The sequence below is a fragment of the Vidua chalybeata genome, chromosome 7 (genome assembly GCF_026979565.1).
Source record: "Vidua chalybeata isolate OUT-0048 chromosome 7, bVidCha1 merged haplotype, whole genome shotgun sequence".
NCBI lineage: Eukaryota > Metazoa > Chordata > Aves > Passeriformes > Viduidae > Vidua > Vidua chalybeata.
Window position 1 is genome coordinate 14,795,496 of NC_071536.1, and position 288,358 is coordinate 15,083,853.

Below are 288,358 nucleotides of genomic sequence, written 5' to 3' on the forward strand. Positions count from 1 at the left end.
AAGAAACCTTGAATCCCATATATTCAACAACATTTTTACAAAGTATGTAGTTTATCACTGGTCTGTGTTAAATATATTGTACTCTTCAATGCAGCTATATAAGAGATGGTGTTTCTCTTATTGTCATTTTTCAAAGATATAAAGGGCTAGACATAACCAGAATTGAAAAGATGCATGATTAAATGTAAATATTCTGAACTTGCTTGACAGCAAATCTTAGAATGTTTTCCCTCAGGATGCTTCTCTCCTATTTTTCCCTTTTATACTCTCTCCAACCTTAAGATACCATCAGCTTTTCCAGTCTTGAGATTAATGTGAGCTTTGGATGTTTTTAAGGAGCTGGGGAAGGAAGACAGATATTTAGAATGTTAAATTCTGAATTTTGTCATTAGAATTGCAGAATTTCTGTAATAGGAACAAAAACCAATGAAATGAGAGTACAACAAAAGAGAATATGAGACATCTTGATGATTAACTCCAGGTACTTGAGAGACAATCACTGCCAATGCTGAATCAGTTTATGGGTCCTTTATATCTTAATTAATTGGATCAAAGAATCCATCAAGATCATTTTCATGGCATCCGTTCAGAGTCACAAACCGCTCTCTGGAACGTGGATTTCAACGTGCTGCTAAAAATGAGTCCTTCCTGCTTGTTCATACCTTCTGAAGAGGTTAATTTAGACACATTTATGAAGAACTATTTAGTGATTTCTTTCTAATTTTAGTTTTAATTCTTCTATGTCTTAGAGACTGTGTGGGTGATGATATTAAAAAATTTAAATACATGGAATCTTTTGATGGATGGTAATTTAAGGTCAAACGAAGTGCACTAATAGATTATTCTACTTTCTTTGGTGATTTGTTTGATCGTTATTTATGTGATTAGTAAATGTTAGAACTATTAATAGAATTAGACTCTGAGATATTTGAGAAAGTAATTGAATAGGCAGAGGATTAACAAAAGCACTTGGTGTAGGATGTATACAATTTTTCACACTGCACTGTTTCCATCAGCTGCATGCTCCCAGGAGTTATATTTGCATATTTCATTGCAAGCACATAAGCACAGGCTTTTCAGTGGAGATTTTGCATGATAATACCTAAGCTGTTGCTAATGGTTTCTATGAAGTACATGTACTGAAGACCAATTAAAATAAATAAAATTAATTGGGTTATCCAGTCATTGCTATTTTCTAATTTTTAACATTAAAACTGTAAATTTTTCAGGTAAACCTGATTACAAGAACTAGGATCTGGAAACATGACAACCACCAGTGTGTTGTGACTTCTGGATTTGTTTGTTTGTTTAAACTGTTTTGACTTTTCTTTTCCTGCCTAGAGATTTTGCAAACTTTCAAATGCTACCTGATTTTTTTTTTCATACTGGAGCTAATGTAAGCTTTGGGAAATTCAGGAAGTTTTTTCCCCAAATGCTTTGACATTTTAGTGTTTCTGCTTACACAATATTTTCTAAATGTGAAACTGTTGTAATTAGTCTCTGGTAGAATATGGGTATATGTTATGATTCCCAGATGTTATGCAATGATTTTGTTTTACATCTCCAGAATAATCTGGCCAAAAGCAGAAGCACTCTGGCCTTGGGCAGAACATCCCTGTCCCATTCTTGCTTTTTGCCTTGTGTTCCTCTGGCACTGAACAGGGTTTGGCCAAACACATGATTCAGAAAAGTTTACTTTACTAAAGACATTATTCTGATTAATACTGTTGTGGTGGAAGAGCATCAGGTTAAGAGTCCCTGTGGGCCAGACTGCATATCTGTTTGGAAGTAGATATCTTAAGGTCTGAGCCTTAAAGTCTAAGCCATATAAATTAATTTATTGCTGCAATAAAGTTTCTTAGTATGACAGAGGATGAAGTTTTCTAAAGCACAGTATTTCAAATATGTCCCATGGAGTCCAGCATTGTGCACAAATTAATTGGGATTCATTTTTCCATGTTTATTTGCTATTCCAATGATCCAGGAAGTTTCATAGTAGTCCAGAAGTGTGTGAATCCTGAGTTGTCTGTTGACCTTCGTGCTATCATTTTCCATGTTTTTTTTTTCCAGTTCAGCTGTAGACTGTAAATCAGCTATACTCTGATAGTTTGCCAGTTTCTCTGCAGATATATATACCTCAGAGGAGTCATTTACAAATTTAATTTGGAAAAAATTAACCTGGATAAAGCTCTGAGCAACCTAACCTCATAGCTGACCCTGATTAGAGCAGGAACTGGGACTAGAGACTTCCTGAAGCCACCCCTCTTTTTTTTTTTTTTTTTTTTTTTTTTTTTTTTTTTTTTTTTTTTTTTCCCACCCTTTTCTTCCCTGGCTTTATTTTTGATCTGTTTTCTCCAAGAATGGGACTTCAGGAATTCAGGTTTAGGAAATTCTTTCTTTCCTTTTGGGTCATTCCACAGTCAAGAATATTGCAGAATAGCAGAAACTGGAGTGGTGTCATGTACATGGAGTGGGCTTGAGAAGTGATTTCTACTGTCTTTGACAATGGAAGTATTTGTTTTACTGAGTAGTGCAGTTGTCTTTTCCATTGGTCCTTCCTTGTGGCTTTTGTGAATAATCTTAGTGAATGATCTTAGTTTAGAATTTCTTGTGAATAATCTTAGTTTAGAATAGTAGTCGGAGTTATATGCTGGCCTTTTCTACACTATCCTGTTTGCAGTTTGAATCTGTGTAATTTTTTTAGATAAAAGCAATGCATGTATTTTATGCTCATAAAATAGTCCTTAGGCTCCATAAGTAGATAGTGACAACTCATCATTTATCTCCCATCCTCATCTCTTCTAGGTGTAAATATTTCAGTCAGAGGCTGTACATACACATTGCAGATGCTTAGTTTATGTCTCCAAAGGCCAGCATGTCAGAACTGACCTTCACTACTTTACAGTGAAAAAGAATCAAAATTTCCCCTTCAACACTGCATGGGCAAAGATCTGGCAGCACAAACATATATAGTTTATCTTACTTGGATCAATTCTTAATAAGGATGGGCACTCCTATCAGGAGGTTTGTGGTCACACACTGGCACAAGTTACCCAGAGAGGTTATAGAAATAATCCCCACAGATAGTCAAATCCTGACTGGATGCAATCTTGCTCAATCTGCTGTAGGTGACCTTGCTTGAGCTGGATGATATTGATGAGTCCCATCCAGCCACCCTTGATCATTCTGTGATTCTGTGAAAATTTCCTTCTAACAAGAGAACCATAGTTCCTGTATTGGATTGTGTTTATACTGTCAGTAATCCTGTCATGGATGATCTCAATGGTTTTTTTCTCTGTATACATCATCCCTAAGGCATTTAATAATGGCATAATATCCTGTTATTGATGAACATTCAGAATTCCTCCTGATTCCAAGGGGAGTGGTGACAGAATATTGCCCTGGAGAGATCAATCAATATCATACTCAGGAGACTCAGAAGTCTCCTAACCCCTAATTTCCTAAATGACTGATGCTCTGCACTTGTAAACTGTACTACCTGGTGATGTTTTTAAAGGGCTATTTTGATTTTACAAACCATCCCTGAGCAGTCAGGGACTACTTTGAAACTAATTGCATTGTGCAACTGGGAACTCTTGTTGTATCTATAATGAAATATGAAGTGTTTAGATACAATAAATTAGTCAAAAATTATAACTGAAAAAAACAAGACATCTATTAAAATTGATTCCACTTGTATGGAGAAAGGGCAGCACTCTTACCTAGAAATGTCTTTTAATTTTTGTAATACACTGTTGAGTCAGTTCACAACTGAAATTTGATATCAATAACTGTGGGTATTATTTTAACTCCCTATAGTGTAATAATGTTCTTCTCCCACTGTATAAAATATTTATAGGCGATAACTACCAGATAGAAACATGTTATGAAAAAAACAAGGTGTAAATCATGTTACAAAATGTATAAAAACAGTCTGAAGTGGTCCATAGGGTGAGGAGGAAGGAATAATCAATGTAATATCACCTTATTTGGAAAAGGAAGGACTCTCCACTTCCTCTTCCCCATCAACATTCTCTCAGCAGTGAAGATTTGGGACACAGAGGACTCACTATAAAGTTCCTGACCTTAGGACCCAAAGGGGCAATATAAAGCTGAATGTAACATCAGAGAGAAATGGGTTGCTAGTAGAAAGCTTGTATATCTCAGTTTTGACTCAGTAAAATTTGAACTATAATGTTGATAATTCATTTTAACTGGACAAATAATTCTTTGATTAGACAGTTAAGGCTTTAATGAAATGAATGTAAATTATAGCTTTGTACTTAAGCAGCATTCCCTCCCTGTTTTTCCTGGAAGATGTTGAGTACAATTTGAGTCAGCAGCAGGTACACAGACACTCTGCTCTTTCCCCACCCAGTTCCACAGGGGTGTCAGTATGCTCACATGCTGCATTTTGGGGCAGAATGGAGGGAAGAGTGGATCTGTCCATGAGATACACAGCACAGAACTGAGTGGACTGTAATAGCTCATACCATATTTTTCCTTCTTTATTTTTTCTTTGGTGATCTGTGTATGAACAAAATCTTCAGAGACAAAAGATCCTGCTTATGACTATGCATCTGCTGTCTCAAAGGGCTCAAGAGAGAACATTTGACTGTGATTGTGGTGTTTTTCTCTGGTAATTTCTCTAACATGCTAGCTGGCCTCCTACATCAACTCCTGAATGGCGACTGACAGCACTTTTTCTTCATGAAAAGACATTTTTAATGGGCTGCTCCATAAATAGCTGGAACTTGCAGTCCTATGTGAAAAATACAGGATATGAGTCATTAACAACAGCAGGAGACCTTAGATCCTGGGTAGCTTTACGTATCTTCTGTGGCCATATCAAGGGCTGCATTTAATCTGAGCAGCACATGTTCATTCCAGATAGCTTTAGGAGGCAACCTGGCTCCCACTGGCTGCTTTTGTAGTATCTGCTCTCTAGTAAAACATACTCCAGGCTTAAAGAAACTCCAGTTTATTTTAGAGTCACTCAGTTTCTGGTACCTTAAAGGAAAACTGAGTAATTACTGGATTGTCCTTGGGACAGGAGAGGAAGAGGCTAACTCAGGAAGCCAGACCTCAGTTCTTTCCAGAGTTTCTGATGTCCCCTGTTCTGCCAGAGAGGTCACTTTTCTGAGGATTTCAATGAATCTTTAAAGATTTTAACTAGGTGAACACTTTGACTAGTCAAAGAGAAATTGGTATTCTGACAGTTTCTGTAAATCTTTATTTCTAATATTTTTAAAGCATTCAGTTCATAAAACGGTGTTAACTATTTGTTCTTATATTCCATTTCCAGTAGTTACATATGGACTTGAAATTCTTGAATACAGTTTTGAATTGCTTTACACTTCCATCTTTCACAGATAAAAAAGCCAAAGTACAAACATTACATCTTATTTTAAGGTAGGGCTCAGTGGGAGAGGGAAAAAGCAGTATCTTCCAGGTCTTTTGACTTCCAGGACTGTGTTTTAATAAAACACCATCTTCTGGATAATTTAGCAGTAGTCTGCTAAGCAAACTCCAATTCAGGAGAACTTCTCGCTTGAGGCCAAGGTTGAATAAATTGTTTTAATTCTTCACATATGGCAGATGAATTCCCAAATCTTTTAAGGCAAAAATTAAATGTTTGGATTAAGTCAGAATATATGCAATGCTATTTAGTGTCACAGACCAGCAAAAACTCTGAGGGTTTTTTTTTTTTTTTTTAAGTTACTGAGAAAACTCCTTCTGTAGCTGAACTTTCTTAATGATGATGTTTTTATCAGGAATTACATATGGTGTTCCAGCTAAAATAGTGAACTTTATGGTATATTAGGTCATACTGGAATAATTGTCAAACTATTTTCTATGACTATGACAAGTAATAATGTGGGGATTTTGACTGGACTTATTGAAACTTGTAACGTGCTTATAGTAGGGTGTCTGAACTGTGTCTGGAAGGACATACCCATCTATAGAGTGACCACAGCTGATGTTTAAATTCAGGTCTAGAGTGGCACCTAGCAAACCCTGATTTCCAAATGCTTTTCATTGCCAAAGAAGCTACATCATTAACTGTCAGTGCAAGGCTGTGTCAAGTGATTACTGTTTCATTAAAGCTACAGAATAACTCTCTGCCAAGGAGGCTGCTGCAGTCACTCAGGTGGAAATCTGGAATGTTTGGACCATGAGAGTGAAGACAAAAACCTTACAGCTCTGTCTGACTTATGCTATTAGTAAATAAGTAAAACAGGGCTGATGGGCTCTTGACTAACCTTGAATTGTCAGACCCTGAAAAATGATGAGCTTTTTATTTTTAGATGTCAGCTTGAAGCTGATTTGCTTTGCAGTGAAAGCAAACTGCTTAGGGCTTCAGGGACTGGACTGGGTGTTTTGGACTTTCCAGAATGTACACAGGCAGCACAGAGAGGCTTTCAGTAGGGAGAATAGGAGGTCAAATTAAGGGATTTGAAATTCCCTATAAATCCACATTCTCATGTTGCTATTTCTGCTTTCTGAGATTTCTGGTTCTGAAACATGAAGTGCATAATCCCGAAATTTGGCAAGCAACAGAGAAGATGAGTAGCTGTTTCCTTCTCTCTGCCTTGATTTTCCAGTTTTATTGGAACAGTTACAGATTTCTGTAAGGTTACAGATGTCTGTCTTTGCTCACCAGTCTTTAATGAGTTTTTTTGTTTTGGTAGCACATCACCTATTTATATTTAATGGCTAAGAAGTTACCTGCAACATGGCAGACATGACAAAATCTTTTTCATTTCCTGAATTTTTACTCTCTACCTCTTACAGGTGTGTCAAAGTTAAGATGTGAGCCTTATTTGGATAAGGCCAGTCAACATTCCTGCTTGCTTGGTAGCTAAATGGAGATAGAATATAAATAGAAATATAAATAGAATTTGTAGATAGAATATAAATAGAATTTGTATTCTAAACATCTTTCATTTGTGATACACTTTATAGCAGAAGGCGAAGGTATATTGCTTCTGCTTCCATCACTCTATATGCTCCCTGTTTTGTGGCAGGAAGTGAGGCAGACTGGGAATTAGTAGCTCATGATGTTCACTAAGTGGCAGTCCCAAATTTCATATATGCTTGCCTCCCATCTGCTAAGTGGATGAGTCATTTATGACTCAACTTTCTCCACTCGTCTTAAGAATAATTCCTAATGACTCACATAGAATGCTTGCAGGGGCTCTTGCTGTTGGAGAGCACTTTACTTCTTCAGCTCTTGTCTTCTCATTTCTCCTGTAGTGCGGACTGTGGTTTAACTTCCAGAGCCAAATCCTCTCACCTGGAACTCAGGATTGGTGCAGTTGCTGCTTTAGAGAGTCATTTCTGATTTAAGTATGACTTTTAGCTTTGTCTGTAGTACTGTCACTTAGTGAGGTGGCTAGTATGAATTAGTGCAGGTAAAGCCCAGGTCTGGAGCCCCTGGAGGTGTTTGTGGTGCACACAATGCACCTGCAGGACAGGGTGGTACAGGGGCAGGACCTGCCCTCGTGGTGGCTGTGCCCATCAATGCCCATGGATGAGCAGACTCTAACCTAGAGCCTCAGCACTGTGGGTGCAGGCTTGCCTTCAGCTGGAGGACATGCAGTCGGGAAAACCAGAGTCACAGGTTTGTTATTCCTTCTCTTGTGCACAATAGAGCCGACCCAGAGTTTGTACTACATCTGTTTTAATTCTAGGCTGATCTTTGTCTGTTGCCTCTGTGTTTGAAGTGCAAGTGGAATATGAATCCTTGTCATCAATGGCTACTCTAATTCATGTAGCAGCAGCAATCTACATGTGTGCAGAGAGCTTCAGTAACTCAGAGTTGCTAGTGATGTCCATAGGTGATCAGAAGAAGCTAAGGGGTGGCAGAGAATTTTTTCTTGGACTTACCTTCTTATGTATATTTGCACATTGTTGACATATCACAGCTAAAAATGTAAGTAAATTTACACTTCCCATCGAGAAAAATGCAAATATTACATCCATGAGATGTAAATAGCAACTCATGTCTTACAGTTTTCCCAACCATATGGCCAGTCCTATTGATGTGCCCCTTATGTAAGAGAGACCCTGTTCTGCACTTCAGTACTGTGTGACAGTTCACTGGAAAGGGAGGCTGAGAATCATTTATTGAAAGAAATGTCTAGTGTTTTCCATATTTGAATTTTTAATTTCCAAATCATTCCATTAATAAGTAAAGTTTGTACACTTAGAAATTAATCTTCATACTATAACTCCTTTTACTTATCTTTCTATTTAATTAGAACTAAATAGCTGTTTCTCTTCAGCTCATTCTTTTGTCCCTAAAGCAATTTCTTACATGTCCTCACTAATTACTAAAATCACATCTCAATGGCATCCATTCCTTATGGCTCTGTGATGGTTACAGGGTTCATGAGAAAGAAGCACTTGCTTCACAATCTTTACCTGAAATGAAATACCTCATAAAAATGTAATTTTATGTTCGACTTTATTCTCTGTTAGCAGATATTTTCTAATTGGAGTTTAAAGATAATGTGAATATTGCCCCCAAATGTAAATGAATACTTGGCTTCAGTTTTTAGGAAGTATGTAGACACAAAAAAAGGGTGGTTAGCAGAAACAGCTACATGAAATGAGGATTTCTACATCTGAAATCCTCATTTCTGAAAGGAAAACCAAAACATTTTAATAGGATCACCCAAAAGGAATAAAATTATTTCCTCTCCAGATACCTGATAGCCATGGAAGGTGAATGGTTTTTTAATGTAATTTGATGTTTAATATAACTGAACTTGAAGGAAGGGAGTGAAGCAGACTGCAGATGCCAATGTTATCAAAATAATAGCACAAAATCCTCTTAAACACATTTTTAAAGAACAGAATAATTACGCAATATCACTTGGGGACAAACAGCTTTGGAAAACAGAGACACAAATGGGCCAAGGCAAAGTAAAATATGTAAGGGTATAGTAAGATTATTAGATACTACTCCCAAACATCAGCCTACAGCCTGGACTTTGCTCTTATTAACAGCCATAGGGCAAAAGTAGGAATGTACTGATTTCAGTTTATTCATGGTACAAAGTCAGGAGATAAAAAATAGCGAGGCTGTTCATAAACATATTGCATAGAAGTGATTTTGTGACCTTGTTAAACTAATAGCAATAGGAAATTTAATATTGGGAAAGGTAAGATTGTGCTTTTATGGGTCAGCATTCTATTAGAAACTGGAGGCTCATCATTTGGGTGGTGAAGATCAAGACTGTTGACTACATGGCACAAGAAGTAAAATCCTGAAAAAAGCAAATGTGTTGCCAGGAGCCTATGGTCTGAGGTCACTGCAGCAAAGGTGGGGACCCAGAAATGGGTTCTGTGCTGTCAAACAAAGAAGTCCTTGATCTTTAATATCCAGCACACTGAAGCCTTGCCTGCCAGAGGAAAAAAAGTATGCAAAGGATGAGTTTTCAATTTCACATGCTAAACTTTGTATATGGATTACAGGCTTTCATGGCTGTCACTCAGTACCTCTGTGCACTCAGTGAGTGCACAGGTGGTTTTTAGCATCCCTCATTGCAGATTTTATAGCTTGAAGACTAAAACATTCTCTAAAACTTGTTTTTAAATAAGTACTTTGATTTTCCTACCACTAAGCAGATCTATGTTTCATTACTGACTTCAATGGAATTGGGAAGGGACCCAAAAATATCCATATTGGTGTCTAGCATTTTGCAGATGCCTTTGGAAAATCTGGTCTGCAGAACTGGTCAAGAATAGCTACTTCCCTTGTGATGTGATCAGAGAAAAAGATCTCTGAACTATGGTTGTAGTGATTTTCCTTAAATTAGAAGAAAAGGTAAGAGAAAACATTTAATATCACACACTACATATTATTCTATATTCTTAGCTTATATTTTCAATTGCACAAGCTGCCAAACAAAAATACATTTGCAAAATAAATGTTTGGAGAGTGTCCAGCAACAGACTATGCCAATAGATTCATTTTTTAACTCTAAACAAAATTAATAGATGTTTAGACTCAGTGTTGGTTTCGTTTGAAAACATTTATTATATGGATGTTTTTTGTTTTGCTGAAAGAAATGATGTAATAAAAAAATAGGGCCAAAACTCATCGTTTATACATTTCAGCAGATTATTTTGTTATCAATGAAACACATATAGATTCATGACTCACGTTGTAGCTAGTAAAATTAATGAAATATTAAATAAAAAGTAATTACTGAAATATTAACATATTGGACACCTTTGCAGTCTGTTAGTCCCCCTTGCTTTAAAACAAATCTTCTCTCTTATCATTGATTTAATAACTATGTTGCAGTTATACTGACCTTCAGCTTTTTTGGTGGATTAAGGAAATTTCCACATGGTTCCTCATGTTTTTTTGAAGTCTGACTTCACTAATCAATTGATATTTATACTTTAGATAATTTTCTAGCTCAAAAGAATTTTTGAGACATTTTAAAAGTGGGGTTTTGTTTTGTGTTGATTGAAGGGAAGGGCAGCTGAAATTGTTCTCCTTCCATATGAACTCAATGCCAGGAGATATTTCTCCAATGGATAGCCATTGTGAAATGAAGAGGTAATGTCAGGCTGAGCTAGAGTTTGATGAATGCTATCCAGGATCTGTAACCTGAAATAATTTTTACCGTAGATAACACTTACTGCATTCATGATTACTTTTTCTGTGTTGGCTGCTGAGTTTCAAATGTTACAACAGAAAATCTGCAATAAGTTGTCACCTTCCTAAAGGAAATCTCTTAATCAGGTGAGATGCTCCAACTCTTCAGGTAGGGACGTCTGAGCTTTCCATGGATATTTTGGGTAAAGTTCAGGCAAGTAATGTTGCAGGAGTACTATAAGTAATTAAGAGCATTGGAGAGCTCGTCAAGGTGCTCGGGATAGAAGGCCTCTAATATGTGAGAGTTCCATGTAGTCTTGGAGATAATTATGAAAACTGTTGTAACTGATCTTATTTTTACTTTACTTGAAGAGTTAAGCAGGTGCATCTACAGTTGTTTTCATTTTTCTGTGCTCACCCCTGCAGGGAGGGTAGTGCTGGATCCTTCAGGAAGTAAACCACTCAGTATTTTTAGCTGCATTAGGTCCACAGAAACCTGTCCACATTTAATGAAGTGTCAAAACTTGTTTCACTGTGACACTTTTATGTAATGTGCCTTACAGCATGCTAAAATCATTTGTGTGCCTGTAAGCTGTAAATGTAACCCCTCTCTTCATTTTGTCTCATTCAGTCTTTTACACTTGCATATTTAATTCTTTTTCCCAGTCGTCTTTGTGGTATTACTTGTTATCCATTTCCTTTGACAATTAGCAGTAAACTGGATGTTTTTGTTAGGATTTCCTTTTGGATGTAGAGGAACACTTCTCCAAGGTATTAGCACTGCCTCTGTCCTCCTTCCAGACCTATAAGCATATACTCAGATCACTATACAGAAGACAGCTGGAACAGAATATTTGGATAATAATTTGTAGTTCATTGTTTATTCCTTGCTTTAAAAGTTGTGTTTGAATGTATTGCTCCATTGCACCAAAAAGAAAAGGTTTTTTCCCTTCACTTAGCCAAGCCCATGGCAGCAGCAGCATCGTGAGCTTGTCCACATTCCTCTGGAAGGGTATTTCACTCTTCTGCAGGAGCCATCCCCTGTGTGAGAAAAGCACTTCTCTGTAGCCTTCTTAACTTTTGGAATAGCCAAAATGAAGGGCAGTTCTGATGATTTTCCCTCCTCAAACTATGTGAAGAATTTTCTTCATCAGGAAAGTTACTAAGATTTGTTTTATATAGACCACTGCAAGCCAAATTAAAATTATTGCAGGGATAGGAACTGAGTGTTCTAAAGTAAAAATACGTCTCAAAATTTTCATTTTATGAAATTAAAAAAAAATCTGTATTGCATTTTCCAACTAATTATAGAAGTGTTAGTAAGAATTACATGCCCTGCATTTAAAAAACTACTAAATCAATTCACCGTTTTATACTGGATTTTGCAAAAGAGAAAAGTGAGCCACTTTTCTGTTTAATTTTTTGTTTTCCCCACTCTATTGTAATTTATTAATTTTCTATCACAGACAGCTTGTTTCCACATCACTTTGCTGAAAGCTCTATTTTTGGTGTACCTGATTAGATGACTGTGGACAAAATGAACTGCACTAAACTTGAGCAACATCAGCAGCTGATGGCACTGTGTTGCCTAACACCTTCAGAAGTTTCTGCACTTGTGCTGAGTTGCCATAGCAATATCTGCCCACTGGTGGTGGACTTGCTTCAGAAGTTGCAATAAAAACTTCTGTCAGACTAACATAATGACAGATCCATTAGCCACAGCTACACCAAGAAACTGGAAATTATTTCTGTCACAAATGTAAATGAAGCTTCATTGTGCTTCAGATCACAGGTATGTGTCTCTTTTGGGAAGTCCAACATTCTGCTGCTTTATTCACTAAATGTAACCACGTAAGTACATGAGAGGGGCCAGAATAGTTCACTATTTGACACAACATGAGGATCCATTACTTGGCTCATGAGCACTCCTCAGGGAGGACCAGTTTTAATACTGTGTTTCTGCAACACCTTTCCTTTTGCCTCTTTTTGTTACAAAACCATGCTTTATTTCATTTCTTCCACTTGCTGCAAATATTCTTGATATCAACTCATTCTCATTCTTAAGCAGTTCAGATATTTGGAGATGATAAAGGAAAGAGAATGCTTGTGGATATGATTAAAAATTATCTTTTTTAGTTTTAAAATGTCTCTGAGTTCTGAATACTTGTGAGTCCTTTACCTCTTCAGAGTCTTTCAGGTACTTTACATGCTGAGTTGCAAGGCGGAGATTTTTCAGACCAGGAAAGGTAATGTAGCAATTTTAACCCAGCAATAATTATTAGCCCATCTCTTTTGCTTCACTGGCCTATTGAGACAGGCAGAAAAAAACCCAAATCACTGTTTCTGCAAAAGGTGCTGGAGCCTTACTTTGGATGCATGTTTCCAGATTTGACTGGTTTAACTCCATAGATTGAGAATTCTGTTTCCCCTCTGGTATTTGGTTTATCTGTTTAGCTTTCCTGGATTAAAATTCAATTTAGTCAAATACTTGGATGAAATGATGCTTTAATTTGGTCTCCCTGACAGGGATTTTTCTTCCCTGAAGCAGCAAGTGATTGTTTTTCTCAGTATGCTCTGTAACTGTTAGCATTAAGTGCGAACTGACCCACGTTTCTGTCTTGAATCACAGTATTAAAATCTCCATTTAGAAAATATCACTTTGTCCATTTCCACTCTGCCTTAATTGTCGAAAATTAAATGCGATCAGAATGGGACCCTGTTTCAACAGACACAGCTTGGAATGTTAACTGCTTTCTGATGATGTGTTTGCTTAGCAGTTTGCAGGCTATCATTCTGATTAATAAAAAAAAATCCACTGTATCTATGGAAACAAAGTGTGGAAAATAGCTTTTACATCTGAGGAATGTTCAAGGAAAATGATTAGGTGGCCTTAAAAATGATAGCATCTATCTTCAGAGCAAAACTCAGGGCATTGCTGGTGTAGAAAGGAATGTAGCAATATGTGACACATAGGATCCTAAGATTTTAACTGCATTCCAATCAAATATTGTTTTAGCAAATTATATTTATGCAAATCATTGCATTTGTTTTGTTATTTCTTGATGCTTTTGTGAATTGCCATGTCTTGATTGAGATGTCCCAAGAGATGATTTAAATAATGTTAATTATTAATTGATTGCCTCTAGATTAACACTGAAAGAAATTAAAATTTCAACATGAAGATAATAAACAGTATTTGCACCAAATTTGCCAATGCTTTTGCTCTTTTGGAGAGCCTTTACATGGAATTGTCTTCTTGCCTGGCTTCTTATTGTAGAGTTAAGGAACCATGAACATATTCTCTCTTTCTTTCCCATTTAATTTTTCCATCAAAAGGTGTTAGCCAACAAACGACAATTTTAGGAGTTCTCCTGGCATTAAAAATTCTAGTTTTGAAGAACATCTTTTTCTCTCAGCTTCTTAACTCCTAGAAGTTATTTGATGTGTTCAAAGTATTGGTAGGTCTTGTGCCTTTGTCGCAGCAAACACAGGAAACTTCTGCGCTCTTTTAATGGCAAATAAAAATGGGTGACTGAGTTTACTCACCTCTGATCCTGCAGATGGACACAGAAGTCATTATCTTCCTTGGCTATCAGGCTTCCATTCGTATTACGAATATGTCTTGGAGAACATGAACTTGATCCCATTTGGGTCAAGGTAAAATAAGATTTGCCCCAGGAACACACACTGCTTTCCAGCCACTAAATAGTGGTTGATCCAAGGGATGAGGTCAGTGCTTCTCTGGAGTAAATCCCTCTGACACACATGGAGAGGAGACATACTGCATTCAGCTCTGTAGACTTACTCCTACTGCAATCCATTGAGTAATTAACTGAGCTGGGAGTTGACTGGAGTAAAAATCCATGTTTCCTAGGAGAATAACTCTGAACAGGGCACTTTTCCTGGAAAAAAGGGAGCTGAGGCAGCAAGTAGATATTGAGAACATTCTTTAACAAGTTACTGTGAATTATGAAAATGTCAGAATATTCAAATCCATCACAGTTTCCAAAGGTTTTGGATAAAGGCAATAGAATGGAGCTTTTTAGAATGTGCACTTCATGGCCCAGCCATATCTGGCGGTCGTGGGTGACATGAAATATTAAAAGGGGGAAAGGTTTTTTTCCAGTAAAATACTGTTCTTCAGGGGCCAGTAAAAGCATTTGAGTATGATGCAAGCTGTAACGAGGTGCAAGAGCAGTGCAATACAGAAGCCCTCGTGCTCCTGGTGAAATCTGCCTTTGCTGATGGCAGGAGAGGCTACAGGAGCTTTGCTGCAACTGTGTCCCTTTTAGACTCAAACAACTTGGTTTTCATTTAAAACTCAAACTTGCTCTTCTTCAGGGCAAAAGAAACGTCTTGAAGTAAAATACCTCTTGTGAGAGTTAACCTTGGGTGCTTTTGCTTGGATCCATCTTGTAAACAGAATCTGAATGTTTACATAGAGTTTTGTGGTCCTTAATTTGACCTGGCCTAGACTCACTTGTAACAGCAGTGGATCAGTTAGTGGGGAACAAAAAGTGGATGAAAAGCAGGAAGAAAAAGAAAATGTGATGTAACACAGAAAACTAAAACAGGCATACAAAAATAAACATTTAAGGCATGTCTCAAGATATATTTGAGATGCATAATATATAAAGATATAAGGCAATATAATTGCAACATTATCAAAGTATAAATGCCTGAACCTTTGAGTGTTTTGATATTTTTAGAGGCCCATGTAAGGCATAAAACTTTGGATATTTTAAAACTGTTATTGTAGTGATGGACTATGAATGTTTATTTACTTGAAAAGAAACTGAGCTTAGTTAGGATTCCAAGTGTATCGCAGTAGTTCTAGCTGGATGTACACCTTTTCACTCATGTCAAAATAACTGTTTACACAGATTAAAATATTTGGTCAGTTAAGTATTATTTTAGAACTTATGGGCAGCTGAGTTTGGAAAACATTATTGCAGAGGCAGTATAAAGTGATAGAACATCATCTGCAAAAGTCTTTGTAAAGGACTACACAGTGCTTTAACTAGCCATAAGGAGCAAAGTGCTCCTTAGCAGATGGTACCTTAGAGTTTTTCTTGATAAAGATTTGTTTTGGTTTGTTTCCATTCACATCCAGCTATGATGAGACTTTGCAGGAGTGTTTCCAGAGCCTCCATGTGAGCTATACCGTGCGTGCAGCTTGGAAAGGCCAATGTCTGCAAATGTGTCTGGGTGTTCCAGACAATGTTGGATTGGGTTTGCTGTGGGATTCTCTTGGATGGGCCCAGATTGAATTACAATGAGTGAGACAGGAACTTGGAAAAACTTGGGACAATCTGAACACAGAGTCTTTACATTTCTAGCACTGTAGATTAAAAAAAAACCAGAAAAACTAAGAAACATACAATCCCCTCTGCATCCCCCCAAAAATTCCTCCCCACCCAAGAAACTGAAAAACAGCAACAAAACCCACTCCAGATGTTATGTATACCAGATAACTGCAAAAATGCCTTTTCTGGTTGTTTTGGCATTGTGATTTCCCTCTCCCTCTTTAAGAAACTTGCCAAGGAAGGGATAAAAATGTTAAATATTACACCAGCAAACCTATGCTGGGACACATGCTTCATCTTTGTTTACTGAAAGTATGGGGAGACTGAGTTAGGCAAGGCCATACACGCAGTGTATGACAAAAAAAAAATCCTTCTCCTGATTCTCAGGTTGGTGTGCTAATGGTGACAATTCCACTGTGCCCATTACTGAATACATTTCTCTAACAAAACAGTATCACTGGTAACATATAAAAATTAAAAGATTAAGTATTTCGGAAGACTCTTAAAAAAACTCATGGTAAATTAATTGTATTTCTGCAACAATTTGTGTTCAGAGACCAGAGTATTACTTAGGTTCTAGGAAAAGTTACATCCTCAGTATATAAATAAAACCAACTGCAAATAAAATGGTACTTTTTTCTTTTAAATCTAGCTGATATGACCAACTTATTGAGCATAATATAATATAACATTGTAATATCAATATAATCCTTTCAGAAAAATTAATCACAGCAATTCCAAGTTCAGGTCTCTATATCAGGGAGTATAAAGGAAATTTTATAAAAAGGTAGTCAGAACATAGTCTTAGGATATCACATATATTCAACAAATTATTTCAAAAACTCTTTATTTCCTTTGTCAGATTGCCTTTCTTGGTCAGTATTAAAATGCTGCCAAATTACGTTTTCTGGTCAACAAAGTATCTAATGGTTTGTTAGGACAAGAAGTTCATCTTAGCTTTGCTTTGCAGTTATATTTTTATGGCAGGGACAGGGTGTTAGTTCAAGTCACATTTCCATGTACTATGTACCAAGAAAATAGCACATGGGTGATTTCTTGTCCCTGACTGTCATTTCTTACAGAACACATCACTGAGTGGTCACTTAGCATCATTAGTTTGTTCCCTTTTAAATTGTCAAATGAGTATTAAATGTCTCCTTTCATTAAACCTTAATAGTGTTGTGTTAACTAGTCAGAAGGACATTACAACTTCAATGTGCTAGTACTGGTGAGTTCCTGTACATCCTTGCCTGAAACTGCTGTAAAGTTTTCTATGATTTTGGTCTGCACATTCATTGAACTTCCATGTTGTCTTTGAAAGAAAAAGAAGCCTCTTGGAATTTAATCCACTGGAACTTAGTTCTTTTAAAGTAAGAAGACACTTTTATTTTAAGATAAAATGAACAGTGTGCCAACACATTGATTATTAAATAGTCTGCTCTGCAATAAAGAGTGAGCAAATGTTATTCCCATCTGTGGTCTTCACTGAAGACCAAATAAGGGACAACTTACATCTAAGAACAATTTGGATTTGATGCCTTTGCTGTTGAAAAGGCTGAGTTTATGGAACTTCTGTATTGCACCATTAGTATTTGGAAAACATAGAGAATGCATTGAATCATGTAAATGAGACTGCAGCTAAGGAAAGGCTGACAACTCTGGAGTAAAATAAACTTGAATATCAGCGTCCCATTGCTATGCCAGAGTGCATTTCATATAATAGCTTTAAATCCCAAAGATTGTCTTTAGGATAAAGATACATTGAATATATTCCATGCTTTACTGTAATTTTGTTCCAAGGATTCTACTCCTCTATGTTCCTTCCCACTTTTAAATTCTATGTGACAAAAAGATGATCTATTTATTTATATATAGAAAAACAAAAAAGCAGAAGTATAGGGTCTAATTTTAATGGCTCTCAGAAGCATAAAGCGTCTTCAGTGATACCTAAAATTGGTGAGATTTTATTAGTAATTCCCACAATCAAAGGTTTAGCTCAGGTGCCAGATTGCTGTGATTTGTACTAACATAAAATGTTTGGTTTTTATATAGGAATTTTAAGAAGCAGAATGTATATGCTGCGTTTTCCATATAACAGAATTTTAAGAAACGTTTTTTTTTTCGATGCCAACTGAAGAAATATCCAAGTTAGCTTCAGGTTCACTCTGCCTTACCTTGAACTGGCTATGCTTTTCATTATTTGGTAATTCATGCGTGTTTCCAACACATTTATCAGCTGATGAAAAATCTGAAATATATTTTCTCAAATTTATTCTCCTGTTTACACTTTTTGTTCAGAAAATGGATTCTTGGCTAGGGACCAAATAACTGGTTTTTATATAATTAAATCCTAAATGCACTTATGTAAGAAGGACAAAAATCAAATGAGTAGGAGGATAAAATGCAAAAATCTAATTTCTTTGATATTTCAGTTTGTAAGTTCATTATTATTCTTGATGATGTTGCTTTTAGAAAATGTCCAGTTTGATTACATACTCATTATTTAGAGAGTTGAAGTTCATCATTGGAAAGTTATTTTTAGACTTAAACTCCATGTTTTTTTTTTTTTATTTTGAAAACAGTTTTTTTTTTTTTCCTTTTCGAAGACAGTTTTTTGGATAAAATAATATCTGTGTTAGTGTGATCAGAATGATGAATGTTATGGTTTTGTCTCCTGTTGTTTGTTTTCTTTGTCATTGTCAGTTTATTTTTGCTTTGTTCTTTTCAATTGGAGCTTCCCAGCTTCTCTGTAAATTTTTTTGCAGCATCCTTTGGGATGCCATTGGCTTACAGTGATTTTTGGATTATGTCTACTTTTACTTATGCTGAATCTGCAGCAAGAATTTTGAACATAAACCTTACAGGGCTTTTTTTTCCCTTTCAGTTTTAGTGCATTACAAAAAATCTTTTTAAGCTGTTGTCTTCATCCAAGTGGCAGAAATCTTTACACAAAATGAAACAAAAAGCTGCTTTGGAAAATACATAGAGATTACGAGAAACTTGAGATACTACATACTTGAACCTTTTTTGCTAAAAAATGTTCAGTTTAATCCACCAGTTACTTGCTATTAAAAGCATGTAGAGAATAGGGAGAATCAGAAATTCTGGACTAAATGGATTCCACAGAACAAAATACTTGTTTTTTATAAAACGCTATGTTTGTTTGAAACTTAGAGCCGTGCCAAGCATAATTTTGTTGGTATAGCCCTTGGTGCCTTGGCTTGGTGCTAGGTTATTTTATAGGACACAGAGTGAAAGTTGGTCTTAATTTCTGCATAATTTTGTGCCAGAAACACAGCTCTTTTACCACATGCTGTAATCTATTACTTTTTCCTGAGCTTGATATAGACTATGTGATACCAAGTATTTCATATCCATAAAGATTCAGGTTGAATAAAAAACTTTCAACTACAATGGGCGATACAAACATGTGTTAGAAAAGGTTTTAAAAGGATGTACTTATGCTAATTCCCTGTCCTGATCTGTGTCTCACCAGATGCACAAAGAAGCAGTGAATTAAAACCATGCTGAGGTTATCCCTAATGGCCTTTCTTGACTTCTCTCTTTATGGGCTAGCACTGGTCCCCTGTGTGTTGCCCCTGCCTTTCCTCCTGTCAGCAAACACTGCCCCACGAGCCTCCAGCTGCCAAGAAAACCCCACTGGAAAACCCTTAAAGGGTGGGTGCTGTCATCATTCCAAATCCTTACAACTCCAAACCCACAACTTTTAAAGGAGATTGATTGCTTCATGTCTGACATGGCTGGGCTTTGATGTCAGAAAAAGTAATCTGGGAGATGGCTTTCTGGTGTTCATTTGCATTCAGTGAAGACTACAACCCGCTTTATAAAACAGTTCTGACCAAGCAGATCAGGCTTGTTTTTTAAACTTAGTCTCAGTTATCATCTTCCTAAATTTCACAATTTCCTCAGGAAATCTAAAACTGTGTGTGTTTTGTTTTCTTTTTTATTCTCCTTCTTTTAAGAAATGTCCTCCTCCCCTCCCCCCAAAAATCCAAACAATCAAAGACAACACCTCAACCAAAATGCAACCAACAAACTCACAGAAAACTAGGAAAACAAACTGCAACTCACATTGTTTCAGCTTTTGGTGAGGTAATATGTAATAAAAAATGTATCAAGATTGAAGATCCAGATTTAGGAATTTGTTGTAATGTGGGAAGAATTGCTTTTATCTGGTAGTAATTGTATAGGGCAATGTTGGGAGATGACGTTGATTCTGTTAGGACAAGAAAAAGGTGTTTGCTTTCTCTGTACTCAGTTTAACTGTGTTCAATGACTTCGGTAACACAGGGCCTATTCATAGTCCACAAAGGGATTGAATAGATCTGTTTTTGTATCTTTCAGATGTTTCCTTCTAAAATACCATATTGTAGCATACAGTCAGCTGTGGTGTTCTTACACACAGAAATTTAATTTGAAGGTATTTATTGATTAATGATGTAAAACTAAGGAAACACATGTAAGGAGGTTTTTCACTGATGTGCTCTTCCTTTTTTTCACTGATCAGCTTGAAGGCCGTGGGTGTGTTGAAGAACCTGATGCTCTGAGTGAATTAGCAAAGTTTGGGGTTTTTTTTGCATGATTTCCAAGCTTCTTGTCTCTAAGGAGTAGGAAAGAATTTCCAAAAGTTCCTGGAAATGGATTTTATTTTTAAAGTTTTATTTTGGGGTGTACTTATTTGTTTAGCAATTATTCCTATGAAGGAAGAAGTTGAGGACCTGAGAAGGAAATGGAGAAGGAGAAGGATTTTATTATTATGTGCTTGGCACTTTTATGGCATGTTTCTAAATGCTGTAATTAAAAAAAAAAAAGAAAATAATAGAGCATGTGTATGTTTCATTACAAGTGAAAAGTCTTTACCCTTCCAGATACTTACAAGTAGATATCATAGGAACTGTACAAATGCATACTAATGAGGATTAATGAGCTGTTATCTAAGTTAGTATTTAATTGATTTGGCTAAATATCAGTTTGTAGGAAGAAATGCAGGTTTTTTTTCATGCAAGTAATGGTTTTTGCATATGCAAATATAAATGATTGGAACTGTGACAATCTCCAGCAAATTCCACTGTGGTCTTTTGTGAGATTATAGAAGCCTCTGCCAAGTGTACTTTCAGATAATTTTTCTGAGTGAATTTGGAACCTAAGATTTCCCAAGAAAACTTCAACTCATGCAATTTGGTGCCAATTTTGTGAAGTCAGTAACAGGGATAAATGAAGTCCACTTTGATATCTATCATAAAAAGTAGTAGAATACTTTTTATATAATAATATTTTGGAGGCAGATTTTTTGGGTAAAAAGTTACTGTATTGATGTGATCAAATTTCTTACAGTTGTCACAAATTTAAAATGTTGCTAAATGTCATGGCAGTAGGCCTTGGCAGAGAATTTCCTCAGCTTGGATTTTCTTTCTCTACTTACCTGCCTTGCTTATCATGTCATACGTCTCCCTTCAGTAGTAAGTACACTTTCACCTCAGCAATATATCAGAAGTCATCAAATTTTCACACAAAGCAGGTATCTATCTAAAAAAAAAAAAAAAACAAAACAAAAAAAAAGACCTTCAAAAGAACTTTGTACTCTCTGCTGATACTACTCGGAAGGGCACAAACCATGCTCATAGTAAGCAACATCCAATAGAATGTTGTCCCAAGCCAATTTAAGTTATATTTTGTCCTACTTTAAAGCTGTTTACAGAAACCATATTTGGTTAAGTTTTTATTGTCGTCAGTAGATAAGTTCAGTCAGATGGGTCAGAATCTGCAGAAGGCATTACTTTTACTAAAGCTTCATTGAAATTAAATTTGGAGTTTGAATCAATGCCCAGGAATGATGTCAGCTATAGCAGATTAAATTTGCTAACGTCTCTTCATTTTAATTGTGTTTTTAAAACAAAGCAGATAATTCTTCCAGGCTTTTGCCTTTTAATGTTTTCAGCGTTTGTTTGGGCTGAATATTTTGGGTTATTGAATATTAAGTTTTAAATCTGTTTTGCAGTGCCTCTGCATACACAATCATCGATTTAGTAGACACGTTTCAAGAATAATTTGTAAGTAGTAAAATATTCAATATTTTATCAGTCTTTTCCATACTGTCATAGTTATTGTTTTATGTTATGGAGGAATGAGTAAAGGGAAAGGCAAAGAAATAATTACTGATGTGCAGTATTGTCTGTTACTTATCCTGAAAAATAAAATGCACAAAATAGTTCTTGAAATCTTTTAATATTAAAAACCATGATATAACCTATAGGAAAATAGCTAAATAATTCAATTTCCTGTCTCTGATATTATTGTGTATTATTTTGTATTATTGTAACAAGATAATTTTGCTTTTGTTCTATCTGGTGATATGCTTATGGTCTGACTACAGCCTGAGACTTGCTAGCCTTTTTATTTGTATACTATTTCACATTAATAATGATTGTAATTATTTTTATACTTAATCTGCTAAAAATCTTAATAACATAATTAAATCAATTGCATTCTGCAGCAATGAATTCTGCAGGTAAATTGTATTGTCTATATCCTGCTGCTGGAAACAATGTGAAGTGTTCAAATTTCAAGTAATTGGAAATGAAAAGTCCTAATTTACTGGAGTAAGCTTTCTCCACAGTGGCAATACTTTGCTGTATGTTCGAATCCTAGAGCCCCAGCCTTAACTGCAAGGGAGCTCTGGAGGTCTTGCAGTCAGACATGATAAAGGTTCTTGGGGATGTGTCCAGCTGAGCCTTGAACACTCCTAGAATGGCAATTCCACAGCCCCAGTACTAAATTGCTCATAATGAAAATTCTTTTCAAAATATTGGATTTTCCAGTGATGAATTTTTCCCCCAGTGCTGGAATTTCTCATGTTTCTACTTGCCTATTTCCTCTTATAAATGTGCACCTTTGAGGATTATGTGCCTCCATCTCCTCTCTAGCCTCTGACTGGTGCCTGTAGCTGGGGAACAATAAGGGCTCCCCTGAGCCTCCTCTACTATGGGCTCTCCAGTTCCCTCAGTATTTCATAGATGATAGAGAGCAGCCTCACAAGGACATTGTCTGGCTCCTTCAGCACCTTTGGATGCCTCCAATCTCATGGATTTGCTTATGTCCAAATTAGTTAAGGGATTCCTTTCCTTCATCTCTCTACAGCAAGTACTGCTTCATTGCCACAGTTTGTGCTAGGAGGCTTAGGGGCTTGGAAACCCTCAGGAGGAGCCATTACATGGGAAATTAAAGTGCTCTTTTCTATTATTTTAAAATGCCTTCCACAGAAGATACTTGGGAATCTTTACCATCCCTTCTTTTCCACTTTTTCAGATCATATCTTCACCTGTGTGTGCACTTTTGTTTCACCAACCCTAGTAACCATCCCAATACTGTGAGAATTTCTTGACTGAGACCAGTCAGCAAGGCAAAGGGAATAGGTTGCCATTCTTGCAGAAACCCTGGTTGGCTAGGTTGCACCTATATACTTCCAGTCTTTTTTTTTTTTTTTTTTCTGTGGGATATTGACAGGTGAGGACTCGCTGGTGTATAATGCTGAAATAAAGAAGTACAAAGGCAGCCTTTATCCTACTGTTGCATCCTTCTCTCTCCAGACTTGCCATTATGAAAAGGTCTTTATGTGATCTGAGCTCTTATTTTGTAAAAATATTAGACTTAATGGTGTTTTCTGGTGTGAAAAATATCAAGCAGTATGTTGCTGATGCCAGAAAAATGTTTGTTAGGTTTCTTACTGTAATTAATCTTTGATCTCAGAAGTGGTATGTGAATACTGTTTCACTCTCTTAGAAAAGCAGAAACAATGTTGGTCTGACATCTGAAGACAAGTAGAAGATGAAATCTTTGTTCTGTTCTTATTCTTGTGCTGCTACTTTTTTGTCTTGTGTACTTGTCATAGCACTTGGATAACCTATATTTCTTCTTGTTTATCTATTTTTCTTGTTTGCCTCATGGTTTAATATAACTTCCCACACTAACACAAGGTAGTTATGAAATTCAGAACATCAGGTACAAAGTTCTCAGGTAACTTCTAGCTGCTTTTATATACTCACCTTATACAAGGTGAGTACATATTAAAACTGTTTTAGAAATCATCTCCTACTGCTCAATTTCTCTGGTCTTCTTTATCAAGACTTCCAAGAGACAGGGAAAGTCATATTAAAAAAAAATGTTCCTGTGTACATAAAAATTGTAAACCTCTGCTAATTTTAGCAATTCTCTTGAGCAATCAGCCTCTCTAGCCCCAAAAGCTCTTTTTTCTTCAGAACTCATTAGTCATCCAACTTGGTCAAGTTTTAACTGGTTTGGAAAGATGCCATGGCACAGCAAAGTTCATGGTGAGGAAATTTTACTCTGACCACATCATTTGCACAGCACTTGAGCAAGATTTTAGCACTGGACATCTGTAGAGGGGATGTTTCTTTCCCTGCTTTATTTTGTTCTCTGCTGCAGCTTACATTTTGACCCCAGAAGTGGTCTCACTTTCCCTGAGAGTGATTTGGCACTGTAACCTTTTTACTTCTGACTGCGTGCTCTTCTGTGAGTGGAAAGCAGGGTTTGTGGAGAACTCCTGTACTGGTCAGCTGAATGGGAGAAGGAATAACACTTTACCAAACTGGGAGGTGCTGGAAAGCATTGCTGCTCAGGGTCCTGTGTCACCCAACAGAGCCATGTCAGATACCTGCCTTTTGAAATGTCATGAGAACTGCTTGCAGCTGTTCAAGTGACAGTCTCCTGAACTGTGTAATTTTAAAATACCCATACTGTTGACAGAAAAGGATCACTTTGTAATTTGAGAGGTTTAGGCTTCCTCCTAAAAATTCCCATAGCCAGTAGGTTTTTTTCATGAAACTGCATTGTTTACCTTCAGTTACATTCACTAGTATACTTCTATCTTCACATAATGCAATTCAAACTTTTTGAATATATCTAATGTTTTTGCAAAATTATTTTCTATATGAAATGCAGTCTTTCACTGAAAACTTTGTTGTATAACTATAGGAAAGCATAATTTCTAAAATTCTGTGAATAATGCAGCAATGATTCAGACAGATTTACACTCTATAATGGCTGATCAGTGTTTAAGAATAGACCTATCTTCTAATATGGCAATGATAAGCAGATTTCAGTTTAAGAGGCCATAGGAACCAGTCAATGTTTTCCAAATTTGAGGACCAGTATGCAATATGTAATTTGGGTAGTGGGAAGGTTTTTGGTATGAAAAATGAAAAAAAAAATTTTTGCCATTCTTCTCTGAAAGCTCAGATCTGCAATTAAGGTTTTGAAGCAATCCTGTGTGGGGTAGGATGATTTGATTCCACCTCATTGGGATGGCTACTAGTGGAAAGTTTATGTCCAATAAAAATAGCTATAGTCAAGGTAGATTCCCAAGTTTTTGTCTTTAGTTTGAGATTAAGAGGCTTTTTTTCTCTGCTGACATCTACATTTACAATATTTTATAAATATTAAGAAACATTTTCTTGTTGCTGTGGTCCTTGCGTCAGTAGTGTTTAGCAAGAGGAAATTATTTTCTTGTTTTCTTTGTGGAGTAGCTCAAAATGATTGCTAGAAAATCCTCTTTTAGAAAATGATTAGCTGAAATGACTCCATGTTGTTCTATATCTACACATCTTTCCAGCATGGATTAATTATTTTCTTTATAGCTGGTGTAGTTCAGTGGGATAAACTGGCAAATGCTTTGTCATATCTAGATTTACCATTTCCTATTGTTTGGTATTCCATATTCTTTCTTTCTCTAGTTACATGCAAATACCAATAACTTGGAAGTTAGAGTTTTTCACAGTTATCCACAGCTTTTGTGTTCAAATGACTTTTTTACCTTTCCACTACCTCTTCTGTACATGATCAAAAGTATAGCACCTCCTAAAAGATAAATTGAATACATCTGAATTGTGATGAAATAGGCAATGGGCTCTGATAAAAGGAGCCCAACTAGTCTGAAACATCTGTATTTATTCTACAACTGTTCTTCACTGTGGGGGCAGTCTTGCCCTTTTGACATTGTTAGGTATCAATCTCTTGTTATTATGAAGTACATCATCATTCTTGTGATTGTGGCAATTTCAGTCCCTCTTATTTCAATGCTGATGGCAGTTCTAGACCAGTCTCCTGTCTTTGCAAAAATTAGCCTATTAGTTTTGTAGCTAAGTTGTTTCTTAAGGAGTTCTTAAAAGCTATTGTTTGTTTCATGAATTTTACTCCTCAATTTCAATTGATGCTTTTCAATACCAGCCAATTCATTCCAAATAAAGAAGTTAAAAGTTACTAAGCATTAAAAAAATCTGTAATCTCTATTTTCTTTAGTTGTGCTGATTACCCTCTGATACTGTTTGATCTATGTGCAATTGCTGTTTCCAGAAAATGTAGTCCAATTGTCATGGGTCTCTATAGTAATCTTTTCTTTCCTGAAGTACTGCAATTAAATACTAAAAAGTTATAAAAGAGTCACTTTCAAAGGGAAGTAAGACTGAAGAAAATCCCAAAACTGTTTTGTACCTACCATTCTTTGCTTGTTCTACATCTGTTTTTTCCCCCTGTGTGTGAAAGAATTATCTTTTAGCTCAAATTACCAGTGAATGTCTGCTGACCAGTTTAAACATTCCTGGGGAAAGATGTAGATCCCATCTGAGCATCTGTCTTACAAAGCAGGTCAAGATGTCTAATCACCCTGCCTTGAACCACTTTTGTGTCATTTCATTCACTGACATGCAATACAGTTTCTGTTGAACATTTAGTTTCTTCTTGATTGACTGCTGTCTGCTTTTAAACTTTGATTCTAAAGCCTCTTTCCAGGTCCAGCTGCTCAAGACACACTCTGTTTATCTCATTCTGTTTTTTCTACTTATGATGCAGTGGCAAGTTTTCATCTGCAGTTCTTTTTTTTTTTTTCAGATTATCCATAACACATCTCTCATGTATTACATATCTTGGCAATTATTCATTTTTTTGCTATCTCCATCTTCTAGAATTTATCAGATTGTTTGGCTCACTGAATTAAGTGAATGATTTTCTGATTCTAAATTGAGTGTAAGATCATATTCAAAGTAAACTTAAAGATAGATGTGCTTAACAGGGTGCCTGGACATCCAAATTCTGTGGGCTGCAGTGAGGTCAGGCATGGATGCAGATTTCAGACATCTCCCTTAATAAACCTGGCTTTACCTGGCACTGAACTGGTCTGTGAACACTCACACAGTTATGACAGGCTCTGGTCCTGGTTGCTTCTAGTATGGGGCAGTATTGAACAATCAAATGTGATAAGGTCTTAATGTGTCATAGGTAGGCTTGCAGATATATATCTATTTATGCCCTGAGCTTTTAGCTAATTTGCTTCCAAGCCTTCGTGGGTTTTTGTTTTCATTTTTAATTGCCTAAAAGCTTTGATAAATCTGACACCATTTTCATTACTAATATGACAGGATGTGCACATAGCAAACAAAAGGTTCTTTTTCTCCTTGCTAAACTTAAAGTTGGTGCTTGAAGGACACATAAATGAATATGCACATTTCAGTAATTATATAAACAAGCCTGAAATACAGTAAATCAGATGTAGCAAAAAATACTAAAGTAAAAAGAAAGGGGAAAATGTTCCCTGTTTGGTCTCCTTATATAGGTCATCTAAGTAAGCACTCTTAATGTATCAAACCCAGCTCTTTTGCCTACTTAATTGAGTCAATGCCAATACACTGTAGACCATATGCACAATATAGAGTTGCTGTTCCTCAATTATGTAACTGTACTAATTTTATTAATATAGTCTGTGGAGAATCTGAAAATCCAAGATTACTGTAACATCAATATTTTGCCATTGACAGATTGCTGGAGACCTTTGTATTTAAATAAAGTCCATGAACTTTAATAAGACCAAATATTTCTTCTTCCTCTGCTGTGCTTCCTATTGATTAATAATTCAGATATTTGGACATTGCAAGCAAGTTGGAAACTCTGCCTGTGCAAAAGGGGATTGCATATCACAAATGAAAATATAATAGACAATGGAGAGGACAAAAGGAGGCACAGAGAACACTGACTAGCAAACAATTCATTTTCTGCAAGAGTGGAATTTGAGTGATGTGATCTCTCTGCTATCTTAGGTTCTGTTCACCATGTAGCACTTGAGTCCACTGGCAGGCAGTTCTTCAGTGGTTTAACTGTTATTTACAATGCTGTTGAACCCTGTCTTACCCAGCAAATAAATGCAATGCTTTACCTGCTTAAAATTAAATGTGTATTAGTACTTGGCAGAGCAGGGCTAGGACATACAGCATGCGAATCTAATACCTGCTGCCACTAATTACAAGAAATCTATCTTATCGTTTTGTTTTGTTTTGTTTTCCCTTATGTTTTCAGGTTTCTTAATTGGTTCATGGCTCTCCTGTGATTCCACCGCAGGGAAGTTTGTGTTGTCACGTTTGGAAGCAGGGGTATTAGTTTGACAAGTCACCCTGCAGGTCTCTTGATACTTTGTTATTTTCCATGTGTCATGACTTAGTTGTTTTGAAGATTAATTTCAAACAAAACAGCGTATTTAATTTCCCTTCAGGAGCAGAGAATGTCTTTAAAATAAAGCTCTTATTCTCCTCATCAAAACCTGTGTGATCCCTTTCCTTTCTTATAGCTAATTAACTGGTGGAGCTGCAGGATTTTCCCAGTTTCAAGGTAAGTTGTTTTCATTGCAATTGTGTGATTTTAGCATAAATGTAAAGGTCTGTCAGTAGTCAATATTGAAAAGACAATCTGATTTCTTTACTGGTGCATATATTTTAAAATTATTTCTTTGCATTGATATTACTACTGGAGTGAATTACATCAAGATGAAAGAAAATGATCTTAGTTTAAATTTTCATTAAGTGTAGCATCTTATCGGAGGATTATGTGTCACTAGGAGAGTTTTCTTATCACCATAATTAAGGGTAAAGAAGTTAATTATTCCTGTTTTAATGTATCTCCATATTGGCTAATAGAAGTGTGTGTTGACTTTAGTATGGAAATTTTAAGCTGAAATCTAAAAATAACAGAAAAAACTGTGGACAAAGTGCAAAAAAGATTTTTCTTTTTAGGAAGAAGATTGACTGTAACAATAACTTGCTGGGACTGTAGCACAATTGATGAATTAGTTAGGGCAAGAATAGAAAACTGGTTCAAGAACAGGAGGTGGAAAGAAGAAAACTGTGAAGAATAATTTTTCATTTCAGATACTAGCCCTCTTGATTGGCCTTGCTTTCTAAAGCAACTGCTCACAGTTTAGTAATCTGTATTTTCTTTTGACCTGCTTGTACTGCAGGGACAGAGGTCAGTGTGTCTGAGCGGGTCGGGCTGGCTGTAACTCCTCTGCTGGCCCCATTGCCCCGTTCAGCTGCATGCTGTGCCTGCCCTGTGCCAGCAGCACGCTCCTGTCCCTGGGGCCCTGCATCACCTCGTGCAGCAAGAGCTGCAGAGGCACTGCCTTGGCCCTCTCATTCTCAGCCCCGTGCCTGCCCTGCTCTGAGCCAGAGAAAGGATGTAGGCTCAGCTACTTCATTCTCTGAGCCTTATTCACAACAGCTAAAGGGAGGAAAGGTCTCTCCTTTCCCAGTGCTTCCAAGAGGGCTTTTTGCTCATGTTTTCCAGATAACTTAAAAGTTGTTCTTTTGTTTTAGATGGTTTATTTCTGTTTCCCTAGGGAACTACAGGATATGGTCTGGAAAATTTCTTTGTTTTCAAATGCCTTATCTATCTCTTTTTTTGTTTCCTGCACTGTCTTTAATTTTCAGAGATACAATTTCATTCTTTGCTGTCTTCTCTATCAATTCTCAGGATAAACCTTTGGAGCTAAGGCTGCTGCGTTTGTCTTTTCCTTAAGCCATGCTGGGTGCTTTTGCTGTTGGAATTTCTATTGTTGTAGTGGCAGAGTCCTTCAGGGAGCAGAGGTTTTACAATTTTCCTTTGTGGAGTTCTGGTGACATTAGCAAGTGCATCCCCATTTACAGGGATACTAGTTGGGCAGTTTGCACCTTCCTTCCTGAAGGATATTGCCTTCTCATTATAGTTTTCTCCAGTAAATCAAAGCAATATATCTTCAAGTACTGACTTCTTTCTGAGGGAGAAAGAATAGCTTGCAAACACTACTTTTTTTTCATTGTAGAATTGGACAACAAGAGCTGGAAATATTTTTTGAGGCCCTTAAAATTCCACACCATCCCTGGAGGTTTATGTGGTTTCTATAAATACTTAATTTCTTTGCTTTGCTTCAGATATTTGGCAGTTAAAAGGCAGGGAAGAGCCCAGATTAGTGTGAGATGTTCTTATTAATTATTCCATGGAAGGATATTTATGCTCTTTCTTACAAACTTTGGTTGGGCTCCATGCAAAACAGGAGTGGAAACTTTGGAAGGTTTTAAGTTGTTCAAAGGTACTACTGCTGCATTTGACCAAATAAATGCCTTACAGTTTTTGAAAATACATGTTTGCATTTCTTCATTTTTGTCTTAATATTTGAAAATTGTAAGTGATTTCACTCATTCAGTGACTATTTTTCAGAAATTATTAGTGAATTTTATGGTACTGATTCTCAAATGTCTGAATCTGGAAGAATTTGGCAAAAGTCTGGAAACTAATAGCAGTTTAATATCGTGTGTGTCTTAAATCCATGGAAGCAAATGAAATGTACTGTTTAATTATCCACCTGAAATCAGCATGTAAAAGATGCAACTCAAACTGGTTTATAACTCTCATAGGGTGTAATTTATCTCTATAATGTGCATGAAAGTTGTCATAGAGAAACAAAATTGATTAGGAAATTCCTAAATGTTAAGATTATTTCAAAGCTGTGAGCCCTTTTTTTATTTTCCTGTGAGAACCTGAGTGTTTAGTAGTAATATCCGTTTCTGCCAATTGCATCACACAGGAACACTCATTATCTCACTTCACTGCAAAATTTAACACAGATAAAGCTGTTTAGTTAAAACCATGCTGAAATATTCCTCCCTCACCCTTAGGCTCCTTCCAGCCACCATCTGAGGATGATCATCCTCACTTTTCCAATGTGGACCCAAAGCTCCTTTTCCCAACTGGCAGTGACACCAGTAGCTGACAAAGCTGACACATTTACTCCCTCTTGGCACACTCCTCTTGCCTGGCTTCGTGCACGGCTCTTAGTCTGATTGAAACAAACATGATCACTGAGACTGGGGTAGATTTGATTATTTGGCTGCTGCTTCAGAAATGAAGGTTTTTACTCACCAAACAAGACAGGTGCTGTTTTCAGAGTGGAGAAGCGCTCTGCAAACCCAAGTCTGTGACTGAGCAAGCAGCAAGGAAATCCCCTCCTCTGCCCTCTCCAAGCCCTGACTTTGACTGTACAGACAGGTTCTCAGGTTTGCACTTGAAGGGCAGAGCAGGCAATCTGCTGCATGGCTCATGTACTGATTAGTGCTCAACCCTTTTGCTGTTTGTATGCACTTAATTGTTTTTTTGCTGGCAGACACACAGAGTTCAGCATCAGATTTTGACACACACATGCTGCTGTCCCAGAGGATTCACAGAGCGGGCTGTCTTGCAGCTGCTGCGTTTTCCACCAGTAAAATTGACAGTTACCTACTGTGTGGAGTTGCTAGGAGAAGGTGAACAGTCATCATTACAGCATATTCCTTCAATAACAACCTGTAGCGCTTGCTGATTTCTCTTCTGCAGGGATTTAGAAGTGGCTTTGCTACTGACATAGCATTTGTGCAGTCATATTTTTATTGACAGGCTGGTAGATATTTATTCAATAGGAAACAACTCAGGATCAGCTAAAGAGAGGAAAGCTCTGGCATTTGAACATACACTCTTTTTGTAGGGTGATGTGGCTGATACTGGCATCTACCATCTGCTTTCCTATTGCAGCCTGTTTCTCCAACCTGCAAAGCAGAAACCAGCCTTTCTTTCCTTCTGGATTGTTAAAGCCATTCACATTTATTCTGCATGGCAATGAATTATAGTCCATTTTAAGGACTCTTTTGTGCTTCTGTGTGTATTCCTACAGCAGAAAAAGTGCATGAGAAAGGAGCTTGAGCAGTCAGTAGTATAAGTAGCTGGCTCTCCCATATGGATTAGACTTGTGAGGTCAGAGGAGCTGTGTGTACTTGCTCTGTGCTTGGGGGGGAAGAGTGGATTTGTCTGTCAAAGTGAATAGCGATTCAGGCAGGATCGTCCCTCAGCTGTTGTAATTCTGATGTGTTTTGCTATGACAGCAGCTACTGTCTAACATGCGTGGATCTTCTGAAATTTGTAGTGGACTAAGGACTGCTTTTACTTGCTGCTGAGCCTGACTGTAACTGTATCGCTGTAGGACGATAACGATGGGGGCTCGAGCGACAGAAACAACTCGGGAACTGGAAAGCGCCTCTGTACAGTACCAAATAGGAGGACATGCAGAGAAAATGTGGCAACGACTCAAAGGAATGTGAGTAGCTTGTCTCCTTGGCTTTTGTTCTGTTCCTTGGGAAAGAGAATTTTCTTCTGTTTGTTAAAATGTGTAATTAGCAAACGGGAGACTTATCTTTAAGCTGTGAACAGTATTTGCTCCCACAATACAGTACATCGTTCTGGTTTACGACGGTACTTAGATTAATGTCAGACTCTCTCTCAGGTTCAGTCATCTCATTTAAAAGGTGTATAATAAGTGAGAGTTATTATCCAAATTGAAATGCAGGTAAGTCCTTCCAAGTTAGCACTTCAATATCTCTGATATGATTTTGTAAATGTTATCTTCAGAATCAACATTTCTGGAGCTGTTTCATCATTGTTGTCAGTATGTATGGGTAAGTATATTATTACAATTCTATAGGAAGAAGTAATACTTTGCCTTTAAGACTGAAGGTAAAGAATTCAATTTTAAAAGGTGCTTAGCTATTAGGAAGCTGCTGTGTCTGGTTTTTGTCAATTATTTTGGTGTTCAATAATGCTAGAAACTATTTGAAGGAGTATTTGAAGGGACCACTGTGTATCTGCTGTGTCTAATTCACTGCTCTCAAATGCAATTTTCATTTCAGTGCAAATGATCAGTAAATAACCATCTGCAACCTGTCAGAGGGAAAGTCTATCAAACTAGTGCATCCTAAACCCCTCAAATGTCAACATCTCCTTTTCAGTATTTGCCAGGTTTTTGATCTGAAAGCTGATGTCAGGATTTACAAATAAATACATGTTACACTTATTGAAGCAAAGAAATGGCACTATTATTTTTGCTGGGAAGATTTGTAATCCTGTGTTTCTAAAGGTATTCCATGGATGCTAAACAGTGCCTCAGCTGTTGAAGGTAAACAGGTTATTTAAGTGTGGAGGATTAGATGTGTCAGCTATGGCACTGCCTGTTTCCCCTGTGCATTGGGTAGAGACTCAAACTGGCTGTGGGGAAGTGGATTTCCACCATCTGCTTTCTTTAAAGAGGAATTGGTTTGCTTGATTGGCAAGTCACTTTTCAGGTGTGGCCAGGGATTTATCACAACTTCTCTGTGATACGCTTTTGAATATTTGCTCTGAATCCTATCATCACTCTGTTTAAGACACTTTGGGAAAAATGTCCCTATAAAACCTCCAAAGTGTACACAGCAGAGCAAATATTTTGATTATTTGATAATGTCACACATTTTGCCTCTGAGTTTCTGCTATCAAAGTCCTCCATCAATCTGTGCAGATTTATATTTGTGTGGGGTCTTAGCTGCTGTTTCTGTTCTATAAGTTCTCTGTCACCACTAGACTCTTGGGTTGAAACGTTTTCTTTCAGCTACCTCTGGAATGGTATCATTAAACAAACTAATGCAAATAACTAAACATTGGTGACACTCAGTACAAGAGCTCCAGGAAATAGGGTTTATGCTTCTTTAGGAGTAGTTAAAATGATATTTCGAATTTGTGGTGTATCGATATAAAATTGAGCTTACCTGTTTGGAAATTATGCACCTTTCACAGGTTGGTGCCAACCTCATTATTGTTGTGACAAGATGATGCTAAAATACTTGTATTAAAAAAAAAAAACCAACAGGTTATATTATTAGATATGTGCTCAGCTGACTGTTTTTCAGACTTACCAATGGTTTCATTTTAATTATTCACTAGTCAATTGGAAATCACTGATTAGTCAATATTATGAACATTGTGCGGGGAAATTTCAAAGAATTGAAATTTTCAGAGCAGATATCTGGGCTCACTGTATAGTATAAGCATCAATCATTAAGGAAAAGGATTCATTTTGTTGGTGAGCAGATATCAAAGGATATCTGAAGATATATACAGGTTCTTTGTAGATATATTCATATCTCTATATGTAGATATATACATATATCTATGTCTATATCTACATATAGAAGCATGTTTATATATGGTAGGGGAGAGGGACGGATAAGTGGAACTGCCAGATAATCTGATTTGGGAATAATTCTTTTATAAACAGTCAGGAGAATAGTTTCATCTTAGAGATGGGAACTGTTAATGTAACTACATATGATGCCAAATTATTGAGCTTTTAAAGTAGAGTGCAGTAGTATATTTACACTGAAGTCAGGACTTCATGGTTTGAATTATGAAGCTGAATCTGTTCTTGCTGATAGAGTCCACAGACCTACATAATTTTCATGTGATGTCAACACCGTTTTACGGTATTTTGCCAATCAAGAGTGCTGATTATCTTCTTGCAAGCAGGTCACTATTTCTGAAAGAACACTGGATTTAACTTAGGTAACTATCTGAATAGTGTTCAAAAGTTGTATAATAGACCCTTACTTAAAATCAGCTTTAATTTTTTTAGTGCTACATATTTTTTCACAAAAGACTTCTAATTAAAAATTTGGCAGCAGAAGTCCATTTAACCTCGTATGTCTTGGAGTATTTTTGTTCTTGGCTTGTTGGTTTTTTTCAATTATTTTTATGAAATAGAGACTATTCTAGAAGATAGGTGAGCTGAATGCACTTAAAGCTAAGTGAAAATCCTTATTTGAATGCCCAATAAGACAAGCTGTCTACTGTGGAAGCTTGAATGAAAGGGCCTTTTTATAGGTTTTCTATTCTATAGGCTTTCATAGATCTTGCTAACCTAAGTGTTGCAATAAAGGCTGGGATGTGTGGAATAAAATTAAAATTATATATAACTTCTTTGGTTTATGGTGCTTTACAGCCAAGCTCTTACTTTTGTATGGCAAGTAAAAATTCCACTCTGTTTTCCTTACACTGGAATTGCAGCAGTGCTGCAACCAATGACATTATCTGTCAGAGAAGATATTAATTTGAATTTCATAACTTGATCCTTAGCATTGGTGCTGATTTTATTGATGCCTGAATGTATAAAACACAAGCTCAGTGGAACAAGATGTGTGAAAGAGTCATGTAAATTTCTGTCTTGACTGTAGCTTCTGGTTTTTTAATTAAGATATTTTTAGTATGCAGACCGCAAGTTTCTAATGCTTTGTAGTTCATGGAGAAAGCAAAAACAAATAACAAGGAAAATAGCTAAATAACTCATATAATAGTGTGGCTTTTATAATTCTCTGTTATGCAGAAGAATAAAAACAAAAGCCATTCAAGGCACTGCAGGAGCTACAGCTGCCTGACTGAAGGGGAATGTTGTATACCTTCCACTTCAAAAAACACCTTGTCACAGCCCAGCCAAGGGGCTCCTTCTCAGCCTGTTTAAGTGACACCAATTGCACCTTTTCTCCCACAAACTTTCATTCTCTATTGGATGGAATCTTTAGACAGTAAATAAGTCTCCAGCTTAAATGTATTGTGGTGTCAATAGATCCAGATTATTTGCTGCCTAGGAGAGTTTGTCTTCCACTGCTGATAGACCATACTAGGGAGCTCAGAAAGAAAAACTGCTTTTTAAAATCATTTTGATTTGGAATGCAGAGAACCAGGTTTAAAGCAGAGGTCTTTATGCTTACTGGCCTTGCAGTGTTTGGTATTCTCCTTAATCTGCACATAGACTTGACTTTGTATTGTTCCTCAGTGTGTGAAATTGTGTGCTGTCTGTTTAAGGTCTGGCTTTTTGCCACTTCACTCAATGGCAATGCAGAACAGCCAGACATTTCCCCCACCACCTTTTTTTTATTTTGCAAGTAGACAGTAGACATCTTAGATACCTTTGCAAATTGCTTCTACTATCTTCATCACTGCTGGACATAGTATTAGAGGTAGGCTCCCTTTCTGAGCTTTGAGTTCATTAGTGAGTAAATAACTTGATTTTTATAAATATCTGTATTTGCTATAGCTGTCTCTATTTGGCCAGAAAAATGTCTGAATGGGAAAAGTTAAAGTCCAAGGTTCCAGGAATGTGGGGACTTGAAATTCACATGTGGTTACTATGGACTACTTTATGAAATTTTTACTGCTTTAAAATAAGAATGTGTTGTTGCCATCACTGGTTAAAACTAATTTGTGCTAACTTGTATGGCAAAAGGGATTTGCAAAACAGACATAAGCTTCTTTCCTTACCTCTTTCCCTTTCTTTTCCTCAACATTCAACATAAGAGACCCTGATTTCTGCAGGAAGGAGAGTCTAAAATGTTTTAGGTACTAAAAGGGACTGACATGCGCAGCCAGTTTGCTGATCCTACAATGCTGCAGAGACGAATTGCATGCACACACAGTTTGTAAAGACAAAAAGAGGCCTTAGCCACTGATTTGGGGAAATTTGGCTAGATGTCAAAGAAAGTAGAAGAATAGCTTCCTGTGCACCTGCTAAATTATCAGAAGATAGGATTCTTTTAAAGGCATTGAATAGAATCCAGATTAGCAGCCTAGTTAGGTCTAAAACAGACTAGAATGGGCAATTTTATTTTGAGAACAGTCATTCCTTCACTAGGTCCATGGATACTGGTGGAAGAGCAGTAGAACAGTTTCCAGATATGACAGAGGTCTTTCTTTTTCCAGGTTGCTTATTTAGATTTTATTTTGTACTGTGTGTCATGTTTGCTTATTGCCCTTGTTTCTATGTTCTATTTGCCTCAACTATGGTAGTTCAGTAAAGCTTAACTGAAGAGATTATCAAAATAGAACATATTATGATATAAAGATTTATAAATGTGTGAGTACTGAACAAACAAAAAGAGAAGAGATAGAGTTACAGGTGCATACCTATGGTAAAAAGTAGCAAGATAGATTTTCACTTACTGCTAACTACATCAGGAACAAATGGGTATATAGTTCAAGGAGTTTTTACTTGTAATGTTACCTATTTTTACTTTCTTGTAATGTGAAAACTTTCCTATAAAGTCATAAGCTCTTAAAAGTAAGCAAAATGACAGGTATTTTTAAGGGGACTTTAAGTAAAATTGAACTTGATTTCAGAAATGCTCTGAACAAAAAATGGAAGGTATATGGTGATGTACCTGTTGGTTGATATGTATCTCATGAGTGCTATAATTACAGTAAGAATAGTTTCATTATAAATTGTAAACAGCTTCTTTTGCATTTGAAAGCAAAGTCTGTTTCTGCATCTGAGTAGTCAGGTAAACAATTTATAATGATAACTTTGTAGCTTATAAATATGTATCTAATTGAATGTAATATGACAAATTTCAAATTTTCAATAAGTCTAGATTTTTAGCTACTTAACATTAGGAATTTAAAGAGCTTTTATATACCGTCATATTATTTTACTGTTAGAAAGGTATTTCCATTATTATCATATAGATAATAAGCATAGAATTAATTTTCAGGTTCATACTATTTTTTTCTTTCAATTTCTGGCATGTACCAATGCTGTGGATGGTTTAGAATAAATGCTGATCTTCCAGTTTACTGTGAGTAGGTGAATTGCTGTGCTTATAGGAAGCTGTACTAGAAATGATTGCAAACTGAAGGAGTGGTGCACAAAGCACAATTTGCCTATGATACCAGTAAGAACAGCAGCAGTGTTTTTACAGGTGTCTCAAAATAATACAATAAAATACTGAGGTTCCCCATTAGAGCTTTAAATGAACATGTTCATACATCCCTCACATATGTGTCCAATTAAAATTAAGTATTATATCTAAGGACAATGGAAAGGAGATTAAGGATAACATTTTATGAAGCTGACTACTAAACTGCAATTAAATCTCTATATTCTGTAATTTTTTTAGCTTAGACATCTGACTCTACTTATGCTACACCTGAGACTTCTAAAATTTCCTAAAAGATACTTTCTGTGGCTATTCACCTTATAAGTGTTCTATTCAGATCTCTGCTTAGAAAGAGATTGTATATCACTGACTGCACAAATAATGACTTTCCTCTTATTTTGAACTCCTGCCAACTCCTTGTGCAGGGGTCCTTGATTGCTGACCAATTTTTATAAACATTTCTTTAAAAACTTCATTCTCTAATTTAGCTGTTGCACACTGAAGCCTGCCACAGTTTCTCAGAGCTATGGGTCAAAACCTCAGAGTTCCTATGGCCCTCCTACATGTAACTCCCAGGTTCTGCTCCACCTCCACAACAGAGGGAAGTCAAAATATCTGGATAGGAGGAAAAAAGGCCTTTTGTCTTGCTAATTATATAGAGTTAGAAAAATGCAAATGCCTAAATACTGAAATTACATAGTTACCAGTGGAAGTTATAATAAAAATAGGCATTCACTTCATACATCTGAAAGAGAAACATAACCTCAGGTTTATGAAAATTGTGCCTGACAGAATTTTTCCTGGAATATGTCAAAATAATTGTTTAGGGGTGAACCCATATAGTACTGTTCCATTTTGTTTGTGTTTTCTTTCTGATCTGGCTTACTCCTGGTATAATCTCTGGAGGAGGGCTAGAACAAAACAGTTGCAATTATTTCTGCTGCCATTTACTGGAGATTATTTGACAAATAAGATTGCAAAAAAGGTGTAAGATCTACTATGGTAGCGAGTTCTCTCATGCTACTGTATTGTATCTAACATGAAAGGTTTATTTTTATCAAAACCCCCCTCCAGACATTCAAAGCCTTCCAAAAGGAAGGAAAATAACCAACTAACCAACCAGCTGAGGACCAAATGGGCTAAGCTTGATCCACAGACTGCACAGTGAGAGAGTTCTTTGCACCTTCTCAGGCAACAGCAGGTATTTGAATTTTTGCTTTTCCTTTACTGCCTTCCCGTACCATTTCATGACATGAGGTCACCAATGCAATTTGTGGAACTTTTAAAACAAGGCTTCATAAAGAGGATCTATAAAGCCAGTCAGAACTTAATACAAAGTAAATCCTTTCATTTTACTAGGGAGATGGGGAAAACTGAGCAGTTGTGACTAAAAGGAGAGAAAATTGCACTCTGCTGTGGTTAAGGGAAGCTAAACAGAAAATGAGTACATCACTTATAAAGTTACAGCTGACAATGAAATGACTCAGTTTTCACAGTCCATAAAGCTTTGCAATTAGTCAGGCAGCGCTGCAGACTGAAGAAGCCAGCCTTCTCCCTGACCTCTCTTTTCTTCTACAAAAATGTTTAGACTTGTAAAGAACTACTACATTCAGTTTCTGTTAGAGGCTGCAGCTGGTCACATTTCCTGAATACATATATGCAAGGAACAGTGATTTTAAAGGAGTATCTGACTTGCTCCTAAAAGCTTATGATTCTGACTGTTGGCCAGCATATGTAATTTCATTTGTGAAGTGAAATGCTGTTAACATGATGTTGCATTTATTCCTGTGGATTCTGCTAGAAACATGATTTCCAAAGTGGTTGGTTTTCTGTGAGTGGAGTGAATTTGTCAGATATATCATCCCTAAAAGGTGACCATTTTCTGCAGGTACCGTGGATGAAGGGGTCTCCCACAATCCATTCTTGATTCCCAACTCTCATTGCTTACTCCATGCTCTCTTTTAGCTGTTCTAGTGTGACTGGTTTTGATACCACCCAGGGATTTCTTCTGTGGTAAAAACAGCTATAACTTTTTATTTTTTTTCCTTACTATAAACTTAATTTTTATCAGTTCCTAGGCTGAATTCGCTCTGTGTTTTCACACCTAGTTACATCCTTACAATAGAGAGAGTTGTCTGAGGCTAGGACTACCTGAAGTTAAAGGAGATGGTCTCACTTAAGCAGTTCTCTTAGAAAACAATCATGGTCTTGCATCTAAGTCCTTGGTTCTATGGTATTGTAAATCCCTTGCTAGGGTACCTAGTCTTGTATCAAAACATGACAGAAAATGTTGATCCAATATGAACTTCTTCTGAGGGTTCAATTTTGTTTTTGAAAGGCTAACTTTGAACTAGCAGGTTTTATGAAGATCAAGTAGGGCCCACGTCACTCCAGAGTTATGATGCACAGATAACATCTGTGCTTTTGTAGCCTACAAATAGCTGGCCTGAAAGAAGGCCAGTATAAACATCCATGTTGTGTGCTTGGGCTAATTCAGGACAATTGTAATCATTTATTTGCACCTCAGCTGAATCAGTGAAATACTGCTAGGTAATCTATAACCAGCAGTTACAGAACTGTATTCTAAACCCCCCTGAGCCTATTGTTTGCCTTGGATCTATAAAGGCCTTTGCCACTGCTGGCAATATCTTGTGGATCTGCAAATCAAAAGAAAAGCTGAAAAATGGTTTATTAGAATTTTTATTCTTGAAGTGAATGATCTGAGAATGAGTACTCATTAGCTGCAATTGTGCTGTTTATGATCTGTACACGAAGCTGGACTGTAATGAGATTTAGTATGGTTTATTTTGAATGAGTAAGAGAAGTATGTTCATCTGAGTCAGTGATGTGAAATGACAAAAAGCATTCCTAAGTTGCTTGTCTCTTTGACAATTTATGCAAATATGTCTGATTTTAGACGTTCCAGAAAAGCCAGTATACCTTGAGGTATCATGTGCTGGAAAACATTAAAATAACATGGATGTTAAAGCTTTGCTTGTTTCAGGATTAGCAGTTCTATAAATATTGCTCCAATGTTAAAAAATAAAAAGGGCTTTTTCTTGTCTTCTTCACTGATCTCATGTTTGTAGTCATTATCATTTAGCATTTTTGCATGATTTTGTTGCTATGTATTTAGTAAGACTTTCAGAATAAGAGACGGTTGACTTCCAGCCGTTCAACCCTCCAAGCACAATGCAGATATTATTTGAAGCAGTGTTATTTAACTGGGAGCGACCTCAAGGAAGATGTTTGTCTGTGCAAGTGCAAGTGCTTGTGCTCCTTTATCTATTGTTTGACATTGGCTGCAGTTTGTTTGACCCAACTATTCTCCAGACTTTTGGCGCCCCAGGAAAACAAGTAGCCTCCATAAATATTATGGAGACATTTAATTGTTGTGAATTTCTCTGATAAATAATGTTTGAAGGCAGCTACATTTGAATGGTTCACTGTTAGTGTAATTTATGCTAGAGTAAAGAACAAACTGCTGGGTAGAATTTACTTCTTTTTTCAGTTGTTCTACAATACAGAACTGTTCTGCCTGGGAAATTTGAAATTAAAGAAGTTTTTTTTTTCTTCTGTGTTGTCTGCAGAATTTATTGAAGAATTAACATCTAACATCATGGTTACCTGCTGTTATATATTTTGTATTTTTACTTACTGTGTTTTGAATAGTTTATTTATTTTTGGCTTTGAATAGTTCATTTTTTTGTTTTGTTTTTATTTTGCGAACACCTCTTAGTGTAATTCTCTAGCTTTCTTTTGCCATTTTACTAAAGACTTGATGAAGGTTTGAGTATTTTTCTTCTAAATTGAAGATATTTTATTTATATTACTTTCTTTCCTAATCTCAAATACATTCACTTAAGATAACTCAGATACCTGTTTGGCAGAAATGCCAAATATACCAGGCTCAGCTGGAGCTGCAAATTATTGTCCCTTTTGACAGCTCCTTTATATCTTCAGTGTGTGATTTTCTGATGCACAGGCAACTGCACTGCAAAAAGCCTTACAGCATTGGCATTAATTTCCATTAGGATGGGCTGGAATGCAGAATTCCTGCTCTGAAGAATACATAAAAAATCCTTGGAAAAGGCCACCAAGATTAAAAGCTCAGAAGAATGACTATTCTGAAATGTCTAAAAAACTTCCAATGAGTATCTTTCTGACTTTTCAACTTCCAAACCCTTAAACTGGAGTGGCAGCAACCTGATTACTTGAAAGCCGCTTGTCCTAGTCCCTGTGCTGCAAAGATGACCTGAGCTCTGAGCAATCCAGAGGAATAGTTACTTACAGTCAGGAAATCTCTGAAATAGATATAATTTTATAAGTTGTGCATGAAATCTGAAATTTTCCTTTGGAGAAGTTAAATTATAGAATTACTGACCAACTCTGATTTACTTATTTTCAGCTTAACTAGAAAGACCTTGGATTTTATAGGCAATTGAAAATTGGATGTTTCTCTTTCACAGAAAACTACTGAAGTCTCAGAGAAGGTTCTATGTTTCAGTAGCTACCAAGACATGCTCACCAGCCATAATTCAGTAAAAATTTACAGACCATGTTTATCTGTAACAGTAAGACAGAGATCACCTTTTCCCTGGCATATTCTGCTGTGAAAAGAAATCCCTATTTTAGTATAGTATCTTCCTTGAACAGACATTATGGGTCTTCATTCTAAATAATTGGAACAAAGATGAGACTTCAAATTAATTTACCTGTGAGTATTTGAAATTTGTCTCCATCTCTTAATGCAATGGATGTCTTTTGTGCCTTTAACACGTATTATATATATCTGGCACGTTATTATACCATGCTGGAAAGTGTTGAGTCCTTGTTTCTGTCCTGAAGACTCCTCAGAACTGCCAAACTATCTTGATTTATTGAGTGAAACAATACACTTGCCTCTGGAAGGAAAACTGCATGATAGACAGTATTAGAATGGTGTGTGTAAAAGGAGTGAAAAAAAATATCTTTAAAATAAGTCTATTTCTACTGCATCTGATTGTTGTAAATTTTGTTCTTCACTTAAAATGTGATAAATAGAAAATTTGGCTTATTTTGACCTTTGGATTTTGAAGTTCCTTTCTAAGCAGATTGATTTAATACTGCTTGTTTCTCTAAAATATTTAAAAATATTTGTCAAAGACATGTCAAAATGAAGAATGGTAATAACATACACATGTAAATAGTTTAGTGATAATTGTGAGAAAGATTTGCCTTCAAGAGAGAAATATTTAATTATATTTTTAGTTATTTTCTTGGGCAGTTCACTTAGCCATTTTCTACTTTGTGTGAGCTACACAACAAAATGGGATTCCCTCTCCACTTGATAGAAAATCCCTACTGTTCCAGAAACATTTAAATATGTAATGTTTAGAAGTAACTAGACATGAAAGTGTTAAAACGTTTTGTTTCCATGCACTTATAAACCTGTATGGGTAATTGTATTCCTGGCTTTGTAGTTAAAAAAAAGCTTGATGCATACCTAGTGACTTCTTGGTAAGAAATAAAAAATTGGCAATATGTTTCCGTGAAAGAGAAACTACATTTCCAAGAATGCCAAATGGACAACTCATGAGCACTTGGGGCCTAGACCTTATGATCCTTAATTCTAGTTTAATATACTCAACCTTTCCCTTTTCCTTCAGCACTGATGAAGGTGATGAATGGGGTTCATATGCTGTATGAAATGAACATTGTCTAGAAGAAAAATGGTTTGTCTTTATAGCAGGTAGAGACAAACGTTTTGAATAAGATTGTACAAAAACTGCAAATCTGTTTCTAGAGTTGGATACAAGGTAAACACAGGATTATGAGCATCCCAAATGATTATGGGATTTGTGAGAGTTTATAGCTCAATCCAAACTTTGAGTTGCTTCTATCACTGTAAGAGCCCAAACCAAAGCTTGTGTTAACACAGTGAAGCCTTTTAGAAGACTAAATTGTAATAGATGTAATAAACTTGGTCATTATGTCTACTGATATCAAAAGAAAAAATAAGAATGGTACTAGAATTCTTAAAGAAAAGCTTGCTTTGATTTAGTGCTTTAACAAGAACAAATGTGCCCTGGAGATTTTAATATTATCAATTCCTGAAAAAAATAGTTGGCTCTGGTGGACTTAAGCCATATGGAGCCAGCTCTGTAATCTATTTTTCTGTCTTGACTTACAATCAGCTTTGACCAGATAAATTCTGGATACAGGAGACAGTTAACTTTCTCTTAGAATGAGGGCATATTTAGCCTTCCAGTACTGTGCTCATCTCCTCTGTAAGACAAAGAGCTGCATCCAAAATGCTGTGTTTGTAATATAAAAATATCCTTATGCTCCTGCAGAAGTTCAAAGCAAAATGTAGAGTGGAAAATGAGAATGAAAATATAATTTCCTATGAGTTTTAGCTAAGACTTTTTAGTTTAAAAGTTCAGAATATTCTCATCATCAGTTCAATACTAAAATCATCCTGGTTTAAGAGAGGAGGACTCAGAAGTTGCAGAATTCTTGAATTGTGTTACTATTTGGGGAAACACAGTTATTAGCAAAATTTGATTTTTAAATGCTTTTCAATATTTATATATCAAATGCAATCTCAAAAGCATTTTTAGGTTGAATGATCAAAGGAATAGCATGAAACTTTATGCTTCAATTTCTACATCAGCTTTGATAGAGGAAGGGGAAGAATCTCAGGAAAAGGTAAAATTCATATTGGTTTTAGAGATTAATTGTATTCTTTTCATTCCCAGTAATGAAAAACACTATTGCAGCTTTACATATGGTGGCTGAATTGAAATAGACTAAAAAAATCCTGTGTAAAGCTCTATAATGGCAATGTAAAGTGACAACAGATGTGATTTCTCACACTAAAATGCATTCTTATCATTTGACAATGATTCTCATTATGATGATACTCCTGGCATGGAACTGAAATTTTTCTACATTGTACAAGCTATATTAAATGTCTTTAGCTGGCAACTATGCTTTACTGAAGGTGGCAGAGTACCACATGTATGGGATAAATTCTAGCTTTCTATATGGGTGTGATTACAAAAATCTACGTATGATGCTTCACTTCTGAAAATTAGTTGATGATTTTCACAAAAGGGCTGCTGCATAATGTAATTCTGAATCTCAGCAAGAAGTACTTCATGGCCCAGCTATGGCTCTATTTGTTCAGTCATCTGCTTTTATTCAGTCTATTATGATCTATAATATTTAAATGCACTCCAGTTCCTGACTGTATTGGGGTTTTGTGGTTCAGTCTGAAAATTCTTTAGATTTACCTGACTGCAGTTCAGAGATGTAAGAAAATTTCAAGATCCAATAATCAATTTTTCCTTCAGGTACAATGTATGTTTTACTACAGAATTTTCTGAAACAAACAGTATGAAAAAGGTTTGGGGTTTTTGAATGAGTAATAGAAAAGATGTGTAGTAGTTTTTGAGGAATTAAGATAACAATCTTGAAGTTGTGTCTGTAGACCGTAGAACTTCAGCCTGTGATTTCTCAATCCAGTCAATAATCAAATAAAATTATCCTGCTTCTGGTCTCACTTAAACCAGCATAATTGGACCTATTGAATTACAACACAATAAATGAGACCTCAAAACAGATTTACTTTATTGTGACAAAAGAGCACAGTATTTCATGGATGCAGTGGAATTTGGCTAAGGTTATTGGTAATTCCTTTTTATGAACACTGGGCTATGTCAAGCATGTTATAGTTTTCAGAGTTAATTCTTATTGGATATGATTCTTATTTTCTTAATTTGTAAGTGAACAAATCACATGATAGAAGGATTCCCTGAGCTACCTTTTTATTCCCTTTTTTTTTCCCTTCTCCCAGGGGAAAGAAATATGTTTACCTCCCTTTGTCTATCACTTGGCTGCTGCTATAGTAGTAACACAGAAACAGATTGCACTGAATTTGCTATTTATTGCTCTGATTTTGGATTTTTGCCACACTCACTAATGAGCTATGTTTTTGCAGATTGACAAATTAAGGATGGGCTCCTCAGCTCACATGCATTCAATTGTATCCCAGTTTGTCATTAAATTTATTTTTAACAATAAAATCAGCAGATTGTAATTTGTATTACGATTATCATAAATAGATCTCACCACGTTTAATGCAACTGTGAAGCTTTGACAGTGCAGACGAGGAGAGTTAGACCTTGAAAGAAAAAACAGTTGCACAGCATCTAAAATTTTATCTTGGCACTTTTTCTGTAGTGATTTGGGGAATGGGAACAGCGGAAAAGGGAGGGGACAATTTTATCTAATAACATCCCCACTCAAACCAAATAATTACATTGCATTCCTTTCTATGAGCATGACAGGCACAAGACTGGACAGTATTTGGCATAGTAGTAGAAGTATCTACCACATTAAGTGATGAAGTCTTAAATGTTGTGCTTGCATTTTTACGGGTAGCTGAAGGATTCTCAGTATACACTCATCACTTCTAAAAGTGTTTAATGAAAGTTAGAAATTTTGTTTTTTCTTTGTTGAGTTGCCTCAGAGGAAAATGTCAGAAGCACAAAAGCCTTTGTTGCTTCACTTCATGATTAAATACAGCCTTCCCTATTGAAAGAACTCTTTCATTTTGCATTATTATCCTGTTACAAAATGTCTATTCCCATCACAAATATTTCAGTTTCCCCATTCTTCCCTTCATAATTAACACTGAAAGCCTAACATTGTGAGGCTAGAAGCTGCCATTTCTTCATGTGCAAAGATTTAAACTCAGCAGTTACATATGTAAAAGAGATGTTTTACTCAGTAAACTATCACATTACCAAAAGTAGACTACTAATAAGCAAATGTAGGCTTCTATTTTTAATTTAAATTTCATTATCCACAAGGCATCAAGACCTACATAGGTAATTGCAACTACCCAGATTGTTTTATCTTTGTAAATGGGTTATGAAACTGAAAATGAGGAAAAGTGTTATCTGGGAAACAATATATTTTCAATTATAGTGAAGTGATTATACAATTGTAACACTTCTATTCAGGCCTTTGTTCTTCATTGGAAAGTAGCTTTTATTCTGTTCACATTAACACTTTTCTAAAAGATTAAGTAATCTTAAAAAGGTCACATTTATACTGGGAAAAATTAACACCAGAAATTATCTTACTTAACTGTGGCAGCTTCAGTTCACAGCTTTGAATTCAGTGACATCTGCTTGCTTCAATAGTCAAGCTATTTTCTTCTCACTTATTTCCACAATCTTTTTTGGAAAGAAGAGTTACCTTTAATCCAGATTGTTTGTAGGAATCCACATAATTTCAAGGATCTGCCTTACTGGCACAGTTAGATGGATAATGGATGTGGCATGGAATAGGAATAAGCTCTCAGAGCTGGGGTGTAAGTATTAATTCACAGTCATAACTGATGTACTGAGAAATGAAATCCCTAAATTGTATAAAAAAGATTTTCCCTCAGTGAAGCTGAAAACCACAAGGAAATGTTATGCCAGTACTGTTCACGGCAAATCCAGTGCTGAAGCACTGTTTAAAAAACCATGAGATTGCTTCCCTCCCCCAGCACAAGTGGAACAATAGAAAACACAGAATCAAAGATGCAGTGCTTTATATTTGCTTGGCACCATGCTAACTTAATCAAGAATGAACTTGCTCAAGGATTTTTTCCATAGAAATAGGACAACAAGCCATTCTGGTACCACTCCCAGGGTATGACTCACAAAGAGAAAGCAGCAGAGAAAGACAGTGGGTTTTTTTTCCTTTTATGAAACCACTCACTTCCCTGCAAGGTTATGCACTTGTTTTTGTTTTTAAATGTGTTACTTTGATTATTTTCCTATTGATGTTTGAAAAATTAGTTTTAAAGATGATGTCAATGTTGATGGACATTTTTGCTGAAAGATGGATGCTACATTCTGTGTTTGGTCACTTCAATGCAATGTGAAATCCTGACATGAATGCAAGTTCTTGCAGCTCCTTGCCAAAATTAGTTTGTTCTAGCAAAACAGACCAAATTATACCAATAAATTTTCTCTCATCATTCATTCATTAGCAGGAAGAAGGATTGTGATGCTCAAGGCTTCTCTTGATAGTTAAGGTGCTTCTCACTCAAGCCAGACCCAAAAGCTAGATTTTCACTTCATGTTTTTAGTCAGCTTCTTAAAAATATACTTAGAAACTCCGAGAAGGATTTTTTGTCCTGCTTGTTACAGGTTGCAAATTCATGAAGTTACATTAAGTTGCAGTTACTTGGTAAAATTAGGACATTACTTCACATTCTTGTTACTGACATGTCTCCTGTCTGCTGAAATTCATTATCACAGAATCATGGAATAGGTGAGATTGGAAGGGACCAGACATCTGGTCCAACCTCTAGGGCCCTTCTCAAGCAGGGAACATGGCACCAGATTGTATCCAGATGATTCTTGACTATCTCCAGTGAGAGAGACTCCACAACCCATGGATGATCTGTTCCAGTGCTTGGTCAACTACACAGTAAAGAAATTCTTCCTCATGTTCAGTGCATTAATTTCTGCCCATTGCCTCTTATCCTATTGCTCAGCATCACTGAGAAGAGCCAGGCTCCATCCTCTGGGCATTCTCCCTTCAGATATGGGCAGACACTGATGAGGTCTCCTTTTAGTCACCTCTTCTCAAGGCTGAACAGGCCCAGCTCTCAGCCTTTCCTCATAATAGAGATACTCCAGCTCCTTAATCAACTTTGTTGTCATCCTCTGGACTCTCTCCAGGAGCTCTGTGTCTCTCTTGTGAGCTCTGTGTCTCTCTTTTGAGCCCCTCTCTCTGAGGAGCCCAGAACTGGACACAGCACTCCAGATGTGCCTCACCAGGGCTGAGCAGTGGGGCAGGATTTCCTCCCTCCACCTGCTGGCAATGCTCTTCCTAATGCACCCCAGGATCCCATTGGCCTTCTTGGCCACAGGGGCTCTCTGATGGCTCAGGAACAGCTTATTGTTCACCAGGACCCCCAGGTCCTTTCCCACAGAGCTGCTCCAGCAGCCCAGTCCCAGCTTGTGCTGGTGTGTGGGGCTGTTCCTCCCCAGATGTGGCACCCTGTGCTCACTTTGGGGAATTTCAGAAGGCTCCTCCCTGCCCATCTCTCCACCCTGTCAGGGTCCCTTGAAGGGCTGCACAGAACTCGGGGGGATCAGCCGCTCCTTGCAGCGAACCTGCTCAGGAGGCATCTGCCCCTTCACGCAAGGCACTGATGAATAATGGGCCCAGTATTGAACCTTGGGGGACTCCAAGGCATCCAACGAGACCCTGTGCCACTGTTCAGCCAGTTCTCAATACACCTCACTGTCCTCTCACCCAGTCCACACTTTCTGAGTTGGCCTGTGAGGATGTGGTGAGAGACAGTGCTGACAGCCTTGCTGAAGTCGAGGTCCACTGCTCTCCCCTCCTCCACCCAGGTGATTTTGACAGTACTGCTTATACTGCCTACATATACTGCAATCAAACAACTTCTCAAACATTTCACATTAGTTTTTTGAGCTCTACTATCACAAATAATTTAATGTATTGGGGACTATTAAGAAAACACTTATTATTTTGAAAGGAAGAGTGAACTAGTACCTGGCCTAGAATAAAGGCTTAGTTCTTAGTTTCAATTAATTCCATTTTGGTCATATCACTGACCACAACTTGTTTTGCTAACAAGGGTTTCTTTTAACACTTCATCTTAGAGAAAGAGGCTGAAGTAACATAAATGACTTTTGGTACTGATGGGCTTCTTAAACACCAGAATCTGATAAACTTCATACATTTCAGATAAGCATATGTTAATGGGGCTTTGTGAAATGTGCACTTTTGGGGTGGATGGCTCATAGCTATTTCTTTGCAAGAGTACAAGTATTAAAAAAGTATTTCAAAGGAATAGTTAAAAAAATAGAGTAAGGGAAATGCATTTTGGAAACATGAATTTTCTTCATCTCTAGTCCTGCTCATGTCTGCACTTTTTGATTATTCAGTGTTTCCCCTGATATGTGCCTGCATGACAGTTCATTTATATGGACTAACTTCTGAGGTCTCTGAAATCCAGAGTCACCTGTAGAACTGATTAAATGCTAAAATCTCCATCCCATAAAAAATGTTAAATTCTGTATACCTCTTACTGGATTGTAAATGGTTTCAAGGTTGGAAAGTCCATTAATCTTTTACTTATGTGTTATGCAATCAGTTCATCTGGGAAGTCAGTAAGGCAAGTGATTATTGATTAGTTCAGGTGATTTATTCTAATGGGACCTGCCCAAGTCCACCCTGAGTGGGAGTGCTGTCTTGTTAAAGATGACAATATGCAGGGGGAGCAAGTTCTGAAACCTCCCCTCGCGCTCTTTGCTCCAGCCTCCAAACAAAAGATTCTGGATAGTGGCCAGACTTGGAAAGTAAGTCTATAGGGTTCACAAAAATAGTATTTTAGTCTGATATTTCCTGATCTGCTTACAAAGACAGTCTTTGCAGTAGGGAGTTTTTGTAGTGGTTATATGTGGGTGCACCACAACCTTCCACCCTCTGCATACTCCCGTAGACTTCCATCTCATTAATGTCTAGCTATTAATTGCATGTGTCTGTGAACAATGATGGCTTCAAGCACTAAGCTGTCAATATGACTTTCCCAGATGAACATCTGAGTAGGCGTAAATGTCATGATAAGCATGCTGCCTTCATGGATCACAGAAAGTTATTACCTCCTTTTTGCTGATTCTTATGTAACTATACTTCTGGCTGATAAAGTAGAATAAATAGTTTTTATTTTTCATAGTCAGCTATGTTAAATATATATATACAAGATCTGTCAAAATTCCTCTTACTGATTAGTGGTATTTTTTCCTTCCAAATCTGACTGATACTTTTTCCCATATTCTTACTTAGATGAACTTGAATGCTTTCAAGAATTTTGGTACACAAGGGTTATATACACCAATATCAATTCAAGTCATCAACACCAATTTGCCCTCAGAAACCATGGAGAAAGAAATTAATTGAGTAATTCCATTTACTTTAAAAAAAGTAAGAATAATCTTTAGAGGTAGCATGACTACATGCCCCTGATAAAAATGTATCTGAGGGTCTGGACTCATCCACGCTTTTGGAAAGCTATAATAAATTTAAAACCTAGTATTTATATTTGTTTTGGTATTTTCTTTTTCTGTGAGTGTTCCAAATTGGAATAGTGTCGGAACTATAATAAATAGCGGGAAAATTATATAAAATTATGGCATGAAATTGATACTTTAGACAAAACTGGCGATGCCCTTCAAAAGTAGAGGAATGCAATCTTCACAGTTAAGACCAGTATTGTTAATATAGAGTAGCACAGAAAGATATTTTGTAGCAAAAAAAAACCCAAAACCCAAACGAAAACCAGCATGATCAGTAAGCTCCTGTAAAAGCACACGTTATTATTAATTACAGTACAGCATGTGAAAAGATTTAGAGTTTCTTGGGCTCTGTCCTCTGGGCTGTTTAGGTTCCAGGCTGCTGCTGTAGCTGATAGGCTGCTCTGTTAGTGGTGCTTCTCCCTGTGAGTTCAAGTCTGACGTATGTGATGAAATGCAGAATACTGATAATCAGAAAAGAAAACCAAAACCCAGAGCTTAAATGCAAGATGTTTGAGGAATTTATATGTGAATATACAGGCTGCCAGTACTCATTTTATATAGCATTTGCTGCTACTCCAAGCAGACACTTTAAAATAAGTTCTTTATTGTAATTTTGTGTGGGGTTTTTGTGTCAGGGTCAGGAGCTTGAAATTTCTAATCTCTTGTTAGACCAATGCATGAAAAAAATCAAGCAATGCTGCCTGCTACTTTTAATCCTTTCAGAGAGCTTCTTTTCAGTGGCAGTTGCAGAACATGAATGTGAAAATGTTTAAACCAAATGTTCCCTAGGCATCTCTCAGTGTCCATGTGATCCCCAGTGCTTAAAGGCTTTCAGAAAATCATGGAAACAAAAGTATTTCTTATATCTTAATACTTTGTAAAAGGTAGCACTGATTTTGTCTATTAATGCAATTGAATTAAATAGAAAATGCTCCTTTGCTTCCATTTAACTGTTCTAAATCAAAGTTTCTAAACATTCTTTTGTTCTACCTCAGTGAAGAGCATAGTTGTGTGCAGGGCATAAGAAACTATGCTTGGGAGTGACTGATGGTTGTTGATGAAATCTCAGACAAAATAGAGAAACAAAGGTTGAACTTCTAGGAAGTAATCAAGATGTTTAAGTGCCTAGACCTGAGCTTTTGATGGACTTTAATGAGGCTTTTAATAAGGCTTTTGATACTCTTGCCTCAATATGTGGTGCTAATAAATTCCACCATTACATGATTCTGCTTGGATAATGGACACAACACTAATTATTTTACTGAAGTATCCATTTGTCACAAGAAACAAATGCAATCTGCTGTTGTCTTCTTACCCATTCTCTCCTCTTCTTAGGTCCATTTACATGTGTCTGTGTTTCTGCAGATCTTTCATCATAACTCATAGCTTAAAACTCCTCAGTGTTTTTGTTCAGCAGTTTTTTCCTAGTGTTTTATTTCAAGTTTTCTCCCCATACCAGTGTGGAAAGTTTAACAGTCTGGCAGTTTAAGCAGAGTCTCATTTTTCTGTGTGTCTGTTTTAACCCTTGGTCTGGAAAAAAAAAAAGCTGCAGCTTTTTGGGCATGTGCCAAAATAAAAAAGGAAGAGTGCCAAGTTCTTAGTTTTAAAATAAGACCAGCAAAAGTGTATGAAATGATTCATCACTTCCTGGCAAGTGTAATTATCACTGCAGTCACCAATCTCTATCTACTTGCATCCTTGAAAGAGGTGCTAAATGTTACTGTAAGTTCCAAAAGTAATTGTTTCAACTGAATCAACTAAAAAAAAAAAAAAAAAAAAAAAAAAAAAAAAAAAGAGCATCACAGGTATGTGCTGTAAACAGGAAATGATGCTGATCTCTGGGATTCTCAGAGCTGCCTTCCTTTAGATTGGCCTGCAAGAAATGTGTCACATTTCACAGCAGTGTAAAGATGGAATATGTTGAGTTTACAGTAGTGGCTATACCAAGGAAAGTATTTCAACTGGTTTAGCTATTGTTTGTCATTGTTGGAACCTGACTGCTCAAATTTGAAACCAGTTCCACATCTTATCTGGGCATTTATTCATTGCCTAGACTGGGACATTAGAGATACAATAATTATGTTTAGTATTCAGCTCATGTACTTTTTTTTTTTTTTACACAGTTTAAGCAAATCACGTGTAGCTTCACTCCTGTAGATGCTCCCTGGCCATTACCTATAACCAAAGAATCTTATTTTGACAAGGTATAGTTGTAATTTCTCTGTATTTTGAACCTCATAAAAATGACTCAAAGCATAATTGATTCTGCCTATAAGTAAATTGGGATGTGGGATGCATTCTCACCAGTCACTACCTAAAATCTAAAACAAAAATCAGACTTGGTAACATATCAGTGTACTCATTTCTCACATAACATATGTTGTGAGATCTCTGGGGTAGCAATGAGCTTTTTTGTTCTGTTTGTATAGCAACTACACAGATGGTCTTTATCTACCACTGGCAAATTTGGGTAGTATCACAGCAAACAAATGTTTAAAATACATTGTTTAAAAGTTTTGCAGTACATGAAAATTTTTTCCAAGTTGTTATGAATTATTTCTGTGTCAGTGAAAAGTTTTTGCCTTACAAATTAATGCTGTTATTTAGTTCTTCAGCATTTATTTTTTGCATGTCACTTAACCTCTGCACATAACCAGGGGATTGGTGCAGAGCTGCCTTTATTCTCCAGATCCTGTGGCATTCAGCTCTAGCTGAGGGTCTCTCCTGTGACCTTGTGTTGTCGTATGTTAGAATCAAAGCCTTCCCATCCTGAAATGCTACTAAAAATGGAGGAATCCAGTGGTGTGTAACAAAAGAAATATTGAGAGCAGCAGAAAGGGAGGAGGAAATTACTTCAGTGGAAGTAGTAAGGGAGGGAAAAGACCTAAAAATCTCCAGAAGTGATAGCTGTGGAATGGCCACAACTCACACTATCTAAATTCCTCCCATCACTTTGCCCAGCTGTTGGTTAGTTATGTTAGGACAAAACAGAATTTCAAATTCAGTTTCAGCTTTAGAATAACTGAATTTATTGGCTGTCCAGGAGGACTGTGTCAAAAAGTATGTACTTTTCAACACTTTTACACCAGGAGTATAAATGGATATTTTGTGTATTGCAATGTTCTATTTAGAATCTTGGATTTACCTTTTCATGGTATCAGAAAGTGCTGGAGATGGAAGTAGATTTCATTTCTCGATTTACATTAATTAGGTAGCTGGGAAGGGTGCCAAACACCTTCTATGCATCAACATATTCTTTAGAGTCCAGATTAGTTATCTTTGACTGTTTCAGGAAACCTGTATGAAGCTGACCTGGGAAATTCCAGTACTCTTTCTCCTTACTCTTCCCTCAGTCAAAGATGCCCGTGAAGAGTCCTTTAAGAAGCTGAATCAGGATACCCTGCTTTAGTTATGTGTTTGCAACTTAAGGGCAGTTATTCACAGAAACATTCTTGCATTGTAATGTTGCTTAACTTGAAAGATTGCATTGTGCTGATGAGAAAGGGTAAGTAGGTTTGCTGAACTCCAGATTGGACTGAAGATGCTTCTTCGTTAAAATGAAGATAATGTGTATGCAACAAATTACATGTATCCCTATGGTTTAGTCAGTCAGACTGGTCAAGTATAGTGGCCTTTTCCAAGGTTCTTTAGTGTTTCTCACTGTGTTTTGAAGGTTTATTTGCATTCCTGACTGACTGAGCAAGTGTCTGATATCGTCAATAGGGTTTGTCAGCAAGTTGGCAGAATGTTAGTTTTCCTTTCTTGGCACAGATAACATTAAGAAGTTTATCAGGGAATATTATGCAGACTCAAAATCTGTCAAAAGTATGAATGACAGTGTGACAGAAACCACCTGCACAGCTCATGATATTCTCGGATCAAAGTAGCAGCAGGAAATCACTGCAGTATTCCAAATAGTAAGTATGGTTTTGTAACAAGGCAAAAGTCTTGAGAGCAAGTAGATATTTACTTTTTGTCACTTTAAAGTAGCTCCTTCAAGCTTGTATGAAAGGACATGCTTGACTGTGTGGCAAGTGCTAGTAAAAAATAGTGAGTTACATAGCCACAAATTAACAAGATCTGTCTGAAACTAGAGCACCTGCTATATAACAGGGACAAAAAAAGATACTACTAGATTTGACTGCATAGGAAAGGGATTTTAGAAGAAGCTGTTGCTACTGAGAAAGAATACCTAGTGTTTGCAAGCACTTTAAGTCCATAAAGTAAAACAGCTTTTGAAGGGAAGAAATTTCACCAGCTTTCAGTACTAGAACTTAGACTGTCTGAGTTGAAAGTGACCTGTCCAAGATCATGTCCATGGACTCATGAAAAGCTCAGGGCTCTTAGATTCCAGCCCAGACTCTTATCTGTCAGTCCATGCTGTTTACATTTGTATAAAAAGGAAAAATAACCAGGTTATTTTTGCCATTAATCTACTTTAAATGCCACTTATATCACTTAACAAAGGACGTTCTGTGAAGTTGATCACTTCACCATTGCTTCCACCATCAATAGGGCATAAGTGTGCGAGGCTTTATATAGTATTAGCAATAACAAGCTAAATTTCTCTAAGTTAGAATTGAAACTGCCTAGTATGCATTCAGATGTCTGTCCAATGTCACACTTTAGATTAATGTGAGAAAAATTGTGAAGATAATTTATTTACCACTCATGATGCATGTAAGTTACCAAGGTGGCTTTGTAGTTGGGAAATACCCAGTTTATATTTAAATTTTAGTTGTCAACATCACTTTAGATAGAGTCTAAGGAAGGATCATTCCTTAAAATAGTTGCCAATAGAAGGATATTTTCCTGCAAATTTCAAGATGTGATTTTGATACTAGTTGGTTGAAATTAGAGTGCAAAGATGATCTGTTTGCTGTGTGGTGGCTTTGCCTTTCAGACATAGTTTTTCCACAGCTGTGGTCACTGTGAATGAATACAGTGACTTCATCACCTTTTGTTCTCTGATTCCTTGAGAAACATATCCATATAATTGGTTTTAGGGCTCAGAGCAACTTTCTAAGAATCATACACTGGCTGTAAAGTACATTTGGCAAAGAATTATCGAAGGTTTTTTTGTCAGAATAGAAAGGTGTTTCCATGGCTCTGAAGACCTCTGACATGGGTGCATTTTTGTTCTTTAATTTGCAATAATATTAACTTATAGCAAGACCTGTAAATACAGTGAGAGACAAATTAGAATTCAAATTATCCTGAAATGCAATGAAATTACCATCCCTTTGCCATGTTTATGTGGCAGTAATCAGCTGTACAAATATATGATGGGGTTAAACTAGCTGCACTGCAATACCATGGAAAAGGATCTGGGAGGCAATCACAAACTTGAACAATAGTAAAGTGTCCTGCTGTTATGAAAACAAGTAAAATATCATGCTGGGAGATATAATCTCTGCTAGCGCTTGTGAAAACTGACACAGTCATCTCACTTCTGCTGTTCATGCATCTCTTTCCAAACAGTGATCATTGTCTTGGCTTGTATTATTTCTCTTGGTTGCAAAACACTATTTATGTATCCCATTTTGAGCTCCACATGTCCAGCAAAGTGCTGTTCTTGAGAGGCTTTGTACTCTTTTTCGTCTTTACAATATCAACCTGAAATGCAAAGTGTTCTTTACTTGCAAAGCAAACTTCTGAAGAGCAAATGCAGTATTTCAGCCATATCATTCTGAGATATTTGTCCCAGATCATCACAGTATTTTGTTTAGTTTTTGTTTTTGTGTGGTTTTTTTTTGTTTTGTTTTGTTTTGTTTTGTTTTGTTTTGTTTTCAGGGAACCAGACTGCATGTTTGTGTTAATGAGTGATTGGGTCTTCCCCTTTTTTATTATTTTCAAGAATAGGTGTTTGCATTTTTAAAATTTCCAGTTTTAGATGGAGTGCAATTTTCTTCAGCATCTGCAAATACAGTTTCATAGTGTCATTATTTGATCTAACAGGAACATGCTGAGATGTGAAGTGTATCAGAGCCAGTTATTCTAAGAACTAAACTTACTTTCTGACTTATTTCCTCACGGCTGGCAGCCATTGCTGGAAGAGACTAATGAAGCATTTTTTAAATCTGCAATTATTCCTGGTGTCTCCAAAAAGCTTCAGGTCTCTGTGAGTTTTCAGTGGCTCCCTTCTTGCAGTCACGTTTCTTGCATTTGATACCCTGAGTCACTTGGAAGCCCAATTCATCATTATCCTGATCACTATTCCTCCATGGCTATGTAACATGAGCTTCTGCATGGCACAGTCACTGAATGTCCTGTGAACCTCTCCCTGAAGATATGGTTCCCCAAACCAGAAAAATCCAAATCACAAAAACTATGATTTCCACAGGGGATACAACAGACAGATATCATCAGAAATAGAAAGCAACATGGTTTTATATAGAGATGCTACTGGCATTTCCTTGGTCATCCCTGTGTTTTCTTTTCTAAACATGGTCACACCAAACAGCCTTAGCAGAATTGACCTGAGTAGCCCATGACATTTTCCTTAGGCTACATGATTTTGTGAAATATTTTTCTTAACCTTGGTTTATGAGCTGGTCTGTATAATAACACTAAAAGAATTATTTCCTAAAGGTTGAAGAGTGTAATGGAAGAATTCATATAACTAATCTGGATAAAGAGATAATTAAATTGCATTGATCCAAGTGAAAAAAAAATGTAGATGTACTTGAAATTTTACTGACAAATATCCTGTGCACACAGATGCTCAGCTGTGTAGAATCAGAATAAAAGCCAAACTCATAAGTGCCTCATGCTTTAAGAAAGGCTGCTAAATGGACAATTATATTTTAGCACCTGTCATACAGTCATTATTTATAACAAGCTCATTTCATTTTACATGCTATTTAAGTGCTCACCATTGTTAAATACTTTCTTGTTTATATGTATCTTTAGGGTAAAGTTGCCTCACTGAACCAAACCAGAATCATTCTATATAATTTAATTTAAAGTCTTTAACGTACTATAGTAGCCTTGCAATAAATATTGTGGGTTACTTCAAATAAAACTGAGGAACGAGAGCATTTGTATCAATCCGAACACAGGAATTAATGGCACACAAGACGTTCAAGCAATGAGCACCAAGAAATTGAAAAGCAGTATCAGGGAAAAGTCAAAACAGTCTGCACTGTTTGCAGTGAGGCACAGGGTGCTGGCAGGGGAGCATTGGCCACTACAGGGTTGCTTTGACCTGTGCCTGGTTATCTCAGTCTAAGGCTTGCAGAAGATCCTGTGCTAAGGGCCCTGCTCAGGGCTCTTCTCTAACATTTGGGTTTCTGAGCTGTGCTAGTGCTGCCATCAGGCTCTATGGAGAGATGTTTGGTGTATCATGGCTGATATTGCTGTTACTTAAAAGGGTGTAATTCCCCACTTGGAAAATTGAAGTACACTTTGATAATATATCTGGAAAAATATCTGACAGGTAATACCCAAATTCAGGGCTCTTGGGCATGCAAAGTTTTAAAATTCAGTGGAAAGTGTGTTTTCCCATAACTTCAAGAGCCCCAAAACCTGTTTCTTTAAAGAAATAGAAATAGTTTCTTCCTAAGTCTATCTCAAAGTGAACATTTTATTTTCTACTGCAGTTGTCCTGATTCGTTAAGACCTATCAAAACTTGATAGGTCTGTTTGTTGGGAGTGTGATTTACCCATAAAACAAATTTAATAAATATTGCTCCATCTGCTCCTTGAGGATCACACTGACAGTGAGTTAGTCATAGTGAATGCTACTGACATCAGTGGGACCAGTGTTAACAACAGCTTCTCTCCATAGTGAATGAAAGATGATCTGTTTTTCAAAATGTTCAAGATGAGACTTTTGCAATTCATGGTGGGAAATACTGAAGTAATTAAATTTGTTTAACTGTGTTGATTATCCTTAATGAATTACAATTATAACTCCAGGCCGTGCTACAGGCTGGGAGTAGAGTGGCTGGAAATCTGCCCAGCAGAAAAGGACCTGGGGATGCTGGTTGACAGCAGATGAACATGAGCCAGTGTGTGCCCAGTGGCTGCCCAGGTGAGTGCCATCCTGGCATGCATCAGGAATACTGTGGGCAGTAGGACCAGGGCAGTGATTGTCCCCCTGTAACCAGCACTGGTGATGCCACATCTTGAGTCCTGAGTTCAGTTTTGGGCCCCTTGCTACAAGGAAGACATTGAGGTGTGGGAGCCAGTCCAGAGAAGGGCAACAGAGCTGGTGAAGGGTCTGGAAACCGTCTGGTGAAGAACAGCTGAGGGAGGTGGGGCTGTTTAGCCAGGGCAAAAGGAGGGTCAGGTGAGACTCTATCACTCTCTACAATTGCTTGAAACGTGGTGGGGTGGTGAGGTGGGTTTTGGTCTCTTCTCCCAAGTAACAAGCCTAGTACTTGATGAAATGGCCTCAAGCTGTGTCAGAGGTGGTTTAGATTGAATATTGGGAAAAGTTTCTTCACTGAAAGGGTTATCAAGCTTTGGAATAGGCTGCCCAGGTAAGTGGTGGAATCACCATCCCTGGAGGAATTTAAAAGACATGAAGATGCAGTGTTTACTGGCATTGTTTAATGCTGGACTTGGCAGTGTTAAGTTTACAGGTGGAGTCAATGACCTTAAAGGTCTTTTCCCACCTAAACTGTTCTATGATGATTCCATGAATTGATGGTGTTACTTGTGCTCAGCTGCAGCCATTGTGACTGGCTGGGGCTATTTACATCACCAGTATGTCTTATATTGCTTTTTCTATATGCGTAAGTTTGCTTCTTTTACCAAGTGGTCTGTTCTGAATATTCAAGAGCACAGAGCGGTGGAAAAAATAAGAGTCTGATAATAGCAGAGCTGCTAAAGCTTGACATTCCCTAAGGCACCCTACTGGGCTTCAGAGAAAACATCAATTTGTGATACACATGGTAGCATCTGTTGCACACTGTTTGACTGGAGAGAATGTTGTTATCTTGGACAAAATGATCCCAGTTCTACTGTGTCTTGTCAGGATAGAGGCAGAAAACTTTAATCAATGTATGGATCTCCCTGCTTATTCAAAAATTCTGCAACACGATAATTAAAAATCTGCTGCTTGGCAATTTATATAATTAATTTAAAATTAGTCTCATTGTACTTTACTGCTTGACAATAATCTGCATAACAAAGGAGACTTACTATGCTTATGGCAGTGGTATTCAAAAGCTGTTGAGAATATGTATTTTATATTAACAGGAAAATATTAAATATTAGGGGAGAGCTGATTTTATTACTTACAAAAGTTAATTACTATGGTCAAAAATTTGATAGGTAGAAGAAAGTAAACAAATACTGATGTGAAATATACTTGCAAAAGAAGAAATTAATGTCAAAATGACCACTGTATTACACAGTGCAATGGCAACTTTTTATTTTGTCATGAGATTTGGTAAAAGTAAATAATGGAAGTGCACAATATTTCAGTGTGCTTACAGGGGAACCTTGAAGCTCCTGGGACACAACAAAAGAATCTTGCACCTTAGCATTAATGATATTAATCTGAATTGTGGTTCAGTGTTTTAGTTGAAATTCCTGCTTGATGGTATATGATTGTAGTCAGAAGGTACCCACATAACATAGCCCAGAATCAGAACAAATAAAACAAATTAGCATGTTTTTTGATAGGTTTCAGAGAAAAAAATTGAGATGGAGTGTGAAGCAAAACAGTTTATTTTTCCATTAGGGAATGAGAGGAACTGAATGATAAAATTCTAGAAAGAGTTACGAAATTGACACCTTTTGGAAGGACAAAAAATACAACCTGTTATCTGTCTTCAGATAACATAAAACGTTATATAGCAGTCATTTTTAATCTACATCTTATTAAAAGTTATTTTTCAGCTGTTACCAAGATGTGATTAGACACTGGAAACCTTTTTCTTACTGAATATTGTGGTTCAGCTTGCCATTCAGGAGTAACTCACAAGAAGTTTAATTGTTCTACAAAAGACATCATTGCACAGATTATATTTAAAAATCTGTTCTTTGTTGCTTTTAGTTCAATTTTAAGATTTAGTATGAAAAATTGTAACTCATTATTTGGTCTAGGTAGACACTGACGATACATAAGGAGTTTAACAATGCCCTGGTGAGTACCTTGTCTTTTTAGTAGATAATCACAACAGCTCATTCTCTGGGGCTGGGAGCATAGCCCATTGCATGTACACCAAATTAATATGGAAAATAATTGCATTGGTAATGAAGTCAGCTACATTGTACCCACATTCAAACATCTCGGAGAATTTAAGTAGCAAAATTAGTCTGCCTCAGCCTTGAGTTCAGACAGAGTAGGGTATAAAATGAATGCATATTCAAGTTTTGATTAGGCTTGTAGCTCTAGTACAGTTTTGAGATTAATTTTTCTGAAATGGGATTTTAAATGTATGAATAAAATATGTATTTCTATGAAGAGGGGAAAGTGAAAAAAATCTAGGTAGACTGTAGGAAATTATGACTCATTTCTTGTTTATAAACTGTAATGTTTGGTGTGTTTCACATTCTCTCAGGTTCTTTTTGTTTTATATTTTTGACTAACTTTTGACCCTTGATGAAAACTGTGAGCATTGAACTACTTTTAAGCACCATTTTTATTTTTAAAATTTGTTGACTAAATAAGTGATATACTGACAAATTCACTGTAGATTATCTGACTGTCAAAATTTCTCCTAAGGAGTCCTGAACATAAACACACTAGGGAACCCTTCTTGCAGATCATTACCAGTTCATATGAAATAGTTTCAGAGTTTTCTCATGCCTACACTACAATTAGCAGCAGAGCCTTGTTTTACATAATTTGGTCATCCTAAGAATTAAATTTATGGGGTAGGGAGAGAGAAAACTATTTGATATATACAATTCTACATTTCTCCTTTGCTTGTTGCTTTTGTTCTCTGGAAATGCTGTTGCCAAATAACAGACTGAGTTTTCTTCTTAGTCTCCAAAAAGTTTTGCTAGAAAAGATAAACATCCTGCTAATCTTCTCTCATGAGTACACATCTACTTGGCATGTTTGGAAGAATATCATCACAGTGAATAGACTTGGGAAGAAGTGTGTGGGGTGCTGGGGGGATGGTGAGCTGGGGAGGAAAATAATATAGGTGATAAAGTAAAAGGAGAATAAAAAATTGTGCGTGTCTTTCTCTCTTAGGAAGACAGTACTGTGTATTGCAAAGGCCATAATAGAATCTAGATAGAAAGAAAAAAATAGATCATTACTGTATGCATTGAATTTTGTGACTATCTTTGTAATAGAAAGATAAGAATGATCAAGATGTTATTGTCTTAGAATAATAGATTTCTGAGTCATGTATGAGATGTTTTTTGTCTATGGCCATGTTAGATATCTGAGGATAGAGCTGAACTCAGAATTTCATTTATCACTATTTGTAAGACTTAAAAATTATGAATGTCAGATTTCAAGACATCTATGGGGAAACTGTTATTTAAAAGCAATTTTTCACAATCCAAATGCAAAGAGAAATAGTTTTATAAAATGATTTGTAATCACCTGTAGTGTTTTTGCTGTGTTATCTTTTTTGTACCTACCCAATGGTGATGGGAGCAAAGAACAATTAGCTGATAGAAGAGATACTGCAACAAATCCCAGATACTGCTAATCCCCTAGGAAAGTGCAAGGGTTTATACTTGCAGATAGTTTCTGTGTCAGTCAAACTGGATGCCAGTAATCTGATAATGAAAACCAAAAAATCTCAATAAATGTACATAGACCAGGGTGTTTTAACCAATTTAGCTGAAGTAAGTTTCAGAAAACTTTGAAATATGTAATCTTTGAGACCATGATGAAAGATAGAGCAAAATATTTTCAAAACCTAAAATTAAAAAAAAAAATTAGGTTTTCAAACTCTGCCACCTACACAGATTTGAATGTGACTTACAAAGAAAAAACTGTATAGTGAGTGAAGAGGTAGCTAATGATAGATTCTTGCCTCTTTGTTCCAGACATTCAGATGAGAACTGTTGTATATAGAGAAAATTGATGCAGTCTATTATATATCTTCTAATTCCTTTTAGAATAGCCTCTTCCTATTAAGTGCCCATATATTTTCCATGAGGAACCACAATTTAGCAGAAATTCTTTTGGTCATGATTTTGACATTATCCAATAGCCATGCTTAACATATGATACAGTTAGTCATGTTTTCCTTTCTGGACAATCTTGGATTTCTAAACTTTTTTTTTCAATCTTTAAGTATTGTAGCAAACAGTTATCCTGACATATATTTTAATAATTACCTTTAAAGTGTTTAGCAATTATCTTTTTGCTTGATTTTGTGCAGCCCATCTGTACTAAGTTATGAGGATTTAATTACCCTTTTTCACCCTAAAGAGCAACAGTATGCTTAGTCAGAGGTTGCTCAGTTGTTGGTGTATAGTTGCTATTATATGTATACATTTAGAAAACATATAGCACATCAATTACAATGTTTTCTGATATAGACTGAAATTCCATCAACTGTGGCCAATAATAATATTGCACTGGCTCAAAACCAAAGAATGCCATGTTTTGACTTGTGTATCTCAGTGCTAGTTTAGCATCATATATCCCAAAGGAATTTCTTCTCATTTCCCTTCCCTTGCTGTCCTTCTCATCCCCCGCTTTCCTTTAACTGGAGATGCAGAGTATAAAGTCCTAATAGGTAGAATCCAGTTAAAAACTGCTGTGATACTGGTCAGATTCTTCAGAAGAGTTTTATTAATCAGAAAAATAAATGTTCCCATAAGGCTTTTTTTTTTTTTGTTATATCTACTTATTTGCTTGAGTTTTACTAGGACTTTTACGACGCAGTAAAATATAAAAGCACAAGTAAAGCACTGGGAAGCTTCTTAAGCCAAGTTCCTGTGTTCCAGTCTGAGCAGGAAAGTCTTAGCAGGGAAATGAATCTCCTGCATGACGGCATTGACGTAAGTCTCTGCTCAGTTTGTGTGTGCATATAAACAGGGAAAGTAAGAGAGACTAAGACTATTTTATTTTAGAATTTCATTTACAATTCATTTTACTTAGGAAAGGTAAAAAGGGAAAGCAGAACTTAAAGGCCTACACAACTCTTTTTCACAGAGCTTTAGCGCGCATACTACAATAGATCCAGTGACATTTGCAAATTCTTCTATCTGCATTCTGAATGAGTCACAATTCTCTTTAGTTCTGTCTGGTTTCTCAAGCTTGGAGAAGTCATTAGGTGAAGTTTTAGAGTGGGTTTTGCTGACGTCGACGTGAGGAAACCAATTGAGACTGTCCTACACTGCTCAGAGTGCAGTGAGATTAATGCAAACCTAGTAGAACAGTTGGGTGAAAAACCACTCAGTCTGATCTCTAACAGGATGAATTGTGCCAAGGAATATGAAGAATGGGGGTAACTATAATTAAGCTCCTAAACCATTACACAAACACAGTTCTAGTAGGTAGTATTATTTATCAAGCATGATATGCTTGTGATAAAACTACCTTTTGCATGGCAGGCGATCACAGCATCTCCTTAAGCAATTAACCTGTTTCTGGGGACATCAGATACCTGGACAATTTTATTAGCTCGCTATGCACAGATTTGGAGACCGTCCATGGAGATTGGAAGCTGGTAAAAGGCATGCTGAGAGGCTTATCCCACTTTTTAGAAGGGAAGGGAAGGTTCTGGAAGCTATTCTGTCTTGTAAAGAGCCTTGGAATACCTTCTTGCTGAACTGACACTGATGGTAGAGATAGATTTCACATAATCCCCTCTGGTTTCTTATGCACCAAGTTTGAATCTTTAGTCTGTACACAGACTTTATTGAGTGAATTTATTCCAACAAACTTAGAAATATGTGAATAAAAATCCTGTTAGAGATTGGTTGAACAAGATATGTTGCCTTTTTACTATAAAAAGTTTTCTCTTCAGGCTTTACTTAGTCATTTAATTACATTACAAGTTTCCTAACCAGTAATCTGGTGCAAGGTACTGTATGAAAAGTAAGATAGCATTCTTTTCATAAGTTCTGCTCTAGATTTTTATGTTTCAAACCTGTAAGAAGAGAAACATGTAGAAATATGCTGTCTTTTTTTTTGAACCACTTCATTAGTGCAGAAAATGGATGTATAAAACTTAGCTCTCCACTTGTTCTCTTGTTGCTTGTGAACAATATGGGAAACATCTGACCCCATACTTAAGGAAGCAAAACAGAAATGGTGTTTAATGGATTAAGGCTTTAAGTGTCACTCTTTGTTGCCAGAATTAAGGACCAAAGTTCAAAATTTGGATTAAGTGGCAAACAGGTGAAAGATTGAAAAGTCCAAGTGCTACAGCTAACTGATAAATGGTTTAATGCACACTAAAATCCCAAAATAATTAGCAGGTTCAGTTAGAAGCTGATAATAGCAGTTGGTTACCAAAGAATTTTAGAACTATGAGGTTGGATGATGTATTTAGAGATTATTTGATCTATATTGTCATCCAAGTCAAGGCTAATAATTTCTGACACATGCTTATATAGCCTTGTAAAAATCCATGCTTAGAAAGCTACTCATGTTTCCAAGAACAGATTCCCTTAGCAATTAATGTCCTTATTACTTCCTTTAAAAAGTATTTTTTTCACCGCTGAATCTTTATTACTACAACTTACAACCCCATGACATATTTTGTTATTTCTTGACCACAGGGGTAGGGAAAATAGTCTGTTTTCATAAATTACACAGCTATATTTATGTTCTGAAATATTTTTAATTAGGTTTTCTTTTCCTTTCCTTAGGCTATGTTGTGTGACCTTCTGTCTTTACTCATGAGATGTTTTCTAAATTTCTCGTTTGTCAAGGTTTAGTCCTGTATGTGTCTGCTGAACTGTGTTGCCTCAAAGCAAGAAATAATGCTTCAGGTGAGCCTTGGGAGCACAGAGAGTGGCAGGTTGCTCTTCTGGACAGTACTCCCAGAATCATGCTTGTTTTTGCCTAAGACTGTGATTGTTTAGTGTATCATTCTCTGCTGCTTCCAAGGCATTTTCTGAAGAAATGCTGCTGAGCCAATGGCCCCTTGTCCTGCAGATTATTAATGTGTGTATGTAGAGATTGGTATTTTTTATATCCTCTTTTTTTTTTTTTTTTTTTTTTTTTTTTTTTTTTTTTTTTTTTTCTCTGAACATTTCTGCAGTTTGCCAAGGACATTCAGAAAATATTACTGGCTTAATATAATTTTGGAATATCTCCTTTCTCCATCCAAACCATTGAAGAAAATATTGAATAGTGCTGGCCTTGAGACAGCAAGCTGCTTAGATAGATTATCTTTCTATTTTGACTTTACAGAACAGTTTGCCAGTTATTTTTCTCCCTGATATTCCAGCAATTTTATGAAGGTAATTTCTTTTTCATCTATGTGGTTGATCATGCCTTCATAATTTCTTTGTCTCCCCTTTCTGTTGATTCTCCCACCTATGTGTCTTTCTACAAAAGAAGAGGCCTTAGCCCCAACCAGCAATGTTTACACATATCTTCATAGCTAGAAGGCATTTTCGCTAGAAAATAGAAAGCATCAAGTGCCTGACACATACAGATTGCTGATTCTTAATTTTACCATTTTAATTGCTCACAGCTTTGAAATCAAAGCAGGAGAAATAATTGCATTTCTAGACTTCTGGCAAACAGCTACAGATCAATAAGAAATATGTGGCATTATAACAGGCCCTGAGACATAGTATTAAATATCAAATTACTTAACTATCACTGTAGATATTGAAGTTCGGAAAGCTCAGGGTCTGTGAGTGATAAAGTATTACAAGATTTTGGTCCAGAAAGTCTTTGTTCACATTGACATAAGCATGGGACATGAAATACAATAACTTGTATCACGTAGAGCAGTGGTCACTGGTTGTGATGGGCAAACAATAACAACAATAATTGGAAAATAAATTGAGAAAAAATAATTTAGATGTTTTCTACTTGATGTTTAATTTTGATGTTTTCCAGTGTTGGAAAATTAAATAAGATACCTCTACAGCATAATTTAAATAGATTTTTACCATTCTAATTAATCCTAAAAAGATTAGCTTGAAGTAAGAAATAAGATGGAGCTTCTCTAAAGAGGACATTTTAAAATTAGAATAATGCTTTCAAGGAACAGCTCATTATAATTACACTTCCTCATTATGGTTAAAGTGCACCTCTTCAGTGCATTCCATATAGCAGGTCCAGCATAGCCTACAATTTGGAGTACATATAGCCTACAGATTGGAGTAATATTACTCCAATATGCTCCAATTCTGCTATCTGCAAAGAGTGGTGAAATTTATACATGTTATTTTTCCAGGGGGAATCAGGCTTCAGGCCTGAGTCTAGTTACTCTACCACATGTTTCTGAAATGCCCTCTGTCAAAGCGCTTGTGTGAATACTTATTTAACATGTAGAAATGATTTCTGAATATTATAAACAAGTCAGTGGGTAGTTGCTGTGTTGAATGAAAAAAATGGTCAAAAATGGCTCTTTGCAAGATGAAAACCAGTGCAATTAAAGTGAAGTTACATTACCATTTCCTATTAATAGTACTTTTTTTTCAAACCATTCTTGAATGAAAGTCCCATGAACAATAATGTACATAGAAGTTGGCCCAGAAAAATTTACTTTTAAGATGTTTGCTACTTTCAGGACCAATAAAACTGCTAGATAAAAGGTTTGGGAGTTCAGTGGAAACATATTTGGTACAACTTTCATTGAGAATTTGGAGAATTTTTTTTCTTTTCTTGTAACTTTTTGGATTTTTATTCTGAGCTACAGAAAATCCCTCTAAATAACAGAAGTATAGCAATATATGCACATAATGTGAAACAGAAAGAAAAGTGAGATTTCTTTGTGATCTTTAGCTTTGTGAATGAGCACACTTCAAAAAGTAGCAAATTATTTTGAAATGCTGAAACCCAGAGCAGGAAAACTGTATGAAGGAAATAGTAAATCTTGGCAGACAAGAATGAATGAGATGATGATTAGATGAAGGTCTTTAAAAATATGACAACACTCTGAATGCTGCATATCGTTGAATAAAGATCTTCAGATCCTTCAAGGTCTTGCAGTCTGACACAGGTGATTGTTTTCCTGGTGAAGATGTATTTCTCTCTACTTTTCAGAAAAATAGAAATAGTGGGGGAGGTGAAATGAACTACACAAAACTGCTGATGACAGTCTGATAATTTTTTGTTTAGATAGTTGCTCCATGGCTGTGTCAAGAAAATATGGTTTTATACAGTGTGGGCATCACTTACTGTGTCCTTTCAGGCTAACAAAACTTGACACCATGACTCTGTTTTAAAAGCAATATATTTTACCTCTAGGAAGCAACTATACTTTTTTCAATAAAACCCACCTAACTCTTGGGTTTTCCTTTGTGAAAATACATATTAATAGAATATGTGTTATCTCTCTGCTATATAGAGTTATTTCATGAAAATATTGTTAATTGAATAATAATTTCAGCATAAAATAATGGGACCTTTCATGGTCATATACAGCCTAAGGCACATCTTAGTTCCTTATCTAGCCTCAAACTTTGATATTGTCAGTGTTATGCACTTAACTGGGTAAATCTGCCCCTCTTCTCCTCTCTCCCCAACCACAAATGCAATTGCAGAAGAATCCCAACCATCCTGATCCTACTTGGCCCGTGTCAGGAGCTCCACCTCGCACACACCGAGGGCTTTGCAGGAATGGAGCCGCAAGGGAGCTCCAGTGCTGGATGCAGGGCAGAACCTGTGGCAGGACCTTCCCTCCCTCGGCAGGAAGGGGGCACACGGTTCCAGGGTGTGCAGCTGCACACGTGGTGCTGCCTGGCTGCTGGTTTGCTGCTCCTCTGGCTGGGTTCCATGTTTCCCAGCAAGACCTGTGCCAGCACAGGTTTGTTATGAGCCCTCTGACGTGCGTGGGTAATTGTGTCTCACCTGAAGCCCTCATGACTTCAGTTCACTGAGAACCACGGTCAGCCGCTTCTGCTTTATGGCTTTGTTTACAGCCTGTGCTTGCTGCGGTTGAATTCTTCCTGATTTATGTCAGCGTGATGTCAGAGCAAGATTTTCAGTTTGGATCTATGTTGAAATCTTATCTTGCAAACAGTAACGCTTTGCTACTGACTCTATCTGAACTTGGTCATTTTGTTTCCCCCACTGATGTAGCTTTGGTTTGTTTCATGTAGTTGTGGTCCTCCCAGCTGCAAACACCATATTCTGCTTCAGCCAATTCTAGGTCATTAGGTTATGTATGCAAAAAATTATGAGCAGTGCTTTAATTTGCATAGTTATATCCACACATCATCCAGAGTGAATAAAAGCCAGATTGTAAAATAATTACAATCTCTTGAAGTAGAGCCAGCCTTACAGACTAGATCCATCCGTCTTCATTAATTTGTATACAGTTTTTTTTTACCAGAGCAAATTTTCTGAAGGTACTCGCATGGGAATGCTGAAACAGCTGCACAACTTTTATTTTGAAGAAAAAAAGTTGAGCCTCGGAACAGTGTGTTTTAGAGAGAGAGAGAGAGAGAGTGACTCTGCATTTAAGACTTTGACCAGTATGTGTAAGAAGTGCTCTCATGGCTGGGATAATCTAACAAATTTTTACCTGGGTAGCACTTGGCAGAGCTCCCCTCTTTTCTTGCACAGTTGAAAGGAATCCAGTGCAGTTCTTCGCTTCGACCAACTTGACTCCAGTTGTGCTCAGCCCGCCCGGTTTGGTAGCGCACGGCTGTGCCTGGCTTATGTGGCCTCTATGGCCCTTTTCTGCTCCACTGTCAGAAAGAGGGAGGGAGGCTTCCCCCAGCACCAAAATACCATTCTGTGTGCTCTCTGCAGCACAGTAGCTAAGAACAAATTTCCCGATTACTCCCTGGAATTTTTTGGAGTTATTTGCTGGAAGAAGTCTTTTTCCCCACTTTAAATGGATGATTGTGTTACAATAAAGAAAAAGCATCTCCAAAGACCAATCTTTAGGTAAGTGATGCTATTATTACTTAACTAAAAATGTTATCAACTTTACTCTCTAGTCCCATTTGTTAACTTAAAGTTTGTATGCAAGCGCACAAAAGGTTGTTGAAGATAAAAGGTTTAATATTGCATAGACTAGTAACATATTAGGTGATTTTGGTTCTCAGAATTTAATTTTTTTCCACTTATACTGAGACTTTAAAAAAGTTATTTTTCTTCTCCTCTCTGTCCTCTGCATTCTCTAAAGTTTTGTGTGGGATTGTCTTTATTATGAAAGAGAGGCAGAGTAGCTTTTGAAAACTTTTTTGTGTGTTCTGTTTTCCTACAGTTCCAAAGCCCCTCAGTGTATTCTGGAATTATAAAACTTTAAAAGTGGAACATGGTTCTTGGCTGCTTTAGCTGGTTTTGTCTGAATGGCAGAGTTTTAATACTTGAAATGATACACCTTTCAAAGTAGCCTGCTTGCTGGGATGTGCAGACAAGTGCTTAAAGTCTAAATGATCTGTAAGACACTTCTGATAGTAAGGGTTCAAGTTTAAAGAGTAAGAAATTGGAATTTTAGTGAGGTGATTCTTCAAAGCATCCTCTATATATTAGTTTGATCTTTGAAAAATCTTTCTGATTATTTTATATTTTAAAGTAAATTGTAGAGTTCCTTTACAGATCCGGATTAGATCTAGTTTACTTGTGCTTTCTACCACAGGGGATTCCTTTCTTTCTTTTCTCAGCTCCTAGCTTCAGGCCAAATGACTTTGAGTGGGAAATAACATTTCTCAAACTGCTAGGAATAAGGATGCAGTGGCTGGCAGATTAAATAAATCTTCAATAGTTCACACTTCTGTTTAAGGCTGGTGACAACTTCAACAAAACCCAACTCTTACTGGGTGACATCAGTAGGATATTGTAACCACAATGTTGATATGACAAATACATATAAGATTCTACATGGTCCCAGAGTAAATACAAGATTTTTATTTATTGGATCACCACTACTGATGTCATATATGATGGGAGTGCAGTAACAGTTGGCATTGCAGCTCCAGAGTAAGTTCAGACAGGTAGTCATGCTAGGATTATGTCCCATTAACCTTAGATGTGGAAAAATGTTTCAGTACTATTACAGTTGCAGGGCAGAAGGAGAATCTGGACACTAAAAAGTTACTATGGAAGTGAAATGACAAAACTGTTAATGTTAAATTTGAATCTCCTGTGTGTATCTGCTATGCAATTTATATCATAAATTAAATTAAGCATTTCACACTTCAATAAAGAGGAGCAAAAAAGCTCTTTCACAGAAAGCTTTTGATTGACAATTAAGAGACATTTGATATTTTTCTCAATTGATATATTTTTATTTAAGTTAATAGTTGAATGGAATATAATTGTTTGAATATCAGTAACTATTTCCGAGGATTTGTGATAATTATCCTATAAGCTGTAATTAAAAAAAAAATTCAACATGCACATTCTTCACAGTCTTTTGGGGCCATTAGAATTGTGGGTGAATAAATGTATATTTCCTGATGTTTGGTAATATGCTATAGAAATCTGCTGTAGCTGGTGTAGTACTGGGTAGTTTGCAACAGCTTTCTTAACGGATGTTTCCCTAAATTATCTTGTGGGAGTGAACCTAAGTCAATGAAATACAAGAAGTTTCAACATTTCTTACCAAAATCCATTCCATCAAATCAGTTCTAAATACAGAACGGCAACTAAATACTGTTGGCATGCTTAATCCAGAGTGAGAAAACCCCTAATATGGAAAGCCCCCAAAGAGTCCGTGGCTCTGCAGTGACTTTTCTGGCAAAAGATCTCTGTAATACTACAGTAAATGCTTAAGAAATGTTTCCAAGGTCGAGACCAGCATAATATTTTAGGTGGCTCGAACAGAAAAACAATCTCCGTATGTCATAAAGATTGTATCATGTACAGTAAATACAGATGCTATCCTATACTAAAGAGCTGGTTTTTTAATGCGTGTTCTTTTTCCTTATAACTTTGGAAAATATTTCCCTAGTGAAAAAAGTGTTCTCATGCAAGAATTGTGAAGATTTAATCTTAGTCCTTTGAATCCTGTGATTTTTTTTGTCCATATAAGCAAAATGGTTTTACTGGGTACAAATCTTACATTAAGATAACTGAATCAGCAGTCTATCCATTTTTTTTTTCCTTGAAAATAAGAGAAAAAAATACAAAGTTTGGTATATATTTATATTTAGCAATGTTTTGATGACAGCCAACACTAATTATAGTTACTCTTTAAAAATACATCTTTCTTGGGAATTGAGATAGAACTCAGTAAGTACCTATAAGTATCTTCCTACTTAGCAAAGTTGCATTTACAGTGGATCTGTACTTTCACTTGTTGCTTTTCCAGTAATGTAAAAATTAAAGTATTTATACAAAACAATCCAATGTTAGCAATACTCTACAGAAGAGTGGAATGGGTGTTATGTGTCAAGATGGGAAACTCAATGACAAAAAGACAAAAATTTCTGACTCTTTTACAAATCTTTTGCAAGTTCTGAATTCATGAAGAAGTAAAAATATAAAAATAGTGGAACTAAGTGTAATGTTTGGTACTTGCTACCCAGCAGTGCTTGGAAATAACTAAATTAATTCAGAAATAGAACTGTGTAAAAAAAAAAGCCAAACTTATGAATCCCATTGAACTGATTACTAAAGTACTAAAGCACATCAATTAGGATAAAAATTTTTAATTGCATCAGAAAAGACTGCCAAATACTTACAGATTCCTGCATTCATTAATATCAAAGGAAGAATCTGCTACATGCAAAGATATATTTCAACAGATCGTGTAGCTTGGATATTCACTGGCTATTTTAATGCTAACAGAAATTACTGAGGACATTCCATATTTTTATTAAGAACAGCATCTTGAGCATATTTGCTGTGACTGGATATGGTGAAATTAATTCAAACAGTAAACAAATCAGCTTTCTCAAAGAAAGCAATGGGAGCCTCATGGCTCCTACATTTAAAATTGGACTGAATAAAGCCATATGAAATACACTTTAGGGAACAAATCCTTCTCTGTCAACTGCATAGATTAGATGACATAATAGATGTTCCAGTGCTCAAATTTCTATGAATTCTGTTAAAATATGAATCTACATGGTCATTAAGCAAAACTTATACTGAAGTGAACATTTTTCTGCGCTCTGTTTCAGTCTTTAGGGAATGGGTTGAGTTGTATGACTTTGGCCTTCCTGGTCTTGCCTGTAAATGGAAGCAAAAGGATCAGAATGTCACATATAAGTTGTTCTTTGGGTGTCTTTGCCTTGGTAGGGTCCACAAAAACCTGGAAATGGTTCAAGAAACCCATGGGCTTTGAGATTTCAAAATCAGTGGCAGCTGGATAATAACAAAGTATTTGTCCTTGCTGTGTAATGTCTTTGATTTAAGGCTCTTAGTGTTTTTAAAAAGTATTAATGCGTTGGCTTCAAAATTTTGTTCCACACATTTTCTCTTTTGTTCTGCACATTTTCTGTGGTTTCATGCAATATTGGATCAAGGGTTTTCCCTTTGAGCAAGAGGAACAGGCAAATAAGGGCTGATGGTGCTGAAAGGCAGAGAGAGAATAAGGTGAAACCCATCGGTTTTCCTGCTCCTCAGGGAGCTCTGGTGTCACCTTCTCTCTGGTGTCACCTTCTCTCTGGCATCTGCATGTGAGAAGAGCTCCTCGTACTGCTGCTGCTGTTCCAGTACCTTCACTCATTTGCGTTTACAAATGTTGTATTAACTGCAATTAACTAGGCTGGATCTCTCTGGAACTTTGAATTCTCCTTCACTAAGAAATGCCCCAGTCCAGTCCTTTGGTCTCTAGTCATGCAAAATACATATAGCTGATTCATTATTTTATTTTACACTAAGATTGGTTCTAAATGCTAATGCTGTTGTCTACTGTAATCAACTGGCAGAAGCTATTCCAGCACCATTTCTACACCACTATAGAGCAAATAGGTAATTATATACTGTACAGAATATAGTTTACAGACACCTGATTTCCAGAAAATGTTTATGCTGCTGTAATTTGTGGAGTAAGAACAATCCATATCAATTACTTTTGAGTTTTAATTATAAATAGAGTAAATAATAAGGTATTCTGCAACATCTGGGCATTTAAAGTTTTTGCCTGAGAGTCTCTTCTTCTTGAAAAAATATACTAACATGTCATTTCTAGCAAAAAACAACCATCAGAGTAATACCCTTAGGCTTCTCCTTCTTTCCTTTTTAAAAATTCTTTTCCTCTCCTGAGTACTTGAAATATTCAAGAGTTTTACCAAGTACAAGACATATATCTTTATACTGTGGTAACAGATTTTTTTTTTCTATTTGTGAGTTTTATCTTACTCTCTCTATGCTCTGGTGTCAATATAGTATGTACTGAACAGGCATATTTATGTTTTCCATGGGTATAGCTGCTGTTGGCACCTTTTCAATTTGTGTCTGTCGAAAAGTTCCAAATCAAAATAACAGATGAAGAAGAAGCAACTTAGTAAAAAAGTACCTGTGGGCAGCATAGAAAGTTGTACACTTTAGCTGCTTAGAAGTTTATTTAAAAAGGTATATTTTCTCCCTTTATTTTTAGCAGCCTTCAAGTGCTCCAAATTATTATCTTTATACTGTGTGTAGGGAATAAACATGTATAGGGAACTTTGAGAGGTTTATATCGAATTGTGCACTGCAATTATGGTGCATATACCTTATACATAATTATTCCAGGTGATAGCTTAATTGTAAATTAATGTAGCATATTAGTTTAATGAATGACAGTTTATTCCTGTCGTGTAGGAGGAAGGTGGGCAGGGAAGAGAAGATGCAGCTGTCCTTTACTTCATGCTCTAAGGAAAGGCTGGAATATAAAAACACAAGAAGACCCTGGAATCATAGTCTATTTCTTGATTGTCCCTTGCCCTAATGACAAACTTTGCTGCAGCTTTGCAAACATGCACATAGTTCAAAGCGACGGCCACCCTGCTAGTGATGGTGTATTTTCTGCTCATGTGCTCCTTTCTGTTTCTTCCTGTGTAGCTTTAATGGCTACACTGATGGGTAAATGCCCCAAAATATTACATAGTTGTGTTGATTTAAACTGTCAATATTTTTCTTAATGGCAGTACCTTAGAAAAGCTGACTTACAAATTCCAGGGAGAAAGAAGTTGGTGTAAAAAAGTAATTGAGATCTGAGGCTAAATAAAATTTATTCCTTGGTGAGGAAATTTTTTTGTAATTTTCTTTCAGAAATCTGTTTAGTCAGACCTAAAAGCTATAAAATAAGTCTGTTATGCTGTGTTCTTCACTTCCTTGGGACAAGGCCCATGAGTGAAGAAGATACACTGTAAATGGTCATGATGAAAAGTGCTGGCCCACTGCAGTTGTAGTGATTAGTAGTTTCAAGCTGATAGGAAAAGGAGCTGTAGCAAAAGGTTAGAGACACTCCTATTTCACAGACCTTGTAGCCTTCAGTTTGGTGGGAGAGATTTATTTTCACTCCTTGCTTGCATTATTCTTTTCTGGAAAGTCATAGGTTTAAATCACCTGGTAAGAGTACCCAGTTCTGCTTTCCCAAAGCATCAGTTTCTGCAGTAGGTGGTGGCACGTAGCTGGTGCTGAAGGTGAAGATCATTTCACAGTTACAAATGAAAGAGCAGTCAAGCCATGCTGGCTTTAAAGAGACATGATCACTGCATACTGGAAGTGGGAAAGGGAGAGACGTGGGTCTTGGGAAAGGCTGAAGAAACAGCTGGTGACTGTAAGTGGGAAAGGACATGGGAATGGACATAGGAAAGGGGACAAGTCAGAAGATGGGGCATGGCATCAGCAAGTCAAGTCTGAAGAATCTCATTTCCTTACCTCCACAAATCTTGCAATGGAGACATGGTTTTGTCAGTGCTGGCATGCCCACTGCTGCCTTGGGAGCCACTGGGGTGCCCCACAAGCTTGCACCAATGCAGGGTGTGTGGTGACTGCAGGGTAATTTCTGCAGGTGTCAAACCAGGTTCTGAGTGCTGCTGTTTCCACTCCAAGGTCTCTTCCTGCTGCTTCAAATTTCTTTACTTCATCTATATAGTTTTTCCAAGTCAGAAAACTCTTTATAATTCATAATGTTTAGTGTGGCTGACATTGTATTTTTCTCTTCAATGTAGGGAGTTTGTGAAAACCCCCTTTCACAGAGATTAGTGTATCCCATCCTCACATGCTGTGAGGAACACTCAAGCATGGGAAACACTCATGCTTCTGTTTTAACAACTGCTGTTATCTGGCCCTTTCACTTTAGATGGACCTTGCAGACACTCCCAGACCTGCAGATGAAAGTCAGAATTTTAAATATAGGATGTCAGCATCAGAATTGAACTTGATGATGACTGTGGTGATTGTGTAAATATGAATCAGTGGCTTTAGTGGCAGAGTAACACTGAGAAGTTGGGTAGGAGTTTTTGGAATTGAGAAAGAGAGAATGATGAGAAACTTTATAGAAATAATGTGAAGCCAAAAAAAAAAAAAAGAGGTGAGAAAAAAGGAAAAGAGAAAAATAAAATTAAAGGAAAATTAAAATAAGAAGAGAATGAGTAACAGAATATAATGAGTAATGTGGAAATGTAAAGAAAAGCAGGTGGTGAGCTGACAAAGAAATGAATGAGAATGTGGTCATTTTCAGTTTTACATTCTTACTCATCCCATAATACACTAAAACATAAATTGTGATAATTCTTCCATGTTATCTGTAGGTAGACTACAGAGAGTGACACTGGTGAAATATATTGCATATTTAATGTTGGTCTGTTTGGGGCACTGCTGGTGTGCTGTTTTGTAATATTCCTAAGCAAACTTTTCTAGAGTTAATGATGAATTCAAGAGGCATTACAAGATCAGTTGCTGAGTAATTTTCAATTGGCATGAGTGAGCTTTGTAATATTTCTTGTTGTCAAAAATGTCTGATTTTCAAGGTGCTTTAAGGTATCTAAAAAATCCATTCACTGAGTGGATTCTGGTGGGGTTGTGGGTTTTTTTTCAGCTTGCAAAAATTAGGTAAAGCAATTTCCTGATCACCAGAAATGGTGATAGATGGCTTTCATCCAGATCTTCATCTAGTGTTTGAAACATTTCCCAACACAGAAATTAAGCCTGAATCTGAAAATGTGGCACTTGGGACATGGTGTAGTGGGACTTGGCAGTGTTATGTTTACAACTAGACTCAATCATCTCAAAAGTCTTTTCTAACCTAAGTGATTATTTTATTCTATGATTCTGTTCTTGAGTCCTGCCATTCTGCTTGCTGGAGCTCAAAAGCTTTCAGCCAATGTTCACACCTTAAAGAATGTTCCTCTTGATATGTCATGGTGATTGTTATGGGATTTATGTGTAAATGTACTTTTGGAGAAAATTAATTTAATTTCCTGGTGGCATCAGTTGAGAAACATTTTGTGCTGAGCTCATCTTTATTAAATTATGAATCCCCTAACTTTAGAAAATGTACCTTTCACCACTAGAACAGGTCCTGTTACATCTCATTTGTAAACTAGAAGTGTTTTCTTGTGGCTTTGCATAGACACAGACTGGAACTTTTGTTTTATGCAAAACAGGTAAAATGAATTGGTGTAAAACTAAGATATTGCAGTAACCTTCTCTATTGATAATGGACAATTACAAGGAATTTTTAAAATGTTGTTGTGAACCAAATTAATGGCTTTCCTTGGAGAAAGGATTTCAGTGCTATAACATGCTTCATTAAAGTTAAAATTAAATTAATATTATACCTCAATAACTGAATTATTGTTTCCAAATAATTAACAGTATTTCAGTGTTGTTTTGAGCAGAAACAAATTACTGAGTTCTCATAAAAATGTATATAGATTTTAAACTATATTCAACAAGACTGATCCAGCCAGAATGATTGTCCCTTCAGGGCCTAAATTAAAATATACTGTTTTGTTGCTGGGTCTCCTCCCTTTTTACATTCCATCCTCCTGGAATGTGAAACACAGCTTTAATGATTCTATTACCTGATGTAAAACCAGACTACATAAAGGTTTCCTTAGGAATCCTGAAGTATATGTCTTGGCACAGGCTGAACTCTATTCTGCTACTGACTGCTTCTACCTCCTGCCTCAGCTTCTCTGCATATTCTCTCGCTATCTGTGCACTACTACAGTGACATAGGCTGAAAAACATGCCCAGTTTGAAAAGCTTGTTTCCTCAGTGTATGAAGGAGTGCTTTCTCATCAACTTCGTAATAAGAACTTTTTCCATGTGTACCTCTCTGATTTCAGTCATCTCTTTGCTTGAGAAAAAAAATCCAGTTCTTCAGGACTCTTCACCAGGGCCAGGGCAGCCCTGGCTGTAGGGACAGACAGGGAAGTGAGAGACTGGAGAGCAGCACCATGGAAGGGGACCTGGGGGTCCTGATCAATGGTGAGCATGAGCCAGCAGTGCTCTGGAAGCCAGAAGGGCCAAGTGTGTCCTGGGGGCATCAGGCACAGCATCTCCAGCCAGGCAAGGGAGGGGATTGCTCTGCTCTGCTCTGCTTGGCACAAGGACAGCCTCACCTTTAGTGCTGGGGGCAATTTTGGGACCCACAATATAAAATAGGTACAAAGTTGTTAGACAGTGTCAAAAGGAGGGCCATGAGGACAGGGAAGGGTCCAGAGCAGGAGCTGTATGAGCAGTCACTGAGGTCACTTGGTGTGTTCAGCCTGGAGAAGGGGAGTCTGAGGGGTGACTTCACTGCAGCTACAACTTCCTTGTGAGGGGAAGAGGAGGGGCAGACACTGATATCTGCTCTGTGGTGACAGTGACAGGACCTGAGAGAATGGCCTGAAGTTGTGTTGGACATTGGAAGGTTTAGGATGGATATTAGAAGGGTCTTCACCCAGAGAGTGGTTGGACAAACAAATTATTTAGGGCAAAAATACTGGAAAAATAGTATGTGCTATTGTATACACAGCTCTTTCTTAAATCACCTTGCTAAGACTTTCATTTTTGTGTTATCATAATTTCTTACTCGTTATAATTCTTAATATGCTTTCCACATTGTTTTCTGCATTATTGCTGTCTCATCCATTGTTTCCATCTTCTTTCTAAAACATTTTTTAATTGTCTATATTAAATGGTATGTTGTATGATGAAGAATGTTACTCCAAATGAAATATTTACCTAACCTCCTATATACTTGCAACTATATCCATTCTCGTAGCTTCCATGATCTCTTACCACTGAGCTTTATTTCTTTATTTAAGAGAATATGTAATGGATCTGAGCTGGGTCTTATGATACCTTCTTCTTAGGCAGTGAACCATTGCTAATTATTTATTCAACCAGAGACATATCCTATCTTAGGTTACTTCATCAGGTTGTATTTCCTTTCTTTCTTTATGAGAATGTCTCATTAGGACAGCAGGAAAGACTTTATTGAAATCAATATATTACATGAGCACTTCCTCCTTACACATTAGACCAGTTAGTCTAGCAAAGAAGAAAATAGAAGCATTTTGACATGATTCGCTTTGGGCAAATTGGCTGTATTTTATTATGTTTTAAACATGTATGTCTTATAAATGGATTTATTAGCTATGAGTTTTTTTTCTTTCAGTTAATCACAGGTAAAGAGACAGATATGTTTCCCATGTACCTCCCCAGTACCTCCCCAAAGATATGTGCCTTTCCTCAGCCCTCTAATACACTCTCCCTATTAGTTTGTGAAGCTCTAACTAATGACAGACAACATTCAGCTAATTCCTCAATTATGTCATAGTGAATTTCATCAGGCTTTGTCTGTATGAGTCCATGTTAGTTTCATTCATTTTATGCCTCATCTTGTCTGATTTAATTCTCATTCTCACTCTGTTTCTTCTGCTCCTTCCTTTCTCCTTCCTTTTTCTATAACTTTAGGCTCCAAGATTTCATCATTTTAAGCAGAATTTGTTTGTACTTTCCTAACAAATTTTTATTATTGTGCATAAAACTGAAATAATGGCCCATCATTTCTCTCTCTCTGTAAGTATCCCTACTTCTTGAAGCAACTAGTTGTGTCCAACAATGTGCTCTGCCATGTTATTTTACTGAAAAAACCCCTCAGAGCTCTGATCTCATTATCTTTCTGTGCTTTTGGCATTTTCTGTACTTCCTCATCTTGGCAATGCTTTGTAAATTTGCTTCATTATTTGGTCTCAGTGGTAGTGGCTCTATATATTTCCATTCTCTTTGCCTGACACCATTTGTCCGCATATTTATCTATCCCTTGTGGGCCTTTATAGGAGACAAAATGCTTGCTGTGCTGCTGATTGCTTCATGGCTTTGAGGATTGTGTCTGGGAGTGCCAGCAGCAGGGACCAAGGGTGAACAGCATGAAGTGAGAATGGACCATGCCTCAGGCAGAAGAACATTTTGACCACTACCTTGCAATGACTCCTCCTAGCAGAAGAGTGAGGTGTGAATTTTCTCACCAGCAGAAATCACTTTTCTTACTAGAAGATTTGGGATCTTGGGTGTTCTGACTTGCAGTGAAGGCAGAACACTGACATGAGTAGGCGGTCTTATGTGGATGCTGATACAACTGCAGTCTTCACTAGTTAGCTAATTTCCTCAATCCATGCTTCATATTCATCTTGATGAAGTCCATTGTTCTGGGAAATGTCACACTGAAACATGTCCTCCTGCTGCTCTCCTGAACTGTGGAGGGACTTCCTTGGCAGACATTTCCTAGACTGAGGGGTAGTTCTGGCCAGCTTTCTTTGGCAGGTACACAGAGTCTGGTGGTTAGCATCAGGGTGGATGTCCACAGCGTCAAGATGGTTTTATGGGCTGACTTAGCAGATGCAAACTGAAGGGATAGTGGTGTTGGCATCATTGTGCTTTCCACCCACTGTGATTTGTTTCCTCTGTAGCATCTGAAATAGCAATGGAAAGACCTGCCCCTGTGACTATTATCAATAGGTGAATTCAGCAGGCCATTTCAGTTTGTCTCTCAGATTCATTCGATTCCTACTGCATGCCACATTACTGTGACCTGAAGACCACAGTAATGTCTAAGCACACCTTATATCACACATTATGTATGTACTAAATCTCACCAACCAGATGGAGAAAATAAATCAGGGCTGCAGTACTGGGCATAAGCTAAAAGGTAGAACCAATTCTCCAGTCAAAAGACTGGGAAGACAATATGGTGGTTACTGTGTCTTTGCTGTTAGGAATTATCTCCCAGAGGGAACCCAGTAGCAGCAGGAAGTTCTCCTTCATTATAGTGTAGTCAAATAAATTAGTTTAAATACTTGCCAAAGGAGGTTGAAATTAATGTTTGACTTGGCACTGGAAGAACTGCTCACATGGGCAATGAAGCCAGGAGTTACCACCTCTCATTTAAAGATGGAATGTGACTCCAGCTAAACTTAGTGCGGGCTAACGCACTAATTGCAAATTTGCATCTATTCTGCTGGTAAATAAGCTGTGATTAAATTTAGAAGTGAAAGCAAAATTAATTGACCATGCTGTACACAGTCTGGAGAAATGTCTTATGAAATTAAGTGAAATACAAACTACATTGCAAATTCTTCTTGTTTAGATGTTTAAAAGCACACCTGCTGTTCTACAGGGACTGGTTTAAAAGAAGAGGAGGGGAGGTGTTCATACATGAAACTCTCCTTATTTTGTATAGTGAATATTCACAGAATATAGAGTGACTAGATTAACTGGATTGCTATCATCACTGTACCAGGATGTTGTGTAGGTCATGAACATATCCATTAATGTATTTTGTAGGCTGCATGTCTGAAACTTCTATGTGAAGTGGCCTCCAAAGATTGCCAAATAAGCTCTTATAGAAACTTGCAAACTGGTTTGGTAAAGGGGTTTGATTTCTCTATAATCATATTTTTTTCCTTCAAGATGTTTCTTTACTCAAATAAAAATGTGATTCTGGAAATACTGTGCCCATTAGAAGTCATTATAAGTCTAATGAAATTGAGGAAACTATGCATAAGAAAACACTGTCTCTTAGGGTTGAAAACTCTTGACACAGGGTTTCATGGTATCAGTTAATGCAAGGTAAATAAACATTTTGTCCAACACTGATTTTGATTGAACACAGAGTTATTTTTACTTTGATTCTCCTACCAATGGAAAAAAAAAAAAAACAAACCCAACATTAAGATGTCTGCAGTACATGGAATGATAATCAAATTGCATTTAAATATAAAGAAGTGCAGTGGTTTTGGTTCTACAATTTGAGGTTTCTCGGCCAATGCACTAATTAATGCCATATTTGTAAAGAAGTTAGAAGCAAGTTAGCAACCTGGACATATTCATAAACTATTCTCTTTAAGGGCATGTAATCAGAAGTTTGAGTAAGGATGGTATATGCAACAGTTGTTGAATCAGTTTGCAAAATAACATTTCTTTAATGTGAATAGTTTAATTTTAAATCTCTATCGTGTAGCTCTGCAGAAGCTTTAGCCCAGCTTCTGGGACAGATGCTACATAATTCTTGAGACTGGTGCTGCTCTGTGTGAAGACCAATTGAGAAATAATGCACTATTGTTAATATTACCTTTGTCATACATGTGGTGCAGTACTTCAATATCAGTTGATACACTGCAGAAGGAATCTGAATGTTACAATTTCACAGTGTGCAGTAATTTTAAAAAATGACAAATGACTTTAGAGATTTTTTCCAAGAGAAAGAATCACTTTCACTTCCTTTTTTATGTAGAAATTTACAACTGAACAAAGCAGGCAAATGACAATTAGGAATGGTTAAATGATTGTATAGTTATTTACTTATAAGCCAATACTTGTTTGGTTTAATTTATGCATTGATGGGTTTTACAAACAAAAGGGATAACTCTATTTACCTGTCTTGACTTCATACTAATAGAGTACACATAGAATAAATCTCTATTTCAGATCCAGTAACAATTATTAGGTAAATAATATCCTCGAGGAGGGAAAAAAAAAGGTAAAATGATTAGCAATAAAGATTCTACCATAATTTTTGTAAATTATTTTAATGCTAAATTATTTTTGTTACAAAAACAGTTCTAGTACTCTTTTCTCTGATTTAAGCTTGATTCATCCACTTTTATAACTTTGCTAGATGGAAATACATCTTCTTTTGAATTTTTGCCCCTTACCTAGATACTGCAGACTTCTCTATTTTATATATGTATATATACATACATATATATATATATATATATATATATATATATATATATATATATATATATATATAAAAAGAAATTTTACTCTAAGGTATTCAGTCCCTTATATTAATGGATTTTCTCTCCAGTTGTGTGGCCAGTTTTCAATTCTTGCTTGAATTATGAGCACCTGGTTGGACTTTGGTGTACCAGTGTTGATCCCCCAGGGATCAGATGCAGAGGTATATCACTTCTACATCTACTTAAAATTCCCTTGTTATATGTCCAAAATAGTACATTACTCCCTTTAAGTACAATATTCAGATGATTAATTTTTGCATGGCATCCCTCATGATACTTATGGAAGACTACATGTGTATATTTATCTGTTTAATTGAAAGCTTAAAAAAAAGTAGGTCTATTAAATTTATTCAATTAAACAAAATTACTTAGTTCAAATGATCTGACCTGATATAACATGGCTGCCATGCTAATGTCTCAATCACTGGGCTAAATAACTATTTTCAAACTTAGCTTTGTGATTCTTTCAGGAGTCAGCAACAGATGACCTTGTGATTATCTTATGCCATGACAATTAAGGCACTTCCATAATGTATAAGAAACCCCTTCCATAAATCAGACAGAGGGAAGATTTGAACAATTGCAAACTTTAATGATCAGGCGTGGTTTAAACTGTGTTGATTGTTGTAGGTAATTTATGAAATCTCCTGTAATTTTAATGATGTGAATTTTTGATCACATTTTAGTAATTAAAATAGCGATTAAAATTAATTTATTGGTTAAAAGCAAATATGTACTTGTCAGTAAATAGTTTTAATTTAATTTATTATCCAGCCTTCTAACACTATGTGACAGTCAAGACAGATTTGTAAGACAAAGTGACATTGGACTCCCTTCTGCAGTTCCTTGGTGTCTACCTTGGTGCCTTGCAAAAGAACTAGGTTTACTGCAATACTCATCAGATTTGCAAGGCAGCAGAGAGACTCTACACTTCAAACCACATGGATCCTGCCTCTCTGAAGTTCCCTGCCACAGACATTCTTAATTTCCTGCTTACAGGGAACCTTCTGTCTGGGCCTCAGCCCTTCAAGTGGGATATCTCAAAGCTCCATAAGGTTTCACCACAAAGACCATGAAAGACATATTTATTCCCCCTATTGCTCAGTCTGTTACTGATCTGGTTCCCTTGGAAAAGAATTTTCAGGAGGAGGTACAGCAGATGCCAGTATATTTGTCAGCACCAGCTGAGCCAGCCATCCTTTAATCATACTCTTTTATCCCAGATGATTAAAAATCCTTCCAAAATCTCATGAGAAAAGTTGCTTGACATCTATGTGGAAGCTGTCCAGGAAAATCCTTACAATGCTGAATGTATTGCACACAGCTGTGCCTCGATGGATAGCTTTACCCATTGGTGAAGAATTCTTGAACACGGAGAAACTCGGTTGGCAAGCAACAGATTCCTTCCCAGCAATCTCCAAGAGAGCAGCTTGTCATTAGTGTGGGCCTTCATGTGAGCAGTTCTTATATTTGTCCTGTTCTGGAGTATCTGGTGTAAGAACCAATGAGCAGGAAGTCTAAACAAAAGTAGTTTAAATCCCATCCATATGTAAAAGTCCAAATGTAACTGTTCTATAAACTCCAAAACTGAATTCACAGACTAATTTCATGAGGGCCTGAGGGAGTTTTAAGTCCTTTATAAATAATGCTCAGCTTGCAAACAGAACATCACTGAAGACCCTTTGTGCTGATTCAGTAGATTGTCACATCTGTTGCAACAAATATCCGACATCCTTCAGCATTTGAGATAGTTCCTTAAGGATTGCAGTCTTACTGAAAATAATACAAACGTTTATGATGTACGTTAAAGATTCCAAAGTGATGGCAAGGATATTGAAAAATATTCATCATGAGAGGGAACATGATGTCAAAAATACTTAGGCAGGCTCTGCAGCTGTCCTTGTGTGAGAGGTACTTTGATCCACAATCATCTCATGGCCCTTCACTGGGCACTCAAGGAGCAGTCTTACTGCATTGATGTGGAAATACCAAGCACCTTCTGGGCTCAGTAATGTGGGTACCAATTCCTGTGCACTTTTTTCCAATATGTCATTTGCCAGGTATTTACTGTATCTGATACAAATCCATATGAAATACTTCTGGCAAAGTAACAAAATGCCTCCTACAAGGACTACCACTCTATCAGTTTCATAACAACTTTATGAAAATCCAGAATGTTCCCATATTGCCAAACCTGAAATTTGACCAGATAGAACCAAATTGCATCAGGAAATGCCATATGTGCCATATCAGGTCCAAATAGGAACACGTTTTGTTTTACTTAGTTTTTTTGCAAATATGCAAACAATGGTTTATGGTAAGCAAAACTGTCTTTGGTCCCAAACTTCTGTCTGACAGCATGAAGCAGGTCATTGCAGCTTCACAAAAATATTAATTTTTTTTAGCTCTAGCTAGATAAACATGCTGTCAATTGTAGAAAAAGTGATTTGTGGTTCTGTTTGTTTATTTGTTTTCAATTTGTCCAATGTTCGAGATGTGAATTAAGGCTGGGGAGCATTGTGTCAGACTTTCTTTTCTGTAAAGTGATCACTAAAGATGACTAGTGGCTTTCAGCTTCAGGAGCAAGATGTTTGCCTCCTTGAAATCTTATAAAAATGTCCATTTTTTTGTAATTTAAAATTTGTCAGTGAATTTTTGATATGTAAGACTTGCAGTTAAAAGTGTTCCTTAATTTGAGCAGAAACCAACAAAATTATAGATGTTGGAAAGTAAAGTTGCCTTTTTGGATAAAAGAAAGTTATAAATTTGCAAGACTAAATGTCAAAAGCTAAGTTAGGAATTGATAAATCAGGCTTATAAATATGTGCTTCACTTTTTGTAAAATGCATTTCCTAATTTTTTTGAAGTTCTTTCCATTTTCTGCTTTGAGAATATTTGGCTTATTTCAAACATCTAATACTGTTTCTACTAAGCACACTGGAGTCATAAACTCTAGGAATACCAGAGGAAGCTGACAGGTGATTTCTGTGAGGATGTTCTGACTATTGAATATATTTCACATTTCCTTCCAGAATAAGCCCCTCAGCTACTCCTACAAAAATTTGTGTCTCTGGCAGTAAATAAAAGCAGTAAAGTAGCCTTGCAAAGAAACTGTAGAGGCATTTAGAGCATGTTCAGAACTTGAAATTTTTATACCTATATGTATTATTGAGAATCATAGATTTTTTTCCACTGTACTTTAATTTAAAACGTGTCAAGTCATAATTAAAATATGTAATCTCTCTCTGGAGGACATTTAGACTTAGTTAGGGATGCCTTTAGTCTATCTTATCGGAACTTTTTTCTTTTTAATACCTCTCAACACAAATAAATAATATCCCATTTTTATTGCCCTTTTGAAGAAGGGCATCTCAAAATACTTGTGTTATTTAAACTGGAGTCACAATATGGAAATTTTTGATAGTATCTGACCTTGAGTAAAGTGGATTTCTTTTGATGTGGTAAGTGAATATATAAAAAATAGTTTCTTATATGTAAAGTATTGTAAGTTTCTCTTTTCCTGGGAAGTATTTTATCCATGAGTTCTAGGTACATTATAGATATAAAAAGGTTGAGGTTTCTTTCCCAATATTTATGGAACATTATGTACAGAGTAGAGTGATTGCTGACTGTTATAAACTGATTGAAGTAGAGAGAAAAACTTTGTCTCATTTCAAGTGTATACAGTCTATTGTTTTTGTTCTGCTTTAGAGATTAGATGCTCGATCTCCTACTCAAAATATTTCACAATAAAAATTCAACAAACTGGAGAGCATTTGCAGAAACAAATTGCTAATGTGAATATGAATTGAAATAGCACAGGACAACTACCTATAAGAAAATGGTATTTAAAAGGAAAAGGAAAATTCTTCATTTGAAACAAATTTATATCCTTTGAATGGCATTTCTCAAATGGGAGGTCATGATCTGCTAACAATGATACCTGATCTGCAGCCCTAATAGGAGCCAAATACTCTGGCTGTGCTGTGTTCAGTGCTGTTGCAGTATTGTTAACATCTGCTGCAGTAGGTTGCTGCAGGAGATGGGACAACTTTGCTTGCAGACAGACCTCTGGGCAATAATGCAATTCAAATGGGAAATGAAGCCAATAAAGATATAAATATAGTAGAAGTAATAGAAATTGCAAAATGCAGTTGGGTGAAAGTTGCCCAACACTTTGCACTTTGGTTAGAATGACCTGTTTCCTTCATTTATAACCTTGCCTAACCCACTTTAAAGTAAAATCACTAGGATTTCAAAGTGGTTTTTAGATTTCTTGGTACTTGAAATGTAACAAAGAGGTCATTTTGTCATCTGTTTTGTATCTTTTATTGGCTTCATGAAGTTTTATCTCTATTTGATAGTGAAAACCTTCTACAAAATTATATGTTAATAGCCTGGGTTTTTAGCATGGTAGGGTTGTTGAGCACAGTCCCCAGGGGATTCTGTCCACCTCAGAGAGAGACTGTCTTCACAGCTCCTCTATGCCAACTGGGTTGGATTTGGAATTCCAAAGCAGCTATGCTAAGGGACTTTCCAAGCCAGTCATATTGTACTCCAGAGTGCTTTTGTTAGCCATATTGCTATGGGATTTCTAATTCCTGCAGACCTGAAGCTCAGGGCAAAAATTCAAGGTTGCCAAAGTAATTACAACTACAACTGCTCTATAAAGCTGTATAAGAATCTCCTCAGTAAAGCGTATCAAAAGCCCTCAAAGATTCTGGGTTTTATTTACATTCATGAGAAAAAAAAAGTAAAAAGAAAAACATCTTAATTTTGATGCCAACACAATATCAGCATATGTTCTGGTTGTTCTCTTCCTGACAGCTCCATGTACAATGTAATACAGTTAGACCAGAAAGCTGAAATGCTGGCTCATTTTTTGTGCCAGATTTTTCTTTGTTGATACTCTAAAGCTGAAGTCCTGCCATGCACAGCTTTCATAAAAGAGTAGTTACCTAATTACTTTTGCTGCATAAGAAAACATCCCCTTTCCTCCCCCTCTCTCCCCAAAAACCTTTGTAGAAATATAACAAAGTGAAACAAAACCCAGTGCTATTAAATATTTCCACAATCTGTTCTGGCCATGACAAAAAAGGTACTTAAAAATTTGTTGTTAAAGAGGAACAAAAAGAACATAAAATTTAACTATGGATTTCTGCTAAACAATGAAAATATAATACATTCTCAGGAAATACATGAATCAGAAATACGCCAAGAAATACTTGATTCTGCTTTCAGTATTTGTTTTAGTTATGCTTCTCTGAGTACTAGTTCATTAAGTTCTTTCTCCTCTCTCAATAGTTACTGCAAAGAAAACCTCTAAAATCTGCTTTACTATGAGAATGCAGTACTGTCATCAAGGCAACAAGAGAGCATAAACAGAGTCATTGCTTGGCAAAGTCCCTTACTGTCCTACCCCCAGCTTACTTGGTAATTTTTGGTATGATGTGACCATCTGAGTTTTCTCAGATGAGAAGGTTTATAGCATGCAGAGAGCAAAAAGCTCATGGGAAAATTCCTTTTGTAGCATTTTTTCTGTTATTCTTCTTGACTGTTAGTCCTCTATTCTCATCTGTGTAAAATGTATCTGCCATAGTACAACTCTTATTTATTTAGTTGCTGTGAAAGTAGAGTAGAATTCTTCATAAAATTACTTCAGTAAGGCTTCTGTTTGATGAAAAAGGGCAACTTGAATTTCTGTAAAAAATTCTAATAGAAAAGGGATATGATCTTAAAATATTTTAGCCTTGTAATTTGGGAATTAATTTCTGTCTGACACAGAACAGGTGGTCAGCCTACAGTTTATTTAGATTATCTTACTTTTCTGACATATAAAAAATATTTAATTTTACTTCCTCCCAATAAAAGAATCTTAAACCACATTCTATATAAAGGGTTTGACTGGCTGATGTATACAATTCTGTGAAACTGCATACCTTAAATAGCAATCAAAAAGCTTCTGAATTCTTGGCTTGTTCCTCGCCATCTTTAGATTGTGTTTATTTTTGAGTGTGTCCACAGTCTCTTAAGATTCTCATGTATTTTGAAAAAGGAGAGAATGACTTTCATTTTGTGGGTTCAAAGTAGCACTTCAGTAGGAGTATAATTTTATTTAAAGCTGATGATTGCTTAGGTCCCATTCAAGGAAAACTCGAAGGAAGATGAACAGTTGTGGAATGTGGGCTCTCTGTTAAATCTTACCTTGTTGGTCTAAGGTTATGACCTAAAAATTGGTTATCCTGAAAAGATGCCTGAAACTTTCTCCTTTGCTGCTTCTTCTACATTAAACATGGATGTGCATGCTCAGTGAACACTGACGTCTTCAAGTGTTGATCGTATCTTCAGATATGCTTTTAGAAATAAATAAGGGCTATCATTCACTACATTATGAACAATTATGATAAATAATGTAAAATGTAGATATTCTTTAGCTTAAAATAATTTTATGCAGAGTTTTCATGTTTTCTGGAGAGTTTCATTCTTCTACCTTTTTTCTTTTTATATTTAAACTAATACTTGGTCACAAAGGGTGAAAGATTAGAAATAGTTTCTGTAACATTACCAAGTTGCCTCTAGTGTTATGCAACCCTCTTCAAAGAGATAAGGGCAAGATCTGTGTTTGATCATTAGTGCATGCACAGGTAAGAAAACAGTTACATGGGAAACTGTACTAAGTAATGGTTTTCCATGCTGGGCCTGTCAGCAGTTTTGCAATTTTCCCAGGATAGAGGAGAAAGGTACAAAATGGATAAAGAAGCAGATTCACTTGTAGATTTGCCAGTGCTTCAAAATACACTCACCTCATGCCACTTGGTTTGGAGAGTCCATGTAGTAAAAATGACTAATGGAAAAATCTGTGCTACAGCCTACCTCTGCTGTTTTTTACATGATTCATATAAAATTTGCCGAAGATGTCCTTCCTTTTGATCTCATTAATTTTAATCAGTTTTCTGTTAATATTTTAAGCCCTTGTTGCTCTGCTTAATTAAAGTTATGTAGATTCTCTCAATATTGATTTTTTTCCCTTACAGTTTATTTATTTACTAATTTCTCTTTTGCCACAACTTTGTCAATCTATTATATTTCTCAGTGTTACCTTTTTTTTCCAGGCAGAATTGGTTAATTAGCTAATCTAAGCTACAGCATACACAGAGACAGTCCTGCATGTGAGCATATCTCAAGGCTCTAATGTTTAGTTAAACAATCTTTCTACAAATATAGGTACAGAAAAGAAATATTTCAAGACTAGCACTGAAAACATTCACTGCAAGGTTTTCCTCTACTGGGATCAGAAAAATTACTCTGCTAATGCAGTGTTTTCTCATTCTGACGTTAGGTGTGACCTTGCGCAAAGGCCTTTCCAAACTGTTGATTTCCTTTCAAAATACAGTTTCTGGCTACATCTAAACTTACTGGTGTCTCTTGTCTGAGTCCTTATGTAAAGACCACCTGAACAAAAAAACATAGTAATTTGGACCTGTTGCTGAAGTAAACAGAGTTCTGAGAGTTTATACAGAGTTGCTCTAAATGTGTAAAAGTGAAGGTGATGAGGTATCAAACTGGGTGGCCTGTAAGCCAGAAACACCTCTCAGTTTCTTAGTGTGTTGGTTTGTACTGTCATATGAATTCAGAAGGTACATAACTCCCCAGAAGAAAACAACTATTTGGTTGCAACAGCCACGGGACCTTCATTGGTCAACACACACTAAAGATGCCAAGTGAGCTTCTTACCTGTGATGTAATTAAAGGTCACACTGTGCTCAGAAAAACACAGCCTGTGTGCTCTTATAGGCATAGCTTTGGTAAGGAGCAGCCTATTTTATGTTCCACTGAGACTGGAATAACACCCTGCAGTGTCATTAAGAGTAAAGCCTTGGACTACACCTACTCTACACTGAGGTGCTCCTGGCTGCATGTTTCCTTCCCCTCCCTGCCACAGCAGGATGCAGCAGTAGCCAAGAGGTGAGTCAGTGTAGGCAGGTGAGCTGGGGAGAGCCCTGTCCTGTTTTTTGTTTACTCGTATTTTGAAGAGTGGTTTCATTTCCCTCAGGCTGCTGAAGTGACTCAGCTTGTGGCCACTGCAGCGAGCCCCTTCTGGAGAAACTGAAAGCAGCACGTGGATGATGGGAGAATACACTGCGGTCACTGCACTGGCTGTCAGTCACTTTTACCTCATTTGGTGGAACATGAGGTTAGGTCTGTCCGATTGGATGGAGAGCAGTTCTGTGTAAAATAATTAGGCAAAAGTTGGCCCAGATTCATCACTGTAATCAATAATTCACATAGATGCACTGTATTCTTAATAGTGAAGGCCAGGAAATTATCTGAAGGATGGGTGCCTGTAGATCTATTTAATCACTTCTGTGTCACTAATTTAATTTCCCTTGTATATTTAATTATGCTGAGAACTCTGAAACTCCAATCTGCAGAGAAATTAAGGTCAGTAGTAGACCTAATACCATTAAAATTCTACTTTCACCCCTAAGCGACAGGCTAAGTTTACTTTGCCTTGTGCAGAGAGGTGCATGTTTCTTTTACTGCAAAAGAAATCTGAACAATGGATTTCACATCTCTTGGCTGTTCTGGGGACATGGCCCTGTAATGGCTGTGTCACAATCATTGTTCACAGTATAGCCTGTTCCTCTCTGGTTCCATTACTGAGGTTTTTTTTAGCTGAAGCGAGTTTGCATAGTGTTATGGAAATATAAACAGTGCTCTAAAAGCCACAAGGCATCCTTAACTACACAGCCATCAAACCTTCTGCTTCACAAATAAGTATCATGTTTTCTTTGGACTTATTAGCACTTTCTCACTATTACTTTTTCCACCAGTGATACTATTTTAGTACATCAGAGTTAATTTCAACAGTTTTAAAAGGTACAAAATCACTGTATTGCAGCAATGCTCTTCCTCCTAATTGTCCTCAGAATGAAAAGCTCTTTCTTACTTAATAACTTTTAAAAAAAGGAATATTTCTTCCTGTTATGTGATTTGTTTTCCCTGTAATCCTGTTTCATGATAGTTGCTGAACACTGCTTTAAATATTTTGCCAGTTCAGATTTGTTTCTCAAACAAACAGGAGATTTTTATAACTCACCCTGAATCAACCACCTAATTTTGGAAAGCAAAACGTTTCCATGTTACAAAGATTAGCCAGAAAATGAATATTAACTTTTGTTTCTCTGTGACATAAATAACAGGCAGAACAACTTTGTTCTAGGCATTTTTTTTTTCGCATAAAGGGTAAGCTCTTTTCTTAGTGGTTAAAAAATTAAATTAGGAAAGTATCTGCAAAGACATATTGATAAACTATGCAACTTGTTAAGACATTCTGAATTGGTTTGTACATGTCAATCATGATATTTAATGGCATGTTATTGCATAACATAGTTCTTAACTCACTGTGCCTGACTGGTTGCTGCTCTGTGGAAGTTTCACCTGTGCATTCATGTTGACATCAGCCAGGTTTATATGGAAGTTAAGCAAGATCACTAACTGGCACTAAACATAAAATGTTCTGTTTGAAAAGAAAATAATGGGTGCAGGAAAGAATGAGTATCAAGAGGGTTTGAAAAGTTTTGGCATATTATTAAGAGGAAATATTTAACAAGAGGATTAAACTTTAAACTAAAAACATTTTCCCATTGGCTTTATTAAAAATATCTCTTTAGATTTTAAAAGAGAAAAAGACACCTATAGACCAACTGTAGTCACCATGACAACAATTTAAACTCACAAAACACATAGCAGAATTACTTGGCAGCATAGTTACTTACAAGCTAATACATCAAATCAGCAGAACACAGGCTAACACTTCAACTAAAATAATTTCTTTTTTTCTCTTTCTGTCTTAATACGGGAACAAACTGTAGAGCACAACAAACATGAACTCACGCTCTGCCTTATTTTTGGAATGATTTTTGTGAATTTCTTTTGAATAACTAAAATATTTTCTTTAAAACACAGTGGATTTTTTGTTTTGGTTTGGGTTGGGGTTTTTTTTGTTTGTTTATTTGTTTTGGTTTTTTGGTTGTTTTGATCTGTGATCATGTGCAGGGGGGGTTTATGTATTTCAACCAGAGATAGCAATATCAAGTAATATATTTTTTGCCAATACAAAAATATTCCTGTACACTGATTGTTATTGTCTAGTCTAGTTTTGAAAGTTTAAAGCTATGTGGATTCCTTTGTTTCCCCTGGGAGCCCAGTTTGTTTCACTGCCAGGAAGCTTTCCTGATACTCAGCCTCAATTTTTCCATGTTTAATTTCAGGCTATTAATATGAGTGTCTTATACTGAATAACTGTTCTACTTTTTTGTTATGATCTCAAAATATTTGTAGATGCTCTTAGTCTAGTCAAATGTGAACCAATCTATATTTAATTATTTTTAACTTTCCTCAACTGAGTATTTAAAGCTCCCAGTTAATGCTCTCTCTGAGCAATTTCTACTTTCCATAGATTTGCTTTGTTATAGGAAAATTTAATTCCATTTATTTTCTTATTCCAAAGTAATATGAGAAATAATGTTCTCTCTCTTTCTTTTCCAAGATGTAGTTAAATATATCCAGATAACAGAATTTTTTTTAATTACATGCTAGCATGAATATTGGTCTCCTGAAGTCTATCTATTCATTTTCATCTCTCCCTTTGAAATGCATATTGAAATATATTCTTTCACCTTTTTGTTTGCCTTCAGTGCTATGAGATTATTTTCTTAACATTGTTTTCTGTGCATTTGCAATATCTTTAAAATCGTCTTTGTTACCACCTGACTTGAAAACCTGAAAATTCCATTAATGTTTTTCCATTATTGAAAAATAAGTAAAAGAAAAAGGTTTTAGTCTTGGATATTACCAAAGAAACAAAACCTCACCCTGATGTTACTGTGTTTATGATTTTCATGCCAATTTGTAATTCTCAAAAATACCTCCCTTTGTGAGCCAATTTGAATTACATTTCCAGGTATTCAAGTGTCTAAATCTTCCTGGAAAACTGGTGATATAATTTCTACTCTATTTAATCAATCTACTTGTTTTACTGTTCCATCAAGAAGGCACTTGAGATTACTTGGTTCAGTCCTTATAAAAAGCAGAAAGTTAAATTGCTCATAATTCCATAATTTCCCAGCTAATCAGCATGTTATTCTCATATTCTATGTTCTGAATTACTAGGGACATGCAAATTCAAATTACTTATTGGTAGCCACTAATGTTGCTACCATCTTCTTGTTGTTGTTGCTAGGTTTCTCTCTCTCTCTCTTTTTTTTTTTTTTTTTTTTTTTTTTTTTTTGGGACTCATTGGTATGTATGAAACTTTCCTGTGTAAACCTGTTCATGATGATTATTGTGATTAACAAGAAAAATCTCAAGCCCTTGCTTTTAGCAAGTGCTTATATGAGAGTGACTTCAATTATCAACATAGTTTAAAAGTAGGGCTGGGTTTGCAGGAATATTTGGATATATCTGTTTGTATCCTGGCAGATTCATAGCAGTCAGTTATATAAGACTATGCCTTTGCCAGCTACATTTGGACCACCTCAATACCTAGAAAACCTTTGTAAATCTTCCCTTCAGAGCACACAGAGAAGTTAAATATGTCAATACTGGAGTAATTCAAGCAGCTGTGCTGTGGGATTTGTTCTCTACATAGCTTTTGGACCTAGTGAGCTTAACAAATGGACTTAGGGTTTCTGCAAATCTCTATCTGGTGTATTAGGTCAGTTCTGATTTGACATAGATACCTTTACCTCACTCCTCAGTCAATGCTGCCTTGGATGCAGATGGGTGCCCTCTGACCAGATTCCTACTTTCTAACCTGATGGAAATGGTGACACTGGGGGATTTCCTTAGCAGGGCCCTGGCTGTAGCAGTCACCAGAGTGCCTGTATGGACAACAAAGAAGGTTCTTCAAGATGGCAGCTGCAGAAAGTATCAGGGAACTATTTTGGGACTAAAGGAAGTAGACAAATGAAAGGCAGACTTAAAAGAGCAACTAGATCTTTGTGGAACAGGCATTCCTGACACACATAAAACAGATAAAGATAAGAACTTTGTTTTTTAAGGGTATCCTAACTTACTTCTTATTATGGAAAGGAACATAAAATTTTCTGATAAGAATCCACTTTAAAATATAGTAGAGGGAGCTTTATACTCTGAGAACTACATGTTAAACCAAAGAGCAACCTTCTTAAATGTATTGTACAGTTTTGTGTTCTGTAGACAAAACCTTCTGGTGATTTGCACAGGTGGCTGTGGGTTAAAGTGGACTAGTATTTTGCTGCTGCATATAGTGCCAAAAGGGTTTCAAAATGTGAATAATAAATATGTTCAGAATAATTAGGAGCAAGAAACAAAATTACCAAGAAACAAAAAAAGAGATCATCATGACATTTTATGAATAAATGCTAAATGGTTCTCTGCACAGCATTACAATATACTGAGGAACTCCTTGACAAAGGACATTGTGGATGCCAGGAATGTACAAGGGTGCAGAAAGAGACTGAGAAACTTCATAGAAGACTTGTTTATTTCCAGACACACAGAAACCACCTCGGTATCGGGGAGTCCTTTGCCCCTACATGGCCAGAGTCTGGCAGAGTATCCAGTATCACTGTATACTACTTTTGCTCTTTTTCTTTTCCCTGGACATCTGCTTTTGACATTTTCAAAACTGTATATGAATGAGATGGACTTTAATTGTGACCCAGTGTAGATCTGCTTATGTTACCAGGAAAAAAAATAAAAGTGGGTGAGATCAATTTTTGCTGCTAAGCTCATAATTGAATAATATTTCATTAGAAAGGCTGAAGAAAGGAAAATGGAAAGGGAAAAATATTGCTTGAATTAGGAAAATACATTTGATCTAACATGTCTCATAAAGACTCAAGGTATTTACCCAGCAGTATAATCAGGTGAACAAAATTCATACATCTTTTTTAAGTGTGAAGAAGCCAGTAAGAACCACAGGGCTATTAAAGGAGCACCACTATGATTAATAACTAAAATTAACCCATGTGATAAGTTATGAATAGTTATCACATCTTTAATTTCATTGAATTAAGTGGATAAATAACTGTTTCATATTTCCTTTTTCAAGATCCCAAACTTGCTCCAGTTATTGTAGCTTATTGTAATTATTTTTCTTCAGTAAAGGTAACTTTACAGTGTGAGAAAGGAAAATTTAGTCACTGATTTGACAATCAGGAAGAAAGAGTTTTGCAATGGCCTTTACTAGATCATAGGAGTGTAGAATAATTCAGGTTGGAAGGAGCCTCCCCACTCTGATTAGATTTTTGCAGGCTATTTTTCAACTGGGTCTATTCTTGGAGTCCAAGGATGGAGATAATGTAATCTAGGGTTATTCTTTTTAAAATATCTGTCCATATCTAAAGAACTCTGGCTTTATCACCTGTTTCACAGTTAATACGTGTACTTCAGCTGAGATGTTGCCATGAAACGTGCTTATCAAAGAGAAGACATCATGCCTACTGAATTCTGGGCCATGAACTTCTGGGCCAAGTACTCTGTTTCTCTTTGTGGAGAATAATGTAAATTGTGTTGAGAAAGCTTGGCTATTTCTTGTGTAGTAATAAAAACCACAACTGGACAAAAGCTATTGCACCATAAAGCATAAATCAATGAAGTCTAAATAAAACTTTCTGATGTTTTTGAAATAAATCCTCCAGAAGGTCAAGTAGTACTGAAAACACCTTGAAGAATTATAAATATTTCACAATCTGCATATAGATCCCCTATTATATTCTGAATAATCCATTCTAATATTGTGTAGCTACAGCATTATATTTAAAGTTCAGAAAGGGGTGTAAAACAACAATCACCACTGGGGCTGTTTCTGTAATTCTCAAAATCAAGACACTTGTGTCACACTACTTGGTTCTATAAGTCCTTTTATGTGAGGATCTCGTGAGAGGACACTGAGGCACAGTTCTGATATGCAAATGAAAAGCAGACAGACATGTTTTTCTGTGAAGTTCTCCTGATGTGACACCAGGTACATGTGTGCCTGTGGTCAGCAGCTGATGGGGCTCTGTGTTCTGCCTGCCAGGGCTCTGCAGAAAGTCACCAAGAAAATCCAAGGTGTATCCCTGCTTGGAAAAAATGCTGGAGGGGAGGAAGCAGGCTGGAAAGGCTGGTGATCATTGTTAACTTTGGGCAAGAGCAGCTGCAAAGCCTTGTGCAAGTTGTCAGAGTAGGTAGGTTCCGCTATGTGTTCTGACACTCAGGTCTGTGAGGTTTAAACATGGAAATAAGCTGTGGACTGAAATGGGCTGGGCATGACCTTACAGCCACACGTGCTTGAATAGCCTGTGGGTGGAAGGACTAATTCTGTCTTTTGCTTGCTGACAGCTGCCCTGATCTACACATCAGAAAAAGCTATGACTTAAGTAGAACATTTGGTAATCAAGCACTTGAACTCTGTCAAGCAATATGCATCTCTGAAATAGCAGGAAAAATGTGTTTAGCATCTGGGCAGACTGGATTAGAGAGAAGAAGGCAAGAGGCATCTGCTTGAAAGTACTGTGCCTGCTCCTCCCCAGGCATGTGGGAGACTTCTGATAGTTTCAGGAAACTGCTTCCACTAGCAGCTTCATATGCCTTCACCATTGCTTGTGGGTGGAGTTTCCCCATCTGTATAGCAGATGAGGATTTTGGGCAAGCAGTCGTCACAGGAGGTCTTAACTGAGCTGAAAAATATCTTATTTTGGAATACAAAAACTTTTTAAGATCACAGTGAAATAAGGTATATCAGTTTGGTTCTGAGGAGTTTCTTTGTAGATGGGAACAAAATTTGAGACAAATTGTGGAGTCTTTTCAAAAGAAAAATGTAGCTAAATAATCTGAGTACCTTTCAGTGGGGTTCCTATCACAGGTGTGTAAATGCTAAAAGGAAATTAAATGTTTTTAAAAGTATGTCTTGAGGATGCTTCTGGGGTTAGTAGTAAATAATTTAAAATATTGTAAATATTGCACATGAGAAACAGCATCTATCCATTCCTTGCTGTAGAATTGTTTGTCCAGTAAATTGGCTCTTTCTGCCTCAGAAATGTTGTCATGTTTAATGTGCTCTCTGTCCCAGTGGCTTACAAAGCAGTTTTGTTCCTACATAACAAAATTGCTTTTCATGTTATGAAATCTTGGCATCAATACATCTCTGAATATCTACCCCAAAATATGGCAACTGGTTTAAGCACTTAATAAATAATAGGCAGTAATAGTCCCCCAGTGTTGCTGTTTGCTAAGAAGCAATAGAACTGGCAATGGGGAATTCAATCACTGTGTAACAGAGACAAATTTAGAAAATATGAAACAAAATTAGGATATGTGTCATTTAATGATACTGGAGTATGTATCTCAGTCTGTGGAAGAACTTTGGAAACATTACACAATTATTCTCATGTGGTTTGTGCAAAATGAAATGTTATGCATTATTGTGTTTTTGAGCATAAGACTTATAAAATGATTTGTAGATGAAGAAAACCCCATTATTCTTGCTTATTTTAAAAGCAAAAAGAAGTCACTTTGGTAACAAATAGCAGCACTGAGTTTCACAGCTAAAGGTCACTTGGAAACAAGGATGTTTTCCAAATGGGCTTCAAATGAACCCAGCTTTAATGTAATTTGAATTTTACAATATTGGAGAGTCATCATCAGTTCCACAAATTTGTCAAGAACTGAAGCACCACCTCATGATAATTTTGAACATGATGCAGCTGAAAATCAGTACTTTTTTGATCTGACTGATTATGGGTTTTGGCACTCTAGAATCCTCTTTCTTTCATTTAAGATTTAGGAAAAATAATGAAGGTATTTTCCTTACAGCGAGAGATTGACTCCATAGATTTATGATAGATTATTTTTTTCATAACTGATATTAGTATTGTGGTTTGTTCAACAAATCAGTTAGTTACCTGCAAATACAGATCCATTGTATGGTAAGAGTTACAATATGACCTCATTTTGTCATTTACCTGAGCTATGAGGCAAGGAAATAAAAGGGGTAAAATATGTGACTTTCCAAAGGAATGGAATGTTTGCATTTTGCAATGACTCAGGGCATTTTAAGTGATCTCTTTATTCCCATTTAACCATCCCATAGATTTGGAGCAATTAACCCATCTGAAACCATTATCTATGGTTTTTAAGCTATTCAGTCTTATGATAAACATAAATAAATAAAACAGAGTTCAGCAGAATGATGAATGCAAACATCAGGACTGGAACCTGTAGGAAAAGCCTTGACCTTGGTTTAAAAGCTAGATTTGGCCAGGCAGGTTGGTTCCAGTCACTGTGGTGCCTTGAGGCTGGAGTTTTGGACAATGGAACTGACTCCCTGCTGGACTTTCTGCATGCAGGAGAAACACCAGGCACAGAGTGGCAGGAATAGGTCTGTGAGCCAAGAGAGACGTGTCCTATTTCCCATGACCCCTGGTACCTATCTTCTCATGTTCCTCAGTATCCCTATTTGTAGAACAGTGATAAAATTTGGTGTGTCTCAGCTTGTTTATAAAATGTCACAATATCCTTGGATAGAAAGTGCTATGAAAATATAATCTATTCTACTAAATACAACTACACATTACCAGGCTCTGTTGCTTTGTCTTAACATTTTAGCCCAGCTAATTTTTATGCAAATAAAGCATGTTAGCAAAAATGAAGAAGTTAATTCACAAGATATTAAGTACATTGTCATAATGATGGAAATTTATGTGTCTCTGACAAACAGGTTTGTATGTAAGTTTACTCCTAGCTTTGAGTGCATGCCTTGGGATTGAAACACATTTAGTGGATTAATTTTTACTTTTAAATTTTCAGCAATTAAAGGAAAACACATTAGGAGAGCCTAGATAACCTACTGGTTGCATTTATTCAGCATAGAAAGTCTTAATCATGTATTCATTATAAAATATGAAGAACCACTTATTACTGCATTTATTTATATGCATTGCTGTCTTTTGCTCAAGACTGAGTATAGAAGCAAGGTAGATATAGAAGCTTGAATTTGCAGGAAGATAACAGAACCTCCTTCTTTACCCAAGGATAAGAAATTGTTAGGAATCCATTAAATTTATAATAGGTTATTAATGGAATCAGCTTTTCATATTACATTGACAATAAAGCAACCCTTTCCAAGGTGGCATATTTAGGGTGAGGACAGAGTAGAGTACACAGGTTATAAAAGAAAGTCAAATAGCTTGATTCTGTAAAGCTTTTAACTTGTAATTCTAAATGATGAAGTGTGACAAATTACAGATTACTTCTAAATGTATTTCTTTCAAGCCATTTGATGTTTGATAGATTTCTATTTTTATGATTGTTTTCAACAAAATGGTTTCTTTTGCATAGCATATGTTTCCTATGTGAGAATGTGCTTGCATTTTTTTTTAATCCCCTTTTTTAAGTCAAAACTTCCTTTTGATTTTGGAAAATTCAAAAACGAGATTTGGCATTTTCCATAAAATTATCAACTATTTCTAAAAGTGCTAAGTAACCTAAAATCACTATATTTTTATATCTGTTTTTCAAATTAACATAAATAAAAATTAATATAAATTAAAACCAAGCATAAAGAATGTTTATGTATTTGTATTTGAAAGTCATCAGGTCAAATTCATAGTTTTAATGTCACAACCTTTCCTTGTTCAAATCAATGAAAATTGCAAGATGTAAGACAAAAAGGATAAGAATTTCCCTTGCACTGAATGTCCTTGCTTAGTAACTACAAAATGTGAATGTTAGGGTTTTTTCTCTTGTTGCCAACATAATTTTTTGTATTTTACCTTCCTGTTACAAAATTCTTCTTGCTGGGGAATGTGCAGGGTATGACTCTCCCTGACCTGGAAGGGAATTCCTGTCAGGACTCATGAGACTTCAGCACTTCAAGGCCTTTGCAGCTGCCCTGTCCCAGTAGAACTGAACAGTTTTCTGGGCAACCCAACAGGCTCAGTCACAGTAAATTAGTAAATGCATCTTTCAGCAGAAAGTGTGTCAGAAGTGGCAGGGCAGCTAACAATTAAATGGTGATCGTTACTCCTGTCAGAAAATAGCTGGATGAGACTCTGATCTTTTCACATTTTTCTTAGAATATACGAAAAGTCATGGGAATTTGCATACATTTTTACCTCTGTTATACTCCTCTGCTGATGCACCTGTTCTTTTTCTTTCTATTTTTTTTGGTACCTGTTATTATGACAAAATTTCAGTAATTCCAGTAGTATCTGGTACATAGGCACAACTGTAATAACATGAATATGCCATGGTGGGTGAGCCCTGAATGAGCCCTTTGGTCTTATCTGACTAACAAGTGACTTTTTAACCTCTAGAAGGACACAGAGATATATTGCTGTGGAGAATCTTTTCAAAGGTCACCGAGTGGTAAGAAGGATTTGTACAGCTATTGGGAGTTTGGTGACAAAGCAGAATCACAAGTGAAAAAAGAATATCATCTTAACATTTAGGTCTCCCTTTTCAGCTGACACTCATGTGATGCACAGAGAAAGCATGTTGTTCCATGTTGTTTCTTATGTTTATCCCAAACATACAACCTTTTCTAAGTTCAGTTTGATTGTAGGGGCTAATAGCCAAATTTAGATAAAGACATTTACTTGGAATAACTTTGGAATCTCTTAAAATTAGTATTATAAGGCACTTGGGTTTCTGGGAAGGTTTTATTTTAGGTTCCAGTGAGGTGATATGGTGTGCTGTGCAATTCTACAGCAAAATAACTGGCATTATTTGAAAGGTTTAGTAGTATTTTCCATTGTTCACAAATGAAGCTTCCTGATTTAACAAATAGGGCTTCCTTCCTTTGCAAAACTGCAAATATTCTGCTTCTCAGAAGCACAGGCTGAACAATTTTGTCTCAGTGCTACGACAGCCATGTTCAGGTGTCTGCTGTGCAGCTGCCCCACTGTGTGGGGCCAGGGGCTCTTCTGTTGTCTTTAGGTGGGTAAGAAATCTCAGAAAGTCATTGGGATTTTAAAAGAGATTACATAGATGCCTCAGTTATTGACAGGCCAATTTTTGCTCTTTTTTATAGGCTCTTTATATGTTTTGATGTTTTCCTGAAAAATAAAGCGAGTAGTATAATTTTAGTAGAATAGAATGTATAAAGATAGAAGGATGTGTTTATTTATATTACTTTTATGATGACCTTTTAGGAGAAAACTTCTATATGGCAACAGTCATGCCATAGGCCAGAACCAAGTCAAATAACTTCTAGTAGCTGGATTCTCTCTAAAGCAGCCTAAGATGGTTGTATCTCACTTTTTACAGTGTTGAGTGAATAGAGGTAAAAGAACAGAATTGCCACCTTCTTTGATGAGAATCTCAAAACCAGCTTTGTGTGAACATATAAAGCTGCTACATTAAATACTTTCATAGATATCACAGATGTTTTCCACAGTCTGAACACATTTGTTTTCTAGTTTGTAGTGGATGAAGTGAAATTGTGTTGACAAATGCAGTTTTCTTTAAAAAAGGAAAAGATACTAAGACTTCATGTATCAGGATGTTGTATGCAATGGTACTGGGTCTGTTCATACCTGCATAATGGTATTTATACCTTTCTAATGATTTTTAGAACACTGGGAAATGGGAAAGTCATAAGCATTACTGATCATCCCTTAAAGAATGATACTTGTACCATGGTCATGGCAAATAGCAGGGAGAATGTTGAGGTGGCTGTAAATTCTACATATGGAAAGATCTTAGGAAAGTTTCTGTGATTGGTTTAGTAAGTTCCTCTTATTGGCCTGTAGTATAAAGTGTCCTACATAAATTATAGTCTGTAATTTTTTATAAATGAAACTGGATCTAAGGAAAGCTAAGACATGCAGCTCCTGTCAGATAGACTTTTGAAATCCCTGTGGTCCTAGTTAGAATAGGAATTCAGATGCAGTGTCATTAAGTGCAGACAGAATTTTGGTAATTAGCCATTTAAATGACTTAAGTTGTTCTTTTATCAGATGCTGATTCTTTTTCTCCAACTATAAGTGTTAGTTCAACATAAAAATATATGTCTCAAAGTCCAGTGTCCACCTTACTTACACAATTTGAACTCTCTAAAAATATTCTTGTTTTGCAAATTAAATATTTTGGACCTCACATAAAATCATAGACCTAAAAATTGTGGTTGTTCATGATAAACCATTCCTCCATTATATTTTTGGATTATTTTAATATAGGGTATGTTGATAAACTATCTTTTAAGACACTCTCATTTTATGTAGCTTTTTATTATTAGCTCATTTCTGAAAATTTGCTTTGAGATAACCATCACATTTAAACAAGTTTGTCCCTTAGTACCTTTTCTGTCTTCACATGAAAATAGGTGGGTATTATTTGGAGGCATTTTAAGGTAAAATTAACTGCTACCAAGAGCAGGACAGCTGGAAGGCTGAATTCCAGCTTTGTTTGTGATGAGCAGTGATGTCAGTCATGTTGGAGGGGGTCAGGTACTGTCTCACACAGCTGACTGTGGAAAAAAATCTCAGTTGGTCTCTCCCCAGGGAACCACAGTGTGTGTCCTGGTTTGGAAGGGAGAGGGAAGAGGCTGGGAAGATTTAGTACTGGGAGACAGGAAAGAGGAGGTGGGAGCTGTTACACTGGAGCACTCACATGTTCCCTGGGTAACCAGGTAGTCAGACCTGCTAACTTATAAACTGGATTACAAAATAGAGTTCAAGATAGAGCTGATTTGAGAAGAGAAAACAAAAACATTGCCATAGATTTTATCTGATTGGTTTGGTTCCCATTTATGTTATAGCCAGTATGTTATTTGCCCAGCAGGGAAGGTGGACTAAATCTCTGCTGCTTTAGTACCATTCTGGTGGTGTAAAAATGTATGTGGTGTTAAGAATGTATGTTGCTTTCCTATTCATGTTACTTAGGCATCACACTTGACTCAGAAATGGGATAAAACCTGGGTGCAGTAGAGATGGCGAGAAGTTCTTTGCTAAATCAGGTTATAATCAGTCACAAAAGGTGAGGGATCATACAAAAAAGGGGTGACTGTGCTCCTGACGTGTCAGATAACTGCAGTATACATGTGCTTGCTCTGTCTCTGGCTTTCTCTCTTTTTTCTGTTCTCCTCACGACACATGTATGAGACCAGGCTTTTTATGTCATACTGCAGCAGTAGCACCATCCCACACACTCTCTGTCTCCAAGAAATGTAACCCTTCTCTTGCTTGTCTTCAAGTAGATTTCAGTGATTTCTGAACTGAGTATCTTCTGCCTGAAGGAGCGTGTGTCTGCTTACCTGTAAAGAACTGACAGCCTAGGCTTGCATCAGTGCTCAGATAGAGTATCTAGTGCCATTTGAGACACCCAAGGGTGCCTGAGACATCCACCCAGGGCTGGCAGATATGACCCAGGACCAACAGGACACCTGCGCTCTTCTGGAGCAGCAGCTGGCGACCAGGTGAGATACTCCAGGGCATCTCCACTGCAGCAAGATGCCTGTCTTAGAGAGCTGATTTGAGCCTCCTATTTCTGGGCATGCTGTATGATTAATATATAAAACGGCTAATTAAGCTCCTGGTTTTGTTTTTGTTTTGTTCTGAGGCCAAGTTGCACAAATCTGTAATTGCATCGTCTTCCTCTGGCTGCTAATGGAACTGCTTGGACACGTAATTGCTGACTGCTGTGGGTAAAATGTACAGAACTGAGCTCTCCCTCTCTGAGTGCTCTGGCTAGGCAGCTGCTCTTCTTGACAGGAACTTTAATAAATGACAGACCATTCCAAATTTGTCTTGTTCACAGTATTACAGAAACAAAGCCATACAACTTTTTAAGCTGATAACTAAAAATGAGCATGTATATTTTTGCACAGAAGGCTTTGCACTTCAGGGATTGTAAAATCTTCTGTCAATTCTGGCAGCGTGCAATTTGTGAAGGAAGCAAAAGACTAGATTATACAGCACCTCTTTCTGAGACCAGATTTATGTTTTGTGTGCCAGAACTACATTAAGCAAATCCTCTTCTTCCTTCTAAAGGAGCTAGCCAGCTTGTAGCTCTCAAGAATTTTCTTTTTTCAGGGATAAACATTACTTTGAAAAGTTTTCCGTGCACCTGGGTGGTGACCAAAGACAACAAATAATGGAACAGGAAACCATAATTCAATTCTTTACTATATAGAAAGCCTTGCAGATGACCTAACCAGCTTTTGAAAGAGGTTGATTTGATTTTTTGGCTGCTGGAAATGGAAAATCTGTCTCTTTTATTGTATTCTGTGTACATTTAATCAGTTTGCAATCCTTTCCTTAGTTCTGTGCCTACACTGCTTTTCCTTCTAGTTCAGAGAACAAGACAGAAAACCAGGCTAGAGCATTCCCAGTGAAATGGCTTTTGAACATACAAAAGTTGCAGACTGAACTGGTAGCATGGCTTTAGATGCTGAGGATTTAGAGCAAAATCAGTATAAGAGGGACATTTCTGTTATTCCTTAAGCATTTCCTGGCTTGAGATGGGTATTTTAGCAGTTAGGTATATAATAGCTTTATTATGAATGCTGCTTCCCCCCCATATCTGCAGTTAATTATCTATTTTGTTCATACTTTTTCAAGTCTCATTTAAGGTTTTAACATAATACCAAGAGCTGAAATGTGTGCCAAGCCTCAAACCTGAAGGCAGACTGGATTGCCTTGTAGGTTGGCCCCTTTCCTTTGACCTCACTTGATAAAGCACACAGGCAGCAAAGTAAATTCTGGCACTGTTTGTTGGGTCATGGGAGGAAGCCAATTCCTCCAGTACACCAGGTATAGGCAATTCCTTGGAAGTGCATCCTGTGCAGTAATATGTAGAAACACATCTCAAAGAAAAGGCATGAAAAGAAAATTATTGATTTACTGTGGCAGTAGGTTTTATTCTTTGTTGGTCTTTTGGTTTGGTTTGGTTTTGGTTTTGTTGCAGATATTTCCATCTTTGTGAGCTCTGCAGCTGGTTCTAATGGCCAGCTCTCTGTATCAATAGACAGGTTAATGCTCAAGGGACCTTTTGGCATCATGCCAGTTATGATTCCTCAAGCAATTTATCACAGTGTTTCTTTCTTTCTGATATTTATAGATATTTTCAATTGATGTGTGCCTCTCTGGAGAGAAAGAAATGAAATGAAATTTACTGTCATTCTGTCAAAAATTACTGAACACAACAGGAACAAAAATCCACATACTGCCTTCAGGAACCTTTACAATTTCCACATTGTAGATACATTATGGGCCAGTTCTCTAGAACCTTACCTTTTTTAACACATCCAATAATCCCATCTAGAATATTTGTCTTTTAAACATACATTGGTAATATAGGAAAAATATTTGTCGAATATAATAATTCATATTTATTGTATTTCTGTGAAAGAGGTATAAAAGGCAGAAATCTGAAGGGTTGAGCAGATCATTAGATCAGGTTACCACTTTTGTACACGACAAATGTCTCCAGCATAAGACATCTGTCCTGAGATGGCAATTTTGTGTCCAGTATAGTTGGCTCCATAGAGTCAAATGCAGCACTAGATCAAACTTTGAAGGGGATAATTATTATTTTCTTTTAGAAATGGAACTAGCTGAGGTATTATAGTTATAAAGAATATATATTCTTTTGCAAATAGCTCTTTTTTTGAGGTGGTCTGAACTTAAAAAATATGGAATTTGTCATCCTTTTTTGGAGCTGAAAACATGTTCACTCACAGTGGTTTAAAATAATGTTGATAATAATTTATTGCTTAGCTGTAAGAGGAAATTTAATTTTGTTAAAAGGAACATAAATGGGAACTTTATATGTTCATTTCTTTTCCTTGTGAATTTTTACATATATGATTTCTGTTCCTCCTTCTCTGCCAGTGCTTTACTACCTACTCCTCCATGAAAAGATGAGTCAATTGCTTTAATTATGTGCATGAAGAAACTACAGAATTGTGAATTAACATGCTTATTTTCATAGCTGGACATCCTGACTCTTATTCCATTCTGGTGTTCATGGGGCAGATTATCAAATCAGTCAGGCAGGGAACTAGGAGCAGACTGGGGGCTGTTGTTGGGCTGCTGAGAATTCTCCTGATAAAGCAGATACTCAGGAATTGGCTGATCTGTATTACGTCAGCTAAGCAGAGGTCTAGTGTACTCAGTGATGTAGAGCAACAGAACAGTCCTTATCAGATGGTCCTTATCTGATGATGCATGTGAGAATCAGCTGCTGAAGGCATAAAGTGGTTCTTCTGTCATGTACCACTCTGAACATTCAGAAAAAAAGTAAAGTGACTGCAAAAGGCTTCCACTTTCTGTGCTCTACTGATAAGAGTTTTTTGGCAATATACAGGGTTACTTTTCATAAGGAAATGCCAATTACTCAAACCCAAAAGCTTTTCTGATACTGTGAAATGCTCATAGTATACTTAATGAAGTCTATATTATTTGGAAATAACTTTTTTGTTTTCTTCCAGGGATATACTGAAAGGTCTGCAAAGCTTTTGTGCTTTTGTTTTCTGTATTAGGTTATATGAATGCCTATAGTCTTAAATGTAAACATAAATGTAAAATACTACAATTGTCTCAAATCTGAATGTGGAATGGAACAGGTAACTTTAGGAGAACCACTGTAACATTAGTACAAAATTAGACATCCTCATTTTAAATTTTAGGAGGATAGCAAAATCCAGTAGCTAAATAAAAGTAGTCCTGTTCTATAGGAGGCTGCTGTAAATGTTCTTACAGATCACATAATTACATTGTATAATCCAACAGTAGAGTAACTGCTGAGACTTTTTGCTATTATTAGAGAAAGCACAACACCATTAATCCATCTTACAGCAGTGTTTATATTTTTAATGATTATGAGCAGCTAGTCAAATGTAATGACAGGTCTAATAAATAGAAAGTCCGTAAGCATAACGAATAGGATTATCATTATATATTTATCTTATCTTTTTAAAATTCAAGATGTCTAAAAGGTCTGAAAAGTCTCTTAACTGACTTTTATGGAGCTCCTATAATCCTATTTATAAAAGAAAAGATTCCAAGTTAATTCACTGGTGTAGGTCTGCAAAATACTGTTTAAAGATTTTTCTGTTTAAATAAGATTTAGGAGACAATATGTTTTGGAAAAGTGCCACACTTGTACAAATGTGGGATTGGGAAGTGCTGGCAAGATTCAGAAAGGCAACTCAAAACCAACCTTATTTATCACAAGAAGACATTGGAGCAAATCTAAAGAAAAAGTAATTATAGTTTCCAAAGCAGATCTAGGACTAACACGTATTAAATCTACACTGTTATAAGGGATGCTACTGGAAAACCTGGTGAGGCTTAAAGTAGCACTTATTCCACCACCAATAAAAGGAAAATTTGATTGCTTTATGAGACATCTAAAACTGATAGTTTAAGACATATTTTTTAAACCTTCTGCTAGTAGATATCTGTTGGAGTTAAATGGTGCATGCATTAAAAGATTACAAAATCAAATAATCATTTTGTTAAAGATTATGTGTTTTCCTCTAAGGACATTTCATGTAATTTCAAAATCATTCTAGTATGTACCAAATTTAGAACTTGGAGCTTGTAAGAGGCTCTCCAGCATTTCAACAGAAACCAACTATCCTGATCAAATTGATTCTTGGTATGTAACAAGACTGGGGCAAGGAAAGGAAAGGTTCTTCCCAATGAAGTTTAGTGCTAAGTCACAAGTTCCAACAGTCTGGCTATGTAGATGTGGGTATAGTAAGAGACAGCTTGGTACTCATGTTGTTTGAGAAATACTTGTATAATGAATCTCTCCCGTGTGTGTGGGAGAGCTGTTGTGTCTTGCAAGTCCCAGAGTCCTGCCTTACTGGCACCAGTCACTTGGCTCAGCTGCTTTAGGTAGTTTCAGGACTGAAATGTTTCTGAAGAGCACTGCAAATTAATTTAGTGCGTTTGAAGCACGAACTGTGCATCACTGGTGACAGCAGTAAAATATCCTTCATGAACTGTTAATCCATGCATCTTTATCATATGCATGGGGTATTAATGAATTTCTCTCTGATGACTCTTACCTGTCTTCATAACTGAAGTTGTTAATGGCTTTGTAATTAAACTTTTGCATTAAAAAAAAGTGCAGATACTCTTTACTTAGAAAACATTAATTTTGTTGTTTTCATGCCATTATACCAAAATGTGATAGAAAGCACGTGTGCTCATGTAAACTAACTGAACTCCTCTGTGTTCTGTGAGATTCAGGCCAGGTAAAATTCTGACCTGTGATGCCTAACAGAAAAACCCATATCATTGCTAGAGCTGGACTCAGAAGACTGATCTGTAGCAAGCTGTCCTGCCTAGTGACTTGACTGCTATATAATATTCAAGGGTGTTTCTTTCATATTGTAGATAAATATGGGGGAAAAATCAGCTAGTACTTATAAACTTAAACTGAAGCTGTGTATTAATAAAATTCCTCACTATGGGAGCTATACAGCTATGTGCCTATCACTGCACAAGATGGAAACCCCTGATTATTGTTGACACTGAAATCTCTCACATATCTTTCATGTCTTTGAATCTTTAAATCCATTAAAAAACCACAGAGTCCACAGAAATGAGTGTTGCTTACAACTGAATCCCTAGTTATCAATAATTGTGAAATATGCCATTAAGAAAACCTCAAGTCCCACAGAAATAATGACCTGAGACAAACATAAAATGGCTTAGAAGGCTCACTTGCTGGTAAGGTCAAATGCAGGGAATATACTGAGCACTGCACAGGAGATGGCCAGGCCCTGCCCTGCGGGTCCAAGCCAAACAAGCACAGCAGCCACTGCCATTTGCTGTCCTAGGAAAGTGTTGTGGCTGACCAGAAAGGTGATATCCATCTGCTTCATTGTCATTTTCACATTGTCTTTCCAGAGTGAAATTGCAGAGGCTGTAAACACTCTCACTAACCCTGAGCTCTCACTTTTGAGGTGTGCTTGGCTAAGGCATACATGAGAGCCCACATTGACCAGAAATGAGCTGCTCATTAGCATTGCACTTGGGTCCCCTTTCTCCGTCATCCATCCAAGAACATCCTGCATTGCATATTCATGGCATCATGTAGATATCTGCAGGTGAAACCAATGTGCTGGTAGGAGACTACTGAACAAGGCACTTTCTCATTTGCATTAATTTTAGGAAATTTAACTGCTGTAGAATTTTCTGTATTATTTCTCTATGGTCTTTCTTCAAGCATTCCCTTGTGATCAATGTCTGGACTGTTTGCTACTGTATTAAAACTGGCCTATTCTCCTTGAAGCAGGCTTTCTTTGCTGAGTAATGATATTTTAGATTGAAGTGAATAACTTGATTTCAAAACTGAGAATTCTAATTAAAAATATGCTGCAGTAAAGGATCTGAAATGTAATGGAAAATGAAACAATGTATTGTTTGAGAATATGACAGGAAAATCACAGTATGTAGTTGCACTTTCTAAGAAACTGTTTTATTACCTATTTTGCTTTTATACACACAGACTTCTTTCTTAGTAAATGTGTAAACAAACATTATAAGATTGAGCCAAGAACTGACTAGTTTTCTATTTTAAAATTAAAATATAACCAGGCTTTTAACTTGAAAGGAATGGCAATGCTTTGTAGAGAAACTGAAGGATAGTGATTCATTCAGTAGAGCTATGAAAGATGAAGCAAAATTTGGGAATGTTGTTAGTCATGACTGTAAGCGACTTGAACCTTTCAGGTTAGATTTCACGCCCCTAGAGAAGAACATTTAGGGATGTTGTACTGTCGTCACTGAAGAAGTCACATTTTAATTTCTGCATCCTTAAAAGAGGCAGACATTAAGGATAGAAGGTGTGTTCATTAGAAGGTGGGTTTGAAATTTTCTTATAAACAACTTCTTGCTAGAAGCCCAGTAATTTTCCAGCTGAAAGCTCTTTCTGGTAAGCAGAACATTTTCAAGCCATTTCACAAGTAATTAAACATCACCGGATGTATTAGTTCTGTGGTTAATTTTGAGACCAGTTTAGGACTTATAGAAATTAATGGGGCAGTGTATCATTTAGCAACTAAGATGGTCCATGCTGTTTTGATCATGAACATTCTATGGATATTGTGATGATCAGTTTGAGAACTCGTTTCTAAATTTTCAATTTAATCTGCTTATAATATGTGTAAAGTGTATATAAACAGGCAAATTTAAGTTGTCTATGATTGCTAGATTTTATCATTTTAAACAAAATGAGAAAAACAACACTTTTGCTGATAGATTCGGGACTACACCTTCTGAGGGATGCTCTACTTCAAACCTGGAACATCAACAAATTGGAAATTATGAAAATATGGTCCCTATTTAGTCAATAGGTGGTTTAATCAAGTTGGTTTAAATGCATGTTTTCATACCAGGAAAGACAATGTGATTATCAGGTGAGATAATCTGTTGAAGTAGAGGAGTTAAAGTGCTTTGTGGAGTGTATAAGAACACAATCTCATCCAAGTTCTGAGCACAATATGGAAAACGAAGGCAGTTCTGGTAAGGATAGCTGCCTGTCCCTTCTTGGAGTCTCCTAGATTAGAGCCATGTAGGAGAAACTCTTATATTTTGTGTGATTTAAGGCAGAAACAAACAAACAAACAAACAAACAAAAACCAAACAAAACAAAACAAAAAAAAAACAACAACACAAAAACCCCTGCAAGAACTAAGGAATGGCCTCTAATCCAATCTGCCTTCCAGGCCTACAAACCTGAACCTTTATACTGAAGTGCCAGGCACTCTGCAGGCTGAGGAGAATGGCAGCTGTATACCAGCATTGGCTACAAATGATATTTTATTTGGTTTGCTGCACTTCCTGTCACAGCTGTGTCCAGAACAAAAAAACAGTGTGCATATAGACCATATATACTCTCTGCTTGATGATGGATTTAGTGTGATACGTTTCAGGAATTACTGTTTTGAAATATTTTTTCTGATGAGGTCCAGGGTCTTTTATCTGATTAAGGCAACTAATCCTGAAGTATTCAAAGATGCAGCTATTCAAGGACAGTGAATTTCAGTTTCTTATCTCACCCTAATTCAAATTTAGTATCCCATGTACCAGTCCTAAATCCAGGTCTCATGTGTAAATAAGAATGGCCATGTTACATTTCATCCCTATTTATGACCAGTCTTACAGAGTGTAGGGAAAAGGTTCACCCACATGATTCTTTCCTCTTTAAAACACTTATATAGCTCTCAAGTGTTTAAACTAATCTGATGTTCTACTTCTCATTACCAAGACCTGCTTTGAAGTACTTTATTTGGCAATTCTTCAGCAGAACATTTATTTTTAACAATTCCAAATGCCAGAAGTTGGTTTCACACATAACATAGAGTTCTGAATTCTAGCATCTCCTATTTTTCCCTACATTTTAATTGCAGTATTACAGTTTTAAATAAAAACCCTATTCATATTTTTACGTTGCCATATACATTACATGTACTTTATTCTTTCTTCAGAACCACTGAGATGGTAATGATTTTACAGCAAAATTGTACTGTAATTACTACAGCTGTTGTGCTAAAGCATTTATGTCTTGCTCTGTCTTTTGAATGAAAAATTCTTTTAGTGAAAATAGATTTGTTGAAGCTGTTAATTATTCAGTAGAAAAGACATCTCAATTAAGGTGGTGGTATTTTTTCTACAATAGTTTAGGCAGACTAAGATAACTCTTAAATGTTTTTTTTTGCAGTAGTCTGTAATAGTTCATAGTGCAAATATTTGGGATTTTTACATTTTACAATTTTATCTCAGAAATACAGGTCTGTATTTGGTTCCTCAGAACCCATGATACACATTAAAAATAAAATTCAAGATAAATTGGCTCTGTCATCCCATCTGGAAGGTGTGATTATATATTAAAAGTAAAACTTTTATACTTTAGTACTTCAAGTGTTTAAGTTTAAGTGGGAAAGGAGGACTTCCAAATCCACTGAAAAGTGAGAGCTTGGATTACAGTAAGATTATCTTGGTGATTGTGTTGATCTGTTAGTCCAGCTGAACCAACTACCCTGATTCATCTGATAGCACAGCTGTACGTGCACAAGACTCTCATCTGATTGTGTGGAAAGACTTCAGTAGAACTGATGTAAAGTGCCTCGAAGGTGAACTAGATTGTTTTGGCAGCATCGTGTTGAAGAGATATTGTTACCCTTACTATTGTGCTGTCAGATATGGGAGCCAGTGGGGCAGTTTTTCCCAGAAAAAGGAGATGGAACAGATCACACAGCAATAGCTGGGGCACCACATCTGGCCACGTTCTTAGACTGAGTATGGGGGACTGCCATTTCAAAAAACTCTTCTTCTGTACTGCATTCTTATACAGGCCTTTAGGTAACCTCTGTTCACTTAATATATTATCAGCTCTCAGCTGTGTGTGTGTTGAGAGAAATGCAAGTTGGCAAGAAACAACTGGACAAGCACTTGGTGCTGTGGTTTAGTTGACAGTGTGGTGTTTGGCCAAAGGTTGGACTTGATGATCTTGGAGGTCTTTTCCAGCCTTAATGATTCTATGATTCCATTGCATACTGAGCAACAAAATGGAGCAACAAAATAATTCATGCTCTGTCCAAGGAAATCAGCAGGTCAGAAACTAATGTAAAATAATTTATAAATAGGCACAGAGTCCCCAGATTACTTATCAGGATAAAGATTCTACATTTGCAGGTGTTTGATGTCTCAAAAAATCTGTAACTATTAAGCAACAAATTTAAGAATTACCAGAAGTGTTAGCTGTTAGCATTTAGCCATATTTATAAAAGTTGACCTCTTATTTGCAGCAAGGATATTCTGTCCTGGTTCTAATTTCTGTTTCAGGAAAACGAAAATGTTAATTATATACAGATTAAATAGTATTTACTGTAGTTTGATTCCACATAGAAATCATAGAACAAGCTTTTTTAATAACAAGTCATTTTAATATTCCTGTATTATTTGCTCATATGTGATTTTATCAAGTAGAGAGGAAAGGATACTTGTGCAGTTGAAGATTCTTTGATCATAGTTGAAGATTCTTTAATCATTGGGCAAGGAAATTATTTTAGTGCTGAACACTTCCCAATCTTGTCTCCTTAATGACTGCAGAAATTGCACCAAAAAGGCTTTCAAAAGCAACAACAGCAATATGTTTTCTATGTATTAGCATACAAAATATTTTCAGTACAAACTTACCAGTTTTAAATCAAAGAACTTCAGTTGGCTTTTTATATGGTAGCTTGTTATCAATAGTTCTAGAAGGACTTTTTTACTTCTTTGCATGCCCTTTTCAAAGGATGAGTATCAACATGTATCAACCCACATTTTCTGGTCCCTTGGACTGAAGGAGATAATCTGCCTTTTAGCAGCTTTGATCACTGTGCTCAAAGCAGCTATCTGTAGGAAAAATACAGCTTTTTAAAGCACTATTGGAAATAAGGGCTTTGTGCCTTTTCTGTGTGCTTATCACATTAGGTACAACAAGTTAAACATACCGAAGGTCAGCCATCATCTTCAAGCATGATTTTTGATAGATGATGAGTTTACATTTGATTTCCCAGCTTGTTGATAGTGAATTCAGCAAGTACATGATGAAGACATTGAGACATCTTGTACTATTTGGCAACTTCAAGATGAAATATCTTTGGCTAGGACCCTATATAATGTATAGACAGTTCAGGAAAATCTTGTGGGTTAAATTCAATCTTCAGACAAAAATAGGTATTCAGCAAAAGCCATTAGAAGAATAATTTTCAATTTCCAAATCACTCCTATATATTTTGATTGTCTTTGATTTCATGGATTGATTGTGAAATGGGAATGTCAAATAATGGAAATAGACCATGCGATAATAGAAAGAGTTATGGTGTTTAGGGTAAGGAGACTAGTTGATTACTTGTTGGATCTAACAAAAGACATAAAATGCCCAAATGTCTGTACATACTAAGTAATTTGAAGATTTTTGATTAAACTTCAACCCAGAAAGAAATTGAATAGCAGAACCAAATAAGTAATAATGATGGTTCTTTAGCAAATGTGAGAAAAAAATTTGAAAGATACTTCAAGCTGGCTAAATTCATTCTGTAGCTTGGGTGTGCACAAAGGATGGTCAGAGAAATTCAAATGTGTGAGAATTCATGATCATAACATATAATGAATCTAATGGTGACAGTGACTTTTGGGAAAGGCTGAGTAACGTGGGGAAGTGTGAGAGACAGCAAGGAAGAGCAGCTGTACCTCCTCTGGGGTGTCTCTCCAGTGTAGCCAAAGAAGATGATGGAGGATGCTGAAAAGTTACAGTGCTGCAAATAGCAGACCTTTAGTATCACTGGGGTCAAGACCCCATGGCTTCTCAGGCACTTGAATTTTTTTTTATTAAGTTTGTTGAGAATTATGCAAAAGTTAAAAAATGCATTTGAGACCTTAAATTGGTTTTTGGTTTCAGGTGGAAAACCTGTAAAACTCCATGGTGTTCTGTGATTTCAGCTGGGTGCTAAAGCAAATGTAGGAATTTTGACTAAATTTTTAAATACACTTGTTTAACCTGTTATTAAATGAGACACAATAATTATGTACTATTAGAGTGGTAAATATTAAATTTAAAGGATAAGGTAAAATTGCTCCCTAATAGAGAATGCCTGTCTGAAGGAAAACCATTTCATCTTGCATAAAAATAATATCTGAACAACCAAGGCAATTATATCACCATGAAAAAGAGTATTATCATTAAGAAAATGTAAAATTTGGTGTTGCTATATAGCTGCACAACTTCTATTTAAATTCTTCAATATGGGATTGAAGTTTTGGTATATCAAAATGTTGTCTGAATTACCAGCATGGTCAATATTTATTTTCTAATGACTGAATCATAATTACAGATCAGCGTGTGCCACTTAAATACTTAAAATAGTCATGAAATATATGTGATTCATGAAACCCTTAGCAACCACACGACTTCCTGTGCATAAGCTCAGACACAGCAGTGGCTGAAAAGTAAGTTCATAAGACACATTTGCAGCACTGAAAACACTTTCATGTATTTCTCCATGTAAGGGTTTATTGAGAACCCCTCTAATCAGAAGAAATATTAGGTAACTGCATTTGGAGCTGCATTTTTTATGATTTCAAGGAAGTGAAACATACATTAAGGTCTGTGTCAAGAGCTGCTGGTTCTAACCCTTGTTCCCCATTCATATGCTGACCTTGCCTTGCTTGATTTTCCCTGACATAAAGTAAAATACCTTGAAGTAAAGGTTAGCTGTCTTGAAGTTGGGATAATTGGCCATTTCATTACTGCAGGTAGGAGCAGGGAAACAGGAGTGGCAACCCAAAGGGATCACTTCTGAATCTTTGTTACCATACTGTGTATATTTTTTCAGCATCTCATCTATTTGAATTTGTTGGATGGAATGGTGTATTTATAAAAAGATTTATTTTATACATGCATGTTCTTAATGGAAACATGTAGAATTCCTATTATACCAATTCACATAAAAATAATTGGAAATTGGGCCATTCATATAGGGAATTTTAGAATTCAAGTGAAATAGTGATATTTTGAATTTGTTGTGACTTTCCAAGATGTGGTTTTGCTGTTTCTATTTTGTATTCCTCTTTATTCAAATACTTTCTTGAATCTCAAATAGGTATCTAAAGCAACTTGGACTGTGGGATGGGGCTGTTTTTAATAGATTAGCTGAACTTCTCATTGTTCGTGATTTGGAATTCTTGGATAGTGACCCTTTGTAAGAGCATTCACGTTTGAGTGAGGATGTAACTTCTGCCTTGGAAAGCTGAGGAACTCCTGAGTGAGCAATGCTTTCTACAGATGATAATTATTGAACTGATTCTTATGAGAATCACTACAGGTAGCAAAACTGGTTTGTGGTTTTAATTACAGATAGCTGTAGAGGAAAACGTGTCCCTTCCCCAGAGTTTTCAAAAACTAGTGATGTTTAAACTAACTATCCATATTGTCAGGATATTGTTACCTTCTTCCTCTTTAATTTTAATTTCTCATTAAATATCAACCCGTTTTTACTTTGTGATGTTCATTTAGAGGGTCAAATCACTTTTATAATAGCATTTACAATAATCCACTTAATTTTATTGTTCAATATTAAATAGTTCAAACAGAACATGATACGCTTGTTTACAGAAAAAATTACCTTTTTTCTGTCCTTAAACTTTTTCACACATTGTCACAATTGTCATGGCTAGGCTTTTCTCAATTAGTTCATGGGAAGATAATGATTTACAACTTGGAGTTGATCTAACTAACACAGATAATTTTTAACAGCACTCTGAATATTAATATTAATAATTATTTCTCTTTAATTGACAATAGCATGTGTTTATTGCCCATTTTCAAGTGACTTCCACTAATTTCAAAATTTAGAAGGAAGTAAGGTTAGTCTACAGTTTACTTTTTACAGTTTATTTGACTTCCCCTTTAATAGGATCTGTGGCAAAAGCCAGCTTTTTTTTTTGTTCAAAGTTTCCAAAACAGTTTTAAGTGAAATCCAGATGTGTAAGTTAGAAAGCTGTTTCTCTGCAATGCTCAGTGGTGGGGAGACTTCCGAGGCAAATAAAGGCAGTTCAGGGAAGGCAGGAAGAGGGTCTTTTTCTCAGGTTCAGAAGTTAACTCCAGGCTGAATTTCCTCTTCTGGTTCTTCAAGACTCCTAAGCTGGACCTTTAACACTGATTTGTTCTCAGTGATTACTAGTAATTTATTTTATCTTGGAAATAAGAGTGGCAGTTTAAAAATTTAATATGAAATTGAAATTTTCCAACTTGTCTGCCTCTCTACTTTAAAATCTCCCTTCTTAAGTAGTGCCATCCTTTCACCTTTCTTTGTTAGCACTTCAGCCTGAGTTTAGGACAGTTATTCAGTTATTCAAACATACTTCTCCCATTGGACTTTCCTCTTCCATAGAAGAGAAGACTTTCTCATGAGGACATTGCAAAAAGTCATATTTGGTCACCGATTCCTTATGTTTTTTAAATGTTTCTTCTTTTTCCTTTTTGTAGTTACTGAAACTGTCATAGGAAGCTTTTTGAAATATCATAACATCACAAAACCTATCCTCAGTTAATTTGGTATAACCCCACAAATCTACAGTAGATTTAACAAAACTTTAGTTCAAACATGGGAGAATTTTAGTGGTGAAGTTGGAAACAAGTGAGTTGTGGTTTTGATATTGTTAATCAAGAAATGCTTCTTCATCTCCCAGTAAAATCCCTGCATCCTCTGATTTTCCTGTGTTGCTGGGTGGGCCTCAAGGATTTTTGCCCACAGCTTGACAGTGGCATCAGCTGCACAGAGAGGTGAGGACTGGGGAAACATGGGCCCCAATAACAACACAGACATACTATTGAAGGGAGATGGGAGCAGAGTGCATTTGGATTGTCCACGAGAGCATTTAATCCCACAGCACTGTTAATGATGTTTACCCAAGATGACAGAAGATGGTTCTCCACCCACTCCCTTTATTAATTGCAGATGTCTCTTTCTCCCTTACAAACTGGGGCTGCTAGTTTTATAATGCAGTTTTCAGGTGTCCTGAGATACATAATCTTTTTTTCATGTTTTTTTATCACATTAGTTCTGCATAAAATTTTCTTTGCATCTTAAACCAGTTCAAATAGTCCTTTTTTCTCTTTCACAAAATAGCTCCTCCAGTTTTTTCTCTTTGGTGACTATTATTTCTTGGTAACACAGTTCATAGGCTGGGTAATACAATTACTTCCAGTTTAAGTAACACTTCAGGTTTTCGAATAGTATTTCTAATGTTCATTTTCAATTTATGACAATTAAAAGAAAACAAACAAAAATCCTCCCAGTACAGCTGGAGAAATAATTCTTTTAAAATTAACTTTCCTTGTCCTTTTCACATGTTTCTTTGTCTTGTGGAATGGGGGACTATGGGTGTGTCAACACTTGTTGCTTAGTCTTATAAATTGATGTTTATTCTTTGCTAAATTATTTGTTTCATTACTGAAATGTCAGCTCCTACCTGTGGCTATTCACTTTAATGCAGAAGACATTGAGTATGTTCAGACCATTCATATACTGCTATAAACCACTTAATTTTGCTGTGTTGGAAGTCAGTTTTTCTAACATCTGGGGTAGACTTCATTAGTGTCACATGGTGTCACATAGTGGGAAGTTGTACCATAGGCAGAGACAGTTTTTTCTTGGAATTGCACAGGAAAGTTTGGGCACGAAGGTTGCCACAAAGGACATTCCAGTTAGATGTTGTGAAAACATGATGCACCATGGGACTGATTGACCATTTAAACTGTTTTTTCCAAGAGTTTTTGACATCTCCATGTATTCGAGGCTTGAGCAGAAATACCTGTGAGTAATTTTATCTAACTTTGAAGTTATACCTATTTTTGAGGTTAGCTCTGTCTAGAACAAGAGCTTGTGGACATACCTTCCAACCAAATTATCCCTTGATTCTATGATAGATCTGCACTGGATCAGCTAAGGACTCCTGAGGACATCTTCACAAAGAGGGTTGCATGAGATAAGGCCACTTGTGTCCTTCTGTGAATCTGCAATATCTTCTGAATCACTTTAAATTTGCCTGTGCAGTGTTTCCAAGTCATCTGGTCTGTTACTGTGTTCTGCATTCGTCCTAGAATTTGAGCTATACCCACAGGGCTAGTTACATCTGTTGACTGTTACATCTGTTGACTATGCAGTGAGATATTGCAAGATCATTGTGGCTTAAAGGCTCCCCCAGGGACTCATTTCCACCTACAAGCATAAAAATTATTCCAAATACCTGTCATCTAATCTATTGCCCCAGATAATGAGGAACCCCTGGAAATGGTAGTATTTTAATCTGTTTTAAGCTGATGTTGTTCTACCAGAGCCTGGTCCCCTGCTGTGCAGTGTTACAAATTTATTTTTGTATATTTGAAAACAAGTTTTCAATTTTATTTATGCTCCCACTTTGGAAAGTGTGATTTGGAGATGTGCTCAGTAAAATATGGAGGGAGCAGTGGAAGTGACAGAAACACCCTACAGCTATTTGCAAGCAGTGGCACTGATGCTGCCAGACCCACCTGGGCATTTTGGCACTGGTGCTTAGGAGGGGCTGTGTGTGTGTTTGTGTGCAGTAGCGAGGAGCACACACCCCAGGAGATGCATGTGCTGGGTTCTGGGAGATGTCTGTGAATAACCTTCTTCAGCCTACAGGTACCTCTGAAGTGGAAGAAGTTATGTATGGAAATGTGTCCCGTGCATATGGTTATTTCTGTGTAGGAGATGAGCTCCCCGAGTATTTTGTCTGCCCACTTCATTTCTCTGAGAAAATTTTTTAACGCTACATTTCCATTCCATTGATATGCAATGCACTGTGTAAAATACCAGGTAAATATGGTTGCTAAGAGCCTTATTTGTTGCATGTGCCAGGCTAATTTGAATTGAATTAAGGCTTTAGAGAACTGAGGAGGTTGGTCTTAAAACCCCATTTGCTAAAATTATCTTTACACACTTGAACATAAGAGTATTTAGGCCAAAGAAATACGTAGAAAAACATGAAAATGATTTTATGATAGAACAGTACTTTCCAAGTTTATGAATTTTTTTTCAAATATCACTGTAATTTTGTTATTTATAAGTTTTAATTAGGTCCAATCAAATATTGTATGCACACAATGAAAATAATATATAGTATATATATGTATTGAATATATTATTATGTATTGAATATATTATTATCACTGAATCACAGAGTAAGGTGAGTTGGAAGGGACACACAAGGGTTATTGAGTCCAACTCATGGCCCTGCACAGGACATCCCTAAGAGTCATGCCATGTGTCTGAGAGTGTTGTCCAAACACTTCTGGAACTCTGCCAGGCTTGGTGCTGGGACTATTTCCCTGGGCAGCCCATTCCAGTGCCCAAACACTCTCTGGTTTAAGATTCTTTATCTGACATTCAACCTAAACCTCCCCTGACACAACTTCAGGCCATTCCCTTGGGTCCTGTCCCTGTCATCACAGAAAAGATCAGGGCCTGCCTCTCCCCTTTCTCTCATGAGGAAGTTGTAACTGCAGTGAGGTGTCCCCTCAGTCTTCTCTTCATGTAACATTTGCATATTTTGTGTATGCTGGTGCATGTCATAAATATGATCATTTTCTGAAAGTAGTTGTCTTAATGCTGAATCAGTTTCACTGCACTTTTTATCTAAATGCTCATTTCACATTTTTTCCTGCACATAAAGAAGATTATTTAATGGAAGTTATGTAACAATAGTGATATATCCTTACTTACAGAAATCTTTATCTTACATGATACAAAACCCTAGACTATTTCTACTCAGAGATAGAGCACAGAAGAAGGAAAATACCTATACTTTAAGCATCCATTTAGTCACACCTGCACTTTTACTGATAAGGTTTTAATTTCACTCCAGTGCTTTATCTACTCTGTATGATTAAATTGAGCAGTGTCAGAAGTGTTCTTGTCAGCAGAGTTTAGGAAAAATCTAGTATTCAAGGAGTGTATCTGTGGAAGTGTATTGCTGCAAAGACATGAGTTGATGCATTACAAAATCCCCTTTGGGCGTATCCATGTTTGTACTGTAAGACAAAGCCCTCAAAACTAAAAGTTTAAAGCACACTTGGGAATATTTGGATTTTTCTACTGCCATGGGCACTGCCTTTCCTCTGGTATGATGATGAATTTATTATAAGCACAGAGCCAACAGGCTTCCATATTATCTCACACCAAGAAGAATACAAATTCTACAGCAAAAACATACTGGAGGCCTAAATAAAAATTAAAGACATTTAAGTGAAGCAAAATCAGTACACCATGGTTATAAAAATATAATTAACCACCTAAGCATGGGAAAAAATTATAGTAAGACAACACACAAAGTTAATTTTTATTTATTTTTTTAAATTAGAGACTGAGGCATAATAGTAATGTCACAGATTAATAGGAAATTGCTTTGATGATGTTTAAAATGTCCTCTCTGACTTTCTGGAATGTATAAGCCATTTTTTAGTACACCTTATGAATTTAGCAAGCCATAAAAACATAAAACCAGTCAGTGTTAAGTGCATTCTAAAGCCAGATTTTTTTAAACCAAGACAAGAGATGGAGTGATGGTCATTGGCTCTACATTGTTTTGTTGGTTCCAATGTTTTAATTAGAAAATGAAGTCACTAAATTTGCTAGAGTTATCACACTGATGTTTTTAATTTTTTTTTTTTTTTTCACAGATTAAGATGCTTGGTAAAGCAGCTGGAAAAGGGTGACATTAACGTGGTGGACTTAAAAAAGAATATTGAATATGCAGCATCTGTGCTGGAGGCAGTTTATATTGATGAAACCAGGTAAGTCTGAGGGGAAAACAAAATGGAAAGAATGTTGCAAACTGTATTTTAGAAATTCAGTCTTTGCATGCAATTGTCACTGACAGGAGCTGAAGGTCTGTGCACATCAGAAGAAGCGGATTTGGCTCTTGGGTCTTTTATGACAAAGTTAAAGCAAGTAAGATTCCAAAGGTCAGATGTAACTGTTGTCTGGAAAGAAACGCTCTCAGAAATGAGTCAGAATAGCTGGTCAGTAAATACACAAAGGAATGAAAAGCTGTGATTTATTTTACAATGTTTGATGCTTAGTTTCTTTTTATTGTAGGCAGTATTACTGGCAATCGTGGGTTAATTCCAAGTAAAATAGAAGTTCTAAGTATTTGGTTTCTTGAAAGAGTTTTAAGATATGGACTGTATTGACATTAGCTAGCTAACTTTCTGGTTTTCTTTCTGCATGCTGACCTTTCAAAGTTTTTTCTAAGCTGAATGGTCTTGGAAAGATGTCTGCCCAAACTTCCTTGGTAGCGCTGGAGCGTGCAGTGTATGTCTCAGTTCTACATTTGCGAATTGTTTCATGGACCACCTATCTCTCTGTGGTGTGTGCCCTCCCCTTGCAAATCTGATACAGTGCTTGAAGTCCTGCTTCAGAGACAAACCAGTGATTATTCCTCCATACACCTCCCAAACACTGGGATTAAATGGATGTAGTATTCATGGCTCTTTCTAAGCAATAGTGCCAGGACCGGGAAAATAAATTGAGATTTACTTAGTTTCTAAACTGAGGCAGCTTCTGTGGAAATGAATAGTAGTGCCACAATGAGGAATCCAGTCTTTCTGGCTCTGTGTGGGAATATCAAGCCAAATAGCAGGCATTTCATGCACAGAGAAAACAGCTACCACTGAAAATACATAGGTTCTGGTAGCAATGCAACAGGTGCATTGCTTTTGCTGCAAGCAAATCTTTAAATTAGCTAATTGCCCTCATGGAACTTGACAGCAAGATTATTAAAATACCCAAAAGAAAACAAACACATGTAATTTTATAGTGATTGGCAAGATTTTCATAGTCCTCTAGTTATTTTCTTAATTCTAGGACCACTATGTCCTCATAATGGTGACTATTTTCAAAAATTCTACTTCAGTGTATCAATAAAGTTTTTCTCTTCTGGAGCACACTGCACAACGATGTTTAATTACATTTATTTATTGCATCCAGTAATTTACAGAAAATTCTGACTTTTCACTATACTAAGTTAGGACATACTTGAGACAGGTATCTTGTTTTGCTCTTATTTATTGAATACTTGTGTTCACCAAAGAAACTTGAGAGTTTGGTGACCTACCAAATTTTGGTAGCATTCCTTATATAGGTGTGCATTAAGCATACATTTTATGTATATCTTTCTGTACCTATATCTTTATTTATGAAGTATATATGTAAACATATAAATCAAATTCTGCTATAAATAATAGTTAAAAGTGAGACTATAATGAAACCTAATTTTCTACTTTTATTCTTTTAATTTTAGTGGTTTGTACTTCACTATTGTACCTCTATATTGTTCCTTTTGGTTTGCAGTATTTGATTTTGGTTTTAATTTCTCTTCCTTGGACTAATGTAGTCCCCATGAAATTCAGAATCAGTATGAGTTTTTTAACCTAGTGGTCTTTGTGTTAATTTTATCCTAGAAATGTAGACTGACTTTCCACATTTTAGTTGGACAATGTTATGTATGGGTCTAGTTAAAATTTTGACAATTCCCCATTAAAAACAATTATAAATGGTAATCTGTAAAATGTGTAATTTACTGACAATTGCAAGTTGTAAATTTATTGTGAGGCTGGGAAACACCATAGTTGCCACTGGTACTTTCAGAGTAGACTCTTTTCCATGGCAAGTTGCAAATATAATTATGTTTTAAATAGCATGGCCATTATTCTGTAATCTAAGTCTACACTCAAAAATGTAAGCACACAAAGAGGGTCTCTAGAGTTCCTAGGAAGCCAATCCTTAAGGAACAAAGCAGTGGATCACTGAGTCATATGGAGGCTGAGTTAGCTTGTGTGGTTGCATTTGTCCTTGTTCCCACCAAAGAATACAGGTTCTTTGTCTTGCACAGAGCTGCTTCTGTAGGAGTCTGGAACACTGAGTTAATTGCACTCATTAGTAGATTAGAAATAATAGTTTAGACATAAGCAATAGGGCCTGTTCCTGCTGAGCCTGAACATGAAATTTTGTATATCACAAAGTTTAAATAACTTCAGTAAGTTTCTTACATATGAATTGCTGTTCAGTCAATGTCTGCATCTCATGTGAAAGTACCCATGGCTTTCTGTTCTAAGACCAGCATTGATCCCTGGATTTTGTCCTAATGAATTTACTGACCCGATGCTGAAGTATCCAAGCAGAAGAAGACCTCAGCTTCCACCAGCAATCTAAAATTGCATCCTGTTTTTGGTGTTCTCTTCTTCCCCACTTTTCTGGGCAGCAGACCTCAATATCAGCTGAGGGAACGGTTATTTAAATATCTCTATAGACAGGAATAGCAACCTCTACAGATTAGGAATAGCAATAAACAGATTGTTATTTGAATCCTCTTAACTCATCTTTCCCTTCTGATATATATGCTATGAAACAGGATGATGAAATGCTCTTGATAGTGGTCCCTCACCTATTGCTGGACATTCTGCAATTCTTCACAGGCACAGAGAAGAAAAAAAGCAAAAAGAAAAGTTAAAACTAAGGTCATTAAGGAGGTCCATGTATGACATATCTCACAGAACTTGGTCAGTAATGTAGCCAAAGATCAAGGAAGAACCTTGTCTGTTCCACAGCTCCAGGAAACCACCACTACTTAAAAAATAAATCTCTGGCATTATTCTGGCAAAACCACTTTTCTCTTTATAAGCCTGAGGGTTTTTTCAGTGAGCAGTTCCAATTTCTTCCAGTAGAAGACATCCATTTCCCACCCCCCATATGCCATTACTTCATTTGAGTTTCTTGAAAAGCCTGTATCATATTTTAAAGTTGTGTACGCACATGGAAGGACATTCAAACATGTATGTTGATGGCATATTGAATCTTTATTTAAAGTGCAACAATCAGATGCAAATAGCTATAGAATTCACACAATTTAGCAGAGGATGAACTATTTATTTCAGGTCCTCTGACTTTCCCTTTGTCTGCTCCTGTGTTTCTCTACACTATAGCCATTTATCTGAGAATTTTCTGTAACTATTTGCCAATACTCATTTCCATTCTTGAGCTTTCTAAAACTCTGTGGAGCTGGGTTAAGGCAAAAGCAGAGAAACAACACAACAGATTTTATTTATGAAGTTCTGAGAGTAGTCTTCTTAGAAACAGGGATAGGCACTACGGATAACCTTCCAAAATGAGGAAAAATTGGTTTGTGGCAGTGACTGTCAATATCTCTATAAAAGGCTCTGAGCTGATGGAAAGTTGGAAAGCCCAGACATCAGGCATTGAGTAAGTGCTGCTTTCCTATGAGCTCCATTATCTGTGGCCCCAAGTCACTCAATTAGCTTGTTTAACAAGCTCCTTTTCCAACTGCTGCATCTTTCAGTGCTGCACCAAATTCTTGAAAGAGATCAAACACTCTGGTGGCTGAAGCTGAGGTTCATCATCAGCTGAAAATAACCAGAGACTCACAGTTCCAGCCCCTCAGCAGATTTGCTCTGTGGAAGAAGTTCAAACTTAATAGGTATTATAAATAATTCTGACAAATCTTGCAGAATTTTCTCCATTAGTACCTGCCACTTGGCTCAAGGCAATGGAAGAAGGATATTTAGAGTCAAACAGGAAATAAATACAGCCTGATAATTCAGTCATGACAGCTGTTCTGTTCCTTGTAAATGCAGCTCTTCATTCATGCAAACTGAAAAGAAAATGACTCAAATAAAATCTAGATAAGAATTACAAGATGAAAGGAAAAAAATGTATTTCAAAGCTAAATAATAATAATATTAATAGAAATAATAATAAATCCTTATGGCTGTTCTGCATAAAATCAGGATAGTTTATTCCAATTATGTTTTATTTTTATATGCTTTAGTATGTTAAAAATATACTTGATTTCAGGAGGATATTTATCTGTGCAGTTGCAGTTCCATACAGGGTTTTTATTTGTTTCAAACTGTATAATGCCCTTTTAATAAGGCTTTAACTGCTTGAGAACTTTTGACTTAGAAAAGACTGCACTTCTGTAATGCATGAAATAGTTCTATATTATATAGCTGGCAGGATTTTTTAGCATCTTTTATTCAACAAGGCATAATAACAAATACAGGTTCATGAAGAAAAAGGTAACATCATTAAGGGTGACATTATAGCAATATATATTTGCCTGAGAGCTCTGGAAATAATGTTTCAATGACACTACAATGGCAGACACAGTTCTTGATAAAAAGCTCTTATTTAGGAAAAAAAAAGTACACATTGTGATGTGTATGGTGTTAGCAAAAAAGGAGGTAATTTAACCTGGGCTTTGTGACTGCTGTTGTAATAAACACCTTGGACTAAACTGAATTTCCAGTGTACTACTCCAGCAATGCTCCATATATTTCTGTGGTTTTGGGACTTAGACAGGGACAAACACATCCTCAAATTTTGGGCAAAAAGGAAATAAGTTTAAATTGCAAGACAAAGAGTTTTGTTATTTTGTCCCACCAAAAGTCTGTGGTACCCTTCAAGCACACCACAGAAATATCTGTGACAGGAAGGTGCACGTGTGTATCTTTGCCACGCGGGGTCCAAGGAAGGAGCAAATGCTCGACTGGATCCTGGTGCTCCCAGAGCTGTGTGTTGTGGAAGAGGGAATGGAGCTTAGCAACAGCCCAGCAACTAAATGAAACTCTCCTGTTTCCTGGAGATTCTGAGGTGAAGAATAGTCAGTATAGCCTGTCCTTAGGCAGCTTTCAGTACATAGCTTGCAAGCTGGAGAAGGCTGTTCCCTTGTATTTTCAAGTTTTTCAGTGGTGCAACAGAACTCAGGTCCGTGGCACCTGCTCTATCTTAGGCTAGGAATTAATAGCTCAAAAAATAATAAACTGGGATGATACTTACTTGGTAAACGTGTGCTTTCTTTCACACTCTTCCAGCTGTCAATATATGTTTAGGAGCTTCCTGTTTTAAATGAGAGCCAAAGTCAGTGAAGAACCCACCTTTTTTGTTTCTTATAATATAGAAGTCTCACGAGCTGTATTTTAACATCAGCGTTGTAAGGCTCTGAGCTAGCACTCCATAAGTTGCTGCTGAGCATCTCACAGCAGGAAATGTTCCTTGACATTGCAGGACCACTGGCACTCTGTTCTCACCTGTAGCACACCAGATGGAGCTGACTGTGAGTCACAGAGTGTCACTGGCTGTAAGGCTCTGGTTATGGAAGGAATTGTGCCAATTCAGACACCAATAGCTGTTCAAGGACACCAGCAGAGATAGTCACACCAGCAAAATGTCTTTGATGGTGCAAGCTTGAGAAATTTAAATTTTCTTACATCAAAAATATGTACAAATTTTTAAAAACTTTTAAAAACCTTTATCCTCAATCTCTCAATCTGAAAAGACAGATTAATTTGTTCATTTATACATGAAGGTGAATGTTTCATTCACAGAAGAGTAGAGCATTCAGTCAATGATGTAATTTATTTTGAAAGATCTAGAACATATTTCTCCTGAAAATTACCTTTTTGGGAAAAATCTATGAATATTAAAGAACATAATCTGCCTAATGCCAAGAATAGAACAGGTGGAATGGGATGCTCTATTTGGTAATTATTTACCAGATGAAAAATATGGTCTTTGATTCCTCTCTCAGCTGGCCTAGCTGGGGAGATGTTTGAAGAGGCAATTATTTAAGCATGAAGTTAAATTTTAATCTTGAATATTCAGTCAAGTTTGCTGAGCATGTATTGCTGTCCTCCATAGCCAACCCATGGTTAAATGTACTTTGCCTGAACAAAGAAATGTACCATTTGAAGTAAATCATTCAGTTTATCCACTAAGGGAATCTACAATTGATACTTTTGCAAAAGCTGCTATTGAGAAAAAGCTTATTGTGTTGAGATTAATTCAGTACATTCCACCCTTATAAAAGCTTAAAATAAGCCTTTGAAATCTTTTGTACTAAGCTAACATGGTTTGCTTTTGGGTTTTTTTGTGGTTTTTTTCTGAGAGGAAAGCTTACAAGAGCATTCAAGTTGTATAAAAAAAGAAAAAAAACATTTAAAATCACTGAAAATCTATTAAATTCTGACTAAGCATCTCAGGTCAGTTAGGGTATTCAATAAATGGCCAGCATCCCTTTTCCAAAGTTACTGAATTTTTCTGTTTCAAATTTTTGCTGTTAATTTATTTTTAAGTCATGCCCTGAATTAGTCCTTGCCCTATAGAACTCCCAAAATACTATATCAAAGGGAAGGCGAAAGGGAAAGGAAGAGAGAAGAGAAGAGAAGAGAAGAGAAGAGAAGAGAAGAGAGAAGAGAAGAGAAGAGAAGAGAAGAGAAGAGAAGAGAAGAGAAGAGAAGAGAAGAGAAGAGAAGAGAAGAGAAGAGAAGAGAAGAGAAGAGAAGAGAAGAGAAGAGAAGAGAAGAGAAGAGAAGAGAAGAGAAGAGAAGAGAGAAGAGAGAAGAGAAGAGACACTGGCTCACATCTGTACTCTGAAAAATTATATTTTTTAATCATGAGCATCCTGAGCCAAACCTTAAGATAGTTGTTGGCCTTTGGTATATACCTCTGCATTTCTGAATGGGCAGTACGTATCAGCAAGTGAAAATTTCAGTAACAGTGGTCCTTCCTACATTGCTTCTCTTCTGCTGTAATTCCTGCATTTATTCCAAATTATTTTCTGTTTATTTTAATTAATTGGTAATTCTTCATATGTGTACAATTTTTTAAAGAATCTGCTAATTTTATGAGTACAACATGTTTGGTAAAACCGTGATTTCCTTTGGAAACACCTTTAAGTATCAAAAATGCCCCTCATTCATTTTTGCCGTTTGTTTATCCTTATTGGGAATCAAGAGAACCTTTTAGTGGATGTAAGTGGAAGTTGTAATGGACTGTAGAGGATGGAAATTGATTGGATTGGATATATTGATTCATGCTTATTCAGGAAGATAGGGAGATAATAGAACTAAATAATTGGTAAAAATGTGAACTGAATATTTAGACTGTAAATTCTTCTGCATTCTAGACATAGGAGAGGACTTTTATTCACTCTTAAAGGCTTGATTAATTCACTAATTGGCAAAGAGCTACTAACACCTTCCCAGCCTCTTCACTGGAAATCTTCCACTACCTCTGTTAGGCAGCATGACTGATCAACAAAGATGGAAATTTTTTCCCCATAGCCATTATCTAATTTTAATTTTTTTAATTTTCTTTTCTTTCTTCTCCTCCATAGTACATCTGATATATTCCTAAGGGAAAAGAAATACACTTCTGACTAGTGCATTACTATATTTAAAATTCTGATTAAATGAAAAGAGAGCTAGAAATTATCACTACTTGAATTTTGAGAAATTATTCTTGGCAAAAAACACAGTACTGCGACAAGAAGATCAGGTTATTAGTTACTATGACTGCAGCATTAATTGATTGCTAAGCTGAAATGCCAAGGGCCATGTCTTACTTATTCCCACAACTGTCAATGAAAGTTCTACTCATGGAATGAATAGAATTAAATAACCCAAGCCTCCCCCTCTCCTTCCCACGCATATCTCTTCCTCGTATTGCATCTACTTAACAGGCTGATGATATATGAGCAAAATAAGTGTATGTAACCCTGAAATTCTGATTATGTGTTGAAAAAAAAATGTATTTTCTGTGGCACTTTTTGGTAGAGCTCTTTTTATTGTTTTGTTTTTTAGCATTTTTGGGTGTTCCTTTGCTTTATGGAAGAAAGATTACACTGTGTGCCTGGGCATCTATTAGTATATTTATGTAATTCAATTGGGATATTTGAGTTCATGCCTCCTAGTTGAATGAAATTTATCTCAGCAGAGTTTTACTTAAGACTGATTGTGGAACAACTACCTAGCTTTAAAATGCCTACAATCTCTGATCTTCAGGTTGGTTGATTTGGAGGATCAGGCTCTGGGCCTTGTAGTCACTCCATTCCAAATACTTGCTAAGCCAAAGGCTGTAGCCTTGTGTTTGACAGCTACAGTCACGTGTCAATTAATTTTTCCAGTGACATTTTTGAGCCTGTGTGGCAGTTTATATGTTTTGAAATGTCACAAAATTATATTACAGTTTACAAATTACATTTTGAAATTTATAATTACAACTTAAGATTGCAAAATCTTGCAAAAACCCCTGCAATATTTCCTAGGAAGTTCAGTGGTTTGAATGTGTGCCTTTGTTTTGAACCTGTCATTTGATTTTATTTGATCTTCATACTTTCTTTTTTTTTTTTTTAAGGCATAGAATGCTAGAATGGGTTAGAGCGAGATGAATGACCAGCCTTTGTTTCCTCTCCTTAAATATTGTTTCAATTAGGCACCTGAAAGAAACTAATCCTTTTTGAGAAGTTATTAATATTATGTGATGAGGGATCTGTAAGATTTTGTGCTTACAAATTCTGTGTTGCGGTTTCTTTTCTAGATATTTAAGTTAGAAGCAGAGCCACTGAAACTCTCTCCTCCCTGGCAAATTGTTCAGCTATCTCTCATCAGAGAGCAGTGGCCTCATGAAAATTACAGATAAATGAACACTTATTTCAAATACTACTTTCTCCGTTCCATCTTCACGAAGTAACTCCTGCTTACTGTCATTTACAGCCTGAATAGTCCTCCTGCTTTACAGATGAATGGTAAAAAAGATTAGAGAGACTGCAGTGTGTCTTGCTAGTCTTAATTTGTACTCCAGTGGCTCATATCTGCAGAGCTCAGGGCTTGATCCCAGATTTAGATCTGCATCTGATCATAGCACACTGATGGTGCACAGGTGATGTGGAATATCCTGGCTGCAAGCTCTGAGGTAGCCTAATGCCCATGGTCCTCTAATTGCGGGAATATTTGCATCTCATTTGAATAACAGTTGGAATAGTTACAAAAATATGTTTTAGGGATCATAAGTTTTTTTCCTTGTTATACTAAAAACATATCAAATGTCAAATATTCCTCAGAAATATAAATGTACTGATTTCTCCAAGAGTATTTAATGACAGTGTTAGACTAGTATGGATTTAAGTGGACTATAACATATGTTTTAGTTTAGGCAATAAAGCCAATTTGTAGCCTTTGACCTTTGGCTAGTCTCAGCCTTGGTTCAGTTTTGCAAGATGATTTGCTCAAATCCTTTCCTCTACACAAGTCCTGCTCTTCCAAATTAAGTTTCTGATTTTTGGCTGTTGTCCCACTGTCAGAAAATTTCATAATTCTTGCTTATTCTGCTCTTCTTGTACTCCATGTTAAAGAGCCTTCCTAGTGTGATAATTCTATGCCTCTGAAAAATAGGATTTTTTTCTACTGTTCTTTCAGTGAACTGGGGAAGGATGAGGGGTACATTTATATTTTTAAACCCCAGTTGAAGAATCTTACAAAATATTCTGTCAGCCAGATGGGCTGCTGAAACTGAGCACAAATATGCTATGCTCACTGGTCACCAATAATTTATATGATTCTTCTGACATGCTTCCTATTACTATAATCCCTCAGATACCATTAAATTTATGTGGAGATTCTTTTGAACTATACCACACTCAGGCTTTCCTTACTCGTCCATGTTTCAGAAAGGCAGCACTAGAGAAATAGACCTATGTAATCAAATAATACCTGCATTTCAATTGGTACCACTTTCAAGAAAATATTTTGCAAGGGTGGCATGCTTTGCATATATTCACGTCACTCTAACTCTGGGATTTCTTGCATAACTGAATGAAGGGAAAATTGATATCAGACCAAATAAGGGATTTGTTTCCTGGAAACCCCAGCACTCTGAGTGGTAAGGGCAAATAACTGCAAGGAAAAGATTTATAGAAGAGTGGAATGGAAGTGTTGAGTCTGTTTAAAGAGAGTACGTAGTTAAATGTTTCTTCTAAGTAAACTGATGACCTCTAATTCACTTTTGTTGAAGTTTCTTTTTAATACATCTTCTATTTTGCAAGAGCTATATATAATTTTTCTAGCTTTTTGAACTACTAACAACTGTGAAAGCTGACTTGCAATCCAATCTTCTATAATATCTTGACTGCTATGACTTTGTTATCCTGCCTTCAATAGGAATATAGATTTCTACATAGAAGGAATTAATTCTCTTCAATAAAGGAATCCATTCTCTTTAATGCTTTTATTGTACTGCAATAGCAGCATAAGCATGTGTACAGGGCATTCACTGACATGCATGCACCACATCATTGCTATGTAGCATCATTTACTTTTGCATATAGGTATCAAAACACCTGTACTATTTTGGGGCCAGATCAATAGACCAATGGTGCTCTTGCTTATAGCAGCAACCCTGCTGACAATTCTGTCAGTTACTGTTCTAGAGGTCTTCTTGGGATTTTACAGCTCATTGATTACACTTCAATCCACCACTGCTCTGACAACTTACTAGAAAAATCTTTTCTTGTCTTCAGTTGAATAAATTGCATTTTATTGACTTTTACCTTCTGGAACATGAGCAGTGGGAGAGAGAGAGGATATCTGCTGTGCACAGGGGAACCTTGGTCTCAGTCCATCTGCCAGAGGAGACATTTAGTGATGTGCTGAGTTGGTCCTGCAGTCAACCTCAGCTCCCATTAAATCAAGTTTTTTTTAGCTGTTCACCTGTGAGTACTCCTCTTGTTAGGTCTGAGGTCTTGTTGGTTACCTTGTATTAATTTTTTTGTAGGAAACTTTTGGACACTGAAGATGAACTCTCTGACATCCAGTCGGATTCGGTACCGCTGGAAGTGCGGGACTGGTTAGCTTCTACATTCACGAGAGAAATGGGAATAGTGAAGAGGAGGCCTGAGGAGAAGCCCAAATTCAGAAGCATTGTGCATGCTGTACAGGCTGGGATTTTTGTAGAAAGGTGAGAGCTTTGTTTTCTTGTTACAGCAAGCACTGCATTTAACCACAGTGTCTGCCATCCTTTAAATGGTGGGATGAACCTGAAGCAAATCTTTGAGGCAGAATTTATGCTTCAATTTCTGTAGCCACTCCATTTTTCTATACAGAATTCCAGATGAAACCTCTACATTTGTAAAATTTCCCAAGCCTTGGAAAATTCTGGGGATGAACTCAATGTCTTTGTAACTTCTACACTAAATCGTACCAAAGACTGTTCTAATATTAAAGGGTAATATACTTGCAAAGAGGTTTGTCTCATAACTTCATTACAGATCACATAAATCTTTGGGGTCAGACCTTAAATAGATTCATGTTATTTCACAAACTCTGAAAGCAAAAATAAAAAAGGATAAGTTGTTTCAGTATGTTTTTAAAGAAGTTCTATTTCTTAATATTTTATTTGTTCTTTTAGGATGTACCGAAAAACTTCAAGCATGGTTGGTTTGGCTTATCCAGCAGAAGTGATAGTCACATTTAAGGTGAAAAAAGTTTAATTATTGTGAAAATTGAATGTATTTGCACTTACTTTTAGGGTCAAATGAATATTTTTCTACTGAATGTACCCTAGCCATAATTACTTCTACAGAACTGAGCACAAAATACAGAGAAAGTAATAGCTAAAAATTCAAAAATAACATATGATTCTGATTAATTCTGGTTTCATTTAGATCCTATGAGAGTAATAGAATGAAATTTGTATAGAAGTTCTTATAGAAATGTGAGACAGTTTTATCAGCTCCCAGTGGTATCGTAATCAGCGTCTCAGAAGCAGCATTTGTTTCCTATTTAGGAGAGAAAAAGGAGATAGTATTGGGATAGGGCTAACAAAAGAAACTGAAGCTTATGGAACAAGTACAGTATTTGCTGTATATTTAAAGTATTACTCTAGTCCAGCCAAAAGATGATCTTTTATAGCAAGCTGAGTTCCTATGTCTACGAATGGAATTACAAACTAGTATTTCTTGAGAATTAAGTACCTCTACTTTTCCTCTGAAAGTCAAACAATTATATTATTCTCAGATTGCTTTATGTTTAATGACATCAGTGTTAATGACATTGTGTAATAGCCTATTTGAAGGGTGGTATTCAGAGTAGCTCCATGAAGTTGTATAGACAATTTGTACTGAGAAAGTTAAACTTGGAAGTTTAAGACCTTTGATTCAAAGCATGCAAAGTGGCCTTGGTCATCTTGTAAGTATTTTATTCATAACTGACACAATTGTTTAATTGTTTTCATCATTACTATTGCCATTAATGTGTTGTCTACATTAGGAATTTGAAAGATTTGGATAATAAAACCACCAAACTCTCCCTTTTCCTTCTAGATACTAGCCAAATTGATGGAAATGTAATGATTTTTTGTTTTTTGTTGTTTTCCTTTTCCCTTGTCTACAGGATGTTGATAAGTGGTCTTTTGACGTATTTGCCCTTAATGAAGCGAGTGGAGAGCACAGTCTGAAATTTATGATGTATGAGCTGTTAACCCGATATGACCTTTTGAGCCGTTTCAAGGTCAGGAACTAACCACAAATAAAAATATGTATGCAAAAATACATGTGTCAAATCTAAAATACAAGAAAACAATGAAAGCAATGAAATGTTTTTTATTGTACAATGCAGTATAGAATTTCAAAGAATATGGCAAATGAAATATTGTGAAATGCCAATAGTTCTACCAAATGAAAATTCACCCAGAACATGCATATTTTTCTGCAACCCAAAAAATGGAAAGCTATGTAATACAACTTACATGACCCTTGTCATGTAAGTTGTATTACATAAATAGATTATGTATACTGACTATTTTCTCAGCAAGTCTGAACCAGTGTCCCACCCTTGTAGACCAAAAATTACTAAAAAGGCAGAAAACCATAGTGAGTCCTAAATACTTTTTTCATGGTCTGGATCATGCTATGTTGATCACCACTGTACACAGGCTTCAGCTGAACCTTCCTCTCCTAAACCTGGGGGGATAAAGAGAAAAATTGCTTTTCCAAGGTGTAGGGCTTTTGCAATACAATATGGAGTCCTTATAGCCAACTTTGAAAGGCTGAGATAAAAAAAAAATATTCAAAATGATAAATTTATTGCTACAGGCTTTATTTGCTTGAAGTCAGAACCACACCAGGACCACCATTATAAGAGACATGAAGTACACAATGCTACTGGCAGAGTGGGTTTAAGCCCATTCTCAGTCCCATTATTTATGTTGCAGGGTTTTTAAATAAAGAAGAAATGATTAAGGGATATGCAGTTTCATGAAATGGCTGAAGTGGTTTATCCCTAGGCAGCAAATAAGCACCACACTGCCACTCACTTGCTCACTCCTCTCCCCAGAAGGATGGGGAAAAGTGAATTGGAGGCGTAAAAGTGAGAAAACTTGTGGGTTGAGATATGTACAGTTTAATAATGATGGTGATAATAATATAGAAAATTAATATTTAAGAGAGAAATCAAACCCAAGAAGAAAGGCTGCCAATGAAAGCAGTTGCTCAGCAGCAGCAGCCGGGGGCTGCCCAGGCAGTCCCCAGGCAGCAGTGCCCAGCCAGGCTCCCCCAGCCTGGGGCTGCTGACCATGAGGCCGTGTGGAGCATCATCCCCTGGGTCAGCAGGGCCAGCTGTCCCAGCTGTGTCCCTTCCCACCTTCCTGTGCACCCCAGGCTACCCAGTGGTGGGTGGGATGGGGAGCAGAAAAGGCCTTGACTCTGCAAGTTGCTGATCAGCAGTAACTAAAACATCCTGCAGTTATCAGCTCTGTTTACAGCTCAAATCCAAAACATTGAGCCATACCAACTCTTATGAAGGAAATTAACTCTATCCCTGCCAAAACCAGCACAATGCAAAAATAAGTGGGACCAGATAGTACCTGTACTTCACACATTGTCTGGAGGAAGGAAAGTAGTACTATGACATTAAAGCAAACCTTGTCTCAAGCAGGGTAAAAGTGGTGAAGAAAAGGAGATAACCTTATTGTTAGACTCCTATCTGTCATGCCTGTGTTATACATGCAACATCTGCATCCCTGGTGCAGACAGACATGTCTTGAAAACCACTTGGTTGATAGCTCTGCAGTGTCTTGTGCACGGTGTATGCAGAGAGATACATCTACAAAAGTTGTGTGAGACTCACTGCTGCATGTATGATACCAGACCTTTACATTTTAATTTTTCTTTTATTGTTTGCCCACTAGATCCCATGGTATATTATTTGTGATTCATTTATTGCATGCTTGGCTTTGCAGCTGTTGCAGGAAAAGAATCAATTATTTTACTGTTTTCTTGTCTGTAGATCCCTGTTCCAAATCTTATTTCTTTTGCTGAAGCTCTTGAAGTTGGTTACAGCAAATACAAAAATCCCTATCATAATTTGATCCATGCAGCTGATGTTACTCAAACTGTGCATTACATAATGATTCACACTGGCATCATGGTAAGAAGTATTGTGAAATTCAATTTCTTTTCTCAGACTCTGCTGTTTTGAATAAATGTGTACATGTTTCTTTTCTAAAGGAAAAAGCTCAGTTGAAAATTTTGCAGAGAGATTCAAGAACTACTGTTCAGGCTGTGAACTTTATTTCATTTTAACAGTTCTTCCAGGCTGAACTTCTCTCAATGCAGAGGGAAAGAGGAAGAAAAAAAATAATCCTTAAATCCTTTTTGCTTTTCATCGCCTGGATTTAGGTATTTGATATCATATTTAATGAGATAGATTTGCAGGAGTGGGCAGGTGAGAATTTTTTACTTTCACATCACAGCATGGGAGGTGTGATCAGGCAAGGAAGCTTTAGTATCTGCAGAGGTCCTGGCTGTTGAAAGATGTACTGAATCAGTGCAGGCTTAGAATTATATCACCATGGAATGGCTTGGGTTGGAAGGGACCGTTCCAACCACCCTGCCATAGGCAAGGACACCTTCCTCTAGACCAGGCTGCTCAAGGCCCCATCCAGCCTGGCCTTAAACTCTGAAACTGCTCTTTCTTTCAGTTTTTAACCTTCTTTAGCACTGCTCTTGCATACTCTATCTGCCTATAGTAGGCAGGCTCTTGCATTTGCCTTGAAACATCACAATATTTTAATTTTTTTTATTTGAGAACTGAAATGAATCTGTGCAAGCATTTTTATTTCTTAAAACTTATCTTAAATTTAATACCAGCAGTGGAATTCTCCTCACTGTCAACTTGCTAGGCAAAAGTAAATACTGACTGAAAGAAAATGGAGATTGCTGTCAATGGCTTTTTGATAATTTGTCTTCCCTGTGAATACAGTTGTTTAAAAAAAAACAATGAACAAAAAAACAAACAACAAATTAAACAACTGGGAAGAAATAGTGTCTGATTTATGTTTGCAGAGCTGTGAAACAATTCCAGAAGACTTTGGAAAGGAAAAATTTAGAGCTGACTCTGGATGTTTTTGCTCCTATATACACATAATAAATGACAGTCAATCACTTATGTTAAGCCTTTTCTCACTTGAAATTCCCTTGGCTTCAGGGTGGGTAAGGAAAGGTCCCCAGGCATTGCATGTTTTTATTCTACTGTTTGAAAGAAGTATTTTGCTTGTAAGTGTTTAAAGCTTTATTTTAACTCTAATACTACTTAAGTGAAGCCTGGAGTCTTCACCAGACAAGATTCCTTTTTAGATTGAGAAGTTTTCTTGAGAAAGCACTTCCATATCAGACTGAAGCAGAGGCTAGACAGCTCTTGCCAAGAGGAGTCCAAACCAAAGTTGTTGTATATGATATTCACCTATCAAAATAATATTTTAGTAAAAGAAAATTCTTGAAGATATTAGATTAACTGCAAGAGTTAAGTGATATGAGCCATGTCTTTGTTGCAGGTATACACCTAGATCAGGAACTTAGCAGGAGGAAAATCCTTTTGTTTTATTATAAACATCCCTCTGGCTCATTGTATCTGCCCCTCTGCCCTTCAAAAAAAACCAGCATTCCGATTTTCCTTGTGATGCCAGGACATAGTTCCAACTTCCAGAGCTGTACCAGTAATTTTGGGACATTTAGCCATTGCTTAAACCACTTTGAAAGACACTTTGTGTATTTCTGAACACTAAATTTAAAAAAATCGGTTTCATATTTGAATATCTGCTATTTCACTGCGTGCACATGAGTGTGAGACAGGCCTTTCCAGCACAACTATTACAGTTTTAGCATCTTAACCTTCTAACTGCCTTAGTATTAGCATCTAACTTAGTATTAGCATTCTAATTGCCTTAGTATTAGCATCTTAACCTTCTAACTGCCTTAATCATGTGTCCAAATCACATGATTTGGACAACTATTTTCAAAAATGTTTAGACTTTACTATTGTAAAATCTCATTGATTTTGCAACACTGCTACAAAATATTTCTGCAAAATTAGTCCAGGTTTAATTCACTAACCATTCTATGATTCTATGGTGCTATGATACTGGAAAGTTCTTGGAAAGAAATCTAACTAGGACACCACTTAGTCAAGAGTGCCTTCAAACAGATGTACTTGCCAGGCAGAAGGAACATTTATGGAAATCAGTGTTTGAAAGAGGGCCTAGTGATTCTGCAGCTTGCAAAGTATTTCTCTCCCAAATGTCACTTGCAATTTGAGAAAGCACCAGTATAATGAAAATGTTCTATTTAACTTGCTGGATTTTTTTTCCCCGTTGCCTGGTTAACCCTCCAGTAGCCTTCTCAATAACAATTTGGAGTTTGCTTCTCAAACCAACAGTTTTCAGACATGTTCATTGTAATCCTTTTTTTAAACTCTGTTCTGTTTCTAATACCTGGATTAGACTAAATATGATGCAATTCTAGATCAAATTCCTGTGGTTTTTTGTTTGTTTGTGTTTTTCTCTTTTCCAGACTGGTTTGCAATTTGAGGTTTTTCTGCTTTCATTTTCTCTTAAGGACTTGGTACTAACTCCAAGTCTTGCAGAGTTGCTGTCTTCCTTGTTTATTTCTGAAACACATACTGAAGCAAAGGTTTCCAAAAGCTGGGGTTTAGGAAATCTTTTGCATGATTCCTGTTGTTGAGGTCATATGTTTTGTACCTTTTATAGGAGTCTAGAAAACAGTCATATTTCCACATTTGCAAAAAAATTTGGCTAATCAGAGCTGATGGTTCTCCACAAGCCCCTAGAGAGATTCTGGTGAAGAAGAAGACATATTCAGAGCTGCTATTAAAGAAATAAAATAATCATTATATTTTTCAAAAGTTGTTGTCTGTCTTAAGGAAGAAGATCCAGCCACCTCAGATCAATGTGTTAGAGTGTTAAATATCACAGATGGCAGACAGTCTATTAACCTTCCCAAGAGACTAAATCCCAGATGATGCAACTGAAAATGTATAACTCAAGCTTGCGTTTATGAAGTTCTCATCTTTATAAAGGTTTAAGAATCCAAGTCCCAGGGAATACATCTTGTAAAGAACTTTTGAGTCATCGATCATCTTCCCACCATCCCTTTTCTCTTCCCACGTACCTGTATTGCTCAAAGAAAAGGAAAAAATGTCTTTACTGCCAATAAGTGCATTGTGAGACTCCATTTCTTACTTGGTTTTTAATTTATCACTGTAAAAAAAAAAATTCAAACAGAAGTCATAAGTTGAAATGTATCTATTTACATATAAGCAATATATAATACTTCCATAGAAGACATAATTTATATTATCTATGACACCCACAAGACATAGTATCTTTCAAGAGGGAAGCATGTTTCAGCTCTTCTCAGCCTTGCAGACCCCCAGATACCTGTTTTTCCCTCTCTTTCATAACACACTTATTAACTGCCTCTGTAAGAGTATTTTTTTACTTCCTTAGAAATCCTTTAGCTAAAGTAGTTCTCTGATTTGATTACTGATCTCAATTTTGACTATAGTAGTGCATGTAGAGTACTTGCTCTTCTCTATTACTGTATGAATTCTCTGTGTAGCCCATAGATATTTTCTGTGAGGAATGTTCTTCTGTTTATGGATGCATTGTCTAGCAACTACTTTATTTGCTACAAAAGCTGACCTTTGAAAAGGCATCTTAAAGAAAAGTTTATGTTTAGCTTTCGTTACACTTTGTGTTTCTCTTCTGTTTGGTATGTTGAAAACATTGTGAGAGCCAGGACTGGTCATGGCCTGGTTTCTTGTGACACACAATATGATGAAGGTCATTGTTTCTATTTTTAGAACTGCTTACAGTACATTCTCATTCCTCTGTCTGTGACCTTTCTAAAACTATACTGCTTCACCAACAGCCAGTACTTGTTCCTCAGCAGCCCTATTGTGTCACTGAATGACCTATTTAATTATTCTCACATGGCTAATGAATCTTGACTCTTTCCTTTCTTCTTCTTTGAAAGAAGAAGAAGGCAACTTTTATTACATTTGACAACTTATGCATTTCATATCCATTCATGCACATGTATGCACATTCATATGTGCATATTCGAGTGCATGAAGTTGAGATCATTCTTTCATCCTTTAGTACAGAGCTTACTTGTACACCAAAACCATCTGAAACGTGTGTGGAAATGCTTGACTAGCGTTTGACTTAATCAGTCCTATGACTGTGGGGGTTAATTATCATATGATTTTTCTGCCCCCATCTTTAGATGGAGTAAGTTTTCTCCTCAAGGACTTCTTGTCATTCAAGAAATAGAACTTGAAAGACGATAACAAGAGGTTATTTTACAAACTGTGCAATACAGAACAGCCTCATTTAGCAAGAGTTATAAAAGGGCTCAGACTCCAGGGTCTGCATTATTTTGTATACATGACCTACATTACCTTTTGTTCTGTGTAACTGTATGCTAGCCTTCTGCACTATTTTAATTCTTTTTTTTTCATCAGTACAAAGTATGATAAAATTTAGAACAGAAAAATCTCCCATGGGCCTAATTTTAGTGCCATGTACACTGGTAAAATATAGATAATGCTAATTTTTTACCTTCAATTTATAATTAACAGTATATATAGTTTACAAAAAGACAAATTATAACCTAAACTTCATATAAGTTTTTTTTAGATTAATATACTGTAATTTGGCAAGTGCCATGTGTGAACTGACAGAGTAGATACTCAAAGGAGTTGCAAAGTGAACTGTGTAATTATTTTGATAACTTCTTATATTTTTGGCTGCTAATATTTACTTTGCTAGTGACCATAAGTATGTTAACTTGGTCTCAGAGAAATCATAAGTACAAGGACTTCTTTTATCGTATAGTACTGAAGTGTTATGGATATATAGTTATCTGGAGTAAGAGGAAAGTTTATTTAAGTTGAAGGTAATGCAAAACATTTTCAGTACTGCAGGGTTTAATCTGAGTTAGGCTATTATTGAAAGTGTGACTATGATTTGTTTTTCATTTACCAGCACTGGCTCACAGAACTGGAAATTTTAGCAATGATCTTTGCAGCTGCCGTCCATGACTATGAACATACTGGGACCACAAACAATTTTCATATTCAGACAAGGTAAGTGATGTGGTCTCCTAAGAGTCATATCTGGAGTTTGCAGTTCATTCGGTTCATTGCTGAACTGTTTCATAACTCTTACTAATAAAGCCAGGAAGCAGGCAGGTCAGTCCTGGTTTTATAAATTGCTTTATCAACTTCTGTCCAGTTAATGGGATCAGTCACATGGTCAAAAACTATGGAAAAGTAATAAGATAGCTCCATCCTGGTTGAAATAATTCCATTTTGGAGCTCATATGTCAAGAGGAAGTTTGAAAAGGTTCAGAACATGCACAACATGCGCTTGAAACCCCCTCACCCCTCTGTTGTTCACTAAAATTCTGATACTACTGACTCAAAAAACTTCTACTGTATCCCCATAAAAATGCCTCATCACTTACAGCAATGTGCTTACATTTTATTTCACTTTGTCTATTAAACTTAGAGGGTCCTGGTGCAGAGGGAGAAACTTTCAAGTACAGCTTTAGAAATACCTACCATGAGCCATCTCCTAGCATGTTTTGAAAGCAACTGCAGTAGATATGAAAAAAGAAATCCAGAAAGGAATCCAGTTTGAAATTTAGGCTAGCTGTGTTCTCCTGCAGGTGCAGCATGTCATTCTAGCTGCTGCTCCTGTACAACAGCATGTAGTTCTCTCCCTTAAAATTTTTTCATCTTATCAAAGGAAAATCCCTGACCAATCCATTACTGAGTGAAAAATGGTACATCTGATACTTAACCTTGTAGAAACCATCTTATTTTTCTCTTCCACTGAGCTATATGTTGTTTTTAGTATCCTCAGTTGAGGACTTTGCTTTAGCCGCTCTTTACAAAAATCAGCATGGCACTGGCATATTCTAACAAAACAGCTCAGTGCTAGAAATTTATTACTTTGGACACAAACATCCTCACACTCACTTATATGGATCAGTTGTCCAATGATTATGTTTAAATGAAATCTATAACAGAGTTTTTCTCCAAGATGTGGCTTTCAATAATGAAAAATGCTAGATTTGCAGCTGAAATAAGGACACAAATCTTTTCTCCTCCAGCACAGTCTGGCTAAAAATAAACTTCAGTTTGTAGTTCCAAGTTTATATTAATTTTCTATTTTTGTCCTTAATATTTTGCTATGAAGTACTGCAAGAGTGGAAAACTAATTAAGCTGATAGCCTTTGAATTTTACTCAGGGGTACTTGCAAACAGGTATTTGTTATGTGATATAGCTCATTCTTCTCTCCTTGTGTAACTTGGCCCTGATGTGGCATCCCAGACTGTGATTCCAAGTGTCTTTTGCCTGAGGAAAATGGATGGAATGGCTGCCAAAATCGTAGCAAATCTTAGCACTGCTTAAACATAGTCATAAGTAGCTATGTTGATCAAAGTGTGCTTCATAAACATATGTGATTGGCATAACACAGATTTTCCCATGATTTTAGTTAGAGTATGGATGTAAACATATTGATTATTTAGGCTGGCAATGGTTTGTTTCCTCTAAATAGCATTTCCAATCCTATTTTAATTATTTAGATTCCTTGGTACCATACATGACAATATATACTGTTGCTCAACAGAACAAGAGGTTGAATTTAGCTTATTAATGTCAGAGTAAGCTGCACTGCTAAATCAACACACCTTTCTTCTAGTTCTTGTCGCTGGACCAAATTGAAACATTCAGGAATAGTTTTATCAGAACAGAATTGCAGCAGAGAGGTGACTCCTGAGGTTGATTGTCTAGCAAGTCAGACCAAGTCTCAGGGAAAAAAAAATCCCGAAGAATTAATGATGTTTGAAGCTAAGTATGATAAATCCACACCACATCAAAATTTGTGAATGTCTCAGTGTAATTTTGGAATTGTACATTAGTCTTTGATTATGAAGGAAGGGATACTGTTCAGTGTGCTAACATCATGGTATGAGTCTGTCTTTAGGAAGCACGTGAGGGCTTCCAAATTGCTGCTTAGCATCTCTACCATCCCACTGTGATGAGGTCAAGGTTTCTCTGTTTTTCTGAGAAAAGATGGTGGCTGTGTAAAACATATGAAATTGAAACTTTTAAATACCTTATTATTTACAGCATCTTCTGATAATGAGTAGCATGGGCCAAAGCACATCTCTCAGTGCAGGGAGAGTATCTTCTTAATACCCATGCTAAGTGTGGAGCCCCACTGTTGGCGAGCACATTGCATTTTAAATGGTTTTATTGTGTAAGTGTACACTTGTAGCCTAATTAGAGCATTTCTGAAGCTCTGTGAGCCTATCTGCAGTCAAGAAGCTCAAAGATCTCCCAGTTATTGATATGACCTAACAGTTTTGCCAGTTAGGTCATATCAATAAAACATTACACATTTTAAAATAGGACTTTCTCACAGTGTATACAATGGTATAATGATAATTTTTAATGCATTTAAGATGGAAAATTTATCAGTATTTGATACAGTAGGAACAAATAAACATAGTTTGATATATCTATCTCTATATATGTACATATAGTCAATATTTCTCATAGAGAACACATGGTCCTACCTTCCCCAGTGCCATCATCAAAACACTATTACAAAATCTGCCTCTTTTTCCCCACACTAGGTCAGATGTTGCTATATTGTACAATGATCGTTCTGTTCTTGAAAATCACCATGTAAGTGCTGCTTATAGACTCATGCAGGAAGAAGAGATGAACATCCTGGCTAATCTAAACAAAGATGACTGGAGGTAAGACTTGCTGTGACATTCAAAACTACTCCCAGTATTTAAAAATAATAAAAGCCACCAGGCCTTCCCTGTGGAGTCTATTTTAAGAGTTCAAATTACAGGAAGTTGACAGTGGAAAGAGTGATGGATGTTTAGAGCCTAGGGAAGGCTGCTGTGGTGTTAAGAAGTGTTTGGGAGACTGTATAATATTCCAAGTGAGGCTGTGCATTTATGAGGAGCAGTGCTGGAGTGTGTGGACAGAGTCTCAGGTGAACTAGCTCTTTAGGAAAACCACAATGCTGCCTGAGCTGGGTTGCCTTTGTCCAGCAGAACCAGTGGGTTGAAATCACAGTGCAGAGTCACACTCTGCTGCCAGCTTGAGCACTGCTGCTCCTGGGATTTCAGCATAGTCACGTCTTGGTTAAGCATTAAAAAATGAATTGTGTGGACAGTCCAAAAATAATAAAGGCCCAGAAGTGCTACAGAGCGCTTTTCTTTTTCTTCTTAATTTTAGTGTCATTCCTGAAGGCAATTTGGCCAGCTGAAAGAATAAGTATCATAATTGATCTATTACAACTAACAAGACCCATAAGGCTAAAATTCAAGTGTTAGAGTAAGACTCTCTCGGTTATTAAAAAGGAAACGTTATCTTTGTGTATCATTGATGGTTACATATTGTATTTAAAATATGAGTCTTCTGTGTGTTTCTGTAAACACAGATATTATTCAGCGGCTCTAAAAAAACCCTTGCAGACAGGTGAACAGTGAAGTTCAGAGAAATATGTTCTGCTAGGGGAAAGTCTCCCACTGTGAATGATGCTACCAGGAATAACAAAGCTAAACTCTGCTTTTTTTTGTATTTTCACAAAATTATACATTTATGAAGGAATATATGAACATCAGATCATATTTTGCTGAGGTGCATATTTACAGATGGACTGTTTTACCTGGTAGATTTACATGATTTTACTTATTTACATGATGAGAAAACCCCTAAATAAAACATTTATTGAATGTGAGTCTGCTGGCCCTTCAGGGTTTCAATTATTATTCTGTACCTGTTTTAAAAAATATTTTTAAAATCTGTAATTTTTTTAATTTAATACAAAGTGAGAGAGGAAGCATGCAATTTTTAGTTCTCTTAAAAGAATTCTTCTCAGAGGATACACATTTAGATTTAGTTACCAGAAGGTTTGTGTTGTACATTTAGTTCTGGAGAAATTTCCCAAGAAGTAAATTGTAAACTTCATTGATAACTGTCTACACACCTAGATTTTCAATGCCAACAAGAGCCAGCCTTGCTTCTCTTGAAACTATTTTGGGCCTGATAGTTTTGGGGCTGCTTGGTGACCCTATTTTTGCTTGTCCTAGCTATTGAGTATGGAGAAGATTATTGTGCCAGTATGCAGCCATCAGAAACTCATATTCTGTCTTTTACAACTGTAATTTTAGAGGATTTTAAAAAATTATTTTCAAATCTTCAGACATGTTACCTTGAGTATGTTTTTTTTAAGTGGTGTTGTTTCATATTGGATCCTACCAGAGGATGTTTCCGAGTAGGATGAGGCTGAAATTCTTCAGCTGAATTTCAATCCAGGAGTGTTCCAAGGATTGCTTGAAAACACTTATGTTCATCCCTGGCTTCTTCATCACTGGAGACCACCATAAATCAGTGTAGTCTGGGAATCCCTGCAGCAACATACAGTGGCTCCAGCTGATAGAAATCTGGCTGCCAGCTAGTACAGTTTATCCCTGACATCCCCTTTGGTTATGCCACTGAGGAAAAGAGTAGCAGGATGAAATCCAAATGTTTGTGAGTGGAAAGAAGGACCTGTGATTTCCAGGTTGAGATGTTCATATATACTGCTCTGCTGGACTGCAAACAAAAGAAAGGGGGGAATGTGATAGACTCTCTTCACATTTCTGAAGCACACTCTTCTCTGCATTGATTGTTTGGCCAGGTCTTCCCACAGCTTTTTGTCCAGCTCCGTTGTGGACCATTTTATCTAACTTTTGTTGCATTTCATTTCTCCATGGTTTTTGAACCTGTGATAAACTACCACATTCTTTTGGAACTTACACAATCACACACTGGCTCTGTTTACACTTCCTTTTCAATCTCTTCTCACTGTAACCTGATTATGTTTTCCTAGAATATCTTTAGTTTTGCAAATTTTGTTTTTCTAGAGTACACAGATTCTACTATATGCAGCCAGTTTTAAACTGGTGAGATTTGGCAACCAGAGAAATGTAGAATTTATCATCTCTTTTTGGGTATATTCAGTAAAATGTAGAAGAAAATTATGAATTGACTAATAAGCTCAAGAATCTAAACTAGGACATTCAGTTCCGTGTTTTGTCATTTAGCTCATCAATTACACTCTGTTCTTTGAAGCAGGCAGTAAATTCCAAAGTGCCTGCTGTGCCAACCTGCACAACCTGTTGCAGTGTGCTACTTCAATTTAGAGGGTCAGTCATGGAAATGACAGTGTCCTGGTATTCATTGCTAATACCCAGAAATTTCTGTTACCCTGTATTTCATTGGTGAAATGATGGATCTGGTAGCCACTTAACAGAGACTCTTAAATTTTCTTATTATTACTGGAGTGAGCTTCTTGGATCTATACTGAAATTCATGCTGTTAAACTAACAGTTTGGAAGGTTGCACTGAATCAAGTTGGCAGTAAATTGAAATGATAATGTGTTCAACTTTTTTCACTGATTAATTTCTTTACTTCTGTCATATCTATTTTCTTTAGTTGCAGCAATTTCATTTTTCAAAAATTTAACACTGCTGACTATTTAAACTGAGGTTCTGCTAATTATTCTAGCAAAATGGAGCAAAATGACTGAAATTACTTTATAGTATTCAATTTTCTCTTCTACATGTTAACTTTAAGAAGAAAAATGTGCTAATAAACTGCCAGCTTCAATTAACTTTAAAACTTACACTTCTGGTCTGAGCTGGGGAACACTGCCAGCATTCTGAGGATGATGTCCTTTCTGGATAATGCATGTGACATTCATAGCAATTTTTCATTCTTTTCTTGACTCTGAAAATTTGTTCCAGTCTTTGATATTGTTTTGTTTCTTTCACTTCGTGCCCTTAAATAACTAAATAGGGATCCTCATTTGTTGCCCTTTCTCATTTGATTTAGAAGGTTCCCAGTGTTCCATGCATAATGTCATTGTAGGTGGTGGCGCAATATTAATGTCTCAAACCATCCCAGTCATAAGGCATACAGTGATATATTGCCTGATTATCAAAAAAAAAAAAAAAAAGACACAAATAAAACAGTATGTGTTATGTATATGTGTTATGCGGAATGAACAACATTCTTTCACAAAGTCCCTTGAGACTCTTCTGTCTAAAGATTCCTATAACTTGAAGATGAGGCTTCAGTTCTCACCTTGCTTTTGCTCATCTTAGTGTGCTCCTGCACTTTTTGATTAGTTTCCAGCTGACTAAGTGTCTTTGTCATGGACAAATCCAGGTAAAGCTAGTTTCTATTTATTGACTAACTACTTTTTCAAGAAGGTCATGTGTCACTCCTTGTCTTTTTATTACAGCATTGTTAATGTAATTTTATCACATAGTCTTGCATCTATGTTTTTTTACAGTATCCTATCTGTAGGACTTGTGGCTGTGGGAGGGTTGAGAAAGGATGCCAGCACAGAACATGACAATTTACTTAAGTAAGGTGGAGATGGTAGACTCAAACCCAGTAATCATCTGCTACTGGGCCTGAAAGATTGCCATGTGCTGTACGTGAATATTGTTACCACTTCCCTTCATAGCATGGCAACATTTATGTGTCTTTTTGGGTGGTAGCAGGTACTGTATTATCCTGAGGCTTGTAGCTGGGGACTGCCGAATGAGGATTGGGAGAGATTTCTGTCCAGGAGTTACCTATGAGACCAGCTGAGGTCTCCCATGATGTGGAAGTTGAGACAGTCTTTTTTTTTGTAATTTGGTAATGGGATCAGTCCAAGATTAACCCTCTGTGCAATGATAGCAGATGAAGCATTTGTAGCTCCAGTAGAGCTTTACCTACCATTTCCCCATCAGGTTTCAGTTTCCTATCCTCTTATTATGGTGGATATGGGCACAGGGAGTTAACAACTGCAGGAGTCTCTCTTTTGCTGTTAAGCAGATTTTTAGTGGCCTGAAATCTTCAGGAGTGTGTGGCAGGACAGTGCTATACTGTTTGATCCTTATTCAGATGTTGCAAGTAAGAATTAGGGTTTTTTTTTCCGCTGCCATGACAATATGAATAAAGTGTGGTTTTCATTCACTGTGTGCATCTTGCCTAGTAGGGGTGAGGTATCTTGTGAGTAGGGGTGAACTTATTTCTGATTACTCTGAAAAGTTCAGACATTGAATGTTCCTAACAAAATCTCCCATGGAAAGGAGAAGTGATAATTATCTCAGTCTTAAAAACAACAGGGTTTAACAATGCAGAGCCCTCATTTCTCTTGTAGTGTTAGCTGGTTTGTTTTTTTTTTTTTTTTTTTTTTTAGTTTGTGGGGTTTTTTTGTTTGTTTGTTTTTGGTTTGCTTTTGTTTTTTTAATGGTTTTGACTGTTTTTGAAGGGTACACTTTCAAAGCAATGTGGAGGAGGAACAATTGGGTTGTAAAATAATTAGTATCTTATTATGAGGTCAGATAAGGTAAAGCATTTTCTAAACACAAGTTGCTATGACTGCATATTATTGAGTAGAAGTGAGAACATTGAGTCTTTATCCAGTTACATTAAAGCAACTCAGGAATATATACATAAAAATCAGCGACAAATATCTGCTTAAATATGTAATTAATTTGGATCAAAATAAGTCTTGATAGTCTTTATAACAAAGTATTCTGATAGCCCAAAAGAAAACTGCAAATTGGCTCTTTAAAGAGCATAGTCCTTTGAAAAGACCTGCATGGTTTTTGATTTATTTAATCAAACATATGAATACAATATGAAAGATCAGTGAGAATGACTAAAGTAGGATTTTCCTGTTGTACTTGATACTTGGACATCCTTAAGGTTGGGGGTGTGCTCATGAAGATATACGGTACATAATGAAAGGTTTAATGTGGTAAATTCCCCTACATATAAGCACCACTTGTCCTCCTAGGCCATTTAAAAAGCATATAAAGAAAGACCCACTGGACTCCTACGTGGCTTATATATGATCCTTCTACATCAAGGGGACAGAATTTTCTGATTCAATAATTATTGTTGACAAAGTTAATTAAATTTTCTATTTACAATCAGAATAAAGTTTCTTACATGATTCATGTTTTATTAGTTTCATATTGATTTAATAGAAAGCTGGACAAGCCAACATCTCTAAGCATAATACCAAGACAGAGATAAATTATTAATCCCAAACTTGTTCTGATTCATTAAATAGGTATTACAATACTTTTGGAATGAAAGGTAGTTTATCATAATGATCTTATATTGGCATAATGTTGATAGCATTTCAGATGTAATACCTCTTGCTCTTCAGAGAGCAAGCCACCACAGCCTTCCTCCTAGGCTTGGTGTTATGCATACTCTTCACTAATATGAGGGCAGTAAAAATGTATCCTGTTGTGTGGTGGTAAGCCCAGAGAACAACTTGTTTTTTGAATACTCTACTGCTGGAAAAAATAAGGAATGACTTATAATGGGTGAGAGAACTGCGTGTAATATTAGCTTATGCACTAGGAAATAGGATTTACCAAATAGTGTGACTCTGAAATAATGACTGCAGAGTACATTTTCTGAGGTACATTGCTTTACAGAATCCCTTCAGGATACAGTGTTCAAGTTGTTAATAATTTATTTAAATGCTTTTTAAAACGTAATAAAACCCATGATGTTGTTTTGAAGGTTATAGATTAACAAATACTGCTTAAACAAATGTACCATACATAGAATAAATGAATTTTAATGAGTCATTTTGCTTTTAATTATTCTTAGGGAGTTGCGTAGCTTGGTCATTGAGATGGTCTTGTCTACAGACATGTCGGGTCATTTCCAACAAATTAAAACAATGCGACACACTCTACAGCAGGCACAGGGGTAGGTTATTTTCCATTCTGTTCATTATCTGTAGTCTTTCAATGAGCTCATATTCAAGAAAAGAATTTAAATAGTTGCTTCTGTTTTGAGATAATTGGAGCATGTCCTTGAATTGACAGGGTAGACAAAGCCAAAGCCATGTCTTTGATTCTACATGCAGCAGACATAAGCCATCCAGCAAAATCCTGGGAACTGCACTACCGGTGGACCATGGCCCTGATGGAAGAATTTTTTCGACAGGTGCCATTTTTAAAATCCTTTAATAAATCTAGTTCAAGAAGCAATGGTTACACGATTGAATATTTTCTTAAGTCTACCAGCAAGGTTGGTTGTGATTGACAAGCATAGTCAGTAGTATATATTCTTTATTCTTCATACATACCACTGACATTGATTTGACTTTTATGTGTGTGAATAAGACAAAATGGTTATAGCTCTCTATTTCAGCTGATATCAGTATTCTGAGTGTTGTAGTGGTTTTTTCTTTTTTCTTTCAATTATAATATAACTTGTCAGGCTGTTTTCATTCTGTAGACAGAGATTTATATATGCTTTGAATTATAAAGAAGCACCAGAAGGGTAGGATGAGAGAAAATAGGAAGAATTCATGTTCAGCAAAGAAAGCAAAAAGTTGTCTCCATTGCACATTTCAGAGAGCCCTTCTATTCCTTTTCCTTGCTAGAATTTGCCATGCATATGCCACATAGATCTGAAGGTGTTGCTTTCATAACAGCCTGATCCAAAGCCAGAGATTAGACAGTACCATCCTGTTAATGCTGTGACCATATACCCTAAACAAAAAATGAAGACACACCATTGTGAAAGCCTTTTTATTTCTGTGAGGTACTGAATTCCAACAGAAAACCCCACAGATGTTTGTGTCACTGCTGTCATTTTTTGACTCACCTCAGCAGACGAAAGAAAAAAACGTTTCTCCAGAGGGAAAACACTCTCCCCATAATCAATATTTGCGACCATGCACATTGTCAGCATAACAGTTACTGAAGTACAACTGATAATCAAAGTCCAGTTTAGGTATGACAGTTTCTAGAGTTACGCACAGATTTTAAAAAGAGTTAATACAGATCAGGCAACAGTGTATGTCTTGCTCAGCTTGATTGTCTTAATTTTGCTATATGTTGACATTTTCAAATCAAAAGGGTCATACTGGAAAAAGGGACCAGAGAATAAAAAAGAAAATATGTTAAACCATGAGGCTGTTAGACCCATCTGCCATATAAGGTTCCTACTCAGGTCATGGAGATTCTTCATATGAATTCTCAGTAAGGGAGAATCAGGGCATCCTTGACTCTAGACTTTGCAGTGGGGAGGCAGACTGGTGAGCTGGTGCCTTAAAATAAATAATTAATGGATTGAGTTTTGTGGGAATAATGAGCAGTCATGAGTTTGTGGCTGCTTCTGTCAAGGCAAATTTTGAGGGTTTTGAACTTGAGAGCAAAAAGAGGAGCAGTTTGCCCACGAAAAAGGTCATAAAATGACCAGCTGTAATAACATTTTAGACACAGATAAACAGACTAGACAGGGCCCTTGGGACAGTGAGGCAATGTGTCCAGCCAAGTGGAGGTAGCATTAGCAGTAAACAATACCACACTGGTCACTGAATGCATAGGACCAGCTAATGTTTTAGTTATTCCTTTATCCATTCATTAGAAGGAGAAACTGGATCCCAAAGAAGCTGCTTCTGCTCAAACACTCTAGAAGGCATTTAACAATAACAAGAAAAAATGGATATGTGTATGCAACTCAGCAGTATAAAAGACCAAAGTCTTCCAGGCTGCAGGGGAGTATATCAGACACAGAATTCTTTCCCATGTACTGCTAAGGATAATGTGTGTGGAGTAGTTCCAGCACTTTTAAAGTGTGATGAAGTACCAGCACATATATAAATGCACTGAGCAGTCCAGACACAGTAGGTCTCCCTACTTCCTGCATGCACTGGCTTGTTGTGCATCCTTTGGTCTGTCATATGAGCCTGTGTGATGGAAATCTCCGGGATTTCCAAATCCATGCCAGCCAAGATGAAGTAGTCCAAATGAAACCCCTTAATTCCTCCTCTTTGTTTCTTTAAAGATTCAGCTACTTCTGTGCCTCATGAGAATAGCAGTAGATTCTGAAAGAAGCTGATGCAAATCCAGTAGTTTCACAGAAAGCTTTCAAAGTAGTGAGCACCAGCAAAAAAAAAAAATGAACATTCACCTTGACAAAAACTTTGTTAACTACAGCTAATGGTTAAAATATGTGCCAGTGTTAACTTCAGAAAAAAAAGCCCAACAACACTTTCAGTTTAATAGCAACAGCTACAGAAAGTATATTGCAATATCAAGGAAAATCTGAGTTACTTGTTTAAAATAGAAATAGAGCCACCCATCTCAAATCCTTAAAAGTAAAGAAATACATAGTTCCAGTAACTCAAAGTACCACAGTGCCTATAGCACTCTAGTCTTGGTCTGAATAGATCCAGAGACATTAAAAGAAAGTTAAAAAGAGAGTCCAGGGCCTGGACAAAGAATTTTTTTACTGTTTGATTTTTATCTTGTTTTTAAATCCTGTTAAATTCTAACAACTGGTTTAAATATCAGTGCTGTGTCCATTATTGCAATTTACAGTAGTCTTAGATTTAAATGACACTTAAGTATTAATTAATATTATGTTGATTGTAAAGTAATTCATAATTGAGGTAAAGAGCTACTTGAAAATGAAAAAAATCCAAACTCATCCATTATTAGTGTGGAATTTTCTTTTTTTAAATACCTTTAGATGAGAAGATTGCAATATTAATGCTACTTTAGAAATCCTGTATTCAATCATGGCTGAAATAGTTAGAACTACCCCAGTTTGTATGATATTACAATCTGGCCCTTGTATTTACGTGGAGATACCATTCCCACTGCTCCTAGTAGTGAGTGTTCATGTGTTCTTCCACACTCTGAGTTCAAATTATTAACACGTCAATATAAAATTTAATGGCCTTAGTGATAAAGCTCTCCGCTTTCACATGAAATACAATCTGTGAATTGCATCTGTTCCTGTGGCTGGATTGGTTTTACTGCTTTTATGGTTCTAAGACTTTCCTAAATATACTTCAGTGAAACATGATAAAAAGACTAAGGAAGGTTAATACTGCCCCCTTCATCAATCACTTTATGTCTTCCCAGTTTTCCTTGGAGAATGGTATGTTCATGCAGTGCTCCCCACTGAATGATCATCTAACAGCACTCACCATGACAAATGTATAGGTTTATTTGACTTGCAAGGCTAGGTTTTCCTATATCTATAATGTCAGTGCTTCTGGCAGACAGGTTTGTCCAGCAACACCAATTATAACCTCCTTTGAAAGATGTCTCTTTAGGGGTTTTGGGGTTTTTTTCTGTGCCACTGGACTTTTCTTCTGAGGTTTTGCAAATCAGTTGGTCTACCATGCTGAAAATGGAGATACACCCTCCTATCTGTTAAGACTGTTGCAACAAAAAAGACACTTCTAATCTGCTAAGTGCTGAAAATATTTCAGAGCTAGGTTGGACAAATCTTCCTTGTAATGAAACTGAATTTGTATTTTTCGTGGCTTCAGCAGCAGAGAGACATGCTTGCTAGTGAGAATAAGTTCGAGTCAGTTCATACACTTGACATGAGTAAATCCATTGAAGGATTTTTACATGCTGGATGAACCAGTGTAATAGAAGGAAACACTCAGCATTTGGCATACTATTACAAACATGTCTAAGTATCTCTAGTCCCATTACATCTGGATCAGCAGAACTAAATTGTGAATACAAGGACTTCATATATTTTAAATCTCATTAGCAGATGCCTTGCTTTTGAGGAGAACTTGCAGTAAGCTTCTTTACATAAAAGTTGCCAAAAGTAAATCAGAATTTAGACTCTTAATCAAAATATGAAGATTTGAAGATTTGTCTCTGACTTGTTTTTATTTAGGAATATAAATTAAAGAAGTGATCTTGAACAAATACTAAGAATATTCAGATGCCTTTGTCATTCTGTCCTGCCATCAAATACATGCTTATAATATTAAACATTGTTGTTTACAGGGAGACAAGGAAGCTGCTTTAGGTCTTCAATTTTCCCCACTTTGTGACCGCAAGTCCACTTTGGTAGCTCAGTCTCAAATAGGTAACGACAAACTGTGTTTTTCTTTTTTTTTTCTGTCTGTGTAGGAGCATGTAAATTCACAAGGACATTTTATTTACCCATTTTGAATTTTAACTGTTCAGAATTCCATCATGTGGAAGGTATTTCTTTGCACCTGTCTATTCACCAAACTCCTGTGCTTTTGCAGCGGAATGGTGCTGGTCTCAAAAGAACATGATATAATTTCACCGTATGTGAGGGAGAGGGGTAGGAGAGGGATTAACCAAGATACTGGACATGAGCCCAGCTTCTACTGTACACACTTTAGAGTCTGGCAGATCATGTCCTCAACTGCTTATCTCTTGCTTAAGAACTCACAGGTCTATCTCTATTATAATCTGAAAGTACCAGTTTGTAGATGCATCTCAAAGCTAATTAATAAATCAGCCCTCTGGACTGCAAGTAAGCCTGTCAGTGTCTCAGGGTCAAACTACAGAGGGTCAAACCTCCCTGGGTTGACAAGGACCACTGCACTCAGTCACTTTTCGTATCCTTTATTCCATTTCACTGGGAGTTTGAAGCCAATATGCTTAAGCATCATATCTACTGCAGGAGAGAAGCTGGATTCTAGACTGTTGCTCACCTTCACGCTGTGTTGCATGGTTAGAGCATGAAGACATCTGAAAATCCATTGCTAGCTCATGTTTTAACATATTTTTTTCTGTTAAGTGCTCAGTAGAGAATAATACTTCATTCTCTCACTGTGTCATTCCATACCGTGATGAGCACTTTAGAATGTAAAAGACATTGTTCAGAGCTGACATCTCAGAACTGTGGGATGAATGCTGTCTCCTAAGGAGATTACTTGTTCTCTTCACTGATTTGACAGAGCCCTCCTACACACTGTGAAATAACACTTTACCTCCACAGAATAATAAACAGCAATTTGAAATATTAACTCCTTGAGAAGAAGCTCCAAATGGTAAAAGAGACAGCATGGCTTGTAGCACTCTGGCTCAACAGTAGCTTCCCTTCTATTCAATAATTAATACTCATTTCAAATGGTAGGTGTGTTCAGCAGTGCATAAAATTTACAAGAAAAAAGAATGAAAAGCTCTAATTATTAATATCTAGTTATATCTATACAGCTTCAGGTGTTTTTTGTTTCAGTTGTGCTTTTTTCTTCGAGATTATACTAGTGGTATCTAGTATATTGAATTGGGGCTGCAGTTAGAAAACCAGCCCAATAGTGAGTATTTATTTTTAGATTTGAGACTTGTGGAAATATAAAACCTGATTTTCTCTCTTTTTCTTTAGGTTTCATTGATTTCATAGTAGAACCAACATTTTCTCTTCTTACTGATTCAATGGAGAAAATTGTTATGCCTCTTATAGAGGAAGCAACAAAATCTGAAAGTCCTGCATTTGGGACCCCCAGGTATGAATGCACTGCTTTGGTATTGAACTAACATAAGCTCACATAATAATCATAATAATGTGATTCTCAGAGTCATCTCGGTTATTTGAAGCTGGGGAGTTAACAAACAGCTGTGCAGTATTGCCACCCTGTGGGGCTGCGTTGTATTTGCAATGTGCTGGTTTGTCCCATTGACTGAACAATTGTACATATAAAAAGGCAAAATCCCAATAATGATCAGAATAAACATATACAAACCATGAAATTTATTTCTACAATCTTTCCAATAAGCTATTGAAATTCCTCTACCTATAAGGCAAAGTAGCTATGACAGTGTAATTTGAGCGTAATTTGAGTGGCTTCTTGCTGAAAGCATTGTTGAATATTCAAATACTGCCTTTACAAATACTGCTTCTTTTATTGTATTTTATATATTTCATTATAAAACTGTAATTTGGTCTTTCACTGAGGTTACTAAATGCCTCTGCAAGGCAATTTTTCATTTGCTGGGCATTAGTTAGATTTCAGTAACAAAAGGGTGAACTTAGCTTTCCTATATTTTGCTTACTAGAAGCAAGTAGGAGTTACTAGAAGTAGATATTTACGATGGTGCTCTTAGTGTTTAGGCAACAGTGCTAAACGAAGGTATTACTGATAACAAATTTGTTACCTACTCCTTCACAAATGAGTGATTAGCAGGTGCAAATGATTAGCAGCTTCAGGCTTCATTTTTGGTTGATGTTCATGACTAAATGGCAAATGAAAAAAAGGCTTATGATCCAGCAAAACTTCCTCATGTGAGATGTATCTTTGTATGAAATCAAGTGCCACACTTCTGAGGAGAGTGGAGAATCTGTAGCATGATAGAGAAAAGTCTGAGCCAGAGAATTGCACACACGCTACTGTGTGGACACCATGAGATGGTGTCTGGAAAACATTAGAATTATGGCCTATTCTTTCCATTCTATCCCATTCAACATCTCTGGACCACATGGAAATTACAGTTAACTCTTCTTGTGAAGTTCTTGTTGGTATGTTCACTGCAATTATTTTCTGATTAATGGAAACAAATTTGGATGCATATTAACATCTGTCTGTGGTAGAAAAGAGATAAACCATGCAGCAAAGTTGAGTAAACAAAACATATTAAGACATGAGTACATGCACAAGGTTGGAAATAGGTCTTATTTTTTTAATTCTAAGAAAAAAAGAGCATTCATTATTTTTTCCCACCAGATACATATATGGAAAATTTCACTTCTGCTTACCTGTAGATGTAAAGTAGCTGCAGTCTCTATTTAGTAGATTTTGAAGCCACTCAAATCTTGCTTTGACTACACTTGAATCTTTGTACCTTGAAGAAAATTTTCAGCTCAAGCAAGACTTCCCTGTCATATGCATCATGTCTTTTTTTTTAAATGGGTCAAAAAATAATGATCAGATGTCTTTCCTGTGAGACCCAAAGATACCATTCACCATTCAAAACACAGCTAAGAAGCTGCTCCAAAATGGCTGCGTAAACATTCTTTTAAGAATTGGATTACATGTATTTTCAGCTGTCACATTTTTTTCAAGAATTCCCTGGAAAATGGTCAGCAAGACATCTTGTATTTTAGGCACACTCTGGTAAAAACTATTTTTTCAAGTCAGTTCCTAAGCAACTTGATTGACATGAACTGTTTGTGTATTATAATTGCCTGCCTGTGTTTATAATTTGGGGTTTTTTTCCCTTGTCCAGCCAAAATAGCTTGGGAGCAGTAAGCAATGCTGAAGCACAAAGACGACCTGGGTTTAAAAGTACTGGTGATGGAGGGACTCACACAGAAAATTCTCTAGCAACTGTAGACCTAAGGGGCTTCAAGGACAACTTGATGAAGATCATTCAAGCAAACAAAGAAAGATGGAAAGAATTAGCAGCAGAAGGTATGATATGTTAAGGTAGAATGTTTTTATAGGTTACTCCCTAAGATCTCACCTACATTCACTTTTTAATTTCTCTCAACCTGTGAAAAGGCATAGTTGTCTTGTATTCATATATTTTATGTCTTAATGTTTGTTTTAGATGCTCTCCCAGGAGGTCTAAAGAGGTGTAGGTGGGAAGGGTTGAGAGTAAATCATATAGCCTATGCAATAAGGCTCTGTGCTGCACAGCTTATCTTTAGAGGTCTGGTTTAGAAATGTGCATTCTTTCACTTTTAATTGTAACTGATGCTGACATCTGCTTTAAATGCCAAAATCAACAATTCAAAGTGGTGTATGCTGCCACATTTCTTCAGAAACATAAAAGTTGTACTTTGCTATTAGAAATGCTATTTGTTCCCCACTGTATGGAACAAAATTCTGTATTGCAGGCTTCTTGGGACTATGCTGTAGGCAATTATTTAAATGACCCAGTGGATCTAAAGATTTGGGCAATCACTGCATGCATTAGGCCCAAGCAAACCAAAAGTGACACTTCATTTGCCAGTAGATAGTTAATAAAGCCAAACCTGCACCGAGTATCTCAGTTCATAAGCCATACCTGAAAATTACCTGAAATTACAGTTACCTGAGTGAAATGTTTTTCAATCACCTGAGTGATAATTGTTGAGAAGAGTTTATAGCTTCGCTCTAGGTTAAGTGAATGCCATTTGGGAATATTTTGTCCAAAGTCTGTGTTATTTCCTAGTAAGTACCTGAAATAATTCAGCATAGCATTTCACTGCTGAGACTGGTCTTGCTGTACATGACCTGACACTGACAGCTGGGAATGATATCCTGGAACCCAGTGCCAGCTTTGTCTTTCATCCCATCATCCAAATCAACATCTTTTTTCTCAAAGAGGTGTCAGGCAAGGCAGAAAAAGAGTGCTGAACAGTGATAAAATCCAATTTAGTGCTAAATTGCAAATGAATATTCTCATTAGGAGGATATCAAGAGTAAGCTTCCATACATCTTTTGTGACAAAGGTTTGAAAGAGTCAGGTGGAAGGGGCATCTGAGGAGAGGATTCCATTAATATTGTCTTTTCTTCCTGAGAAGCTTTATATAACCAATTGCTTCCTTTGGTGTTGCCCAACCAATAGTGGCTGGCCAAAAGGGAAAAACTACTAATTTGGAGTGGTCAGTAATAACAGGAGACTATCAGAGTGCCCAAGGCCACTTAGCTACAGCCTGCAGAAATCAAGCAGCCCTCTGCTGGTGAAATGAAAGGTCCTTCAATGTGGCATAATGGAGAACGTTGCCATTTCCAGTTACACACAACTAACCAGTTTGATTCTGGTGCATCAAGTTTTTGGTATATTGTTCTGGAGGGGTACAGTGCTATCAAAGGGCACTGTTTCCACTTCATTCCCGGTGCTTTGCTGTGCTTTATAAATTACTGATATATTTAGCCCAGTTTTACTGGACTGTTGACAGGCATTGAAAACACAAAGCTACTTGCAGCAAGAGATTTAAAAACTACTTCAGGTAAGGTTGCAGTCAATATCAATGTGAGGCCCAGCAAAATCCAGGAAACTCTGGGCATGCTTTGTACTCTGACAATCAGAGATGTTAATGTTCAAGGCTCGATGGATTTTGTTGAGATTGTGGTTGTCCTAACCTCCTTTTCCTCCATCAACTTGAGTAATGAAGCATGTCTAAGTACTTCCTGAACAGAACTATGGAATTGCAGTAAAACATACATTAGGGAAGCTGATGGGTAAGTGAAAATAGCTGGTGTTGGGGCCAGCGCCTGATGAACAATTTTGTCTCTGTGTTATTGTATCTGAATCTGTTTTTTGAACTACTCTGTGAGGAAAAGATTTATAGAAATCTGCTGCCACGAAGAGGCTACTTGCAGCATGACATAGAGACCTTCAGGGTGCCAGCCTGTAGAGGAAACTTTGTGAATAATGCAAATACTTTTGAGTACACATTTATATTTTGTTAGTAAACAGATAGTAAGGTGTTTTTATTAATTAATAGCTGTGAGGTGGATTATATAGGTTTTGTGGAAGTTATATTTTCCATTCATTTGGAATGGAATGTCTGCATCCACAGTCCATACGTCGGCCCTGAGGACTGCTGTATAAGAGTTCTTTGTTAAGTAACAATAGCTTTCTGTAGAGGACTTTCTGAGGTAGCATGTAATCCTTGCCACTAAATGGAAAAGGAAGTTCAACCAGTTCTTCAACTGGTTCAGTGTATCTGCTCTACAGCTGTACCCTTCAAAGGCTGAAAATCCTTAATCAGGCTGTGCAAAATGAACATCTAGTAAAGAATAAAAATATTGTAATACATCCCCCTTCCACTTGAAATCCTTTTCAGATTAATCAAGTTTGACTAAGCTTGTAAGTCAATAACCTGAGCCCTTGAACTTCAGATGATTATTCCCATTTTGTCTGTATCTCATGCTACCTTCTCTGACTCCATGCTTGATGAAAAATCTGTAGGCTGCTTTGGGCATATGTATGAAGTTGTGTTTTATTTGCATGTTAGTAGGAGCATGTACTGAGAGAAAGCAGTGCTATCATTGTTCCCAGCCAGATAATTTATGACAAGTCACAACTTGCTGAATGCACGGAGGAGGTCACATGTATGAGGACTATGTTGTGGTAGTAAACAGGCTGGTTCCTGGTGTAGATCTTCAAACACACTTCCTGAGCTGACTACGACAAACAGAGCTTGTGCTGTTAAAGGAACCATCTGCATTCTTGTCAATGGGCTCTGCAAACACCAGATATTGTTCCGAGTTTAGTTCAGAAGCTCAGGAGAAGTTGTCTCTATAAAATGTAGTACTGCAGATGCACAAGGAGTACAGAAAGGAAACTAGCAATATTCCATATAATTTCCTGAGGATGATCTGAACTTATGCCAGCTTTTCAGGATAAGGTGCCGCATGTAGAACTGGTGGGAGGAAGTTCAGCTGGAGCAAGGGCTCCCTTAGCACGAGCCAGAGAGGATGGTCTGACTCCTATGCCAGGAATCCAGAGGAAAAGACTAATTCTCACTGACAGTGCTGTTGACAGGGAAGCTGTCCTGGAGGTGCTGGTGCTACCTCTCCCTGAAAAGACAGTTGCTGTTGAGACTTGATTCAGAGCAAGTAGCTTGTGCAAGGAATAGTGTGCTTTTTGGAAAGGCCTGTGTTAGTAAGGGAAGTTTTTATCTACCTAGGCAGCTGTTTGAAAGCCTCCTTAACAGAAGGCTCAGTAAATAGGATAGCTCCACTTTGCTAAAAAGGCATTTTTTTTGCTAAAAATGTCTTGTGTAATTGATGCAGAGTAGCTCAGTGCTCTATAGCCTAAGGGTCTTCAACCTTTCACCACTGGAGAATTAGAGGAATGTTTCTCAGGCCTTTCGGGGAGTGCTGTTAACAGGGAATTATCATAATGATCAAACATCTGGGATTCTAATCTGAAAGCCTTGGTGTTTAATTAATTTTCCAAGCCCCAATCACCAGATAATCTGTTTCTGTTCAACTCAACACAGTGATGAAGATAGTATTTCATCCTGTGCTTTTTTCAATACATATTGTTGATGGCTGCTGCTGTTTGCAATTATTGTATTGTAGCAAATGGACAGTAAATGTGCTCAGATGTAACTGAGAGGTTCTTTCATTAGAGAATATGTGTTCTGAGTGGATTTTAAGGTCTGAAAGTTTTTGACCTACTGAGAAAGCTGTAAGAAGCATAAAACTTATCAGGAAAGATTTAACTACATGTAAGATCATTCATGGTGCCCTTCTTAGAACACAGTTGCAACACAGTTATTTAATATTTTAAAAATACAATGTTTATTCCTTTACTCATACTTCATTTGTTCTATGAAAATGTTCCAAAGATTTACTAATAAAATTGGTCTGTGCTTGGCAAGCTCAAGTACTCTTAACAGAATGTAAGGGTAATAATAATGCTTGACTAATAATCATGCTTGCTGATTTACATGCTTTAATCTCTTCAGTAGTTATCATTTTAAATAAGGTTACAGGGATAAAAAATATCATTAATTTGTTTATAATGAACAGAAAGAGGCACAGGCAGCTCAGGACAATCACCTGAGGTCATATGACAACACAAGGGTATGCAGAACAGCACACCAAAAGTCCAGCTGCCAATCAAATGGGCCCATCTTCAGGATAATACAACAACAGTTGGATTACAAACTTATTGTTTTCATCTTATGCTTATGTAGCTTTTCTAAAGAATTAAGTGTTACAGGACCTTACCCAAGTTTAAGTTATCTGTATGGAAAGACATCAGTGACAAATGCTTTCCTCAATAATTCTGTCAGTGCACTGGGCTGCATGGCTTGAAAGCGTATGCCTGGGATGACCGACCTCATCAAGGTGGGATGAAAAATATGTGAGGCTGAACGAGTCTCTCACACTGGCCTCTGCTTAATTTTGATGCTAAAAATGTGACAAAATAACAACTACTGCATCTTCGGAGTAGAGATTAGCTTTTTTTCTCCCATGGGCAGCAATTTTGAATAACAAATGTCTCTTCTGAAAGACCTGTGCATGGTACCTGCAGGCTCCCCTCGGGCACTTTCAGTTCTGCATACTTCCAGTCACAATAACCACAGGGTTCTGTTCCATTTTGTCTGAAAGATTTTCTCTGCAGACTCACTAACAAGAAGAGAGTAGCAGCTGCTGAAATGTGAAAATCTGAGAGTGATGATCTGATAGCATGTTAATGTGACTTAGCAGCCGCTAGGAAGGGCGGGCCGTGGGAGGATGTGTGTGACAGTCACAGAAACTGACTGACAGTTTGGCACATGAAATCTACCCTAATGGACGGTTTTATTCTGTTGGAAAGTAATCAATTCAGGAGGCTAAAGGAGTCCCATCTAGTATCAGTGACAGTGATTTTAATTGCAGTGCTAAAATGTTTAGGTCATAAGCAGTTTCTGAACTAATTCAGAAACGTGTTAAGTGGGAAAAGAAGAACTTTTCAGCATGGTCTGAGTAAGTGCAAGGAGTGGGCTGAGCTAAGAGTTGGAAGAAATGTTTGGTGTTGGCAATATCTGGTAAATCACAGACTAAGGAATGGTAACTGACCTAATAATGGAATCTGTTTTATATCTCCCTGGAGTACACATCAGAGAGCTGGCCCATCCCTGCATATGACAGTCTACATCACTTAAAGCACCTCTTCCCTCTAGCAGGATCACAGCAGCATGTCCCTTCCATTCCCTGTCCCAAAATCTCCAGCATTCAATCCCCTGTGCTTACAGCTTAACAGCAAAAGAGAAGTAGAAGGTGAGGGAGCAACCCTAGGAAACCATAAACCCACAAGTTATTTTTAACCAAGTCCTTTAGTGAAAAGTTTTGATTTAATTAGCTAATTTAGTCTTTGCTACTTTTTCTATATGACATAATGCTATAACATTAAGTGCCACTGGATTACATGGTTGGCAGTGGTTTTATATGCTTCTGATATAACTGTTATGAAATTTTTGTGATGAGTTGAAAGTGGAAGGAATCAGTATCTAAATAACTCTGTGGATTACTGCAATATTTTCTTGGGTTTGAAAATGGCAGGTTGGTTGGGGATAATCATGGTTGTTTGGGAACTTTCGGACACATCTTTAGACTTACTTGGTAGTTCCAGAGACAACAGGATCAGTCCTCTCCTTCTCTGCAGAATTTTGATGCTATGTCCTGGTCTTTTAATTTTCTCTTTAAAATGGCTGATGTGAGAACATGTCTTGTAGAAAGGTACATTTCTTTCCCATCTTGTCCTGGTTTTGGTGTTTTGTCACTGCTTTCTGGAATTTCGTTTTACAGTAAAAAAAGGCAGACAAACCTAGAAATCAAAGTATGTCATAGTATACACAGAGATTCCATAACATCCAGCAGCATTCTCCATTACAGAGTCCTCAAATAATTTAATTCTTAGTGAAGATAAACAGCTTTCCTCTCTAATTCAGTAGTTTTCTAATTGTTAAAACTTTCATGTCATCATATCTTTCTGTAAGGGTTAAGAATTGTAGCTTATTTTCAACACAGCCAATGAAAATAGCAGTGTGATTGAGCAAATATTTGTTTTACTGGGATTTACAGTCACTGCCATTAGCTGGTTTGAGATGTCCTGCTTGCACGTGGCTTTAGTGTTTTTCCTCTCTATTCCTGTTAAATCAAGACTTGCTCAAGTGATGCAGTTGCTGTAAAGAGGAAGGTAATTTACAAGCCATGTGCTGTGCAGGTCACAGCAGTTGAATCCTCTTTTGTGTACTACAGAAAGGTAAGGAAAAGAAAGTTGATGGACATACACAGAAGAGAAAGTTCCAAAATGTAGCAAAGCTTCCTCACCACTTGGACCATGTCCTGAAAGTGTGGCTGCACACATAGGCAGTAAGAAAGAGGGCTGCTGGAAAGCAGTGTTGTAGTTGATAGTACAGAACCTCCAGGGCCTCTGGGGTACTTGGGTGACACCACAGACTCCTCCAGCCAGGGGCTAGAGATTGAGTCTTGTGACAGTTTTAGTGTTTCATGGACATGGTAATCTTTCATTGGACTGATAGGGATTCACTGCTCCCATTCACTCCAGCAAGCAATAATAAAAAAAAAGAACTTAAAGAAATCAATTAAATTTTCTTATACTCGTTAAGTGAAAAACAAAACAAAAACCCCTAGTGACTTCATGAAAAAAAGAGTATAATAATAATAAAAATAATTAGGAGAGGAAAGAAGTTGCCTTCTCTAGTTAACACATTTTCTGCAAACACAAAATTACTGAGTACCAGAATTTTTCACCTATTCTGAAATTTGGCAATTGCCTTACGAGTCCTGCCAGTTTTCCAAACTAAATATTATATTACAGTTATTTTGCCAACAGCCTGAACACAATGGAAGAAGGACACCTTTTCTATCATGTTTGTGTAAAATACCATTATTGCTTCTCATAAAGGACTGTTCTGCATTTCTGTGCTCTTCCCTGCCTTAAAGCACAGTCTTTCATGAGAAGGATTAGTAGAAACCATTCATTTTATAGAGGAATTCACACAAATTTAGCTGAATAATACTTGGATTCTTGTAAAGAAAATAAACCCAACAGCTGAAAAATACATAAACAGGCCTGGCTCCTGGCACTTCTGCCAAGTTAAAGCAGAGAGAGGAAAATCAGAAGCAACAAGAACAACACATACCCTGAGTTGACTGCACTGCACAACATTCTCCTGCCTGCCTTTATCTGAATGGCTGTGACAGTCCCTGAGCTCTTCAGTGCCTAACAGACACACCCCAAAACACAAAAAATTTTCTGAGAGCCAAGATGGATGATTGTTTAATGTTTTATATCTTATTAATCTATTTAGTCATATTGAATATTGAGACTGGCATATTGCAAATGCCAGATCACCTGGTTCATTTAGCATACTCCATTTCCATCTCTGGCTGGCCATGGTAATGTTCTCATAGGAAGGTGGAGCTTGCTCTTCCCAGAAGCCCAGTGCAGGGTGAAGGGCAGCAGCCTGGCCCACTGCCCTCAGAGGGTCCTGGCATTTTGTGGCTGGCTGGAGGCAGAGACTGCCACAGTCTTTATTACAATTCTTCCTGCACAGCAGTGGCGGCCAGACATCATGCCAGCTCCATTTCTCTTACACTAGTAGGATTAATTTAGCACTGCCCTGTTTGAATTCTATTAATTTGGTCACTGTCCCAGTCTCAGCCTCATTTAGACTGCTAGATAATTCTGTTTCATCAAAGTGATATAGGACAGCAGAAATTATAGAGAATTCCAAGTATTATATGCTGTATAAGGGTCCCATGTTATATAGAGTACAATTATTAGCTGTTATAGAAAGCAGAAATCTGTATTTTCCCATCACATTTAGCATATTCACAAGTGGCTGACACACTACAAGAGCCCAGTATTTTTCATCTTTCTAGCAGTGGATTAAAGCTGAGTGGAGCAAAGCAAGTCAGAACACAGCAGGTGACAGACTAATACTAAGAAAACAGAGGGGGCTCTTAATGACACTTGTGACATCATCATAGAGAATTTTGTACTTGAGGTTTCTCAGCCTCAGTCACTCCCACCAGCCACTCCTGGTGGTGGTCCTGTAGTCTCATACCAGTTTAAATGCAAAAGGCATAACTTTTACCTGGTGTATTAAGATTAACAGCTTACACCAAGTGTATCTTGGTGCAGAGATACTTCATTTCAAAGCTCCATCCATCAGTTAGTCCTGAGTTAGAGTTTGGCTCTGGCTTAGGTATCCTTAAACAGACAAATTTGAGATCATCTCAAGGACAGTCATAGAAATTGGAGACCATCATAACGTAAGTCAGGAGCAAGCCATCAGAGTTGATATGATTAAACTCTTAAGCTTCATTTGCCAGTTTAAGTTTGGTAGAGAGTGATTAAGAACAATTTTAAGTTTAGATATTCAGCTTTATGAACAAAAAGTAATAGTGGATTTTGCATGTATTAATATTCTGAGCTTTCTTATATGAGAATAAAATGGTCAGCCATCCAGTTACACCAAGACACACCTGAGTTCTGTCTGGAATAGTCCTAAAACAACATTCAGTGAGAAAAATACTTTCTTCTTACTAGCTTTTTGGTTAAAAAAATCTCACCAGCGTGAGCTACATTAATATCAGTTTTATGTGTGCTCATTGTTCAGCTCTTCTTTTGTTAACTTACTGATGCAGCTGAACAGCATGTGAAATTTTTTTTTTTTTTAATTTTCTTGGGTTTTTTTATGAAGCTAAGGAAAAATGCTGTAGTTGTGCCATTTGGAGGCAAATATGGCACATAAATCACTTTCTTAAGAAAAAAGCTTTATGTAGGTAGGTTATATCATGAGTGACAGGTGCTTTAAATAATGTCTCTAGATTTAACATAACTTGCATTAACTTCCATATACATATTTCTCAATGGCTTTAACCCAACCTCTTCTTTGTAAAAACTACATTGAAGTCTGTAGAAAAAGACCACCTGTCCAAGTTTCAGAAGATTTGGAATCTATACCAAACAGGACTCTAAAGTTTTGGAAAAAATGGTTTAACAGTGTAGAAATTGCTCAAATTTTAAAGTTGTTGATTTTTTAAAAAAGTATACTAGAAAGTAAAAATGACAAAAAAGGAAATTAATAATTCCATGCTTCAGTACATCAGTTCAGGTTTGAAGATGTTCCCTTCCATCCCATTTCACAGACCAAATTGTACTTCAGGGGGAACTTTGCTCTGGATCTAGAAAAGTGAGGTGGTGCCAAATGCTGACAGCAATAAAAATGTGCTTACAGTCTGGATTATCTTTCCGTTGTCATGTGCAATCTCTTGTGGCCTGGATTTGGACTCATCACTCAAAATCAGAGTTTCTGAGAGTTGCCAGTTGAACTTAATAAGTATCTCAATGCTTGGTTTCCTTCCTCAGTAATTTCTAATATCCAAATTAGAAATTTTATGCAGCTGTTTATATCATGCAGCTGTTTTATGCCCATGTTGTTCAAACTGCGATGCTAACTTTTAAAATTGACAGTATTTGGTATCTTCTATACTAGTGTACAGATTCTAAAATCTAAATTTATGAAATGCAGATTATAATAGCAAGAAAATAGGCCCTCCATGAAGATGGTACATTTATTTTTTTGTTGGACTCTTCACCTGCGATCACAAGTTTTTCATTCTCTGTTTCTTTTTCATCTAGTTATTCCTAGTGTCACCTCCGTGCTGTTATGTTCTTTCTCCTTTTACTCTGAGCCATTGAATTTGTACTGTTCTCCAGGCCTCTGCAATAAAGTAAAGAGTAGAGCCTTCCACAAACATTATTTTTTCCTGTTGCTGCTGTCCCCTGAAGTGCAATTTCCTCCATATCTGTTCCTTCCCATTCTAGATGTGCCTTTAGCCGGAATGGCAGCAGTAGTGGACAGCGCATGCATAACCTCCTAGAGCTTGTTCCAGATTGTTCCCAACTTGATGGTTTGGACTTTTCCAGGTTGATAGGCCAATTTCCTGCAGGGCTTCCCCTCAGCTCTGATGCCTGCCCCATTCCAAGCAGGGCATTCCCCTCCATGCCCTCTCTCTCTTGAAGAACTGATGAGCTCTGCTCTTCCTAGTCCTGTGTCAGTAAACACCACTAGAGAGGGACATGCTTGCAGCAAGGGGTCCTCCTGCTCCCATCCTTCAGGTTACTGTTATCTGATGATGCTCCTTGTCCTGTATTATGGCCAAAAAAAGGTACATGTTAGACATCAAACCAGAAAGAGGACCACTACAGTTCAGCTGCAGTCGTGCAATCAGGAGCAGGATCTGACCCATATTAAACACAGTGGGCATGGCCTCATGCAGAAAATGATGTTCACAGTGTTCCTGTGTGCAGCTCTATATGTCACTACTCTGAAATCAAAAAATTGTGGCATATCCTTCTTATCTAATTCACCTATTTTGTTCCCTCTTTGTAGAAGAACTTGTGAAAAATGTTGGTGAACAGGAAAAAGACCAAAGCAGAAATTCCACAGATGCACAGTTACAGGAAGAGGCAACAAGGACACAAAATGAGAGTAGTCAGGGGAGTGATGGTACAACCTGTCCTCCCAGATCCATTGTCCTACAAGTAGTCTCTTTTGAAACTCCTCTGAGTGATGAATCCAGCTCAGAAAAATGCACTAACTCTGATCTGAACCAGAAAGATCTCAGCGATGCTCAGCAAGAGACCCAGAATACAGACCCACTGAATGGTAATGCTTCATCACAGAGCACAAGCCAGTCTAATCAAGCTGTCCAGGGTGAAGCTGCAGCAGTGTCTGGTATCCCCTGTCAAACATCAACAGCAATGTAAAATATTGAGATAAGGTGTTGTACAAACCACCAGCATAGGACAGTTTCTTCAGGCCCATGTAAAAGTGGTAGTATCCTAAAACATCAAGTAGAAGCATATAAACAAATATCAACTTCTTGATATCAGCTATTTGAGATGCACTAGAACATTCTTTAGAGAATATACTTTAGTTGAACTTGAAGAATGGTTTTAGAATAATTTAAAGATATATATTTACAATTAAATAGCCATTTGTTACTGGAGAATAAGGTAAACTTTCAGAACAGAACTATCTAACATTTTCTTTTTGAATAAGTAATTACACTATTAATATTTGTTCCCCTTAGTTTAGGCACCTAATATGATTGCTATTTTGTAAACCACATCCTTTGTACCAAACATAGTGTGAATCTAAGAGTTAAGTTTAAGTAGATAGAATTTGGCAACTGTAGTAGTCATGGGACTGTGTCATTCACTTAATCAGGAAGATCAGTCTCTTGACTGTAGCTGCTAGACAAGTGGAGCCAGAAAATTGCTAAAGTGTCAGAATATGTTTTTAGAGTGCAAGTATTTTATCACAAGATGACCATGTCTAGTATCTGGAGATTGCAACACAGCATCAAGGACAACAAGCCCAAGCAATGAGGAATAGATGAAATCAAAGGAAGAGGAAGACTCTGTACATCTTCATTATATTTTATGAGTTTGCTTGTAGTTAGACTAAGCTTTGAGGCATTAGAGTAGTAAGAATAATCAAGGATATAATGACACTTCTTTTCCTCACTTTTACTTAAAATATGAAACTCATTAATGCTGTAATGACAGTAAGCCTTGCAATATTGTGCCAGAAGTATGGCATTGTCTGAGCAGCAACACTGAAGTGCTTATAATGCTTCACTTAGGCATGAGTATATGACTTGGCATATTTCTCAAAAAAACCTTTTTATGGAGAACTCCCACTTACTCTAGATTTCCACATTCCATGGCTCCATGCTTTTATTGTTGACAGATTTTTCTCCATCAGAAATAACAGATGGTTAATTTAGGGCCCTAAATCAAAATATTTACACTAAAATTACTTTCACAGCATTTGAAGTTGTCTAATAACTGACGTTTTATCTTTTGACATGTATTTTTTACAACAGGTTTGTATTAAAGCTCAACTTAAATTAAGTGCCTTAGAGAAGTTCCCCATCTCCTGGATGAGGAATGCTGTAGGAAAAGCTGCATCTGTTATCTTTCAGACTTGGCAGAAGGTAGTTGTGGTGTAGCTGTACTTGTGGGTCTTCAGATGGCTGACCAACAAAAATGATGTTTGAGATCAGATACAACTCAGCACACAGTTAGTTCAGTCTGTTGCCATGTCAATCTTTACCTTCCACATTTCCAATGAGAACAGAGATTTCTTATCTTATAAAATGCTAATCTCATTTGTTTTCTAAGGCAAGAAATTTTTTAGAGCATGCATTGTACTTTAAAACTTCAAACTGCAAAATTTATTAAATGAGTAAGAAGCCATTATGTTTTTAATAGTGTTTTTGCACCTCTATTGATATCCAGTGGATCCAGACAGGACTCTTTCAACCAAGGCCAGACATTTTCAATGGAATGCTGCTTCAAGCAAGCAGAAGGTAGCAAACACAGGACCTTTCCCTGTTTCACAAATTAGACTTATTTGAGTATTCTAAGAAACACCATACATCTGTCAGGACACTCTCCATGTTTCTTCCAAGAAGACTTCTATACTTTTGCAGTTTCTGTACTGAGGATGGGGGAGTAGAAGGCTAAGGGGATGTCCAGAGTGCTTGCTGACTCCTGAGGTGGAGAAGTGAGCACCTGCGGCTGGGAGGGTGAGATAAAAAGGAAAAAAAAAAAGCAACATGGTTGTTCAAGTTGAAGTTTCATATGTTAGCTGTCATTGTTCTGTCTTTTAGAGCAAAAAAATCCAGTTAAGTTTTCTGTGATTCAATTATAGAAGTTGGGGACCATGGGAAGATGATGTATGTGCATTCTTGGGAGCTGTCAATGAATGTTTGGATGTGCTATGATGAGGGGCTTCCCCATTTAAAAAAAATTAAAAAGGGGCTGTTTTCTGCTTTTTGTGTCACATCTCATTCTAGATGTAGTTCTTGTAGACCATCACATTTTAGTGACAGGAGTAGCTCTGCCCTGGGTCCAGGTTGGTGCAAAGGGAAGACTGGAGCGTCGCTGTTACAACCACTGCAGTTGAGACTGAATGTTGTTTTTCTCCACAATACCTTTTTTTCCCTTTCCATCATCTCACTTTAATTTAATTGAATGGTACAAGATTAAATGAAACTATTATAAGGTGATTTTTTTAAGTGATGATTTTCCTTTTCTCCTGAGTGATTTATTAATTAGAACATTAATTTTAAAAACTGATTATGTTTAATTAAACGACTCCACATTTCAATGATTTATAAATGCTAATTGTCAAACTTAACTTCTCACTCGTAATGATAGCCACATTAATCCTTAATATCAAAATGCAAGGGAGATAATAAATTTGTGATAAAATGGATTGCCAGTAGCTTCACTGTATATGGCAGGAGAGGACTGCCCAGTCCCACCGAGTGTGCAGCACATTCAACACCACCAGCAGACAGTCAGTGAGAGCTCTGGAGAACAGCCAGGTTAAACAGCAGTGGGCAGATCCACACCACACCATGCCAGTTTGATTTGTGGTGCTGCAGGTGGCATTGGGGATCACCTGTGCCAGGCAAATGCTTGGTGACGGCTCGGTGCAGCGGTGGCCCCGTGGAGCTCAGCGAGTGTGGAACCCTCTGCGTCCGAGCAGAGCGGGAGCAGATGGCTGTGCTGCCTGCTTACTCAGGGCTCCTTGGCTAAACCAGGATCCTGGGACTAAGGAAAGGCATCCATGGTCATGCATGGGACAAGGATGGAGGGAAGGCTAGATTAAAAAAGCAAATAATGTGTTTATAAAAAAGATAGGGTTTATAAGATACCAGCCATTAGCAACCACATTTTTTTTATCACATAAAAAAACCTGGATGCACAAACAGAAAACTATATATGCCTTAGAAATTACTGTTTAGTTTTTTGAAATTTATAGCACAATATAAGAAATATATTAAGCTTTTAGGGACCTTCCAGAGGAGGCCGCATGATGGGAAGGGTCTGGAGTAGAAGCCATATGAGGAGCAGCTGAGGTTACTTGGTCTGTTCAGCCTGGAGAAGAAGAGACTGAGGGGAGACCTCATTGCAGTTACAACTTCCTCATAAGGGGAAGAGAAGGGGCAGGCACTGATCTCTTCTGTGGTGACAGTGACAGGATCCAAGGAAATGGCCTGAAGTTATGTTGGGGAGGTTTACGTTGGATATTAGAAAAAGGTTCTTCACCCAGAGGGTGGTTGGGCACCAGAACAGGCTCCTCAGGGCAGTGGTCACAGCCCCAAGCCTGACAGAGTTCAAGAAGCATTTGGATAAGGCTTTCAGGCACAGGGTGTGATTCTTGACAGTAGTGCTGAGCGAGACCAGGAGCTGGACAGGATGATCCTTGGGGGTCCTTTTCAACTCAGCATATTCTGTGATTCTGTGAATTGTTTTGTTTTAAGGCTTATACAAACTCAAGTGTCAAGTTTAAAATCTAAATATTTAAATAAATAGCTTTTGCTTTCATACTTCTTCTCACCCCTCTTTTTTGGGGGGGGGGGTTTTTTGGGTTTTTTTTTGTTTGTTTTTGTTTTTTTTTTTTTTTTTTTTTGTTTTTTTTTTTTTTTTTGTTGTTGTTGTTGTTTTTATGGATAATAATGCTAATATAGTTTTGCTAAATCCCTCCAAAAAGAGCCACAGGCTGAAAGATCTGTAGACGTCCTTGTTCTAATTAATGTTATTCCAATTTTGAGACTTTAAAAGCCTTTGAAGTATTGGTTGTCTCTATTCCACCTACATAAAATTGATTGAAAATAAGGGGTGGTGTAGGATGCTGTTTGTGGGAATATGGCCCATCTGCTTGTGTCTGCATTACAGAGTGGGCAGCACACTGCCACCATTCAAGGTAGTGAAACAAAGGTAAAATCAGTAGCAATTCTTACTCGTTTACAATGAAGCCATGGCAGATTCACTAATTTTCTTCTTTCTTCATGCTTGTCCTCTTGAGTTTTCTTTCCTCTATTCCTATTCTCTTTTCTGAACTGTCAGCCTCTTCTTCAACTTGCCATCATCCTTAAATTTTCCTTTCAGATCACACATCATCTTCTTACCCTTTCAGTTACTTCTAACTTTGTTTGCTGACTTTCAAAAATATTCCCCTCACTTTTTATAACTTTTAAGCTTCTCCCAGGTCATCTTTTCCACTTTTGAGACTTCTATGGTTTTTCTTTCTGACATTTTCCATTCAGTGTTCTTACTGGTGGGATCTCTCTATCAAGTGAATAAAACTGGGAAGTTACTATATGTAGGTAGTAAATAACACTGTGAGTTTGCTACATTGTACCACACCTACCATCTCAGTGTATAAATTCCTCAGCTGTACTCATTCAAAGCAACTGAAGGAATCGTTTAAGTAACAGTTTAATGCTATGACTGTCTGAGATTCATGTTGTATCACTTAGTTTGAAAGCTGCTTGTGTTACTCTGTGTCATTTCTCCTATCTGATTGAATTTAGTTCTTAGAACCTGACACTGGCATCTTTCATTATCTGGGAGGAACTTAGACTGATTTGAAAGCTTACGGTAAAGAGTATTTAAATAGCGCTTTGCAGAGGGTGAATTTTGACTTTCAGTAAGCTAGAACAAAAAAAAAAAAATGAACCAAACTCAAACCCATTTTATTCACACTCATGTAAAAGTCTTCATAGTTTTGTTTCATGCTGTGATCTCTTGCTTTCATTCTATCTTTTGCCTTGTGGATAAACCATAATGATTATTTAATTCAAGCTGATGCTTATTCTGGTGAGAAAGCAATTAAAGGAAGCAGTGACTGAAACCTCATTTTATCCTTAAAATATCTTGAGGAACTAGATTCTGTCTGTCTATGGCTGTGCAGATTCTCTTGATTTGGTTAACTTCCTCATTCAGGTTGCCAATCACGTTTGTTTATCTTCCAGGTGAGCCTAAACACTGTAAGTCAGAAGATATTGTAAAAGCCACGGAGCAGACAGAAGCACTGGTACAGAACTAGATTTGCTATTTCTTATAAGCTTCTGACATCTCAGGCAGGACAGGTAATTTGGTAATTTCTTTATTTCAATGGGGAGTGTTTTATACCATAAAGGCTTGCTTAGTGCTATTCTTAACCTCCTTGTTTCATCCCACTTGTGCTTATATTACAAAATGTTGAAATGGGGACACAGAATACCCCACTTTCAATGTCACCTTAAAAAAATTCAATATAAAGAAGGGAAAACCAGCACTTTTAAGTGCTGAATCCTTAGTGTCAGACTAAATGAACATGTGATAATTCATCCTCAATTCAAGTATTTGGAATATTGGAAGTAGTAGTATCAGAAATCTCTTGTTTATGAATTCTCATTTGACCTCTGTTGCAGGAGAAAAGAACTCTAGCTGCTCCTACCTCATGATCTCAGAGGCTGTTACCTGTCAACTTGTTCTTGGATCATCCTATTTCTGTGGAGAGTGATTGAACAAAATGTTCAAAAATGTAACATGTAAAACCCTGAGCTGGTAACTCAAGGCACTTAAAAATTTGCAAGTTTTCGGTTGTTTTTGTGTTGCTATTTCCTCTTCTATTCTGCTTTCTTAAACTAGCCAAAATAATCTTTTCAGCCAAAGTTGGACCTTGCTTTGTTGCATCACTGGTACCAGACATTTCCAGTTAATCACGAGACATGTGAAAACATGATGTTTGTCATCCGCCTGGGATTGCTGTTGCGTGTCACTGCTGCTGGTGTCCAATGAAAATGGAAAATCAAAATGAAATGTGTTTCTAGATACTTGTTCATGCAATCATGCTGCATGCACCATAAAAGTCCTACTTGTTAGCTTCCTTAAAATATCTGGAAATAAATGTTTGTAGACTGTACAGGGAAGTTGCAAAGTTACGCTGACCAGCCTGCACGAATGAAGATTCTTCCCCACTGCAGTGGCTGCCATATGGAAAGAACTGGCATTGAACAAATTTGAAAGTATTTGAAATATCTCTTTAAAATTAATTGAATAGCATCTGGTGTTAAAGATTAAAACGTTCTGAATCATGTAATATTTTGAAAGACAACAGCACTGGTGTCAGCCCTACCATGAAGCTGGTACTTATTGTTTTGTAGGGTGGAAGAGACAGCAACAGAAATACATGGAAGTTGCTTCACTCAGCAAAATGTTGAGTTGCCTCTCAGACAGAATTGGAAGGTGGCACAGAGGCCTTATGTCATGGTTTATCTCAAATGCAAAGGTGACAATATGCTCAACATCTTTGCTAGAGTTTGTTTCTTTTTGAGAGGCAGCAAAAACAGCAGCACACAGGCAGTTACCTCTGCAAGAAGCCTCAGAATGAGCCCTCCAGCCCAAACTGTGCCCGTAAAGAAACTGCATTTTCATCTCTTCTTCCCTCGAGCTGCACATGACCCCTCCTGATTTGTCTGGGTGTCTTACACAGCTGCAGCCAGCCTCATTTCCCTCTGCTGGAACCTGCTAGGAAACTTCTAGGCTCCCGTTCAGGTTGTAGGCACTCAGGTGGCTCCAGATGCTGCACTCCCTGTTCTCCTTTTCGGACCCTGTGGTTATTACCTCACTGAACAAAAAGTCTTTCTGATCAGCCATGGTCCACTCTGAAGGGGACTTGTGGGGCAGTGGCACTGTCCTCTGTGCCAAGGGCGATTGACACCTGTGTGCTGTTCATCTGCTGCTTCAGGCATCCAACCAGAGCTCAGCATGATCAGGCTCCACCTCAACAAGGGCACGCTTTGTCCGATTGAAGAAGGAATCATGAACCAATCTCCTTTGCTGACCCTTACACGTCCATACCTGTTGACTGTCTCTTTTCTGACAGCAGAGCAGTCAAAATTGAGCTGGGAACAGTGTAAGCTCTGAGCCCTGGGACAAGGGCATGCCAAAAGGTGGAATTCCTGTCATTGAATATGTAAGCCATATAATGTGCTATGCATAAGTAGTATGCATAGTTTTAACTTAAGAAATGTTTGTGCATATAGGATGTAAAAAATACATTTAAATTGTTTTGTGTATCTGGTCCAAGGCTTGTATTTAGCATGGACAAATTTCTGTACAGTGCCGTTAACGAATGAAATGTTAACAGATGAAATTGTATCATAGATGTTATAAGGCAATCAATATTTTTTTGCTAAGAGTTAAGAATTTATATATTCTCTGCTGGTGTTTGAGCAAATTATTAGTAGCCTGGACCTCTCTGTGCACCTTTGCATCCTTTTTTGGGAATGTTGGACTCTTTTTTTTTTCCTTTGTAATAAAATGTAAACCATCTTATGGCTTCTTATTGTCCTTATGACAAGAGAAGAAATTTAATGGTCATATCAGACTTTTTTTAATTGTAAGTTGCCATATGCTGTGGCAGTGGAAAATCTTTTGATTAAGATCTGAGAAGTCAGAAACTTATTTTAGATAAGTAGATCATCTATAGTTCCCACCAAATTTGAAAAGAACAAAAAACTACTATCTTTAAAAACTGGGCCAGTTAGATACTTGCTACTGACTGTTTTTCAACATGGTAATTTATGATTCACTGAGACTGAAAGTCTGAAGCAATCAGAATTTAATCTTTATATTGTATTTTCACTTTCAGACTTTTACCATAGTTGAACTTAGAAGTTTTTTTCTGTGTCTCTATCCCATTGAGATTTATTACTCCGCAAAAATTTTCACCTGGAAATTCAAGCAGAAAATATAACAGATTCTGCAGAGAGCTTGAAGCACCCTGTGGGGCTCTCAGTGTCCTGTTGTCATAGTGAGCACCACGATCTCCCACTGCAGAAGCTAGAAGGAGCTCCTGGTCTCACACGAGGTGCTCATTGCCTGCAGATATCATTCTTTAGGATAGAAGAGTGATTTTTCTATAAATAATCCTATTTGCTCATTTGTATTCAGATTTTATCACTGTGGTAGATGTTACTGAAATACAAGAAGAGTCTTTAGTTTTTTGTTAATGCCAGCTGATTCTCTTTCTTTCTTCCTTCCTTTATTCTTAGCAAGATTTTGCCTGGACATGACCCAAAGCTTGGTGTGTTGTTTGGATGAGGAGAAATTTTCTTTGATGGAAAAGACCAATAGAGCCAACACATACTGGTTAAGGCTTTGGGCTGGGTGAAATTTGGGTTCATACAGGAGAAAGGCTTCTTGAGAGAACCTCTCCCTGAACAGTAGTTTTATCTCTGAAACCTGTAAGGCTGCGCTACCAAAACACTGCATGGGGCCCTAAGAAATGGTGTTTGTATCTGCATCTCTCCCACAGCATTCTGGGCGTGTACCCTGCATTAAGCACACTGATGAGCTGGAGCTATAAATGAGCCCTCAAGAGTTTTATTTTGTACTTTTATCTTGAGATATATGACAGATATATTATGTAATATTGCTATGGGTTATGATCTAGCCAGTATTTTTTTTATTTCATTTTCAAGAAGGCAATCTACAACTGTGTGTTTTTATTCTGCTGTATTTGTCCATATTTCCTATGATGATATTCCCAAATAAATCTGATTTGAGGGCAAGGATTGTGAAGCTGCTGAGTGTTAGTTACAAATTTGATTTCCTGGAGCATTTTTGCTCCTTTGTGTATGACTGACTTTGAGAAGTGACAGTGTGTATATATGGTCATTTCCAACCCTTTCACCCATTTGGGACGCCACAATTTTTCCATTACTGTCCCAGTTTGCCACACAAACTCACTTACATCCTCATAGCATGTTTGAAAATAATTTCTTTAAGCGAGTCTTGCCTTCTTAGCCTTTATGGCTAAAATAGCCCTCACATGAAGAAAAACATAACCAATAAAATATTTTTTACACACACACACAAAAAAAAAAAAAAATCATACTGTGGTTGAAATTGAAGGAGCTACTGGGACTGTACTTGTTAGCAACAATTCTTCAGGAACGGTATGACATTGAGAGATACCTCCATGGCATGGTGTAAGTTTTATAATCCAAGTTCAGTGCATATGGAATTAACCAGGGCCCCTTTCTACTTGGGTTGAAAATGAATGGAAAGAATCCCATTGGCTCAAACATGTATCAAATCCTAACTAGGTACATGATGAAAATAAATCAAGACAACTACTTTATACCACATTCTTTGCAGTTCCTCTTTTCCAGATGCCATCTGAGCTACAAGCACAAGTAGAGATGCCAGAAGTCAAACAAGCCACTACTGTGATGAAAATACTTTCATATTAACAAATCAAGATCACTAGTGGTAAGTGTCTAAAATGTGTATTTTTAACAGACTTCACAGTTATTGCATGAGAAAGAGGAAAAATGTAAGTATGACTAACATTCTCCAGCAGCAGATTAGAGATTTCTGTGTACAGTGGTTTAGTAGAAAAAAAGTTTGTCTGAAAGGGGAGTACGTCCCTTTAAAGCATTTTTTTAAAAAATCACATCCTTGAAAAACAGTATGGAAAAATGAATGGAATTGAATTTAATGCTATGAGTAAAAGAAATTGTCCTCTGTCAAACACTATGCAAACATTTAGGCTACTTCCCTGGAATAATTTTACTTTCCTGGTCATTTAAGTATTTAATGGGTCTCCAGAGACTCCTTTTCCATGTCCCAGGGCAAACATTCAGAAGTTTTATCAAACTGTGAATATCTCAGTTTTCCCCTGGGAACAAAGAAGAAAGTCATAACCATGGAGTTATAAATGGAAAAAGTCTCTTATAAAATATAGGAAAAAGTCTCTTATAAAACTTTTGGGATGAACTTTGCTGCAAAATACTTTCTTTGTGCCTAGGCCAGTCCTCTGCTTATGGCCTTTGAGTGGAAATTTGGGGAACTTTACATTAGCTGAACTTGGGCAGATAATATCTTAACAAAATCAGCTATTCTGACAGATTGTATAGTATATGAACTTTAAAGCTGTTGAATTTTATGCATTTGCAACATCCTGTATAGGACATTATTACAAACCAGAAGTAACAAAGTTGTAGCCAAATAAGGGGGTAAAAATCAAAATGGTAGGTGCAATCTTGGCTTTAAGATGGAACAATTAAGCAGAATAGAAGTTTCTTCACTTTTATTTGGGCTGTAGTTTTACAGCTGTCTCATCACCACAGAGGACCAAATGCTGGTGCACCTACAAGCAATGCTCCTGAACCTGCAAGAAAGACTGTGGGACTTGTATCATAATACCATGAATAAACATCAAGTTACATGAAAGTATTGGCTAATTATTTGTATAAAACCTGATATGATTATCTCAATCAAAATTCAATGAGCCAAAGGGTCAAATTCACCTGTGATGCATTTCTATGAAAGCCAAGAGTGATGGTGTCGTTATACCAGAAATTAATTTGTTAATTGGATAGTAATTGGTTGTCTCTTGCTTTCTCTGTATTCAGCTGGCTTACTGATTTTGTTTTCTGCAGTGCAGGGTACTCTGAGTGTCTAATGTCTCTGTACAAAGCACATGCTTAACTTTAGGCCATCTTGAATTCTTTTATTGAAATTGTGCTTCCTTATCTTTGAGACTGCTCAACTTTGAGAGAGAACTGTATTTTTCTTACTTGTCAGAAATGAACATTCACCTTTATTGTTTAGGGTACAGCAGTAGTTCACAACTGGAATTAATGGCAGAATATTTAGGTCATAAATTTTAATACAATGCATGATGCATCTTTATTTTAGTGTTCCCATCTGGGGAAGACTCCTATTCTGCTAGGCATAAGGTGGTTTGGGGAAGGGCAGAATTGTGGCTGCAGCCAGAGTAGCTCTGGAGGACGTGTGTGGTTTCAAGTAAATAGGAGATACAGGACCATGACTACAGAGTTGATATTTCCAGTAAATTAGAGAATAAAAATGTCATGAGCAATTTAAATATTATTTATAGTTGACCTTCATGTCTGTTTTTAATATTCAATCTGCTGAGTGTTTAAAAAAGCAATTAAAAGTCCCATATAATGTTAAAACCCTTGATAAATGTAATAAACAAATGACATATTCAAAGGAGAGAATCTATGTCCCATTAGGAGAGAAAAAGAAAGATGAGAGCAACATATGGCAGTATAATTAGAATGATTAGGGAAGCACATCAACAGAATTTATGCTGCAGGGAAAATGTAATAAGAAACCAACACACTTTCCTCACTGCCTTGAAAACTGCAAATATCGCTCTCTGAAAAGGAGAAGATGCAGAAAGGGTCCCTGGCATTTAAAGCTGTAACTTGTGTTCTTCTGTGATTATTAAAGATGCACACAGCCATCTGCAAACCATTTATTTTTTGCAGAGTTCACATTGTCCCATTGCTTTGATTAATAAGGAGCAATATTACACCTCAGCTGCTTTTCAGAAAGATGCTATTTTGGAAACCTAATTAATACTCATTCCACAGTTAGCTTGAGGTGTTCGTTAGTGCCAGATACTGAGTTCTTATTTGTTTCTCATTATGTGGAGAGTATTGCTTCTCAATGCCAGCGTTTTTGTTTTGCATTTTGGAATAACCTTTTGACACTCCTGCTTCCCACAGCCCTCCCTTCAGAAGAGCTAATAACACCTGTCATCATTATTTTCACATGCCTGTTAATGTCTGTTGAAGACATTGTGGGCTATTTACATAGATAGACTATCCTGCTGCACAGCAAATATTCCTGCTATTTTCTGAACAGTTGGGCCAAAGAGAAAAGCAAAATTTAGAAACTTGGAAATGCAATTAAAATCTCAGTTTACCACTAAGGGTCAGTATATACTAGGCAAATGAATCATTACAAAATTGAAAGCGTGTGTATGGACTAGCAGAAATACCAAATATTTTTTCTGTCCTAACTACCCCAGGTTATTTAATAAAAACCACAGAAAATCTATAGCAGAATATAGACACTGAACTTGTATAAACTGCATCGGCCCACTTTGATGAAACAGCCTGAGGTTTAGCAGAGGGTGCACAAATATCTTGCTTGAGATTTGCTCAAAGTGCTGCTATCCTCACTGGAGGATAAAGGAGAGAATACGGCAAAGCAGACGGCATTTAGCATCCACTCAGTTGCCAAGTATAATGCTGTGCATGAAAAGGTTAAATGTAATTGCACATGTCAGGAATCAACAGAACAACTGAGGCTCTTTCTGGAGCTCACTCTTGCACTGAGCTGCTATAGAAAAAATAATAAAAAGAAGGAAAAAAAGAACATCTGTGGGCCTGGGTACTAACATGGATGCAATAGGAGAGGAAGAAAGGGGAGTTTGAGGGACAGCATGTTTTAAATGTGCCCTTACATTGTCCCCCCAGGGTTAGTGGACAGACAATGCCTTATTTTCTGCAGGAATAGGTCCCTCATGAAAAAAAAAAAAAAAAAAAACAAAAAACTTTTCTCAAGAGAAAGAAATGAGGAGGGGAGCCCTGCACCAAGCAGGACATTTTGTTGTACAGTGCCAGCTGTACAAAAGCAGACCTGCAGCCTGCACGAGCCCTGCTTGGGTCCCTCCCCAACCACCACAGCCTACCCAGGCCAGCTCTGGAGAGAGCCATCCAATGCTTCACCTTCTGGGGTAAAAGAAATGGTTTTTTTTTTTGAAGAGTGAAAACCACCACCAGCCTGACCCTTGATGTTACAGGAAGTGCAGATGAACTGGAAGTCCCTTCCTTACTGACTGCCTGGACCCTGGATGCCATGGGAGGCCCAAGCACAGGCAATAGAACCTCTCCTTCAGAGGTCCTTCAGTCCTGCCTCAGAGTTAGTGTTGGATTTTACACTTTTGGTAAAATAACACCAACAGTGCAAGAACTAATGGTGATTTTTCAGTTTACATTACAGGGGAGAAATAATGGTGCTATGAGAAGACAGTGGGTAAATCCTTGAAGACGTCAACAGAATTTATAGTAATCTTAAAAAAAAAAAAAAAAACAAGCAAGAAATCCAGTAATTAAATTGATAGCAGGATAATAGAAGCTTTCCTGTACACTCCACATCGTATTTCCCCAAAGTATGTTTCAGCCAAAACCTATGGTTTTTCTCAAGTAAAATTCCTCTGACTTCAGTGGAAAGTATGCTTCAGAAAGCATACTTTAGAATGCTTTAGAAAGGAGTTTTAAATCTTGACTCTTAATATCTACTTAAGTATTATCTGATTTTGCACCTGGAGAATAAACATTGCAAGTCAAACACAGATCAAACTAAATCTGAGTGCGGTTTTTTTTTCCCGATTATTTATGAAGTGTAATTACACTCAAGTCCAACTGTCAACCTGATACAGCATGTTCAGTGGTGAATTCTCCAAGCTCCTATCAGGTGCTTTGTGTGTTGCCTTTGAAATGCTGAGATTCCACAATATTCAATACCTTGTCCTGGTATCCAGTGTTGTAAATCATGTCCATGCTTTCATTTGCTCACAGGTCCTGGACAGTTCTCATCTGTAGCCTGTGGGTACTAATAACCAGCAAAAAGCCATTAATATCCAAAGTGCTTTATTAGCTAGCAACACGGAGAGATGGTGTGAGGTTAAACACCAATGACTGATACACAGCATAGGAGTACTGTGGCAACGAGCAATTTTGTGAAGAGCCTGGTGCTGTGTGAAAGCAAAGCCATGGCAAAGCTGGGACCAGAGCCCAGCTCTTCTTGCTGCCATTCCAGACCTGACCTGGGGCCATTCAAACTGTGTCTGAAGGGTCATTTCCTTCTTTGTGTTGTTTGGGACATAAAAGGTTGTCAGTCCTGTAAGTCCTGTAGCGGCTCCTGTATAATTGCAGAGTCCTTCTTTAGTTCTTCTTGCACAGCCTTGCTGAACTGGAGTCATGGATCCTGTCTGCAGTGTTTCTACAGAAAATGGAACCAAAGAAGACAGGATACAGGGATACAGGTGGAGGGAAAAAATGGCTCTTAAATATAAAGAAATACTAGCCAACAGACCCTGTTCTCAGCAGGTCGTTGTGGAAGACCTCAGATTGAAAGCGAAATCACCATGCAAAGCATAGACAAAAGGCTCTGTGTTTTCCTATATTTAATTTTTTTGTTGTTGTTTTTTGTTTGTTTGGGTAGCTCAACCCTTTAAAAGAGACTTGCATCAGTGGAATGTTAAAGTGAGGATAAAACTTTTGTATCAAACAGTTAATACAAAATTACAGCAAATTCATTTTAAAATTTGCCATTGATTGAGAAATCGAACTAATCTCTTAAGTGTCACTTTGAAGAAACATTGTTTTCCTTCTCCACCTTATTCTATTTTATGCCATAGAGTTTGCATGGCCTAAAAAATAAAAAGGATGGTATGAACCATGCTGATTTCAGCCAAAACTCTTCACAAGGTGGATTTGTGCAGCTTGCAGTGCTGTCGCTCACTGGCTCAGACTGAGCCAAGCGCAGGGCAGGAAGGCTCTGACCTGTCCTGTCTGCAGGTGACAAAGGGGGATGTGGCACTTCCCGTGGCTCAGCTGGGGCTGGGACCCTGCTCCCAGGCCTTGCACACGCCTGTGCTCCTCACTCCCACGCTGAAACGTATTTTAATGCCTCCAGATAACAGCGATCATGTGTAGAGAGAAATCGTTTTGGCTGCTGTGACAAGGCAGCCTCAGACCAAAAGCAAGGCAAGTATTTCAGTGTCACATACCCAGGGAACACAGGGAAGAGTGTCTTTGCATCGTTCTCTAGACAGAGTCACCTCTGCTTGCTTCGCTACCTTTTTTCTATCCCCATCACTGCATGTAACTCTACCACCAAGGGTAAAAACTGTCCTTAACCAAAAGGATCATTTTATATGAACATCTCTCTGTAGCAAGACAAACCCTCTGTACAACAGACAATCTTGTCTAAATTAATGTATTATTTATTTTGTACCTTTTAAATCACTTTTATTTACAACAAGCCTTAGATACAGCTCACACGCAGTAGTTAAGCTCTGGCAGTACTGACGTCAGGGAGCTAACACATTTGCGAATTACATTTCTAAGTCATAGAAAATAAAAGAAAAAATGACTTTAAAATAACAGTTTTGTCTCCGGGAAGAAGGGTCACAGGACACGTGTGCAGTGCCTGCAGAGCCCCCCGGGCCCTGCCGGGAGCCGCGGGCGGGGCAGGACACGGCGGGGCCGGGGCAGGGCGGTGACTCCGGGACGGGCTCGGGGCGGCTCTGCGCGGGCTAGTGGCCCCACTCCTCTTCCCGCTCGCCAAGTCCCTCTTCTTCTTCTGGAAACACTGAGTCACTCTGACTCTTCAGATGCTTAATCCCTGAAAATACAGAAGTCATGGTTAAGGTTGCATTTTTCTTGCTTCGGGTGTTTTTTTGTGGAGGAAGAAACAGAAAACCAAAATAAGGGCAAGTTTAATGCCCATATTAGCTCCTTTTTTCACAAACCTCTTAGTTCAAGTCATATGGTGGTGTATTTACAACAGAGATATTATCTTCCTTGAATAAAGGTTCTGAACAGTATTTGCTTCTTTTTTCCTTGGTAAGCCTTGCTCAAGTTTGTGTTGAACGTGATTGCAAAGCTGTCCTGAGGCAAAGAGACCCTGACAGAGGCTCTGTCCTGACAGAGAGGAGACTGCTGGCACCAAAGCTGTGACAACACTGGGTAATTTCTTACACGGAGAATGTGTTTTTTTGACCTCCAAATACCATGAGGGGCTGGATGAAAAGGGTGAATACCTATCACAGGATATTTGGAAGTTCAAATATCCTGGTTTTGCTTATATCAAGTTTTAGGTTTGAGGAAAGTTATGAAGTACCTACTGCTGGCTGGTTTCAGCCAACAAGTGAAGTAGACTTTATGAAAATGAATCAAATTACAGTTATTTCCCTGTCTCACGTTCAGTAAAAGGAAGCAGATTTCAATGAAAGGGCCTAATCCTATCTTCTCAGCTCTGCCTTGGTGTGATAGAATTCAAGCTAGAAAAGGAAGCAACATCAAGATAAAAAAGATGACAGAGAGACCAGAGAGGAAGAGTTGTTATTTTCAAAAAACCTAAAGAGCCAATGGGGAAGATTAGTCTTGGGGTCTCCCAGTTTATGACAAAAAAAGTGGGAACATAACTATTGATCAAAAATGCATGATTTGAACAAAATATAAGCCTGAATTAGGCTATTTTCTGATGCCATTATTGTCACTGCATAAAAATATTTTTTATTTCATTAAAGATCGTACATAGTTCTAGTAACTATTTCTAACTGTCAGGAAGAACACTTTCCTTTTATATCACTTCCTCTCTGTGATGAGGACACATGACACCCCAGCTGCTTTACATAATCACTGCTAGATAATCAAGCACCCCAATGTGCACCCTGCAAGTCATAGGACTTGTAGGGGCACAGTTTTCTAAAAGGGTTCACCCTTGAGAGGTGGGGGCAAAATGCAGATTACTGCTAATTGTGAATAAGAAGAATTGATGATGATGTAAGTCCAAGAGTTTTGGCTCCAGTGTCTTTTCACCTGGAAGTCCCTACACCTCACTGTTTATGTCCACACCACACCTGTCCAAAATACAGGATAGTTTTTTTCCAAATACATAATTTGAAAAAAAAATCTCAGCATAAGTTATTCCAGTTGCACAAAGTTACAAATAGCTGAAAACAGTATCTTACAATGGCTGTACAACAACCAGCTCCACTTCTAACAGGAGCCCATCACTCTCTGCTGGGCTCTGGGCTTCTCTCTCTCTTCCACACAAATGACAGCACACAGTCTCCTGGGAAACTGTTCTTCCAACATAAACCAAGGAAATACATTAATGCTCCAAAGCCACAGTTCTTGTAAGTGTGCCCTGCAATAATGCAGCCATTTCCAATTAAGAATGAGATACATGAAGGTGCTCAGCTACTACCAAGCTCTTAGCAGCTCCTCTTTAGCAATACCCTTTAGTAAGACAAACACTTTAAATATTATTTCACCTAACTACAGGTTAATGCAAATTTGTTTCCAAATTATGTTTTAAGGTAGATTGGTCTCCCGTTGTTTCCTCTGCACTCACAGAGCAATTTCTTGCACAATTCACAGTACTCATCTAACAGCTGCTGTTCAGTACTTCAGACAGGAATTGCTAGGAGCCAGAGTGAATAATTATTTTAGGGAGCTTTTGAAATATGAGAAAGGGAAAGTTATGGACAGAAAAGAAGGCATGTCATACATGGTATGATGAAACCATGGAACTGTGTTTTTTGTAGGAGTGAAGAATTTTGGCCATGTGGTTTAATTGCAATATTAAATATGAAAATTGTAGGAGTTGGAGAGGAATCACATCAGTGAGCATTGCCCATTGATTTTTTTCATGGTAAGTAACTATTGATCTTATTTAATGATTTTTTCATAAACTCCGTTCTGCAGCCTGCCTTCACCTCTGCCAGTCATTTTATGCTACAGTGTCCCTTGGAAGTTTCCTTCTCTGACCAATAAGTGCACAAGACTTCATGTACTTATATATAAGCCTCAAGATGTTCTCACAGCACCAGGTTGTCAGAGTGAATTGACCCTTGGCATGGTATTATGAAATAAGATACTCATCTACTCAATGGAATCAATTAGTGTGAATTGACATTGAGGTGATGAAATTCCTGTCAGTAACATATGAACATGTATGACATATGCCCTGAAAATATACATCTGCACAAAGCTGCAGACTTTTACAGTGCGAGAAATGGCCTGGAGTAATAAAAATACTTAGTTAAATTACAGCAATCATAGTCTTGGATTAAAAGCATATCTAGCCACATAACATGGCAGCAGCCCGCACTGGCCACCAAGGGTGGTCAGAAGGCATCGGAGCTGGGCAGGTGCACACTGGCACATTCAGCCACAGCTCAAGAGCAGAGGCTGGGACAGTGGCTCTCCAGTGTGGCTCCAGTGGGGTTATTCAGGCTGTGCCCTACCCTTTGTCAATATGAACCATGTGACAAGCAGGTAGTGAGATGAAGCTACACCCACAGAGTGTATTGCTGGATCAGTGCAGCATCTCTGCCTAGCAATACCTGAATTGTTTGCTGAAAGGTTACGTTCTGTTAGATAGAGACTGAGTAAAAATTCATTACTCAGGTCACCTTAGCCATTTTACAACCACAACTATGGCAAGGCTAATTTATCAGAAAGGCTATTTCCTTCTCATATTTCCAGTCTTTGTACCAGTAACACCATGCCCTCAGCTTTCTCAGCTAGTAACCAAGGACCAAATGCTGTAGTTTGGGGATTATTTCTGTTCACTGATTGAACATGGTGTAAAGATGAGCATGAAATATAGACTGTAAGATTTTACTTGTAGCAACAAAGCAAAACAAAGCCAGGATATTTTAGAAGAAATTGTTTGTATGTAAGAGCACATCCAAGTTAGAAACATCGAGTTACTCATTCCACATAAACTGCACAAGCTTTACAGTGTCAGTAGCAAACAGGGAGTCACCCTGTCCCATCAATGTCCCCTTTTCCAGGCAGTGAATTTGTGGGCACTCAGTTTCCTGAAGAGCTGTGCCTGCACTGTCCTGATGCTGCTCTGTTTCTCTCCCTGGGTGCCCTGCCCTGCTCTGCCCTTTCTTGGGGATGGGGCTCACACACCCCCCTGTCCCCACGGGTTCCCAATCCCCTCTGCACCTGACCCAGCCCCTGTTTCACAGTGTCACACTCTGCCTGGGGCTCTGCTCTTCACCTGGGATGTCTGGCAGCAAAATTCCCCTTCCAGACCAAACACTGCCCCTTCTCACCACTCCCTGGAAATGGTTCATACCCACAATGTGTTCACACTTATCTTTATGCTACTTTAAAGCAAAGTCTGTCTGAACACTGCTAAAGCCAGCAGGACACGAATTGGTTTTTCTCAAAGGGCTTATATCTTACTGCAGGTAATTTAATACAATTAATGTTGATAAATAAACCCATAATTCCAAACCAGATTGAGCAGCCATACACAAATATAATTTGAACTGTCAATTCTTTTTAGATGAAGTCACTGTCTCAAAGAATATTTGTAGAATTCTAGATTTTTATAAATTATGGATGAGAATGGGACAATTTTGTGTCATTTTTGTGGTCACATCACATCCATGTTGCTTCATCAGCCGCTGTCTTTTAGCTTCTCTCCATCTAAACCAAAGCACCAGCTTAGAAAGTTAGTAGGGTCACAAGATTTGAAATAACCAAGTGTTCCTGAATTAAATAACTCCTGGGAAAAAAAAATTAAAATATTCAAGTAATTAAGGCAGCTCCCCATCCTATTTAGCACTTCTTCCTTCACTCTGCTTCACTGCCCAAGGAAGGGTGTTGACATTTACCAAACTCAGAATTGAAGTTTGGTTGGCAGCTTGAATTCCCTAAAGTCTGAAGGGTTATTTAGTTTTATGATTTGGAGCTGATCCTCTCTCTATATCAAAAACACATTTCCAGATTTGCAGAATGCAGTGAAAGGCACAGATAAAACAGGCTCATTTTCAGTGTTTCAGAACTCAGATCACTTTGAAATAATCATGGAAACAGACCTGGCCAAAGAGGATACAGCCAAATAAAAATGTCTCAGCCAGTGCTAAATTAATTGTTGTCTATTTTCCTTAGCAAAAATGAGAATATCAAAAGAAATATCATAGACTCATACCACTAAACAGAAAAAAAGGACTATTCTTTTTAATGGTACATTCTGGTTTGCATTTACCAGTTAAATATGTTCAAATTATGTTTCTCTGATATGCGTTCCTCACAATGTTTTTTTCCCAATTCAACTTTTGATTTAAAATACACCAACAAAACAAATAGACAGAAAACATAAAACCCAAACAAACGACAAAAAACAACCAAACAGAAAAAACCTCTCAAATTAATGTCATTAAATCCAGCATCCACCACAGGTCTTTGGCTGAGCTGGGTGCAATGGAAAGCACTTGTGAAGAGCCAAATGAAGCTGGCAGGTCTTCCAGGGCAGCCTCTTCCATGTACAGGGATGGCCCCTACAGTTCCAGGAGAACAAGCAGCTGCATCAGGCCAGGGGCAACTCTGGGGCACCTAACAGCAACCTGCCTGTACCAAGGAAAGTTACCCAGCAGATGAAGGTGTCTGGTTGTGAATTGGAAGAGACTATTTTCTGACTGGATATAAGGAAGAAGTTATTCCACTGAGTGTATTTAAGCACTGGTGTGATTTCCCAGTGAAAATGTGATATGTCTCTTCAAAGAGATTTTCAGTACTGAACAAGACAAAGCACTGAACAACCTTGTTAAACTTGGTGCTAATTCTGCTTTATGCGTCAGGTTGAACTATGGACTTTCCCAAGGTTCCTTGCAACCTAAATGACTATATGATTTTATGAAATTAAAACTCAGTAAATGCATCTTACAGTTTATAACAATGTATTAACATTAACTATGTGGGCTACATATTGATCCACCTGGGAGCTTCAAATGACTCTTTTCTGTGGAAAAGTGATGAAGTGTCTAAATGCACTAGTCAGACTTATTTCAGGAATAAGATTTCTCTTCACTCCTTAAAACAGACTAAATCAATATTTCTGATTTTGGAAAGCATACAAACTCATAATTATATAGTCCACTGTGATTTATATATATATATATGTGTGTGATTTTTATATATATGTATGTGATATTTCTCAAACACATGGGATGAAAATAATGGGATTAAAGTCAGTGAACCTGAAGCATCTCTTGCATGTGACAGATACACCCATGAGATCCCCAAAATCTCACATAGAAATCACACCCTGGTTGTGGCTCAGTGTGTGGAACTGCAACAGAAAAATGTAATTCCTGAGAGGGAGGCAAAGAGCTGCTCCCCTGCAGATGAGTCCTGGCTCATCTTCCCTTGGGGGCCTCAGGGGCACACATTGTCTCAGTCACCACCAGTGTGTGGTGCCTGAGGGTGCTGACTACCACTGCAATTAAAAGAATAAGCTCAGCTGCCTGCAGATGTAACAGGTTAAAAAGCCACACTGGGCTAGTAAAACCAAGGCCTATACACCCTGTTTCACAAGAAATGCCTTTATTGCTCAGCTAGGCGTCTGCTCAATGGGAATAGCATGGACTCCCTACACTTCACAAGATGTTTTGCCAGATGTATCCAGAAACATCTGGTGCTCCCTGGGATGGAATGTGCTCCCTTCTGCTGGTCAGTGCCAGTGGGAGAGTCCAGAGCCTGTCCCTGCCATAAGCACCACAATCCAGCTCTGACAGACACAGGACACAGTCTCAGCTCTGAAAAGCATCAAATGCTTCCAGCTCTTGCCACCTCCAGCAAATCTGAGGACCATCAGAGCCTGCAGGAGCAGCTGTCTGGCAGAAACCGCCTTTGACAGAATCTGAATAATTATTAAAAACTTTTCCTCTCTATGATTACTTTAAGTTCAACAGAATACAGCTTCACTAGCCTCCATTCTCAGCACTTTCTGCTTCATAGAAGCTTAGAAAAATCCAGTCTGATCATCTTGAAATGTTCATTGTCAGGTACATGCCAGCTACACTGCCCAATTTATTCAAATCCAAGAAATATATGTCTTGTCTTCTCTCTGCCCCATTTGGAGAAGATATCAGAAATACAGCTGTCATTATTGGTCATGGAGAAACTCAAAACTTACCCCTGCACACACATCTCCTAGGCATTTTAACTTTCTTGATCAAAAATTTGGTTCTTTGGCTGGAAAGAAATTAAATCCTACTATATATTGTTTTTTCTTTTTTTTTAAACAGCTGAAATATAGGACAGCATATATTCCACACAAGAATAGTAAGAGAACAGTAAGAAAAATGCTATAGTTTCCCAAGAACCTATTTTGAGCTTTCTCTTGTTTCCTCTTTGCATAAATGACCTGTTATCTCTCTCCTTCATCTGTACAATCAGTTCCTGAAACCTTTAATCCATTTTTACTTAATTGAGTGGTTTAGATAAGCTCTACTTGCATACAAGTCAGAGTTCAGTGCTTAAGCTTTCATTAGGAGGTCTTAAAAACCATTAACCCTATCCTTAACCCTACCTGCCTCCCCTTCTCTCTCTACCATTCAGCTCACAAAAATGATGCTCATTGGTTCCACCTTATCAGCCTCTCTGCCCCCATCCTCCATTTCCTTTGATCCAGTTGCCCTTGGACCCAGTCTCAGCTCTCTGGCCAAGTGCCCAGTGGCCTCTCTCTCGCTCCTTTCCATCTTGCTGATATCTTTGCCTCTGACAATTTTTGCCTTGGTTCTCCTTCCCCCTGGTTCTTCTGTTGTTGTAATGCCTTTCTCCTTGCCATTCTCTGAGTCATTTTCCCTTCTGTCCGAATTAAAACTAGAGTGCATCTTCTGTGCAAGCTCGTGGAAGTCTAAGACAGCACCTCAAAGTGGTCAAAATCAAGCTCTTGATCTGAAGTCCTGTCAAAAACATTCATCTACCATGAACAACACTGTCACTTTTTCCTGATATTTAGGCTTACACATTTCTGATTTCCACTCTTCTCTAGATCTCCATACCCAATTGTCATCTGAGTCTTGCATGTTTTTCCTTGCTTAATGCATCCCATATAGTTTTTTACCATTTATCCAGACTTTGAAACTCTTCTTTTTCTGGGGTCTTCACTACTACCACATCTCCTTCTCCAAGCTTCATAAATGTACCTTTTCTCCTGCCACTACTTTCCCCCTTGAGTTCCTTCCATTGATTCTCTCCGAGGTATTTCAGACTAATGGTGGCTATTTATGCTTTCAAGGAAAATTAAATTTCTTCCTATATTATGGGCATCATCCATACCCATCTCAAATCAGGAAATGATACAGCTTTGCTTCTCAAATTGCTAGGCTTTTAGATTAGCATTTTCATTCCTTCTCCTAAAGTTCTGGAGGGATACAACTATCTGCCTCCATGGCTATATCCAAATCCTCAAAATCTTCGGTTATGGAACTTCAGAAACACCCTGAGAACATTTTTGTTGCCAGCCTGCTGAGACAAAGACTGTTACTTTCCTCCTAACATTCTTTATCTGTTCCTGGCCTTGATTGCTACACCCTAGCTGGGAATTCCCAGCAACAGCTGGGAAGAACCAGCTTCTGTTAAATGTATGAACAAGGTTGGACCAAATTCCTGGTGTGGGTTCCTGGATGCTTCGTTAACCTCAATTCGATATGACAAGAATTGTGTACAGCAATCGGTGGATGATTGCTGAGTATGAACAAAGAGCCAGACAATGGCCGATGTTTGTATGCAATCGCAAAATGCATTTTACACATCTTTCCTTGTGCTTCTTCATGCACACCTAGTAGAATGGCCTTCAGTCTGACAAGCTGGCAGCTATTATTTCATCTGCTGGTGCTCATGTTCAATAATCAAACCAGATGACCTGTGGCAGGAGGTTAATCCTGCTTCCAAGCAGAACTGGCAACAAGAGCCCAGCCTGTGTGTCCCAAGGCAGCCACTCTCTTGGGTGGTCTCTAAGCTACTGGCAGTTCAAAGAATATCAAAAAGTTATCTATGACATGACAGCAATAAAACACAACAAAACACACAGTCCCAGGCCTTGGCAATTCCCATGTGTATGAGTGAGGGAACAGAAAAAACATGAGGGAGGGAAGGCAAAGTAATGATAAAGGGAAGTGGAAAATTTTGCTTTATAGATGATGGTAACTGTGAACAGTCTGCTTGATATAGCCTTTGAAAGTTTTCTAAAATTTGGGTTATTCTTTGTTGAGAAAGACTGAAAACTGATGCACTGTGCAATGGTCTCAAGGGACTCTGAGTGGCCCCCATGCATGGGAGTTTCTGTTAAGCAAGATTTCACAGAAGCTTGATAACCTACATGCAAGGGTGGCCCTTAGTCCTGTGGCCAATGAGTTTGAGCATAAACAGGTATTTTCTTTATTACATTTATTATTACATTTATTATTATTTTCTTTATTATCTTGGTCCCACTCTTCCAGAAATAAATGAGATTTTCTCTTGCTATTGTTAAAGAAAGAAGAGCCAACATACGTCACTGATATTAAGTTCCAGTTATAAAGACAAAACACTAACTACTGTTTATTTGCAATGAATTTATGTAAAATACTGTAAATTACTGTTGTATGTGGCTTTAAAGTTTGAGATACGAGATAAACAAGCTGATTCAAAAAGTAGGTGCACTAGATAGTCTCAAACTCCTGTTTAGATTAGCCTAGAAAAAGCAAAGTTAGGCTGTCACTCCATAATTTACCACTGATGTAAATGGTAAATCAACATTCAAACACCAGCAGATATGGGGGACCTCCAACATTTAGAATGAAAAGAATCTGGAGCACCAATGTGGCAGTTTAAACTAGGCTGACATTATAGCAATATATAAATATTAACAAAAACCCCCTCCATGTGTTGTATTATTTTACACCTCAACTCAAATTGAGAGAAAAAAATTCTCATGTGTGTTGTGATTATGAGACCAAGACATTATTCAGCCTTGCAAGTTCATTTACTTTTTTTCCTCTCTCTAATATGCATGACTAAACCAAAACAAATGATCTGAAGCAGTGGCAAATATGACGGGTTTATGTAGGTCACATATCTGATCTGGAGCAGATCAGATCATCAGCATATTCAGCAGGTCACCATGGCCCCATAGAGGTTTGTGAATGATCATTCGGAAACCCAGCAACACAGTATGACTAATTTTCTAAATGTCTGCTGGTTGCTGCTAACTCTTCTCTTAGCTCGAGCCATACAATCCTCAGTTGTCATGGTGAGCCTTGTAAATGACAAATGTTGAGGCTCATTTGAGGCTACTTTCAGTCAAAAGGCTCACTGTTAAACTATCACAATGAAGAGTGTATGAGACCAGCAAAAATCACGTTGCAAATATCTGGCTACTTTCCAGTTTGTTCTCTGAGACATCACTTTCTGCTCTCCATTTTTCCCTCTCAGAATGGCTTGAAGCAGCACTGGTTCCTTAAGAGTCGCTTGGAGGAGCTTCTTGCACAGAAGGGCTTTTGTTGTCCCTCCACAGGCTGGCCAGAACATGCACTGGAGAGAAGGGTCAGCTTTGCCACGGCTAAAGGGACTGCATCTCCCACGTACAGTAGCCTAAAGAGTAAACAGAGAGGTTTTTGTTGCCCCAGGCAACTTCTCCTACTATGGAAACACCTTGTTCTGCTGGTCCTTCCTTCCCTTGCTAGCCCTCACACTGCAGAAGGCAGCCAGTCTTCACATGAAGAGCAGAAGCTCCTGCAGTCAGCCAGCAAGTGGGTGACTTTACCCTTTGGAAAACCAGAAAATATTTCTTAGCTGATTCTGCGGAGGATGGCTCTTGGACAAATACCTCAAAAACTTGATCAGAAAAACATGCAGAGGTGGCTTCCATGGCAGTAATGAATCCAGGCAGTACTGCAAGGCTCTCCTCCTCATGGCTCCTGCGCTGCTCTGACCAGGCAGCTGGGGCCAGCAATCAGGAGAGGATTTAAGCTTTTCAGCTGACACTTTTCCATCCCAATTTTTCATAGCTAAAAGACAGGCTTAGAACTGCTCTTAAGTGTGCTTGAATTCAACCAATGCAGGCAGACCTTCAAAGGTGCTGTGCTTTGACAGGTCCAGGGAAGCTTGTTAGATGGTCAGAATCTCCTCTGAGAAAGCACTTGTCTGGAAGCCAAATCTTGTTGGGCAATGTGTTTATTTGCTGGAATTGCTAAGCCCTGACTTTTAAAATCAGCACCACTTTCAGTCAGGCAGCTGTCTGCCTGAGAGTAGGTCAAAATCATAGGACTGGCAGAATTGTTCCTTTATGTCAAAGGATTACAGTAATTCCACCCAAAAAAAAAGGCCACATTTTCAAACCTGTAATCAGCTGCTCCATAATAATAGAAGTCAAAAGCTCCGCTACTGTCACAAATTGTGTGTTAAAAGTCACTGGCCTTAAAAGTTTGCAAGTAGCATTTTCTAAACACAGCTTCTTTAAATTAAACCATCTTACACTTTCACAGGCAACTTCTGTCATTTTTTGGATTCATGACATGCTTCTCCAGCCTATGTATCCAGTTGGAGCCACTCTGTAGCCTGACTATCTTAAAATAAGCCAGGAGGCTAAAAATGGGAAGTAAGTTTTACAGCTAAAAAATCACATCAGCAAAGACTTGGGAAAGCTGATGCTAAAGACAGCATGAAACACTGCTCAGTATTTCAGCTACAGAAGGCAAGTCTGTTTAGAGGTAGGGACAAGCCAAATTTTAGTTATGTAGAGTGCTATGTCCAAAATAAAACAATTATATCATCCTACCTGCTGTAAATAAACAAGGGAAAAGTTAAGGAGAATTAGATAAATCTTAACTTTTGTAAGAAGTCTTAACTTCTGCATTCTAATATATATGCCATTGTTCCACATCAAATATGCATCAAGTGTAGTCTTAGGTTGAAGGCTGTGCTTTATGCCAGAGGTTCAATTATAAAAATAAGGGTCCTTTCCAGTGAAATCAGTGAGCATTCACAAAAGCAGTCCTCCACTTGTCTCTAGGAACAGATGTTATCTTCACAGCTACTATTCCTTTTACAGAAGATAAAACAAGAGAGTTCTGCTTCCAGTGTGGTAAAATGTTAAAAGGTAACTTCTCTGTGAGGAAGGGAATCAAGTGTCATAGTTTTATTTCCTCTAATCTGTTCTGGCAAAAAGTGGCAACCAAGAACATTTTCCCTTTTATAATATATTTTTTATTTCTTGTGTTCTTAATGAAAAATTTCTGACTGGCTCTCCTGGCCATTTCTCTTACTACAGCACAGTTATGTCTTGTTCCAACTCCTGCGGGTGCTATGCAAACCAGCCTTCAAAGCAAATGCCTAAGCATTTGCAATTAATTCTTGTGGAAAATGCTGTTTTAAAGAACCTGAGCTGAAGGAGTCTGAGCTTTTTGGACCTTATGTGGGCTGACACTTGCACCTAGCTGGTCTGTGAGGTAGTTATGGCTGCGCTGTGACAGAAGAGCAGCATGCCACTTTATTCATGCCATATGTTTTAACTGCAAATTAAATGACATCCATTCAAATGGCAATTTTCGTTAAGGTTTAAAAAATATATTGGCTGGCAGAGCTCTTTTTAAGGTGGGCAGAAATGAAAAAACCTGTTCAAAAACCTGCAGTGAAGGCAGTGTGCGGTGCTGGCCGAGCCTCGCTGCTGGGAAGGGCTGGGATGGCCGGCCCAGAGCAAGGCACGCTGCTGTTCTGGCAGCACAGCCAGCACAAGCAAAGTGAAAAAGGAAGATGCTGCTTATCTGCACATTTCTGAGCAGTAGGAACAAAGCCTAGCATTTTTTCCTGTGATTTACTTACAGTGATTTGCTCCTAAAAAAAAAAAAAAAGTAATGCACTTGTCTGTGATTCCTTGTCCAGCCAGCAGAGAGACTTCCAGGGCTTGATTTTTCACTGGGCAATCTGTAACAAGCCCAGGGTAGATGCCTGACTTGGTTTAAGCAGGATGGATTCATGCCAAAGCACTTTTAAAAGTGATAGAAGCAGACTTCAATAGTTGAATATTTTCAGTTCCTTGAAGCCAGACAATTTTCATTAGGAAAATACCTCTGAAACTTTGTAGTTCCCTTTAGGAAGAAAAAAAAAAAATCCACAAAAAAAAAAAAAAAAAAAAAAAAAAAAAAAAAAATTAGCAATACCAGAACATTTAGTTTTGCCTAGTTTGTTAAACATAAAAAATGTAGACATTTTTTGCCAGAGGAAAATTAATTTGATTTTTATACACATTCAAAACACAATGGAAATTAAGGTTTTTTCATTCAAAAATTAACTGAAAATGCTTTACAAAAAGCATTCTAATTCTAATCTCCCCAACTTCATAAGCCATTTCCAAGAAGTTGTATTTTAGTTTTCTTAAGGCATTCTTATCTGACTTCAGTTTTTAGTGGACTGCATTATCCAGCTGCTCACTTTTTCCTGGACAACTGCACTGTGGCTCTGCATTTTTTGGTTTTGACTGACATGGGGATTTTTCTGAGGTCAAGAAACCTAAACAGTTGAGAAAAAACTTATTGCCACATGCTTAGGGGAGAGAATCCTTGAAGAAGAAGAGGAGGCTGTGATACTGAGAAGCAGAAGCCTGGGTTATGTGATGGAGTGAATGAAGTTCTGTGTGCAATGACTGAACAGCTTTTGCTTCTTCTGTTTCACCCCCAGGTCTGGCAAGACACCCCCAGCATTCTGTTCAGTTTATATTTTGGATCCATATTTTCTGTTTTTTGTTATTCTTTTTGTAGTTATTATTTCTTTCCATGATCTTGGGCAGATATAGAAAAAAAATTAGTTAATGTCAGATGTAAATTTCTTGCTGAATACTCTGTGCAGCCTGAGATTTTTAGGGTTAGGATGAAAATATTTCCAGTGAGTTTTCAAAATGAAGACAGGAGCAAAATCTTTGCTGGCCATCCAAAATTCCAGGGTGGTGTTTCTCTGCTATACTTGCATGTACTGTGTGGCTTTCACTTTTAATTAATCCTGTCTCTTTCTTTTGTCAGAAGTCTGTAAGCTTCTCTGTTAATTTGCTGATTAATTCCCTACTGAGTTATAATTATAATCTTCTTTGTGATCTTTCCTACGATTACAAAGAAAATAGGATTTTGGCATCAGCATAACCTTACATCAATAATATTGTAAATGTTGAAAATAGTTCTTCTTTTAACATATTTTATAAGCAACTTCAAAATTAGAAAAACCTTGTATGATTAAACAAGTGATTAATAGGCCAGTGTTTTGCGTATTATCCCCACTGCAGTTATTTCATGAGTGGCATATAAATAATAGGCCATTACTATTTTCTTCATATTGCCCTAACAAGCCCTAATTTTTGCTTCTGAGACATTTCCCTAGGACACAGTATCACCCATCCAAACTGACCCTAGGGAGCTGTCTCACTTAGAGGAGCAGGGAATGTACTTCCACAAAAGATGTTACCCATTGGACTGAAAGGTGAAACTTGGATTTGGGCAGCTGTGGGATGATGTTCTCACTGTGTTGTCATTTCCATGTTGTGAAAGGTTTAGTCTGTGCCAATCAGCTCTCACCCAGAACGTTCCCAGCTGGGTGCAGGCACCCGTGATCATTTCCACTGGGCCTCTTGGATGACTCTCCTGACCTGGGAGCGTAAAAGGGAGCAGCATTGCTTTGCTGCAAGGAACAATTTTAACAGAGTAAGGGTACAAATCCCTTGAATCAAGGGAGACAAACTGGATTGTAGCAATTTATGGTGTTTTGCACAGTAATACAGGTAGGTTTTCACATCCTTAAAACAAATGCAAGCCAATTTAGTACATAACATTTATGCACAACCAGGGCACTTTGATACAGAAACTCAGCAAAATCAAATTCCTAGCTTAGACAGCAGAAGGTGTCTGGCACAGTGTCTCTGATCTTTTGGGAGAGGAGAAAAGAGAACAGTTAAAGCTTTAGTTTGACATCTCTAGTAATATTTTAAATTTGAAATGTTTTCATTTTAACTTGTTCAGCTTATAGGTAACTGAAACCCCACCAAATTATTATATTTAAGTATTTTTGATTGTTGGAAAATTAAAACCCAATGTTAAGAAATACATTATTCAACATAAAATGCAGTCACCACAAATTATTTGCATTGCAGCATAAAACCAGTCTCACCTTGCAGTTGCCACGAGCAGCACAACATTGGGACAAAATCTTTGGTGGCTCTTTATTGTGTGAGTGACTTGGAGTTGTGATAAACCTACCTCTTCTGGTTTGCCTAAGGCATCAAAATACCCCAGAGCCAGCATCCAGTACAACCAGAAGGCAATTATGCCATAGAAACTCACTACCTGACACTCAAAATTGTCAGAGCCTGAAAACAAGTAAAACTCTCATTTTTTCTGGGAAGCACAGCAAGAAATCACTTTATTCAATTTAATTTGGGAAAATATAGACAAAATACAAAAAGGTAGACTGTCCTTTATAGGTTTAGACACATTCACATCACAGTCACAGATTATTTAAAAATTAGTTTTTACCCTTCTTATTTTAGCTCTTGGTAAGAGTGAGTTGAAATAAAAGTCAGGCTCTAACCACTCATGGGATGTGGGGAATACTGCTGGAATGCAGGTGAAATGTAGTAATAACCTCATAGATTTTAAGTCGAAATTAGTCAAATTTAATATAATTCTACTCCTTGTAACTGTTCTTTCCATTCAACAGTGGAGCTGCACTAGGAGTCACCAGAGGGAGCCTGCATGCCAAAAATCCCACTGTTTTTTTTAAAAATTCTTTACTTTCAGATTGCAAGGGAATTGAAACCTGAATTTACATAATTTCTTCTCATTGCTTAAAAGAAAAGAAAGAAAAAAAAAAAAAAAAAAAAAAAAAAAAAAAAAAAAAAAGAGAGATGCTGCGTCCCTTTGCCCCTGCAGGAGATGTCCAGCCCCTGGGTACTCGGCTGCTGAGAGAGGCAGCCCCTGGCCCTGCTGCCCCTGGCCCTGCTGCCCCTGGCCCTGCTGCTCCTGGCCGTGTCTCTGCTTTCCCAGCTCTCCCTTTCACTGGCCTCTCCCGCCTTGAGGCTCATGGCCTCGCAGTCCCAGCTGAGCTGGAGAGGTGCCTGTGGGTGTCCTGCACCTCTCCAGCTGCTCTCCAGGGACAGGTGCAGCCACGGTGTGCCCTGTGTCCCTGTCACCTGGAAAGATGCCATTGCAGGGAGCAGCCCACAAACCTGCACTGTTCCCAGGGTTTACCAGATGTGTGTGCACATTTACTGCTTGCTGTGTGCCAGCATGCACAGCAATGGTGCACCCTGAGCTGGGAGAACCACAGCAAACACTTCAGGAGAGTGTTTTTCTTCTGAGCAGTCACCAGATCCCACAACTCCTTTAATTGCATTGTTAGAAATAGTTACTCTGTAAATTGCTCAGAGCCTGCTAATCATCTCTCCTGGCTATAAAAGATCCGTGGAATAACACTGGTTGTTCCCAGGTTGTGTGAGAGCTGAAGTATGCTCCCTCCTTCCGTTTCAAGAAAAACTAGCAGCTACATCAGATGAGAGCTTTTAAAAAACATCCTGCTGGCCTGTGCAGCTCACAGGAAAAGGAATCCCTTTTCAGATCCATATGCTAGCTGCAGTATTTCCTGTGTTTTTCTGGTCACAGTCACACACATAATTCATGTGAGTGCTCAGTCCTAGCTTCAGGCCTGAAAGGATGTGGTTGAAAACTTCAGGCTGCTCGTGTTCTTGTCTCCATGCCAAAGCTCTGGAGGATGGTTTTGGGAACTCTGTGTTCTTGCTATACTGGGCAATGTTGCATCTCAAGGGGTGAAGGAAGGGAGAAATTATGGAGGCGAGAAGAACCACATGGCCTTCTGCAGAAAATTTTTGGGTTTTGATAAATTCAAATAGGCATCCACTTCAAAAGGAAAAAAAAAAAATCAAATACTAAAAACCCAGAAGTATCCCCACCACAAGAAATCCAGCACAGATGGTCCCTGAAAATCAGAAGCATGGTTTCTCTATGTTTCTCTTAGCTTAACCACAGAAATAAGGACCATGTTGTTCAGAAACAGAGATATCACAAAGCTAATGTGCTGCTGGGACCTTGACTCAGGTCAGGATGAAACCTGAAGTAAAAGCTAATGGTAAGCTACTGTCCCTGGAAGAGCAGCTTGTGTCCAGGAGCCACTCTCATGGAAATCATTGCCCTGATCCCAGGAGGCTGTCAGAGCAGGTGGTGAGAGCTTGGCTGATGGCTGTGAGCCTGCACCTACTTGTTCATGCTCATAAAGGCCAGCACAGCTGATGGAATTGTAGCTGGGAGGCTGTGGGATGATTTTGCTGTGTCAGGCTAATGCCACTGCTCAGTGCACAGTGGTGCCTTTCATGTTACACAAATTCACTATTAACCTTGAGCTTGCCTGCAGTCATTCTGTCTTTTGAAAGCTTTGCCTTTTGGGGGTGGGGATTTTTATATATGAAATTTGACTACATGGAGAGGAGACATTAATAGACAAAGAGGGACTGTAGAAATATGCAGTTAGGTACAAATGCAGGGAAGGCTTTTCTTTTTAGAGTAAATTAAATGAGACAACAGCCCAGATACTATGGAGACTTTTTAGAAATACACTACTTAGAGAGGTACCTCTGTATGTATATACTGCATCTACCTCCAGAACACCCCAATATAGACTGAGCAAGCTCCCCCACTGCTCCCCAGCCATGACCCCTGGCAATGCTGCAGGAGGAGCGTGCTCAGAGCCAAGGGGAGTGAGGCCCTGGCAGATGCACTTGCCCTCACTATATGCACAATCCTGCCCTGCCTGTCTGGGAGATGTCAAACACTGAACAGAAGCAGCAATGTCTAATCTAGGTCTTCATTCTGCCATCTTGCTTGGGATCAAATTCCAGATTTACAATGCTTTAGATGAAACAGAGGGGCAATTATTATTTATTACAGTAGGGCTGGCTGGAGTCAGTGTCTGCCATGTGGCTTGGTTGTTAACCTCCAGCATAGAACATACAGCAAGGAAATAAAATTTAATGCCCTGTCAAATGGCTGACTTCATAAGAATCTTATGTCTTTTCCTATAAAAATATTATCTTTTCTTCAAAAGCTGCTTCAATTCAAAACACAATGCTGCCAAAGTCTTTGTAATTTCACTATAAATACATCTTGTAAAAAAAGTAACCAGAACAACACATGCTGCCCTTCCCAGGATTTCTACATTTTAAAATAAGTACTATGTCTCCCATATTTTTATTCTATAGTATTTTATGTTGCTAGGTCTTAAAAGGTTGACTTTTTAATGTTGTCTGTTACTGCTTAGAAACAGTAGGATGTTTAAACTGCCCTGCATTTAATACAAGAATGCTTAATAACACTATTTACAAGTCATAAATGCTGTTTCACAGCATTTTTCTAAGATTAGCTTCTATCATAAAAATTAAGTTGTACCTTTAGAAGGAGGTCTGTTTAGCATTCATTGCACAAGATTAGAAGGAACTATCAGATATGTGGATTTCATGCTGAGCCAAATGAGGCCAGCAGAAATACTCCCCCAGACTTTGGTCTGTGTTGGACCTCACGTGGTAATTTAGGGACTGACATTAGTGCTCAACACAGCCCTTTCTTCTTCACTCCAGGTAATAGTGGCAGATGACAAGTTATAACACAAACATACCCGTTTTTCTGTGGAACAGATGTCAAGCTTAGTCTCCACTGGACACCTTGGTCTCTTTATAGGTACTGCAATATTTATTGCAGCCAAGGCCAGAGCCATTTTGAAGTAGGAGCCGCCAGCTGTGTGAAATGAAATGTATTCAAAGCTGCCAACAGTAAGAAATTAAATACAGACTACAGCAGTGTCTGCCAACGTGTTGGGCAGTACCATAACAGTGGCAGCCAACTGAACTTGAGATGGCAGCAATCTGATGTATCCCTGTCTCCAACTCAGTGATTCACTAATTAATTTAGCTTTTCTTTTTTTTCTTAATTGTATCTACTGTCATCATCCTACTGTTCAAGTCTGAGGAAGGAGAGAGGAGGGAGGAAAGAGACCAGGCACTAGAAGGTAACATCTTGGTAAAGATAGCCAGGAAATCCATTCAAGGCCATTCTGCATCAAGTGGCGTGGTTGTATCGAGGTGCACTGACTAAGATGTGGATAAGAATGGTATATAAATGATGAGAACAAGTAGTTTGGGAAACAAAGCTGCACCTCTTGGGACCAAATTAGGGACAAGGGAAAAACACAATGATACAAAACTGCAGCATAAATCTTCTTTTCCCAGTTCTTCAGAAGGTCCAGACAGCTGTGGGCCTTCCACCCAGGAAATGAAATGCATGGATGGCATTTTGTCACATCACAACACATGAACAAACAAAAGCAGTGCACATGAAGAACGACGCAGAGCTTAGCCTTCTGTTACCCAAGAAACAATTTACTGAGACAGATTTTCAACTTAAAAGGAATGTGGTGAATAACTGGTACTACCAGGCTAAAGAAGAGATGTTTCTCCAGGGACATGGCAGCTCTACTAAGGCAAGAGGAAGATTCCTGCCCAGCCTCAAGAATTGCTCCAACCACTGGACATTACCTGTTTTTGTGCAGTAGTCCTAGCCCCCTGCCCAGTAGTTATCACAGCCATTTACCTTACTGGAAAAGGAAGGAGGTCCAAAATACCACTCAGGACTGAGAGGATAATTGAAAACCATCTCCATTTCCTATTTTGGCCACATGGCTGATGTGCAGCACAATCATCTTTGAAAAAGGATCATCATTGGAGAGATTGGAAAAATGTAACAGGCTGAGTCAAAGTGACTCACTCACATAAGAAAAGTTTGACTGATCACCAGCTCAGTTTGTGAATCTTCACAAGCCTGGCCTTGACGTTTAGAAGACTGTGTAAGATGTCTGATGTTACGGCTAACATTAATTTCCTAAAAATTAAATTTAAACCCATGTATGAAGCAGAAGCAAAAAAAAAACACATGGTATTTTTCTTTCTAGAATAGTGGGATGTTTCATTTTCTTACACTGATGTGTTTAGTTAAGACTGTTTGCAGAGTTTGCCATGTAAGAAGACAGCCTGTAAAATGATACAAGTTTTTGTAGTGACTGCTAAAGCCTTAGAAACTTCATTCCTGTGCCACTTGAAGTAAATTTAGCCTGAGATTTTTGTTCCACAATGATTCTCATGGGCTCCAAACTCAGTGCTTACCATGCTAACAATAATCTTTAATGTCTCCAGACTCTACCCTTGTTCGTTGTTAACTTTCAGTCACAAAGTAATGAGATGCATCAGACATCGTCAAGCTGGCCTAAGGGGTTACAAATTTGGATGAGGGCCACATACTGTACTAATTGCTTCTAATAAATTACATATTTCAGGAGGGACATCATGATTTTAATCATTTATTCTGCATGTTGTTTCCTTTGGAGAGAAGAACAAGCAGGCACTAAACAAGCAGAGCATCTGAAATTCATGGCAGAAGCTAGAAAGAGCTCATTTAATATCAACCATCATTGTAAATACTAGAATTATGCATGTATCAAATCCCTGGGTCTGAACACTTTGGGAAAAGCCAGTGAGTTCTGGTTGTTTTAATGACTCAAACCAAAATAATGTCTTTGAATGTTCCTTAGATTTATAACAGCTCTGATTTAATCCCATTTCAAATCTTGTAGCTGGGGCCTAGGTCAGGAAAAAGCCTTTGTTTTTATGCAAAGAAAAATACATTAGGAGGGGAATTTAAAGCATTTATTTCCCAAAAGGCTGAGAGGAGAAACAGTCAAATGTATCTCTTACTTGTGTGGGGAATGACTTTAATTATGATTTGATGGCTCCTCATTGCAAAGGTGGTCCAGTGAACACAGACAGCCACAATAACTTTCTGTAAAGCCTGCTGAAATTAGCAGGATCTTAATCTGATCTAAACAGCCTCTTGCAGAGTGAACTAAGATGAGTGAAGTTTTCCTATTTCCTTGGCCTCCAGCACATCCAGGCTAGTAGACTCACTGCTGATGAAATCCTCAAATCACTTGGGAACGTGCACTTCCTTCACAGGGGGAGACCTTGATGGTGCTTAAATAGCCACTAGTATTAATAGCAATAGCTGGTAGATAATGTGGGGATTTGGGACCTCTAGGGAGCAATGCAGGTTTGGGAACAGCTCAGGCTGTCTTCTGTTAGTCTTTGTAAACCTTGCTTCCTGCCACTGCTGTCTGCATTTCCTTCCAAGGATGAGCTGAGCTACCAAACAAAACATGACTACCTAGGTGAAGGGAAACTTGCCTCAGCACGAAGTATGCCCTGGCATGGAAAGCTGCAGCTGCAACTCTGAGACTCAAATGTGCTCTTTTGATTTTCAAGGGGCAATGAGGCACCAAGGAAGCACCATTACCTGGGGTAAGTGCAATCCACTTCTGCCTTGGCAGTGTAAGATGCCTTCACTTGGTCCCTCTTTATCTGGAGGGCTTATCATCCCATTTTAGACTTCTCTGGCAAGTGTGAGGGTAAAAAATGAGACTCCAGCAAGACTTCCAGGGGCTCCTCTAACCCACCAAGCAGAATAATGAAGATATTTCTGAAGATGCTGTTTGTGTTTGATGGATGGATGGACATTTGTGCTAAAACAGCTGGACACGTACTTTGGAAAAGGATCAAAGGATTCTTCTTGGTTTTGTCATAAAGAACAAGAAGCAGATTAGTAAATAGGAAAAAAAAGGCCTTACACATTGAGAACTGGCTGGAAAAGATTGCCCAAGGCAAAACTGGTGACTATTCAAATTACAAAACATTCCTGTGGTTGTTTTTATGGTATTTTTCATAGGGAGGTTCAAGCTAACCTTCACATATGAAGAAGACCTTAAAGGAGAAAATTTGAAGTTCAGGCATAAAAGCCCATGAATAACAGAAGAAAAAGTGACACAAAGAGGGGAACTGGAGGTGATGCTGGGGGAGAGGAACTGGAGGGGAACTGAGGATGAAATCCTCAGTTAAGATTGCTGCTAAACATACAAAAAAACTGTGACAAGAGGTGAATCACAACAAACAGAAAATATGATGGATTAATTTGGTGCAGTATTCAGATACTGACTTTTGCCAACATTGCATGCTATGTACCAGCATGGAATTAAACACTAGTGTGGCAGGTTATGAAAGAAATATCTATGAAAGCAAAATGGAAAACCTCTTTGACATCCATTAGGTTTGGTAATATAATACTAAGAAGCACACCATGCTCAGCTGTTATCTGGTTGGCCAGCTGAGTCCCTCTCCAGATTACACTTAAATCAATAGCTCTCACATTGATTTTTCCAGCACACTGTATTCCAGTAAAAAGAACAATGCTCTGCGATGAGTCAGCTATTTGCTCTGTCTGTAGGAACTCTGGTGTGTTTTTGTTTAGGAAAATAAAAGCAGGAGCCAAAGTACACACAGTTATGCAGTAATAAGAACCTGCCTGTTGCACCAGGTTTGCTACATTTTGCTGCAGCAGCCACAGCCCAGCCTTGAGGTAGAGGAAGCTTCCGTAATGATGAAGCTGAAATATTTGGGCATGGTCTTAGACAGCGAATGATGTTGAATCTTAGTTTAATAAGTGCAATGGCAGAGGGAAAAAAATATGCCCCCATATATATAAAAGAATAGAATCACAGAATCATAGAATGGTTTGGGTTGGAAGAGACATTAAAGATCATCTCATTCCAGCCTGCGTCCCATGGACAGGGACACTGCCCACTAGAGCAGGTTTCTCAGAGGCCCATCCAACCTGGCCTTGGACACTTCCAGGGATGGAAGTCACAGCTTCTCTGGGCAATGTGAACCCCTTATCTGGGCTATTTAACTAAGAGGCTGATCTCCATATATTTACCAAGATAGGTAAAACCTCAGCAGTACTGCTTTTTTTGCATATATTTTCATGTATTCGGATATCTCATGTAACACGTACTATAGTTCTGGTGTGGTAACCAGTCATCACCATTGTCTGATGTTGCTCTGCTCTTTTCAACAATGCCAACAATTTCCCATTTTAGATGGGTTCCTATAACCACAATGTGCACATTAATTTCCTCTTGTTTCTCTCCTGCCTTGCCATCAATACAGAAACCAGCAACCTTTCTCTCACACAGTTTTGTAATTATTTCAAGAAACTTACAAAAAACTTTTACAAAACTATTTTCAGCTACTTGGAGATTTGGAGTCAGGTTGAAGTACAACTCTGCCCATGGTTTCTCTAGATCCCTTTCTGCTGCAGGCAAAGAGCAAAGCTCCTGCCATGGCCCCTTGTCTTTCCCACAGCCCTCTGCACACAGCTGCTGTCTCAGCTTCCAGGCCCAGTTCCACTGCCTGCAAGCTTGGCTTATTTCTGGGAACTTTGAGTTAACAGCAGCTACAAACTACTAAAATGCCACAGAAGTTAACAAATGAAAATATTTGTTCCTCTTCTCCACTCCATTTATTATCTCTAGCTTTAAATGTAAGGTACCAGATTATAGTCTATCCCAGCTTCCATTATTAACAGCCTCAGAGGGTATGGAGCAGACAAGGAGATGTAAAAAATGTTATTTTTTTACTTTACTGTGTGTCAAATACCATATTATGAATATACTGGGGGAAAAGCAGTGCGCAGGAAATATGTATGTATATATGCTCAAAGTTGAGGAGGACTGTGCAACTGTGAAGCCTGTTATTCTGAAAATACTGTTGAATAGTGTTATCTTCAACTGCTTTAAAACTAGAATAATTTTAATCATTACAAAAACTCTGTATTTCTCAGTAGAAAAAGCTTTGTGTATTGCATAGCACTGTGTATTTCACATTGCTATATATTTGCCTCACAATGTCTCAGTCCAAACAAAGAAAAATCATGTTTTCATACCAGTGAAAAGGAAGAATAATGAATTTTCCACCAGGTCATTTTTAAATTAAAAAGATCATATTTATGACAGTAACAGTATGGTAAATCTGGAGCAATCCAGCCTGTTTACAGGAAGGGTTATCAACTTCCAAGTGCCTACTTGTGTATTTGGGACTATGGTGTAATTTAGGATGCTAAGGCATGCAGTTCTAGAGAGGAGCTATGAGGACCTGTTTTACACTGCATTTACACAGTATTTAGCTTAGGCATGTACAGCAAAATCATACAGCACTGAGATCAATAGGTATTGTTATCCATGCAAAGCATTTTCCTACCAGAAAAAATATTGAAATTGGATGTCATAAGACTATTTCTAATATCCAGCACACAAACTTCAGCCTATTTTGGCAAACAGAGTCTTGTGTGGCAGCTGAGTGATATTTTATTTGAGGACAAGTACTAGAGAACTGCAGCTACAGAATGAGATACATACAGCTGGCTGATATGGTAGATTACCTCATGACAGCAGCAGTATTTCACACAACTAATCAGATATCCCACCTTTTCTGCCAGGTAATAAACTGTGTTAAGCAGACAAATGGAAATTTACTTATTCATTATCTATCAAGAGACACCTGGCAGGATGGCCTTTAGACTGCAGTCTGAAAATAATCCTGCTCTGACAAGTGTCAGTCAGAAGTGCTGGTGAATCACCACAGATCTTGCTTCACTGCAATCACCATCAAGTCAAATTCTGTTCAGAACTACATAAGAAGCAAGGCCTAAATGCAGCTGTTCTGATCCCAGGTGATATTCCTGCTGCTTTTGTGCATATTCCTAAAAAGCATGTTATCCCTCAAAACTTTTATCAAGACTTCTCATTTTTCCTTATCTCCCCAAGAAGGTCTTCACACACTGTATTGTCACATACCCAGACCACAGTTTAGGTTATTCTCCTTCTCACAGCTGCCTGGAAATGAGAGGCAGAATATGGGGGAGTGATTTCAAATAAGAAACAGAGAACTTTATGGGGCCAGCACCAATAGAATTTACATATTCAAGAAGCTCTGTTCATAGTTTGGCATTGAATTATCTGTTATAGCAAATTAATCAAAGCAGAAAAACTTTTTTTTTTTTTCCCTCAAATAAATACATTTGCCACTGCAGCAAGATTCTGTGCTGAGGATGGAGAGATGGTCAGCATCAGGCAGGTGGGCAATGCCAGGCAGTGAGAGCAGAGTGTGAAGGCAGTGATGGCTGGGCATGACCCTGTGGCACTGCTCTGGTCCCGCTGTCCCCCCACCACAGGAGCCACCGAGCCACGCCAGGGGCCGGGCAGGAGCTCACAGTACCTTTGAGGGCAGGTGGGGTGAAGACGCTCTGCTTCCTCTGCTTGGGAGAGGCACTCTGCGACTGCGGGGGACAAAACAGAGAGGGGCAGTGAGACACGGGCACAGAGAGAGCTTTCTGCTCATGGCAGCTCCGTGTGTGCACCCATCTGAGTGCCCAGCAGAGAGCTTCTGAGAAAAACATATTGTGTACAGCTGATGCCAGCTCCTGGGCTGTCATGTATACAGGATAGCTAAGACAAAAATATGTGTTTAATGGACAACCTTTATGACTCCCAGGAAAACAGACCCAATACTACTGAAAATTACCCTTCACTCTATACAGATATTGTTAAACATAAAATTAGGAGAGCCTGTGCTTTTAACAGCCTGTGTAATTGATTCTCACAAGGCAAATAAATGTCTATGCATATTAAAATAGTTGCAAGGTTTACATTAGCCAACATTCCGATTACAATGATTATATGCATGTGTAAGTTAGTACTGAAATATTAATATATACATTTTAATACAAATAAGAGGAAAATCCCTCCCTTTTCAATGTGTCCTGTTAAACCTAAGACAATAATTTCAGCAGCCAATCACTCAGCCTTTAACTGAGCCTCATTTGAGTGTTGTATTTAGTTAAAATTTTTGTGGCCCCAAAGTCCATCTATGCACAAAACACAAATTATTCCAAAATAATGGTAGTAAAATTAAATGTAGAATAATAATAGCATTATTATATTATACCAATACACATAGAGTAATAATAGTATTACTACTTTATATCAATGCTTAGTTAGCAAAACCTAACTGGAGTGTATATTCAGTGCTAAAGCAGAGCAGATTTTGCAAAATGAAAGCAGCTAAATTGGTGTCAATACTATACCAACATGAATACATAAAAGGATAAGAAATCCTCATACAGTACACCCTTAGCTGGCTTTGGAAGACATAAACACCACAACACACTCCTAACCAAAAGGTTAAGGAAAAACTCTGTGTAACCAAGCCTTTTCCCCCCTCCTCATTTTATCAATTTCTAGTTGTAGTAATGATGTTGCCTTTACCCAAACATTTGCTAAAAATGCCTAATATATAGACTATGAATTTTAATCAGATCTATTTCTTTATGGAACATTTGAGACATGTTTCAGACAAGTAGGGCTGATCCTATTAGCTTATCACAATAGATAAAATGATAGCATTTATAAATAAAATATTGTCTTCTTTGGAAAGAGAAAGCTATTTATAAACACTATGGGATAGTTCGGTGAACCTCACACCAGTAAATCTTTATATGTTTGTATTGGAGTTCAAATTTGAACCAATCAATACCTCCTGCTGCTATTTAAGGTGCTGCCTGCTGCTCTGAGCAGTGGGTGAAGGAGAAAGAGATCAGGGAATTGGAGGAATCATGCAAGGGGAAGATAGAAAATGAGATCAGAGGAGCCAGCTTTCAACTCTTGTGCAGACCACATGGCTGCACTGCCTGCCGTAGGCTTGACACGTGATGGAGAGAGTGGAGAGGTGTTTGAATGTGCTTGTGCCCAGCGGTGACCTGCAGACCCACAGCAACAACAGCTTGGCTGGGGTGAACTGGCAGGGTCACCTTGGCTTTGCTGTGCTCTGACAGGGCATGGCAGCAAGGCAGAGGGGAAGCTTGCCTCTCCCAGCTCCCTGCTACAGGGGGAAGGGAGAGCTGGCAGAACACACAACACAGCTTTACACAGCCCTGCTTTGAAAATGATGGTTCTTAAAAGGCTGTGTTACTGACAATGTAAATAGAAGTATCCACCAGGATGAATTAGTGAGTTTCCAAGAGTTTTTAACAGTAGAACTATTTTAACATTAAATATGTTTAAAAAAAAATAAAATCACTTACCTCTGCCTGTGAGATATTTGTTCTCTTCTCATCTTTTTCTAGAGAAAGACATATGAAAAGAGAAAAGTTAATACTGAAGTGTTTCTCGGTGCTAGCACTTGTAACTCTGCCATGAACCTACAGCACTGCTGTAAATAAGAAATTAACCTCCTAATTTACAGCTTTTCTTTCTCAGTTGTGTGTCTCAGAAAGCCAGAGGCCCTGATTAGCATTTAGACATAAGCACTGCATCTGAAGCACTTGACTCCCATTTTTGTCTGTGAATAACAGTGAGGATGGAGTTCCTTCAGCAGCAGGTCCTTTGTGCTGGCTGGCAGCAGGGCTCTGCCACTGGGGCTCTCAGGGTACAGGGCTGCTTTGCCCAGGGACTGAGCTTTCTTCTATGGTCAGAAAAGGCCTGGTTGTCAAATGGTGTGAAGCAAACTCACAAAGTGTTCTAGTGCACTCAAATAATAACAAGAACCTCACTTCAGTTAAGTTATTAATATACCAATATTGGTACTGAAAAGTGCCTCACAGTAATATGTAAAATTTACAAAACAACACCTAACAAAGAGCAATCTTTCACCTTAAAAAATGTATGACATTACCAGACTGAAATTTTTCCTGAAACTTTTTACTTTTGTTGCCTTAATTTGCTTTAGACTATATGTATGGTATAATTGGCAAAACTTGAGACATCTATTAAAATTAAGTGCCTCTGAGAACCTGTCTGAACAACTAAGATTTTATGACACAGAGGAGGCTCAAGGTTCTTCCTAACCATGGCACATAACCAGTTTTTGTATGAGCTAAATTATTTCGCTGCTGTTGTCTTCATGTGGTTAATGGCCAGAAAGTATCTGTCTTCTGCTGATGATTTCACAAATATTTGACAAAGATCATGCAGGATATTTGATACACAGTAGTTTGGAACTCTAAAATAAAATGTCATTGAAAACATAGACATCAATCTCTCACTGTTGCACTTGCAGATATCAGTGTGTAATTTTCACTGAGGTGGGACTGATCTGTAACCATAGGTCTGAGCAAAGAATTAAGCCTAGGCAATATCATTTCATCTGACTTATTCTCTAGATATTGGCCTCTTGTGGTGTGCTGTGTATGAGGGGACAAGCCAGTCCATGCAGCTGGATCGATTGATTTCCTATTGCATTCTTTACCATTGTCTCTGTGTATCTCGCAAACATTAATTAATTTACCAGATTTTTCAATATAAGTATTTCCCATTATCTCTCTCTGAAAGATACTCAAATCAGTCATACTCAAGGTTAAAAAGTGTAATTGAAAACAGGGCTGATTACTAAAGCATGAGCCCACAGATACAGAATTAGACAAGACAATCAGGAGTTTCCTGCCATTGACATTTGCATGAACTTTGGTAAGGTCACTGATCTCCTCCTGGACTTCTCTACCTGTAAATAAGTATAGCAGTGTCTATTTCAGTATAGAAGTGTCTATCCCAGTCCATAAAACACTTTGGGGTATGAAGTCAGGCTGGCTAAATGGGTGATTATTTATGTGCTTGCAGCCTTCCTTATTGGTTGCATACCAACACATCAGTGTGTCAACATTGGATTTTTTTTTTAATTCAGGATACTGAATTTAGCTTAAATGCAGAAATTTGAATAAATCAGGGACTTTCAGCAAAGAACAATGAAGAGTAAGTTACATCCCATTCCTTCCTGAAAATCTAAATTTGCCCAGATTAAAAATATATTTTGTAAACCCAAGCTGATGCTTGCATAAGGAAAAAAAAGCTGACACCAGTAGCTTTGTTTGTTTCAGGTCTTGATCCTGAGAATGTGCACAACTCCAACCCTTTGGGCCCGCACATTTAGTGTTCTGAGTGATGTGACACTAAAATTGTCAGAACTGGAACATTTGCAGCTTTTCCTTTCACCCAGCAGCCTTTATAAGACAGGCAACTTTGGGAATAAGGACTGGTCCTGTATGGAGTTAAAGAAACCATTCATATCCACAGGGCAAATAGTGCCAGACAAAGTGGACATTTAAGAACAACCTGTAAAATCACATAAACAAGCAATTTTCCAAATCAGTAAACATAGATCTGAAAGTGACCTAAGGGACTGAAAGATACAAACTCCAGGCAGGAGCCATGAAGTGTTTCACGTGAGTTGTGAAATGAAGGGAAAGGTACAGCTGGCTGGAAATGAAGGTTGGGCAATGGTACATTTTGATATGAGTTTCTTTTTGAGGAGAGAAGGAGGATCACATTGCTAATTTTTGACAGGTATTATGATGGATAAGACTCAATCAAGAATATAGATTTTTAAGGAGCGGTGACAAGGAATGGGAACAAGGGAAGCCTAAATCCCAGAATGCCATAGACTGAGCCAGAGAAGATAAACCAAACAAACCCTCTATGTATAGAGGAAGATAGAAGAGCTTGTGAGTACCTGAAGTAGTAATGAGAGACAGGGACATTGTACCAACAGTAAAAGGGGAAATTTAGGGATGACAGAGAGCTGGAGTGCAGTGTGGGCTGGAGCTCAGTCAGGAGTTCTCTGCCTGGCCAAATACTTGGAGGCATCTTGGTCTATCTGAAGGATTGCATTAATAATTGTGTAAATCCTCTTCCTTGGACAGAGAGGGGTTTTCCAGTGTAACTTATAATGCTTCATAAAGTTACTTTCTAAAGCATAAGTTAATGAAAGCATGTTTTTACAGCAGTCTTACTAGGAAAGCATCCTTGTGAGAGTAAATGAAAGTAAGAATTAATGCTCTCCCTGTATCAAGAGATCATGTAGAAAATCTCTATCACAACAGATTTCATTGTGAGAATGGAAAGTACAAGGTAAGAAAAAACATCATCAGTTACCAACTACAAATCAGACATTTCCACCAGTGGAAGTCAAACAAGCCATGCATCTCCCACCCTCAAATCCATTGGCAATTATAAACTGAATTTCTTTAGTGAACTCTTAGAGCATAAATTCATCTTGAGAAGGGTCATGAAATGATCAGAAGCTAAATCACAAATATCAGAATGTGATATCACTTGATTCACAGGGCAAAATGAAATCTCTGCTTTGTCTACTCCGTTGACTACTGTGCAGGCAGGACTCGGCTCACAAAAAGATCATAGTTATACAGAATGAAAAATTCCTTTTCATGTTTATAATTTAGCAATTATATCATGGAGAGTGTGAAGAGATCAGCTGTTTCTCTTATATATGAAACAAACTCTAGCTCTCAGTAGGTAACTTCTCCCAACAGGTTTGCTCTCTTTTTGGGGCCAGAAAGGAAGAAAACTATTCCATTTTCCTTCCTCACATAACATAACATTGTTCACAGAACACAACATAGCTGTATTGTATTCCAAATCTCAGCCTACAGCTTTTTTCCACTTTAACTTATGCTAGGCTGCTCTAATTACTAGCAGGACTCTAATCAGTCAAGTAATTTCTTGACAGTTTTTGTGGTTTTTGTTTTAAAGAGGCGAAATAGAAAATGTATGAAGACCTGAGAATGGGTTTGTACATACCCAAGTGGAGGTAAGTAAAACCAAGACTGGAGCTTTTTTTAGAGGCTTCTTTACACCCATGCTGAGGAAAAAGCAGTGAGGACTTTCCCTTGTGCTGGGTGAATAATGTTTGAGCCTAGTGTGAGCCTTACCTCGTGTAGGCTGGAGCATCACCTGGAATAATAAACAGGATTTAAGGCTTTTTTTCTGAATATTGTATAAATATGCAATAAAGAGTTCTAAAGGGTATTCCCATCAATCCAGATATGTACACAGACTTTCTGAAACAAAGCCTTAGTTTTTTAAGTAAAGTCACTTCTGAGAGCCCATCTGCCTGCACAGACCCCTTTCAGAATCAGAGTTCTAAGCTTTAGCCATTACCCAGGGCAAAAATCTCACCCACTTGCAGGGAAACCTGCAAGACCCGGCCCCACTATGTTGCTGAAATAGGTTGAAGAAGCACCAGGGGGGTTGTCTCCCAAACAGGGCTGTTAGCAGAGCTCTTTGAATACTGGCACATCCCCCAGCCCAGCTGATCTAAGGAGCTGAGCTCTCCCAAGATGTCCTCATTTGAAGCCAGAGAAGAACCTAGAGGAAGGAGGCTGTTTGTAGCTGGAATGAAATCTGCTTGGTGGTGCAGATCGCTTCTTCCACAATCTCCACTGCTGTGCAAACATCATGTCCGTGCGGGGGGAAGCTTTGTGGTCGTTTTAGAGTGAGATGAAAATTCATCTGCCTTGCTTCTCCCCCTGGACAATGTTAATGCACTTGGAGCAGCCATGCAGGGCAAGAGGTGACCTGTTTTAGAAGAGCTGGCCTCTGATATCACCCATGGGCTCTGCAGTGGTCTCACCCAGCAAAGGCTTATCTCATCCAGCTAAGTACCCTGCTTGCTTTCCCCTCAGCAAGAGCAAATAAAAGCCTTTTCTGTGGGGTTTCAGTCAGGCACTGGAAAAACAGAAAAGGTCAGAGAGGCCAGTTTTTACACAAAAGAAACTCAGTAAGAGGCTGGTATAATTATTGGAGAAAGCTTCTTGTAGAGAGTTTTGAATTTTCCTTGGTAAAATATAGCTGAGCAGATAAAAATCACAGTGGGCTGATAGATTTGGACTCAGGTAATTTTAGAAGCTAAATCCAGAAAATAATGCTTCATTATCCTGCATTTAGTGGCAGAAAAAGATGAAATTTTCTGAAAATTATGTTTCGGTCATTTCACATTTAAATTTCTCCATCAGTAAAAGAAAATAAATATTTTTTGGTTTACCTCACTGGTGTTTGACCACCACCATCTGTATTAGCCATTGGTATTTGTAAAACAAGCTCACTGAACTCTAATTTAGAAATTGACCAACATAATATTTGTTTTTTCTGCTATCACAACTACTTTTCCTTTCTTCTAAAAAACATAGCAAGATAAAAAAGTATTTTATGTTTTCTTTTTGTCAGAGTCCTAACTACATATTGCCGCTTCAGCTAGCATCTCGTCACTTTTTACTAAACCACTGAGGTATGAAAAGGAAAAAAAAAAATCAGAAAAGACCATCATAAAAATGCTTACATAGTTAATTGTTTGATTTTCACTTGCTGGTTTTTATTTGCCAGTGTTTATCAATGAGAGCTTGACTATGGGTTTAGATGTCATTACATTTAATTACAAAGGAATATCCTGGTAAGCCCTCCTGGAGTGAGTATATGTTTCTGAAACTATTCCCATTGCAGAACACCTCATTAGAGTCCCGAGTGCAGCTGCTGTGGCAGGCGGAGCTGGGAGCTCTGCCCCGCTCCTCGCTCAAGTGCTGACAGGGGAGAGCGTGTGCTGTGCTGCTGCTGCTGCATCCCACTCGCTAATCAGCATCTAAATTACTGCCTGGCCCTTGAGGGAGCACTAATAACAAGATTTGTATAGCAAGCATTAATGAAAACATAGGGCAGAGAGGAATTTGCTATACACAGAGGCATTTGCATGCCTATCTACCCTGTCAGGCGCTTGCAGCTCAGGTGTGTAGTTTGGGGAAGGTCCCACACTGTGCTGGCAGCGCTGTCACTAAGGGACCTCTTGTCCCTCTGTCTCAGAGGTCATAGCACAGCTTTTCCCAAGTAGCTCCAGTCTGTAACCAGCCCTTTGCACTTCCTTGTAATACTGCAGGCCAAATGAATCTGCTCTTTGGACATTGATTTTTTTTTTTTCCCCAGGTAAATCACATTTTTAAACAACCCTGTATTTTCCACCTTCAATATTCAAGTAGCCATTAGTAGTACTGAGAGTAGGAGCTGCAAATCCTACTTTGTTAGACCAAATCCTTCCTCATGGTGCTCAAAGTCAGCCACTAAATGAAATGAACAATCGTCATTTTCCTCCTGATGCACAGAGCAGCACCTGATCCAAACATCTCTGATCATACAGAATCTAAGGACCCACTTTAAGCTGCACAGCCATAAGAATATGAAATAAAACCACCTTTCACAAACTACACAGATCAGAATTTCTTTAAAACTTGCATTCTGGTAAACATAATCTATTTTGGAAGAAGGTGGAGACATTACAAACCTCAAATGTGAATCTGAATGTATTTGTTTACATCACATGATTCTCAGAAAGGAATTATACTGCCAATTCACCATCTTGTTATTCCAGCTTCATGCCAGACCCATGGAAATCAGTCTCATTTCACTGGCATGAAACTAGAATACAAGAGTGATGAATCAGGTCTGTAGCCTTACCACAGAGTAATCATAAATTATTACAACAAGCACAAAAGTCATTCTTCTCCTAAGCATTTTTGTTGCAAATTTTTCATTCTCCTTCCCTAAAATATATGATAAATATTAATATAAGACTAATTCTAAACAAGTACTATAAATCAAATATAGCTCCTCAAAATATATTTTGAAAGAGAGTTAAAATTTGATTATTTTCTCCCTTCTTAAAAAAGGACTTACTTTTCTGCCTCTTGTCTTGGTGTTGCATTTCTGCCTGACTTTGTGGCCTTCCAGTTGCTGCTAGTTCTGAAAGGCTTTATTCTGACTGTCCTGGCTTTGAATGACTGGACATAAAATGGGCTTTGTGGAAAAACCTGTCATGAAAAGAATAGTTCCATGCAGAATTTTCTTTTTCTGAAACACAAGAGGCCCTGTTCAGCTCCACGAGAGAGAGTCAGGTGAGCAAGGCACTGGGAACAGAGTTCCTGATGTGAAGTCCTGGATGTGGGGACAATTCCAGAGCTGGCAGGTCTTCCCAGAGAGGTAACCAACTCAGAGAGAAACATGCATGAAATAAACATTCTGTTTTGACAACTAATGTAAAGATTGGCTTTAATTCACAATATAAACAATGCTTGAAGATGTTTTTCTCTAGTTGCTTTCTAAGCAGCACAAACTCCTCTTTGGTGAAGGAAATGGAGACAGCTTCCAAACAATGACTGACTAAATAAGATTAACCAGGAGAAGATAAGTACTTTATTTTTTCTTTTGATGTCTCAGATGAGACATTTTCTGGACCAAACAAAATTCTCTGACTAAATTTCCAGGAATGACTCTGAGCCAAACTTTTCATGTAACTAGCAGCTGACCAGTGTGTACTCCTGGCATCAGAGCTGGGAGGAGCCCCTGGCAGGAGCACAGGGTGTCACTGAGGGCAGAAACTCTGGATCAGAGTTTGCCTCCACATTGCTTTGAAGCTCCCTAAAATTTACTCATCCCAAAGAGTAACCACTTATTTAACAGCAAAGTATTTCTTTTTGTTTCAGCATGGCAGAGTTAAGCTCAATCAGAAATCTGGAGTGTCTGCTATGGTCTGACCCTTGGCAAAGAGGAGTCCATCAGTGCCTGGTTCCGCTGGGTGTGAAGAGGAGCTGAGTGGTGTTACAGGCAAAATGAGTCCCACAGGAGTTCAGCACATGCTCAGTGCAAATCCTGTGCCAGCAAAGCAAACTGGGCAAAGGGAATGTTGGAGAGAAGTGAAGGACAATCATTTTATCACTGACTTTATTAGCTCATAAGCAGCAGCAAGTTTTTCCATCGATTTAAAAGTCAGATTTTATCCTATATATACAGCATGAACTGATTAAAAAAAAAAAGAGAGAGAAAAGGCAAAATACTTTCGCATTTACTAAATAGTTCTAGAGTTAGTGCAGCTGGGAAAGAACTTCAGCCATGCATAAATTGCCTCCTAGTCAAAACTCTTGCTCATTTTCTAAGCTAAGTAATATTGAATATTGAGTCATCTCAATATTCACTACCCCATTGAAGATCCAGGTTAATGCATTCAAAGAAGTAAAAATAAATGAAACAAACTGAGGAAAACTGCTGAGATTACTGATGTGAAATTTAAAATCCTCAGTCTATCAGGAAAGCTGTTGGTAAAGTCAGGTCTCAAAATGAGTAAAGTAAGACTTAAAGATATGTGATGGTCTACATCTGACCCTTTTATGCACAGCTACTTAAAATGATTAAACTCTCCCATTTAGATTAAAACCCACTTTAGAAAAAATCCCTTATTCTTGCAGCAAATAAATGTAAACCAGGATGATACAGATTTTCTGGTATGAACCAGAAGGGAACTGGACAGCCATCATTTCTGGGCACCCCAAACAGTGCTAGAAGGACAAACTAAGCTACAAGGAAACCTTAGAAAATTAGACTTTCACAGACATACAGAATGAGGCAAAGGACAAAGACTGCAAAGTAGACCTAAATCACAAAATGCTGTCTCAAAGTTGTCCAGCTGTGAGGAGAACTCACCTCATTGTGAGGTTACATTGACATAGGGGCTATTCTGACACGACAGAATCAATATAGACTGCATCTTTGCTGTATGGACCAAGGCAGTTTCCACACTCACAGCATAATCTCACCTGGCCTGAAACCTGGCAGTGAGAGACAAGACTCATGTGAAGGAAATAGGAGAGCAGTGGAGATAAAAAAGAGTTTTGAGAAGTTAGAAGGCCAGAGATGTCGAGAAGCTGCTGGCAAATACTCAGAGAAACAGGTTCAAAGAGCAGAAACATGAGTCTGCAATGAGTGTCCCCAAGTAAAGCAAACTGCCAGACTGCTAATTTTTTTTCATGATTGCTACTGTTTAACCAAATGTACCCAACGCTCATATTCAAAAAATTTCCAAAGCAGCTTGCAATTATTTTTTACATTGATGAAGTCATAAAAATGTTATTAGTTGTGAAAAGACTTAATGGTGTCATTAAGTACTTTCAAATACAGGAGGAAGAAAAGTACCTTGAGCAGACAGCTACCCAGGGCTGTGAGTCCATCAGTAACACTGCATAGTATTGGTAAAGTGCTACTTTCCATCTGCTTGCTTGCTTTAGCTTCAGTCTCTGTTCAAATGACTGAAGAGGCTGAAGATCTAAATACAATACTGAGACAAAGATCATGAAGTAAAATTCATTATTACCAGAAATATAGTGCTAGCAAATCCCAGGATAAACTTTGAAACCATTTTCTAATAACTTCATGTGCAGGAATCAGTTGTGATGGAAAATGGCTCAGAATTGACCTACCGATCACAGTCATTGTATCAGTGTTACAGCTGCAAATGCCATCACTGTGAGTGGTTCCTTTCTTGGCTGGGAGCTGTAGGAATATTCTAAGCTCTAAAATAAAAACCACCAGCAGCAGCCAAAACCAGAGAAACCCCAGCCAAACATTTCTTAGCATGTTACAGCTCATAAAACCATTTTAAATGTATCTTATGTGAATGTGTTTGTACATTCTGACAAGTGACATTAGCCATGGGAGAACAAAATATACAAAACAATAAAATTTTTCCTTAGCCAGTGATTATTATTGCTGTCTTAGCAATTTCCTTCCTTTTGGAATAATACCTCAAGGATTTCAGTAAGAATGCTTTGTAAAGCTAGTCCTGGCCAACTGCTTGTGGCTTGCTTGTGGTTAGAATGCACATGCAGAGAGTTCCTCACATACATGTATCATCTTACATGGGAATCAAGTCAGGTACTAATAATAGTTCTTCTTGGGGGTTAGGACCCTTTTTTACAAAAAAGAAAATGCAAATATCAGTTTTGTAAAGCCATTGCTGAGTTTTCCAAGCTTTCAAAGAGTCAGCAAAACCATAAGCCATAATCTCATTCTTGCCTTAAGCACAACTAGGTGGGCTAGAACAGCCCAGGGCAATCATCTTCAGAATAAATCAGCTGTAGTTTCCAAAAGCATTTTTCAGAATTTCTAACCTTACTACATACCAGAGACAGAGGGAACCGAGGCTTTTGTTTTATGTATCTCCATCTGTACTATCACAGTCAGAAACACCTTGCTGTGATTCCTTTGGAATGAGCCACATGCTCCGATGGGGTATGCTGTACACATTAAAGCCTGAGTCACACACCAGCACCAGAGGGCTTGAAAGCACACCTCTTAACAGCCTGCTTGCTGTCTACTGTATTTCAAAAACAGACAGTAAAAACCTAATGTTGGTCAGGATCAAAAATCGTTCAGGTCACAATTCTTTAAAGAAGAAACTCTTTATTCTCCCCTACCCCCTGTCCCCCACCCCCATCCCCCTCCCCCCACCCCTTCCTTTTAGTTCATCAGTACAATTCCACTTGGAAGAGAAAAGGGTACAAACTAGCACTTAGTAATACAAAGGTGTTGCTCTCAAACCAACTGGGCTTTTATGTTAAATGGCTCCCTGATTCTGCAGCTGTCCTGCAGATCCTAATACAAAAGGGAAAAGGCAGAACAAGTGTTTCAGCTGATCCCAGAGAAGCTACCCTGTGGAGGTGGCCAAGGAAAGAGCAGGACAGGTTGATCCAAATCTTTGCTTTCTACCACTACCTGAGAACAGCTGTGGCAGGAAACTTCAGAGAGACTTGAAGTGAATGCCATCCCTACATGTCACTGAGTGGTGGAGGCTCAGTGCAGAAATGTGTAGGTTATGGGGTGTCCAGGTTCCAGGATAAGCCATACTGGAGGGTGCAACAGAGCTCACTGCTGTATTGAACTTTCAACCTGCCTTGCTCATGTTCATTTTCTGTGTGACTTTGCTTGTCTTATCAGAACGAAGGACATGGCCTCAGGTAAAAAACACAACCTCTACAATGCTCCTTCATCTGCTTAACACTGCTGACTCTGTTAGTGTAGTTTGGTTCCACAAGATGAATAATACCAAGATATCAATTCTCTGTGGGACATCTGCATGCTGGCTATCCCATGGAAAACATGAACAAAGAAGGAGCTGGTCACTGTGCTTCATTCTGCTACTCTCATAATCTCGTGATCCTCCAGTAAAGACATTTGAGAAAAAAATCAGAAGTGATTTTAGATACAGACAAAGAAATAGGAAGTTTTGAAGGGAAGAAGGAGAAAACAGAGCTCCTTTCAATAGACATAAAGCTTAATTCTACCCCAGAACTGCTTTGGTTACTGTAAAAAGAGATTTGACTGGCCCATCAGATCTTGTTTCCACCAGCTGATGACACAGGCAGCTCAGACTCACAGGAAAGCAAAGCTCTGCAGCTCCCTGCACTCTCACTGACTTTCTGCAGCCTTCTGCAGCTGGCAAAGTGTTTCAGGACTGATAGGTTCAATTTGTTTAGTCTCTGCTAGCTTTAGGTCCAGATTCATTGAATTCCCACTTTTGATGTATTTTGAAGTGACATTTCAACTTCAGTTATGCCATATAAAGAGTTAAATTCTGTCTCTAAAAGCTCAATAAATGGGCTACCTTGATTGATGCTTTAAGTGCAACCCCTTCCCAATATTCTGAACATAATGAGGTTAGTGCTAAAAGCTGGATTCTCTCTCATCTATCTGCATTATCTATTTATTCCGCACACGTCACCATGGTAAATGAGGGCTGCATTAAGTACTAAATAGCAGAGGTCAGAAAAACCCTGTGCTGTATTCTTTTCCCCTCAGCAAATCTGAAACATCTATTAATGCATTTTAGTTTATTACCTGATGTAAACTAAAAAATACATTAAAAATATCAGTATTAGCACATTATTGAAGTTTGATTTAAACATAATCTCAAAAAACCTATCTTGACATTCTTATTTTAAAAATTTTATCTTATAATGTTTAAATACACACAATTTCAAATATTCTTTGTATTTTTTTCCTTTAAGCACCCCTCCTCCCAAAAAAAAACCAGACTCTTTTTCACAGGCTAAACTAGACATATTTTGATACAAAATCTTTTTTTTTAATGGACTCAACACCCCAAATTTTATGTTCATGTAGTTGTATTAAATATAGCTTAAGTATTTTGACTATAAGAAGTAATTACACCTAGGCATTTCATTTTTTAACTAGAAAACTCACCATTTATTCCAAATTCTCAGCAAAACAAACTATATGAGGCGCATAAGTATTTGGAACAGTTCAAATCGGTAAAATATTTTCCTCTAGCAAAATATTTAGCCTTATGAATGCAATGAAGTTAAGATCTGTCCAGCTGACTTCCTCAGCAGGTCAGGCAGCCATGCCCACTGCTACTCCCTACCCACGGCACGGCTCTGTCACACAGAGGTGATAACAAATGTAAACATTCCAAAAGCTTATCAGGCCTGACGCTGAATGATCAAGCAGCTGGAGAGCTGTAACGTGAAGCCATGTATATCAAAAATAATTTGCAAATAATCTCCTGGGGTGCAAGAAGGCTGTTTCTATGGTGCTTTTGTATAAGGAACAAGGAAAACAGATGAAGAGTACAAAGTTCAGCCTCTAAAAATACCACATTCACTTTCAGAAAGTTCCACGGACATTGACCCTTCCAACACAAAACCAATGGGAGGCAGGGAGCAGGAGGAACAAGTAAGATCACAGTACACATTAGGAGTTCAGCTGCACTGGTAAATAAAAAACTATTTCAATTCATTTCTTGGGTATTCAAGGCTGGAACAAGAGTAATGGATTAATGCAATTCCATCCATACTGGGAGCAAGTAAAGCTTTTCGGGTTTTGCTTCATGTCCTCTCAGCTGTACCACTTCTCTGATGTGGGCACAAATCTGAGTCCTGGTTGTGAATATCCACCCCCTATTTCCATCCTCCAGAGCTTTCCCAGGCAGTGTTTGCATCCTGGACTGCCCCATCTCACAGAGGGACAGTAGGATCTGGTGAATGTGAGGGAAGCATTCTTGTTTTGACTAAATTTACTCACTTCAGTCAACTAGGAGAAACTAGTTAATATGGGTCTTGCAAAATGTACCTGTACAGTCAATCAATAAGCACTGAAAATGAAGGAAGCATGGATAAAAATAAACATGAAAAATTCAGTTAAATAAGTGAATTTTGACCAGAACATGCACAACAGCTTTTTGTTTTGACTGTCCCTGTGTAGCTGTCAGACCCTTCACTGTTACTGACTAAGGAGACAGCCCAGACTCTATTTGGCCTCTATATGGAACAGTACAGGTTTCCCACTGTTTCACACTATATGGTTTACACAATTGCTAAAATATTCACAGGGAATGTTTATATTTGTGAATTACTGTGTTCAGGACCGCAAAAACTGTGAAAATACAGCTGGATGCTTTAGTGATACCCCTCAGTCTGGGCACAGCACTGCTCGCTGCATCCCAACCAACTCAGGCCTGCTGTCCTTACTGCGCTGCAGAGAGCATGACAACTCTTCTGACAAGTGATGACAGTGACATATAAAATCCTCATCCTCTCATGAAAACTGAGCATCTTCATGAAATGGAATGTTTTCATCAATGATGAAAAAATCCCCTTTTAAAATTCATTGTTTCTTTCTGGAGCCTGTGAGCTGTTCCTTATGGCCTAAATAAAGAACAGCTCAAGCACAGGTTCATGTGGTTTTTTTTGGGGTTTTTTTTTTTTTTTTTTTTAAGTCCTTAAGCTTTCCTTTTAGTTTTCATGGAGTCTGTATTCACACTGCATATGTGTGAGGAACTTTTTACTCTGCCTTGTCCCAGGGAATTCTGTGGGTTGAAACAGCAGAATAAATTCAGAGTAACCCAAATGAAAAAGCGTGTGAGCAGAGCGTATATAGGTAAGAAAAAGGGATGCTGTTTGCCACTGAACATTTGCAGTCACACATCATCCTGCAAACAGCAGGATATTTTCAAGCACAGACATTTTTATCTCTGTTCTGGAACCCCTATCACCCATCAGGTCTTACACAATGTTTACTTTACATATTTCATTGTTTGACTGTGTCAGATAGTCCTTTCCAGCACAGGCTGAAAGCACACGGAGGCCCTCGCTGCCTTGACAAGACGTGCCTAATCTCTGAACATCCTGGTGCCATCAGAAATGTACACTGGGCTATACCAGCCCTCTGGTGTGAGGGGACACAAATGTTTTTCATTGCTTACTGAAATACCTCCACAGACTCTTGGACCAATATAAAAAGAGACTAAATGGCATATACTTAAATGGCATATACATTTAGCATATAGAAAGACTAACTAGTTTGACAGAAAAAAGTACAGCTAATGACAGTTTTTATTCATGTACTGTTTTTCTGAATACTCTATTACCACATTAGAAGCCTAAATTTGCAATTGAAAACAGCTGCTATTTGGCTTACTCACTCTCTAGTTCTTGGACCAGAGTAAGCAGTATGTCCTACCAGAATCTCAATAGTTTGAAAAACATATCAGTTTCCATGAACTCTGAGACCAAGAGTCTTCTGCTGAGGTTTTTCCCAGAGAAAGTATAGCAGAACTGCTTGACAGTGCTCAGAAACACCTGCCTCCTACTAAGTAGGTCTTTTCTTGAGCTCAGTTTATTTTGTCATGGAAGAAAAAAAACCAAAAAAACCGTGATCATTAGATCTAAATCCAAACTTACTCATTCACCTAGAAGCATGATCCAACTTATATTAGTCACAAACCTTAATGCTGGGCAAAGTGACTCACATTAATCCCATCAAGAGTGTGGTGCTGGTACAGTTTGCATCAGCAGAAAAGCACATCTGTCTGTGGTAATGAGATTTATTGTGCAGGGAAAGTCTGGGGGTGTCTAAAACCAATTTAGCATTAAAACCTCAACTACTTTGGGTTGTCATGGAATTGACAAAGGTGTGAGGAGAGATTTTTCCTCCCACCACTCACCTGGCTGTGCTGTTTGCTCCTGCACTAAATACTGAGACTGCCCGTGAGGCATCTCAGCAGAGCTCTGGGGAAGTGACAGTAAGCTGAAAGGCATGGCTTATTTCTGGATAACCAAAAATCAGCTAGGAATGAGAAAGCAAAACTTCTAATGCCCAAACACAAGCTGTGAGCACCTTCCTTGTTCAGAGACAGATACAGATTGCTTTTCTTCAAGTTATGATTTCCAGCATTCAGTAAGCTCAGATGTACTGTGCTGTGCTGAGGGTATGTTTTACATTGGTTTTGCAGTGATAATATATCCTGAAATGAGATTTGCAGAGCCCAAAAAGGCAGCTGTATTTTTAAACACAGAGTAACATTTACATTACAAGCAAGGAAGTCAAAACAGGCAACAAAGCAGAAAGGGGAGTTGGAAACAGCAAATACATAGAAAATTTAGATACACAGAAGTTTATCCCAATGTTTACCCATATTCCAATGCGTAAGGAAGACTGAACACTTTGACATAAGTTGAAGAGCCTTTGCCAGCCAGACTGCTTGATGTTGTGTTGGCTCTGTGACAAAGCCAGCCTGTACAGGAACGCTGGCATTGTTTTCTGATCAAAGCAAGCCCTAATGGTATTAAACCTGAGTTGTGGTCTGACGTGCTTTCTTCCCTCAGCCATCAGTTCTCTACTCTGCTACCAGCTTTTTCTTGAGCTGTTGCATTTTGATATTCTGCTGTTTTAAAGCATGCTCAGATGTTTATTTCAGACATAATAATTTCAGACAAATAGGAATTGAGATTCCTATATTTTCTGCTATGCTGGGCATGGAGACAGGAGGTTGTGCATACACAGAAAAGGCTGCTTGTGATGGTGATACTCAGTTTCTGTTGAAGTTCTCCAAAGATATTGCAAGGGAAAAGGAAGCAGGAGAGCTTTAACAATTTTTGGATTAGACACTTGTGCAGTGTAATAGTTTAAAATGTCTTTAAAACTAAGCATGTGCTTACGTTCCTTTTATAAAAGGCAGGTGTAGAGCAACTGTGGCTATAGCAGGGTGTGAGTGGGTTACCCCAGTAACCCATGCACCACCCTCACAGGATGAGATGCTGCCCATTTGTGTAGCTCTCTCACTTTATACTTGTCTTTGCCTTCACAGATAGTAAAAGGGTCTTATAATTTCAAATAAAAGTAAACTGATTTGATATTACAAAATCAAACATCAGGTGCTCAGAAAATAGAGCTCCATTGATGGCAACTGAAGCACAATAGATTTAAGTGGCTTCATAACCCAAGTCTCAGTTTGCTAGTGCTAGTTTCTCTGCTCAAATGTGACACAACCCATCTAAGAGCACTTTACACAGAACTTACAGGTAGAGTTAAGGGTTTCTTCATTGCTATGTTGCTTCACAAGATCATATTGTCCACTGCAATCACTCTTGCTGCTGCACCTCAAATTTCTCTTTTGTTGACTGTGATTGCACTTATATATGATGCCAACCAGAGTGAGCATGAGGAAATGTGAGAGTCAATGATGCTACAGGCTGGATATGTGCTCCTGTAGTCACATTTATCACCTGACTTTAAAACATTCAGTGTGGTCTAACACTGAAAGCAAGGAAGTCAAGCAGACTCTTCTTATAGTTTTTGAGCAGCTGTCATTGGTTTAAAATGACTTAGGCTTAGTAGATATTCCATCTTCACTTTTTTTAGCACAATTCACCTGACCTAAAGAGGTGAAGACATATTCCTACCAAAGCTGTAACAGGCATCAGGGATGGATGAGAAGACTTAATAGAAAACAACTTTTAGATCTTTTACAGAAGAACTCAAGCTGAATTTATTATGAAGTTCTTAAATGTCCAAACACATTTTATTGCCTTCTGGTTTCCAGATGGGTGTGCATCCAGAACACCAGAATACCACAAATATGCTACTTTTTTTTCCCAGCTGCAGTCAGAAGCAGCTGTAACAGAAGGCTGTAGAAAAGTCTGGTTCTTAGAGTTTGCCTGTCTCTGGTTTTCAAAAAAAGAGAAGTTTAGATTATTTGAGTAAACTTTGCAGGGGTATTCAAACATTTAGAATTGCATTAGGACACATATTTCAAACTCTTGGAAGCATATCCTTCACTAGCTCCTTGCTCCTAATGAAGGAAGTGGAATACTCCAGTGGGTAAAATCCAAGGACAGGACTCTCATTTAACCCAGCTCTAATAAAAAAGGGTGGCTCTGTCAGTATCACTGGAATTCTCTACTGCTCAGTTTTCCCATTGTTATAGGGAATCACACTTTTAAAGCAATTTGTTGGATTGTCAAGTTAGCACCCCTACTTTTTTTTTTTTTTTTTTTTTTTTTTTTTTTTTTTTTTTTTTTAATTAACTGCATCCATTTGCAGTGATGAATTTACTATTTTTGGAGACAAATTTTATTCAGCAGCCCCCTGAATTCTATTCAAAATCCAGTGACTGATCAGCATTTTGGGGTTTAATCAACAAGGTGTCAAGAGGCCCTAGGACCAGCTGACTCTGAAAGTTGAAGGCACACAACCATCTCAGAAGCTGTACAGCACCTTGCAAGAGGAAGACTACAAGGGCTTCATTGAGTATTTGTAAATCTCTTGTCTACCTTTCCAAGCTGGCTTTACAGTCCTTTTACTCAGCAGGCTTACAGAGCTACCTGCACACACCCTGTTCAAAACACTTGCCCATATTAAGCAAGTGACCCCCTATGGAAATCTGCGTGAAGCTCATGGTGAAGGGCAGGAAAATGAAGCTGCTTTTAAAGTTTCAATTTTTATCCAGTTTTATGGAAATTTTTAAATCAGGATAATTTAACCAAATAATAAATTCATTAATATTAGTTCCCAGTATCTAGAAAGAACAAATAATATCTAAATAAACAAATCTAAGTAAGTGAAGACAAATACTAACTCATGGGCTTATATGGAAGTTGGCTGAAACCTGCAGCAATCCTGACTCATAATAAAAATGATTTATTTAAAGATTTATTATGAACATTGCAGGAAAGGTGATAACAGACATGTACCACTTTGTTTACAGTAAAATTTCCTGTAAATTAAAAAGTTCTTATTCTTTGTTTGCTTTTGATTTGTTATTGTACCAAGTATCTGTTTATAAAAGGAAATATGACGGTACAAAGTGTACAAAGTGAATTGCAGAAGAGATTAACAGTCAAAGTGAATTTGCTTTAAATTAAGTCCTAGCAACATAGACAGTGTCGATCCCATTATTATCCTATATAGGTAAAGAAAGTCAGTTCAAAGCAGATCATGCACCATTTTTGAGAGCTGAATTACCTGAAATTTAGAACCAAAAGCTACTCCCCAAAAAGATTTTAAAAAAATATTAAGGTGAGTAAGAGATACGGCAGGAAAAAATTGTTGCAGAGCACAACAAAGGAAAAGTTTGATATAAATGAGGCACTGTGTTCCAAGTATTGAGGATTTTCCCTTTTTTGTGGATTTTTTTGTTTATAACACTCCTAAACAGCTTATTAAGGAATCTTTCTGAAGTCGTATTTATATGACAAAGTATGTCTCAACCTCAAATCATCCCATCCTGCAGGGAATCTTCTGTGGGGACTCCTGCATGAAGATAATGTATTCACAGTTGAAAAAGAATAATGAAAAAGCACATTATATGTTTTTTCAGGAAATTAGAAGAGAATCTATTTTGTAGAAACAACTCCTTGGGTTGAATCAACATTGGATCCAGCCTGGTATCTCTAGAGATCAGACTTCATGGGTCTCCAAGCTGTCCACCCAGGGACAGAAAATATTTGTGGATGGAAGAACTGGATCTGGGTCATATTAATTCTCTTTCCATATAACCAAGGTTGACATGGAGGATAAAACTGTGAAATCAGTGACATTATCTGAAGGCCAGGAATTACCTGTGTTCGCAGGCTTTACTCCAAACAGTCCTAAGACCCATTGTTTGATATTTAGAGCTAAAAAATTAATGCTGGATTTTTAAAATCATGTCGTTAATCAAACCAGTTTGCAGCCAATCCTGTGTATACAAGTTCAGTGGTTTAGAAGGTATGTTAGCACTCACCCGGGGGCATGTGTTCATTCATGATGACGAGTGATGCTGGCGTAGGCCTTCTTTTCCTGATCTGTAACAGATATAAACCAAGGAGAGTCATTAGGGCCCATCAATGCACACACAAAGCAAAGCAAAAAATCTGTCTGGTGTCCTCCAGAGTATAGACCAGGCAAAGTTAAAAAGGAAACTATTTAAAGAACAGCAGCACTTCACTGTCTTACTGACAGCTTGTCTGGTCTGACAGCAACCAGGGTCATGCTGCTGCTTGTTCAGGGAGAACAAAGACATGGGGAGAGCTGTCCAAAATACCTTTAGGATTTGTAATCATCTTGACTTCAGTTTTTTGGATATTTATTACTGAAAAATATCAGTCATACCTTAAAATATTGACATTTAGCTTTGCATCAGGAAGATGATTTCATAGTTTCTGATCTTGTATGTGCAAATGCCTAGTACTGTCATAGCTCTCTCAAGTAATAATTAATAACATTTTGCAAGCGCATTTCAGAGTTTTGCAGGTATGCCTTCCAATGAACTCACGTTTATAAAATGTTCTCAGAGGTGTTACTACAGTAGCATTCCTTAACTAAAAATACTCCAGTATTTAAAACCTTAAAAAGAGTATTTCCAATATAGCAGATTTTACATACCAATACATAATCCTGAATTGTATACAATTCTTCAGAGTTTATCTGGGTTACTACTTTTGTTGCATCAACAGTGGCTGAACTACATGGTATTGGAATACCCTCTTATAATGCACACATTTGCACTGAAAGCTTTGTGTTGCTTCACAAAAGCCTCCAGGCCTGATATTCTATTGAATTTAAGACAGGGACCAGAAGCATTTAAGCTAGAAACCATTCTGACACAAAACCTCAATGTCAGTGCATTTGTTCTTTTTTACTTGCTGAGCCAACATCTGTATTTAGCGAGGTTCAAATTTTGCTTTCAGAGGTGTAAATGGAAAGTTACATCATCAGGGTTAATGGGTTTATTCTAGATTAGTGTAACTGTAGCTGACTGTAGAATTTACTATTTTAATTTCATCACACACCCACAGTGAAACTGTATAGCACTTGGAATAAAACTCACAACACCAAAAAAAAAAAAACCAAACAAAAAACAAAAGGACTGCCCATAAATACCAGGCAGAAAATAGGCTACAGCATTTCAAAAGCCATGGGAATTCCAGGAAATCCTAATCCTATGGTTCTCACAGAAAAACACCAGAACACATTCTGCTTGAATTCATTGCAGAACTGTTCTGTAAGGTATGGACATCTTGCAGCTCAGAAGTGCCTAGAGACAAAATGAGGACCCACGACAATTCCTTTCTGCACCCTTCTAATAGTTCACATTTAATGGTCACTCCCAACTCATCGTTTTCTGGAAAAGGTCTCTTTAGGAGACACAACATCAGGATATTCAGGAAACCAGATACTTGTCCTAAAGGTGCAAATAATTTCATGGCTACTGGTATGGAACTTTCAAGGTTATAATATTCCCCTGGTACCATCTAAAATCAGACGTACCCAAATAGAAGCAAATGTTGAGGACAACTTGCACAGAGAGAAATATACTGGGTCACCTAATTAAGATTTATACAGTTTTCTCACAAGACTGCCTGTGACCTCTTATTAGGCACATCTACACATATCTGTACACAGCAATAGATATCTTTTCCTCCTTAGACATCTGTACTGACATATATATATATTCAATAGAGTGTATATATATATTATTATGTGTGTCTTTTGAGAGTGAGTTGAAACCTAAAATAGCACACACATTACTCCAACAAGGACATAAGTATGGCATATTTCCACATGTATTTTTTTCAGGCATGAAAAACACTGTAAAAATTACTTAGACTGTAAAAAATCATAAGAAATATGGGAAGTAACTGAAATTATGACTATTGTGCAAAACATTAATTGTATTTTCTCATGTTAAAATGAAAGGTAAATAAGATATATTCCCAGTATTTCTGTTAGGTACCTATTATGAACTTTATGCTTTGCTTTATGTACATATAATACACTTGAATTGATTTGTTAAGAATGTGTTCATTGAGTGTATCCATGTGAAATTAAGTATTAGGATACAAATGCAGTTACAAAAAAGGCACAACAAATATACATTAATAAATCTACCCAATGTGAAGAAGCCCTATTCTGGCTAGAGGACATATCCTTCTCCCTCTTTAAGTACATCAAACATCACTATAACCTCCAGAGTATTTAATCTACAGTTTCACTAATATAAGCTAGAAAAGCCTTTAGGCCAGAAGTATCACTTGTGCTCGCCCACGTCTTGCCCCATTCCTGCCCCATTCCCTCGAAACAGTGAAGGAAACTCATCCTCCTTACCTGCTCAGCTGCCTCAGGATCTATTTGGCTCTGAAACAGGGGCACAGCAAACTGTATTTTTTTGGGGCTGTTGGGCTCCATGGTGATGCTGAGGTGAGATAGATGAGAGAAGAGCCTGGAGCCTGAGACTGGGTCTGTGCCTGTGCCCCGGCGCCGTCCCCACGGCCAGGCTGAGAGCTCCGCAGTAACAGCTGTAACTCCCGACTTAGCCTGGGAATCTGCGCCAGCCGAGCGACTCCCTTATTCCACATCCACAGAGATGCCACTGCCTTGGCTATTTTCTTTTTTTTTTTCCCCTCTCCCCTCTCTTCAGCAGCCCTTCAGATCCTCTCAGCAGAAAGCTGAAAGGAACAATAAGCTAATTGTGTACCAGCTCACTTCCACATATGCCAAGCATTCACTCAGGAGCTAATTGAAAATGCAATACTAGCATTGCATGGCCTGGAGCCTTGGGATTTGAAAAAGAGGATCTCTCCACCGTATATTACTAACTGGCTGCTCAGAAGTGCAATGCAAGCTCCCTCTGAGTATTGCTGATGGGCTCTTAATTATTGATGAATACAAATCAGGAAGTTTTCAGATTTTGGGGGTGGAGGTAGCAGAAGGGGTGGATTCAAAAATTCGATCTCTGTTACAGTGTGCCAGAACCGCTCTCCTCTTTTCACATATCAAACAATTCCCTTTGCTTTTTCAAATATTTTTTTAATCCTACAGTTTTAGACTCTACTAAATCTTATAGGAAGATTTTTGGTGATGATGCTACAGAGTTGCCCACAATTTCATGACACTTTTCTGGTGGGTTTGCACCTTAGGCCTGGTTTTCATATTTAGACTGTGATTTCTTTTGGTGGGCTCCATTTCACATGACTCCAGATACTGAGAACACTCACATTTGAGCCAGCTCTCTGGGCTCCCTCATGCTAAGCACATCAACGGGCATCTCATTCTATCCAAGTAAAGTGGGATATAGTGTTTACTCAAGATTACATTTTCTCTCCATTAACTCTAGAAAAAGGAAAGATGATTCAGACTAGTTAAATCACTTTTGGATGACTAAAATTCAGAGGCTAAATCCTACTCAAGGGTACAAAATCTGTGCCTGATTCCAAGACCAGGAAAATAATTTGGTCAATCATATCATTATTCACAATCCTTTGTGAATATAATTGATTTTCATTTGTCATTTCATGTGAATTCAAAAGAAATGTGTGAAACAACATCCAGCAATCACTGATCTAACCTACCTCTTTGCAAAACTCAGAGGAATTTGAAAATATTCTTTGTTCAGGCCACTGAGAGCACAAAGGATTTTCACAGTTCACCACAAGCTTATTGAGTCACTGAATACTTTCCCACCTGTGCCAGTGGAGGAGGTGGGGAAGGAGAGGTCTGTGGGTGAGAACAACGCACTGGCCATACACACAGAACAAGCCAGAAAGTCAGACATGAAATACTTGTTTGGCTTTGATTTTTGCAAATTAAAATCATGACACATTATCAGAACACCAGGCTGTTTCTGAACAGAGGCAAGCACACAAGCTAGCTGGTTTATGAAGGACCTGATAAAGCTTGGGAGATGCGGATACACTTTAATCTAAGGATCCAGTTGGCTCAACGATCAAAAATAACTCTCAATGAGGGCCAAAACTCCCCTCCTCATCCAAATCAAAGCTACTGTGAACCATAGTGATTTCCAGCTGACAGCTAGTTGCTGGCAACTTTCCTGTTTGATTTCTTACAATAGTTTAGGTGGCATTAATTTAGACTTCTGAATCACAGAAGAGTCTGTTGGCCGGGACCTTCTGGAGGTACTTGGTCCCACCACCCCTGCCTGAGACCAGATTATTCTGGGACTTCTCAGCCTGTGTCCTGAATGTTTTTGGTGCTTAAGTGAAATGCTTAGTTTCATTTACCACAACAAATGAAAGAGATGCACACAACACTGATATTCAGTGTTTCATATGACCATTTTTAAGGCTTCACTATTCCTATGAAGACAAAACATAATTTGTTTTATAGACTCCTACAATTGGAGCAAGAGTACAATTGTAAAAGTTGTGATGGCACAATGAAGTCTAAGGCACTAAAGTAAGAGAGGCACACTCTGCTTTCAACAGGACAAGAGTTGTTTTCAGGACAGTCTAATTATCCAATTTCACCAGTCCTTCATGCACAGATGTGCCATTATCTTCAACAACAGCTTCAGACATACCAGGGACATATATACACACCCACCTCCACCTAGGGGAGGACATAAACAGGGATCTGAAGTTGTGGCTTTCCTCTTGAACTTTGATACTTGGAAGAAAATAATGCATGTTTTTGCAGTCCCAGATACTGTGAGAAAAATGTTTTCCAGATGCGTTGCTACCATAAATATTAATAAATGGTATATATTAAATATCAAATTTCTCTAGAAAATACCTGTTTTCCATAAAATATCTATTCTAGATGTCTATGAAAGTTCCTGTATTAAATTGTACAATTGCAATTCAAATACACATTACTGATTACAGAAGTTGTAATTATCATTGCAAAGGCTTAACATTTCTTATGTTAATGATAAAGTAATTTAAAAAAACATATTCAGATAGTAAAAATTTATTAAAATATTAAGTGTTCAAAGGATTATAACAATGTGTTTCAGCTTTAAATTGCTGGACATTTCTATCCAAAGGAATTGTGTCTCAAATGCATTTTTATCAATGGTATATAAGAAAAAAGCTCAACAACCTTACAAAAAACCCAAACCAACAAAACCACTTTTTGGCAGCTTCTGAAGGGAGACAGACAACAGGACAGACCAAAACACAAGGACTTAATGGGACTGGCTAGGACTGGGAGAGAGGCCCCCAACAAAGTGATGTGGAAGTATTTGCTTCCTGCAGCTTTTCTCCCTGTGCCTGTTTGGAGCCAGCAGCCCAACAATCTTCACATGCACTTATCAATAACAGTATTTTTAAAATAGTATAAGAGGCATAGTGAGAGAGCACTCAGATATAGCATTTCAGGATGCCTGCCTTGGCTCCCTCTTACACCAATCTGCAGCATTAGAAGTCTGCAGGCAAAGTGCACTGGCATTTTCTATAGACTGCATCACAGTCTGGGGAGAGCTGAAACATTTAAGTACTGACACATCCTTGTAGTTCATCTTCTGTTTTTAGTGCACTCCCCACAATTTCAGTTTCAAGTGTGTTCATGATTCAGCTAAAACTATAATGGAATTCAAAATAATAATAATTGTTCAAGATCTTTCCTTCCTATGTCATTCACTATGTTCTGGTATGAAGCACTGCCTTTTGAAATATCCTGCTGTAGGGATGAGCTGTGGAAGCACTTGTGGCATAGCTCCTGCTTGAGATATTTCCCTGGTGTCTTAGGAAAGGTTTATATCTTGTTTCCAGCCAAAGACAAGGCTTCTGGCAGAGCAATTCAAAGGTGTCAGTTCTGCACCCTTTGCACAATTTTTGTTGTGGCTCTGATCTGCCTCAGCTCCTCTGGTGTGGTCAGAGACTACTGCAGCATCACTCTGGAGAGGAGAGCTGGAGTTCCTTGTAAAACAAACCTGCTTAAGGATTTGGCTCCTAAATTCACCAGTGCAGATGCAGAGAAGCACTAATTAGCAGTACCCTGGTCCAACAGGCTGCCTTTGCAGAGCAAGGGCTCAGCGTGGATGTGGCAATTCTTCCAATGTGTCTCTCAGACACAACTTTAATCCCCATTGTAGCCACTGATATGTGAGTGATTTAACAAAGATATGTTGATCTGTGCTTTCCCTGGGCTCTCCAGCTGACCCCTCTCCCCCCAGCAACATGTCCCCAGCATATTGCTGGCCAGCCCCAGCCGCATCAGAGGGCCTCAATGTGCCCCTTCTTTCTGCCTTTTTCTAAAAAACTGATGAACAGCTTCTTCCCTGCCTTTGTCCAGACAGGAGCATCAGTTTCACAGCTCTTGGTGCTGGCCATGAGCAGAAAGAGAGGGAGAAAGCATGAACACTGTGCCTTTGCTGTGCACACCATAGCTGTTCATGGACAGGTTGGCCCTTTGGGGCTCTGCACTGTGCCTCACTAATGGATGCTAAAATCAGATAGAAGCCTTCCAAGAATAAAAAAATTACATATTCAAAATGACACTGAAATTTTCCTTTCAAAACAGCATTGCAAACAGGGTGACTCCCACTGAGCTGCTGGAAACAGTCTGCTATTTATATATAGAAAATGCAAAGAATCTAAAATTCGCCAGGGTGGTAGAATGCAGAGCAGATCTCATCTGCCTCATGATTACCAAGTGCTGCTACAAGCAGGTCAAGAAGAAGATCAGAAAGTCTTTCTGAGCAGTCACAGAGTCAGTGGGACATTCAGTGAGAGCTGTTGCCCTGGTAACAGTCTAACCCAAATTTCCATTGCCAGTTTTTATCCATAGAATACCAAGTTCGGACTTGTTAATGTTCTAACTATATATGTGGATACAGCTATTTCTATTTATCCAAGATCTTTAGTTAAGATAATAATTCCTCAGCAGTATGGTTTTAATCAGAATCAGTTTAAAGTTACTTTATCTGAGCACAGAAGAACTTACACTATCTATTCCAGTCATCCTGTGAAATTCACAGCTCTCCACACTTTGAAGTAATGTACAAACATTTACTGCTAGATCCTATCCACTACCATCAATAGAATACACACATCCAAAACATAGGAAATGAGCTCGACTAATGGGACATGACCTGAGTAGACAGTCAAAAGATTCTTGCCTAATATGGACTATAGTTCAATAGTGCAGAAAGCAAAACCCTAGTACTGGTTTTAGGAGGGTATTTCAGCAGGAAGAGAGGCTACAATTTGCCTCCTTACCAAGAATAGGGTAAATCTAATACATCTTTCGAAAAACAGAACTGTGTAGTGTACATAAGTTTTAGAATAAAATTATATTACATTATTTCCATATTTAATGCAAAAATTGACTGAATATATCACTGAATTAAACAACTGAAATATAAAATTCAGTTGTTACTGTAATTTTTTAAACAAAAGTTAAAATATAGAACTCATAGAAGATAAACCAATTAACTTCCACCGTTTCAGAGTCTGAGTTAGAAAACTCCTATGCCAACACACTTTCTCAGGCAGAAAATGAAAAGTCACCAATTACCTACAAAAGCTCAGCATGCCTATTTCAGAACATGTTCTTAAAATTCTCATTTTTGAATTTGAGACTCTTCAGATGTCCCTTCTGTCTTGCCTCCTCCTTTTCCCCCTCTGAGAACATGCTGGACCAAAAGATATCACACCAGTCCTCAAGGTCCCGCCTGCAGCATCTGCAAGGGAGGGACTGAGACACACCTGGAGGCATGCCTGGAGGACAGGATCTGGGTTTTGGTGACCTGGGCAAGGTGGCTGAGGCACAATTGTTTGCTATTTCCTATATAGGTGTTGGGAGTAGCAGGAATGGGGCTTCTCTATGAATAGGGACAAGCCAGGAGACAAAGCTAAGTGGGCTACCTGGTATGAAAATATCACAATGCCTAAGCAGGACCTTCCTCTCCTAAATCCATGCTGGCTGGGCTTGATCCTTTGGTTGTCCTCTATGTGTCACGAGAGTAACTCAAATTAATCTGATCCATAACCTTCTCTGGCACTGAGGTCAGGCTGACAGGCCTCTATTTCCCAGGATTCTCCTCCCAACACTTCTTGTAGGTGGGTGTCACATTGAGCAGTCTCCAGCTGGGACTTTTCTGGTTAACCAGAACTGATGACAAATGATGGAGAGTGGCTTGGCAAGCTCTTCCGCCAGCTCCCTCAGTACCTTCAAGTGAATCCCACCTGGCCCCACAGATCAGAGCTGATTGCCTAGAGGATAACTGTCTGTTAAAGACTGAGGGAAAGTCTAAGTACTAAGTACCTCAGCCTGTTCTTCATCCTTGGTGACAATTTTACCCACCATGTCCAATAAATGATAGAGCTTTTCCTCATTCTGCCTCTTGTTTTTAGTGTACTTATAAAAACACTCTTAAATATCTTTCACAGCAGTGGTCAGGTTGAGTCTTAGCTGGGCTTTTGACTTACAATATTTTTCTACATGACCTAATGACATCCTTGTGCTCTTCTTGAGGAGACTGCTCCTTCTTTCAGTCTCTCTTTTGTCCTGAGTTCCAGTGAAAGCTCCCTGTTCAGCCAGGCCAGTCTTCTTCCGCACCAGCTCTTCTTTCAGAACAGGGGGATGGCGTGCTCCTGCATCTTTAAGATTTCCTTCTTAAAGTATATCCAGCCTTGCTTGACCCCTTAGTTATTAAAGACTGACTCCCACTGATACTCTCTGAACCAATGTCCTGAACAGGCCAAAGTCTGCCATTTACAAGTTCAAGGTAGAGGTTTTGTTGATCCCTCTCCTCACTTCACCAAGAATCAGAAACTACCATTTTGGGGTTCTCTGGTTGAAGGCTGTCTTGAGCACAGCATCTCTCACCAGCCCTTTGTCTGTAAACAGATCTAGTGAGTCACCACCCCTTGTAGCCTTACTTCCCAGTTGTGTCAGGAAGTTCTCTTCTGCACACCCCAGGACAGCCCCCTCTCCTCTGCTGGAATTTCCAGGAGATATCTGGCAAGACAAAGCCTCCCACAAGAACACGGGCCAACAATCGTGAAACATCAGCCAGGCACTTATTGAACAGTTCATCTTCTGCCTCGTCCTGGTTGGGTGGTCTGTAACAGACTCCCACCAAGATTTTTTGCCTTGCTGGCCTTCCCTCCCCCGATTCTCACCCACAGGCACTCAACCTTATCATCACTATCCTTGGCTCTGCACAGAATAAACACTCCCTAATGTACAGAGCCACCCTGCTGCCTCTGCTTCCTCGCTCGTCCCTTCCGAAGAGCTTACAACCATCATTGCAGCACTCCAGTCACACAAGTCATCCCAGCACGTTTCTATGGGGGACACTGTCATGGCTGTCCTGCTGCACAATGGCTTCCAGTTCCTCCTGTTTGTTACTGACACTGCGTGCATTGGTGTAGAAGCACATCAGCTGAGCTATTGATTCTGCCCCAGCACTGGCATGCTGCCCCTAGGCCCATCTCTACCGGTCTTATCTCCCTCCCCCTTCCAAGCCAGCTTAAAGCCCTCTCAAATCACCACTACCAACCCATGGGCTAGAATCATTTACCCCTTTTAGCCAGTGAACCCAATCTGTCTCCAACAAGCCTGGTGCCACATAGACCAACCCGTGACTGAAAAAGCCAAAAGGCCACCACTGGTACAAGTCTTTAAGCCACACGATCAGGTGGGTTCTCCCGTTACTCCTACAGCCAACAGGCAATGACAAAGGTCACTGGCATAGCAAACTTCAGAAAAGCATGCAAAATATCTCTGGCAATACTGTCTGCCTTTATTCACTGCAAATTTGGTTGACCAATATTTAACAGCCACTAATAAACTGTCTGAATCTGCATATAATCCATATCAAATTCCAAGCTGGCAAAAAAAAAAAAAAAAAAAAAAAAAAAAAGACAACACTAATTTGCAAGGAAACTAGCAGTTTGAATCATTAAACAAAATAAAAACTGTCCATTACAGAAAACCATTATGCTAAGTCACCCAGGATAGGCGTGTGTTCAATAATGATGGCTTTTCCTAAGGCACAAACAGTTGTCAATAGAACTTGATATCAGCTCAACTTAACCTATATGGCAGATCCACTAAAACATTTTTTAAACAGTTTATAGGCATTCCTATATATAAGTGTCACTCAGAAAATATTAGCTGTAAGTGCCTTTAAAAATGGCAAAAATCTGTTATCCAGATTTTGGAAAAACAGGTGCTTTTATATCCATTAGTTTTAGTACAGTTTTTAGAAACATCATTTTGAAATGTCTTTATTTTAAATTATGGCAAAACCTCAGAAATCTGACTTCCATCAGTTGGACGAAAATTTGGCAGTACTTTTCATTTCTCAGGATATATTAAACACTAGGATTTGCATTGCTGAGATCAAATGTTCTTACAAGCTACAAGATGAAATACCTCAGATACTCTGGGACGTTACCAGCAAGTGACTTCTCTTGGTGGAGTATCAGAAAGTCAGACTGCTATCTCCATGGAAGATGCTGCTGGCAGCTCCTGTTCAACTGCCACCAGCTCCTGAAGTGCTTTCCTCCATCACTCCCTGAGAGCTGCAGCTGTCACCTTTCTTGGAAAGCTGCTTTGAGCAGCTCAAAGGCACAGGACCTATGTAAGTGGTCAAGTGTGCTAATTGATCTGGCTGGGGGACAAGGGGAGCAGGTTGAGTAGGTTTTGGGTTTCTGCATTTGCAAAGGAAGGTTGCAGACACGTGGGTCTGGCTGGCTGATCTCCTGTGGTGTTCTGGAATGGAGCTGCGTGCTTATGCAAGCTGTAAAGCAAGGCAGAAATCTACTGCAACTTACCACCTTGTATGGATTGCCACGTGTCAGAGTTTGTGTTTCAGCTTTTCAATGTGCAGAATAAGGTTTTCAAGAAAACCCTGCCTCTACTTACAGGGATGAACTCTGATGAGAGGTCACCTCATCAACTTCTTAGACCAGCAACAGAAGCCAATAACTTTAAGACGGTGGTTTTAAGTGCTAACACTGCTCTCACATTTCAGGGTCCCTGAATATCTGAAAGCTTTTTCAAAAGCCAAGTCCCGAGCTTTCCTGCCATTCCCAATTCTGTGTACTGTTTTTTAAGTGCTAACACTGCTCTCACATTTCAGGGTCCCTGAGTACCTGAAAGCTTTTTCAAAAGCCAAGTCCCGAGCTTTCCTGCCATTCCCAATTCTGTGTACTGTTTGATCAAATCTATCTTATTTTGCTTAAGAGTAAACCATGCACAATACAAAACACTGACACAAATTATAGGCAAAATAAATATTTTATTGGTTTAATATACACTTTTTTAAAGAAATCAGCCCTTGTGTGTCTTCCTAACACAATTTAAAATTTTATAAACTTTTTCAAATAATATTGTAATATTTGAAACTAGTTTTGATTAAAGACCTTGACATAGTGTGAAGAGTTTTAGTAGATGGAAAAGGCAAAGGAGTAAAGAGAGCTCAAGCACAGCCAAAAGGGATATTACATATCCACTAAATGTCTATTTGACCACATAAAAACTCCAATGACTTCCAATTTTCTCCATTGGAACAATTGGATATTCACCAGGCTGACTGAAAATACACTTTGTGAAGGATGGAGAAGGAAAAGAGATTTTTTCCATTTTCCCCATAATATAAGCAAGGTCATTCATGCATTCCAAGTTGAAAATCCTAACTGCTTTCAGAAGACAGCATTTTTATTGCATTTTGGTTAATATGAAGCAGAACTTCTCTTGGTATGACTGTGAGTAGTCAACACCAAAAAAAAACATCCCAGTGCTTAAATAAGGCACTTTCCTATAAAGGGATAAGCAAACAGCAAGGAAGCAAATAAAATTAGTTAAAAGTTGTCTTCTACACAAAGATAAGGCTTTCAGTGTCAGAACTTTAAGTAGTTTTAAGAGTAACCTCATGTCATTCTAACCACTCTGCTAATAGTAACCGCCTCAAGAATTAACAGCAATTTGTGTAACAGGATTGTTTCTTTTGAAGTGGCACTAAGTAACAGCAGTGGAAACCATTATTGGTTATTTCAAGCTCTTAAAGTGGATCAGTTATTGCACAATAAATACCTCACAGAGGTCAGTGTTTTGGGAGGGGTTGTTGTGGGGTTTTTTCTATTTTTTTTTTAAAAAAAAAGCTAGGCTGAATGTGTATGTGTTATTTATAAATTGGTTACATCTGGAAATCTTCAAGTTTCATGATGCATCATTGGACAAAGAAATTAGCTACATAAAAATTTACATCAGGGACATACAAATAAATACAAAACCTTTCAGAGTGACATAATTTTGCTGATGCTTTAAGGAAAGTAATGTTAAAGTGTCTAAGTCCTTACAGATGAACTCAAGGAAAGGTCCACATCAGAGAACCAAGCGCCAAACACAGTAGCCCATCTCAGCAGCTTTAACACTTCCTGAAGCAAAACCAACTCGGCATTTTCACCAGTGGGTGCTGCCCAAAGCAGAATCCCATTGCACTTCCGACTACATCCAACCTTAGAGAAAAAAAAAGTAAGATGAAGACCTAAATTAGACTTTTGGAAGTCTGTTTTTTATGTTTAAGTATGTATTTTGATACTATTCATATCTAAGGCAGGCAAACTGCAGAAATCCTCTTGCATGATGCATTCACATCATCACAGAGCACACTGAAACTAAACATCAAGGATGACTCTATGAAAGCTGATAGTAGAATGGGCCAAACTACAAGCCAGCTACTTTCCAAATCTATCCAGGATTATCAGTATTTTCTGTATTTAATAAACTTCAAATTTGATCACTTATGTTTCAAGGAGAAAATGCAAACAAAGCAAGGAATAAGTTAGCAACGATATTTAACACAATGAAAATAAAAATAAAATCTGGTTCTTGCAGATCCCCAAAGATTACCTGTAGTACCAGTTTCATGGCTGTGTATCTTGTTTTGCAGTTGCAGATCTGCTTTGGGGTGATACAGCTGCTAACAATCCACTTACTATTTCTCTTCTTATTTCACCAACAATAGATTCCTTGATCTGAAAGGGATTAGCCAAAGTTTAAAGGTCAGCAATTTATATAAACAATGGATAAAATGAAATGATATTGCAGATATGTTTGACACTACTAACATACACCACTAAAATTCAACTTTCAAAACTGTGACTGGAAAAAACATTAGAATGAAAAAATAACTGCAAGTAATTCTGAAGTTCTTGCTAATTTTATAAATGAAAACCAAACTAGTTCTGTATTTCCAGATGGTAAATATATTTATGTTTTACACTTAAGATACCTGGTTTTATGCTAAGAAAAGAATACATTTCAACTATGCAAAGTTCTGAAGAAAAACATTTTAGGATGTATACATCAAAAGCCTCCCAAATGCACCATTTTTTGACAAGCTGTTATTCTCTTGAAAAGGAAGGCAGGATTGATCTCCTCCACTAATGTATTACACAGTAGAACAGGTCCAAGTCCATGAACATAAGCTGTGGTTTTCAAATAATTCAAAAGGAGACAAATCTTAATTGCATACTTTCAGCAGGAAAGACAAAGAATTTCAGCAGTTGCTCACATCATCAATGGGCCACTGGGGTTTAATCTATGCCAGTGAAGGCTATTTTTCACAGGATTGTGACAAAGCATTTACCCATTAAGTTTTATATAAAACACACCTAGGAGTTTCTAGTAGCAGGCATGTGAGTGTGGCTGAGGCTACAACAAAAAAAAAGAACAGAGCACTGATTGCTACAGTAAAGAAAACGAAGGAGAAAAGGAAGCAAAACACAGATCTACAAGAGCATATTATGCTGGAAAAGAGCAGGGAATGACAAAGAACAGCAATATGGGCTTCTTGCAAGTACAAGAAATCTTTGGCACCAACTTATTTTTTTGATTGGTCTTCAGGAGGGACAAGTCAGATACAGTTCCAAAGACAGGAGGACAACTGTGAGAAGGTGCAGGGGGGTAAGAGCCAGAGCCTGGCCCAAGGTCACACAGAAGTACTCAGCATCCCAGTTAAGCAATACATTTTTCTTTTTCATGTTAGTCTCCCCTTTCCTGGTGCGTCAAAAGGATTAAGCAACAACGTCAGAAGGGTGGCAGCAGCATTAGCAGCAGGTTATTTATCCCTTGTTCCCTTTGGCAGGCAATTCAATCCCTAAACCATTACTGTGGCAAAGTTCCTCATTTCATTACTACTTTGCATCAGGCAGAAATTCAGAGACTATAATATTATTGGGAAACAGGTTTCCAGTTGGGTTGTTTGCTGATTAACAGACAAAAGAAAAGCCATTGTGTAACAGAGCCTGTTTCACCGACAGCTGAAAGCCCAGAGATGTCTGTGCTGATGCACACACTGATGTACAAAGCTTTAGAACCACTGTCAGCATAGTAAGGGCTTTGGGATTTAGAAATGTAGGCCCAGGGAAACCTGCACACAGCACTCCAACTGTCCAGCAAGCATAAGAGAGCCCCCAGTGCTCTCTCCACCTTTCTTCTTCAGTATCTCATGGGGTGGATCTGTGAGCATGCTATAGAACAGTCATTTTGTACCCTTCTCTCAACAGACGGACAAAAATAAAGTTCACTTTCCAAAAAAAAGCTCATAAAAGCTTCCCAAATTAGCAAGTAAATGATCTAGTATGACAGACAGTCTTGTAACAAAGTAGAGACTGGAAGCAAAGCAGCTCCTGTTCTATTCTCAGCTCTCCCAACAGCTTCTGGCTTGACCTTGATTATTTGAGCCCTCTGCTTCTCACCTTCCTGTCCGGACGACAACAAGGCCACTCTCCACTGCCTCTTTCCACAGCCTCTGCTTCCTCCCCCTCCAGACTCAGCAAGGTCACTCCTGCGTGGTGAGCACAGCACTGACTCCTGCAGTGACTCAGTACCACGCGTGTGTCGTGACCAATGGCCAATGTTTGCCTTTTTCATTATAAATAATTTAGAGCAAAGTGCACCTTCTATTTGCTCTGCAGAGGGCACAGCCCACTGCTAAGGCTTCCTCTGTACAGAAGACAGAAAAGCAGTCAATGAATGTTCCGTCAATTTACTTTTAGCAAGTGAATGAAAAATTGATCATTTGAAAAATGAGAGCCACTTATTTATGCTATATTTACTACGTTGATACAACACCAATACTCAATAGTGCATTGAAAACACAGTATCACACTCATTTTTACAACAGTAAACCAATGACCTTTTCTTCCTAGAAAAGAATTACCATTACTGCAATATTATGTTGCTGCTAAATAAAGAACTGATTGAGAGTGAAGTGCACCACTTGTGGCAAATCTGGAGATTGGTGTTCTTTACTGACCAATGAAAAATGGGGACAAGGTTTTTCACAGTGCTTATGCTTCTGATCTTGAAATAAATTTTCTACAATTAAAATAATTCCTTCCTACTCTGTTTTTTTCCCATGCCACTTCTTCGTGGCAGCAGCTGGTGAGATTTTATGCTCAAGATAATAAGATGAGGAACCCAACACCTGCACACATGAGCAACCTACAGACATTTTGAGGGATGTTGAGCTAACATGGATTTGAATGGAAAAGGGATGATTTTCTGCCAGACCATCTCTGTCCCATTAAGACTCATTACAGCCTCTTAAATCAGATGATGACATGAAAATCATACATTTCCTTAAAGTGCAACTTCATTACGTGTCATTTATAATGAAGAACTGTTAACAAAATCAAAACTTCCATTGCTCTTAAGCAGAAAGATCTTTAAACTAGCACACATCTTTTAAACTGGAGAAGAGCAGAGTGAGAGGGCCTGGTAGCCCTCCTAGTGACCCTGTGACGTACACAAGTCAAGCAGTAAGTACTTCATGTGATAATCCTGTGGAAGCAAGGCTGTATTTCATCAAGAGAGCTACTGTTTGCTATTTTAACACTTCATGTTGCTGAATGTTTTTCCGAGGGAGTTAGTCCATTAATGCCAAAAGTTAACACCATGGGTTTTTTCATGGAACAAATAGTTACAGGTCAAAGTTCACACGCATTACAGCCCACCCAGGCATATCACACCCACTGCCTGGCTTCTCTCTCCCCAGCACAAGCTCACACAGCTACAGAGAATGGGAGGAATAAGCAGGGGTTTAATATTTGTGAGTGCATACATCAAGAATGCATCCTACCAGATTTCTTTCTTTTGACAATGAAACTGGAATTCTTTTGCTAACAACAGGGCTATTTCAGCAAGGCATTATTTCAATTTATGCTCTGTTTTAATTCTTATGAAATAATAAAGATTCTCCTGATATGTGTTTAATAGTAAGTTCTGGGTCTGCAAAATCTACCAAGTGCTTTGAGCCAACGCATCTCCACTCTGACCTGCAAAACTCCTCATGCTGAGAATCTTGAGTTGATCCAAAACCTACTGCCAATGAAGTTAAACTGAGGGACAATCTCTCTGTGTGCTCAAATACTCACAAAGTGACTCAAGCTCAGTTGTTTGCTGACTACTCATCTTTGAATAGTAGCCTCTCAGTTCAGCGTGGATTCTTTCAGCATTACAATGTCCTCAGTGCCACACAAACCAAATAACAATCTCTGTGCAAAGAGTACACATCTTTATTTGCTATCAACTAATGAAGCTAAAGAGGAACTTTCATAGAGGCTAACCTCTGAAAAAATATTGACTGAAATAATTCTGTCCTTTGACTTCAGGTCACTTTTTTTTTTTGTCTCTGCTGCTTTTGCAGTACTTTTGAATTACAGCTCTCCTTCCTAAGCTTCTCCTTTAGCCACCCTCCACCATGACACCACTGCCCTCACACATGGATTTTTACAGACAGCCTGGACACGAAGGCCACATCCTGGCTTCACTGCAGAATCAGAAGCACAGTGCAAGGTGTGCTAAATATCTCACGTGCCACTCTTCTGATGAGTGGCATGCGTCTCATCCATTTCACAGACAAAGCTAAAGTAAAGCTGGTTCCAATTATCCACAGCCTCAACACATGCAGACCTGGAAGGCACCATGGCATTACAGCCTGGCCTGTTGTACATTTCTAAGTATGACATCTTACCTAGTCTTTAATGGTCTATGGCAGAGCCATACAAAAGCTTCAAGGGATAAACTAAAGGCTAAGTGGTCCTTCTCTTGTGAAGAAGAGGGAATAAAATCCACATGTTCTCAATGCCCATTTCTGTATTTAGAGCAAAGTTTGCTCCACTTTTCCACAGGCATTTCTTTTCAGAACAAGTAGTTTCTTTGGCTTCTTTTCCCCATTTATATTACTTGCCAGAGAGCTTTTCTGTCATGCCACTAACAAAACACAGTTTTAGTTGTGTTTCTTAACTTGGCCCACAGGAAAAATAACCAAGCACTTCTCACTTTCATTGACTGTCAATAAAACTAGTCCAATACAATTGGTCCAAAATCAGTCAAACTCTGAAATAACTTCCCACCTGCCTTCAGCTTGTTTCACTTACATTCCTATAGTCCTTAGTGGTTGGGGTAGAGGGACTGGAAAGTATGCTTAGCATTTACTACAGCATTGTTTCAGTAACATTATTTCACCACTCAATGAACTCCAGTTTGGCATTTTAACAAACAAACATGACAGAAATTTTCACTTGGGAATCTGAAATACTGCTGCTTAACCAAGTAGTAGAGACAGCAAGTTCTTTCCCAGCCATACTTAGCTATTAATTTACATGCTAACCACTACCACTGGAAAAAATATCCACTGCTTTGCACATAAATAGAGCTGTGGCTCCAACACCTAGTGACATGTTCTGAGCTTTCAGACACAGCACAGGAACAGTATGGAACCTTGGCTGGAGAGGGAAGAGAAAAACCTCAGTGGGCAGGAGTTACAGCCAGCCTTGTCTTTAGGTTTCAGAAAACTCAGTACAAACATCCCAGATCTCAGCCCCTCTTTCCTCACCTCCCGTATGACTTGTTGCAGCTCCTCCTGCTCCACTGCTTTGTGGATTTCATCAACTGAAGGCATGAGAGGGATTTTTTCAAGTTTGTGCTCCACCTCTGGCTTGGAGTCTGCAAACTCCTCAGAGCTTTCCACTGGCTGTCCAGTGCCTGCTCTCAGAGGGGGAGTTGGTGTTAAGGCAACAGAGGCTCGGTATAACTTCTTGCTTTGACTCTTAGCTTTTCTACCTGTGTGACCAGAGCACACTGAAGAGGAATCCGAGTTTCCATGGGAGAATACAGACTCTGTTCCTTCTGCTGGGAGAGTTTCCAGTCCAAGCTCTCCCAGTCCTAAACCCAGTTCAGATTTCAGAAATGACTGCTCCCGAATAAGCTCAGAGACCTAAGGATTCAGAAAAGAAACAGTCCCAAATATGCACACAAAAAAGTCACATACAGACATAACTATGTTTTCTTGCTACTTATTTAATCACTTACTCATTCCCTCCATGCAACAAATACAGCTATAAAATAAATATATCTTTTGCCTTTATGACTGCAACAAAGAGGATCATGAAAAGGAATGTGCCTTTTTAAAGCCAACATAAATAAAAATTGTGGCTCTTCGCCAAGCCACCAACTTTTGCAACACGTATACATCTTGCCAGAGCCATTGACAGACACACACGTAAGGGCTTGATTTTCATTTATTTGTTCTTTCTGTTCTGCAGTTTTTGAACTACTTATTTTCAGTAGCAGAAAATGCATAGAAATATAAAAAATAATTTTCCCTAGAAAATTCATGCGGTAGTACCACCATTTGTATCAACTAAATGAAAAAATATCTCACTTCTACATATTCCTCTTAAAAACTAACAAGACTCTACAGCCACTTACACCTATATTTAAATCTACTTAAGGAAAATTGAAGCTGTTTTCAACAAAGCTATTTAAGGGAGAAAGTATTTCTAAAATTATGTGTCAAATTAATCTCCTACAACCTATTTTAAACAAAAGCCTTCCCAGCTCTTTTCATCAGCAAAACACAGAGTAAACAATTACTTACTGGTTCAATGACGTTCAATGGAGAAGGACATGACAGATTATCAGCACTTCTGCTTCCATACAAACCCTGAAAAATTAAGTTAATGCACTTAGGACTTTCTTAGAGCTTTCAGAAGCTAGTATATAAACATGCTGCATCTCAGACAACTTTCTGTAAAACCAGAAAGTTGGAAACGGGAAGCAGAGCTGGTTGGAGAAAGTTAATTTCAGTCATTTTTAAAGCTGGCCCTCTTCTATAAAAGGATTTACAAATAAAAAGTTATTTTTATGGTTCAAAGAACGCAAGTTTGGCTTGAGATCACAGTAATACCATATTTTCCTGTTCTTGGGTTTCAATCTTTTTCCCCATGACAAAATACTGAAGAGGAAGATGTGGCCTGTGCTGCTTCTACAGAAGAGGGTTGGATAAGAAAGGGAAATGAAACCCAGGAAAAACATATGATATTTTTTGTCTGTGCTTCTTTTGTTTGGCTGATGACAGAATTGCAGCACAAAAAGAGAGGAACAGTCTTTTGCTGAGTGAAAAATAAGAGTAAGTATATTGCCATGCCACCAATAAACACAGACAAATGCCTTTTATCCCCATTCTTGTGCTTTTGGGGAGTGTTTGTGGGAGCAGAGCTTCCCCCACGGTTTGTCAGGGAGCCATGCATTCATCTGAAGGAGCTACAAAAGGCAATGGAGGAAAAACCTCATGACAATGGGATTTTCCCCGTTTTTGGTTTGGGTTTTTCTGTGTGGGTTTTTTTGGTGTTTTTTTTTTTTTTTTTTGTTTTCGTTGGGGTTTTTTTTGTTGTTGTTGTTGTTGTCAGGGGTTTTTTTGTTTTTGTTCCCACAGACTGGCAGAGCTAGAGAGAAAGCACACTCTGTTTCTTGGGAGAGAAACACTGTGAATGTCTCGGCTCTCTGCCCTCATCTCTCAAGAGAAAACCCATCACCATGCTCCAAGGATTTTAGACATGAACCTCAGCTACCAAAACTGTGAAAATTCAGGGTCATGAAGAGGAAAAAGAAAAAAGCACTGACAGAAGAGGTCTGCCTTTCTCAGCCCTAAAGTCCCACGAGGGCTTATATATTGATATATATTGACCAAGAAAGTCACACACCTTTTCCCCAAGGTGAAATACTGACTGAAAATGAGACAATATGACCCTGATAATACACATGGCATCATTAGATTCCATCCCACTCCAAGAGTTGTAACAGTTATTATTTGTCCCTGCTCATTGCAGGAGGGTTGGCTAGATGATCTTTATCCCTTCCAACCCAAACTATTCTACAATTCTGTGATGAGCATTACATTGAGAAAAAACATAATGTTGTTGCAAAACTAATACTTACTATGTGTGCCTGAGGTCTGTAAGGTGAAGACAAGTGCAGGCTTCTGAGCTGGTCTTCCAAGGCAAGCAGACGTTCTTCCAACTGCATCTCCAACTCCTGTAGCTCCATGCGGACAGACTTCCTCAGGCTCTGCAGCTGATCAGCTTCGAATCTACGGCAAGGCCATCACAAAAAGGACAAAGGCATTCACTGCACTCAGCTCACAGAGGTGACTGAGCAGGACAGTGCCACAAGTAAAGGACTTCATACAAGGGAATTCAAAGCAGAACACAGAAATGTTAGCTGAGTGCCTACATGGCACAGAAGTCTTTTTCCATTTATAGAAAATATGTATCAGTCCATAGAAAAAATAAAACAACATAGTGTACCACAGAACCTTCTCCAAAAATTTTAGCTTTAAATGCAGAAGAAATCAGTATTTCTACATATATCTAATCAAATGCAATTTAAAACTGATAATAACAAGCAGCACAGAGTAATGCAGTAATCACATGCACCTTCTCCTGCGTGATTATAGATTCCCCAGCACTCACAGCTACATTTTGGCCAGGAAGCCACAATCTAAGGCAGCCAACTGATTTCAAACATGTTTACTTTTAAAGTGATAAGCCAAGAGTTGATTCAACTAAACTAAATATATTATCAGTTTCAAAAATTGTTCCAGATCTGCTGCTACTGCAACTCCTGGAGAGCACAACCACACAGAGCCAGAATATGAATGCCATCTGTAGCCTGCTGAGTAGCCACTGAAAGATGGAAAAGCATCTGAATGCTACAGTGTTCATTCTTTATTTACATCTACGAAGATGGGTGTGATCTAAAATAAAATCTTTAAGATTTTTTCCCCTGCAATATCCTATGTTCAAGTCTCTTATGATAACAATCCTTAAAATCTGCAGCTGTAGAATCACTTTGGAGAAAGGATGCAGAAAAAAAAATCATTAGTAAGAAATAGGGATTGGAAGAAACAAAGAGTAAAAAACTCTAGAATGAAGATGTATAAAGAAAAGAGTAAATAAGATTTTGGCAAAAAACTCATCTCCAACCCTGCTCAAACTGAAACTAATAGATTTCTTGCTGATTTCAAGGGCAGTAACATTTTCTGATATGCCAGAGTCTTTTCTCTTTTTTTGTTTTTTAAAATAGGTCATTATACCTTTCCTCCTCTGTCATGTGCTGATAAACTGTGGTCTGTTGACGCAACATAGTCAATTCCAAATCCATCATTTGGGTTCTGAATAAATTTAGATTTCTCCTCACCACTTGTAGCTCCTGGAAAGTATTCTGGGGAAATAAAAATATAATACTGAGTTATATGGGAAAACAAATTAAAGTAAGTTTGGATCCTGTAACCACATTTGCCCAGATGAGCCCTTTGAGTTAACAGCACCTCAGCAACTTCAGCATATGATGGAAGCTGCATGTTGTGCCATCACGATTACTCACAAAACAGCACTTTCAGCTGTATCATACAAGCAAACACATGAAAGAGTATTTAGATTAATTACTTTTTAACATTATTTGCAGGAAGCTCTCTCTTGAGAACAAAGACAAGGAACAGCCCAAAGTTAGCACAATCTGTGACACATTTAGGATGTTTTCTGTATTTTATTTTGACTGAGCACCACTCCGTAAACAGGGTCACTTACTTCATAGAGAGGTAGAATGGATGATCTCTGAGTAGTGTAACCAGTGGCAGCTGAAAGATCCTGACCCCTCATCACTGGGTACTAGTGGGAAGAAACAAACAATTTGAGATTGGAAATCAAATGCACAGACACTCCAAAAGCAGCCACTGTTTAAACACAACCTTTCTGGCATTGAGATTTCTGCAATCCATGGAATTACTGTGCTGCAAATAGGCAACCTTACAAAATGGCAGCACCACTTCTTAACTGACACGTGCAACAAAGCTCAGCAACGAAAGTGTGCTGCTGGTGAAAAGCCAAATGAATCCTGTCTAACACACTGAGTAGAAATAAAAACTAACTCTTTCTGCACAAAGCATTTTATGCTTGAAAACTTAGTAGTCTCAATGATAAAAAGAACAATTCCAAAACCAAAACTGAGTAAATTAAACTGTGTCCCATTTTGAAATCATGATTGTAGTCAAATGTGTCATGGGATTTTCTTCAGTTCTTAGTTTGGGGAATTTTTGTTCATTTTGGTTTTCAATCTCACTATGTTGCCTACACCCAAAGACCCCAGCTTGCTAATGATCTCTCATGAAAACAAGATTGCTGAAGAATTTCTATTTGCATGCTGCAACACACATGGAGCAAATAGATAAAATCCAGGGGTTTGTTACATGTAGAGACACAGCACAACAAAGAACAGTGGAAACAGCAAAAACATTTACCTTCTCAAACATGAAAGACAGCTTGTCCAATATAATTTTGAAAGAATTCAAAGGACTATTGATATGCCATGGAAAATCTGAAGCATGTTCATTCATATAGAGAAGTTTTGCTCCAACATGATCACATCAAGGGGATGGGTTTATCTTTCCTCTGCCAGCTTTCTCTGTTCCCTGTTCTATCAGCAACTTATCTACTCCTCCTTATTCTCTCTTAAAATCAGAATCATATATTTAAACATCTCAACATTTTCTTTAGCCATTGAGTATGCTATGTGCCAAACTCGATCTCTACTGTAGGAAACCAATCTCTGCTGTGAGAAGGACCAAGCCCCCAAAATGAAACTAATTTAGACAAAATATGCTTGAAGAAGAACAAGTGGGCTAGATGTTATTATCCCCTCCAATGCCCTTTTTTTTTTTTTTTTTTTTTTTTTTTTTTTTTTTTTGACTGAACCAGCTTGAGTACTGGATGTAGTACAGAGATTTCTTTTTCAGCAGGTTTAGTTAGCATGGGATGTGTGGTAGAAGTATTGAGCACCTTACACAGATCAAGGCTGCAATTGGTACACTTGGGAGAATTCTCTAGAGAACGTTAAGTTCTGCAAACACTTTCTCCCAGGCACACCATGAACACCACCTTGAGCAATGGGTGACTTAAAACACAGGTGACCACAGCCTCCTGCTGCAGAGCTGGTCACAGTACCAAATCTTGTTCTGAGAAGCAGGGCCAGCTAATAGAACCAAAAGAAGACTGGACTCACCTCTAACTTCTGACAAGTGGCAAAGTCAATAAAATAACAGGGGCCCAAAAAAGCCCACTACAGCCTCCCACCTGCAATATGGTGCAGGCAGGTGCATGTTTGCCCTTGGGTTAAATGCACAGAAATTTTAGGTCTACAACTGATAGCATTCACATATTCACACATAAATGAACAGTCTGTAACTGCTTTGCCCACATAGCGTCCTGCAGGAGCTTGCAGGATCCTAAGTTGGATCACTACCTAAGAAAACAGCAGAACCAGGATGGCAGAGGAAGAACAGCTGGCAATTAGGACAGGAGGAGCAGAAGGTGTGGCAGAAATCGGTAAAATTTATGCGCTTGCATTCTCAGGCTTTTCTTCTCTGAGTGATAAGATGGACAAAACTTCACATGCTCTGACAAAATCAATTTTTAATAAAAGACTGATAGTATCAAGAACATGTTGGCTAGCTCTAGAGTTACAAGTGAAAATGACTGGCATGAAGCAGCACAGAAATACACAGAGATCAATCACTGACATCATTATTGAAGCTTTGTGACTTGTAAGGAAAAAAAATACATTTTTAACAGCTGGATGAGAAGTATGTCAAAGAGAAGATAAATAAAAGGATTGACCAGACCATTCTGTGATTCTATAAATATGCATTTTTAAATCTAAAGCTAATGATTCCCATCTTAAAATAAAATAAGAGCTGATAAAGAGTACACTGTTCCTCCCTTCCATCCAAGAATGTTCATAAAAGCTAAAAAATAAAAAATACTGGAAAAAAATCCGTCTGGGTCAACTGCAACTAGAAAATATTAAATGCAAAAAAAAAGTGGAGCATTGAAAAGATGATCCTAGAATCACAGAATATGGAAAGGACCCACAAGGGTCATCAAAGTCCAACTCCTGGCCCTGCACAGGACAGCCCCAAGAGTAATACCATGTGCCTGAGAGCATTGCCCAAATTCTTTTTGAACTCCACCAGGCTTGGTGCTGTGACTTCCATGGGGAGCCTGTTCCAGTGCCCAACCACCCTCTGGGTGAAAAACTTTTTCCTAATATCTAACCTAAAACTCCCATCTTTGAACACTTTAAACTTGCCTGTTTAAACAGAAGCTCCTAAAGCAGTAGCTAATCAGACTTGAGCGAAATATCTTGATTTTTCCTAGGCAGTTGAACTATACAAAGGAATATTCAAGTTATCATCTTGGTTTGGTAAGGATAAAATAAGGAGCCCCTTTGTCCAGGAGCTTCCTCTTACCTGCGAGAGGTTCTGGAGAGAGTTTCTGATGTCATGTAGGACCCTGCGTAGCTGCATCTCCACAGTGGAGGGTGGGTTCATGGCAGGAGGACGATGAGGAACTCCATGCCTTGGAAAGAAGGGACAGCTGAAGGGGGAAAGCATGGCACTGAAGGAAGAGCCAGAGATGCTTGGGACACTGTGGGTGCTGAGCGTCCTCATGTGCTCGCACAGCGGCCTGTCCTGCCACTCGCTGGGGAGGGAATGGAGGGAGCACGTGGAGCGGGACATGGCTGCTGGCGTGTGCAGGGGGCAGCTCTGTACCCTGGTGGGACTGAGATCCTCAGACAGCCTGCTGGGCCCAGCCTGGGGCACCTCTTTCTTGGAGGACGAAGGCGCAATAAACAGTGTGGACTTGCACACAGGATGGCTGGAGGCTGCCTCATCCTCACTTCTGTCATTTTCAGATGCTGCTTCCTTGTCCTCCTCCATTTGTGTGTACTTGTAGGTGAAAGAAGGAGGACTGCAGAGAGTCTCTTTTCCTGGAGTTAACTGAACATTCACAGAGGACACCACTTTCACTGGATTCAGCAATGCAGTTGGGAGAGACTGAGACCGCCTTAGAGGATAGCCCGATTCAGCAAACCAGAGTCGCTGCTTCCTCAGAAGATCTTTTGACTTAAGCAGAGTGCACCTGGCCTTGGAGTCAGGTGAGCTGATGATCCTCATCTCAGCTCTTTGCAAGGCAACCTGAACTCTGTCCACAGATGATGTGGAGGAGCCATCACCTTCCAGAGACTGCATCGACTTGAGGATATGGTGTGTGTGATACTGAGGAAACTCAAACACACTGCCTTCCTCCAGCAGGTCTGATTCTTTTTGCACACTGGAAATGTCTTCCTCTTTAGAGCTGACCTCTCCTTGGACTGTCTCTGATATATGAGATGATTTGCTTTCTTGTCCTTGATTTTGTTCAGTTTTACAGTCACTAAGTTTTCTGTCTTCACTGCTTCTGCTATCAGAAGATGCCCCTACCTTTCGTCTCTCTACTTGAGAGATAATATCCTCTTCATCATCATCATAATCCTCCTCCTCCTCATCATCTTCCTCCTCCTCCTCCTCAAACTTATCGAAACAGGGCAGTTCCTTGGCTATCGGTGTCTTCTGTTCCTCACTGTGCGATGTCACAGTTGTTTCACTGTCACAGCTGTCAGCACTGCTTCCCATGCCCTGCAAAGACTCCTGAACCTAGGAAAGACATGAGACAGCAAAGGAGTGAACGTACTGGAGACTCGACTACTGCCTTCTCAGGAGTCAGGCCCAGAGTCCAAGAATACCTTCATTGGGCATTGGGGCGGGGAGCAGAAAGAATAATGCACTTAGTGTGCAAGAAAAATGGTGAAGGAGAACAAAGAAACCATAGTATCAGATACATTAGGAGTACAATGAAGTATGGCACAAAAAGGAGGTTTTTATTTTCCTAAAGAGAAAAGTCTTCACATATTCCTTTGATTTAACAATAAATTCAATATTGCAAGAAGATTAGAAGTGGCAAAAGAGTAAGAGCTAGAAGAATACAATGCTAGTATTTTAGGTAGTGATGACAAACAGATAGCTGGGTCATGGTACAAAGCATTTCCCATTTATGAAGGTTCACAACAGTGAAATGAAGGGTAGAATTAGGAAATGTATACAGAGAAGTGAGGAGAACTGCAGACTGTAGTGAAACTGTGTTACAGGACAACACCAAGAATGGGAAAGCCAATCTGCCCATAAACTAAGCCTGTTTAAATAAAGAATTGTTGAAGACTGAGAATATCACATTAGGATGTGAATCTCAGTTGAAGACCACATCCGGTACTATTAGCCCTTCCTTCTTTTCTCCCAATACTTCCCCTTTTCATTCTAAATCACAGTTTAAACCAAAGCACATAAATGAAGGAGTTGCTAATTTAATAGATAACAAATGGCAGGAAAAGCATCTAAGAGAAAGGAAAAAAGAAGAGATCTATTCATTGTAAAGCATATTCTTGAAGCTGGCCTGACTGACTGCTGTATTTACAAGTGCACAAGACATTTCCCTAAGAGTATGTGGTATAAAGTACACTCTTGGAAATTTACCATAGTTGATGCATGAACTAGAAATTTTCCTATCTCTACTTTCTGCAGTTCTTGCTGCCATTAGGATATTCATTATTAGTTCCTTCTAAAGAGATAACTTATGATGTTTGTCAGGCAATAGTTCCTTCTCCAACCATCTAGAAGATTTCAGCCATGAATGTCACCTTCACAAGTACATACCTAACATGGCACTCACTGACACAGCCACAAATTATTGTGAAAGAATGTGGAGGTCCAGATGATTTTCAAGTTAAAGGTACTAAATGAGCAAAAGATTATAATGTTTAGGTGAAATCATGTGGGCTACATGTGTGTCTATCTGTGCCCTAATCCTCCATCACGTTGTTCAATTATGAGTAAAGCATAAGAACTTGGATGGAGAATTCTGGCTTCTTTGGTAACACGAACTCCCCCTTGCAAAATACCCTATCTCAATGTCAAAATCTCCCTCAGAAATCTTAATTTTGGAAGTCAGAGATGAAAGGCAATATGGTTCAAATTTTGAGTTCTCTCCTGAGCTTCAGAGGAAGCCTATGGATGCTAGAGTCAATAATTTGACAGTAGATGGCACTAAATTACCATACTTTTAAGAAACAACATATACTCCTCTGTATCCCCTTCATCTTTTCACAGGTTCTCTTCTCCAGCTGCCAAGTTTTCATTTCCCCTAGCTGCATCATTCATCCATATTTTCTGAATTCAGCTCAGCACTTGGTCTGAATTAAGGAGTGAAGGTGGCGGAGGAGAGCCTAGCAATGCCATGGCACAAACCTCATGCAGCCTCAATATACCTTTTCAAAACAGCATAACAGAAAGCAGAAAAATATCTTCCCTTTACAGCCAACACAGATAAACTCCAGCAATATTCCAGTGAAAGGGTACTTAGCTGCAACATACTTTTGAGTATGCTCTTAAGTGGGCTCTTAATCAGGTTGCAACCAACATAAAGTTTAGGAGTGACCAATTCTCCTCTAAGTCACCTTCTAACATGCCTGTCAACTTCGGTGCATTCACAGCTCTGCAGAGAGCTAAACAATTATGTCAGATCCTTATGCTCTTTGCAGGGACTCAGGATCATTTTTCCCTTTATTCATTATTACTCCCTTTCTTGCTCTTGGAAAGCATTAAGCTGATGTTTAAGGGAGACAAAGACTAATGCTGCCTTGGCTTTTATTTTGGTACTCAGTTGAAGAACTACTAAATCAGAAAACCCAGAATTCCAGTATCAAAATGAAAAAGCAACACTGATGGATTGAGAGGGTGAAAAAAACTCTTCCTAGTAACTGCCCAACAGCTTTTAAAATGCTTGGTGTGCCACAAGGGAGAAGAAACATATGGTAGCATAAGAAACAGTTCAGTAGATACAAGCAATAGAAATGAAATTGCTGGAGGTACCCAGAATCCCATCTATTCCTTTGGGCTGTGGTCTAGGTCCCAGGAATAGCTGGCCTTGAGAACAGGATCCAACTCAAGGCTTTTCTCTGTCTGAATGACAGGCCAATCAAATCATGGCTATTACTGTGTGAATGTTTTAGGAGAACCAGGAGAACAGCTCTCCAAAATATCAGACACAATGCTGTGCAAGCATGTGTATTGAGCAGACACCTAAACACCAGGCTGGAACAACAGCTTTCCCTAAGACATGAGGTCTCTGGTCAGCATCATAAAAATTTCTGGGACTAAGATCAAAGAAACTGGAACAAGAAAGACCATGGAAGGTCAAGATCAACTAAAATTAGTCTATCTTCACAGTAAAGCTAGTGTCAAATTGTTTCCATTTTCTGTCAGTTGTTAATTAAAAAAAAAAAGAAAAAAGAAAAATATGCAGGGGGTGGGGGAGAGCAAAACAAGGAAAGTGGGAAGGCAAAAATTAGAAAAAAATGAAACTATCAGCAAAATAGCTATAATCTTTCAAGACCTTAATCTCTACCCACTATTGAGAGGAATTGACAGTGAGAAAAGATATACCAGTAACAGCAAACAGAACATACTGAATTTAGAGCTTATTCCTGTCCCAAGTTTACCATTAACCTACCAGAAAGGCTTTCAAATTTGAACACAGGGACTCGGCATGTCCAGCTCTGAAAATGACGATTTTATAGGACCTAGACTGACAGTCACAGTAGCAGTCAAACACCAACATCCCTCCTACCCTCCCCTGCTGTTTCATACTTATCAGGAGTATTTCAACCACAGGATGAGAACCTTACCTGAAGCTGATTGAATGGAGAACAATCTGTAGAGTCCTCTGCGAAGCCACTGCTGTCAGAGTGCTGACTCGCTGTCCTTAACAGCTGATCTGTTTAAAACAACCAAACCCCAACTGTAATTGCTTTACAAATCACAGCCTTTCAAGACCAATCACATTCAATACAAGCTTTCCTTTTACAGCAAAGTAACATTAAGTGGATAATACAATTGCTTTTCAGATTCCACTTTGAACAAAACAGAGAAACAACTTGCTTGTTTCAAGCAAAATGTCTCTCACCCAAAGCCCTACTTGTGAAACTTTAAGCAGCAGTGGAAGAGAAACCATTTTTTACATTTTTCCTTCCTGTGCTGTAGTAAAAAACCTCTGCAGATATTGCCACTGTTGGAGTTTTCCTTTCACAAAACCGCATCACTGATTAATTCACACACAGGCAGTGGAAGAGTTGCTTTTGTGTTGAAAAGTACAGATTTGACACCTCTCCTGATCATGGGAGATACTGAAGATCACTGGTCTCCTACCAGCCTACGTCATCCCACCGACCCAAAGGGACAGCATCACATGAGCAGAGAGGGCCATGTGGAGGACTCTGCCAACTGCTGGAGAGGGTCCTCCACTGGGCTAGCAGAGAAATGCAGAACATCCCTTACACAGGAATGGGCAATCTGCCAAAGCCCATTCCAAGTGCTCATTTTATACACAAGAGATAAGATCCTCCTGCTTGTTCCCTTCTACTCTCATTAGGTAAGCATTAAAATAGCCTAAAAAGGCTCTAAACCCCTAACTGCTTCCCAGGAGTGATTTCCTTTGGTGCAAGCACTGCACTCACTAAGCAGCTTTGCAGGGAGATCTCAGCAAGCTCTGCAGCACACTATTGCATGTATATTGTTCCTGACTGGGCACAGGAAGCACCCACCAAGTGCACCATTTACCTTATGGCACCAGGAACATTTTACTCAGCCTGAGGTGGGCAACAACCTTACCCCACCTTTAGATCTCAGCAGAAGTATAAAATCTTGGAGATGGGAAGTAACTACAGTGGCCTGTAGCCCCAGACCCCTGCCACCTTCTCCTCTGGAGCCTTAGGCAAGAGCTTGCTGCTATCTTCCTGAATGCTCAGTGTAGAATTTTGCCCCAGTTAAATGTCATAGAATAATTAATCCCAGCTCATAGCTCAATGCATTGGCATGCATTATGAAAACTGCTGGATATTCACAACTAATTTTTTTTAGTATTAATTTTGATAAACATTTTACTAACATGGAAATAAGTAAAAGCCTGCACGGCCTGTGAACACCAGTAGAGGCAAACTGCCCACTTAGCTTCTATATCAGTGATGTCACACAGCTTTTAGGGAGTGCCTTTCAAATTGTGCTGCTGCTGTGTTATCATGGTAGCCACAATATCCTGCGATGACAAACAACTTTTCTACCTCAAGACAGACATCCCCACCCAACTCCCAGTAAAGACAATGGAAATTACTTCCCTGAGAACTGGATCTTATTAACTGCCCAATTCGATTAGTACAGCTGAAAGACCATGCCATGAACAGCTTGACACTACAGCTGAAGCTGGGGGAAAGCTGTTACCTTCTTCAAGGTGAATAGCTACCTAAGTTTGTTGCCAAACACTTTGGCCTCCTCTGTCTCTTTTCTTATCTGGTGAATTTTAATTTAAGAGGAAAAAAACACTACTGGTGAAAGCCTTAGCCTCTCTTAGGGAAGAGATCTCCATTAGTTCAGATAAAGCAATTCACCAGTGCATGTGCTGGCATCTGTTTTCACATGCATGAACTTCACTACTGTTCAACAGAATACTGATCTGCCCCTTTTGCTTCCTTCTCAGTCAGTATTTCCTTTTCAGCTACAGAAAGGGAAATTACATCTATATGTTTTCTCAAATCAGTTCTTGGGCTTCTCAAAGACACAGTACTAAAGTTAAAATCAGTCTTTCAGATAATTTTCTATAGCACTGGTTAATTATGAACATGCTTTGACAGCCTTACAGGTCAGATACCACTAGGCAAGGGATCAGCCCAGAGCAGTCATTCACACTGGCCTCATTTATCCATGGCAAGTGACTGGCACAGAATGAATAGATTCATAATGCCTTGGTTCAAACTAAGGAGACATCCCCCTTCTACAGTTATCCCTTGCCTTCTGTGCTAGGGAGCTGCTAGGATTTTTTTAACATTTTAAAGCAAATCAGAAAACACATTTTCTGAGTAGTCATCTGCTACCACACCTTACCCTTGTCTTTCACATGTTCTTAGAGTTCTCCACAACACCACTATGATGTAATGCAGTCAAAATTTATAAAGAGCTCTACTGAATCAGTAGTGAAATGACAAGGTTTGGTTCTGTAAAGACTGGAAATACCAACTAGTACACTGGGATATACAGATACATAATGGTATCCACCCTCTTGACAATACTGATCCAGCTACGTAGCCTATTCTATAGCACCTGGATATCTCTCAGATTCAAGCAAACAAAGGTAAAATAGGAAAACACTTCAAAAAAAGCCACAGAGTTACATTTGACTCTTGACTAAACAGCCTCCTGGCAAAGGAGAATGTTAAGACAAGGAGTTTGCGATGAGATATGGCTCCCCTCTCTTCACCTCAAATGCAGAAAATTCAGCACCAAAGATTGGTTTATAGGGGCCAGCCTGGGATCATCCCTTCCCTGTGTAACCCCAGCAAGGCAACTGTACCTTCTGCAAAAAGCTACCACTGCACAACATAGCCACTCAAAGCTACTGTCAACACTACACAGAGGAAATCCTCTGAACTACTGGGAGGAGGCCAGGGGCAGGATAACAACGAAAGTGTGGAAGAAGGAACCAGTACAACAAACAAAACCAACAGGAACAATCCAACTCCCATCCCAGTTTAACAGAGCACAAATTAAAATGCTTCTTAGATTGTTGTTTTAAACTATATTAAAAAAAATCAAAGTATATTTAGGTATGACTATGTGTCCAAAAAAAAGTGTGCATTGATAAATTAACTAAATAAACTGAAAATGTTCAAAACAAAGAACACATGATGAAGAAACAAGTCTGTGATTTACAAAACGTGAGACCAGATTCATCAGAGCATCCCTGTCAGGGAAATTATTAGTTCATCTATTGTAACGTAATAATGAGCTACCAGTGTCAGTCTCACCTCTTCTGAGTCATTCAACTGCTCACAAAGAAGAGAAGAAATACGTGGAAACTGTCCATAAAGTTTTAATATTTGTTTCTTGTACCTGCACTACTGGAAAAGTTCCATTGCACTTTGTATTTTATAAGATAATAATTAAATTAACATTCCCAACTTAACTATGAGGTATTTCATTATGGGATTAAACATCAGCTGTCCCTTCTTTGCATACTGATCACACCATGCACCCCAGCACTAACAAAACCAGCCCAATAGGAAGCCCTGCTGCAAAAACTCTCTGAGTCCCTGGGGATCTCCTTGCATCTGGACAGATAAGCACAGACTCCCACAAATACTAAATCTGTTCCAGATGTTTTCTTCTCACTCCCCCATCTCCAATCTCTTGTGGAGCTGCACCCACAGAAAGCTATAAATACAATAATATATTAAGGACAGGAAGTGCTGATGATGTGCTTTGTTCCCTTTCAAGGATTAAATTTGCAAAACCAATAACCACTTTTGACTATCGGCGTAGGAGCCTTAAAAGAGACAGGTCTGTGGCTGATCAAAATTTCACGCAGCCATGTTGATGCCAACAACCAGACATTCATGAATTGCAGTGTCTTGAGAAAACTTTTTCCTCTAGGCATTGTGCCTCTATTTGTCTTGCTTTTGGGGCATTTTTTGGAATGGAAGGTGCTGCTCTATGATATGTCAGTAAGAATTTTGGTTTTGCACTAACAAACCTTTCTAACAGATAACTTTGCAATACTCTTTGTTATAGTGAATATTTAGCAGCGCTGTATGTTTGCAAACTAGCTGCAGCTTTTCATTCTTGTGTTCCTAAAACAACTGAGATAAGAAACATGCTTTAATTGCAAGTCTAAGCAACAGTAGACTGTGTTGTTCAACCATAATAGTCAACAGTCAGCCAGACTATTTCAGTAGGAAAGAGAATCTCTTTTTTTTTTTTTATTTGAATACTTCACTTCTTATTAAAGGCCCTCTTAACATGCCTTCCAAACCCTTGTAAATTTCAGAGAAAGCATCCACAGCCCTCTGTGTACATGTAAAATGACACTGCAAGGCTTATAATAATCTGTACCAAAGAACACCAACCCTACTAATTGACAAAGAAATACCACCACATAAAAAAAGAAGTACAGAAGTATTCCTTCAGGGCAAGTATTCACCTGGAACAAATCTTTAGTTTATGTGTGCTTATGCACCGTAGAGACAAAGCCACTGAAAAAGGGGGTTTGTATAAGGATTGTCAACTGAAATCACATTGCAACAGAGGACCTATGGTTGAATTTCATGCTGATCCCACCTCATGAAATTGCTAGTGAGAGTGGCATTTCACATTCAGACACAATGGCCGGCATTCTTAATAAGTGACCACTAACTTTGGATGCCTTCTAACTTGGTGAATATCCACTCTCTGAGAAAGCAGGCCTCTATGTTTTCTCGTGTTGGACACCTTGCAAAAAAAAAAGTTGGTTACAGTTTTTTTACATTTTGGGTAAGTTCTCCATCAAATGTTCTCCCTCTTGGCAACTTAACTGAAATCCACACAGAACAAAATCCTAAATTTTTCGCATCTTCCAGGTGAAATAAAATGCTGGTCTCAGACTAACTTTTAGCAAATGTGCAGGCATTGATACCCTTGTCAGATAAGTCATAGAAACTCTAGGCAATGCCTGCCTGATAATAAAGTGTCACCACTAATCTGTGCAAAGTGTATTCAGAAATAGGTGGGGGACAGTGCCTGGGAAACAGGACCCAGCACGGCCTGCTTCTGTCAGACTGAAGTTCCATTGTAACTGTTGGTACCTTTCAGCAAGTACACACAGAACCATCTCACTTTTCTTTGTTGTGTGATGGAAGAAGAGGATAAAATAACTACCAGGAGCAGAAAAGATTAAAAAATTATTTTTTCTCCTCCCTGACTGCAGCTCCTGGCTCCTTAACTTGGTTTTCTCTGAAAAGCTCTCCCTGAAGCTGGAGAGGCCAGGCAAACAGGAGACCTGCCCTATGAAGACTGCACCTCTGATCATGCAGTCATGTAAAGCAGGTGAAGGAAGGAGGAAGTGTGTAAGGAGGAAGTAGTGGGAACAGTTAGAGATTCAGTTTCTGGCAATCCTTAGTGGCCTGTGTTTGTAGCAGAGGAAGCTTAGTGAGCACCAGGCTGTGTAGTGCAGAACACTGATGAACAAGCAGCACAAGTTATCACCAATAACCAGGCACTGCCCTCCAACACTTACTCCAGGACGTGCTCAACCATGTCAATGCAATTCAGCTGACAGTTCACACGACTGTCAATTCATTTGTGCAAATAAGAGGATTTCTATTTCTTTAGACAGGTTTTTCTGCCTCTCAAGTATCTAGAGATGCTATTCATTTCACCAAGAAATTGCATGCATCTAAGCACCTCCCTAAGTGCAACAAGCTCTAGTTCCTCTTTAATTAAATGTATCAGCTAGAGAATGGACTTCACTTGTTCACACTGGGCAAAGTAACAATCCCAAAATAACCTTAAAAATCAGCTTTATCCCCCTCCCAAGCCATAAAACACATAAATAAGAATTTGAGATGAAAGCACAAACTAAGTGAACCACAACAGCCAGTGCACAGCGTTCTCCATGTGAGGGACTACAGTTTCCACGTGGGTGTAGAGACACTAGTTTTCTGTGCAGGCAGCCTGCAGACAGAGCAGTAGTGCATAGGAAAAAGCTGCATGTATCATGCAATTTAGGTTTAAAACAATGTAATTTCAGTTTAAATGGGTATCTTAAATTACAGGATCTACTAAGGCAAAAAAAATCCCACACAATCTGAATTAACATTTCAGGCCATCTGAAATATCATCAATTATACAAAAGTGAAAACAGCCAGTGAGGTTATAGGGCTCTTGTCTTGCCTGCAATTTGGTTGCCACTTTGTAGTAATGTTCTGTGATTTAGCTAAAAAAGAAACCCAGATCTTTTTTATTTCTAGAGGAAAAAAAAACTTTAGAAGCTTAAAATATCTGAATCAGCCTTTCAGAGATGGAAGGACACTCGGCAGTCTGCTGTCCTCACAGAAGTTGCAGTCTACTCACCTTTCCTTGACTTGGTCACTGCTAGCTGATGTGTCGCTGAAACGTGAGGTAGATCCCCCTCTGTACTCTGGATCTGTCAGGAAGAGGAGATTAATATTTTGTCAGGCCAACTGGAATATATTCCTGTGCTTAAGAATAGCTAAGCTATACACACTGCACATGCAGGAGGAGGTTCTGGTGGTTTTTTCCTCCAATTGAACAGCCTGTACTGGTTGAAGGAACAAACTGTGATCTCCTTGAACCAACTTTCACCAGGCATTCAGCAATGCTCCTGCAGAAGAACCGTGACCCTTGGGCAGCACCTCCCACGCAGAGCACAGACCTCCCCTCCGGTTACCCACTGCACACAAAAGACCTGGAAATCACATCCTGTGACAACACAGAGCTCTCAGTTCCTCTTTGACAAAACACTAAAATTACTGTGTAAAAACACCTCTGACCACCTTTACACTACTGTCTTTTTCCAGTCAGAATCCTTGGCCCTTCATTTGAATATAAAGAACAAGTACAATACATTTAGAAAAATGTATCGGGAGATCAGCACACATGGACTGTCATCTGCTGCCCTACCAACTATTTCCTACAAGCCACCAGTCCTCCAGCAGAAGGACCCAGACCCAGCCAGAACCTACTCCAGACTTGACCATGCCGCTACTCGTAGAAATAATTCTTCTATCTTCAAGCACGGAAAAGGAAGATAATGTATTCAGATCCATGCACGTTTCAACTGGGAAATTTAAAACTACATAAAAATGAATCCTTTCACTCAATAACTTTGTGAAACACAGTCTTATTAAGAAAGCAGTTCTCAGGCAAATGTTCAAACAATGAAAAGAATATGTCTAAAAGCTCAACAGGGAGACCTTTGTTTGGTTCAAAACCTAGAAAAAGTTCTCTTTTTGCATGTGATCCCAAAAAAATCCTAATGGATCACACGCAAGTCTACATGCACAACTCCCCTGTCCAATTATCCCCAACCCTTCCCTCTAATGAGCTGCCAGCCCACTTTCAAAATTATCATGCAAATGAATTTATTTCAATTTTTTATCAACTTAAAAATGTAAAAATCAAGATACTGATGTTGATAAGCCAAAATAAGTATTTGGCTAAAGAAGAGGTTATATTTGCATTGATCTCATGCGTATAGCAGCCACAATGATTCATTTTCTTAGTTACAAAGGTTTTCAGGAGTACTTGGCCTGAACTTTTTACCATTAGTAAGTGAGCAGCATTACTTTTGCATGATAAACAAAGCGGCTTCTGTTCTTTTAGGAGATGAAGACTGTACCAAAGGGGTAAATCCTTATTTCATCCAAGTGCAGGGGAGCATAGAAGGCGCTCACCATTTAAGATTAGGAAAAATTTAGTTTGCGGTTTTTTTAACAAGGAACAGCACGTAATCTTACAGATGCTTTAATAAAACTAGCCTTCCAGGAAATGTGTCTTGATTCTCTCAAACCTCCCCTGATGGCTAAATTTGCAGCCCTCCAAAAGCTAATCTTCTTCTCATTTAAATACCATCCACCTCCTGTCCTTGGCTGGGAGACAGCATTCCAACTGTGTCCACAGCACGGTGCAGCTCCTCAAGCACACAGAAGCTCTTTCCCCATCCCTCCAGCCAATATTCATGCTGGTAAGTGACCTTCAGGACTGTCATTGGCCACCTCAGGAGTGGGTGTTTGGGGGAAATCCTGCCCTGACTCACTCCCACACTAGCTATCTTCACAGCTACAGACTTCCGGAGGGCACGCAAACCTCCAAGGCATTTGCAAGCCTTGGAAAGAACTTCCTTGATATATCTGTCATCTTTCTTATGCATAAGAATGCACTCCAAGCCAAGCTAGGAAAACAGGGGGAGGAGTTACTGTCACTGTTTCTAGTACAGTTTATTGTTCATTACACCCTGCTTAGAGACTCACAAAAATAAAATCACACTGCCAGGAATTGTTCTAAAATGTCTTCAACAAAACTGAATCCCTCCCTCCCAGGGATCTGTAGGCAGTTGATAAGTATATAGTATATTGCATAACCAAAAATTCACCACAATTCTATCCCACATCATATGCTGTCTTGCCAAAACAGCTGTGTTTGCTTGCCTGGCATCACTGCACAAAGTGTGCAACCAAAACTTCGCAAACGCATCGTACTTGCACAGAATTCAGCGAGTCTTTACAGCCAACTTACTCTGAAGGAAAAATCCACACCTCTTTTTAATATACAGACATGTATATAAATGTATATAAAATACATTAATTGTTTCAGTTTTGCCCAAGGGTACCAAAAATGGATTTCTCCTCTGAAATATATGGCAAAATGCATTGCTGCTCAGTCCCATCCAATTGTGCCAACGCAAACATTTTTGTAGCTACACATCAAGCTGTACCAAGAAAATTATCTGGCTGAAAACTAAGCCAGGAAAAAGAAATAAATCAAAATACACTGAGTTTCTTTTTCCCCTCTTAACTGGACTAGTCCTTTGTTCTGGTTCAGTAGATGGCTACACAACATGTGGGTAGGACACACTGGAATGAACAAGTGCTAGGAACCACAAGAGGCTTGATTACCTTTTTTTTGCTTAACGACTGCCTTCAGCTACAACATTAGTTGATCTAGAAGAGCTTGTCATGACAATATGACACCAGACACAATATCTTCTAAATCATCACTTCATCATTCACTGTAAAATTCTGGGGCATTTCTATTCACTTGCTTTCTTAATTTCACCAATGAAATCACAGTATCCTTCATTTTATGTATCTATTTCACATAGACGAAAAACTTAACTACTTTTAACAGTCATGTTGAAATGTGCCACAAAAGCATCTACTCATTTAAGAATATTGAGACAGTTCTTACAATTTGAGCTGTAAGTCTATACAAAAATTGCATTCTTGAATCTGTAGGCTAGACGTTTACTAGCCTAATAAACAAATCACTTACAGGAACCTGGGAATTAAAATTCCTCTAGGACAATTATCAATATGAAAATGGATATCTGCATATATGAAGATGTTAAAAGACATCTAGCACAGACTTTGTAATTAAGCCATTGCCAAAAGTCATGTCACAGAGACCTTCAGTGTGTTAATTTCCAGAGAACAAATAAGTCAACTTAGAGTAGATCGTTATCAAAACCGAAAGTTGCACAAGATGAGAACTTCACCCTTCATGAAAGCCCCTCCTCTGTTTCACTGCAACAAAACTCCTGTTTTATTCACAAATGTAGCTTTAATAAACATCAATTAATACACTGAATTTACTTCTAGGCAACAAAAGTTATGATTTCTACTTAACAATTTAAGTAAAGTAAAAACTAAACACCCAAGGTTTTGCTGCATACAAAGCCTAACCTAGATTTACTTACACAGGGAAAACTTCCCAGGAGTTACACCAGTGATAGCAATTCTTTCTGAATTTGATTTAAAAAAAAAACAGAATGAGAACTTTCCCACTGACTTAGGAACAACAGCAGCAGCAGCACTAAGTTACTTTATTAAGAGGATCAATTAGAGCAGCCTGCAACTGCTGAGAAAGCGCAACACTTAGAGAATTTAAAGTATTCCTGGAGAAAACACTGTCAACTGCACAGGAGGGAACATTCCTGTGCTGGCAGACAGGGAGTTATGTAAACTGTAAGCACAAAGAAAGTCATGTATCTTCACCCACCTCTTCCATCTCAAAGGAGTCCTTCTGCTGCAGCATAAGGTTCATTATGGACGGGTTTGCGAGGGGAGCGCAGGGGTCTCTACCTGGCGATGCCGCGGACAGTCTCTGTGTCAGGACACTGCTGTCGGAGGTGCTGGAGCTGCTGCTGAGCCCTGGCGAGTCCAAAAGACCAGGTTCTTCGCATGGTCTATCCTGGGCACCGGCCAACCTGCCACCCTGCCCGTCTGCTGGAGGCACAGAACCCTCCTGCGCAGCAGGGAGGTGCACAGGTCTCTCTGCGTTTGCAGCCTTTGTCTGACTGCCGGCTATCTCCTCCTTTACAGTGGCCAAAAAAGAGGGACAGTCTTTCTTTTTAGGATATTTTGGCAATTTAGATTCATTTTTAACATCATTTTCCTCACTCCCTACTTCTGCTGGACTTTTCCCTTTTTCAACAGGCGAAGGACTTGTGGAGCTGCTGCCATCAGCTTGCTGTGTGCTGCACAGATTGAGTTTTGACAAGGTCTTCATTAACCGACTGGCTGTGTTGCTGCGATTCAGAGGGGGAGGGCTGGACGCCTCTTTGCTGGAAGACACTGAATTCATACTACCAATTTTCTGCAAAGGAGTCCCAGAGACTTGAGAATACAAAGAAGAAAAAGCATTGGCCACAGTAGTAAGCACTTCAATCTGACGAAAACGACCTGCACAGGAACGAAACACAAGGCATATCTGAAGAGGGAATTTTGATCATAATCTCTGCCCAACACCAAAAACCTCCTCCTACTTTTATCAGGGGCCTCTAAGGCTGAATGAACACTTCCTAGGCCTGTAACATGAAAGTGATACCCTACTATGGAAAAAAAGAATCTTTAGTAAAGGCACAAGAACAGCATGCAAAGTTCTCCTGAATTAAATCAGTGGCGTATGTGTGTGAATGCAAGTTTATTTACAAAATGCTAGAAAGGAAGTGCTACTCACATTGCTCTCTCCAGCTACAACTAGACAAGGACAGCTATGCTCTCATTTAAGCAGCACTCATTACTGATCCAACAAAGCTCTTGTCCAAGTCCATGGAAATACTGCCCCAGATTTCAACAATGACAAAAATAGGTCACTGCCACCCAGAAAAAAAATCCCACCCAGGGACTGAAGAACACCAGAAACAGAGGGATATTGCTATTTTTTTCAGTGCTCTAAAGCTGCAACGGAAGAAAAGATGAGCATGATACAAACCAGAAGGCAGCATACCTTACAGGATGCCTTTTATTTCCCTCCCCCACTACAAACCCTTCCACGCATCCCAAGGAGTACCACCCTGGTGGTCATCTCTTGCCTATTTAAGACCAAGCAAGAGTTTTATTATGAATTCTGAATGGAATGTTGCCTTTAGGCTTTAACAGAGTTTTGCCAGAATATTAGATACACACCTCTTTTGGGGTTGTTTACATAGTTAATAAACTCATAAATAAACTGTGCTTCAAAAAACATACTTACTTGTTAAAGCAAAACTTGGATTTTCCACTTCCATGCGCTGTATTTGGGCATTCAAAAACACTTTGATATCTATCCCTCTGGCAAATGATGATGAATTAAAAAATCTCGCTGGAATTTTTGAAGCAATATCTGGTTCATCTCTTCCAAACCCAAGGTTATAGAGCACTTCTTCAGGATCTTCCTCATAAAGCTCCAGTAATTCAGAAACACTAGACAAATGAAAGATGTTAACCATCTACATGTCTCCTTCTAAGATCCAGTCCCTTCTATCAAACTGCTAACTCAGCCCAGTAACCACTTTGGTTTATTGAACTTTTGACTCCTACAGCTCAGACTAGTTTTGGAAATAATTGTGGAGATCTCTGCATCTAAAGTTTTCATTCCCATCATGAGAGCCATTGGCCCAGACACATCACAGATCCAAACCCGTAATTTCTACAATCAGTCCTATTCTGCAGAGATCAGATTTTAAAATGCCATTAAAAGTTCAGATATTTTTAATGTTTAGGTCCATTTGTTAGCATTTACTGAAAACCACAACAAAAGACAAACAGAAGTTTTCCAAGCAACCAAATGAAAATTCCCTTCTCAGCTACTAAATGCAGCAATGCACATAAAACAAGCCAAGTCCATTTAACTGAGACACAGACCTTTTAAGCATAGTTTTACCTTGAAACAGTTGCGCTGCTTTTTCCCGAGCCGGTAGAGTTCATACTTCTCCCCTTCTGATGGAACTGCAGCCTCCTGTCCTTTGCCAGTACACCATTGCTGTCAACACAAACAGAGAGGACCCCTGCGATAAACCTCTTTTGTTCAGGGACTTGATTCTCTGTCTCACTGGAGAGCTAACCTGCCAGCACTGCTGAATTTCTCTTTTCCCCTTCACTGTTATCTGGTTTATATTATCCATGTCATTTATTGAAATACAGAAACAAAAGCAAACCCTGGGCCACCTCAGTAATAATGTACAGACGGTATGACTTCGAACGCAAATGCGAGCTGAGAAAACAACCCCTGATCTGCCCTTGCTGCCCCACCCTCCTTGTTCCCACCCTCCTCCAGTAAGGAAGCCCAGCCTCGGGTGAGCTGTCCTTGCCCTGCCTTTTCCTGCCTCCCCTGGGCCACTGCCTCCTCCAGCAGGATCACCCTCTCCACGCCTCGGGTACCCTGCTCACCCCAGCTGCCACCTGTCCGGACCTGGCTGGGGGAGCTGAAGAGGCTCCGGGCATGGGGAAATGAAGCAAGACGAGCTCCAGCCCACACTGCTGGCCAGTCTCTTTCCCAACCCCAAACTATTTCTTCCCTGCATCTGGAGAAACTGCCTGAGCATTAGGTGGTATCCTGGGTTCAAACATACTTTTCCTGTTAATCTCTCTCAGGAACAAACTGTTCCCCGCCCCGAACAGCCACGAAGAAACCAAAGGTGGCAGAGGATTCACCTAAGAGTGTATATTTATTTATGGAGCCCAACTCAGGAGGAATAGAGAAGATGCTTTCCACAGGGCTGTGCAGTATTCACTGAAGTCTCAGTGGGGTTTTAGTTTCAGCACATTTTATTTAGAAGCTCTAACCATCTTTCCTACCTCAAAATCGTTTTTCCCCACTCCCAAAAGACATCTGCTGTGACAGGCAAAACTAATTTTCCCTTGAAATTTCTGAAACAGTGAGCAATCAGTGAGGCAAAGAAGGTTAATCATGCTACATTGCTAAGATTTGTCATTTCTCTGTTTTCCTCCTGCTACTCCAAAATCTATGTCAGGTCTGCTGAAAGAATATAAAATCTTTTTTTTTTTTTTTCTGCACCTCCTAACGACTCTGTGTTATCTGGATCACTTCCTTCACTCTCATGTAAACAGACATGAGCAGAAGAGCTTTAGCTCTGTGGAAGCCCCCATGACTTATACTACCCATTCTCCCCCCTGCCCTTCAGTATCAATATTCCTCTGAAGTAAACAAACACAAAAAAAAGATGCTTACCATGTTTCTGCTTGGGTATCACTCCGTAGATGATTAGCTGCAGAGAAAGAAGAAGTAGTTATATCCAAACCTCTTCAGAACTACACTTTTCACAATCAGTATGAAGAAGCAGACAGTGAGCATGTTTACCAACAGTCCTGCATAAACCAGATTTTACTTCTTCCATATAAATGTGACTGTCAAGGGTTTCTAGTATACGGCTGATATAAAAATAATCTGGTTTATTAAAGCTCTGTTTAAAATTAAGTTTCATATGGACACATGTTTACATACTGTCATTAATCTTATTACATGAAATTTAAATTGTGATAAGCTGGTAATTGTTATATAAACCATTTATTGCTTTGCAACTGAAGACAAGATTACCAGCTACAGGGCTGTTCCTGGGTGGGAAGGGGAGGAGGACAAGCAGGCATGCAAATATTACTCCAGTTGAGAAAGTAAAGAATATAAGAAAGGCAGCTGGCCCCATGGCCAAGTGCTGAGACTATTTATTCATCTTTTCATCAGCAAAGTGGGGCAGGGCCCTGGCTGCCTGAGCTGTGCAATACATGGACCAGAGCTCAGTGAAGCCCTTGGTGCTGATGGGGCCAGCAGACGTTGATAGGGCAGGAGGGATAGTTGATAGGGCTCAGAGTTGATAGCCTCAGAAGGGAGGCTGTCTGCCAGGTACCAAACACCTGGTCACCAGGCTGACAGGGAAGTCAGCACTTTCCACAGCTGGATCACATGGGAATGTTACAGGCAGCATTATTTTTTTCAGAACTGAACTTCAGACTTAAATTATGGGCTCCCCAAAGAGGCAACTCAGCATTAACAACTTGTCCCAGGAGACAGGCAAGGAGCACGTATCTGTTATAGCAGCCCTCAGAATCAGCTATGAAAAGAGTGATGTCACAAACTGCCAGGAAAACCCTGCATCTTGACCCACTGTGGCAGGAGGCTAAAGTCAGCAACTGTGAGTAAAATGTGGAAACCTCTCAACCTCTCTCTTGGTTTCAGAGGCATCACAAAGAAATGTATGCAAAGGAATGTATGCAAAACACAGATCCCACATCTCTTTTTTTTAATATTCTCGCCTATAACATGAAGGTAAGCCTATCTGTAAGGATTATCCAGTGACTAAGCTGAACAGCTGAACCATGGGTTTTACCAGCTCAGCAGTGGGCTGGGGTTACATGTCCCTGCCCCATGCCCTCTGCACCATTCACACAGGGCTCTGGCTTGCATCTGGACTCAGGCAGTCACGGCTGCACAAGGGCAGGCCATTCATCCCAGCCTCAAAGGGGCTGTCTGTCTGGCAGGGCACGCAGCCCTGCTCCAAGCAGCTCTGTTGTCCCCTTGTTCTAGGATGGGAAGCAAAGCCCAGCAGAAACACCCGCATCAATACCCAGAAAAATCAACCAGCAATTCTAGTACTGGGGTCTTTTCATCTGAACAAGCTAAATCATGCTAAAGACCCATGAAATCCAGAAGTCCTTGGAAACTATAAGGAGAAAAACTGAAAAGAAAAAAGTGACATGATGTACTAAAATCCACTAATTCTTGTGTTCTTGGTCATATGCTCAGACCCTTGGATTATCATTACACACAAATTTTTTCCTATGAAATCTTTGTACTGCAGGCAATCTAACAAGTGGAAAAGACTGTCAATAGGAAAATTTAATCCTATTTCATCTACTGCAATAGGAGACTCATTTACTACTTTTCCATCAATATCAGATCAAGATCATTACCAGATAAACTTTTCTCCTTAGAAGTCTTAAATCTTTAAAAATTAAAAATATTTCCTTCCTCCAGGTCTTATCCCACTCTGACACTACTGGCAAAACTAATGTGGAAGAAAAGGGCTTTCTATTACACCAGTTCTGGCACTTAGCAAAAGCTGTAATTCAAAAATATTAAAAGCTAAACTGGGAGTTTTGCCTTTTTTTTTTTTTTTTTTTAAACACTGAAAGCAGATAATGACTTACATCCCCTGTCCTACAGATAACCCCAGGATTTTACAAGATTCTGCTGTTAGAACAGAATCCACTGTGCTTTTGCTAGCTCGTTTATGGACACCTCTGATCTATGATCAGCATCAAGGCTAGAAGTCTTTTTCACAAAGTCCACAGGGAGCAGCCACATCTCCTTCCCCTTAAAAAAGGGAAGAGAAAGAAAAGGCAAGCAGCTAGTAACAGAAGAGTCTATATTGTGGTTGATCAAAATACTCAGCTTTGGTGCTTTTCACTTTTAAAAGCACTTAAGAGATTTGCCTCTTGGCTGACAGAATTTCATTCCTCCTTTCAGAAGCTCACACATGCCACTCCCAAGGGATTCAGTGGAAGTGGGGCATGCCTGGCTGCCAAGAGTAACCCATGGACAAGAAGAGCAAGTAGGAGAAATCATTTTCTCACAGCCTTGGTAAGTGCTCCAGGCTGTCCTGTCATCATGGGTATTAAAATGAGAGGGCAGAAGCAAATTCAGGTCTACCTCTGACCTTTGGGTCAGAGACCCAGAGTGTTTAATTCTAGCAATAATCTAAATAACTTCAAAAAGCAAATCTTCCTGCATTTTTTGTGTGCTTCATCCTGATTTTCTAGCCAATGCTGTCCTTCAAAATAAAAATCAGATGACTGAGTATAACTTTTTTGGCTAGAAAAAGTCATAATCTGCCACACCCACCTTCGGCTCCCAGGGATAAGTCATCTTCAAAACTTCCTCCATTTCTCACCAGCATGCCTGAAAACATACAGTTACCAGCTCAACAACTATAATGCTCCAATGTTTTCCTTCCAGCTGCTTATCTAAAGATATTAGCAAGACACTTCATTTGATACAAGAAATAACTAGACTTTATTTACAATCCCTGCATTACTCATGCAGTTAAAATGTATTAAGAAGCAAGAAGTTACATTTCAGAACACAGCAAAATGATTTTGAAACAGAACAACTACAGCACTGCTTTGGTTTTGCACTCAGAAACACCTCCAAGTCAACATGTGAGCAAATTAACTTCAAGAGAGAACCTGGAGGTACCACTCAGCATAACTGTGCCTTCGGCTGCTGTGTTATCTATCCTCCAGACACCTTACCAGGAGAATCCAGAGTTTGAGTCCAGCTGGGACATTCCCCTCTCACCTTCCTGTACCAGATTAGGAGCTAAAGTGAAGACTCCAGGCACAGCAAGTAATTCTTCTTCACCCTGTCACTACCTGCACATTCCCACTGTACTTTGAACTTTAGTATTCAGACCTGCTCGGATAGTAAAATTTTCAGGTGTGGCAACCACAGTTATTAGAGGCAGAGACTGTCTAATGCTCTCCAGTTTGCAGACAAAATCACCTCCCTGTTTTGCACATCTGGAAGTTTTTTTTTTAGAGCTTACTAAGATCTCCAGAAAGACTTATTCAGGTTCTTTTCCCCCTTCAGTTTCTCAGGCACAATTGCTCCCCTGTGAGAATAACTTTGCAACACCGACTCGGCTTTGGTTTGCTACTAAAGACACCAGGTCTCACATGAATGTCCTTGAAAACACAGTTTCCAGCAAAAGAGATTTCAATAGGTAAAATCTTTCCTTACCCTTCAACAGAGGATTGCTTTGCTCATCCAGGGAGGCTCCCAGAGGCGTTCTGAAACCACAGAAGAGATTAACACTACTTAAAAAACTTGCTGCTTCATGTCCTTCCTTACAGCATGTAACAAGCTTGTGATAGCAGCAGTTGTCCCTCCCTCCCTCCTTCCCTCCCTCCGCCCCCAGAAAGCACAAACATCTGACGACTGGCAATAACTTCCTAAACAATCCCCAGCCCTCTAAATAAATACACCTTGCAGAGAAAAACAACAAAACATAATAACTGCAAAGCTCAAACACCTTCAGGGGCAGCAGCCCCTGCTGAGGAATATCAGGGACTTCTCAGCAAAACACCCAGAAAAAACAAGCATAAATTTTTGAATGGATTAATTCAAGCTCATTTATGCAGCAAAAACTGTTGCCATTTTTCTACACATTTAAAACTTCTTGGAGAGAGGGGTGAAAAGTTGTATTTGATGATCAGGAAGAACCAAGATGAAAAAGTCTTGACAGCTATGTTAGCTGTCACTTGCCAGTTCTGATGCTTTACAGGCTGTTCACACTAGTTCTTTTTTGGATGATCCCTCCCATAGCTGTTGCCTGAAGGGCAGGGGATTTGCTGAACCTCATGGTGCTTTAAAGGAGCAACAGAAGCCTCACAAATGACAGGTCCAATCCCACTCTGGGTTCACACTGTATTTGTTGACACTAACTGGATGCTTCCACATCTTGTCTCTCAGACATGTTTAACCAAAGTCTTGTCACTTCTAAGTAGCACAGCATTAACTTTCAAAGCTCAAAACAAATTCAAAAATATAATACTCATAAAGAAGGGAAAAGGAGATGATTTATGCACCTAAATTATGTATGTTTCATTTGGATTTTTAATTAGACAAACACATAAACCTGCCTGAAGACCTGAAAGAAACAGTGCTCTGATACAGTATTTATTTTGGTGCCATAGCCAAATTAAGCAAGGAAAGTTTGCATCTGCTTTCTAACAGAGCTTACACTTCACAACCTTATTTTTTTTTCCCCTCTGAACAGAGCTCACTCTCTCCAGATGCAGCCTGCTGATACGGAGCAAGCTCACTTCAACACGATTTCTGCAAAGCAAAGCAAAGCCCTGCCGTGGTGGGACTCCAAGACAAACAGCCAGAGCATAATCCAGGTGCATTAGCATATTCCAGGTGACAGGACACACTCTGCCGAGGCTCACATCTCCTGCATTTCTCGATGTCTGTCCAGTCACACTGTAAAAAACTTATTGTCTAAACCTGTCAGGCTACAAGAAGCCTTATGTTCTCAGGTAATAACTGTGCTGGATTTTTACTCCCTGGCTCTGATGGGTGTGCTCCCAACCTTCTCCCTCTCCTTCCCTGGTGGCTGCTCCCATGGCTCTATGTTTTCTATGTAGAAACTTGCTGGCATTGACTTTGACAGCCAAGGTCAGTGCTGCATGCAGTGGCTGGCAGAAAGCAGTAAAAGCATCCAGCAAAGCTGGCATTTTCCTTTCGAAATTAAGTCTGTCACCATTACAGTACATTAGCAGCTACCAGAACAGCATCCTTGTCAACCACCTGCCCTACCTACATGGGTGCACATAGCTGCCACACACCCCCTGCCTTTGAAAGACTTGCTCTTAAGAACTAGACAAAACATGAGTTTAAACAATGGGGAAGTACACACAAAAATCCTTGCGGACAACAGCACGGATCGCTCTGCCTTTCTGCACCAGGCTGTTTTCCACCAGCGAGGCCCATGGTTCTGTCTCACAGCAGCCCTGTGCACTTAGGAATGTTAGGGCTGGGGGACCCTTCCCCTTGCTGTGCCCTCAGGATGGGGTGTCCCTGCCTCACACAGCCTCAAGGCTTCCTCTCATCCCAGAGCTCTGTTTGTTCAGCCACCAGTTGTGGTCGGGTGGTCTCTCAGAACAAGACAAGGATTTTGCACTCTGCTGTGGAAGTGTTTAAACCTCAGCTTTTAAAACCGTATCTGGGCAGAAGCCATGTTTATTTTAAACTTGAAGCAAAAAATCTCTTCTTTCTGAGGCATTTCAAGAACTCACTTCCTGCATATCTACAGGAGATGGCTCCTAGATACCTCACACATCCCCTGTATTACTGGCAGAGTTTAAATATATTCAATCAAAATAGTACATGTCATCATAATAGTTGACAAAAAATTTTCTTTTTATCTATCGCTATAATGCAAACACTTGCTTCAACTTTTATGAGCTTTCTCATTACTTCAAAATGCCTTTTCAAAGTACTGGGGAGAGAGAAAGAGAGGCCTTTTCAAAGGTATGCGATTCCCAAAACGTGAATGAACCAGAGACTTTGAGTAACATCTGACAATTTTTATGCCTCCATAATTCTTAACACAGTATGATAAATACTTGCTCTTTTGCTTTTGGGGTTTGCTGCTAGTTATTTCTTTACAAAAAGCCCAAAACAACAAAATGGGTATCTATCCAGGTAAATAACATAGGAAATTAGGAACCCTCCTCTCAAGCAGATGTGAAACAGAGATGCCAAGTAATAAAAGCCCCAAACCACTAACATAAATATCAAAGGATAGCTAGTAATTCTTTTTTATCCATATTAGAACACTATTGATGCCTTTAGAAACAAACAAAGGAATACAACTTATAAGTAGATCTATTTATGCAGTGGGTTGATATTAAGGTTTTTTGTGCTGCTGCCAACTCAAACCAGAAAATGAGATTTTAAAAGTGCGAATTTTCTTCTGATTTCACAAACACATACAGAAACTCAGAAAATGCAAAGGACTACTTTTAGAAAACATGTAACAGAGAAAATATTGTACGCAGTAACTGAATCTTCATTTGTAGCAATAGCTACATGGTAACTTGTTATGGAGCTAACTTGTAAGAATAAGGTTGGGCCATGAACCAGAAATAGAAGCTCTGTTTGTGTATGCCCACACTTTTTAGCAATCAAAACTTGACAGCAAAACCAGTGTTATTAAACAAGTAAGAAATTTCAGAGCGAACGACTTACAAATTGTAAATTTCACAATTGTTATTTTTAAACAAAGCATTGTAGTATCTGCAGGGCTATTCTGTCCTCTGTTAATGCTGTCCTCTTTTCCTATGTACATTGTTACCAAGGATTCTATATATACAATCACTTATAACACTGCCACTTGAATTATCACTTTACTGCACATGCTAGCAACTGTTTGCATGTACATTAGGCACAAAAAATTAAACTATTCTGCAGTTTAAAACATAAGGAACTGTGCAGCCCTTCACAGGCAGCTGGGATTGCATCTTCCGGGCATGAACCGCACACGCTGGCACCCTGCACGCCATAGAGCAGAGGCTAACGCCTGTCTGAATAGCATTGATTGGGAAATCTGGTTTTAAAAGTCCTTCTGAGGAGAACACAAGACTCCTGTGAAAAGACTTACAACAGTAAATAGCTGTACTTTAAAAGGCTACTGTGGAAGGAGAGCAACAGGTTTCACAAACACAAATTACCTAAATTTGTGTTTCTGTATTAGCAAAAGAGTTAACTTGTGCTTCATTTGTTATTTGTAAAACAAGATTCCCATATTTTGGGAACCAACCACCAGAGATGCAAACACATTCCACAGAATGTGTGGTGCCAGTTTTAACAACAGATAGTTACCAAAGCACGGGTATGAAACTGCAAGCTTTTGTTATCACCCAAGATTTTTGGCCATCAATTAGATGTTCATGTTGTCAGTTTGCAGCTTTATGCTATTCCTTAAATTCTGTATGGAATTGTTAATGACTACAGGGCCAGGGAAGGTTCTAGACAGAAATCCTGCAGATTTAGACATAGTGGCAGTGCAGCATTAGGAAGAGTATCACCCCCAATGGCCTCTTTCCCCTCCAGTTCTTACATTTTTTGCCCTTCCCACTCAAAAAATACTTCTAAGAAAGCACTGAATTCATAATACCGATTTTAAGAAAACTGTTTAGTAAACCAACAGGATACCAGATCTGAGGTAAAGTCAGAAAATTTGTCTCCCTTTCTAGCATTTTAGAAGATGGTCTCTCAGGTCTGAACATTATATTTCAGTATGATTTCAAGCCTGTAGCTGCCAACACCCTATCCAAGGCACAGCCTATAAAGAAGAAAACTATATGGAGGATCCTGTAGCTATAAAACAGCCCACACTTCAGTTACAGAGTAAGATCAGTCAGCTGCTTACCGGATCAAGAGATCACAAAGGCACAACTAATCTCAGTGGTAAATTCTTGCCTTAACGTAGCTGTTCTTAAAAGGAGACAGAAACCAGAAATATCAAATAGCAGAGGTCTTGAAATGTCATTGTAAGCTACTGGAAAGCTAATTGTTAGCTTCTCCCCATCAACTCTGCCTCCAAGGGCTGTTAGGACTGAATGGAGAAAAAGGACAAAAGCAGCTGCTTCTGATGTAGCATTTGTGCGTTTATGTGACTGAGGATAAAGAAAAAGTAATTCCATCAATACCTGTTCTAAACACCAATGATTATTTTGCAACAGTAATAGAAACGCAGACTACATATACCATGCCTCAAGTTAAGGACAGAAGACATTAAGAGACACAGATAAATCAAGTTAGTCTAAACTGTGGCATCACTCTTGAAGGCCCGTAAGCACAGGAGCCATGCCGCGGAAGCACCGTTTCTTGAAATCTGCACCAAAAACCAGGCAAGGAAACAGTGGAAGCTTTAAACTGGAGCCCCTCGGTGAGAACCACTGCAGCTTCCAAAGTAACGCTGCCTTCCTGACGCTCTGCTGAGTTCCTCCCCCGGCGGCTGAAAGCCGTCAGGCTCAATAATGAGACGCCAAGGAGCGACGCGGTGCCGAACGCCAGCTCCCCTGTGGCCGTGCGGGTTCGCGGCGCTGCTCCCGGCGCAGCCCGGCCGGAGAAGCGGCCGTGCCAGCGCCGGTGCCCGCTCCGCTCCGCGGCCATGCGCGCCGGGGCCGCCTCCCTCCCTCCCTCCCTCCGCGCCGCGGGCGCTGCCCGGGCCCGCCGCCGCAGCGACCCGCCGGCGGGAGCACCCACCTGCAGTCCTTCAGCCATATCGCGATCTTCTCGTTGGGAACGCTGTGACAGCCTTAGGGGCAGAGCAGGAGAGAGAAGCCGACAGTCAGTAACAGCGAGACCGCCCCGCGGGGGTCCCGGTAGCCCGCGGGCTGCTGCCCCCGGCACTGACCTGCTCCTGCGGCCAGCGGCAGCTCGCCGCCGCCGACATCCTCCTCCTCCTCCTCTTCCTCCTCGTCTTCCTCCTCCTCCTCCTCCTCGCCGCGGGCCAGCGCTGCTGCCGAGAAATCCTCCGCTTCCGACGCCTGCCAGGAGTCGCGGCTCTTGGCCCAGGCCTTCCTCTTCTGGGTCGCCCCTTGCCACTCCTCCGCCGCCGGGGGCTGCTCCATCGGGGCGGTGGCGCCGGCGGGGGCTTCACGCCGGGAGGCGAGTGCCGGAGAGAGCCAGCCTGCCGGGCGAGCGGAGATGTGCCGTCCGTCCGTCCGCCCGTCCGGGGGCCGCGGGGCTGCCGGGGGGCGCGGGGCCGCCGTCCGCACAGCCCCCGGGAGCGCGGCCGCCCCTCCCCGCGCTCACACACCGGCCCGCCCCCAGACCCGGTCACCGCCGCCCCCCGGCGCCCCCGAACGAGCGCTCCCGGCCGCTCCCGGCCCCGCAGGTGTCAGCCCCGGCCCGCCGGCGTCCGGGGACAGCGGGCGGGCCGAGCTCGGGCGGGCCGGCTGCCCGCGGTACTCACATGTCGCGCCGCGGCGAGGCGGCGGCGGAGGCTGCGCCCGCCCGGGCTGCGGGCGGCGGCGGCGGCGGCTCTGACTTCCTCATACCGCTGCGGGACGAGAAAACTCGGCGGCCACGTGACGGCGGCGGGGCCGGCGGCAGAGCGGGGCCTCCCGCCGGGGCCGAGCCGCCGTCTCGGGGCCGGGATGCCGGGCAGGGATGCGGGGCCGCTGCGGCAGCGCGGCCCCTCACGGCCCCTGCCCGGCCTGGGCAGGCTCGGAAGGGCCGCCCGTGGCCTGGGCCCGTAAAGGACGTTTCCAGACTAAAAAAGATACAGAGCAGCGAAGAGGGACTTTGCAGGGTTTTATCCTGGGGGAACGGGAGTGGGGAGGGGAGAGAAGGCACAAGGAAAAGATATAGAGGATGTGTACTGGGTACACACAGCCTTCTACCTCGCCTCCAGGGATGTGAAATTAGATCACCCTCTGCTCAGGCACAGGCTGGGGGCTGCAGGGACACCAGAAGCATCAAACCTGGCCTCTTAAAAATCTTAGGTGCGTTTGAAGCCTTTATCATCTCCTTCAGGATGTACATAAGCCATCAGAACCAACTGAAAACCCAGCAAAAGATGAACGAGTCCCCATAGTAGGAAGGAGGTGCCGACAAAAGGCTGTTTTCACTGTGGGGGCCGAGTGCCATTTCTTAAGCACTGTTTCCTGCTCGAGGAGGAGACAGCAGCCTGCCAGCAGCCCTGGCTGGGTCAGTCACTGAGGGCATAATGGGCCAGCTGGTGCCCACCCTGCATGGGGAGCAGGGCACTGCCGTCCTGCGTGGGGCAGCTTCACATCCCAGACACTGCTGGAGGAGCCCTGCACGCCCAGAGAGCTCACCTGCAGCCACGGAGCCTGGGAGAAATAAGCTTTTGAAAAAGGTCTTTTACAACATTTTCACGAAAAGATGCTGAATTAGTAAGCACAAGCAGCAAAATTAACCTGTGTTCTCTGGAGTTCTAAAACTGGTGTTGGCAGCCAGGCACATGATGTACTTCATGTTTAAAGGCTAATCTGTCTTTGGAAGAAAAACGTTAATGGTACTCAATCAATATTCTTTCATTATCTAGCTTTATAGTTAAAACCTTTCAAGGAATTTCTGTGAAAATTTCCCCTATAAAATAAAAAACTGACTTGATAAGAAAAAAACTTGTTTTTCCTAAACCCCTCTAGCCCACCCACTACTTTACCCATATACAGCCTTACTAAGATAAATTTCCCCTTACCACAAGTCATTTTCATAATCACACACTAATTTTCTGAATGGTTTGTATTGAACTAAAACAGAAGAACAGTAGCACAAAGGACAAACAAAGTGTGTTTGTATTTAATTTAATCCGGAGAGTACACATCTTTTATGTGCATGTTTTGAGACGGTATTTTTGAATTTCGTTAAAAAAAGAGCAAACTACATTTGAATCTTTCTTGTTGATCCTCAGAATAATCAAATAATTTTCTCAGCAGGGCATGTTTCACACAGAATTTGCATGAGCTAATATGGAGCGTGTCCTGAGCCACAGGTGTTCCCAATGGTGAGTCAGAGGGTCAGCACAGGTCCTGTGCCCTCCACAACAGCGCTGGGGCTTGGACTTTGGCTGAGGTTCCTCACAGGTGTATTTATAGTACTGGAATCTTAAAATCTGATTTTTTCTGGCTTTATTTGGCAAGTGCCTAGGACAGCATTTCTTCAACATAATGGCCTGTATTTCCATTTTATGTGTATTCATAAATAGATGTACCTATTAAAAAGTGGCCCTTTGAGGTTGAGCAGCCTGGATGAGAGCTGTAAGAGCCGCAGGGAGGGCCTAGAGAAGTTTAACCCCTGCCATTGTTTGCTGTGTAACAGGGAGCACAATTTCTTAGTGAAAGTTACAGTTTCACTGGCACAGCTAAGGGTGAACAGTTGCAAGCTAGAAGCTACTGTCTGGCCATGCCAATACATCCTTAAGGAGTTCTTAATCCACAAATTACTGACATTATTGTCTATAATTGCTTGTCTGTTGTGACAACACTTACTCAGAGAATGTCAGAAATGTAAACAGCAGCCAATAGCTTTCTGCAGTGAAGTCCTGCCAGTACAGCACTGGGCTCTCTCTTGCACCTTCATACCATCCCAGCAAGATCCCTTTTGTCTCTATATGAGTAAGGATTGCACAATCAAATCCTATATTAAGCAGAACATTTTTCAAGGAAAATATGTGGCTTGTTATTTCTTTTAATACTTGTAATCAAAAAGTCAGTTTGTTCTGTAATAAAAGTTTCTCTTGCTTCAGAATGTAATTTGTTAGTTGTACTTCAAAGCACTAATTGATTGGGAAAAAATCCTGTCACTCTGTTCACTTAAATTAGACCAACTTTTTTTTCCCCCCAATTTATTTTGAAACCATTCAAATTAAACATTGTGTAGGCATTAATAAATCTGGGATAAATTGTGCTTTACATTATGTTATAAAATCCTAAAGGAAGATTTATAACCACAGTGCCATTAGCAGTTCTACTAAGTACTACCAAATAAAAAACGCACACACATATTTTAAGAATAAAAATAATTCTCATATTTGTCATCTGGGTGCTGGCCCTGAGCATATGAATGTGTGTAAATACACAAACAGAGAAATACAATTTAGCCCAGTAATACACTAAGTCACTATCTTTTTTTTCTTAAAAACAAAAACCTTTGAAGTGGACTTAATTCAATTTTTGCCTGCAGAGAATTCTTTCAGATGCAGTATTGTGTGAAAAAATTCAACCCTACATAACTCAAATATATAAATGAGGTGCTTCCACCAATTCCCATGGGCACTTGTTCCCATGTCTGAGTGCACTGTAAGGAGCATTTTCCTGGGCTAGGCTTCCCCATGCTTTTGAGCACATCGTGTCCCTGCTAGTTCTGTGCATCAGGAGAGCCTCCGGTGTTCAGGAAGGATTACACAATCTATCTATATCCCTCCATACAGTATGGGGAGATAGGGATAAGCCTCTGGAAACCAAAGAAATATTTCCAGGCTGCAAAGCTAGGCCCTTGGTAGCATAGTCAAAGCCTATGCTTTGTCCTCTGCTGCCTTCCCAGGAACTGCAGGCATCCAGTGCTGGAGGAAGATGGGAGGAAATGGGATCAAAACATGCTGGTGAGATCTGGACTAGTCAGATTTGGAATCTGTTTCCTCTGTTTTCCAGCTCAGCTGAGGGCTAAGCCCACCCTCTCAGGATGACCATCTACAGGAGGACCAACCATCAAAGCCCCATTGGCAGATCTTGCCACAGAGAAGACGCTGTGACAAATGGGTAACACACACAGAAGCTACAAGACAGAGTAATTAGGAATAGGTTTAAAGAGAAAAATAGAAGGAAAATAAAATATATTAAAAAAAATTTAAAACCCGAACAAACCAAAACAAACAAGTAAAAAATACACCCTCCACCCCGAAAAAAAAACCAAAAAGAAAAAAACCCAAAAAACCACCAACCCCCCCCCCAAAACTCTCTCTGTGCCTTGTGTCTTCCTTTGACTGGAGTAATGGGAGTTATTTCATAGGTGTGCATTCAGAGATGTAGTGCAATATGACAAAAACCTTCTGTTGGTCTTTCACGTGGCAGTAGAACCGGTTCTTGACAGGAGGAGAAACTCCATGCTGCTGCCTAATGTGGTTTGATCCTGGGACTTGCAGCTCCAAGTCAGCAATGTTTCATGACCACAATTGGATTTCCATATTATTGGCAGACAGAAGAGAGAAGAAGCTAACAAATAGTTCACCTTTGCAAGCATTGTAACAAAAAAATATTCCTACATAGTAACAAAACTATGATAAATACTGTGCAGTTATTTGCCTTGGCAGGGTCTGTGTTTGAGAGCTGGAGAATGCATGAAGAAACACACAACCCACTGTCATGCACATCTTTAAAGTTTCCACAGCTTCATTTTAGTAAATGCGCTTTGTTAAATTAAGCAATTTCTTTTTAAGCCAAGATTATTAAAAAAAAAAAAAAAATTAAAAAGTTTACTGAGGCCTCTGCTATGCTGTCAATGAGAAAGACAATCTGTCCAGACATGGCTAGTGTCTATTCCATGTCAAGAGAAAGGGCCCACCAGTGCCTTTTGCAATCTTCTGTTCAGATGGCCCACCACAGGCATGGGCAGTTGTGTCTCCTGGCTTTTCCATCCTGCATCTGCAAAGGACAGCAAAAGGCTGGAGCTCAGTCCTTGCAGAGCTCCTCTGGGGTGTGGGGAGCTGGGAAGGTGCCACTGCCTTTCTTCAAGTCGATTGGCAACTTCCCAGCTTCTCCATGTATATCTTATCTCCCTGGTCCTTCTAGGTAGGAGACCAACCAGCACCTCTGTCTTCTACAGAGCATCTGTAGTCTTCTCTCTACCAGTTGAAATTCCTCTTTTTTTTTTTTTTTTTTTTTTTTTTTGCCTTTTAAGCCACTGTCTATTATTTTAGGCCTTTTGAAGGCCTTGTTTCTCTCACAGTGCTGACACCAAGCACAACCATAATATTTGCCATTTCAGACCTTCAGGGATTTTCTTAACATACTTAAAAATGGGAACCTCACTTGTTTTCATATCATCCTGTCTTGCCAGAACCAAACTGAGTAACCAGAGTACTATGTCACTAAGGCAGAATGGACTGTCTCCTTTTATCCTATAAAATATATATAACATAAGATGATAAATAATCAAAATTGTGCCGTGAAACAATAATAATATGCATGCCATATTTTTTCCTAAATTTTCATTTTTAAAATTACACATTTAAAGGGCACTGCTGCAAGTGAAAGATAATTACATCTAGAGTATCGTTCAGCCATCTTTCTCTGTGAAGAAAAGTAATCATATACTTGACTTGGAACCATTACTGTTGCCAGACAGATGTTCTCTCTCAAATATGTAGAGTAGAAAGGATGGAAAGTAACCTGGCAGTTTTGCTCTAATAAATTAAAGTGTTAGGACAGTGTCTACAGCTTCTACAGCTTTGCCAGTCATTTTGTTTAAACATGAATGATATGCATGATGTTTCTATAAGGTAAGGAAAAAATGCATTCAAGTTAATGCAAACTACATCTCTTCAGGCTCTTTTCAAACCAAACGTTGTCTGGTTTATTAAGCCACTTGTACTTCTGGGACCTCTTGCAGGAGTAGGAAGGAGGAAAAAGCCACTTCCGCCAGGGCGTTTACAAGAGCTATAGCATAGCAAGAGGAAGTTTCTAAAGGAAGAGCCGGATATCTGTACTGAAGTGGATTACAGCTGCACCACCAAGTCAGATGGAGAGAGCTGAGGCCAAGTACACATAAATGTGTGAAAACAAGCATCATGGGGAAGAGCGAAAAGCAGTTTTAAATCTCTCAAGAAGTAAATGCACTTCATGTCACTGAATTATGTCAGTGGGTAGCTGTAATTTTTACCAAGAGATCAGGCAAAGGAAATAAATCCACAGGTTCAGGAAATTAAGGCTTTTGTTAATTTTAAAGCCAATTCTGTGCATTTTCTTATTCAGTGCTGTCTTTCTTTAAATTTAGTGACTGTGTTCATTCCCTTTCTGAGCACTGCCCATCCAAGACTATGGCACTGGGGCCATGTCCATTTATGCATCTGTCTCCTATACTGTAGGATTCTGTTCTCTGCTTTTACAGTTGAAGTACATTAAGATGGTAATTTTAAATACTGTTACTGCTCATATGTTTTAAATCTTATGTGTTCCAAAAGGCTGATAAAGGAACTACACATAAAAAATGAAGGGGAGAGAGATTTATCTGCACTTAAAAGATCTTTCTTTATCTTATCTTTCGAAAGCACTCAGCTGATATTTTGTCCTGTTTCTGCTCTCATTGGGATCCCTGATAAAGCTGTGTGTTTAGGGTAATTAAGCTTTCTAACATGCATTGAGGTAAGGAGTAGGCATTACACTGTCCATACTCATAGCAAACTGCAGGAATACAAAACAGCATATCCAGATCTGACCAACTTACTGTACATTTCCTTCCAAATGCATTTAGAAAACTCACTGAATTAATTTGGGGTTTTGCAATGAATCAGTTAAATAAAATGTCATCAGCTCCAGAATGAATACAGTCATATTTTCTATGGATTTGGATTGGATACTTTTGCTTCCATTAAGTCTTTCATCATTGGACCATTCATAATCTATATATAGATCTATACATTCTAATTCTGTATATTGCCTATTGTCAGGTAACAAGCAACTTCATGGTGCAACCTTTGCATCTCAGTTCTCCACCTACCTATATCATGAAGTATAATGAATACTTAGCATCATTGAGTCCTCTTCCCTCTCTAGATCTGGACTGAAACTGGCCATGAGATAATAATTCCATCAGGAATTATGACAGGAGGAGAAGAAAAGAATCCATTTAATACCTGTTTTCATAGCAAATGAGATTAACAAACAAATGCAGAAAGCTGGCACAAAGGCTGTCCATAAGCAAGCCCAGAGGACATCTCCCTTTCTTGTCATCTGCTTGTGAACAGCTCAGGGTGCGTGACTAGTTACTTTTCAAAATGTGCTGTCAGATATTTACCCAATGTGCTAATTCATTTCTGGGCTTGACTCAACTCTAAAATTAATGCATTTCCTTTCCCTGGGCAGTACAAGGAGTTCCAGAGTGATAATAGTATTGACTTTAAGGCGTTGACCCAGTTATCCTATAGCTCTGACAAGCAGTAGAACAAAAAGCATCAGAAGAAAATTCTAAACAGAAACTAGTAAGAGCTCCCAAGCAAAACCACAGCTAAGATGGGCTAGACAGTCTTAAGAAATTCACATTATTTGCTATAAATCTCATTCACTCAGTGCTGAGACATCAGTTTAAATGATTGAGCTCAGAAGGACATGATCCATGGCAGCAGTAGCGTGGGAAGGAGGGAGGGAGAGGATCCAGGTGTTACAGCTCCTTTGTGATAACCTTTGGCCAGCAACAGACTGTCAATTAAAAACAATTGCAGAAAGCAACAGAAGGAATTTGTTTCTGCATTTAAAAGGCCTGTTTATAGTCCCATTAAAATGAAGCTGGAATAAAATGAAGAAAATAGTGGTTTTCTCCTGCAGTATGCATTAACATAACTACTCTGAATTTGTGGGTAGTCAGAGAATTGTGTAAAGGCCAAATTTCCTGCATGAAGCTGCCTAAAGACAAAGAAGCACATTTGACTTCACAAACTCTTCCACACCAATCAATAAATTCTAAAGAAAGATTAATTTACACAATTCAATAACTCCTTGATGAGAAATTTCAACTCTTCAGACATTTAGTAGTCAGATGGTATCATGCTAAAGAGGATTTTCCAGTCTAACAACTCTATTTCACTGTATGTATTTTTAAATGTTTTTAAATTGATAGTCCAGTGTTTGAAGTACAGGATATTTCTTTAGCTGACTGGTCAGAAGCTGGTCTGATCCAGTAACAGCCAACAGCCATTCCTGGCCTGCAATTCTTTGGTGACTTATATGAATTCATTTGATGTGCTCAGCAGAAGTAGCTGCCACTGGGCAGGAGGCCGAGTAGTGAAAGCGTCACATTTTGCACTAATCAGGTGTCGCAGTTATGGCTGGCCAACTTTTTGTGCAAGAAGTCCCATTAACTTTAAACTTAGCTCCTTAAAGGGCATAGCA

The 288,358-nt window shown here is 38.3% G+C and overlaps 3 protein-coding genes across 4 annotated transcripts; 1 reads left to right on the top strand and 2 right to left on the bottom strand.

The window, feature by feature from the left end:
• The first annotated feature begins 32,205 nt into the window (after positions 1 to 32,205).
• PDE1A (phosphodiesterase 1A) lies at positions 32,206 to 177,604 on the top strand. 2 transcript variants are annotated; one of them, XM_053947818.1, is made up of 15 exons: positions 32,206 to 32,380; positions 122,330 to 122,443; positions 133,278 to 133,460; positions 133,911 to 133,977; positions 134,894 to 135,010; positions 136,787 to 136,927; positions 141,846 to 141,946; positions 144,512 to 144,637; positions 150,574 to 150,675; positions 150,795 to 150,915; positions 154,743 to 154,824; positions 156,100 to 156,220; positions 157,938 to 158,122; positions 174,017 to 174,133; positions 174,458 to 177,604. In XM_053947818.1, exons 1-14 carry the CDS (start codon positions 32,277 to 32,279, stop codon positions 174,088 to 174,090), a joined length of 1,638 nt encoding a protein of 545 aa, XP_053803793.1. In that variant the 5' UTR covers positions 32,206 to 32,276; the 3' UTR covers positions 174,091 to 174,133; positions 174,458 to 177,604. The 2 variants fall into 2 exon arrangements, with proteins under 2 accessions (XP_053803793.1, XP_053803794.1); XM_053947819.1 differs by lacking the exon at positions 32,206 to 32,380 and adding an exon at positions 69,530 to 69,857.
• A 6,242-nt stretch (positions 177,605 to 183,846) lies between these two features.
• PPP1R1C (protein phosphatase 1 regulatory inhibitor subunit 1C) lies at positions 183,847 to 231,830 on the bottom strand. Its single transcript, XM_053947881.1, is given in 6 exon segments — positions 183,847 to 184,268; positions 208,641 to 208,701; positions 210,505 to 210,542; positions 229,107 to 229,167; positions 231,470 to 231,591; positions 231,594 to 231,830. Coding segments are annotated over 6 exon segments (498 nt in total). The 5' UTR covers positions 231,721 to 231,830; the 3' UTR covers positions 183,847 to 184,179.
• Positions 231,831 to 240,336: 8,506 nt separating this feature from the next.
• On the bottom strand, positions 240,337 to 280,769 carry ITPRID2 (ITPR interacting domain containing 2). The gene is made up of 19 exons (XM_053947439.1): positions 280,702 to 280,769; positions 280,141 to 280,416; positions 279,990 to 280,041; positions 274,953 to 275,002; positions 274,056 to 274,112; positions 271,389 to 271,425; positions 270,081 to 270,179; positions 269,412 to 269,620; positions 267,936 to 268,618; positions 264,270 to 264,342; positions 258,023 to 258,111; positions 253,713 to 254,939; positions 250,996 to 251,076; positions 250,503 to 250,630; positions 249,347 to 249,497; positions 248,007 to 248,072; positions 246,963 to 247,343; positions 241,970 to 242,094; positions 240,337 to 241,575 (listed from the first exon to the last, which is right to left on the bottom strand). Exons 2-18 carry the CDS (start codon positions 280,355 to 280,357, stop codon positions 241,984 to 241,986), a joined length of 3,711 nt encoding a protein of 1,236 aa, XP_053803414.1. The 5' UTR covers positions 280,358 to 280,416; positions 280,702 to 280,769; the 3' UTR covers positions 240,337 to 241,575; positions 241,970 to 241,983.
• Positions 280,770 to 288,358: the final 7,589 nt, after the last annotated feature.

Coding starts and splice junctions, on each gene's coding strand:
- ITPRID2 (XM_053947439.1), bottom strand. CDS start 280,357: ATGGAGCAGCCCCCGGCGGCGGAGGAGTGGCAAGGGGCGACCCAGAAG. Junction 269,621..270,080: donor AGCAGCGCAACTGTTTCAAG/GTAAAACTATGC, acceptor TCATTTGTCTAG/TGTTTCTGAATTACTGGAGC. Junction 247,344..248,006: donor CATTGAACGTCATTGAACCA/GTAAGTAATTGT, acceptor CTGAATCCTTAG/GTCTCTGAGCTTATTCGGGA.
- PDE1A (XM_053947818.1), top strand. CDS start 32,277: ATGGGGGCTCGAGCGACAGAAACAACTCGGGAACTGGAAAGCGCCTCT. Junction 32,381..122,329: donor TGGCAACGACTCAAAGGAAT/GTGAGTAGCTTG, acceptor TTTTTTTCACAG/ATTAAGATGCTTGGTAAAGC. Junction 141,947..144,511: donor AATTTTCATATTCAGACAAG/GTAAGTGATGTG, acceptor TCCCCACACTAG/GTCAGATGTTGCTATATTGT.